Source organism: Sminthopsis crassicaudata, chromosome 5, assembly GCF_048593235.1.
Source record: "Sminthopsis crassicaudata isolate SCR6 chromosome 5, ASM4859323v1, whole genome shotgun sequence".
NCBI classification, from domain to species: Eukaryota; Metazoa; Chordata; class Mammalia; order Dasyuromorphia; family Dasyuridae; genus Sminthopsis; species Sminthopsis crassicaudata.
Window position 1 is genome coordinate 187,798,732 of NC_133621.1, and position 285,650 is coordinate 188,084,381.

General features: G+C 40.3%; 13 protein-coding genes and 2 non-coding genes across 27 annotated transcripts; 10 read left to right on the forward strand and 5 right to left on the reverse strand.

The window, feature by feature from the left end:
- Positions 1-388: 388 nt before the first annotated feature.
- USP5 (ubiquitin specific peptidase 5) lies at positions 389-15,387 on the forward strand. 2 transcript variants are annotated; one of them, XM_074269055.1, is made up of 20 exons: positions 389-599; positions 4,218-4,343; positions 4,677-4,743; positions 4,968-5,098; positions 5,249-5,394; positions 5,668-5,852; positions 6,449-6,543; positions 7,039-7,232; positions 8,043-8,114; positions 8,711-8,798; positions 8,923-9,048; positions 9,454-9,607; positions 9,929-10,103; positions 10,638-10,726; positions 12,020-12,211; positions 12,767-12,910; positions 13,001-13,146; positions 13,350-13,503; positions 13,836-13,920; positions 14,483-15,387. In XM_074269055.1, exons 1-20 carry the CDS (start codon positions 489-491, stop codon positions 14,574-14,576), a joined length of 2,574 nt encoding a protein of 857 aa, XP_074125156.1. In that variant the 5' UTR covers positions 389-488; the 3' UTR covers positions 14,577-15,387. The 2 variants fall into 2 exon arrangements, with proteins under 2 accessions (XP_074125156.1, XP_074125157.1); XM_074269056.1 differs by having other exon boundaries at positions 391-599; positions 12,020-12,142.
- A 382-nt stretch (positions 15,388-15,769) lies between these two features.
- Positions 15,770-19,329, forward strand: TPI1 (triosephosphate isomerase 1). Of its 2 annotated transcripts, XM_074269078.1 has the most exons (8): positions 15,770-16,017; positions 16,408-16,542; positions 17,553-17,676; positions 17,779-17,863; positions 17,960-18,092; positions 18,388-18,473; positions 18,795-18,882; positions 18,972-19,329. In XM_074269078.1, exons 1-8 carry the CDS (start codon positions 15,990-15,992, stop codon positions 19,088-19,090), a joined length of 798 nt encoding a protein of 265 aa, XP_074125179.1. In that variant the 5' UTR covers positions 15,770-15,989; the 3' UTR covers positions 19,091-19,329. The 2 variants fall into 2 exon arrangements, with proteins under 2 accessions (XP_074125179.1, XP_074125180.1); XM_074269079.1 differs by lacking the exon at positions 16,408-16,542.
- Positions 18,662-21,886, reverse strand: SPSB2 (splA/ryanodine receptor domain and SOCS box containing 2). The gene is made up of 3 exons (XM_074269080.1): positions 21,705-21,886; positions 20,576-21,333; positions 18,662-19,926 (listed from the first exon to the last, which is right to left on the reverse strand). The coding sequence occupies exons 2-3, from the start codon at positions 21,243-21,245 to the stop codon at positions 19,799-19,801; spliced, it is 798 nt and encodes a 265-aa protein (XP_074125181.1). The 5' UTR covers positions 21,246-21,333; positions 21,705-21,886; the 3' UTR covers positions 18,662-19,798.
- A 495-nt stretch (positions 21,887-22,381) lies between these two features.
- On the forward strand, positions 22,382-87,535 carry LRRC23 (leucine rich repeat containing 23). Of its 5 annotated transcripts, none has more exons than XM_074269073.1 (8): positions 22,382-22,756; positions 79,462-79,625; positions 79,738-79,847; positions 81,754-82,007; positions 82,366-82,496; positions 83,161-83,297; positions 85,350-85,620; positions 87,085-87,535. In XM_074269073.1, the coding sequence occupies exons 2-8, from the start codon at positions 79,509-79,511 to the stop codon at positions 87,106-87,108; spliced, it is 1,044 nt and encodes a 347-aa protein (XP_074125174.1). In that variant the 5' UTR covers positions 22,382-22,756; positions 79,462-79,508; the 3' UTR covers positions 87,109-87,535. The 5 variants fall into 5 exon arrangements, with proteins under 5 accessions (XP_074125174.1, XP_074125173.1, XP_074125175.1 ...); XM_074269072.1 differs by lacking the exon at positions 22,382-22,756 and adding an exon at positions 78,583-78,716; XM_074269070.1 differs by lacking the exon at positions 22,382-22,756 and adding an exon at positions 78,837-78,985.
- A 281-nt stretch (positions 87,536-87,816) lies between these two features.
- On the forward strand, positions 87,817-98,181 carry ENO2 (enolase 2). 2 transcript variants are annotated; one of them, XM_074269087.1, is made up of 12 exons: positions 87,817-87,990; positions 89,543-89,642; positions 90,013-90,108; positions 90,319-90,377; positions 90,703-90,772; positions 93,249-93,382; positions 93,597-93,819; positions 94,566-94,763; positions 95,765-95,966; positions 96,226-96,334; positions 96,725-96,783; positions 97,212-98,181. In XM_074269087.1, exons 2-12 carry the CDS (start codon positions 89,558-89,560, stop codon positions 97,279-97,281), a joined length of 1,305 nt encoding a protein of 434 aa, XP_074125188.1. In that variant the 5' UTR covers positions 87,817-87,990; positions 89,543-89,557; the 3' UTR covers positions 97,282-98,181. The 2 variants fall into 2 exon arrangements, with proteins under 2 accessions (XP_074125188.1, XP_074125187.1); XM_074269086.1 differs by having other exon boundaries at positions 87,818-87,990; positions 89,540-89,642.
- Positions 98,182-102,206: 4,025 nt separating this feature from the next.
- ATN1 (atrophin 1) lies at positions 102,207-114,995 on the forward strand. Of its 3 annotated transcripts, none has more exons than XM_074269082.1 (11): positions 102,208-102,366; positions 105,651-105,729; positions 106,601-106,812; positions 106,958-107,095; positions 107,247-107,360; positions 108,692-110,700; positions 110,839-111,061; positions 111,703-112,399; positions 113,482-113,625; positions 113,794-113,974; positions 114,442-114,995. In XM_074269082.1, exons 3-11 carry the CDS (start codon positions 106,786-106,788, stop codon positions 114,473-114,475), a joined length of 3,567 nt encoding a protein of 1,188 aa, XP_074125183.1. In that variant the 5' UTR covers positions 102,208-102,366; positions 105,651-105,729; positions 106,601-106,785; the 3' UTR covers positions 114,476-114,995. The 3 variants fall into 3 exon arrangements, with proteins under 3 accessions (XP_074125182.1, XP_074125183.1, XP_074125184.1); XM_074269083.1 differs by having other exon boundaries at positions 105,651-105,704; XM_074269081.1 differs by lacking the exon at positions 105,651-105,729 and having other exon boundaries at positions 102,207-102,366.
- An 846-nt stretch (positions 114,996-115,841) lies between these two features.
- Positions 115,842-118,142, forward strand: C5H12orf57 (chromosome 5 C12orf57 homolog). The gene is made up of 3 exons (XM_074269088.1): positions 115,842-116,272; positions 116,617-116,793; positions 117,884-118,142. Exons 1-3 carry the CDS (start codon positions 116,221-116,223, stop codon positions 118,033-118,035), a joined length of 381 nt encoding a protein of 126 aa, XP_074125189.1. The 5' UTR covers positions 115,842-116,220; the 3' UTR covers positions 118,036-118,142.
- Positions 115,893-115,954, forward strand: LOC141545247 (U7 small nuclear RNA). The gene has a single exon (XR_012482933.1). It is a non-coding gene; the product is annotated as a U7 small nuclear RNA (small nuclear RNA).
- Positions 118,143-119,107: 965 nt separating the features above from the next.
- Positions 119,108-140,399, forward strand: PTPN6 (protein tyrosine phosphatase non-receptor type 6). 2 transcript variants are annotated; one of them, XM_074269084.1, is made up of 16 exons: positions 119,108-119,285; positions 122,645-122,767; positions 122,994-123,188; positions 126,050-126,239; positions 126,562-126,678; positions 126,813-126,926; positions 130,586-130,682; positions 130,956-131,035; positions 131,388-131,537; positions 133,101-133,232; positions 133,402-133,556; positions 138,292-138,359; positions 138,603-138,754; positions 138,863-138,951; positions 139,815-139,947; positions 140,145-140,399. In XM_074269084.1, the coding sequence occupies exons 1-15, from the start codon at positions 119,272-119,274 to the stop codon at positions 139,927-139,929; spliced, it is 1,791 nt and encodes a 596-aa protein (XP_074125185.1). In that variant the 5' UTR covers positions 119,108-119,271; the 3' UTR covers positions 139,930-139,947; positions 140,145-140,399. The 2 variants fall into 2 exon arrangements, with proteins under 2 accessions (XP_074125185.1, XP_074125186.1); XM_074269085.1 differs by lacking the exon at positions 119,108-119,285 and adding an exon at positions 122,349-122,499.
- Positions 140,400-151,429: 11,030 nt separating this feature from the next.
- Positions 151,430-156,692, reverse strand: PHB2 (prohibitin 2). The gene is made up of 9 exons (XM_074269096.1): positions 156,224-156,692; positions 155,920-156,004; positions 155,529-155,608; positions 153,561-153,745; positions 153,132-153,261; positions 152,931-153,034; positions 152,425-152,502; positions 152,251-152,334; positions 151,430-151,768 (listed from the first exon to the last, which is right to left on the reverse strand). Exons 1-8 carry the CDS (start codon positions 156,348-156,350, stop codon positions 152,254-152,256), a joined length of 870 nt encoding a protein of 289 aa, XP_074125197.1. The 5' UTR covers positions 156,351-156,692; the 3' UTR covers positions 151,430-151,768; positions 152,251-152,253.
- LOC141545264 (small nucleolar RNA U89) lies at positions 152,586-152,875 on the reverse strand. Its single transcript, XR_012482948.1, has one exon. It is a non-coding gene; the product is annotated as a small nucleolar RNA U89 (small nucleolar RNA).
- Positions 156,693-156,743: 51 nt separating the features above from the next.
- Positions 156,744-161,408, forward strand: EMG1 (EMG1 N1-specific pseudouridine methyltransferase). The gene is made up of 6 exons (XM_074269097.1): positions 156,744-156,972; positions 159,892-159,993; positions 160,091-160,232; positions 160,612-160,670; positions 160,765-160,914; positions 161,128-161,408. Exons 1-6 carry the CDS (start codon positions 156,805-156,807, stop codon positions 161,239-161,241), a joined length of 735 nt encoding a protein of 244 aa, XP_074125198.1. The 5' UTR covers positions 156,744-156,804; the 3' UTR covers positions 161,242-161,408.
- A 90-nt stretch (positions 161,409-161,498) lies between these two features.
- LPCAT3 (lysophosphatidylcholine acyltransferase 3) lies at positions 161,499-190,170 on the reverse strand. The gene is made up of 13 exons (XM_074269093.1): positions 189,771-190,170; positions 167,325-167,432; positions 165,792-165,898; positions 165,282-165,375; positions 165,046-165,083; positions 164,446-164,624; positions 163,866-163,974; positions 163,221-163,307; positions 162,959-163,125; positions 162,453-162,600; positions 162,212-162,370; positions 161,973-162,101; positions 161,499-161,879 (listed from the first exon to the last, which is right to left on the reverse strand). The coding sequence occupies exons 1-12, from the start codon at positions 189,922-189,924 to the stop codon at positions 161,985-161,987; spliced, it is 1,467 nt and encodes a 488-aa protein (XP_074125194.1). The 5' UTR covers positions 189,925-190,170; the 3' UTR covers positions 161,499-161,879; positions 161,973-161,984.
- A 13,083-nt stretch (positions 190,171-203,253) lies between these two features.
- On the forward strand, positions 203,254-218,578 carry C1S (complement C1s). Of its 2 annotated transcripts, none has more exons than XM_074269098.1 (12): positions 203,254-203,533; positions 204,447-204,574; positions 206,503-206,707; positions 207,418-207,595; positions 208,266-208,391; positions 208,926-209,125; positions 210,366-210,519; positions 211,487-211,602; positions 212,063-212,141; positions 212,588-212,716; positions 215,287-215,361; positions 217,341-218,578. In XM_074269098.1, exons 2-12 carry the CDS (start codon positions 204,534-204,536, stop codon positions 218,138-218,140), a joined length of 2,103 nt encoding a protein of 700 aa, XP_074125199.1. In that variant the 5' UTR covers positions 203,254-203,533; positions 204,447-204,533; the 3' UTR covers positions 218,141-218,578. The 2 variants fall into 2 exon arrangements, with proteins under 2 accessions (XP_074125199.1, XP_074125200.1); XM_074269099.1 differs by having other exon boundaries at positions 203,256-203,533; positions 204,450-204,574.
- Positions 218,579-257,591: 39,013 nt separating this feature from the next.
- C1R (complement C1r) lies at positions 257,592-270,792 on the reverse strand. Of its 2 annotated transcripts, none has more exons than XM_074269090.1 (11): positions 270,670-270,792; positions 269,797-270,025; positions 267,706-267,898; positions 266,859-267,011; positions 266,547-266,743; positions 266,137-266,284; positions 265,869-265,990; positions 262,256-262,334; positions 261,239-261,379; positions 259,157-259,228; positions 257,592-258,878 (listed from the first exon to the last, which is right to left on the reverse strand). In XM_074269090.1, coding segments are annotated over exons 1-11 (2,106 nt in total). In that variant the 5' UTR covers positions 270,672-270,792; the 3' UTR covers positions 257,592-258,108. The 2 variants fall into 2 exon arrangements, with proteins under 2 accessions (XP_074125191.1, XP_074125190.1); XM_074269089.1 differs by having other exon boundaries at positions 257,708-258,878; positions 261,224-261,379.
- Between the last annotated feature and the right edge of the window lie 14,858 nt (positions 270,793-285,650).

Sequence of the window (285,650 nt, forward strand, 5' to 3'; positions counted from 1 at the left end):
ATGCCTTCACGCTAAGGTTTCTTCCTCCTTAGAAATAGCTTTTCAAAAGCCATAAAAGCCACTATGTCAGTCCTCACATTTTTTCGATTAGACCATTCCCAATAAACGTTTCACGGGATGATTAGTTAAAACACTTGTCAATTACTTGAAAGGTAGGTTTGGATTGGTCAGCTGAAGGCGCGTGAGGGCGCGACAAAGGTGGCACAGTCAGGAGAGCAAAAAACTTCGCTACCGGCCTCGCAATCCTATAAGCGTTCTTTCTCTGGGGGCTTAGGATTGGCTGATTCAGCTGTCAATTGCTTTAGGAACGCTTTTTATTGGCTTCCATAGAAAGTAGGGGAGAGCAATTTTACCTAACCGCCAGGCGCGCGCGTCTCCTTTTAGTACGCGTGCGCTCAGAGTGCTTTACGGATTGGTTGAGGGAGTAGGGGCGAGGAACCGTGGGAGTCGCGGGAGCCGTTCTGTGTGGAAGCGCTGCTGCCGGTGTCATGGCGGAATTGAGTGAGGAGGCGCTGCTATCTGTATTACCGACTATCCGGGTTCCCAAGGCCGGAGATCGGGTTCACAAAGACGAATGCGCCTTCTCTTTCGACACGCCGGTAAGCCCACTCCCCATGCCTGCGGCGAGCATCGCCCTGGTCATTCTGCCGGGGCCTGCACGACCGGGCTTTCGCAAGGCATTATGGGATTTGTAGTCCTCCGCGCCCTCCTCCGCCGTTAACACGCACGAGCATAGGGACTATAGGCGACTACCACACCCAAGGGCACCTTACCCAGCCCTTTTTTCCCCCTTGTCCTGTGGAGCACTCTGGGGGTTGTAGTCGCCCATGCCTTTCTCTATCATTCGAAGCCTCAGGTGCACCCTAGTCAGAGAACTACATCTTCCGAGCGGTCCTGGCGGCCGGCTGGAGAGTTCTTGCTGGCCGCGTGGGGCCCATTGGGAGTGGTAGTCTAATAGGAGCTATGCTTTTTTCTCCCGTCTCTCCCTTCCCCCCTCTCCCCACACCCACCCAGACTATTATGGGGAGGTCGTTCCAACAATGCATTGTGCCTCCTCCAGGTGCTGGTCACTTTAAGGTCCGTGATGAGTAGGGCTGAATAGAAACCTGCCACCTCGTGGGGAGGGGTTGGGATTGGATCATGAAATGCAAATAGAACTTCCACTGTCTAGTGACAAAAAAGTCATCTTTCCTCTTATTCCTTCCTCCGTCCTTTACCCCCCGCTGACCTGTGGATCTATTAAAGCTCTCTTAGAAAGAACAGAGTAAGGTGAGGAAAGATGGCTCTTGTTTTGGAGAAATGCAAGGCAATCTTACTCTTCTCCTGTCCTGACTTAGACACTTAACAGAGCCCACACCCACACGCCATCGGAATCATCCTGTGCCTCTTTTCCCTGCTCTATTTCCCTCCCGAGCAAAGACGTGTGCTGTGCGCTGGCAGGCCGATGGTCCAAGCCCACTATGAGAGGGCAATAAACCGGATGGGATCCTCCCTTTGCCTGTAGGTGATGGGCCTTGCCTTGGGAGAGTTCAGCCAGATTGGCTCATGCAGGAGACTGACAAGTCAGGATGGAACTGCATCATCATTGATGAGGACAGCTGTTCTGGAGCTTTTATTCTGTGCCTCGGTGCAGTTATCTGTTGTGATTTTGTGGCTAGGAGATTTTGGAAGTATTGTTCCCCTGAAGCTTTAGTAGTCTTTAGTAGCTGAGGAAAAAGGATTCCTCAGCATGGGGCTTTAGAGACTCTCTTTGCTTTATGAAAGCCAAGACTTGTATTTCTGGGGCAGAAATTGAATAATGCCTTGCTTAGTGCTTACCAAGTATATTTGTTAACTCGCTTCCTCTTTAAATTGTGGGGTGTGTTTATCTTTTTACAAGTTGTAACTAGAAGGTAAACTCATCAAGTCCAGGACTGGTTTTGTTTTGTCCTTGTATCCCCAGCTCCTAGCATAGGTAACTTCTTGCATATTACACTGTTAATTGTTAATTACATTGTTAATTACAACAAAATATTGTTGTCTTGGATTAAGCTCATGGATTGGGTGAAGGGCCCACTAGCAAAGACTTTCAGCATTTGAAAGGGGGTATTACATTTTCCTTTTATGTTCTAATTGACTTCTATCCATTTCTGTACTTGATGGCTTAACCATCCAAGAAGCACTTTGCCTTTTGACAGCTTTTAAGGAACTAGTAGCTCTAGGTAAGGGAGCTAATAAAGCTTTCTTCTCTGAACAAATGTAGCCTACTTGACTGGCTACTGTGGCTATGTTTGGTTGTCCCCATTTGGGGTGGGGCTGGAGTTGTCTGTCAAAAAGGTTTAGGTGGGTTTCTCCCATGAGAAAGGATGAACATTGTAAACTCCCCAGTGTAGGGATGGCTCAGATCTCTGTGATGACCTAGGATTTTCCCTGGTGTTGTAGTCTTTGTAATGTGAGTATTTTTAGAAGTTCTTATTCTCGGAAGGTAACACTTGTTGCTACAAGGTGTAACTATACTTTGTTATCAAGGCCAATCTCCTCTTGCATTTTCTCCATCATAATCTCAAGGGAAATCTATTTTTCTTTCTTAGGTGTGAACAGATTGAACTGGAGACTTGTCTTTTCCCAGTATTTTTCTCTAGTGGATGCATTGAAGGCTTTTCACTAAGGATAATTTTGGAAATGGATGTAATTTCTATGGGTAGGAGGCACCCATATTTTGATGAGGCTTGGGAAGGGAGGATGATTTTGCCATAGGATTGCTTAAACTTCAGATTTTGAACATCTGGGACTTCCTCCTAATGCTTTGTAAAGTCAAAATTCATCATTTCCATTATACTGTGATAGAGTTGGTCATCTTCCCCAGAAGTATGAACAGCAACTTACCTCCAAAGAACTGGTTCCCTAATCTACCCTGCCTCTCTTACTATCCATACCTGGAGAAACCTTTTAGGTGAATGTCAAGATTAAGTCTAAAAGTAGGGAGAAGGCTCTAGAGCTTCTAGAGCTTCCAAGACTGGAAGCTTTGAAAATGGAATGGACAGTCATAACTAAGAATATGTCACAAGTTGTTTTGTTTTTTTTTTCTCAGAGAGTATTGATGTTGAAAATTTTTAAATAGGCTCTATTCTTGCTTATGATCATATCATAAAATGCAAATTTCACTTTGTTTCATTTTAACATTCCTGCTTCTGACTTCAATACTAATAAACAAGTTTTGTTCATTATGTTTCCCTTGGGGGTGGCTTTAGTCCTTGTTCTGGAATGTAGCTCCTCAGATATCTTTACAATGTCTTTGCATTTCAAAAGCAAAATAATATTTTATGGCTTTCATGCTCATGAGGCTACATGTGGAATTCTCCATTTGCATTGTAACATTGGTATTCTGAGTATTTCTGACTAATCATTCATCTCTAGTTTGAATTTGTGGTAACTTTTGCGTTAGACCCCTTAGAATCATAATGTGAACTACTTTTCCTGCACAAACTTTGAAATTTATCACTTTAGCTATATATGCAAATGTGGATCCGCAGAGATATATTGTGTATAACTTTGGTGTTTTTGTTTTAAATGATAAATAAGAATAGAATGGTTCTGTATCATCTATATTTTTATAACCAGGCAAGTAGGAGAAACCTTTATAGCTGCCTTTTTTTTTTTTCTTAAATGTAGAACACAATGTTAGCATTATTTAAAAAAAAAAACAAAAAACAAAATTTACTAATCACTTTTCCCTGGAAGCAATATTTTGATCCATATTGATTCTTATTCTTCTAAATATATTTGCATTGTGTATGTGTGTGTATATGTATTCAAAAGTATTTTTGTTTCTATATTTACTTTTTATAATCTATTTAGGTATTTTTTGATGCTTCCTTCTTTTCTTTAAAAATTACTGTTTTATCAATCAATAGTGTAATGTTAAAATACATTGTATTGTTTTTGAGGTCAAAGAAGGTATAAAACATTCAGAGATTAATGCTGAACAACAATAGGTGGTTTGTTTTTTTTTTTTCTTTTATTATAAGTACTAATCTTTATAGGTTTATTTAACCGAACCATTATGGATGCTTTGGGTTACTATTTAAAAACTAATCCCCCTCATGTCTGTCTAACATAGATCTAAAAGTAACATGGTTCAAGTTAAATAATGTTAAAATCTGAATGTGGATCCCATCTCTTGGGTGAACCTGTCTAGCCAGCTTTCACTACCTCTTTTCTTATCTTCCATCTCTCAGGAGTCCGAGGGTGGTCTGTATATTTGCATGAATACCTTTTTGGGCTTTGGCAAGCAGTACGTTGAGAAGCATTACTGCAGGACTGGCCAGCGGGTCTATCTTCACCTCCAGAGGACTCGGCGTCCAGTAAGTGGGATGGGAATGAGCTGGGTAGCTGGGAGCATTTTTAGTTTGGGCACATTCCAAATAGAAATTGGGGAACTTGGAATTAGCATTTTGCATTGCTTTCAATGGTCTGTTATCATTGTATTTTCTGTTAGCCTTATTCTATTTCTTAGGGTTGTTTGTTTGTTTGTTTGTTTGTTTTTTAATCCATTTTTTCATTCACTATGTTTTCCTCTGTAAAATCCCATTGTTTTTTCCCATTTCAGTTGGGTTCTTTCCTCAGAATTTCTCCAACACACTATATTTATTCCTGTGACCCTGACACTGACTCTATCTTCCCTGGCTCATTTGTAGAAAGAAGATGATGCCACTTCAGGGACAGGAGATCCCCCCAGAAAGAAGCCAACGCGCCTGGCTATTGGTGAGTACTCTGCACAACATTGTTTCCTTGCTCTTTTTCCTCGTGTAATGTATTTCTTCTCATTGCCATAAGGAGCGACCAAGGAAGGCCCTGATTTGAGGTCTCCTCAATTTTGGAGGAGATGAAAACCCAGAAGGTAGAAGGGCCAGGAATCCAGGTACCTCTGGATCACCAGACCTCCGGGCTGTTGTCCTATTTGCCCTTTCCTCCCCTTTTTCTGTCAGGTGTGGAAGGCGGATTTGATCTCACAGAAAAGTTTGAATATGATGAGGATGTGAAGATTGTCATTTTACCAGACTACCTGGAGATTGCCCGAGATGGACTGGGAGGACTGCCTGAGATGGCCAGAGACCGGGTATGGACATTCCTCCCCACCTTGGCACCAGAGAGCCTAAGGTTGGGTGGAGAAGGAGGAGCTGGGGAAGGCTGATGGAGCAGCAAAGGTAGAGCAGTGTCTTGAACGAGTTCTGCCTCTGATGTCAGTGCCTTCTGTCTCCTCTCTCAGATCACCAGTGCAGTGGAGGCCCTGTTGTCAGCAGACTCTGCCTCACGGAAACAGGAGGTACAGGCTTGGGACGGGGAGGTGCGGCAAGTCTCTAAGCACGCCTTCAATCTCAAGCAGCTGGAGAATCCTGCCCGAATCCCTCCCTGGTGAGACTTAGCCTTGTGCTTCTACAGACAGCATAACTAGTGTCTCAGTGGGGAAACACAGGACACTCACCTTGGTTTGGAACTGTTAGAAAGAATTAGGGGAGAAGGATCAGTTTGGGTAAAGAGGAGAGATCTGCCTAATTCCCTTGTCCTCACTGTATGAACACACATTTGGCAACAGAGGCATTATGTTGGTGGTGGGAAGATCTGGGCTAACAGCCCTATTATGGTTTCAAAGGGAAGGCTTAGCTTTTTCCCTGTTCTATTTGGCAGTGGCTGGAAATGTTCCAAATGTGATATGCGGGAAAACTTGTGGCTCAACATGACGGATGGTTCCATACTCTGCGGTCGTCGATACTTTGACGGCAGTGGGGGCAATAACCATGCGGTAGAACATTACAAAGAAACTGGGTACCCGTTGGCAGTGAAGCTTGGCACTATCACACCTGATGGTGCAGGTATAGTCCCTCTGCCTTCCTTTCATGTACGTCTTCAATTGCCTTTAACGATAATGGAGCTTTTGGTGTAGTGACTCATTTATTCCTTCAGGAATTGGCATCTGGGACTCAGGTGGTCCTCATTTTTGGATACTGGCTATCCTTTAGAACACTTCCCTGGAACACTTTCTTTCCTGATCTCTTCCTTCTAGCTTCCCTGGATTTTTTTCCAAGACCCAGCTAAAATCCTGGCTTCTACAAGAAGCCTTTCCCAATCCCTCTTAATGATAAAGCCTCCTCTTTTGAGATTATTTCCAAGTGATATGCATGTCTTTTATTTATACATAGTTGTTTGCATATTGTGTTTCCTGTCAGGTTGTGAACTTCTTAGAGGCAAAAACCATTTTTGTCTTTCTTCTAACCCAAGCTCTTAGTACGGTGTGTGTGTCACATAAAAAACATATAATAAGTGTTTGTGTAGTTTATTCAGCTTCTTGGAGGGTGACTGGAATAAGTTTTGTGATTCCATCCCATTAGGACTTCCTCTTTGGTATTACAGGGACTGGGATCAAACTTAATCTCCCCATAAGTAACAATATTCTTTCTTCTGTGCCTAGATGTTTACTCATATGATGAAGATGATATGGTTCTGGATCCCAATCTAGCAGAACACCTATCCCATTTTGGCATTGACATGCTGAAGATGCAGAAGGTGAGCAAGCTCTTTCCCACAACTTATTTCTTTCACATCTCTCCCCCCTCCCCTACCAATTCTCTCAAGAGTTTGCAGCCAAGGGAAAGCCTGAAAATCACTCCCAGGGCAACCTTGGACTTGAGTGGCCTCAAGTATCAGATCTTTGACTGTCATTGAAGGAGAATGCTTTGAGTACAACTATCTCCACTAGTTGGGCAGGGCTTGTGATTTTCCAATAAGAATTTTTGTTTAAGATCAGGACTTAGTTTTTCATTCCTTGATTTACACAGAGGCTAATTGACTGTCATGGATTTCTGTACCATGTAAAGAGTTGTATGAGGTGAATTATCTCTTAAGATTCTGTGATTTAATAAGGATTTGTGTGCTCATGCTACATGTATAGCACTATTTGTTTATGTGTGTATATGTACTATAGTTGGCACAAAGAAGTAGATCATACAATTAAGTTAAATCTGAGAAGGTCCCAAACCTGACTTGCCATTCCCACCCCAGACAGACAAAACAATGACAGAGCTGGAGATAGATATGAACCAGCGGATTGGTGAATGGGAGTTGATCCAGGAGTCCAGCGTGCAGCTCAAGCCCCTCTATGGCCCCAGTTACACAGGCATCCGAAACTTAGGCAATAGCTGTTACCTCAACTCGGTGGTTCAAGTGCTCTTCAGCATCCCTGACTTCCAGAGGAAGTGAGTGGTTCCCTCCCCAACTTTATTTGGCCTTTTTTACTTAAGGGCTCTGGATTTTTAGTATCTCTCATCTTCTACTTCATAGCTTACTTGATTCTCTTTTTCCTCAGATTATTCTCAGCCTCCTCCCCCCACCCCCTTTTGCATTATATCCAAATTTCAGAATAGTTCCTCAGAAGTTTACTGTGACTGCAGGCTCTGGACTGCAGGGATAAAATTGAATAAAATGAGTAATAGCCCCCAAGTCCATATGATCCATATTCCTCTCTTTAGCTTTTGTGCTTACTCAAGTCCCATATATCTTATTTTCCCTATGTAGGATTTAGTATTAAATTGGATTATCTGACAAATAGCACCATGAGGCTGGCAAAGGGTGAGAGGGTTGGGTTGCTATAAGATGAAATGTTAAGACAAAATCCTTGACCTTGAATTTACAGTCAAATTTGGAAGAGAGGACACACAAGAAAAACAGGAAAGCATTTATAATGCAGCATACCAACAGATACAGATTAATATGGTATAAATTATATATATATATAGATTCCCAATCCCAAACCTGCTTTTTTCCCCTTTTCTTTCAAAAGGGGTGCCAGAGAGGCACCTTGTACTGAGGGGCTAGGAAGATCCATTCTATTTTGCTTAAGTAGTTTTTTTGGGCTCCAAGGTCCATTGTCATTTGGGGTAGAGTTCTTTCTGAATCTCTCTTCCTTTGGACACCTCTCATAGTTTTCTCTAGCTCTCTGGTAACCAGTAACCTTCCCTTTAGTCTGTTCTGGACTGGAGATTTGTAAGCATTCTCTTGGTCCCTAGGTATGTGGACAAGTTGGAGAAGATCTTCCAGAATGCACCATCTGACCCCACCCAGGACTTCAGCACCCAGGTGTATGTGACTGAGCCCTGGGGTGGCGGGATGGAAGGAACCTGGGTTTTGATTTTTGCCATGGCTAAATGACTCAGTGGATTGTTGGGGCCAGGGAATGTGGAGGAAGGTTGCCATTGTCTGTTTGCCTCTTGGAGGTATCCTGAGTTGAGAGAAGTCTTGCTGAGACAATATAGTAGGATGCTAAGAAGAATGATAGTTTGAATGTACTTATAATTTAATAGTTATTAAAACACTTTCCTTACAACATTCCAGCAAATTAGGTAGGGCAGATATTATTATGCCCATTTTACAACTTTGGGAGGATGAGTGGCTTGCCCCTCGGTACAGCCACTGAAGAGTGAAGCAGGAGCTCGTGCTGGTGTCTTCTGGCTCTTAGGTCCTGTGTTTTTTTCTTCATACCATCCTGTCTCTAGGAATGTTTTCAGGTGCCCACGGGAGAGGAAAAAGAGAAGGGTGGGGTTAGAGAGAGGTTGTGTGTGTATGTATTTTGTGTGGAGGACATACTGCGAATGCCAGGAACTTGCATATATAGTATTAGTCCCTAGGCTTGAGATTTAGGTGGGGGTTTGTGCTGACTTTTGAACATTTATCTTAGAGCCAAGTTGGGCCATGGCCTTCTCTCAGGAGAGTACTCCAAGCCTGCACCAGAATCTGGAGATGGGGAACAGGTGTCAGAGCAAAAGGTGAGTTCTGTTCTCTTCCTTGGTTGGTCTGTTTCTAGAATTAAGAGAGAGTCTATAGGAAATTCTTGGCTTGGATGGTAGAAAGCTTTGGGCACCTGCTGAATTCCTTCTCTGCTCCCTCTAGGGAATTCAGGACGGCATTGCCCCTCGAATGTTCAAGTCTCTCATTGGCAAAGGTCACCCAGAGTTCTCCACCAACCGGCAGCAGGATGCCCAGGAGTTCTTCCTTCATTTCATAAATATGGTTGAGGTAAAAGGGGAGAAAAGAGGAAAATTAGCAGAGGGTGGGCAAGACAACCCTTCTCCAGGACTGGCTTACTCTTTTTTTTTTATTTTATTTCTTCCTCTTGTCAGTCATTCTAATCCCCTTAACTTGGCAGTACTCCATGAGTCCAGAGCACCCAAAGAATAGTGAAGGGAATACATGGTCAGGGACCTGACTGCCTAATTGGACCAAAAAAAAAAAAAAAAAAAAAAAAAAAGAAGAAGATGCCTCTCAGTATTTGGGGGGGAGGGGGTTACGAGGAAAGACTCCCACTTCACCCTTGTGTCACTGAAGGCCTTGGTGGGCTTCCCTTTCCTCTCTAGGCCCTCATTCCCTATCTTGGATCCCTCAATCCTTCTTCCTCCTCCCTGCCTTCCCATTTCCCTTCAGAGGAATTGCCGAAGCTCAGAAAACCCAAATGAAGTATTCCGATTCCTGGTAGAAGAGAAGATCAAGTGCCTGGCCACAGAGAAGGTCAAGTACACCCAGCGAGTGGACTATATCATGCAGCTGCCTGTACCCATGGATGCAGCCCTTAACAAAGGTTGGGGTTGACAGTAACATTACCAATGAAATAGATCCACTGGGAGACTTGAGCTCTCCATGGTCCTGGGGAGAGAGGAGGAGGCTGAGTAGCGATAGTCCCCTGCTTTGGGGCCCCTGAGGGGGACAGGTGGTCATCTAAGGGTGGAGTCACTTAAGACCTACTAGAAGGCAGGATGAATTAAAGTTCTCTCCATTTTTTCTTCCTGTTCGGTCATAAAGCTTTATTTGTTGCCAGAGTGTTTATACCAGGTGGTTGGACAGGCCAGGGGAGTGACGTAGAAATGAGCTGACCAAAACAATTCTGACTTTGTGCCCCTAGAGGAGCTTTTGGAGTATGAAGAGAAAAAACGCCAAGCAGAAGAGGAGAAGCAGCCTCTGCCAGAGCTGGTTCGGGCCCAGGTGCCTTTTAGTTCCTGCCTGGAGGCCTTTGGGGTCCCAGAGCAAGTAGATGACTTCTGGAGCACAGCTCTCCAAGCTAAATCTGTGGCTGTCAAGTGAGTTCCATTTGCATTGGGCCTATGGATAGAGTGCTTAGAGCCATGCTTCAGGGGCACCCATCCCTCATGACTGTCATTTCAGTTGAGAATCACTTGGGATTGGCAGTTTCTTCTTAAACTCCACGTTTAATTGCCTGCACACAAACATGCACACCAAGGCAGCTTTTCTCCGCTTTTTCTGTACTGCCTTGTCCAAGAAACAATTCAGGGATAAAGTTCTCCTGGTTCTTAGCAAGTTACTTTTAGCTCAGCCATGTGGATGAACACGGTTTGGGGTTTGTGAAAGGAAGTGGGCTGCTGTAAGCCAGTAGGAATTTCAGAGTGCTGTTGCTGCTGCTTATTTGTACTCATTGCCCATGGCACCAGCGTGGCTCTGCTTTAGGATGTTGCTGCTCTCTTGAGGGAGGGCATTGTGTAAGGCAGTAGCCCTCTTCCCCAAGAAGAGTTGAGCTTCAGAGAAGGGGTGTCCCCAAAATAGAAAAGAATAGGCAACCTGAGATTCCTCATGTACAAGGCCTTTCTCTTCCTCAGGACAACACGATTTGCCTCGTTCCCTGACTACCTGGTCATCCAGATCAAGAAGTTTACCTTTGGCTTGGACTGGGTGCCCAAAAAGTTAGGTATGCGGCCTTGTTCAACCTAGCCAGTAAATTACTTGGTTTTGCTTAGCTCTGTGACCTTTTGTGAGGAAAGGCCTCAGTTGGTAGCAGGTGGGGCATCATTGGAAAGTGATAGCAATATTTATTTTTTTTTTTTAAAGAATATCAATAAGGAATTTTTAAAATGCAGATAGAACAACTAGAAATAATTTTTTAAAAACTACTAAATATGGAGTCTAGGGTGATAGGATGGTGAGAGTTAAGAGAAAATGATAGTATAATTCAATTTTAAAGTTGAAAAAGCCCTTAAAGATAAAGAATGTGTCCAGAGGAAAGCTACCAGAATCAAGGAGAGAGCCAGAATGAGGGGATAAAAGAAATAGGTAGCTGTTTTAGGGCATAAAAAATATGGGAGAGGAGCTAAGGAACACACTGTAGGAACATAGATTTAGGACTGGAAGGGACATTAAGAGGTCATCAAATCCAACTCCCGTCATTTTACAGATGAGGAAACTTGATCAGAGATAGAAAGGGGCTTGCTCAAGGTCACAAATAGTAAGTAGCATAATTGAGATTTGAATCCAGATTTTCTGACACCAAATAATGCTACACCCTGATGCTTCTTGTAATACTTCCAAAAAAAAAAAAAAAAAAATCTTGTGAAAAGTCAGCTGGGCTTAGGAAAGGCTCAGAGTTTCCTTATGGACAAAGCGGAGGGAGGGTTCAGTTACCACACTCTGTAAGGAATACCAAAACCTAGTTATTGCTATGGTAAAGCAGCGTGCTGTCGTGTTTTATAAGGAATGGCTGAATATTAAGTGTTAAATATTAAAAGTCTTGTCATATAGGAAGAGAATTAAATGCATCTGTGTAGCTCCAGAAGGCTGATCCAGCATTATGATCAGTAGGTAGAAGTTATAGGGAAGCAGGTAAGGAAAGATTTCCCAGCAGAGGTAAATAACTGAAGTTAGGCACACTCCTTTTTCTCTGCAAGTGTTTGGGCGTTGTAGGAAGGTTTAACCAGATAACTGGGGGGATATGCTTAAACTTATATAATTCTAGTTCAGATCTTTCCTTTTGCAGATAATTTTTCTCCCAGTGTCAGTCCCCTTTAGTTGCAAAAGAACCAGGGGGCGAACACAGGATTCTTGACTCCAGGGCTTTTTCCCCCACTGTGCTCTGGTTTGCTTTGAAAGTTAGTCCTTGTCTCTTAAGTAGTTTTAGTATTTGGGTAAACACTTGAGTTCTCCAGAGCACTTGTTAAGGCTGAACTGATGGGAATATGAAAGTCATCCCCTCTCTTCATGGTTACAGATGTATCCATTGAGATGCCCGAGGAGCTGGATATCTCACAGCTTCGGGGGTTAGGGCTGCAGCCTGGAGAGGAGGAGCTACCTGACATTGCTCCACCCCTGGTCACCCCAGATGAACCCAAAGGTAGCCTTGGTTTCTATGGAAACGAAGATGAAGACTCCTTCTGCTCCCCTCACTTCTCCTCTCCGACATGTTAGTGATTCTTCTTCCTGCCTGTCTGCCTTTACCTTGCTGATATGTGTGGGGAAGTGGGGCTATACCTTGCCCCCTCCCCCTGGTCCTTTTTTCCTCTCTGCACTTTGCCTGTCGGTCCTCCCTTTTGCATTCCTTCTTCCCCACATGTTAGAGAACCCTTTCCCTAGGTTCTTACTGGGGAGATGGAGATAGATTTTCCATTCATACCCTTCATATGATTGGAAGTCTGTCTTATTAGTTGTGCGTACCTGGTGCCTTGGAAGAAAGTAGGAGGGAAATAGACATGGTCCAGACATGGAAATCTCCTGCATGGTTGGGCACCCAAGGCCTGAAAGTGGGGGGGTGGGAGTCACTAATTGTTGTTCCTTTTGGGTATACTCAACCCACAGTATATTTGTGAGGTTTTTCAGATTTAGGGGTAGGGTATGAGAAGGGAAGATAAAAGAAGGTGGGGTTGGGACAGGGAAGATGAGATAAGCTCGTGGGAGGTTGGTGGGCAGGCACTATTCAGGGAGCTAGATGATACCTTGTTCTATCTCCTACTCTCCACAGCACCCATGTTGGATGAATCTGTCATCATTCAGCTGGTAGAGATGGGTTTCCCCATGGATGCTTGCCGCAAAGCTGTCTACTACACTGGCAACAGTGGGGCTGAAGCTGCTATGAACTGGGTCATGTCTCATATGGATGATCCAGGTATGAAGGAGAGTGTAAAAGGTTAGGGATTGAGGGACAGGGATTCTTGACTCATTCCATACTTCAACACTACATCCTGTACCCCCGCAGATTTTGCAAACCCACTTGTCCTGCCTGGCTCCAGTGGTCCTGGTTCTACCAGCACAGTGGCTGACCCCCCCTCAGAAGATTGTGTGGCTACTATTGTCTCCATGGGCTTCTCCAGGGACCAGGCCATGAAAGCACTGCGGGCTACGGTATATATAGAAGAGTTTGATAATTGTGGGAGGTAGAGTAGAGAAGGGAGAATGTGGGAAGAGTAGATGTGCCATGGATGATGTGAAAGCTGTTTATACCAAGAGAATTCTTAGAGCTTTCTCTGTTTTTTTCAATATTCTTATCTAAGTTATAATCCTTGTTATGTAATTTTGGAAAAAAACTTACCTTTCCTCTCTCCCAGAACAACAATCTTGAACGGGCTGTAGACTGGATTTTTAGCCACATTGATGACCTGGATGCAGAGGCCGCTATGGACATTTCAGAGGGGCGCTCAGCTGCAGATTCCATCTCTGAGTCTGTGCCTGTGGGACCTAAAGTCCGAGATGGTCCTGGAAGTGAGTATCTGAGCAGAGAGGAGGCTTGTGTGGCTTGTCTAAGTTTGGCCTCTAGTGCCTCTAAGGTAGACCTTACCACTAAGAACCTCTACCTTTTGTTGGAGTTAAAAGTTCCTTCTGAAGTTAAACCTGCCTTTAAGATTGGGAATTGATAGGTTGGAAGTTAATCTAATCTTACATCTTTCATGTAGTCTGTGACATACTTTTCTGTAAATTATGTCTTGATTTGGGGTCACGGGAAATAGAACATTTGTCTGTAAAGAGGCATCTTGGGGAGAATGTCTCTGAAATTCCTCCCTTCTGATTCTTTTCTATTATTTCTCCTTCCTTAGAGTATCAGCTCTTTGCCTTCATCAGTCACATGGGCACTTCTACCATGTGTGGTCACTATGTCTGCCATATCAAGAAGGAGGGCAGGTGAGATGCTATTTGGGGATCAGGGAAGGGGGAGTTTGATAAAAGGTTAGAAGGAGATCATCTTCTATTTGGATGGAAGGAGGGAAAATTGATAAAGTGCGCTAGGTTTGAAAGAAAAGAGCATCAATGAAACATTTAAAAAGGCAGGGCACTTTTGTTACTATTACATTAAATGTGAATAAATACATGATTTCACATCTAATCCTCTTCTTTGAACAGAAATGTTCATTGTTGGTGGTATTAATGGATCATAATAAAGGGAGGGAATGTTAGGAAGGAGAAAGAAATAATGTGTGTAACATTATCAGAAAATCTTAGAAAAATCATTTGTGTAGAAGAGCCAAGCTTTATATATGAAACAGGAGTGCTTTGTGATGATGTCTGTAGACCCTGGCTGTGGAGCCTCAGAAAATTGGGGCTTAGGCTTATGAGAAAGTCAGACCTAGCTGTATCAGTTATCTTAAGTTCATCTCTACTAGTGATTTCTCTGGCATGGCTCAGACATGGAATTGATGCCCATTAGCACTGCAATGCACCCATCTTATCTTCCTTCCTTCCCCAGGTGGGTTATCTACAATGATCAGAAAGTATGTGCCTCAGAGAAGCCACCCAAGGACCTGGGCTATATTTACTTCTACCAGAGAATGGCCAGCTAAGAGCCTGTCTTCTGCCTCACCTCTTACTGAAAATGGGCCAGGCAGCAGTGGCACCACAGACCAACTGGCATGAGGAGGGGCTGAACAGAGAAGGAATCCTGATTCTCCTCCTCGATCCCCTTCTCTTCCTATCCCTTAGAGCACGCTGGAGGCCTTGAGGGACTGACTGAGTTAAGGGGAAAGCTGGAATGCAGGGGCCACCCCCCACAGACTTAGGCGGGGACAGGGGAGGGGAGGAATGGACCTTCTATCTATAATGAAATCTTTTCAATTCTCCAATTTCCCTTCCCTCTTCCACATCCTTTACTATTCTGCTTTTGATTCTCAGTGTAACCTTGCTCAGGCCCTTCAAGGAAGAGAGAAAATATGAGAAAGACAGATAGTAAGTGTGTGTGTGTGTGTGTGTGTGTGTGTGTGTGTGTGTGTGTGTGTGTGTGACACAGAATGAGAGAGTGTATGTATGTGTGTGTGTGTGAGAGAGACAGAATGAGTGTATGTATGTGTGTGAGACAGAATGAGAGTGTGTGTGTGTGTGTGTGTGTGTGTGTGTGTGTGTGTGTGTGTGTGTGTGTGTGGCTTTGTGCATCTCAGTTTGGAGATGGGCAGTTCTTTCTCTTTTTCCACTCCATTCTCCCCTTCCCCCCATTTCCATGTATTCCATCTTTGTTTTCCTTCCCTCTTGGGTAGGATAAGGAAAGGTGGGAGAATATTGGGGAATTTTCCCCATCCCTATGCTACCAGTCTTTCCACATACCCCTCTCCTCTAGAAAATGCCAAAACACCAGATGTGAATAAAAGTCTAATGGGTGAATTGTGGTGATCTCAATTTGGGAGCTGCCTTCTTGCCATCCTCTCTCTAGAAATGAGAGACAGTCTTAGGAAATGTCCACCCCTTACCGTCCATGTCATGCTGGCTTCGGTCATCCAAATTTGGCTAGTGGGCTTTTGTGTGAAAGTTCCCAACCTCCATTATAATCCCTTCATGTCATTGTATCGGAGAGTGAAAAATTACCATCAGGGTGAGCCTATGGGACCAGTGAGAGAAGTGGGGACTGAAGAGGCCAAAGCTACATTGACTGAACTGCTGAGCCTGACCCACCTATTGCTAGGCACTAAGTTGAGGTCTAGCAGCAGCCTTCCCTCAAGGCCTTTGTTGCATGGCACCCTTTATATGGTGTGGTGTAGTGAGGGCAGAGCTGAGATTGACCATGTACCAGCTGGAGGAAGGAGCTATGGCAGACCTCTGGGCCTTTAGGCCTCAGGAACTGACCAAGAAGGATTTGACACTTTAGCCACCAAGTCATCCTGACCCCTTGAGAATATATCATCCAGTTCCTACCAACAAGGGGGTGGGGGAATCTCTTATCTCAAGGGAGTTATCAGCTAAGGAGAAAATGTAATTTATTTGCCAAGATGCAGATAGAATGGAATGTGACAGTAGGTAAGTCTTAATTTCTCTGGCCTTCAGTTTACTCTTCTGTAAAATGGGGTTGGGCTACGCAAGTTCCAAAAATCCCCTTCCATTTTTTTACCGAAACTATAATGGGGGTTAAGACGGAGCACAGATATTGAGTAAATTTTGGTTGGAAAAACACGAGGTGGCCTTTCGGAGGAGCTAGGCTAAGGCGGGGCCCCGAGGGTATCTAGAACGCCGCCCTCAATGGGGTGGCCGACGGGGCGGGGCGAGGCGGGGGCGGAGCGCCGGGGCGGCCCGTAGAACTCGGCAAGGGGCGGGGCGCGTGGTGGGGCGGAGCTTCTCGCCGGCCTACATAAGCGGCTCCGGGTTGGGTCTGTGGTTGTGCTCTACTGCTGACCTTCAATCTCCTTCGAGTCGCTGCCCATTGCCGACAAAGCATGTCGTCGCGGAAGTTCTTCGTTGGGGGCAATTGGAAGATGAATGGAGACAAGAAGTCTCTAGGGGAGCTCATCACTTCGCTCAACGGGGCCAAGGTGCCCCCCAACACCGGTGAGCGCGGGGGCGCGGGTCCGTGGATCTGCGGGGCTCGTGCATTCCTCCCCACGCCCCCTTCGATCCTTTCCCTGGCTAGGGAGCGGGATGAGGCGGGCCGCGCGGAGCCCCCGGGGACATTCTCATTCATCGCCGGGAGGGTAAAAGGACTCTACCAATGTTGACTGGGGACTTAAGAGAGCCTCTGGTGGGGGCGGGGAAGGGAGGCGGGTCTCCACTCTCCTCAGGGTGGCTGCTAGAGAATGACTTCGCGAAATGGGGCCCGAGGAGCTTCGCTCCCCCCTCCCGGGTGCGCTGTGCGGGGCTGCACGTAGCCGCGGGTGCGGTCTGGCCGGGCACGTGGCCGGCGCCTGTTCCGGAGCCCGGAGGCGGCTGGAGCTGCTCGGATGCAGCTAGTGCCCCTTGCCAACCCGGGCTAAAGGGCAACCCTGGAGCAGGCTAGGGCTCTTTCAGGCCACAAGTGGGGGGAAGCCATCGTCTCCCTCTTTCCTACATATCCTATTCTCCCTCCCCCACCCCCGATCCCAGATAAGGTCTTGAGTGACCAGATCTCTGCAAGAACAGGTTTCAGCAGCCCCTTGCCTAGTATCTGCCCCTCGAAGCCCCCTCCCCCCATTTCCCCTTGGAATGCCCATATGTGGATTCGGATAGGAGGAACTATTTTGGGAAAAGGGCTGGGTTGCCTCTCCGGGAATGCCGAGAACCCGCTCCGAGAATAGCCTTGGGGGTAACCAGAGCTACACCTGCTTAAAGAGCAGGAGGGGGCAGGGCTGATGAAGAGGTTAATCCCAAGAACTTTAATGGGGAACCCGAGCGAACTTTAGAGGCATCCTGCAAGGAGGATTTGCACATGAGATAGCCTCCCTCTTCTGCCAAAAAGGAAGGCCATGCCCTTTCATTTGGTTCAAGTAGGAAAGAAGTTTTCAAGAGAGGGGCTGAGTGGAGCTTTCCTATGGGGTTTGGTGTTTGAGACAGGACTTCATTGGCCTGTACTCTTTCCTCTCCAGAAGTAGTATGTGCGCCCCCTTCCATCTACCTTGACTTTGTTCGTCAGAAATTGGATCAAAAAATCTGTGTGGCTGCTCAGAACTGCTACAAAGTGCCCAAGGGTGCATTTACTGGGGAGATCAGGTGAGATACAGACTGGTCCAGGCTGAATCATCCTGGATGGTGGGGATGGTGAAGGAGGCTGATTGAGATCTCTCCGAATTGAATTGGAGCTTTTTTTCTCAGCCCCGCCATGATTAAGGATTGTGGGGCCACTTGGGTGATCCTGGGACACTCGGAAAGGAGACATGTCTTTGGGGAGTCAGATGAGGTGAGTAGTAGGGGGGGGAGATGGCTACACAAGGGTAAGCCTTGGGAGTGGGAGTGGGAGGATGAGTGTCTCTTAACATGCCAATTATCCCTGCAGCTCATTGGGCAGAAGGTAGCCCATGCTCTGGCAGAAGGCCTGGGAGTGATTGCTTGTATTGGGGAGAAACTGGATGAGAGGGAAGCTGGAATCACCGAGAAGGTTGTTTTTGACCAAACCAAGGCCATTGCAGGTAATTACCGGTTTAAACATGAAGAACCCTTCTAAGGATACTGAGACCCTGAAGAGAGTGGCAGGAAGGCGGCCATGCTGATGCTCTCCCCAGGCATCCACTGAGCCCAGGAAAGAGAATAGGATTGGTTAACTGGCCAATCCCACTTTTCTCTGCCCAATAGTGTAGCAAGCACTATTTGCTCTCTTGTGCCATCTTCTGGCCTTAAAAGCAAAAGGCTGGGGTTAGAGCAAACTGGGAGTTAGTAAGATTTTAACTGCAAGTCCATGAGTTGAGATTTCCTCTGCCCCCACAGATAACGTGAAGGACTGGTCCAAAGTCGTCCTAGCCTACGAGCCCGTCTGGGCTATCGGTACTGGCAAGACAGCTACGCCCCAGCAGGTAATAAGACTCTCAGAAATGACTCCAGCTCAAACAGGAAACATTGGTGTACTACTGCCCTCTTGAATCATAGAGCTTCAGAGAGCAGTCTAGTCCAACCTCATAGGAACAAAAAAAATGGACATCCAGAGGGTGGTGGTCAATCTCAGGTCACACAGTGCCAAAACTGGTATTAAAATCCAGATCAATGACCTTTCATTACACCTTTATTTACCCCTGCAAGATTTCTTTGAAATTGCAATAATCATCCCTTCCCATTTTGCCCTTAAGAGTTCTAGGAAGGGGAGATTTGAAAGCTGTCTGGGTATCTTTTTATTCTAGGCCCAAGAGGTACATGAGAAACTTCGGTCTTGGCTTAAGACCCATGTCTCAGAACCTGTATCACAAGCAATCAGGATCATTTATGGAGGTCAGTAAATGTGATTCTTGGTGTGGAGAGAGCGGATGGAAGCAGAGACTCTCCAACCCTTTGACAAATCTTTTCTCACTTGTTCCCAGGCTCTGTGACTGGAGCCAACTGTAAGGAACTGGCCGGCCAGGCTGATGTGGATGGCTTTCTGGTGGGTGGAGCTTCTCTTAAACCTGAATTTCTGGACATCATCCAAGCCAAAAAATGAGACCTTCACGTGGCCCGCCGACTCCCCTCCAGCTTGGGCTGGGTGTAGGCTATACAAGTCCGGTTTACCCCCTCCCCCTTCCATGTGGTTGTGATTTTGATTCCCCACCCCCCATGGTCTACTTTAACCTATACCACCTTCCACCTTGTAGATGCCCTGTGTGTACCAGTTCTCAGCTCCCTAGCTCTTCCTCCAGTGGACCAGGCCTTTCTCCATTAACTGTAAATTTGAAGGAAGCACATGATGTTTATGGTTTCTTATTGGTTGGATTGAAAATGGAAAGGGTGTGACTTGGTATTCTGTCCCTGTAAGGGGTGGATGGCTGACAACTGCCTTCTTGCTTCTACTTCCTGTTTCTCAGTTTCTAGCAAGAATCTTAACTTTCCAGTCAGTACGAGTTAGGGGAGGACTTAGGAGTGGGAGACAGGTGATGGGATGACAAGAATGAATGAATGCCAGTCTTGTGCTAATTAGTCTTACTCTGAGCAGGCCCCAAAGATGGAGGAACAAAGTATTCTCTTTGCTGATCAGGCACTCCCCATTTGGAAATCTGCAGTCCCAATTAGAAACTATGACAAAACTGCCCAATTAGAAACTATGACAAAACTGTAACAATACTCTTATTATCATTTAAGAAAAACAGGCCCTAGGCAAAGCTTTGGCTGAGGCTCTGGGCCCCTGGTATAGGCAAGTCTGTAGTAGGTGGAGTCACTGGTAGAGCAGGTACCGTTTCATGGCAGAGGGCAAAGGTAGGGCAGAAACCTCATCCAGCCGGGCTTCCCCCAAAATGTCTCGAACACACAGACGGCTCAGGTGAAGAAGGGAATGAGGTTCCGCTGCAGGGAGAGAAGGAAAAAATGATTACTTGAGGGGTGACCAACGAGAGGTCACTTTGGGCCTTTCTGTCTGTTCCCTTTGCCCAGCCTTGTTTTAAGTGATCCAACTTTAGGGTTGGAGGCCGATGTGTTGGGTATATGCTAGAGAGGATTTCCAGAGCCTACAAATCATACAGGTCTGGAGAGAGTAGGGCAGAACTGTTGATGAGAGTTGCTAGACCACTGCAACTAACGGTCACTACTGCTTTTCTTCAAAAAAGAGGAAATGGGATTCTTATTACCCAAAATGTCTCTGCCCTCCCTCCCAAGCTAGAGCTCTGTTGGGAGGGTTGATTAGTACTATCTTTGACTATCCCATCAGACCAAATTTCTTCTCCCAGGTCCCAAACCTTTTATTTTTTTTTTCTGGGGCTTACATGTTATGACCAGTGAAAGGCCCATCAGTATTTGTATTATTCCCCCTCCATTCCCTCCCTCCAGTGATTCCCATGAACTCTTAGTTTTTAGTCTACCCCTGTTGACAGACACGCCCCCCCCCAAAAAAACAAATGAGAGTTTAAGTTCTCTAGTTTGTCCTCAGCCTCCGAGATTACTCCATCTAACATGGAAATGCAAACCACCCCCACAAATCCAGCACCCAGAACCTCACCTCTCCTCTCCCCCAGGTAGCGGATTCGGACCTGGCACTGCCCCCACACAGCACTGACAGCGGGGTAGAGGGTCCTTCCTTTAAGGCCTCGGAAGGCAGGCCCCAAGTAGGTACTTCCAATGGCATAACCCAGAGTTCCTTCCTCCATATCCAAAACCACTAGCAGTCTCTCGGGCACCTCCGGACGTTGGTCCCCAAGCCCTGTGGGGTATCTAGGAGCACCAGTTCCCTTGCTTTGGTGGTACAACCTCCCCCGCCCGATGTCCCAGCCCCACGACTCCCCATTGCTGCCCAGCAAAGCCGAGTAACAGTCCGCTTGCAGTGGGGCTAGGGCCGTGGCCACGCCCACCACGGCATGGGTGCCCCTCTGCTCCCGCGGCCAGCCGATCTCCCAGGCATGCAGGCCCCTGGAGTAGCCCCTCTTGCCCCGGGCTCCATCGGTACTCTGAGCCACGGGCCTTCGCTCAAAGCTCAGCCCTTCTTCCTTGACCTCAATGTTCTCGGAGCAGTCCTTGGGGTTCCAGCCATGAAGCTGCTGTACACTCAGGTCTACTGGGGGTGCTGACAGCAGTTCCTCCAGCCCCTCCGGGAAAGACAACTCCTGGTACGAGGGGGTTGGGGACGGGGTGCTGCTGGTCCCACTGTCCCCTGCCAGGGCAGTCTGGCCCATGGGAGGGGGGCCTTGGAGAACCCCCAAATGCAGGTCTGGAGAGGAAAGGGGTTTTCCACCACTGCTGTTAGTGAAGGAGGCACTTCACCTGGGAAGAGAAGAATGGTGGGAGACAGACGGGGAGAAACCGGGGCCCGAGTAACTCCTCGGCCATCCTGCCCGGAGCTTCTCCAGCACGTTTTCTCAGCTGCTCGCCGGAGGACTCCTCCTCACTGCCATCCTACCCTTCCCAGGCCTCCCGCCCGTCCTTCGGCTCCTTTTCCCTATTTCCTCCTCTGGGACCTCAGCTCGCCTCTCCTTCCTTCACCCCTCCTCCCGGCGAAGGGGGATCCCAAAGTGACTCAATCTCGGTCCCCACCCCGAAGCCGCCTCTGAATGCAGCTTCCCCGCGCTGGAAAGAACACTTAGTTCGAAAGTTCCAAGAAGTGAGTTCGAATTCCCGTCTCTGCTGATTGTTACCTGTAACTTTGGGGTCAATCACTCCCCTCGGGCCTCAGTTTCCTCATCTGTAACGCGAGAGATCTCAGCTAGATAATCTCTAAGCTCCAGTCCGTTTCCAAAGCCTAACATTCCACAGTTCCTTCCCGACAAGTCCGATCCCCGACAGCCTCAGTTCCCTCAGCTTCCGCCTCCTACGCCGCACCCCGCCTCTCCCCCTTGGGTCTCCGCCCTGCTCCCCCTGACTCCGCCCCAGGCCGCGGGCTGGAGCGTGAAAGCCGAGGTTGCCGGTGGGGGACGAGGGCGCGCGCGTTACTCCGGGAACTAAAGTTTCCCGAGATCAGGCTTAAGAGGGGAGCGCGGGTCCGAGCAGAGCGAAGACTCGAACTCGGATGCTGGGGCGCGCAAGTCGGCCACTTTCTCTGGCGCCGCCCTCTCGGGGTCTCCGGACTGGGAGGGCGCTTTCTGAGGGCCATCGCCGCTTTAGGAAAGGAGAGCGGGCAGGCTATGTGGGTGCTGACCCAGGAGAAGCCGGAATGGGGCCCCCTATCTGGCCTCGGCTTCTGCAAGGGCCTCTCCCGGGCCTAAGTCGGGCTTGCAGCCCCGTGCTCGGGAACGAAAGTCCACGTTTAGCTAAAAGGGACCTTTAACCTCTGAGCTCGCGGAGAACGAGACGTCTGGACGTCCCTGCGAGGTGTGCGCGCGCACCCACCTCAGCCCCTTTCCTGGGGCTCGGTCCGCCCGCCGCGTCACCGCAGATGGGCGGGGAGCGGGAGCTGCAGAGCTCGCCGCGTGCCCCGCCTGGGCCGGGGAATGGTAACGAGAGGCGGGCGGGGCGCGCCTCGGCACCCTCTGGTGGCCGCCGTGCCGTGCTACATAGTCCAGCGCTGCTGCACCCCGCAAAACCGAGCCCTTGCCGGATCGCCCCGCCGGTGGGGAGGGAAATGGAGGCAGAGGCGGAGGGGAGGCTTCTCTCATCGTCCCTCGGAAGGTTCCCAGCCCTCTAGAGCAAGAGAGCAGTAAGAACAAGCTAGAATCTGCCACCTAGAACTGGCGACTTCAGAGGCCATCCAGTAAGTCAGAAAACGGGCATTTATTAAGTGCTTGCTATGGGCACTTGCCCAAGTGCTGGTGAAACTACGGCAAAGCAAAACAAACGTGGCCCAGTCTATCAGAGACACAACATGGAAACAACTATATACAAACAGATACTTAAATGGGGTGGTCTCGGAGCAGGGAGAACTGGAAAAGGCCTCTTGCAGAAAAAGCCGGGAGGGAGAGTACTGAGGCTTGGGGATAACCAGAGGAAAGGCAGTGGGCTGATGGAGTGTCCTGTGCCAGGAACGACTGCAAGGAGGCAGGCTCACCCGAATGCATAGAAGACTGGAAAGGGAGAAAGTTAGGAAGGGCTGTAAAGGCCAAGCAGGACTACCTATCTTCTATGGAGTTTGTGGAAGACCCAGCAAAAAGCTAGTGCAACGTTTAACCTATATTGGATTACTCATCTAGGGGAGGGGGGAAGGAAAAAAAAATTGGAACACAAGGTTTTGCAAGGGTTGATGTTGAAAACGTATCTTTGCATGTATTTTGAAAAATAAACTATTATTAAAGAAAGCATGAAATACTGAGGCCTTGTTCTGGGTAATAGTGTCAGGGGAGAGAAGGGAGCATATACAGAAATGTGACAGAGAGAAGAGACAGGGGCAGCTAGGGGGCGCAGTGGATGGAGCACCAGCCCTGAAGTCAGGAGGACCCTAGTGCAAATCTGGTCTCAGACACTTAACACTTCCTAGCTGTGTGACCCTGGGCCAGTCACTTAACCCCAGCCTCAGGGGAAAAAGAGACAGACCTTGACAAAAACTGGCTTTCAGAGAATGAGTGTGAGTGAAAAATAATGTGGGTTAAGTAAGTGATCCCTCTGCTCCTTTTTACAAGATGAAAAGACAGAAGTATAGGAGGCTATGTGACATATCCCAAGTCTCACTGGGACTATCAAGCTGATTTTGAACCCAGGTCATCTTATTCCAGGGATTTCCAGGTGTTAGAGTAGGTAAGAGCGACAAGCCTGAAAAAGCAGGAAGACTGCTGATCCTGGGCAAGTCACTGAAATGTTTGCCCAAGTTTTTTTCATCTATCAAGTGAACTGAAGAAGAAAATGGTAAATCACTCTTAATATCTTTGCCAAGAAAACCCCAAATGGAGTCGGACATGATTGAACAACAACAATATTACAGAGCTAGGACCTCCTACTTTACCCCCTCCAGTTAATAATTTTTAAAATAACACTTATATAGTACTTGTGTGCTGGGCATTTTGCCAAGCACTTTACAATTATCTCATTTGAACCTTCATAAAAACGCTGGGAGGTAGGTGTTGTTATATCCCTATTTTACAGATGAGAAAAATTGAGGCAAATCAAGATTTAAGTGATTTGCCCAGGATTACACAGCTAGCAAGCTACTGAGACCAGATAGGAATTCAGATTTACCTGACTTCCAGGCCTATCACTATCCCCTGCACCACCTTTGATACCCTGTTGCTATACAGAATTAGGTAATCTTGAATGACTCACTGGGTCTCAGTTTCATCATCTATAAAAGAAGGAAATTAGACTATGTGAAAATCTTTAAGGGCTTTTATAGTTGTAATAACAATGGTGTGGGCTGGGCATACACTTGATAAATGTTCCCATAAGAAGAGTTAACCTATGCCAGGCTCATTTCCTAGCTTTGTACAAAGTCCAGAAAAGCAGGTTGCCATTTTATTATTAATTAATTCATTAGACAACAAGGCACTGTATTATATAATTTGGCCACCAGACACTCTTAAGTCATCTGCCAAGTGGTTTTGTGAGAATTTCTCTGGCCCATGCCAGGGAATTCTAGAGAGCTGTGGGTCTCCTTATTGGCCTGAGGCAACTTACCTAAAACTTAATAAACCTCTTCCCCTCCCAGTGCCACAAACTTGCAGCACTCATTCCTCAGAAGAGTCAAAATGTAGCCCATGGGAAAAAGAAATTAATATTGCTCAGACATGAGAATTATAGAAATCTTTGTGTTTTGAAGTCCCATGCTTGCCAAAAACTTAAATTCCCTCCCCCCCCCCCCACTTGCTATGCTCATTCCTCAGTAGAATCAAAATTTAGCCTGTGGAAAAAGAAATTGACATTGCTCTGAAATAAGAATTATAGAAATCTTTATGTGTTTTGAACAACCCATAGTATATTTAAGAAACTTCTTGTTTATGACTGATCCACTTAATGTATAGACATGTTTGATTAACTTTTTAAATGGCTACAGGATTTGTCAAAACACTCTTAAGGTATACTCTTTTTTTTTTTTTTTTTTTTCCTGAGGCAAATGGGATTAAATGACTTACCCAGGGTCATATAGCCAGGAAATGTTAAGTATGAGATTAGATTTGAGCTCAGGTCAGGACTGGCACTCTATCCACTAGGCCATCTAGCTGACTCTTGTATACTATCCTTTTAAAGCCCTTTTCCCATGGAACAGATTAGTGATGAAAAGGGCAGAAAAAGAATTTCTGTTGATAACTGACAAACAACATTGCTACAGTCATACATTAATATTTTGACACATAAAAGAAGTATGAAAAAAATTCTTTAAAAATAAAAATTGTTGGGGGCAGCTAGGTGATGCAGCAGATAGAACCTCAGTCCTGAAGTCAGGAGGATCTGAGTTCAAATTCAGACACTTAACACTACCTGGCTATGTGACCCCGGGCAAGTCACTTAACTCCAATTGTCTCAGAAATAAATTAAAAATGAATGAATAAATAAATATAAATAAAAAATAAAAATTATTGACATTTATATAAAGAAACAATTTTGACATAGTAACTGAGAAGGTTGGGATATAAACATAGACTCAGATCCCCTTTAAGAACAACAAAGAATAATGCTTTGCTTGTCTAAGAATAATGATGGTATAGAGCAGTGGTCCTCAAACTTTTTAAATAGGGGTCAACCCGTTCACTGTCCCTCAGACTATTGGAGGGCCGGACTATAGTAAAAACAAAACTTCACACTATGTCTCCTCCCCTCAGCCCATTTGCCATAACCCGGCGGGCCTCATAAACGTCCTCAGCAGCAGCATCTGGCCTGAGGGCCGTAGTTTGAGAGCCCTTGCTATAAAGAGATAGAGAAAGAGCTTTTATTTATTGAAGAGTTGAAAAATATAAAAAATACAGTTTCAAGGATACCAAAGAATTAGAGGACTGTGTGGGAAACCTAGAGCTACAGAGCATTATGGTTATATTTGCATATGATTGTTTTATGATTTAAAATTAAGAGTAAAATTTTAAGTGAGAAGTGATATATTGTAAAACATTCCCCCCCCCCTCCTGTCCCTAATCAATTGGTAAGGGCATTTGGGAAAACTGAAGTTGTTAGGACATATCTAAGCCCCTAAAGTAGAGGAACTGATTATAAGAGAGAAAGAGGAAGGAGAGAGAAGGGAAGAGGCTGAAGATAATGAGGGGAAGGTCAGTTAAAATTGCACCGTTTCCAGGGAGTTAGCTGATGGTCTTCTGTTAAGTGTTTCCTGATTGGTGGGAAATACAGTTGGTTTCATAGCATTAGTCAAGCATTTTAGCATCACCTTGAGTTGGAGAGGTGGAGCATCCTCCTAAGCATCTGCTGCTCTTTGTTGTCCCTTCTGGCTTAAAAAGAAAAAGCAAAGGGTTTTTAGGACTGTTTTGTTCTCCTGAGCTTTATTGCTGGGAGCTTCACACTGTTAGATAGCATCTAGGTGAATGAATATATATCAGCTCTGCTATTATGGTCTGTATAACCCAAAGATAGGTAGGTAGACTGAGGAGTTTTACTTAAAGAAAATTGCCAGTCATATTGTGATGATACTTTCTAAATGTCCTTTTTAAGGGGGATATTAAATTCAAAGAATTGTTACAAAGAATATCTTTTTTCTTTTTTCTTTTTTTTTTTTTTTTTGCTGAGGCAATTGGGGTTAAGTGACTTGCCCAAGATCACATAGCCAGGAAGTGTTAATCTGAGGTCACATTTGAACTCAGGTCCTCCTGACTTCAGGACTGGTGCTCTACTGCACCACCTAGCTGCCCTGAGACCTTATTTCTTAGCTATATAGAGAACTGAATCAAATTTATAAAAATAAAAGTCATTTTCCAACTGATAAATGGTCAAAAGATATGAACAGTTTTCAGATGAAGAAATCGAAGCTATCTATAGTTACATAACAATGTTCTAACTCACTATTGATTAGAGAAATGCAAATTAAAACAACTCTCAGGTACCATTTCACACCTATAAGATTGACTGATATAAAAAAAAGGAAAATAATAAATGTCTGAGGGGATGTGGAAAAGTTGGGACACTAGTTCATTATTGGTGGAGTTGTTGAAGTAGTTCAAAAATTCTGGAGAGCAATTTAGAATTATGCCCAAAGGGCAGTCAAACTACATGTCTTTTTATCCAGCAATGTTACTATTAGGTGTATCCCAAAGAGATCCAAAAACAAGAAAGGGACCTATTTGTACAAAAATATTTATAGCAGCTCTTTTTGTTATGTCAAAAAATTAGAAATTAAGGGGATAACCATTAATTGGGGAATGGCTGAACAAGTTGTGGTATATGATTGTAATGGATTATTATTGTGCTATAAAAAAGTAGGATGCTTTCATAAAAACCTGGAAATCTGATGCAAAGTGAAATGAGTGGAACCAGGAGCACATCGTACAGAGCAATAGCAACATTGCATGATGATCAAGTATGAATGACTTAGCTATTTGGCAATACAGTGATCCAAGTCAATTCAAAGGACTTATAATGAAAAATTACATCCATCTCCAGAGAAAGAACTGATGAAGTCTGAAAGCAGATCAAAGCATACTATTTTTTATTTTCCTATATGGAAAATAGAAACTACAATAGCACCTATATCATTCGGTTGTTGTGAACCAACTGAGATAATATAACAAATTACTGTGCAAACCTTAAAGCAGATAAAGCATGTAGAAGATTATCAGCTAAAGGATGAAAACTTAAGTGATAAATCTATTGAAGGCATTTTAAATTTTATTTATTTAGTATTTTTCTCCAGTTACATTCAAAACAAAAATTTTATTTTACATTTATTTTTAAATTTTTTGAGTCCTAAATTCCTTTCCCTTATTCAACCCACAATTAAGATCCCTTATCCCCATGCACAATTAAGAAACCATTATTGAAGGCATTTTTCAAAATGCTATTGAAAACGTAGGAAAGCTTGACATGTTAAACTAGTGTGAAAAGGAAAAATAAAAGATATTTTTCCCATAAATTACCCGAGAATGTACTGTAGACCATTCTAAAATTACTGGTAGGACAGGAGTTACAGAAAGTGATTAGAATTTAACATAAAACATTACATAGAAAGAGAAAGCATTTAAATATATATTAAACATATATGTTTATATATATGTTAATTGATCAGATAAAATATGTTAATTGATCATAGAATATTTAGAGAAAATTATTGAAATTAAATGAAAGGAAAAAGCTATTGAAACAAGAAATAGCTACAAATGTTAATAGGCTTTTCCACCCTATAAAACATAACATCACAGAAGAACCATAAAACTGAAGTTAGGATTTTTATCTGGGAAGGAACCATGACCCTTTGAGAAGGAAACATGGAATATTTGGGTTATGTATGGAATGAGACAGATGTTTTTAAAAATGACTAATATGGAAATTTGTTTGGCTTGACTATGCTTATTACAAAGGGTTGATTTTTTTTTATTGTTTTTCTTTCTCAATGGGTAGTGAGTGAAGATGAAAAGAAAACAAATGCTTGTTAATTTTTTTTTTAATAAAAATTAATTTCAACAATTAAAAAACCAAAATAATTAAAACATTGTAACAGTGAAGAAAATACTTGAAATAGAGAAAAGAAGAGACTAGTAGAAAGTTTGAAAGGCCCCAGACACCTCACAGTTGTTATACTGACTAATATGACAGTAAAAAAAAATGAAAAGTGTTGTTGGGAAAATTGGAACACTAATGCATTGTTGGTGGAGTAGATGTAGAGAAGAAGCCTTATTTGTTCATTCAGTGACTCACTCATGGATCTGATGAGGGACCATACTATATGGGGAGGAGCCTTTTCATTTGTTGTTCTCTATTCTTGGTGAAAGTTGGAAAATTCAAAGTTCAGGACAGTGAACCACAGTTTTATATCTTGAGTTTTATATCCAGCACAACTTAAGTCTTGAGGAATAAGGAGTGATCTTTGAGACTCTAAGAGCCCAGTAGAAAGATTCTCCTGGCACTGTATCTAAAATTGAATTTGATGGTACCAGTGAATGTTTTATAAGCAGTATTTTAAGCTATGAACCCATTATCACTTCTTGCCCTCAGAGACCAAGATAGGGTAGAGCAGATTTTGCCCTATAGTTGTTAAAAAATAAAAAAATTAAATAAATAAAATATTTATTCTTATGATATTTTTGAAGTAAATATGTTTTTCCAAAAACTAATTGATGTTAAGTGGTTAAACAGAATTGTGGTATTAGCCATAGGCCATTAATAATAGAAAAACACAGTTTGTGGGGCTTTAAGGTAGCAATAATATTAGAAATGAGACAACCCAACATTCTCAAACTCTAAGGGATAGATAAAACAGATCTGGCCCTGAGAAAGTACCAAGGCATGTATATTAAATCTGAAAAAGCTAATATTAGTGGATTAGAACAAGTATTGCAGGATATATTTACAAGCCTTGAAGAGATATTTAATTGAACTTGGTCATAAGAAAGAAATATCAAATTTTGATGATTTATTGGAAAGAATTCCTTAATTTTAATTTGCTGAAAACGCAACAAATACAGGTTTCACTATGTTAATCCCTGTGTAGGTGATAGGAATCAAGAAAGAGGGCAGTTCTGGGGCAGCTAGGTGGCATAATGGATGAAGCACTAGCCAGCCCTGAAATCTGGAAGATCTGAGTTCAGATGTGATCCCAGATACTTAACTCTTCCTAGCTGTGTGACTCTGGGCAATTACTTAACCCCAATTGCCTGGGGCGGGGGAAGAGAGCAGTTCAGATTAAGGAGATCTTTTGAAAAGAAATATATGAAAGCTCTGTTCATAGACAGAGCATGTCACCAGATTATTATAGTTATTGAAACCAAGAACAAGATAACAGAGATCCAAATTTATTAATAGAAAAATCACTGGTAAGGAATGATGGAATAAGAAATTTATTTTTTGTTTTAACTGTGGCTTGACTAGACATGAAAGTCATGTACATAATAACAAAAGAAAGGCAATTTTAGTATATAAGATGTTGAATTCTAAAAAAGTCCATTTTTAAAAACGGACCTATGAAAACAGTAAAAAATTTCTTCATCCTGAAGGCATATATTCTCCCAGCTGTATGAGAGATTCAAGTAGCCTTAATGTAGTTGATATAGGAACACCATTGATATAGGAACACCATTACTAAGATATCATCAGAAAAAATGAATCACTGTTTGTCACAATTGTGGATTATCTGTTTATATGTGCATGTAACACACACTGAAAAGGAAAATTGTCTTTTGATCGGAAAGAAGCTGCTGCCCATGTAAGTAGGGTTGCAAATTAAGAGACTGCATGAGGCCTTAGTTGGTTTCCTAGGAGTTAAACAAAAATCACAAAGCTTTGCAAAAGCCTTTGTTCATGGAGTGTAGGAGAAATTTAGGAATCAATTGGAATAATCTCAACAGTGAGAAGAACAAATAGAAAATTGTGGGCAGGAAAAAAATATAACCAGGTATCCAAGAAATATTTTAGAAGAAGCTGTTACATTGCTGCAGAAATCAAAGGCTATTGAAAATCAATGAGACCTAAGAAAAAATATAGCTGTGGGGAAAAAAAAAATGCTTTTAGAACTACAGAAGACTCCAATTCATTTGTGATTTAATTGCATGTTGGTACCCACCAAAGGATTATTTAATTCTACAACATGTATCTCAAAGAAGAATGAAAATACTGAAGAAAACTATAGAGGATTGAACCCCAAAGTAATCTAATATTACCCAGATATAAAAATCATAGGGAAAACAGAGAATTAACAATAGAGGACTATAACAAGAAGTCTAAATTATCTGGGATCTTAGCTTAGAGTTATCATTACATGATATTGATAATAAAATGTAAAAATCTGTTGTTTATTTTTCTTTCTTGAAGAAGACTATTTAGAAACTAAGGTAAAGATTATAAAACATTAAACTAGTTGTTAGGCTTACACATATGATGCACCAAGGAAAACCTGGAGAAATAATTTTACTCATAATGCTAAGCATAATTCTATAATGGTATATATGTGATACATATTTGTATAAAATCATGCCAGATGGGTTTTATTGAATGATAAAATGTTATTATTGCTACACTTGCATAGAAATAATTTTACATTTGTTTGTGTTTTTGCTGATATAATTATGTATATATGATGATGATCATAAATAGAAATACTTTCACTTATATGAGGTTTCCCTAAAGTCTGAGTGCAGCTTTAAACTATTAAAGTTAAAACTGCACTCAGACTTTTAAGAGACACTATATATTGATTGTCTAGAATGAGAAATTTTTATTTTGAGTTGAAGGACCATCAAGTATGGTAGTGATGTAAAATATCTGACTTTTTTTTGGTAGTTAGCTAATGTTGCACATCCTACCTATCTTGAAATTTTAATTTGCAGAGGACTAAATTTTCACAGCAGAAGAGTCTTTGTGGGAGCTTGTATAAAGTATGCATTCCCTTTAAGACTTTTTTTGCACTTTAGTGATAGAGCAGAAAAAAACCCTATATTTTGTCAATATTTCCTTATCAACTGTTAAATCATGTAACATTGACATTGTTACAAACATTTCAGTATATAAAAGAAATAGGAAAATAACTTTTGTTTTAATAAAAATTGCTAATATGTGTATGAATAAACATTGCTTTAAAATGCTTTTAGATAATTTGGGGTAGAAAATGAAATTCCAGTAGAAGCATAAAAAACTCAAATCCTCTTGTGAACAATGTAGAATAATGTCTCGCTTGTTTGGGAATAATTTGATGTTATACAGAGACAGTATTTATTGAAAAGTGAGGATATACAAGTGTAAAGGAACACATCACAGTTTCAAGTATACCAAAGTGTTGGTGGACTGTATAAAGGAGTTACAATGGAACATTTGTCATAAGGCAAATTTGGAGAATTGCCTTTCTTTTTTAAAGTGAAAGGTGATTTACTGAGAATCAGGAGATTCTCATTTAAGCCACTGAAGATAATAGGAATCTGAGGGAAGAACTTAACCTAGGAATCTGGGAAGAATTGATGACTGGGTGGGAGGATGGACACTGAAAAGCAGCTCTATTGGAATTGCAACAGTTAAAAGGAGTCAGGTGACAGACCCACTTAATAGTGGTTACTGATGGATGGGAGAGACAATTGATTTTATTGGCCAAGAGCTTCAGTGGTATGTGTTGCCCAGCTTCAGCATCACCTAAACTGCTCTCTGCTGCTCCATCTGGCTTAAGAAGAGAAAGCAGAGAGGGCTTTGCAACAATTTTGTTCTCCCAGCTGAATGAGAGAGTTCAGGTAGCCTTGATGTACTTATTATGAAACTTATTGTTATTATGAAACTGATGACTTTGTTCCTACTCTCATGTAGCTCAGGATTGCTACTAAAACTCCCCTTCCTTCACTTTCTATCACTAGAAAAGAAGTATCTTTCATCCTACCCTCAGACCTGATACTGTTTTGATTCAGGTAACTCTAATCTTGGGTAACTCTAATCTTTTTCCTTTAGCCTTACTTACCCTGAGTAACCTGCATAAAGGTTGCTAAAGAACTTCAGTAGATACTGAATCACAAAAGCCCATAATAACTCTTCCTTTCATTGCCTGCTGCTTGTGACCTTTGTATGATGCAATTGGGGCAGGGGTTTTAAGGGGATGCTTTAGACTTGTGTGGGCTCCTATTGCTCTGGTGCCGAATTTCCCTGTACAGTTTTACTAGCATTCCCATAGGCTGGCTATCAGTTGTTTTGTTGTTGTTGTTGTTTGTTTTATTTTTAAACTCCATTTTTTCAGGAGCTACACCTAATCATTTGGTGTCTTTGCTAGGTAATCAATGTCACTTTTTGGTGTCAGGCTCTGTGACCCCCCCCCCCTTCATTCCCAGAACACCTTTTCATACTGACAACCATATTTGCTCAAGCACTTCATGGCTCTCCTGACATCCTAATCAGATTTCATCTTTTTTTTTTGGCAAAGCAATTTTTTTTTGCCCAAAGTCACACTGCTAGGAAGTGTTAAGTGTCTGAGACTGCATTTGGATTCAGGTCCTCCTAACTCCAGGGCCAGTGCTCTTAATCCACTGTACCATCTAGCTGCCCCAAATCAATTGTTGATCGGTTCCTACTTCTATAATTGTATGGTGGGGGAAGACCCATAGCTAAAATCTGAAGCCCTTTTAGTGGGGTTTCACGCAAAAGTTGAAATTTAATTGTCCCTTTCTTGGTGGTAAAGATCACCATCTCTTCCTTTTGGGAAGAAAATATCTTTCTCCCAGGAGTAGCAATGAGATTCCTAGAACCTTTATTTATTTGTTTGTTTTATTAGGAGAGGAAATTCCCAAGTGTCTTCGCCACTAACTCTTATTTTCTTATCAGGTGGCTCTGATCTTGGCAAGATGAGGTAGAACTGAAACCTCTAAAATGGAATCTGGTTAGGGACTGTAAGGTAAAAGTTTCTAGCTGGGGCTATCATTCCCCACTTCTATGAAAGAGGAGATTCCTTCATTTGGAAGGCCACCAACTCTATTTAATTGTCCCTCCTCTCCTATTAGCTAGTCCAAAAATCTAAGATCTCTTTCTTTAGTTTTTGAGTGAGCTGAGCTCCATCACTTCCAATTGTATTATGTTGTCAGTTCACCTTCTGAAGGATGATCAGCAACAGCTAGGGAATGCTGCGTTGCTTTCTTCAGAGTAGCACCTACAGAATGGGTCCCATTGAGAAAATTCCCTATACATACATATACATATATATATAAAACTGAAGGGCTTTTGCTAAGAGGTTCCGACAGATGATATCTAGCCATCTAGTCATTGTACCTTCCATATTTGTGGTGCCCTTCCCTCAACCCAACCATCATGTAAATAGACCTAAATAATGACCACACCAAATACTAGGATAGGCCTAATAGCAATATGGTCTTATTTCATTTTTATTTTTTAGTAGATTTTTTATTTTTAATGTACATTATTTTATGAATCATGTTGGGAGCGAAAAATCAAATGTTGTTATTATTTCACATTCAATTTTCAGATGAAATGAAACAGTTGTAAGACAGTAAGGTTTATTTAGCCTTGATGTAGCAAGGGTATACAACAAGGATACAGTGGCATTTAGTTTCTATAGGTTCTGTCCTCCTCATCGCCAAATAAAAAAGTGTTTGTTCAGCAGGACAAGGCATAGTAACTTGGGTAGTATTCAAATATCCATCAAGTTGGAGGGACGCTAACTTCATGTAAATGAGATTTTTTTTTTTTTTAATGCTCTTATGCTGATGATTCACAAATCTACTTTTGCAGCCCTAACCTCTGCTGACTTCCATTTCTCACATCTTAAAATGACTATTGGGCACCTCTAATTGGATACCTCACAGATATCTTAAATGCAACACATTCAAAATTAAATTCATTATCTTTCTTCTCAAACCTTGCCCTCTTCTTAACTTCCCTGTTAACCTGTTAGTATACACTAACCTCTCAATCTCCATCTAGGTGTCATCCTAGACTCCTCATCTTTCTCACAAGAATCTGTAGCCAATATCTGTCAATTTAACTTTATAACATCTCTCATGTATGCTCTCTTCTAAACCTTGTTAGCCAGAAGTAGGAGTTCCTGGCTTCTTCTGAACCAATAATTGGCATTTCTAACTCTCCTCTCATTTCTGTTGTTTTATTCTCCTTTACATAGAGGAAAATACTAAATCCTTGTCTGGAAGAGAGCAGGGAAGGTTTGGATTTCCATAAAAAGGTGAGAGACATATGACCTGCTCTAGTGCAACTGAGATAGGAGGGGAGGAAGAGAAGATACTGATTCCATTTGAAAGTCCCCAATACAGTGAAAGCAAATTGAAATCATACCTCTAGATAAGAGCAAGTTACCATAAGCGGATTGAATAATATAGCCCTTAAGAAGGGGTCTAGCCAAAGTATTTGGTGCAAAGCAACCACAGTTGCCTTCAATTAGCCAAAGAATACTCTAGATAGGAAGCCACAGGGCAATCAAGCACCTTCTAGACATAAGAAATTGGAATACGACTGAAGTGTTCTAATCATGAGGACCCATGATAGTTCAGTACCTGAGGAGCTCTATGATCAAAGGTGAGGACAGGAGGCAGTAAAGGTCCACCCTAGAGTGCATCAGTCAGGCCTTAGGGTCTCTGAAGTTTATAACAGACTGAAATGCGTTTCCCCTGATTGCCTTGAAGAGCTGAGCACTCTGGACCCAGAAGATAGTGGTGAGCCTGGGATCTGTCAGCTATTTGAATATTAAAAACACCAGCAGAAGGGATAGGCACCAACAGGACCCTAAACTGTATAAATCAGCACTGAACAAGGACTCACCATCCTATTCAAGTGTGCAAGATTAGTCACAGCCTGATTCTGGCATGAAATCCTAATTCAGGAAGTAAAGTTGGAAATAAGAGTAAACAGAAGAATTAACTAAAAACAAAGAAATATTAAGGGACATGTAGATACAAGGCTAAAGAAATAGAATAACTCCACAGTGACTATAAGCAGAGCCTCAAGGCTCTTATAATTTAGCCACAGAGTTCTATTAGAATTTTATAAAGAAAGGAAATATTTTAAAAAGAATATTGTAAATTAAATTAAAACCCTAGAAGAAATAATTAGAATAAACAGTGTTGTTATTACTATGCAAGTAATAAATTCCTGAACATTGGTATGTTCAAACAGAAATCAAGGACTCTCTATGACAAGAAATACAAGTACAGAATGAAAAGACTGAAAAAAAAATAGGAAGAAAATATAAGATAGCTATTTAAAAAAAAACCAAACAAAATGATCTAGACATTAACCTAAATTTGATTAAATCTTGACCCTGGGTCAAAGAGAGAGAATCTAAGACTCATTGAACTACTAGAAAAACATGACAAGAAATTGTCATATTTCAAGAAATCATAAATCAAAAACTACCTATATAAAAATAGAAAGGATCCATTTGTTACCTTCTAAAATTCTTTATTAAATTTATTATGATAGTCAAAATCCAGAACTTTGAAATTAAGGGAAAAAAATATTGTGAACAGTCAGGAAGCATTCAGGTACCCCCCAAAAAAATTAATTAAAAAAAGATTTCAAGTACCAAACTCAGGATCATGTAAGATTTAGTAGCTATCATTATAAAGATTGGAGAGCATAAAATGTGAAATTCTAAAAAGACAAAACAGAAAGGCTTACAACAAAGAATAATTTACCAGACAAAACTGAAAAAATCCTAAGAATAAAATGGATCTTTAATGAAAGATTTGCAAGCATTTTTAAATAAAAGACTAAAGCTGATTAAAATCTGTGAAATGCAAATACAGATTATTTTTGTTTCAACACATTATGTAAACCCTCAAAGTATTTCCAGTCAAATCTTCCACAAAGCACCATGCTCCCAGAACAGTTGAATTGCATAAATTCCATTAGTTTTGTGATGGAGTCATCTGCATCTAGAGTGAGGACTATGAGGACTGAATGTGGATCACAATATAATATATTCACCTTTTTTGTTTGCTTGTTTATATTTTTCTTTTTCATTTTTTCCCTTTTTCATCTAATTCTTTTTTTTATTAATTTTATAATTATAACTTTTGACAGTACATATGCATGAGTAATTTTTTTTTTTTATAACATTATCCCTTGTATTCATTTTTCCAAATTTTCCCCTCCCTCCCTCTACTCCCTTCCCTAGATGACAGGCAATCCCATACATATTAAATGTGTTACAGTATAACCTATTCATCTAATTATTCTTGTGGCCCATGCTAAATATAGAAACATGTTTGGAAGCATTGTACATGTTTAACTTATATTGGATACTTGCTGTTTAGGGAAGGAAGGAAGGGGAGAAAAATTAGGAACATGAGGTTTTGCAAGGGAGAATGTTGAAAACTATCTTTGCATGTATTTTGGAAAATAAAAAATTATCATTAAAAAATAATAATAAAATGTGCATAAAGGTGTAACACAATATGGAGCATGATCAGATTTGCCTTTTCTGGTGGATTGTGTAGAGCATCCACATATGATCTCTCCGTTTTCCATTCAGTTCGGGGAACTTTAGGGAGCCTATTTTTAACTATGCACAGAGATTTTCAACTGTGAGATGAAGTGACAGCTGAGCTGAAATTCTGTAGAGATTAAAAAAAAAACAACAAAAAAAAAACCGGGGCCACATGCCCCTCGGTCTTTTTTCTTTCTTTCTGAATTTGAAGGGTGGGGTTTTCTCTACTGCATCTGAGATTCAATTCCAGAAGGATAATCTCCTTATCTCACCTTATCTATTCAGCCCTATGCATCTCTGTTTCTTCTTTTTTGCTATTAGGTGAATTAATATTCTAAGATGGAAATGTTAGTAAATGTCTTTGCTAAAAATCAACTAAATCTACTGTCTGATTATTAAAGGGAAGCATATGTGTCGATTCAGGAAATAATAGTAGGAGGAGAAACTACCTCCAAAGTTATTCCTGAGGTGGTCAGTTGCTTTCTGAAGAATCTAAACTCGGTTTCTATTGGGCCTATATCCCAAAGAGATCATAAAGGAGGGAAAGAGACCCACATGTGCAAAAATGTTTGTGGCAGCCCTTTTGGTAGTGATCAGAAACTGGAAAGTGAATGGATGCCCATCAGATGGGGAATGGCTGAATAAGTTATGGTATATGAATGCTATGGAATAATATTGTTCTGTAAGAAGCAATCAGGAAGATGATTCTAGAGAGGCCTGGAGAGACTTATAGGAACTGATGCTGAATGAAATGAGCAGAACCAGGAGATCTTTGTACAGGGCAACAATAAGGTTATACAATGATCAATTCTGATGAACGTAGCTTTTTTCAACAATGAGATGATTGATGCCAGCTCCAATGATCTTATGACAAAAAGAGCCATCTGCACCCAGAGAGGGGACTATGGCAACTGAGCGTGGATCATAACTTAGCATTCTCACTCTCTTTGTTGTTGTTTGCTTGCATTTTGTTTTCTTATTCATTTTCTTTTCTTTTTGATCTGATTTTTTCTTTTGCAACAAGAGAATTGTATAAATGTTTTCACATACTGGATTTACCACATATTTTAACATGTATAACAACAAAAAAAAAGAATCCAAACTGGAAGTAGGAATTAGCATTGAGAGTGGGGTGAAATAATCCAGAAGGGATTTTACAATTTAAAAGTTATTCTGCTTTAAATTGTAGTAGCTTTCCTTTTTAAAAATTTTATTTTATTTTTAAAGACTTCGGGGCTAGAGACATAGACAGTTGATAGAACATTGGCTCTGGAGTCAGGAGTTCAAATCCAACCTCAGACACTTCCTGAGTATGCCTTGCCAAAAAAAAGGGAGTGGGGAGGATAGGTATACACTTTTATAAATGCAATTTTAATGTATCAATTGCTTAATCCAGTTTTGTTTTTTTTTTCCTGAGGCTGGGTTAAGTGACTTGCCCAGGGTCACACAGCTAGGAAGTGTTATGTGTCTGAGACCAGATTTGAACTCGGGTCCTCCTGAATTCAGGGCTGGTGCTCTATCCACTGCGCCCCCTAGCTGCCCCTAATCCAATTTTTAAAAATCTGAGTTTTGTTGCCACTTAATGTTTTCATGAACATAATTTTCTAATTGTGTATATTGTTCTTTTGGCTTTACTTTCTTACCTTAAATCATTTTATATAGCCTTCCTCATTATCTTTTCAGTAATCTCTATTTTTTTAAAGCACAATTTTGTTACTTCATCAGTGTAGACAATGCAAAGCAGCAATTATAATAGTCTTAGTTCAGCCTATATGGGATGAGATGCTAAGTGACTCATCCATGTTCCAAGGATGTTTCAGAGGCAGGACTGGAATCTGGGTCTTTCTCTAAGACCATTCCTTTTCCGTCTATACTACATTGTTTTTTGTCATTCTGTATAGTATAGTCATTTCTTCCCTAAACTTATAATTTCATTGGTACAGAGGACTCCCAGTGAGAACAATCCAATCACTAATGAAGATTGGCAATTATTCTATAACTTTAGAGTCTCAGACCTAGAGAATTACCTGAAGTTTAATTACTTGACAAGGTCACACAGCCAGGATAGGTCAGAGGCAAGACTTGAATCTAGAAGGTCCTGCTTCTGAGACTGGTTCTCTATTCACTGTATCAAGTACAGAGATATTCTGTTGCATTCCTATAAGCCAATTTGTTTAGTCATTCATCCATTCTTGTGCACACTTACCCTTTGCTATTACAAAGCTTGCTGGTTGAATTTGGGAGTTGTGGATTTAATTTACACCATGCAGTTAGGATGCATTAACTATGACTGAGTGAAAACTGGGAGCCTGCCCCAAGAGGATAAACATAATGTCAGGTATGCTGTGTTGATGACCAGGATAATTGGAGCCAAAGTCTATGTTCTTTCTGAAAAACCTTGTGGAAGGGAACTAAGATAGTTATGACAGTATCTACCTATTTGATGGGGAAAGCCACAAACAGAATATAAGAGAGTGGATTCAAATGCAAACAGAAACCCTTGCTTCCCTTGCCCCCATCATCCTTCAGGTGCATGATTCCCAGATCATCTATGAGGATGAAATGCTGTTGACTTACAAACTGTTGACCTTTAAAGGACTTTTAGTTTTGTTTTGCAAGATTAGATGCTCATCTGAGTTTTCAGGGAGAGGAGTTTTAATACAAAAGAATTGTTCTTTCCCACATGCAGTGAAAGTGTCATTTGTCAAATGCACACAAAATGTCTTCATAGCCAAACCACTTGACTCCCTTAGAGTTCCATGCTGGAAGTTCCCAATTGCTATATGTTATTTCTCCATTTCCCTCCTCTCTCCCCCTCCCAAATATCCATCTTTAGTCTTTTCTCTGATTGATGATTGTCATGAATCCTATTAGACAATAATTTCACATTTTATCCAACAGTTATTCCTACTTACATAGTATAGAGCAGAACACTTGGGGCTTATTTTTGTTGACTTGAAGTTGCTCAGCAGTATGTTATAAAAGGTTTCATAAGATTCTGCTATTTCTTGCACATCTTTAACCTATATTGGATTACTTACTGTCTAGAGGGGGGAAGGGGAAGGGAGGGAGAAAAATTTTAAACACAAGGGTTTGCAAGGGTAAATGTCGAAAACTATCTATGCATGTATTTTTTTTTTAATTTAAGCTTTTTATTTTCAAAAACATATGGACAGATAATTTTTCAACAGTGATCCTTGCATAGCCTTGTGTTTCAAATTTTACCCTTCTTCCCCCTGCCCCCTCTCTTAAATGGCAAGCAATCCAATATATGTTATACATTACATGTATTTTAAAAAATTAAAAGCTATTATTTTTAAAAGATTCTATTATTTATTAAAGATCTATATTTTTCACAACTTTTTTAAGATCAGTATTTTTTTTTTACAACATTCTTTCTACATGGTACATTTTAGTTAGTTTGTAAGACAGCAACACCTCTTTCCTCCCTCCCCCCTTTAAAAAAACCATCAAGGTAGGAAACATCCTCTAAAGAATAGGAAATGTATCTTAAACCTTTATCTGCTTTTCCAGTATAGGCAACTATCAGATGTGATTACAAAATGACAACTTCATGAATCCATTTTGCTTGCAATATGTTTGATTTAAATGTCTTACCTTTGAAAAAAAAAACAAAACTAAAAATACTGTTGAATGTAAAATCTTTTTGAGGGGAAAAAATGCTATAATAGCTAGAGTCAATAAAAGATAGACCCACTGTACCAATTCTCAAAATGAATACACTGTTTTTAGACCTAAAACAAGTAGCAGTGATCACCAAAGAAGGAAGAAAAATATACCCACAGGTCTTAATGTCTTCTTGCTTTGGCAATCTGTTTATTCCCTTTTCAGGAATGTGTTGTTATTCTAAGTATTCAAAATTACATAAATTAGTGGAAGTAAAGATATTTACAAAAAAATATAAGCTTAAAAAGTCAAATACAAAAAAAAAAAAGTGAACTGCTAGGGTATTTTCTTATAAATCTTTCCTTGTCAATAGATCATTGACTTATAAAGTATGAATAATTTTGTAAATTCTAAATTCTATATAATTTTCTAAAATGTTTGAACTTATTCATAGCTGCAATAGCAGTGAATTAAGTATACCTCTTTTCTCCTTTCTTTGCAAACATTAAATTTTTCCATCTTTCCAGTCTGCTTCCTGTGAGATGATAACTCAGAGTTATAATATATATTTCTTATAAAATATTTATCTTGTGAAGAGGATGAAGACAATTTTTTTGGAGACATTCTACATTTTATATTGAATGAAATAAATGAAGTAGGACTATTTTTTCAGAAGTGAAGAGAGACAGTATGCTATAATAGGGTTTGACATGACTCTGGGTGTAATTATTCTCATAGCTAAAATACTGTAAATAATTATGTAGGCTTTAGTTTTATTGATTTCATTGTCAATCCATTTCCTTAATTCCAGGATATTAAGGGATTTAACACATAGAGAGATGTAACTATGGTAACTACCCACAGGTAGACAGGATTATTCCTTGAGAGAGGAATGACAAAGCCCTGTATCTGTAAAGACATATGACTAGCAGAAGCACTTTTGAGAGAGGTGGAAAAGAGATATAGGGTAGGAGAAAAGAGAGGGTAAGGACTTTGAATGGCAAATAGGACACTGCCAGTGCAGTAAATATATAGGGAGGTGCTGGTATCCCAACCAATCCTTTGAATTTCACTGTGTGCACCCAGGATCCTGCTAGGAACAGATTTCATGGGTTTGAGTAATTCTTCTGATGAATTTAACTGAGATTTCATCTCTCTTCAGATTGCTGATGCTTAAACTAACCTTAATGATTGAATGTAGAGGGGAGATAAGATTCCTGAGATTGTTGTTATCCTCATCTCAAAGAGACTACTCTCTCCTCTTGCCACCCAGGAACTAAGGAAAATGGCTTTTATCATAAACCCTCAAACTAAAAACATCTGATATATGATAGAATTCCAAGCTCCACACCCCAGCCTTGAAGAGAGGAAGTGACAGCCAGCCATAGATGTCCTCCTCCCCATAAAAATTAAACTCCAATTTCCCTGAAATGTAGAGTGGGGGATTTCCAATCTTTATGTAAATTTCTGTTACATGGAGATCACTAGTTTTCTATTACAAAGGTTATACTACTATTGGGAAGTGAGGTTTCTTCATGTTATTTTATTAACAGATAGGAGTTACAAGCTTAGTTCATTAAGAACAACATTGAAATTTTATTAAATAGTGAGGAAATATAAATACATATCCTTTGATTATCCTGGAGTTCTGGATGATGATTAAACATGGGAATGATCCAGTAACAAGACTGAAGGATGACCTATGAGTACCTTGACTGACCCAGACACTTTAAACTTTGTTGTATCTGCATCTCTTAACCCCTTGGTATTATCCTGGATTCTCTGCTCCTTTACTCTACTCTGGTGAAGAGGTGACCTTTCTTTTCACCTAGGCCCAGACATCTCCTTGAAACCTTAATCTCATCACTTTGTCTTCTGCAGAATGCCTCCATATCATTTCTATCTTTCTAATCTTCATTCTATTTCAATATTCACTTATTCCTCCTCCCACAAAAAAACAAAACAAACAAACAAAAAAACCCTACTCATTTTCTCCACCCATAAAAAAATTCCTATCTAGCCTACTATCCCCTTGAGCTATAGTATTATATCTCTCCTCCCTTTCAAACCAAATTCCTAGAAAAAGCTGATTAAATTCACTTAGTTCACGTTCTCTTCCTTCATTTATTTCTCAATCTTTTGCATTTTGTCTTCTGACTTCAACATTCACCTGAAACAACTTTCTCTAAAGTTACCATTGATCTCTCTTTTTTTAATTAAAATTTTTCCATTAAAAATATTTTTTTCTCTTCCTCCTACCCTTCCCATTAAGGGGTGGGGGTGAAGGTGGGGGAAGGGAACAATGTACTTGTAATAAATATGCATAGTCAAGCAAAACAAATTCTTACTTTATGTCCAAATAATTGTGACTCAACCTGTATCCTGGGTTCATCCCCTTTCTCTCAGGAGGTATATAGCATACATTGCTTCATCATGAATCCTCTGGAATTATGGTTGGACAATGCATTGATCATAGTGCTTTTCAAAGTTGTTTGTCTCTTCAATTTTGAATTGTGTGATTTTTTTTCTCCTTTTTCTATTTACTCTGAATTAATTCATACAGATTTTCCCAGCATTCTCCAAACCAATGATCCCTTAATTGCCAAATTAGATGGACTTTTCTCAATAATCATGCTTCTCGATTTCCTTTCAACTTTTGATTCTGTTGACCACCTTCCTAGAAATGCTTTATTCTCAGCTCTTTATGTTACCTGTCAGTCATGCCTCTCCTTCCTTTTTGATTTCTCCTTTCTAGTCCTTTTTGTTGGTTCATCAGCCATCTTGTACCTCCTGACTGGGAGTGTACTCTAAGGTTACTTCTCTCTGTATGCTCAGTTGGTGATTCTATAAACCCCAAGGGGTTTAGTTACCCTTTCCATACAGATGACTTCCAAATATACATGAATATTCATCCCTATTTTTCTCCTGAGCTCCAATCAAACTGCCTGTCAAAAACATCAAACTATATTCCCATAAGCACCTCAAACTCATCATGTCCAAAACATACCTCATCATCTTTCTCCCCAAACCTACCCCTTTCTGTCAAGGGTATCACTGTTGTTCTCCTTACTCATGTTTGAAACTTTGGTGTTCTCCTTGGATACCTTCCCAACCCGCCAACCTCATTTTCTATCATTCCACATATCCAAGCAGTTGCCAAATCTTTGTTTCTACATCCAATATCATTCACATCTGCCCATATTTCTCCACTCACAAGACTACTGACTTAAATTAACATTCTTATCTCTCCCAGGAATTATGGTAATAACTTCCTCTCCGTAATCCCTGCCTCCAACATCTCCAGTCTCCAGTTCATTCTTCACACTGCTATTGACGTGATTTTCCCAAAACATTGATCTGACCATGTCATTCTCTAATTTAACAGGTCCCAATTTTTTCTCTATTTAGCTTCTAGAATCAAATATAAATGATACTACCTATCAAAGTAATTTACAATCTGGCCACAATATAATTTTCTAACCTCATTTTATATAACTTCCCTTCTAGCACTTTTTAGTTACTTATTTTTCCTCAAATGTGAAATTCTTGTCTCCCTGATTTTGTTTTGGCAGTTTTTCTTCATACCTGGGATGCCCTCTCCCTTCACGGTCACCTTTTAAAATTCCTTCTTTCCTTCAAAGCTCAACTTAAACGCCACCTTTTATGTTGTCCATTCTAGTCCCCCAATTCTAGTGTCTTAATGTTATGCTACAGTTCTCTTTTAATGTCCTGATCTAGTTTCCCTAATTGTCCTATTCAGTTAGATTATAACCATTCCCTCTTAAAGTTAGGATAAAGATCTTATATCTTAGACCTTAGACTACACTTATTCTCTCTATGTTTGATGGGATAAAGGTCTTTATCCATTTTGACATCATTAGAATATCAGGAGCCTCTCTAGTACCTCCCTCCATTAGGTCATCCCCATCCAGGTACCTCTCCCATTATGCCATTGTTCTTGTTATCTTATAAAAGAATCCTGTATCTGATATTCATGGCTGGATTCTTTGAGAAGATATTCTAGGTCACCCTTGGGATCAACCATGGATCCATTTGGTCCCAGTAAATCTCTCCATTAAGTAAATTCTGTATTGAATACTCTAATCTCTTATTCAGTTTCTTCTGCATTACATTCTCCCCTAAAAGTATGTTGTATTTATTTTGTATGTATTTTGTTAGACATTCTCTAATTGATTACCAGTTTTTGTGATTATAAAAAATACTTTTATAAATATTTTTGTATACATGGTACCATTTTTATTTTTTAGCATTGATTTCATGGCAGTATATGTCTTCAATGTAATCTCTGCATCAAGAGAATAGACATATTTTCTTTTTAAAAATTATTTCATTATTTCCCAAATTATGTAAGAAGAAAACAATTTAACAATTACTTTTTTAAAAAAAATTTGAATTCCAAATTCTCTCCTTTCTTCCTATCCTTCCTTAAGAAGGTAAGCAATTTCATGTCTATTATACATGTGAAGTCATGCAAGACATATTTCCATATTAGTCATGTTTCAAAATAAAACACAAAAAAACCCAAAAAATAGTAAAAAAAAAAAAAAAAAAAGTTTCAATTTGCATTCAAAATTCACCAGTTGTTTATCCTTCATTGCTGTTACTGTGTACAGCGTTCTGGTTCTACTCACTTCACTTTACAACAGTTCATATTCATCTTCTCAGATGTTTTTTCTGAAACCATTCTGCTCATCATTTCTTATAGCAAAATGGTATCCCATGGCACTCATACACTGAAATTTCTTCAGTCATTTGCCAATTGACAGACATCCTTTCTATATCCAATTCTTTGCCATAATTCATACAAAAAAAGCTGTTAAACAATTATTTTTGTACAAATAGGTCTCTTTGCATACTCCAAACTCATGGTAAATGGCAAATTCCACTAGGAAATTTGCCCTTTCTATCATTAATTATTAAAACTCCTTTCTCTGCTCTCCCAATTCTATCTCATATTTGCCATTCGTGGTGTTTATTATGTTCCATTATTTTGTCTGTAACCTATTTTCTTCAATAAATCTACTTTTTGCCAAAGGAAAAAAAAAAATTAGGTCCCTTTCCCTTTTCTTTGATCTCTTTGAGGTACAGACCTTGCAGTAGTTTTTACCAGGTTAAAGATCATGTACAATTTTATACCCCTTTGTGTATAGTTCTATATTGTTCTCCAGAATGGATAAACTAGTTAACAACTCTACCAACAATGTATTATTTTCCTACATCCTTGACAAAATTCTCATTTTCCTTTTCTGTCATATTAGCCAACCTGACAGGAGTGAGGTAGTAACTCAGAGTTATCAATTTGCATTTCTTTAATCAGCATTTAAAGCATTTTTTTCATGTGACTGATAGTTTTAATTTCTTTTTCTGAAAATTGCCTGTTCATATCCTTTGATCATTTAACAACTAGGGAAATGACTCTTACTTTTAAATTTAACTCAGTTCCCTAGTTCCCTATATATTTAAGAAATGAAACATTTATCAGAGAAACTTTTAAAATTCCCAGTTTTCTGTTTACCTTTTAATTTTGGCTGCTTTAGGTTGTGTGTGTGTGTGTGTGTGTGTGTGTGTGTGTGTGTGTGTGTATGTGTGTGCGTGCGCACGCGGATGCAAAAGCATCTTAATTTTTGGTACTCAACATTATCTACTTTATTTCTTGTAATACTTTCTGTTTCTTGTTTGATCATAAACTCAGATCTGACAGGTAATCTCCTTGCTAGTATTTTATTTAAAATTTTTGCATCGGTATTCATTAGGGAAATTGGCTTATAGTTTTCTTTCTCTCTTTTGCTCTCCCTGGTTTAGATATCAAAACCATATTGGCTAATAATGAATTCTGCTTTATACTTTTATTTTAACATTCTGTGTGTCTCTATTTTCATTGTGTTTCCAGTAAACAACATGTTGGATTCTGGTTTCTAAATCATTCTTTATGGATAAGTTCATCACATTGATATTCATACTTAAGACAACTGAATTTTCATCCATTCTCCTTTTTTCTCCTGTTTATCATTCTCCTGAAGTAAATTTTGCTTCTGGTCACTGCCTTCCTTATTTTATCTGCCCTCTCTTTTGTCACTCTCCCTTGTTTCTCTTATCCCCTTGTCTTCCTAATTCATTATTGGATAAGAAATTTCTAATACTGATTTAGTGTGTGTATGTATGTGTGTGTGTGTGTGTGTATAGACATACATACATATATATATATATATATATATATATATATATATATATATATATATATATATATATATATATATATATATATATACACATATGTATATATTTATATACTTTCCCAGTTTGAATCAATTTAAATGTGAGGTTCAAACATTACCCACCTGACTCCCCAACATTTTCCCTCTGCTCTAAAAGCTTTTCCTTGCAAACCTCTTTTATGTGAGATAATTTTCTTCATTCTTTCTTTTTCTTCCTCCTTTTCCCAGAGAATCCCTCTTGCCTATCTAATTTTTTATATTCTCTCAATATAATTAACTAACTTTTATACCTTCTTTCTATATAGAATCCTTTATCTTAATAATAATCAAGTTTTTAGAAGATATTGTATTATCTTCCCATACAGAAAGATAAACAGTTTAATGAGTCCCTCATGATTTCTCTTTCATGCTTACCTTTCTTCTATTTGAAAATCAAATTTTCTATTCAGCTCTGGTCTTTTCATCAGGAATGCTTGAAAGATTTCCATTTCATTAACTATCCATTTTTCCTTTAAAAGGATTATGCTTAGTTTTCCTTGGTAAATTATTCTTGGTTGTAATCCCAGTTCTTTTGCCTTCCAGAATATCATATTCTAAATCTTCTGTTCCTTTAATATGATAACTGCTAAATTGAGTGTGATCCTGATTATGACTTCATGGTATTTGAATGGTTTTTTTATGACTAGACTTTTTCTCTTTGACATGGGAACTCTGGAATTTGAATATAATACTGGGAGTTTTCATTTTGGAATGTCAGGTAATGATTTGCGGATCCTTTCTATTTTGTCCTTTGGTTTGAGGATATTGGGGCAATTTTCCTTCTTTACACCCTGAAATGTTATATCTAAGCTCTTTTTTTGGATCATAGCTTTCTGGTAATGAAATAATTTTCAAATTATCTCTCCTCAATTTTCCAGGTCAATTGTTTTCCAATAGAATATTTCTCATTTCTTTTTTTTTTTTTTTCATTCTTTTGACTTTATCTTACTGTTTCTTAAGTATTTCATAAAGTCATTAACTTATACTTGACCAATTCTAATTTTTAAGGAATTATTTTATTCAATGACTTTTTGTACTCTTTTTCCATTTGGCCAATTCTGTTTTAAAAGGTGTTACTTTCTTCAGAATTATTTGTGCCTCTTTCCCCAAGCTGTTAATTGCCTTTTTATAGTTTTTTTCCTTTGCTTTCATTTCTTCACCTAATTTTTTCTCTACAACCCATTAAATTTTGGGAAAAAAATTTTAAGCTCTTTTAGAATTCTTGTTGAATTTGTGTCAAATTTACATTTTTCTTTGTGGTTCTGCTTATAGATGTTTTGACTTTATTGTCGTCTTCTAAATTTGTGTCATGATTTTACCTGTCATCATAATAGTTTTTTTTATGTTTAAGAATTGTCATATTGCTTCTCAGGGTTCCTGATCCCTTGAGACTGGAAGTAATATTATTTCACCTTTTTTTTTTTTTTTTTTTTTTTTTGAGGCTGGGGTTAAGTGACTTGCCCAGGGTCACACAGCTAGGAAGTGTTAAGTGTCTGAGACCAGATTTGAACTGGGGTCCTCCTGAATTCAGGGCTGGTGCTCTATCCACTGCGCCACCTAACTGCCCTTTGGGATATAATCCCAGTAGAAACATTGCTGGGTCAAAGGATATGCACAGTTTGATAACTTTTTGAGCATAGTTCCAAACTGCTCTCCAGAATGCTTGGATCTGTTCACAGTTCCACCAACAATGTTATCATTGTACCAGTTTTCCCACATCCCCTCCAACATTTGTCATTATCATTTCCTATCATCTTAGTCAATCTGACAGGTATGTAGTGGTATCTCAGAGTTGTCTTAATTTGCATTTCTCTGATCAATAGTGATTTGGAGCACTTTTTCATGTGGCTACAAATAGTTTCAATTTCTTCATCTGAAAATTGTCTGTTCATATCCTTTGAGCATTTATCAATTGGAGAATTGCTTGAACTATTATAAATTTGAGTCAATTCTCTATATTTTTTTGGAAATGAGGCCTTTATCAGATCCTTTGGATGTAAAAATGTTTTCCCAGTTTATTGCTTCCTAATTTTGTCTGCATTAGTTTTGTTTGTACAAAACCTTTTTAACATAATATGATCAAAATTATCTATTTTGTCATCAGTAATGATCTCTAGTTCTTCTTTGGTCACAAATCCCTTTCTCCTCCACAGATCTGAGAGATAAACTATCCTGTGTGCTTCGAATTTGTTTATAATCTCATTCTTTATTTCTAGATCATGAACCCATTTCTACACTTTATCTTGGTATATGGTGTTAGGCGTAGGTCTATGCCTATTTTCTGCCATACTAGTTTCCAATTTTCCCAGCAGTTTTTGTCAAATAGTGATTTCTTATCCCAAAAGCTAGGTTTGTCAAATACTAGATTGTTATAGTTGTTGACTATTTTGTTTTATGATCCTAACCTATTCCACTTCCTATTCTTAGCCAGTATCAAATGGTTTTGATGTCTGCTGCTTTATTATATTAGTTTTAGATCTGGTACAGCTAGGCTATCTTCATTTGATTTTCTCGTCACTAATTCCTTTGAAATTCTTGACCTTTCGTTCTTCCAGATGAATTTTGTTATTTTTTCTAGGTCAGTAAAATAATTTCTTAGGAGTTTGATTGGTATAGCACTAAATAAATAGATTATTTAGGGAGTATTGTTATCTTTATTTTATTCACTTGACTTATCCATGAACACTTGATGTTTTTCCAATTGCTTAGATATGACTTTATTTGTGTGGAAAGTGTTTTGTAGTTTTGCTCATAAAGTTCCTGACTTTCCCTTGGCAAATAAATTCCCAAATATTTTATACTATCAACAGTTATTTTAAATGGAATTTCTCTTTGTATCTCTTGCTGTTGGATTTTGTTAGTGATGAATAAAAGAATTCTGATGATTTATGTGGATTTATTTTGTATCCTGCAACTTTGCTAAAGTTGTGAATTATTTCTAATAGCTTTTTAGTTGATTCTCTGGGGTTCTCTAAATATACTATCATATCATTTGCAAAGAATGATAATTTGGTTTCCTCATTACCTATTCTTAATTCCTAAACAAAATATTTGATCTTCAATATCAAGACTTAAGAGAAATTTAAAAGGGGACAAGAAAACATAAGGGGTTCAATAGAACTGAACTGTTTACATCCCTACATGGGGGATAAGGTAAATTTGTGGAATGGCATCAAAAAAATAATTAAGGATGACAAATAGGAGTACACTGGATAGAAAAGGAAGGAAGAAGTCAAAGGGGGCAAATAATTTCACATGAAGTACAAAAAGACCTATTATAATGAAAGGAAAAATGAGAAGGTGGGTGATGTAACTTTGCTTGAACCTTACTCTCATTAGTATTGGCTCAAAGAGGGAATGATATGTATAAGTAGTTGAAGGGTTTGAAAGAGGAAAAGAGATAAAAGGAGAGAAACTGACAAAAGGGCAGATCAGAAGAAGCAAAATACTGCCAATGAGGGAAAGTTTATTTTTTCTTTGTTTTTTTATTTTTTGCTGAGGCAGTTGGGGTTAAGTGACTTGCCCAGGGTCACACAGCTTTGAAGTCTTAAGTGTCTGAGGTCAGATTTGAACTCAGGTCCTCCTGACTTCAAGGCTGATGCTCTATCCACTGTGCCACCTAGCCACCCTGATGAGGGAAAGTTTAAAAGGAGAGAAGACAAACAAGGAAAACTAGGATGGAGGGAAATGCACAGTTAACAATCATAATTGTGAATGTGAATGGGATGAACTCTCCCATAAAATGGAAGAAGTTAGCCAAGTGGATCAAAAGCCAGAATCCTATAATATGTTGTTTACAAGAAACATACTTGAAGTAAAGAAACATGCAGAATAAAGGTAAAAGGCTGAAGGAGAATCTATTATGCAAAAATAGACCTAATTATGAGTTAAAGAAGGAAACCATATCTTGCTCAAAAGTACCATAGAGTCAAAGGTACCATAATATCAATACTAACCATGTATACACAAGTGTTATAGCATCCACTTACTTAAAGGAGAAGTTAAGTGAGCTATAGGTTCATAGTCAAACAAAAGATATAGAGCATTATGAAGTGTAAAATAGATCATTTTGAATACATTAAATTAAAACTCTTTTATACAAATAAAACCAAATGCAGCCAAGATTAGAAGAAAAGCAGAAATCTGGGAAATGGTCTTTACAAATATATAGAGAACTGATTTAAATTTATAAGAATAAAAACCATTCCCCAATTGATAAATGATCAAAGGATATGAATAGGCAATTTTCAGATGAAAAAATCAAAACTATAAGCATAAGAAGAGGTACTCTAATTCACTTTTGATTAGAGAAATGCAAATTTAAACATCTCTGGGGTACTCCCTTACTCTTATTAGATTGGCTAACTATGAGAAAAAAAGAAAAATGATAAATGTTGGAGAAGATGTGGGAAAACTGGAACTATGGAATGCATGGAAAAATGCACTATTGGTAGAATTGTGAATGGATCCAAACATTCTGGAGAGTCATTTAGAATTATGCACAAAGGGCATCCAAACAAAGGACATACCCTTTGAACCAGCAATACCACTACTAGAGCTATATCCCAAAGATATAAGAAAAAAGGGAAAAGGATCTACATGTACAAAAATATTTATAGCATCCCTTTTTGTCATACAAAAATATTTATAGCAGCCCTTTTTGTTGTGGCAAAAATTGAAAATTGAAGGAATACCCATCAATAGTGGAATAGCTGAACAAGCTTTGGTTTATGAATATAAGGGAATACAATATGCAACAAAAAATGGTGAGGCAGATTTCATAAAGAACTAGAAAAACTTTTATGAAGTGTTGTAAAATGAAACAGGAAAACATTGTACAGTATCAACACCACCATGTGATGATCAAGTATAAATGACATTTCTCAGCAACACAACGATTTAAGACAAGTACAAAGAAAAATGCTATCCCCAACCTTATAAAGAACTGATGGACTATGAATGCAGATCAAAGTATTATTTTTCACTTACTTTATTCTTGTTCACAATTTTTTTTCCTCTTTTGATTTGTTATTTCTTTCACAACTGTGACTAACTTGGACATGATAGCACACATATATAACCTATGTCAAACTGCCCATCATTTTAGGAAGAGGGGAGGGTGAGGAAGGGGAAAAAAATCTGGAAATCAAATTCTTGTAAAATGAATGCTAAAAATTTTCTTGATGTGTATATGGGGAAAAAAACTATTAAAAGTTTAAAAAAATGAATGGGGAGGTAGTTTCTCATATCTGTGCTTTGGGGTTAAGTTTAATCATGATAATTTCATAGCATTTTATTTTGATTCTTCTGTTATATTCTTTTCATTTATATTGTTATTGTCTATACTTTTTTTTGGTTTTTACTCCACTTTGCATCAGTTAATTTTTGTATGCCTCTCTATATTTATTGTATCTGGCAGTGTGTGGTAAATATTAAACAACTGGCTCTCTAGAGAAAAATGTATGTTTGACACACTTTTAAGTTAGATCTATATTATGAACATTTTTTTTTTTTTTCATCACGGGTACATACTAGTGAGTTTGGTAGTGGGCCTTTCTTGCATGATCTGACAAGCTGGTGAGATTTCAGCCGTCTCCCACCTGCAGCTACTTCCTTACAAATGCAGACTGGTATTGTTATTTGTCTTATTCTGTTTCCCCTTTGTATAAACAAACACCAAAAACTGGAGGCTGTGAAGTCTTTCTTTGTTATGATGAAGATGGCAGTAGAAAGGTTTGAGGGAGAGAGTGTTCCTTTTGCTTTTAGACAGAGAAACATTGCCTCTGCCGAGGGACTAGATGGAGAAGGGGGAAGGAGTTAGTCTTGAATCCTCAGCAGGAGAGAGATAGAGTACTAACCTAAGACATCATTCTCCAAGCTAATTAGAGAATCCACCAAGGCAAACTAGAACTCAGGTAAAAGAAACCTCCCTGGGGTGAGAGCTGGGGATTTTGGTATTGAAATTTTTGAAGATGAGGACTGCTTTCATCATTGCAGAGTTGTAGGGCTTTCTGCTTCTATATTAATTAGCAGCATTCAGGTGGTATTATTAGGAGGTGACAGGGAAGAGGTAAAACTGCAAAAGAGGCTCACATCTAGGGGAGGGGATGGGGGAAAGAGGGGAAAATTTGGAACACAAGGTTTTTGCAAGTGTCAATGTTAAAAAATTTATCTATGCATATATTTTGAAAATAAAAAGCTTTTTAAAAATTTTTAAATTTTTTTTTAAATTTTATAATTATAAATTTTTTGACAGTATATATGCATAAGTAATTTTTTTTATAACATTATCCCTTGTATTCATTTTTCCAAATTTTCCCCTCCCTCCCTCAACTCCCTCCCCTAGATGACAGGCAATCCCATACATTTTACATGTGTTACAGTATAACCTAGATATAATATATGTGTGTAAATCCAATTTTCTTGTTGCACATTAAGTATTAGATTCCGAGGGTATAAGTAACCTGGGTAGATAGACAGTAGTGCTAACAATTTACATTCACTTCCCAGTGTTCCTTCACTCGGTGTAGTTGTTTCTGTCCATCAGTGATCAACTGGAAGTGAGTTGGATCTTCTCTATATTGAAGATTTCCACTTCCATCAGAATACATCCTCATACAGTATTGTTGTTGAAGTGTATAGTGATCTTCTGGTTCTGTTCATTTCACTCAGCATCAGTTGATTTAAGTCTCTCCAGGCCTCTCTGTATTCCTCCTGCTGGTCATTTCTTACAGAGCAATAATATTCCATAACCTTCATATACCATAATTTACTCAACCATTCTCCAATTGATGGACATCCATTCATTTTCTAGTTTCTAGCCACTACAAAAAGAGCTGCCACAAACATTTTGGCACATACAGGTCCCTTTCCCTTCTTTAGTATTTCCTTGTCTTTCTTTCTTTTTAAATTTAACTTCAATTAAACTTTTCTCAATTACATATAAACAAAACATTTTAACATTTGTTGCATTTCTCTGATCAGTAGTGATTTGGAACACTTTCATATGAGTAGAATAAAAAGCTTTAATGAAATAAAGAGGCTCAGTACCTTTTTGCTCCTCACAGGGTGAAAGATCTCATATTCTCCCCACCCTTTTGGGACCCCCAGGGAAGGGGAGATACTGGTTGGGTGCACACTAAGGCAACACTGGATGGTTGGTGGTATAGAATGATTCCCAGTATCCATATTGGCACCAGGGCAGGCTACATGCAAGAGGGTAATGATTTCTTACTACCTCATTACAAATGACCTTGATCCATCATGTGAATCCCTCTCTGTGCAGGAAGTATCAATGAGTGTGTTGTGAGCCTCTTGTTCTTTGTGCTGCTGGTTGACTCATGCATCATTTTATACCTAATGAGCTAAAAAGATTTGGTCTTATTCAGCACATGGGCCATTTTGCTAAGACCCAACAGTTAACTTTTCCAAAGTGTGGGAGATGATATGTAGGAGATCTGTTCTTGTTTTCCTGTTGTTCCTTTACTCCTTCGTAACAGCTTTACATTAAAAAAATTTTTTTGTTGCTTTCTTTCTGTTTGTTTTCCTTCTCTTTAGTGCTGCCTATGCCTGGTTCTTTGAATTCAAGAGTTTAGTTTTGTCCAGTAACCAACCTAAAGCCATTTAAGTATAGAAGGTTCCCTAGACTTTGTCACAGAGAGGTGAGGTCAGATAGGACCACTGTCTGCCATTTGGCTAAGCTTGTTTTTCCTTAAAAGATATTGCAATTCTTGTATAACTAGGTTTACACATATTGGATTTAACATATATTTTAACATGTATAACATATATTGGATTGCCTGCCATCTAGGGGAGTGGGTGGGGGAAAGGAGAGGAAAATCTGAAACACAAGGCACGGGTCAATGTTGAAAAATTATCTGGGTATATGTTTTGGAAATAAAAAGTTTTAAAATAAAAAAAATTAAAAAAAAAAAAGATAATGCAATTCTACTCATTGATTCAGGGAACAAAGACTCAGATTGATAACTTAAGTTCAGAAAAAAAAAAAATAACCCAGTGTGTAAGAAGTCAGAAAGCTCTCTCATCAAGGAAATTGCAGACAAAATGCTTGCCAAAGTCAATAGTATTTCCTTATTGAATATTTCTTTTTCTTACATAGCTAATTAAACCTTTTATTTACTATTAGTTGGTATATGAACATTTCATTTCATTCTAATCTTGACCCTGAACCAGTTTAAATTAAGCCTGGTCTACCCCATACTTACTACTTTCTGGCAGACCCATGTCCTCCTCATTCCCTCTGCCCAAGTTATGTTTATGTTCAATGCCTTTGTTCCTGCCTTCATTTCCCTCTCCTTTTCTTCTCTGCTTATTCATTCTTTAAGCTCATATTAGCAATTCTGCTTTCTCCACAAAGTATTCCCTGAGACTCTACAACTGTATGACCGTTGGTAAACCCTTTCCCTTTGTTAGAGGCTATCTATGTGGTTTAGGTGAAAGAGCACTCAATTTGGAGAGGATCTGGATTCCGATCCTATCTTTGCTACTAACTATCTGTGTGGACTTGAAAGTTGTTTAACTTCTCTGGGCCTCAGTTTCCCCAAATGTAAAATAAGGAGGTAAGAGAAAGTTTCTTGGCTCCTTTCCAGCTCTAAAATAACACTATGACTGGATACTTTTTAAGGGATATTCCATGTCTTTAATTCTGAATCTATGGCTTGAAATTGAAGGATATGAAGTTAGATAAGAGGTGGAATTATCTTTGATTCTATGGAAATGAAGCCTTACTTGGAAGATGTAAGGCTACAAGGGGGATGCCCTCATTGCCACTGAATCTCTCCAGACCAAGATAGAATGAAAAACCCAAGATCATTGATGATCAAAAGAAGTTTTGGTTGCTACAAAATTCAAGGTAAATTATAAGGCACAGACTCAGAAAGTACTTTCATCACCCATTTTCCAAAACCATCTCCACACCTATTTCCCAGAGAGTTTTAGTTTATGGATTTCTCCTGCTTCATGACAGCATGATGTCAAGCTGGCATCTGTAGCAAAAGGCCTATTTTAGAAAGCAATTTGGAATTTTACAAATAAAGTCCATGCTCTTTGACCCAGAGATTCCACTATACTAGGCAATATAACCCAAGGAAGCCATTGATAAGAAGAAAGCTTTCATACACACCAAAATAATTATACTAGCACTTTTTTTAAATATAATAACAAAGAACTGGAGGAGGAGCCAAGATGGCAAAGTAGAAGGAAGAAGAGAAGGGAGAGCCAAGCTCTCCCCCATACCTCCTCCACAAAGATCTAGAAAATGCATCAGATTGAGTGCTGACTAAGAAATCCAACCAAAAGTTACAATGACTCAATTTTTTCCAACCCAGGTCAAAATAGGTATAGACAGAGAGTTCTGTGAACACTAGGAATGAGAACTAGCTAGGAATGCATATGGAATATTTTAGTAATGTTGCATCTTATGCAGGATGCAGGAACAGGAGCCAACTGGCAGCTCCGTTGGTCACTCTCCAGCTCTGGAGTACAAATAAAGGGTGAACTGAGGAGGGTATCTTACTCCAGAGTGAGAGGCAGTCAAGGGCCCTAGGCTGAGGCACTAAGTAAATAAGTAGTTCTGACCCTAACTGCAAAATGACCCAGGTCTAGGTCCAGCTTCCAAATGAATCCAGAGAAGCCTGAAAAAATTTCCATGAACTGATGCTCATGAAGTAAGCAGAGTCAATAAAACAACATTATATATTTAATTATGATTATAATTTAAATGGAAAGAATGATCACCACAAAATAGTCAAAACTGAATGCTGCAATGACTAGGCTAGATAATTTAAAAAGATTATTCCATGTATTTAATCCTGACTATGAATTGAAGCTGAAGGATTTGAGATTAGATAAAATGAGAAATTATCTTTGATTCTGTAGAAATGAAGTATTACCTAGGTCCTTTCTAGCTCTAAAATAACTATGACTAAATATTTTTTAAGGGATATTCAAATCTGGCCTTAGATACTTAATAGCTATTTTTTCCAACTCAGGTCAAAATAGGTAGACAGAAGTCAGTGAACAATGGGAAAGGAAAGCTGGCTAGGAATATACATGGGCAAGTCATTTAATTCTGCCTCCATAAGTAAAGAAACATACAAATACATACATAAATAAAAGACTACAAAGACTAGACATGGCCCCAAAGAAGAGATATAAGAATGTATCCCTTACTCCATTTCTTTGCAGAGGTAGGGGATCCATCAGTGTGTGATTAGTTTTATATGATTTTTTTTCTTTCTTCTTAAGAAATTAGTATTTGTTTTACGGAATGATTTTCTGGGAGGAGAAAGGGAGAAGGATTGCTGGGGGAAATTTTGGCAATATAAAGACAAAAGATATTAATAAAAATATTTTTTAAAAAATATATTACGTACACAGAAAGAGAAACTGGATGTATTGAAAGTTGCTGAGCCTTATGCAGACTTTTGAAAGATGAAGTTCCCAAAACCCCTGCCTTTCACTGGGATTCCAAGGGACAGAGAAGGGTGGAGTGCATTCTAGGCATGGAGGATGACTTGGGAAATTAGAGAAACATGAAGTGAGATGTTGGGTTTAAGAGCCAGTTGGCCATTTAGCTTGGCTAAAGTGCATGAAGGGAAGTAATTTGGGGAAAAAAAAATTTGGAAAAAAAAACAAACAAACTGAAGAGAGACTTGTGGTTAAAATGCTGACTGAAGAGGAGATTAGTTATTCCCTCATAGTATAATAAATATCTGATATCAGATAGAACAACAATTTTTAAAAAGGAAGGGCGGGAAAGAAAGTGCAGAAAGACTGACTGCATTTGGTGGAAGCTGATAGAGGTGCAAGGTTACACCTGGTTATGAGATTTGAAGCTGTGGACTCTCTGAGAGGGGAGTTGTCCTAGTAAACTGACCTGTGAGTCTTAGGAGAGGGACCAGGCCAAAAATACCAGTTTGAGCTCCAGCCAACTGTGTTGTGATCTTATTCTCCAGATGAAATTAGATAACATATGAATCTAGTCCATTCAGGTGATCCTTTGGTTTGATCTTAGCCTCCTCCTTTATTACAATCTCCTTCTCTTTTTTAAAATCAAAAACACCTTAGAATTTCTAAGTAGCCTTCCCTGATATTAGGGATAAGAGGATTTTTTTTTTTTTTTTAAAGATAAGTTCTCTTCTGAAGAAGATGAGATGGTTGTAATAATACTGGAAAAAAAGGAAGAAGGCATAGAATTTGAGAGTTGGAGGAGACTACTAGTATACCTCATTTTTCCTTCAATTTTGTGGTAACTATTCTTTTCCATGGCAGTAACTCAGCAATTATATCTACCAGTTCTTTTAGGATAAAAGACATAGTTCAGTTGAGCCAGGTGACTTGAATTTATCAGGGGCATGTAGGTTCTCTCTTATTAACTTCTTGTTTATCTAGGGCATCAACTCTCTATCAATCTTGTTTGTATTCAACTCCTATTATGTTTCTTGTTTTATCAAGGACAAGTAGTCCTTAGTAGGCTAAGTAAGCACACACACACAAAATTGGTTAAACGAGCTGAAACCCAATATATGTGTTCCCTCGTTGAATTCAAGTCACAAAAATTTTGATGAATTACATGCCAAATTGATAGGAGACTTTTATAGAATATGACTGCTTTTGAAATATCATGAGAGAATAGATCGTCAAAGAGATGAACAGTTTTGAAAAAAATGTAAAATAGGTTTTAAACATAATTTCAGAGGCAACTAGGAGGTGAAGTGGATACTGAAGCAGCTCTGAAGTCAGGAAGACCTGAGTTCAAATCTGGTCTCAAACACTTAACACTTCCCAGCTATGTGACCCTAGGCAAGTCACTTAACTCCAATTGCCTTAGCAAATAAATAATTATTATCATTTCACTGTTTAATTACTTCAACATATTAATGGTAAAATCAGAAAGGGGCATATGATATAACATAGTGAAAGCACTAAAACTCCTTTAAGATTTTTCTTCTAAACCATTCAGGCCCCAAGTAATTGATAAATCCTAGTATTCATTTAATTGCTATGGTTGAATTTGAGTGTTAATAACATATTTGATATATTTTTTATTACAATATCCAAAAAACTGTGTATACAAGATACCTTCTATCTCAGGAATGTACCATCTCAAGACTGTATATTTAAATTATAAAGAAAAAGATATATTTTCTTCATAAACATTCTGTATATCTATTAGTACAAATCATGTCATCTGAAGAATTTTTCTTGTAAAGCAAAATATATGTATGTGTACATATGTATGTAAATATAACATACATCTACATACACACAAACATATACAGTATTAGTAGCTCTTCTTCTCCAAAAGATCATTTTTTGTGAAAAATGACAAGTATCATAATTAGATTGAGTATATGTCCAATGGAGGCTATGTGAGGATAAGTCTGAGCCCTAGCCATTTTTGATGACATATGTATTCTGGTTGGTGTAGAGCATGTACCCTGACTACTTTTGATAAAGGACATTTGTGACCTGAGACTCCTGATTCATTCTTCATGGCCTGTGGCAGTGGTGAATGAAAAGGAATATTGGCCAACTCAGTCAAATTTAAGAGGACTGAATTCATTCTTATTCTCTCTCTCCTCATCCCACAGTAATTCCTGAAATTTTCCTTCAAATTTCCCTTGAGGTCTATTCACCCATGGAAACAGAGGATGTATTTGTCTCTGAGCCTGGATATCAAAGCTGCCTCTTCAATCAATGAATTAAACATTTGCTTATGTTCCAGGCAATGTGCAAGTCGATACAATTACAAAATCAATGAATGAAACAATTCCTATTTGTCAAGAGCCTACATTTTCACAGAGTAGACAAGTACCGATATATGGGCTGGTATCTGTATAAATTATTCAGAATAACTAGAAGAAGCAAATAAATCATTCTTGCATTTCTTTCTCCAAGCACAAGGGACTGAACAACCATTCTGAGACTGATGGTACTAATTTTTTGGGTGTGAGAGGTTGGTAGTTCCTGAGATCATATACTATTTATACATCAGGAAATAATCCCCACATCAGTCTCCAGGAAGGTAGGACACATGAAAGGATTAACAAGGTCCAAGTCCGAACAGAGTTTACCATAGAAGATGTGGAACTTGAGTGAATTTCTATGACAGCAGAGATGCAAGTGAAATATCTATTCAATCTACTCACACTTTAAATAATAACCTGCTGAAAGTGTATATTAGGAACAATGAGAGGGAATATATAAAATTTAAAAGTTTTTGCAAGATAAAACTAATGCAGCAAATATTAGAAGGAAAAGTTAACTGGGAAAAAATAATCTTGGCAGTAGGTTTCTCTGATAAGACTCTTGCATCCAAGGTATATAAAGTATTCCAAAAGCCTTAGTATAGTTTTAAATTTTAACAACTTCAAAAGTATAAAGTTTCATGTTTATAAAAAGCATCATATCAATGTTTATTTAAATTTCTTTTGTACTTGATTTGTTTTGAGAAATTAAAAAATTTTATTATAGCTTTTTATTTTCAAGATATATGCATGGGTAATTTTTCAGCATTGACAGATGCAAAATCTTTTGTTCCAATTTTTCCCCTCCTTCCCCCCACCCCCTCCCCCAGATGGCAGATAGACTAATACATGTCAAATATGTTAAAGTATAAGTTAAATATAACATATGTATGCCTATCCATACAGTTATTTTGCTGCACAAGAAGACTCAAACTTTGAAATAGTGTATAATTAGTCTGTGAGGGAAATAAAAAATGCAGGCAGACAAAAATAGAGGGAATAGAAATGCTATGTAGTAGTTCATACTCATTTCCCAGAGTTCTTTCGCTGGGTATAGCTGGTTCTATTCATTATTGAACAAATGGAACTGATTTTGTTCATCTCATTGTTGAAGAGAGCCATGTCCATCAGAATTGATATAATTGTTGGAGTATAGAATGATCTCCTGGTCCTGCTCATTTCACTCAGCATCAGTTCATGTAAGTCTCTCCAGGCCTTTCTGAAATCACCCTGCTGGTCATTTCTTACAGAACAATAATATTCCATAATATCCATATACCACAATTTATTCAGCCATTCTCCAATTGATGGGCATCCACTCAGTTTCCAGTTTCTGGCCACTACAAAGAGGGCTGCCACAAACATTCTTACACATACGGGTCCCTTTCCCTTCTTTAAGATCTCTTTGGGATATAAGCCCAGTAGTAGCACTGCTGGATCAAAGGGTATGCACAGTTTGATAACTTTTTGAGCCTAGTTCCAAATTGCTTTTCAGAATGGCTGAATGTATTCACAATTCCACCAACAATGTATCAGTATCCCAGTTTTCCCTCATCCCCTCCAACATTCTGCATTATCTTTCCCTGTCATTCCAGCCAATCTGACAAGTGTGTAGTGGTATTGTTTTGGGAATTTTGAAGAATACATTTTTAACCTTAATTTTAACAAAGCAGGACATTGTCACCAGACATTGCATGTGTTAATAGTTTCTCCATGGTACTTTCTTAAACTAGTGAATTTGTAAAGGAGGATCTCTTGCTTGGCCACCTTGATTCCCCAATATATCTTCATTAGACATTTTCTTTTAGATTCATATCAAAATTGTCATATATGCATCAAAATTTTGTTCTTTGATGACCTTAAGTCTAGGATTATAAACAGTCCTTTTAGCTATTTATCAAAAGCTGAGGAAAAATTTTTACAAGGTTCAAAAATTAACTAGAATGATGATAGCACAAAATGGTGATTATGTTAAAATTTTTAAAAAGAATCAATGTTTTCAAATTTTAAATAACCTTTCAATTTTTTTTTTTCATAAGATTGTAGTACTTATACTTCTAATATTATTAAAACTTAAAATAGAATAAAAACTTCTGGAGCATCCTGTATAAGAAAAGGCTTCAGATTTATAAGAATAATAACCATTCCCCATTAAATAACTGGTCAAAGGATGAGAACAGGCATTTTCAAAGGAAGAATTCAAAGGGATCAACAGCCATATGAAACAACACTCCAAATCAACATTATAAATTAAAACAACTCTGAGATTCCGCCTCATCCTTAAAAGATTGGTGAAAATGGCAAAAAGATAATTGTCAGAGGGAAGAAACACACAGTAATGAATTTTTGGTGGAGCTTTGAACAATTCTAGTCTTATAAATACCCTTTTCCCTTAATCCCCATTTTCTATTTTCTCTTGATGTATTGTCTTCCATCATTTAAATGTAAGCTACTTGGAAGCAGCTACATGGCGCAGTGTATAGAGCACTAGCCCTGAAGTCAGGAGGACCAGAGTTCAAATATGACCTCAGACACTTACCACTTCCTAGCTGTGTGACCCTGGGCAAGTCATTTAACCCCAATTACCTCATCAAATAAATAAAATTAGATAAATGTAAACTACTTGAGCATAGGGAGTGTCTTGCTTGCTGTATTTGTATACCTAAGCATTCAGCCCAATATTAAACACATAGAAAATATTTAATAAATGCTTTTTCTCTGTCTCTCCATCTATTCTTATATCATCCATCAATTCCTCTCTCTTACCATTTATCTATCTAATCATAGCACTGTGAGAAATAATTCATTTGGATCCCTACTCTATTCTAGATAGTATTAATCAATTTGATAGCATCATATCAAAGTTCTGTATATAAGGCCCAGAGCTGTGAGCTGCATATTCTAAGTTCACTTGCTTAATTAGAAGAAGTTAACTAAAGGCCTTACACCCTTGTTTTGCTTTGTCATGGTGACCAAGTCCTACATGGCAAAGGTGACAACTACATGGAAAGTCCCCCAAAATATTTTTATACCTCTAGACCAATCGCTTGTCTCTAATGAGGCCACTGACTGTCTTATGACCTCTTAGGCCACTGCTTATGATAGCTTATATCATTTCTTCTTACCAGGCCTAAGGCCTGTCCATCTTGTGTGGAAATATTTCTCACTTCACTCAATTTGTGACGCTGCTGACATATATTCTGTATTTGGTATAGCTGTTCTTGAATGACTGGACATGTAACTTGATAAAAATAGGGCTCTAAGAAAAAGTATCTCAGATCATGAGAAAGCTCCGAGATCCATCTCCTTAGAGGGAACCCTGGATCCTTTAATAAAGTGCTATTGGCTCAGAGCTCTGTTTCAGTTTTGATTTTTTTTTAATGAGGTAACATAATTTTAATCCCCACAGCACAGTCTTATTTGACTCTGACTATGGTTCTTTGGCACTTTTTAAAATTCAATTTTATTTTCAGTTCTAAAACCTCTCCCCTCCATTTCCTACTTTCACACATTGAGAAAGCAAAACAAAACCCATTACAAGCATAGTCATGCAAAACAAATTTCTTCATTAGTTATATTCTGAAAGGAAAAAAAAAAAAAAGAAAAAGAAAAAATATATACTTCATTTGGAAGCTTGAACTGCCTTAAAAACAGCTGACCTTTCTGCTTCTCACCTCTGTCAACTTCTGACCCATTTCTCAGATCTCTTGCTGGCCGCTTTGGTGGGACCCCTTCCCCTGCTACTCCCAACATCTTTTGACCAATATTGTCTCAGGCTTTCCTGTAGAGGCCTCTGGGGCCTCTTTCTTTTGCATTTTTTTCTGAAATTCTTTCCAGCTATTCATTGATATTTATGTGGATGAGCTGAATTTCTCAAAACAAAACAAAACAAAAAAAAACCCTTTCATGTAGCCCCATTAGCCAGAAGTTCATGGGTAACCTTAAAAAAAAAAAAAAAAAAAGTTTTCTTATGGGAGTCTGAAAAGCAGAGCAAATGTTTTTCTGAGATCATTGGTCTGAACTTTGATCAATATCATCTCAGGTAACTCCACTATTTTGGATTATATAAATTTAGGAAAGACCTTAAGGATATTTCTTTAAAAAGACTTCTCATTATTGTACGCAGAGTGGATTTCTGAATAAACTAATTCAGAGGGATTTGAATAAATTTGACCATATGGAATCCTATTTAATGGTTTTTTCCCCCATTTTTTTTTTTTTTTCTCTTTCTTTTGAGCCTATCTGGTCATTGAGGTTATGGAACGTAATCTGCAGATGGACTCTTCCCTGAGTAGGGAGGAAATCAATCTCTGGGGATTCCACACTCTCCATTTTATTGGGCAAACATGCCTGAGATTAACCTTTGAAATATTTGTAGCTTCATCAACTAGATTGGAGATAAACTGACTAGCCCAAAGTGATCCTCAGTCCAGGAGTGTGTTGGTAAATGTTTAACAACTAGTTCTCTGGAAAAATGTGGGTCCAAAGCACTTTTTAAGTTTGATCTACAGAATTGCATTTTCTCTATCTTTTTTCCTTAAGTCCCTAAAATCAAGATAGTTAATAAAATGAATCTGCCCAATTCTAAGGAGTAAATGCTCCCACTAAAAATGCAGCTATTGGCCCTGCTCTCAAACTGGATCATATTTATAGACTGAGATACAAGAACCCTGTTCCCTCTCTACCCATTGTTTCTAACCAGTATAGATCCCAGTGAGAGTCATAATCTAACAGAAAAAGTCTCCCATATTTTCTGCAATATGTTCTATCATGAAATTCATCTTCCAATTCCTCTCCCTTTGGCTTAGCCTCTGCAAAGACCTGCAGAATGAAATCTTTAGGATTTAACAGGTGTGAGTAACAATGCCTCAGGATAATGTCTGTATGTCAACTCTTCAGTTCACTTTGAAATAATGATCACTCTTCTCAAATTCTGACCTACAATTCTTCACTATATAGTACTTGGGGATGATTCCCTTAATTGAGACACCTGGTATCAATTGACTCACCCCTTTCCAGAATAGGAAAAATCATCCTTACGGGTATTTTATTTTTCTACCTATAGACTAGGTGCTCTTTGCACTCTTACAATGGGCAAAGACATTAAAACATTGTTTTAACATGTAATTGGAGAAAAAAAATGAAAAATGCTAATCACATCCAGAGAAGAACTATGGAGTCTGAATGCAAATCAAAGAATACTATTTTAATTTTTTTGGTTTTTTTTCTTTCTTGTGGTTTTTCCTTTTTGTTCAGAGTCTTCTTTCACATCATTAATGTAGAAATATGTTTAACATGATTGTACATGTATGATCTTTATCACATTGCATGCTACCTTGTGGAGGAGGGGAGGGAAATGGGGAGAGAAAAATTTGGAGTTCAAAATCTTACAAAGATGAAGACTGAAAATTATCTTTGCATATAATTGGAAATAAAGTAAAATACTATTAAGAGAAAAAAAAAGATGAGCAAAGACACAGAAAAGGGAAGAAAATTCAGCAGGATTTTGAGGAGGATAATATTGGCTTGTTGGCTATATATCCTTAGAATGAAGTTGGTATCCTATATAGGATAAAAGAAGGGACATGACAGAAGCAAATTTGCATTTAAAAAAAAATACTGCCATTGACACTTGGGAGGTGATACATAAGAACTGTGCTTTTTTCAACAACTGTTCTTTTCCTCTTCAGCAAGCCTAAAATGCTTCAGTTTCTGTCTTTAGGAAGTTGATTCTTAGAAACTCTGACGTTCCTTTTTGCCTTTTGACTGATGTATAAAGAATCTACACTATAGAATCCCTTTGAGACAATCTTGCCCTTGAAATAGATGCAGTCTCCCAACTATCCACTTATCTAATAAAGCCTTTTCAGCAATCTGACTGGCTAACCAGAGGGGCCTTTTCCTCCACAATCAACATAAGCTCAAAGCAAAGACATTTAATGAAATGGAAAAGTTTTTTTTTTTTTTTTTAGTTTAGGGTTTTGTTTTTTTTTTTAAGTAGCAATGAAATATAAACCAGGGTCTCAAAAAGAAATCAACCACAAATGAATGGGGAAAGTACTTAACAGAGTGCAAAAATGGAGAAATACATATACCTTTTAAGGTCTGGATTTTTAGGGAAGGGCAGATAGAGGACTAATCGTGTGTCTGATGGTTTGGGACAATGAAAGGGTCAATGACATACCTGAGCTCCTCCCATTGACTTTGGTCTCACAGACTCTGGACTCTATTTTTCTGAAGATTGCCAAACAATGCTTAGCCATTGTGTAAACTGACCCCAGTCTTGGACTCAGTTGAAATTCTGCTTTATCCTTTAACCAGCCCTGTTAGAGAAAATTGGTACCCTTAAACCAGGATGAACAGAAACCTCTTCTGTTTTACTTTCTCAGAAAGAATACTTTGAAGTTTCTCATCAGCAGAGCAGGAAATTCTCAGTCTCAAGAATTCTATCTTTGAAAGAACAATGAAGATGATGAAATACCATTGTGCAGTAACAAGTGATAAAGTGGATGGTTTCAGAAAGACTTGGGAAGATTTGCATGAACTGATGCGAAGTGAGGCAAGCAGAACCAGAACAACATATTCAATAACAGCAATTTCATTAAAATAACTCTGATCTACAAAATGACCCATTATAATTCCAAAAAAATTCATGATGAAAAATGCTATCTACCTCTTGATAGAGAATGATGAACTTAGAGTGCAGAGTGAAGCATATTTTCCCCCTCATTTTTGTTTTTTCTTTCAGAATATATCTAATGCTAAAAATTTTTTTCACATGACAATATTTGTAATGAATTTTGTATTTCTTACTTTCACAATGGGGGAAGTAGGAGATGGGGGAGGAGAAAAATTCTGGGACTGAAAATAATATAAAACTGAATTAAAAAAAATAAAGAATAGGATCATTCCAGAAACTAATGTTTTTAGGTTTAATCTTTTCCTTTGACTAATTTTCCTGATATTGGATTTGATCTCTTCATTCAAAAACCTCAAGATAATACTGTCCAATAAACTTTCCAAAATTTTATCTCAGTAGAGTAGATTATGAAATAGATTATGATTATTTGACTAATAACAATCTAGGGTTTGAGGTTTTTCTGTTTTTAAATCTCTAGGTCTCGTAAATGAGTGGAAAAAGGTATAGAGGCAATGTAAATTTAGAAAGCTAAATTATTGTTTCTATTATCTTCCCAGTCACATTTCCCTCCTTTTTATTATGCAAGTAGGTTGCTCAAAGTCTGAAAGGGGCACATCCTAGCATCTATTTATTGGCTCCTTAAATTCTCCAAAGAAGATAACTCTTAAGATAAGTCTAAAAGGGGCAAACTCTAAAACAAAAAGAAGCACTTCTATATTTTGATATATAGGGACCTTCCTTTGCCTTACTGACCTCTTTAAGGTTTATGCCTAGTAATATAATATGAATTCAAAGGATATGGACAGTTTAATCATTTTCTGGCATTATTCCTTTTTTTTTTTTTCCCCTAGAGTAGTTCATCCAAATCATCACTCTGACCTGAAACCACCTGAGTGGTTTTTTGTAAGCGACAGCTTCGTGCTCTGCAAAGGAAGTCTGAATCCAATTGTGCAAAACTTGAGTGGAGAAGGATTTTCCTGAGATGATTGGAGGACTGCAAATAGTCCTGAGATGGGTGAACCTTTGAATGTGACCTATAACCCTCAAAGTCACATTTATATACAGAGCTGACCCCCAAGAAGTCCTTTGATTCCCAACACTTGCAACCCTTGAGACTGACCATGGAAAGTTTACTTCTCTAAGTAAAATATGAGATCACTCTCTCCCTCTCTAAACTAGAGAGCTCTCAGTAAGAACTGTTATCTTCCTCTAAACTTGGAAACTCCTTTAATTCTTATGTATTCTTTTATCTATGCTAATCTGAATAATTTACTCAATTTCTGTTTAATGATTACTTTGATAAAGATGTTTGCTAGCTATTCTAGATGGTCTTTTGTTTAAGATTTGTTAGAAGGGAACTAAACAGATGCTTATTAGTTAAATATTACTTCTGCCTTAAAAGTGATAGAGAAAAATAGTGTTGACTGTCAGTTTCATGAAGTAAGGTTCCCCTAAATTTTTTTTTTTTTTTTTGCTATGGTGGATTGGAATCTTGGTCTCCCTTGGAAAGAATAAGTTATAGAGAATTGAGTAAATTGTATAAAATTATATTGGAAAGAAGACCAGGTCTCAGATAAGCCAATGCTATCCTCAAGTCAAACCATTTCTGTTTAGACAGCTACCAAATGTAATATACCTTAGCTATCAATAACACATTAGTGAATTTATCTTCCCAAAGCCTCTCCATGTTTGACTGTCTTCATCTTTTATCATTTATCAGATATATCCTACACCTTGAAAACATTTAAATTTATATCTTTCTTATTATTAGCTAAATGGAACATTTTCCATGTGAGTATGTTTTTTGGGGGGAGGGGAGTGGCAAAGCCATTGGAATTAAGCAACTTGCCCAGGATCACACATCTAATAAATATTTTTTGTTTTTTTAAATAACGTAAAGACATGTACCCAAGATGAGGTTAGAGATTTAGTCCTAGGGGTTCTTATCTCAAAGAAGAGGATCACACCTTCACCCTCCCCCCTCCAGAGTGACTGGGCAGCTGTCATAGTGGATAGAGTACTGGTCCCCGAGTCAGGAATAGTTGAATTTAAACTCTCTCAGATACTTATTAGTTAAGTAATACTGGGCAACCATCTACTTCAGGTTATTTATTTATAAAATGGGGATAATAACCTCTGTCTTAATTTTCTCATCTGTAAAATGGTAATGATTATATAGTAACACTTTCTAGGATTGTTGGGAGCAAAAAATGAGATATTTGTTAAGTACTTTGTAAACGTTAAAAGTGATATATAAATATTAGCTACTACTCTCAAACACAAAGTTTAAAAAAACTTATATTTAAGAGTCTCCCAAAAAAAGTATTAAATATACAAGATAGATTGGATATAAGATAGTTTTTTTCCCTCTGTCACAAAAAAGTCTCAAGCACAAAAAACTTATAAATGCACATTGACAATCAGATAAAAAAATTAAACTAATCCATCACTCCTTTTTTCAAAAAGTCATTTTACTTTATTTTTTTTTTTTGTAAGGGTGCATTTGTTTTCTTGTTTAAAAAAAAAAAAAAGCAACAACAACTTATAAGTATAGTAAAGCAAAACAAACTCCTACATTGTCCACATCCTCAAAACATATACCTTATCCTGCATTTTCAGTCTATTACCTTTATGGCAAGATGTAGGTAGCATCTTTCACCTTTGGTCTTCTGAAATTATGGTTGGTCATCAACATTCTAAAGACTTTCAAAGTTGTTTTTTGTTATAATGGTTATAAATTGTTCCCCTTTGCTTCATCTCCTAAAGATCTTTCCTCAATCCTTTGCAACAGTCTGTTTCTTATGGCATAGTAATATTCTTTTATATCCATATACTATAATTTGCTTAATTTTTCTTCAATTTGTAGGCATTTCTAGTTTCTAATATTTCACTACTACAAATAAGAGTGGCTATAAATATTATATATATATATGTATGAAAATGTATATACATTCATATATATATATGTATGTAGATATAGATAGATAGATAGATCCTTTTCCTCTTTTTTTTTTTTTTTTTTTTTGATCTCTTTGTGTTATAGGCCTAGAAGTAATATTGCTGGATTAGTTTAATGATTTTTCCCCCCCTAAATTGTCCTCCATCATTCTTGATAATTCTACAAGGCGATTGATATTTAAACTGTGAGATGGTTAAATAGCTATTTCATTATAGAATAGAAATTTCAGCTCTTTGACCTGCAAAGTCTTTGAAACTCACCCAAGGTCCTTATCTTCTGACCAGCCCAGCTCTGGCCAGAATCTCCTTAATCCTTTTGTAACCTTAGGGGACTCAGTGAAGGCTGGAGCTCTTATCTCCCATTCCATCCCTCAAGCAGAGCAGATCATTCTTTTTCACCAATACAGATTCCCAAACCAACTGGCAGTGGGTCAGGTGTTACACTTTCATGATATCCTATTTGCCTGGAGGTAGAAATCATTTTCCCTTATTAGAAATTGGTGTGGGAAATCACTTCCCATGGAGGAAATAGAACATGGCCCCAAGGCTACCAAGTTCTTGAATTCACAAGGAAAGCATCGAGATTAGAACCATCAGTCTCAGGATAACGGATCAGTCACTTCTGGTCAGGAAAATGTAAAGCATGTATTTTTTATTTGCATTTGTTCTTCTTTTATTTATTCTGCAGGTACTTAAACACCTGCTGTCTTCTTGGTTGAAAAGTATGTTCAAGATAATAAATGTTTCATTCTTTGTGGTTGTAATTCCAGGGCCTAGGACAGTGTCTGTCATATAAAGCTTACTATGTACCAGGCTCTGTGTGAAAGGGTGGCAATATAAAGCAAGAAAAAAACATTCTTTCACTCAAGGAGTTTGCATTCTAATAGAGAGACTACAGGCAAACAACTCACATAGGTGCCTATATAGTTATGTCTATACCTATGTACTCACTCAGATTCCAAAAGTGAGCTTTTTAAAGTTCCCTATATCCTATTCATTAACTCTAATGGCTCCTTATTATCTCCAGGATCAAAAAGAAAATCCTCTGCATGGCTTTCAAAGCCATTTATAACTTGTCCCCTTCTGTAATGTTCTATTAAAAAAATGATATATAAACTTATTTTAGAAAGGCCTGGGAAGATTTACTCAAACTGATGCTGAGAGAAGCAAGCAGAAACAGGGATACATCGTATACAGGAACAGCAAGAGTGTGCCGATCAATTATGAAAGCCTCAGTAGTTCAATGATCCAAAGTAATCCCAATAGACTTTGGACAAAAAATTCCATCTAAATCCAGAAAAAGAACTAAGAAGCCTAAATGTAAATCAACACATGCTCAATTCATTTCCTTTTTCTGTTGTTGTTGTTGTTTTTTTAATCCCTCCCTTGGTTTTTCCCTTTTGCTCTGATTTTTCTCTCCCAAAATGATTTATAAAGCAATGTGTGTTAAAAATAAATTTTTTAAATTAAAAAAAAAACAACAACTCAGAAATTGCTTTCTAGCATTAAGGGGAATCAGCAAGGTTTCTAGCAAAAAGCTAGATTTTAGCTGAGCTATCAAGAAGTCAAGAGGGGGAAGATAAGAAGGGAGAGCATTCCAAGAATGGAGAACTGCCAGTGAAAAAGGAGAGTGAGGTGGAAAGTCTTTGTGCCAAGAACAGCAGGGAACCAGTATCACTACATCTCAAAGTATATGAAAGGGAGTAAAATATAAGAAGACACACACATACACACTGTAATATTTATATATATATTATACATCATATATGATACATCATTGTATCATATAGATTTTATATATATCATATACATATAGAATATATATCTAATATATATTTTATATATAATATAATAATTATATATTATGTACATATATAAAATAAAATATATACATCTGTAATATTGATTTTATATATAATATAATAATTATATATCATACATATATAAAATAAATTATATACAATATAGAATATATATATCACATACATCTATAGATTATAAATATATAAAATATGGATTATCTATATCATATACATATAATATAGATTAGATATATATCATATATATAACACAAATTTTATATATACACAAAAATATATGATATAGATTTTCTACATATTATATACATATATAATAGAGATTTCATATATATAATATATAATAAATAACGTATTTGTGTATATGTTTATGTGCATCTATCTATATAGATACACATATGGGCAAAAATGGGCCTGTCTCCTGAACCTGCTGCTTCTTATTGATTAGGAACAGAATAGTGAGGCCCAATGCCACTTAGCACTTAAAAGTGGGGAACTGTTACTCTTGCCCAAATAGGAGCAGATGTGGGGTACAGCCTGTGGTATCATTCCTGGAAGTATTACATACATTGGTAGAACTAAAACATGTTGGGCAGCTAGGTCATGCAATAGATAAGAGTACCAGCCTTGAAGTCAGGAGGACCTGAGTTCAAATCTGAGCTCAGACATTTAACACTTCCTAGCTGTGTGAACCTGGGCAAGTCACTTAACCCCAATTGCCTCCACAAAAAAAAAAAAAGAAAGAAAACATATTAATTCCACTGAGTCTGCTACTCATACCTCAGGGTCGCCATATGTTATAACTATCATGCTCTAGTTATGGATCTCTTCAGGGATGGTTCGGTGTATGTTAATAGTCCGGAGATGGTCAGGCTGCTCTGGTGACTGAGACTTAATAAAGGAATAAGACGAGACAGTCTGTTTATCAGTTACCAAAATGAGGTTTGTTGATCAGTTGTGCCTAAGTCTTCGTGATCCCCTTTGAGGTTTTCTTGGCAAAGTTACCAGAATGTTTTGCCATTTCCTTTTCTAGCTCATTTTACAGAAGAGGAAATTGAGGCAGACAGATTTAAGTGGCTTGCATAGGGTCACCCAGCCAGTAAGTGTCTAAAGCCAGATTTGAACTTATGAAGATGAGTCTTCTTGATTCCAAGTCCAGTGCTCTATGTACTTCACCAGAGATAGGATGGTAAGCACAAGGGAAAGATATTATTCATTTAGTTATTTGGGTTTTTTATATGTTGATTATCTTATTTTTTTCTTTTTTTAAATTAAAGCTTTTAATTTTCAAAACATATGCATGGATAATTATGTGACATTAACCCTGTGTTCCAATTTTACCCCACCACCCCTAGATGGCAAGTAATCCAATATATGTTAAACATGGTAGAAATGTGTTAAATCCCATATATGTATATATATTTATATAATTAGAAAGATATTATTCATAAAGAATTCAAGTAAACACACTTATTCTGTGCTGCTGTTGCTCTGATCCTTATATCCTGGCTATTTTTAATTTCAGAAGACTAGGAAACAACATCAATTGCCTTAGTGTCTCCAGTCAATTAAATCTCAAGAACATTTCAATAGGTATAAGGAAAGACTAACTCAGGATCTTAGAATATAGCTTTTAGCCCAACATAGTTGTAGATTTCTTGATTCAGAACAAAGCTTATACTTACCTGAGTAGATTGTTTCAAAGATATTATCTTGATGAAAATTATTTCTTTCAAGGAAACTGTACACTGAGAAATACTTTTCCTACAATACCTTAACAATTCTAAAAACTCTCTGGTTCCTGGTTGGTATGGCTGCACTTATCATGGAAAATGGTTCATCACCATTATTTATGAACAAAATATTGTTCATATTCATATTTTTCCATACATGGAAATATATGTGGCATCTATATTTTACATACAATTAGGATAGCACTTTCCTTTGATCACTTTAAGATCTTATATTTCTTATGGTACTTGCTACATTTTACAGGATAATAGGATCAAGAATTTAGAGCCAAAAAAGGTCTTGAATCTAACTTTTTCATTTTACAAACTGAGGTACAAATAGGGTAAGTGTCTTGCCTGTGGTCACATACTAAATCTCAGAAATAGAAGAGATATTTCTGCCTAAAAATCCAATGCACTACACCCAATGAAAACCCCCAGGGTAATAGGTTTTTGGAACCAAAGAGCAGAAGATTTTAGGTGACACCATTTATAATCTGGTACCTTGAGTGCAAATTTACAGTCTGATATGATACTCCATTGTATAGCTCCAAATTCTGCTATTTCCTTAATAGCTATATGCTCTCTGGGGAAAGAAGTTAGAGTCTCCAAGGATCATAAAGATATTGGCTTCTACCACCAGTTATCCAAGTCAAGGAGAACTGATCCAATGCAGCAAAATGTTATATCCACCATGTCTTTCCTGGCACATGGAGTCCCATTACTCCATTAAAACTTTAAAGTTACAAACAATCTATTAACTGTTAAGTACAACGACCTTTTCTCAGTCTTCATTTTTCTTGACTTCTTTGTAGCATTTGATATTAATACAGCACTAGACACTGTATCATTTACCAACAAGCTACCTTCTTCTAGGTAATATCCCTTTTCTGGTGTCTATCTGTGTCTGTCTGTCTGTGTCTATATATATCTAAACCACTGTATCTTGGTTCTCTTCTTACCTGTCTGACCACTCCTCTGTCTTTTTTATTGATTATCTTTCATGTCCTTACCATTATTATTTCATATTATTTCACATTATTTGTGTTTGAATTTCAGGGACCTGAATTTTCTTTTTTTCCACTTTAAGTGGTCTCTTTAGTTCTCAGGAATTCAATTATCATCTCTATGAAGACTACTCTCAATTCTTTTTATCCAGTCTTAAATTTCAGTCTCACATCTCCAGTTGCCTATTAGACATCTTGAACTGGTTGTTCCATAAGTATCTTAAATTTAATGTGTCTAAAATTGAACTTATTATCTTTTCCCTAAGATTATTCTGAAAACCAGATTAGATAAAAAGGAAATCAGTGATTTAATTAGATAATAAGAAATATTAGTACAAAAACCAAATTATTAAAAAAACAGAAGAAAAAACTCACTTGGAAAACTCATAAAAGAGAGACAATTAAAGAATCATTGAACTCCCTCAAAATCATGGTAAATTTTTTTAAATGGATATTGGGTTTCAAGAAATCATAAATGGAAACTTCCCAGATCCATGAGAACAACATGAAGATAACAACAAGAATCTAGAAATCACCTCCTGAAAAAAATTCTAGAAGAAAGTCATAAGGAAATATATAGCTCCTTCTAAAGCATTTCAAATGCCAAGAAATCATAGTCAAGAACCTAGTAGCATCTACTATATATGAAAGAAATCTTGTAATACAATTTCCCCAAAGGCAAAAAGAACAGACATAACCAAGGATAATACATCCCGCTAAGCTAAATAAGTAAAGCAAATTCAGGCTAAGCTAAAGAAAGTTTAGAGAAACTTAGGGGAAGTATAATACCAGAAAAGAAATAATTACAAGAAAAACAAACTTTCTGATGGTTAAGGCCAGAGCAAAAGATGGAGATGGGGGAAGAAAAGAACTGGAATTAAAAGGGGTTCCTTAAATTGCTTCTTAGATTTTTGGGGGGTGGCTGAACAAATTATAGTATATTAAGGTAATCAAATAGTATCACACCAAAAGAAATTATGAAAGAGAAGATTCTAGAAAATCCTACATAATATGAACAGATGCATAGCAAATTGAGAACAATTTATACAATAGCAGCATTGTAAAGAAAAACAGGTTTGTAATATTTAAGAATTTGTTTCAATGGAATGACCAGCCTTGTATGCAGAAGACTTATGATGAAGCATTTTATCCAGCTCTTGACTAGGAGATAATGGGCACAAGGTGCAGAAAGAGACTTACATTTATAATAACAATAGTTAACATTTATATAGGACTTTAAAGTTTGCAAAATACTCCATATTATTATTTCTTTAGATCCTCACAATAATCCTTGGAGATAGATGCCATTGCTATTTTCATTTTACAGTTGAAAAAAGTGATAAAAACAGAAATGAAGTGACTTGCCTAGGATCATACTCCAAGTCCAGTATTTTTATCTACAATTCTACCTTTGCTATTGTTCAGTTATTTCAGTTTTATCTGACTCTTCATGACCCCATTTGGGGTTTTCTTGGCGGAGATACTGGAATGGCTTGCCATTTCCTGCTCCAGCTCATTTTACAAGTGAGGAAAGTGAGACAGTGACTTGTTCAGGGTCACAAAACTAGTATCTAAGGCAGTTTTTGAAATTAGATCCTCCTGACTTCTAATACTCAATCCATTGTGCCACCTAGCTGGCTGCACTATTATGCTATCCAGCTACTTCATTTTTGGACATGGCCAATGTATGGACTTATTTTGCTTGACTATATTTATCAGTTATGGTTTTTTTTTTCTTCATTTGTTTTTAATGGGGCTGGGGGATGTCGAGTGGGAAAAATAGTTAGCAATGATGATGCCAAAAAAGCAGGGCCATTGAAATACTTTTCTAAAATGCACAATGAGAAGTTCATAAGGAAGCTCAGATAAGCAGAACAGTTTTAAAAGTAACATTGATTTCATAGACTTTTAAAAAGCAAGAAATGAAATTGAGAATTAAGTTTTCATAGAGAAGCCTTTTTTTGGGTTCTGTTGTATGAGATATAATATACCATTGTATTATGTATTATGAAGCTGTAAATATGTCTAACCATTGGGACAAGTAAACAGAAATTATGCTAAGAAAATGACTAAAAATGTTCCTATCCTATTACTTAGATATACCTTGCTCTGTGTAGATCCCTTGCTGTTAATGACAAAAAGAGAGATCCTATAAGTACCAAAATATTCATAGCAATGTCTTTGTAGAACAACTGGAAACAAAGCAAAGGCCCATTGATTGGGCCTAGTACATGAATGTACTAGGCTATAAAAAATAATATGCATATAGGAAAATATGCAGATATGTAAACTCATGCAAAGTGGATGAATCAGGAAAACTATCCACCATTTTTGCAACATTGTCAATGGAATGAACAAGAGAAACTGAATATTAATAAATTATAATAACCAAATTTGGCCCAAAGAAAAACTAAAGAGACTTACACTTCCCTTCTTTCTTTGTGGGGGGGAGGGACTAGATATGTGGTTGATTATTGGCTAGCTTTGTTGAGCTGTTTTTTTTTTTTCCTCTTTTTTGAAAGAGATGACTTCAATGAAAAAAATGCTCCCAATCATGATTGATTAGAGAAATGCAAATTAAGACAAGTCTGAGGTACCAGCACATACCTCTTAGATTGGCTAAGATGACAGAAAAAGATAATGATAAAATATTATTGGAGAGGATGTGAGAAAACTGAGATGCTAATACATTGTTGGTGGAATTGTGAACTTATCTAATCATTCTGGAGAGCAATTTGGAACTTTGCCCCAAAGGCTATTAAACTGTAAATATCCAGCAGTGTCTTTACTGGGTCCATATCTCAAAGAGATCATAAAGGAGGGAAAAAGATCCACATGTGCAAAAATGTTTATAGCAGCCCTTTTTGTAGTGGCAAGGAAATGGAAACTGAGTGGATATCCATCAGTTGGGGAATGGCTGAATAAGGTATGGTATTTGAATGTAATAGAATATTATTGTTCTATAAGAAACGATTAGCAGGATGATTTCAGAAAGGCCTGGAGAGACTTATATGAACTGATGCTAAATGAAGTGAATAGAACCAAGAGAACATTGTACACAATAAGAAGAAGATTATGTGATGATCAGTTGTGCTTTTCAACAATGAGGTGATTCAGACAATTCTAATAGACTTACTCTGGAGAGAGCCATGTGCACCCAAAAAGAGGACTATGGGGATTAAATGTAGATCACAATATAGTATCTTCACTATTTTTGTTGTTATTGTTTGCTTGGTTTTTTTTTTTCTTTATTATTTTTTCCCTTTTGATCTGATTTGATGTGCAGCACGATAAATATGGAAATATGTTTAGAATTGCACATGTTTAACCTATATTAGATTACTTGCTGTCTAGGGGAGGGGGGGGAGAAGGAAAAGGGAAAAAATTGGAACACAATGTTTTGCAAGGGTGAATATTGAAAACTATTTTTACATGTATTTTGAAAATAAAAAGCTATTATCAAAATAAAAAAAAGAGATGACTCTTGGAGAGACATATTAGGAAATACAGAGGATGTAAAAACAAAAGTTATCAATAAAACTTTTTTAAAAGAAAAAAATTAAATAAAAAAGGATAGGGAAACAACAATTCATTTGAAAAAAGGTTTAAGGATGTTGTTAGTGGTCCTCCAAGCTCACTAATAATGTGTCACAGTAATTTAAAAAAAATGCTATCTTAAGTTACATTAATAAAAATCATTGTGTCATAAACAAGGAACATGATAGTCTTGCTGTCCTGTACCTGGCCAGATCATATGTTATGATTTCATTTTATTGTATTCAATTCTACAGATCAGAACAGAACCAGAAAAGGGCAATGAGGATGGTGATAGCTTGGAGACCTTACCATATTAGAATTAGTTGAAGGAAATGAAGTTGCTTTAACTTTGAAAAATACACATTTGAGAGAGAAATAGGAGAGAATTACATTTATCTTATTTGATTTGAGAGGGCAGACTTAGAGATTGTGGGCTATATTTAAGGGAGCACTTTGTAACAATTAGAACTATTCCAAAGCACAATGGGCTTTCCCAATGATCTCTTCACTACCGGAGGCATCCAAGCAGAAGCTAAATGACCACCACCTGACTGGAATGGTGTAGAGAAGGTACTGTTCTTCAGGTCAGGCCCTTTCCAACGGTGAGATGTTGTAATTCAGTGGTACTATGGTTAGAAGAATAACATGAGAAATAGGTTGCCTCTTAGCATCTTCCCTTTATCCTTCATACTCTCAAAGATTCGAAGCTGATATTGGGACATTGGGTAGTGGGTTCCTTCAAATGATCCCAGGCCCAATTTTGTTAGTTAAGAATGAGACTTATATGCAGGATGTTGACTCTTGGAGGTGGGGGGAGCTGGGCTCCTTAGAATCTAATCATGAGTTCATAGATTGTAACAGCTGGAAGAAGCCTATAAGATCATTTAGTCCAGCCTTCTTTTAGGTGAAGAAGCTGAGGTCGTGAGAGGGTTATGAACTGTCCAGAATCCCACAATGACAAAACTGGTAATCTCAGTGTTCTATTCACTAAAGCAAATATCTTTCACTAGTCAGCCATCAGACCCAACCTTATTTGGAAATTGACAGATGATCGATTGATTGATAAAAGGAAACCTATTATAGGGGTCAGTCTTAAAAATCCCCTTACCTTGAGATCCATTTCACCACTCCCTCCCTCCCGGTTAGTACCTAAATTGATTTCGTACTCTTTATTTTGAAAGCTTACTTCTTTAAGGGACTAGGGTGACGTAATGGCTAGTCTCGAAGCTCCTCCCTCTACCTCTGCATCCTATGGGAATCTTCTGAAGCCTTTCCCCTCGGCCAATCAAAGTCATCATTTACCTCCCGCCCTCTTCTCGTATCCTCGGGATTGGGGCGGCAAATAATCAATAACCAAGGTAACCAAAAATCCATCTGCTCTGGGCTGTGGTGCAATTCTCCCTGGATGTTGCCCATCGTTTTTTTTTTTTGCCTGTTACCACCAGCAACAGTCTCAGCAACGGTCCGTCCCCGTTGCTATAGTAACAATACACAAATCCTCACCACTTTCGCAACAACCTGACCCTTCGCAACAACCTGAACCTCCCCCAACTGCTCTTTCCTTTCTTTGCTTCAGATCCTTACTTCCAAGTCTGAAGTTCTTCCTTTTTGGGGGGGTGGAAGAGGGGTATTTAAGGGATCTGGGGGGTCAGATCTGGTGTGTTTGTGTGTGTGTGTTTCCTGGGGAACAGGGAGAAAAGGGTGGAAGGGGAAAGGGAGATAGGGGAGTTGAGGGTAGCTACAGGGAGGAAATGATGAAAAGAAAAGGTCTTTGGAGTGAAGTACTTAAGGAGTTTCAGAAAATTCACCAACAGAGAAAAAAGGGATTGAGGGGGAGTTCTCATAGGGAAATGTGTAGGAATAAAGCAAAGAGTTGGGGTCTAGCATGCTTTCTCCACTTCAGGCACTGGTTATTGCCCTCCACCTCTCTTTAAACTGAAGGAGAGATGGAAAGCCTCGTGAATAGCAAAATGGGTCTCATCTCACTTAAACATAGACCATTCTTCCTGAACTGGAGATTCTTCTGGGACTGAGGCTAGATGGGATGAAAGTTTGGAAGGAATGAGGAGGTGCAGGAATCACAGGATCGGGGTTCCTTTCCAGGATTTGACCAACCTTTGCCTTAAAGAGTCTCGGCCCCAGGAAGGAAGATGTCTGATGATGAGGACATGGAAGAATATGACCCAGAGGAGGAGGAACCAGAGGAAGAAAAAGATGAAAAAGAAACAGATGAAGAAGAGAAAGAGGAAGGGGAAGAAGCTGAAGAGGTAAAGGCATAAGCAGGGAGAGACCCTAAAGAGAAGTAATAGGAGGGTGATGATCAGGACTTCCTAGAGAGTGGAAAAAAAAAGGTACACTTGACCCTATGTCCTCTTTCAGTTCATCCCCAACCCCATTACAGAGGACATAATGAAGGAAGGTCTCTCTTTGCTCTGCAAGACAGGCAATGGACTCTCTCATGCTTATGTGAAGCTGGAGGCCAAGGATAAGTGAGTGTGTATGTGTTGAAGGGGAAGGGGGAGCAGAAGTGCATTGTAGAAGTGGCAATTAATACAGAAATCTTCACTCTTACCCTCCTGCCCCAGGTTTCTCTGACTTTGGGTTATACTCTTCTTGTTCTAGTCCTGTGGGAAGGGAATAGTGGAGCTGGTCACTAAGAGCTTTTCCTAAGCAAGGAAGGAAGAGTTTTGTGCTGATTTCCTAGCCATCCTTCATACTGGCTCTTAATTGCCTGCATCTCCCCTTCTCTCACTTGACTAACTTTGCCTATGATGCAGCCCTTATCCCCAACCTCATTTTTTATTATAACTTCTTTTTGACAGTACATATGCGTGGGTAATTTTTTATGACATTTTTATCCCTTGCACACACTTCTGTTCCGATTTTCCCCTCCTTCCCTCCACCCCCTCCCCTAGATGGCAAGCAGTCCCATACATGTTAAATGTGTTATAGTATATCCTTGATACAATATATATGTGCAGAACCGAATTTCTTATTGCACAGGGAGAATTGGATTCCCCAACCTCATTTCACCTGTTATCTCTTTACATATTGTTTTCCATCATTTATCCACGCTGCACTCTACTGCATTCCAAACTCCTTCTCACTGATGATGAGGACTTGGAAATGTGTTGCAATAAACCAAAGGGTTGGGGTCTACCATGTTTTCTCCATCTCAGGCATTGATTACTGCCATCCACCTCTCTTTAAACTGGAGAGGAGATGGGAAACCCAGCAAACGGCAAGATGGGATTCACCTCACTTAAATATAGACCATTCTCCCTGAGCTAGAGATTCTCCTGGGACTGAGGCTAGATGAGATGGAGCTTTGGATGGAACGAGGAGGTGGGAGAGACACAGGATTGGGATTTCTCCCTCCCTAACACATTCTACTCTCTTTTGAGCTTTCCCTTACCTCTTATTGAATCTATTTTATCTTTCAGCTCAGTCATCTTTATGATAAAATATGGACTTCACAAACCTATCTTTCTAACCTCCACTTCAGGCATGCTGTGCCCCCTGAAACTAGACAACTAGTCTCTATATAGTCAACTATAATATTATATCACAAGCTTCTTTATCCTGGAATAAACTCCTTCACCCTGACTCAGAAAGTATCTCCTTTCAAGACTCAGATTAGATAGCACCTCTTAGGGAAGCCTTCTCTGATTGCTTTCAGTTGAAAATGCTTGCTTTCTCCTCAAAATACCTTGAATTGACTTTTTTAGGAGTTCTATCATTCCAGTAGAATGTCAGTTACTTGGGGGAAGGGATTATTTCTTTGTCTTTGTTTTATTGGATTTAGCATTGTGCCTCATATAGAGTCATAGGGATGTGAACTGGATTTAAAATTTCATTGATGGAGGGAGCTCCTCCAATACACTTTTTCATTTTCTCAGCCTAGACCATTGAGAGATTAAGGGGGGGCGGGGGCAGCTAGGTGGTGCAGTGGATAGAGCACCAGCCTTGAATTCAGGAGGACCTTAGTTCAAATGTGGTCTCAGACACTTAACACTTCCTAGCTGTGTGACCCTGGGCAAGTCACTTAACCCCAGCCTCCAAAAAAAAAAAAAAAAGAGAGAGAGAGATTAAGTGACTTGCTTTGGGTCACACAGTATATATCAGAAGCAGAACTTGAATCCAGGTCTTTCTAGTATCAAGCTTACACTTTATCCACTAGGCTAGATTGCCTTTTGCCTTGCATTTGATAGTATATGTTGTTTTTTAAAATTCTTTTACATGGAATTGAATTGTTCTCCCCAACTTACTCCCTCTGGCTTTTTTTTTTCCCATTGCAAACCAGTTCCCTGGTCATCCACCTACTCTTTTGCCCACTCATGCCTTGTCCCTAATTCTAACAGAAGCCCTGGCCTCCCTCCTTTCACCACTGTCCAGGGAACTGACTGACATTTCTCTACTGTCCTCCTATATTCACCTGCGTTATGTGGATCTGTCTGAGAACCGGCTGACAGAGCTGTCACCGCTCAACAACCTGACTCACCTCCTCTGGCTCAAGCTTGACTACAACCGGCTACAGAGTGCCCGGATGGTAGAGCTGCCCTACTTGCAGATCGCCAGTTTTGCCTACAACCAAATTGTTGACACCGAAGGCATCACCCATCCCAAATTGAACAGCCTGGATCTCAAAGGTGTTCTCTGGGTGGAGAAGTATAATATTGTTAAATCACAGCACTAAAAAGATTACTTGAGTCCAGTCCCTTTATTTAACAGACTGAGGTCCAAGATCATAGCATCATCGCTTTAGATCTGAAAGCAACCTTAGGGGTCATCTTAGACTAGCTCCCTGCTTTTACATATAGAACTGAGACTTAGAGAGGTAATGGAAATTTCAGAGTCTTCTGACTTAAAATCCAAGACTCTTTCCATGCACCACATTGTGTTGTATGATTGTCTAGACTTCTTCCTTTGCTGTGATTCTGAGATGGAGGGTGTATGTCACAGGACCATTTCAAGTGCCCCTTGACATTTGATCTTTGCCTTCCTCAGGGAACAACATCAAGAAGATAACAGGCTTAGACCCCCAAAAGCTCACGAACCTGCACACATTAGAGCTTCGAGGGAACCAATTGGAGAGTACACTGGGACTTGAACTCCCTAAGCTGAAGAGTCTGTACTTGGTAACCTTCATGGGTTGGGTAGAAAGCATACTGAAAGCACCAAGACTGTTCTCATCAACTGTGTTGAACAACTTTTTGTGTTCCTTTGGAGAAATCACAGAATCTTACTATATGACTTACATTATTGTTAAGCGTTAGTGCAGGGCCACCTGAGCCTCTGTTAGGACTATTCTGTGTGCACTTCATCCTTAACATGGCACTACATAGATCCTGAGAGGGTTTGGAAGACATATTTCCAGGGCATTAATGATCCTGATCCTTCAGGGCAGCAACCCATGGTTACAGAGTTGGAAAGGGAACCCAGGTATCCAGATTTCAGTTTTCTATGCCTATAATGTGTGCATGGTTCACAGAAAGGATATTCTGGTAGTTCTTCCTCAGGCACCGATGCAGGAGTATTGGGCAGAGGGCTCTCTAAGAGAATTTGGAGGAGGACAGTAGAAAGAAAAATTAGAATTTCTTAGTGACCCAGCTCTAGAGGATACTGGCTTTCTCTAGGGAGAAGTATTTATCTTTGCTTTGTCTCCTTTGCCCATCTTTTCCTCTCTTTACTCCTTTTTCTCTTTATCTCTGTCTTTCTGTGTGGTTTCTCTTCTTTCTTTGCATGTTTCTGTCCGCAAATTCCGTTCAGTTTGTCTCTCTTTAACCAGCCTATTCTGTGTAGGCTCAGAACCAGCTGAAGAAAATAGAAGGGATTGGAATGCTACAACAACTTAGTACTTTGCATCTTCGGGACAACAAAATCAGTGACCTGGATGGCTTCTCTTCTAATATGAAGTTGCTGCAGTACCTTAATCTTCGGTAAGTTTGCCTCCCTCCCACCTCTGACTTCTGCTCTCAGGATCTGGCCCAGATTTGGATTGTTCACTTTGATTCTTATTTAGACTCTCACTTTCATCCAAATTGATGATTCTTTTGTGTACCTCCCCTTCTCAATCCTAACCTTTTGGAGCTTCACTGTTTCCTTTCTCCAAATGTAATCTTATTGCTAAAAACCTCCCTGGTTTGGGATTTTTAAAATCCTTCTCCAACTCTTAATTCCCATCCTCCAAACCTTCAACTTCCCCAGAGATAATCCTTTCTATGAGCTGCTAAGTGGCCCTTTGGATAAAGCCAGGAAGAACTTAGTTTAAATCTGGTGTCAGACACATATGTGTGACTGGGCAAATCACTTAACCTTTGCCTCAGTTTCCCTAATTTCAAAGTAGTGTTGTGGTAAGGATCAAATGAGTTAATATGTATAAAACACTGTCTAGTATCTAGCCTAGTACACATTTCATAAATCCTTCCTCCTTCCCTCTCTCCTGTCCTTCTTTCCTCCCTTCTTTTCTCTTCCTATCTTTTTTCCTTCTTTCCTTCCTTTCTCCCTCTTCTTTTCCTATTTTGGTACAGTGGTCACACCCTCATAAACTAGAAAATAGATGGAACTAGTTGAAGGTAACCAATAGAACTCAAAATCCATTGGTGTGTTAGAGAGATGTCTAGGTGAAGACCTCCCCCTACCCCAGTAGAACGGGCAGATGAGAATAATTTGTTCCAATGAGGGGCAGCTAAGTGGTGCAGTGGATAGAGCACCAGCCTTGAATTCAGGAGGACCCGAGCTCAAATCTGGTCTCAGACACTTAACACTTCCTAGCTGTGCAAGTCACTTAACCCCACCCTCCAAAAAAAAAAAAAAATTTTTTTTTTTTGTTCCAATGACCATGAAGGCTGCTGAAGCATAATTTTTGTCCTCCATGGACTAAGAGAGAATGAGATGGGTAATTTCACTCAACCCTGCCTCACTTAAATCCAATTCATGAGTAAGTCAAGACATCATCCCATGATGTCATTGGTCCTCTTTGAAAATGAAGGACAAACAATGATATTGGTTTTATCCACCCTGCTGCCTTGTCTTCAGTGTCCCAGATTTTTGGGTCATCTCCTGCCTCTTTCCTTGTTGATTTTCTTCTCTGCTTCCTTCAGATCTTACCTCTCTAGCCCTTTAACTTTCAAGGGGGTAATGCTAGTTGGGCTAAAAGAAACGAGATATCGTGTCCTAAAGAAGTGGGAATCAGTGTAGGCGAGTCAGACTGCATCTGTGCAGCAGGTTCAGCAAATCTTCAGGATGTCCAGCCACTGATCTGTCTTTGGAGGAACCACTGTTCAGTATCTGGAGAAGTACAGCTTCTCCCACTCACCACTTTTCCTTCTGGCCAGCCCACAAATGGCTTTTTACTCTCTCCCACAATTAACCAACAAGCCTTTATTAAATGCCTATTCCCAGTCAGGCATTGTGCTCTATACTGATGATACAAAGACAAAAATAAAAGAGTCCATCCTGCCCTTAAGGAGTTTACATTCTATCTGGAGAGACAACATGTGTGTATAAAAATATATCCAAAAAACCCCCAATAAAGTTAATTTTTAGAGAAAAGCATTAGCTGGAGAGGTGGGGGTAGGGATTAAGGGAAGTTTCATGTGGCATATGGCATTTGAGCTGAACTATGACTTCTGTGAAATACAGGAGGAAGTACATTCCAGGTCTCTACAAAGGAACTGAGACTATAGCTGATAGAATTGAGAGACAAGTTGAACAACAGACCAGTTTGGCTGAAGTAGTAGTGTTTGTTCATGAATGAAAAGGTTAGAAGGGTAAATTGGAATTGGGTGGAAAGGACTTTAAATATAAAAGCAAAAATAAAAATAGATAAAGAAAAGAAAATATATAAAAGAAAAATACATTTTTTATTTGATTCCAAAAGAAGCTTGTTATTGGAGTTTCTCAAGGAGGGGAATAACTTGATAGGAAAGTTACTCTCTGCAGAAGTAATATGACTGAAGACAAGGCATTTCTTTTAAACTCTTCCATAGAGGGAACTTAGTGGCAAATATGTCAGAGTTGATTAAACTGAAAGAGTTGCCTCAACTCCGGGCGCTGATCCTGTTGGAGAATCCATGCACAGATGAAACCGACTACAGACAAGAAGCCCTGATACATTTACCCCAGCTGGAACGGCTGGACAAGGAATTCTTTGAGGAGGAGGAAAGGGCAGAGGCTGATGAAATTAGACACAGGTTAAAGGAAGAGCAAGAACAGGAACTGGATCAAGATCTGGATGCCTACGCAGATAAGGAGGCAGATGTAAGGACAAGGCTGGGGCAAGAGTGGCTGGGAGCGTAGTAGAAGTAACTAAGAACTCTAGGGGAAGTGGCTCTTCAAAGAAGGGAGAGGAATAAAGTAAATGGGGCTGAAGAGGGTGGGTCCTTGGGAAGAATGGGGGAGGGGGGAGGAAGAGGAGAGGGTTTCAGGCAAAGAAACCCTTACAGGACTTGACTGGGGTCTCAGAATGGGGGAATGAAGGTGGGGGAGGGCAGGAAACCCCAGTGGTTATATGAGGGACAAGTAAGAGCCTGGAGGGAGAGGGAGGTGGGAAGATTTCTGGGAAGCTTGTTTGAGGATGATGCCAAAAGAAAAGTAGAAAGCTGTGTGGTATTGGAACAAAGTGAGGGTGAGTTCTAGGAAGGGACTAAGCATTTATGTAGCATGAACCAGGCACTATAATTGTAAAGGTGAGTGGTTTACAAATACCGTCTCACCTGATCCTCTCTCTTTTTTTTTTTTTTTTTTTTTTTTTCCCCCCTGAGGCTGGGGTTAAGTGACTTGCCCAGGGTCACACAGCTAGGAAGTGTTAAGTGTCTGAGACCAGATTTGAACTCGGGTCCTCCTGACTTTAGGGCTGGTGCTCTATCCTAGTACTTAGGATACCTAGCTGCCTCTGTACCACCTAGCTGCCTCTCACCTGATTCTCTTAACAACCCTGCCAGGTAGATGCTAGTGTTATCCCCAATTTACATTTGGGGAAACTGAGGCAAACAGATGTACAATGACTTGCTCAAGGGTCACACAGGAAGTGATTGAGGTCACATTTGAACTCAGATCTTCTTGACTCCAGGCCCAGCTTTCTGTGCCCTGGCTCACCTCTCTTCAACCTCCACCTGCCCCTACATAAACATGGCATTTGCCATCTGAGCTTCTTGGCTCTGTTACTTGTGACTTTGGGCATGTTCCTTAACCTTTGTGTAGATCTGTTAATTGATTTATAAAATGAAAAGAGTTGGACTAGATAATCTCTAATTCTATGATTTTGTTCTGATTCTTTGGGAGGTGGGAATGAAGAGCCAAGTGAATTTTGGGTGATTCTTACATGAATGTAGATTAACAGGCACTGAGTAAGTAAAAAAGAGAAGATGAGAGAAAGGATGTGAGATGGTGGGGAATAGAAAGGAACGCAGCTGGGCCTAGTGAAGAAGGCAGGCAGGAGAAGGAAAAAAAATAAGACTAACAATCTGAAACTAAAAATAACCATGAGAGAAGAGAGAGGGAGAAAGACATGGAAGGAAGGGGGAGGAGAGAAGAAAGAATAAGAGAAGAGGGATCAGTAGTAGAGGTTAGAGAAGAGAATGATAAATGAGAGGTGGAAAATATCTGAAGACACAGGAAGACAGAGGAAAGGCTGCAGATAGGGATGAGAAGCAGGAAGAAGGGAAACAGGGACATAGCTGGGCCTACGAAGGAAAATCTTAACCTCTGTCCTCTTCCCCACAGGACATCGATGACAGTGTCTTCTGAGGTGCTGGGGCGACACTGGTCCCCCCCATCACTTTTTTCTTTCTCTTGGAAAGCCCATGTCCTTAGTCCATCCTTGGAGGAAAAGGAGCCATTCATTCCTCCTCCCCTGGATCCCGGGAGTTGGAAGCACCTCCAGCTCAGCATTTGTGAAAGGAGTGACAAGGAAAGCAGAAAAAGGAAGGCAGGCAGACCTAAAGGGAATTCCTTTAAAATTATTTTTATTTTTATTTTTCTCAGCAAAAGTGGTGGGGATATGGAGGGATAAAACAGTCAGTATTTTAACAGGATCCAGACAAACCTGAAGGGGGAAGGGACAGACCCAGGGGGCTTAAAACACTGAACCTTGCTAAGGTGATAGGAATGGGGGGGGAGGGCTTGGTGCACGGGGGCCGAATCGCTTCTTTTTCCAATAAAGAAATTCTTGCGGCTGGTGTCTCTGTGACTTTTGTACGTCGTTGTCAGCTTGTAACCCCGAGTTTCTGGGGGCGTGGGTCAGTGTCTGCCTGGATGTCATCGTTCTACCTCCGAATCAGCCAGCCTCTTAGCCAGGTGTCAGCACCGCTTAAAATCTAGGTCCTCTGTGTGGGGCAGGTCGGGACAGATGGACCACCCTGTCTGAGTCCCGTATTTACGGAGTGCGCGCGCGCGCCTCGGCAGCATCCCGGTCCTGCCTCCGACTCCCGACTCCCCCACCTGAGCCCGCTCCTACGTGCGGCTCAGCGGGCGCCTTCTGACTCATCGGGGCTCCGGGTCACATGCATCTTGCAGGCCCTATCGGGTCCGCTCTCTGCCGGCTGCCCGCCCGCCCGGGATCTGCAGCGGCCCACGCCCCGCTCCTGGCCACCGTTCCCTCCGCGCTGCCGCCCGCTCTGCCGCAGGAAGGTGAGACCCCGGCCCCCCTTGCGCCATCCCTCCTCGCCCCTTCATCCCGTCTGTCATCCATCCCCCCATCCTCTTCCCAGGTTGGCTCCGCGCACCTGCTCCATCATCATCCTCGCAAAGCCCAGCCCTTCCCCACCCACCCACCCAATATAGTCTCTCTGACCCCATGGAAATGTCTGCCTATTTCCTATCTGCTTGCTTGCTTCATCTGGGTTTCTATTGCTGTCTCTGAATGAAAATCTCTATACTTGTTTCATAACCTATGTCACAAATCTCTTACGTTTCTGCCTCTTTTTAACAACTCTAATTTTTATTGATGTTACTATTTTTTTTTCTTTCCATCTTGACACAACCTCTTGGTTCTGCAGAGATGCCCCTTTCCAGCCTGTCACACTCCCTGATTCAACTTTCCTTTCCCCACTCCCCTCCCCAATTTTTCCCTTTTTTTGACTGCAGGGAATGTAATAGGTGGGGGTCCTATGAGCATTTTGGGGATGCCCCCTTCTAATCTGTCACACTCTCTAATTCAACTGCCCTCTCCCCATCTTCCCCCCTTTATTTAACTCTGCAGGTAATGTAATAAATGGTGTCCCATGAGCTTTTGGGGGATACCCCTTTCCAGTCAATCACGTTCCCTGATTTTCAACTTCCCTCTCCCCACTTCCCTCTTCCCATTTTTTTTTTTTTTTTTGACTGCAGGAAATGTAATAGGTGGGGATTCTATGATCACAGTCAGCTTCTAGGGATGTGCAGCAGAGTACTGTCTTCTCTAACCTTGGCACTCTGCTCGCTTTTCAACTAGAGTACAGCCCCCACTAATTTAGAATCTGATTTCCCAGATCTCCCATGTCCCTCCTGCCCCTCTCCCCTCATGCTCTGCTTTGAGGAGTAGGAGAAATTTGCTCCTGGGAAAAAGGGTGGGGGAACTTAAAATCTTAGTATATGAGTCACAGATGTTCAAACCAGGGGCTTTTAGCATCTTCTGGGGGAAATCATTTTTCTTAGCACACAGAGGAGATGCTGGCTTGGTGGCCACTCCCAATCTAGGTATACCTTAGAGAAATCCCAGCTGGCTGGTAAGTGTGCCATTGACAGGGAGAGAGGTCCACATTTCCCAGGGAATGCTTTTTCACCAAGCCTCTCTTCCTCCTAGGTGCAGGGTCTCAACTGCCAAAGGCTGGGCCCTTTTTTCTTTAAGTAATGACCTTCTTCTCTTCCACCTTTTCCAAGAGGCTATTTCTTCCTTTCCCCTCTCCTCACTGCAGCCAGATCTTTCCCCTCACTGCAGATCCCTTTCCCCTATAGTCATGTTCTCCCCACCATCACCACCTTTGTGTGTGTGTGTGTGTGTGTGTGTGTGTGATGCAGGACCTTCCTTCCTCCCCACTCCCCAGGTTAGGGGTATTTCCATTTCTTCCCTCTGCTCACTGCAGCCAGCTTTTTCCTCCCTTACTGCAGTGACCTCCTCCCAGTCTCTCCCTTTCCCTGCCCCTCCCACACTAGCCCCACCCCTTCAGCATCTAACTCCTCTCCTCCTCTTTTTCTCCAGTAGTACATCCAAGCCATCATGTCAATTGAGCGCATCCACGCCCGGGAGATCCTGGATTCCCGTGGTAACCCTACAGTGGAGGTAGATGTCCACATAGCCAAAGGTAATGAATAAGAATTGAATCACCTATCAAAGCTGTTTCCCAAGCTAATCCTGAAAATCTCCAATTTAAGGACAGCTTTTGGATTAACTGACTATTGGGGTAAATTGAATGGTCTGCTCTGGTCCTGGGATGTCTCCATGCATGGATAATATTTTACTGGTTATTTGGGGATGATATGAGTTTTATTCCTGGTCATCCATGTCAGGAGCTGTTTCCAGCTTGTATATATGTGTTTCCCTATGTTTTTCTGTTTTGTACAGTAGGGATTCTAGGCTGGTTGGAGAAATGCTAGTGGGTGTTGAGATTCTGAAAAAAGGAAGCGATTCCTTTCCCATTTTTATGCTGTCACTCCCTTTCTTCCTGCTTTCAGGTCTTTTCCGGGCAGCAGTGCCCAGTGGGGCATCCACTGGCATTCATGAGGCACTGGAGCTGAGGGATGGGGACAAACATCGTTACTTGGGCAAAGGTGAGGCTCTGTTACCTATTTCTTCCTTTATATTGATTAATTCCTTCATTCCAGGTTTTCTCCTTTTAGCATCTTTTCTTCACCCCATTATTATCTCAGGGAATCCCATATTCTTGTATTATCTGTCTCAACATACCTAGCTTTCCTTTGTCTGGAATTCCCTTTCTTCCTCCTGACTCTTCTAATCCTGGCTTCCTTCCCTCTTCTCAGGTGTACAGAAAGCTGTGGATCACATCAATAATACCATTGCTCCTGCATTGATCAGTTCTGTGAGGCTTTTTCCTTTCTTGGGGGATGGGGAGGGAGGAGAGGGATGTACCAAAGGCTTTCATTTGATTCAGAGGAAAGGGACCATACTGTCTCCTGAACACTCTGGAGATGAGACCTGGGGAAGGATCTGCTAAAATGTGTTTGGGGCACACTAATCCCACCAGAGGATGCCCAGATTGTCCCCCAGTAGTGTCTATGACAAATTGTTACCAAATGAAGTGGGATAATCAGGGTGTGATGAACCCAAATTTGGTCCTTGGAAGAAAGCCTGTTTTTCCCCTCCCTGTCTCAGCTCCAGGGATGATAATGACTGTCTTTCCATAGGGCATTTCTGTGGTGGAGCAGGAGAAGCTGGACAACCTGATGTTAGAGCTAGATGGGACTGAGAATAAATGTAAGTTGGGGTCCTGGACAAGGGAAGTAGAAGGTACAAAAAGTAGCAGAGTTGGAGTAGAAGTGAAAGCTTCATTCCAGGGAGGTAGAAGATAGGTAAAAGTCCTTTCCTTTCCCATTGACCCTATCCCAGCAGCATTCCTTCCTTTTCATCTCTTTTGTGTTAGCTTCATAATCCTAGTGACCTTTCAATGTGATGATCCATCAGATCTACTAGTTATAAGGGATCCACTGTGATCAGTTACATGGATGAGGTAGACAAAATGAAGACTTTTCCAGTGGTCCAAGAAGAAAGGGATAAAGTATGGAAAGACTGGACATAGTACCAAAGGACCTGCACTGTACTAGAAAGAAATAGTGGTTTTAGAGTTAGAAAAGTCTTCAATCTTAACACTGAACTGGGTAACCTTGAAAAAGTTATCATCTGGTCACCATATTGTCACAGAATCATAACTTTGGAGCTGAAAGGAACCTTAGAAGTCATCAAGTTGAATCTACTTCATTTGCAGATGGCAAAACTGAAGTAGAAGTGCAGTAGAAGAGAGAAGTTATTTATCAGGGGTCACCCAACTAATACCTGACATGCAGATCTCTTCCCAACCAGCCCAGCACTTTATCCATTGTGCCCCCTGCTTGCCTCTTAGTTTCCTTGTCTGTAAAATGGGGATAGAAATAGGGACTGAACCAGTGACTTTAAGGACTTCCCTCTGAAGAATTGCTAATGCAATTCCGTACCCTTTTTGAAATTTTTAGTCTTAGAGAGTTTCCTAGAACATTAGCAACTAAGTGGCTTGGCTAAGTCACACAAGTCAATATGTGTCCAAGGAAAGACCTCAACCCAAGGCCGTTCTGGCTCCAAGGTCATTTCTGTGTTTGCTACATAATTCTGGCATAGGACTTCAAATTTATAGCTATATTAAAATTAAGTAATACACAAGGCTTAAACAGAAATTAAGGAGACCTCTCAATTTTCCATGAGAATTTTTATGAGCATTTAAAAGTCAAACTTCTTATGTCAAGGTGGGACATTTATTGATAGAGAAGCGTTGGGCAATAGCTGTTTGAATATTTTTTGTAATTTTATTTTTTTCTCATAAAAGTGTTTCTCATGTATCTAACCATTAAACATAGCACAAACTAACTTGATTTACCTATTTCAATATTACTCATAATATAGGATTGTTGTGAGGATCAAGTTAAGGAATGCTTATAAAATGCTTTGTAAGCTGTCAGGTATATAAAAAGTCAATAATAATAGGAAATAATACTTTCTTTCATTTAGTGTCCTAAATGCCTAAAAATGGAGTCAATCTTTACTTTTTAAATTATTTTACATTTTATTTTTTGCTAAGGCACTTGAGGTTAAGTGACTTGCCAAGAAGTGATAAGTGTCTGAGGCCAGATTTGAACTCATTTCCTCCCAACTTCAGGGCTAGTGTTCTACCCACTGAGCCACTTAGCTGCCTCTACTTATTTAATTATAAACATATCTATTCTAATCCTTCTTTCACTTTCCTTCTGCAGTAGATTGAGACTTTTTTTCATCTCTTCCTCTCCTTGTTTGAAAAACAAAAAAATTTGTTTAAAAAAACAAAAAAAACAAATATGCATTGTCAAGCAAAACAAATTCTCAAATTGGCCATGTCCAAAAATATAGTCTCATTCTGCATTTCTCTGGGTCAAGTAATTTGCCTCCTCATTGGTCCCTTAGGATTATAGTTGGTCATTGCATCGATAAGTTTTTCAGTTTTTCAAGGTTATTTGTCATTACAATGCTGCTGTTATAAATTTTCTCCTGGTTCTGTTCACTTCACTCTGCATTAGTTCATACAAATCTTCTAATGGTTCTTTCAAAACATCCCTTTTGTATTTATTATGGCATAATAGTATTCTGTTACATTTGCACAGATTGAGGTTCTTTCAATCAGAAGTGGACTGATTTCTGCTTGAGGACCTGGGATATTAATTTTTATATAAGGAAAAGTAATCAAGAATGAATGAAGTTTCCTGAAAGGGTCTTGGAGGGGCTAGGGAGGAAAATATTATAATTTCTTTCTTTAAAATGCTTAATTTAAATAAAGTTACTAAGAAGCATCTAGGTGGTGCAATGGAGTACCAGAACTGGAATTTGGAAGATTTAGCTTTCCGAGTTCAAATGTGACTTTAGACTTTACTGTATGACCCTAAGCAAGTCACTAAACTTTGTTTGCCACAGTTTGCCACAGTAAAAAATGAGCTGGAGAAAGAAATGGCAAGCCATTCCAGTATCTCTGCCAAGAAAACCACAAATAGGATCATGAAGAGTTGGACAAGGTTGAAAAACAACCCAGCAACAATAGTTACTAAACAAGTTTGCCTTGATTTTTAATGTTTTTCTCATAAAACATTTCATATTTTTTAAAAGAGGAAGCAAGAAAAGAGAAGGGTATATACTTCTGTGCCTTTATCCTGAACTCCCTGTCTCCTAAATCTTGCAGCCAAATTTGGGGCCAATGCCATTTTGGGTGTGTCTTTGGCCATATGCAAAGCTGGGGCAGCCGAACGAGAATTGCCTCTCTATCGCCACATTGCCCAGCTGGCTGGGAACTCGGATCTCATCCTACCTGTACCTGTAAGTTGTACCCTCCAGAACTGGAGGTGGGAGATAAAGAAGGGCAGTAAGAATAGCTTCCTTTGGGGAGGGGAACCATGAAAAAGATGTACTTCATGGAATGACTGAGGTAGACAGATGAGTGCTGAGGAGGGCTGCTCAAGCAGAGGGATGTATGGATTGAAGAATATAGGATAGGGTCTTTTGACACCCTTTTCTTCCCTTTACTTCCCAGGCTTTCAATGTGATCAATGGTGGCTCCCATGCAGGAAATAAGCTAGCCATGCAGGAGTTTATGATCCTTCCTGTGGGGGCTGAGAGCTTCCGGGATGCCATGAGGCTTGGGGCTGAGGTTTACCATACACTCAAGGGTGTCATCAAGGACAAGTATGGCAAGGACGCTACCAACGTGGGGGATGAAGGTGGCTTTGCTCCCAATATCCTGGAGAACAGTGAGGGTGAGATTGGTAGAGGTGGAGAGCCATTCTCATGATCCTGTAAGATCTTCCACCCATGAAGATTGGAGATCACCTATATCATCCCCATCAAGGAGACCCATTCACACTATTTCCCAAATTATACCTAAGGGAAGCGCGCACTGAGCACACACAGGCACACACACACACACACACACACACACACACACACACACACACACAGTGATAACCTTTTAATTTCATGAAATTCATTGCCTCCATTCTCCTGAAAAAATCCTGAATTTTTATCTGATTTTTGGAAGTTCTCTAAATGCATATCCAGCTAAAGGAGAACTTGTTTTTATTTACCCAGATTACTCAGTATCTGTAAGATTCCTAGATCCTACATGAATGGTTCATGGCTCATGAGACACATTAATTTGATAAAACTAGCCAAATTTTAATGACTTAGATTTATAAAATCTACACACAAGAATCTGATGTCTTCAGGCCCAGAAGCACCATCTTTTCCCCCAATTCCATGTCTCTATAATCCCACCATCCCATCTCCAGAAAATTGCCACCAGAATTGCTGTTCTCTAGATTTTTCCTTTTCAAATAATCAAAATTCCCAACCTATGTCTCCATCAGAGACATTAGGAAATCCCATCCAAAGCTTTAGGGGTGAGAATGTTATTTTATACATTTCTTTTCCTCTATCCCTCCTTTGACAACTTCCTTCCCACCTGGTATCTTCTATTTCTAATTCTGTTTTTCTCTCCCCTCAGCCCTGGAGTTGGTGAAGGAAGCCATCGACAAAGCCGGCTACACAGAAAAAATCGTCATTGGCATGGATGTGGCTGCCTCTGAATTTTACCGTGATGGCAAATATGACCTAGACTTCAAGTCCCCTCCTGACCCTTCCCGATACATCTCTGGGGACCAGCTGGGTGCCCTCTACCGGGGCTTCGTCAGAGACTACCCAGGTGCTTACTCAGGGAAGAAGATGGGCCCTAAAGCCCACGCCAGCATAGCTGTAGTTAATGTTTTAAAAGCTTTTCTTATACAGACATAACAGTGATATATAGAAACAGCATAAATCTGGAAGCCAGTGGAGAGAGAAAAATAATGCATAGAGCATAGGCCTGATCATGTAGTACACGTGAATGTGAGGGGGCCCATGGACATTGTGAGGAAACGGTACAGAGTTTGTAGAAGCAATGTGTAGACTACTATAATATTAGACTAATCATTTAAATAGAATTCCACAATTTACAAAGCACTCTCATCACAACTCTGCCAGGTAGCCTAGAAAGAAAGTGCAAATATTAAATGCACTGAGGCTCGGGAGGTTAAGTGATTTTTGCCCACTTCACAAAACCAGTAAATGATAGACCAGGTATTTGAATTCAAGTGTTTTGACTCCTGAGTCCATTGATATTTTTTCTACTGTGCTGCACCTACCTATAGGTAGCTATATGTATTGTAAAGATATTGTATGTGGGTCTTCATAAGAAAATGAATGCAATATGTAGAAACGATGTTGTACTCGTAGATACTAAACATATTTTAGTAAAATTCTTGAATCAAATCATGGGGCCCATTTTGGGCTCCATAATTATAGAAGAACATAATGTTAGAAATGATGAAACAGAGACCCAGAGTTTTTATTCCAGGAATAGGGGGAGTTCCCTAAGAACAAAGCAGGAGAAATTAGATTGAAATAGAAATAAGGAGAGGTAATTTGGGTTAGATACAAAGGCAGCCTAAAAGACAAGAGCATGAGATGCTAGAATGGTTAAAGGAAGCTTCCTTGGAATTAGGAAAGAATGAAAGAAAGGTAGATTTGCCTCATGATGAGAATGATAAGATGCCTTCTGGGCATTTTTTCCAATTCAGGAGTTTGTGACTTGTTGGGAAAGTTGGGAGTGAAGATCTTGGCTGGGCCTAATGGCTAATGAGAGTCATTGTTCTCTTTAACTCTTAGTTGTCTCCATTGAGGATCCATTTGATCAGGATGACTGGGCTGCTTGGTCCAAGTTTACAGCTAACATGGGCATCCAGATTGTGGGTGATGATCTGACTGTGACAAACCCAAAGCTAATTGAACGAGCAGTGGAAGAGAAAGCCTGCAACTGCCTGTTGCTCAAGGTCAATCAGATCGGCTCTGTCACAGAGGCTATCCAAGCGTGAGTGAGCCCCCTGGCCTTTCCCAGACCATGACCTTCACGACCCTGTGCTTCATGTCCCCTCTTCTGTCATGAAGAGGGAGGGGAGAGAAACTCTTCCTTTTACCTCTCAGTTCCTCACAGGCTCTGGACCTCCTAAATCAACTGTCTTCAGGAGAGGCCTGTTGTGAGGCGAGGGGAATCACTAGTACCCACCGAGGGTTGAGGGGAAGGGGTACTGATCCTAGAGGTTGGTGATAGATCTCTGTGTGTGTGGCAGGTGTAAGCTGGCCCAGGAGAATGGCTGGGGTGTCATGGTGAGCCATCGCTCTGGAGAGACAGAAGACACCTTCATTGCTGATCTGGTAGTGGGGCTATGCACAGGCCAGGTGTGTACCTTTAACCTTAAGTGCCTGTTGGGGTAATGAGAATACTATGGAGGAGACAGAATAAAAAAAATTTTTTTTGACTGGGGGTAGAGTTCTGGGAAGACTTCATGGATGAAATGGTCCTTGAGCTGGGCCTTAAATGATACAAAGGGAGCTATTTGGGAAGTTTGGGAAGGAAAATGACAGCTTGGGTGAGCATGAGACTGACCTAGAAGTGCCACATTGAATGAGAATTGGTATGAAGGACAGGGAAGTTTGCTGAAAGATCCGGAGCAAGGTATTTTTTCTCTAGGAATATAAAGACATTAGGGAAATTTAAGGGGATGGATCATATAGTGAGGGCCTCTGAAGATAGTGATAGAATCTTTCCCTGGGATGGGTTCTTTTCAGATTAAGACAGGCGCCCCATGTCGTTCTGAGCGTCTGGCCAAGTACAACCAACTCATGAGGTGAGGAAAAATTAAGGTTGTTGCTCTGGGCCCTTGGAATGGAGGAATTTTGGGATAGGGAGGGTTATGGCCATCCCAGGAACCATGAGGACAAGTTGGTGGTGGAGATAGTAATGGTGGTGGGGACGGTGTTGACAAAAGCTTGCTACAAATTAAGTGGTTTCTAAGTGTTCTTTTAATTTCTGGATTTTCCATTCAAAATGCAACTATAAATGTATTTTGCTGTAAAATTCATTTGAAAAGACAGATGCTTTTTAAATTTTTACAAAGAAAATAGCAAGTAAACCATGCTCATGAAAAGATTTTATAAAAATGAGAAAGTGGGAATATAAAAAGGAGTTTTTCTTTTTGAGTCTTGATATCTTCTATGATATCAAAATCTTGATTTTTTGATGAATAGGAATCCTTCTTTGCCCTCTCTCTTACAGGATCGAGGAAGAACTGGGAGATGAAGCTCGATTTGCTGGGCACAATTTCCGTAACCCCAGCGTGCTGTGACCACTCTTCTCCTGTGCCTCCCTCCTCCTCCAACTCTGTGAACTGTGACCTCCCACTTCCCCAAGCTGTGCCCCGGACCCCCAAGCCCCTTGGAATGTGTCCTGATTCTCCCTGTCTTCCTGCCCTCCTTCTCCAGTCCCTTTCCCCTTCGCTTGGCCTTCTCTTTCAACTCCCTGAATAGACTTTTTCCTGGGGTCATACTGCTCTTAGCCCCCCCTGCCCCTTTCTCTTCTTACTTGCTCTCCTTTCTCAGAGTTGGAGGGGGGGGAATATAAATTGCAGAAGAGGGTCAGCCTCTGTCGGGCTCCGAGATGGGATCAGGGACATTATGTGAGATGCTTGCAGAGGGGCTGGGTAGCAATTACACATGCTCTCTGCTTGTGTGGGTATGTTTTGGTTCTATGTGCTAGCCATTTTGCGTATGTTCCATGAACTGAAGCGTTATGTGTGCATTCTATGTGTTGTGATTGCTGGATGTGTGTCGTGGGTGTCTGGCATGTTACTCATGTTGGCGTATGGGGCAGGACCTAATTTGAAATTATTTATGTAATATTTATTTTATTTACATATTATTTCCTTGGGATCTGGGGACTGAGCATGTCTTTTTTGTCCATGTTTCATTCAGCTTTGTGCCATAGTGATCATGGGTAAGGAGGTATGGCAGGAATGGGAAGGGTAAAAGGAAATATCCTCTGCTTTACCTCCTTGTGTGGGGACCCCTCCCCCAGCTGAAGCTCCCTCCCTAGCCCTCAATCCTCAGCTTCTTCCCTAGACACCCCCATCTTTTCCCCAGCTTTAGCCGAGCCTTGCCTCTCCTTCCCCCCATTGCCACCACCTACCCAAGTCAGCACCATCTCCATGCTCCCCACAATTACCACTGTCATTAAAGTCTGAATCACAGCCCTGTGTGTCTGAGAAGTCTGTACCCCACTATCACACATGAAGGGAGTGGGCTGAGGATTGGGAAACTGAGACGAGATGAGAATCCCTGATTACAGTGGGGGGGAGACAAGTATGTGTGCCGGTGTGAATGCGTGTGAGGGGGGAAGGATGATCAGGATGGTCCAGAGGAGGTGGCAGAGCTGCACCTGAACCGCTTCTTCCTTCTCAATCATAACACCTACTTCAGAGACCCTGGCGGGCACTGCCCCCTCGCTGGGCTCCCATCCAAGTAAGACTACAGCTGGCCCGGGGAAAGTGTGGAGGACAGCGCGGGTCCCAGGGCCAGCTGGAGAACCCTGAGGGAGGGGAGTGGGGGTCTGTGTGAAAATCAGAATGTGGGGGAGGTGGGCCCAAGTCTGGGTCCCTTCACAGACCAGAGAGATGGATTCCCGAGGACGATGGGAACATGTCCCTCGACCACTTCCAATTTTCCTTCCTGGATTCCTTGGGAATGCCCCGGACAAGGGGTCCCGGACTGAGAAACCTTTTAGATCGAGGGCCCGGTTTAAGAGGGCGCCTCCCAAGCCACGGCTGGTCAGGTGACCACTAGAGGGAGACAGGCTTCACGAAACACCCGCTCTGGGGACCAAGGCCTGGAGGGCTCCAGGGAATTCTGAGCTATTGTATGGGCTACACTGGTCTCTCCCTTTCATCTCTGCTCTTCCTGCCCAAGATCGCCCCTTCCCTCACCTTCCTCTCAGCCTGCCGCAAAAAGAGGGGCTCTAGCTCCTGGTGGGCAGGCTCGGTTTTCCCTTCTTGGGTGCTCCCCCATGCTCGGACCGGGCTCACACCCACCCACGGCCCCTACGTGGGGGACTTCGCCCATTTTATCTTGTGCGTTTCTTAGTTTTCTGTCTCTTTGCTTCACATGCTTCTCCCGGCCCTGGTCTTAAGCGGCTGCCCCTTCCTGTGACTCATTCGCTCCTCCACATTTTATTTCTCTCTGTCCTGCCTGTCCCCCAGCCATTTCTTGGTTCTCCCCGTTTGCTCCTCCAGGACCGTCCCTCCAGAAGCTATCCCTTTTCCACAAGCCTTTCTGTTCCCTCTCCCTCCCAGGTATAAGGGAGGATTGGGTTACTAACTGCTCTGCCTGGGCCTCCCAGGCCCCTCTCTCAACTTTCCCTTTGTGTGGTTGCCTGGTGACCACTGGCTGCGGGTGGGGGTGGAGAAAAATGGTGTGAAGGATTGGGATGGGGGGCTTGTACAGCTAGTTACCACGTTTCTCTTCAAGCTCTAGGATCTTAGGTGGGTTTCTATCGTACCCCATCCCCGCCCAACACACCCACCCCCCAAAATGCCTTAGTTTCCCACCCTTATCCTGGAAATAGCCATCATCCTATCCTCCCCCTGCACCCTTCTGTGGTCAGTAGAGCAAACAGACTGCGGAGAGGGTTTGAAGCTGAGACTGGAAGTGGGATAGGAAAGACCCAGCCCAGTTTAGGCAGAAAAATGCATAATATGGTAGAGATGGGAGAAGTTGGGTATATGTAATGGGAGGAGCCCTTCAATATGTAAGCTCTGTCCAAGGGCATAGGACTGAAGGGGAATAGGGGAGAGGAAATATGATCATATCCCAAAGGAGAGGAAGAAGAAAGAGGAAGAGGAAGATTTGAGAGAGAAAATGTGTGGGGGTGAGAGTATACAACTGACTTACTAGATTTTGGACCATTTCCTCAGCTGTATGTGCATCCCAGCCGTTTGGAATGCTGCCTGGCATTTTTCGTCCCACTAGCACCATCATTCTTGCCCCCTAGACAAGCCAAGGGAAAGTGGAGAGAAGAGCCTGGGACAGGGGTCCGAGGGGGCATCCTCCTCACCCTAGCAGGGAGAGTTGATGGTCAGGAATTGACTTTTGGCCTCTGCCCGGGCCGGGTCCCACGGATTTTTCTCTGCCTTCCCATGCCTAATCCAAGGAGGAGGAGTGAACTCCAAATCCAGAAACTCCAGGTCCAGCTCTTCTTACTTCCCAGCTACCTCCTCCACCTCCTCCTCCTTCCCTCCACTTCCCTCTGGCCTTCTCAGTCTCTGCAGCCAAAAAATCACCCAGTGTTTCTAGGTCCTTTGTACTGGGAGATGGGACAGCTGGGTGTGGGATGGAGGAAAGAATCTGGAGGAGATGGTTGGGAGGGACTGATGGGGTGCTATAGGAGAGCCGGTCATGATGGGGACAGATCCGTTGGCCGGGTTGGGGGGAGGGGGACTGGGGCAAATAGACTGGCAGCAGGAGAAGGGAGACCAGAAAGGTTGGGTTTTGGAAGGGTTGAGTGTTGGAGGAATGAAAAGATACTATTTCTAGGACTAGTAAAAAGGAGGGGTGGTGGTGTGAGGGGCAGAACAGTGACTGGAGATTGCTAGAGTCATTTCTGGGACGTGAAAGGTTTGAGAGTTTGGTTCAAAGTGATGTTTTATCAACTCCACTTTTCTTCCCCACCCCCACCCAGCTTCTGTCCTTTCTCTTGGCCTGAATGACCTTTGCTATGGACAGGGTAAGGCAGGCCAGAGAAAAGGGAGAGGATAAAAGAGGGCAGTCATAGCTCAGGGGAGATCCATTTAGTGGCCCAGCCTCCCCTAAAATTTCTACCTTTTCCCCATCTACCTTACCTTTCCATTGAGTTTCACCATCTCCCTCCCCCAAACCTCACATTTTGCTTTTTTCTTGGCCTATTTTCCTGTTTCCTCCAACTCCTTATTCTCATTTTCTTGCCTCTATTTTCCATCAATATTTTCCTATCATTTTTATACTTCCATCTTTACCTAGTGTCCTGTCTCCCCTAATAGACCCTCTAGCTCCCCACCATATTTCTATTATTCTTCCCTTCTCCATTTCCCCTAACATCTCCCTAGGATTGCCATCGGGCCCTATCTTTTCTTCATTTCCTTTCTGATCCCTTCATTCTTCCCATGCTACTCTATTTCTCCCAAACATTTTCCTGATACTCCCCAAAAGTATCCCATCCCTCTCCCACGTAGCTGTATCACCCTAAACTTCTCCATCTCCTCACCGTTCAAACTCAGTCTCTCATCTCTTCCTCACATATCCCCATCACCCCCAAACTCCTCCCACCCCCCAATTTCGCCCCCACCCATCTCCAAACTCCTCCCACACTCCCCCATCTCACTCTTACACACCTCATCACCCACCGAACTCCTCTTATACTCTGTTCTCCCCCAACAAACCTCACCCCAAATTTCTCCTACAATCCCCCACTTCTCCCACATCTACTCCATCTCTGCCCTCCAAACTCCTCCCATGTCTCCCCTCCACTCCCACTTCTCCCTCACATTCCATCACCCCTAAACTCCTTCCAGCTCCCCCCTGCCCGCCCCCTTTTCCTTTCTCTCCCCATCTCTCTCCTAGCCCACTGCCCTGCACCCCGCTTCTCGCTCTCGTCTCCCCCGCTCCCCCTTTCCCTGCCCCCTCTCTCCCTCCTCCTTGCCCCCTCTCTCTCCCTCTCTCTCCTCCTTCCCTCCTCTCTCCCTCCTTCTCCTTCTCTTCCTCCCTTCTCCCATCCCCCTCTCTCTTGCTCCCTCCCTTCCCCTCCTCGTCCCTTCGCCTCCCGCTTTCCTGTGCGAGTCTCCGGACGCGCGGCGGAGCCCGCCCGCAGCCCGCGCCGGCCCGGGGGCCTCTCTCCGGGACACATTTCAGGGGGGGTTGGGGAGCAAGATCGGATCCGAGAGAGGGCTCGGGAGGGGGGCAGCGATCGGCCCAGAAGAGGGGCGGTAGAGCGGAGGGCGGAGAGGAGGAGAAGGAAGAGGAGGAGAAGGAGAAGGAGAAGGAGGAGGAGAAGGGCTCGGGCTCGGGCTCGGAGGGGGCCGGGACCCCGGGCCCGGGAAGGCAGCGGTGTCAGCGGCGGAGGGCCCCGGGAGGGGCAGGCTGGGGCCAGCGGGGGCCGGGGCCGGGAGGAGATAGCCGCGGGGCGGGGGGAGCGAAGCAAAGTGGGGAGTCAAGGGCGGGGGGCTTCTGAGGGCTGTCGATCGGCCAGGGGGGATGGGGGCCGCCCCCGCGGGGGCCCGGAGCCGCCGCCGCCGCCGCGGCGACTGAATCCGGGGCGGGGAAAGAGGGGGCCGGGGGAGCCGCCGCCGCCGCCCCCCGGAGCCTTGAGTGCCACCCCAGAGGAGCCTGCCGTCCGGAGCCAGGACCCGGTAAGAGCTGCTGTAGCCCGGATCCCTAGATCCCCGGTCCCGGGCCTGCTGCACCCCTCCCCCGCCACCCCACCCCTGGTTCCCCGCACACCCCACCCCCAGTCGCTTCTGCCGGCGTCTCCGTTTGTTATTTTCTCCGATTAAGGTTTTCCAACCCCCCCTCTCCACCTTCAACCCCCCTCCCCTCCTCCCAATGCAGGCACTGCCTGTCCCGAGCGGAGGGGGGGAAGGGGGGAAGGGAGGGAGGGAGAAAGAGGGGAGGAGGGGAGCACAGGTTGCGGGGAGGGGAGAGATTGTGGGGTCCCCGAGAACGCGGGGGTGGGGCAACACAGGATGAGGGGGAGAATAGAGATGAAAGTGAAAAAGAGCTTGGAAATGTCGGGGCTCCGGAAAGGATATTAGAATCTTGGGGGAGGGGGAAGACGAGATCCAGAAGGGGGGTGGGGTGCAAGGGAGAACAGGGAATGTAAAGAGGGAGAATAGAGGGAAGATGAGGGGGGAGGAGTCTGTAGGGTGCAGGGGTGAAGGCAGAGGGGGTTGGGGAGAAGGTGGGGTAGCAGGGGTGTATGGGGAGGCTCACAAGGGAGGACCCCGGAAAGGTTTTTCAGAGCAGGTAAATGTAGGTGGGAAATGAGGAGGGGGTGTGGTGGGTGGGAAGATGAGAGATTAAAGATAGACTAAAATTGAGGATCGAATAAAAAAAAGGAGTTGGAAGCCTTTTATAAGCTAGAGAAAATCAGAGATTGGAAAGAAAACTGGATGATCCCTTTCTGAGGTCAGGTGTTTTTTGGGGGGCCCTGCTTGGCTCTGATGCTGTCTTTTTTCAATTTGAGAGTGATCTGTACCCCTAGCTATTCCTATTCCAAATATCTACTAAGTAGAGGGGCACCAGGATGTGGGGACAGGGTCTCCCCAAAACTCAATAGTAAAGTCAGGAGCAAAGAGGGAAAGGGGTATGGAGAAAGGGAAGCAGGCAGGTAGTGGAAGAACTCATTCGCTTGGTAGTATCTGGTAGTCTCGGAGTCTTCAGATACTCAACCTGATCTTCCCAGCCCCCACTTCCTCAAGGTGCCGTTCTGTACTCAACAGCCATAGCACAGAGCTTCTTCTCTACCACAGCTTGGTCTCTAAAGACCCATGAGGGGCTCCTTCCTAATAAGGCCAGACACCTTATAAACCCTTTTTCCCTGGAAGGCAGGAGTTGGGGGTGGGCCCAGCGACTTCTTGTTTATGACAACTCTGGAGTATTGGCAGCCAGGCTCCTAGATGAACCCCTGGGGCCTGCTCTCTGTGGGACTGCACTATTGAGTTTCCATGGCAGTGACACCTCTAGCTGAGTTTCTCATTTGGTCCTACGGGGTGGTCATGTCTGTGGGAGACTTAAATTAGCCAACAATTGGTGGCTTTATTCTTTAGGGTTTTAAAATCCCACAAACCTGGCCCAATTTTGTTCCAGCCATTGGGTTGGCCCTTTTCATCCTGGACAAGGACTCCACAGAAAGGATCACTCCCTTTGAATCAGTTTTCTCCAGCCTTCTGGTGGTCCCTGATTGCAGTAAAAGTGGAAAATATACATGGGCATTCATTATATTTCTCTAAGTGGGTTGTGAAAGCAGATGAGCTTTTGCCAAAATCGCTTCTACCCTTTTTTCTATGGCTTCAGGGACTTCAACTAGTTCCACACTGCTCTCTTAGTCCCTCTCTTAGTTTAGAGATCTTTTTCTTTCCAGGCCAACTCCACAATTTTCTCCCATAGTAGAATCTCTATCTCATTGACTCCACCTCACTTTTCCCACCTTTGTCAGGTGAGAGCTTCCCTGGGGAGAGCAACAGGAAGTGAGTTGCTAGGGTTATTTGTAGGTCAGAAAGCCCTGGCCAATGTTTGGTCTTTACATAGAGGTCACTTTGTCATTGGAGGGTTGCTCCCAGGGTTGGTTTAAGTTATCATTCCAGTACTGGCTGGTTGAGCAATGGATTTTAGGCCGGGATCAAGTCTTCCCACCGGGCTCTCCTAGCTTGATCCTCTATCCTTGATCTCCTTTCGGGTTTTCCTGTTCTTTCAATTTCTTTGCCTTTGCTCATTTCTCTGTGCTGCCCCATATTTGCCCTCTGAATGTCTCTTTCATTTCTCTGCCCAGATGATTAGGGTTAGGGAAAAGGTGGTTTGATTTGGTGCTCAAAAAAGAGGTTCATATATTGAACACCCTCTACTGCTTATCCAACAAAGAACCTTTTGGATGCCTCAGTCTTCAAAGCTGCTCTTGGTGTTTACTCCAATTTGATTTTATTTGTATAAACAAGAGGAATGAGAACACACATTGATGCTACCTCTGCCTAATTTGAGGAGTCAAGGAATAAAGTTCTGATAGTCAAGAACCAAAAATACCAACAGAAATAGGACCATTTAGAGTGGAGCTGACATTTGGCAAAAGGATTCATCTTTGTATTTTGGGTTTGAAATTTTATTAGTCCCTTCTAGTATCTATTTTCTAGGTTGATAATCTAGTATTTTGAAAACCAAATTAAAAAACCCTTAAACATTAATTGGCAGATCGAAGGTGAGAAGGATATAATCCAGCTGCTAAACATCGGGCAAGTCTTGGTATTCTTTTCTAGGCCCATTTTCCCCATCTATAAAATGAGATGAATCCTATCCATTGCCTCCTGGTTTGAGATGGGTAGAGTGAAGCTGAAACACATCTGATAATAGGTGCTCTTGTCCTTTGGCCTAAAATGCTATGGGATTTAAAAGATATTGTTGCCTGAGGGGGGTGGGTAACTTCACTTTGTCTTTCATAGAGACCAGCAAAGATGGAAAGGAAAATAATTAGATTCTGAAGAGCTTCCTTATTTCCTTCAGGCAATGGGCCTGAAGGTCAATTGCCTAGATTGAGCATCCACTCTAAAATCCCATATTTGAGTGGCAGGTCGATAACTTACTTTTATATATCTTAAGCTTTCAAAGCACATTCTTATAAGCTTTAGAGGCAGATACAAGTGTGATGCCCATTTTACAGATGAAAATGAAACTGGGAGATTCACATAGCTAGTAATTGATGGCACTGGAATGCTAGGAAAGATGCTATGATCTCATAAGACAAGGCTAATGGAGGAAATAAGTTACATTTAGGGGAGGATATAAATCTAAAAATAGTTAAGTGAAAAAATATTTAATTTTAAAATATGAAATTATATTTGATTATTAGAAGTCTTTATTACTGGTTATGAGGTTTAAAACGGAAGAGATCATAGGGTCCATTGAGATCAACTTCCTCTTTTTACAGATAAGGAAAATGAGGCAGGCAGAGGTTAAGTGACTTGCCATGGTCACACAGCTAGTAAGTGTCTGAAGCAGGTGGAAAGGTATGATCTACAATTTTTATGGTTATGCAGACAGTCTAAATGCTTACTATTGGCCAATGCTATGAGGGGAACTCATTGTGGAATAGGTTCATTTCAGCTCAAATAGCCATATTTGACTAAATGTTGGGGTTGGTAAAATTTGATAAAAGGTCTGAGAGCTGTGATCAGGGTCTGGGCCTACAAATATATGTTCACCAAAGGTGCATCCATTTCTCCTTCCCCTCCCCCTAATATAGCAGTTCATTCTGTTTACTTCCTCTATGGCTTTGGGAACAGAGTTGAAATGTTTCTAGAAACTTTTTCAGATCCCATCAAGTTCTGTTTCCTACCCCCCCCCTCCCCTGCCAGAATCATCCCCTCAGGTCTCATTTACTACAGGTTCCTTCACTCTCCTTTAGGGAGAGTGAAGAGTGAGCCAGGCTAGTCTTATGGACTAGAGTTTCCTGCTTCAAAGTAGCTTCCTTGGTGATGGGAAGATTACTATTAGTATATCTTCCTCACATATAGGTATGGCCCTTTTATCTCATAGCAGATAAGAGTGGTTTCCATCATGTCCATCCATCAGGGTCTCTATGGAATGGCACCGGGCACCTGCTATCTTGTAAATACCAACTGTTTGTTGCTTAGCACCTCAGCAAAAGGCATTTCAAGAGGTTCCCAGTAACTTTAGGAAGTGCAAGGATACGCATAGCACCGTGCATATTTGTTCCAGGTCATCCTTTACCCTAAAAGTTACCATTAGGATGAAGCCCAAGCAGTCTCTTTTTTCAGACCAATAAAATTTTGTCACGGTTAGGCCAGCTGGGTTCCCTTTTAGGATCCAGGTCTCATTTTTGTGGTTTTGATTTTTTTTTTTTTCCCCCCCTGACAGGCTTTGTTGGAAGAGATTCTAGGAGTATTTTCATTCTGAGGCTTCAGCCTTAGGTGTCTACACTTGAACCCTGGGAGGGCCTGCTTCCTGCTCAGGCCTAAACTGTGGGGAAGTTGGGGGTAAAACAGCCATTTATGTATTCAGCCGCCCAGGCAGAGGAGAATGGGGTCTCCACAGCCTGAAGAATGAAGACTCGACAGAACAAAGATTCAGTGAGTGACAGCTGAACTGGGGGTGTGGAAGTAAAAGAACTAGGGAGGCAAGAGAGTTTAGGGGTCAGGGAGGCAGGTTTGGGACTATGGGAATAAAGTGAGGGGGAGAGGCAAGGAATTTAACCTGGTCCCTTCTCTCCCTAAGATGTCAATGAGGAGTGGACGGAAGAAAGAGGCCCCTGGGCCAAGGGAAGAGCTGAGATTGAGAGGCCGGGCCTCCCCTGGTGGGGTCAGTACCTCCAGCAGTGATGGCAAAGCTGAGAAATCTAGGCAGACTGCCAAGGTATTCTGTCCCTGGGGCCCTCTGGTTGGGGGGGTGGGGAGGGTAGGAGGGAGGTGGTGTTCTTGCAAAGAGGAGGAGTCAGAGCCTGGGACTTGTAAGGTATAATACAAAAAGGGAATTATGGGATCTGAGAAGTGGCTCTCTTCAACAGAAGGCCCGAGCAGAGGAGTGCTCCACCCCAAAGACCAGCAAGCAGGGTCGTAATGAGGAGATCTCAGAGAGTGAAGGCGAGGAGACCAGTGCACCCAAGAAGACCAAAACCGAGGTAGGAATCTACTTGCCATCATCTGACCCTCACTAGCTAGGTTACTCTCCTAGGTCCTCTTTGGTTCTCCTAAGGAACAGTCAACAAAATTTAATCCAACAAATATTTATTAAATCCTTCTAAATTCCAGGCTTCGAGATACAAAGGCAAAAACAAAAGTCCCTGCCCTTTTGGCTGCATGGGGAAAGGAACACACACACAAAAACTTGTATGATGAAGATTGAGAGGGATAAAGTACAAACTGGTGGTGTGAGGAAGGAGGTAGCACCAGACTTGAGTCTCTGGGTAGATAAATGCTCCTCCTCAGAGGAAGAAATGATCAGATATATTCCAGGAATACTGAGGTGGAAGACAGGGAACAAAGGAGAACCCAGATAGCAACCTTACCCAACAGAGCCTGGCTTATTTTTCAGGTTCTCATTCTTTCCTTGGATGTGTGTATAAGTTTTTAAATTGAGAAGCTTTCCTATGAGAAATAAGAGAATATTTAAAAGGTTCCTTTCACATTTAGGTTGTTAGGATAACAAATTGAAGTGATCATAAATTAAGTACCTACTATGTGTCAGATCTTGTTAGGGGTATTTCCAATTAGGAATACAACCAAACAATTCTTATTCTCAAGGGGTTTATGTCAAGTCTAAATTACATAAAAATGGAGTCATTAATAAAAGCTAATTTTGAAGGGTGGGCCCAGAGTTGGGAAAAGTTTCATATAAGTCAGTTGATTCTATGAGGAAAAGGAGCAAGAGAAAGGGGATCAGGGAAGAGGATAAGCATTTATATAGTCTATGTGCCAGGTAAAAGATCTTTTACAACTATCTCATTTGATTTAAAAAAAATAACTTTTACCCTTGAGGCAGACATGACTTGCCCAGAATCGAACAACAAGTATCTGAGGCCAGATTTAAATTCAAGTTGATTCCAGGCCCAGTACTCTCTTGTTAAGACAACAGAGACAGGAAGTGAAGTGACAAAGGAGGAAGAAAGGCCACCTCGCTTATTAGATCTAAGACTGCAGGAGCAAGAGTGATGGACAAAGAGGTAGAAAAGAGAAGCCAGGGTCAGGTAATGAAGAGCTTTAAAAACTAAACATGTTTAATCCTAGAGGAAATTGGAAGATACTGAAATGTATTGAGTAGGGCAGTGACGTGAATGGATCAGAGATGAAGAAAAACTACTTCAGGGACCTGGAATATACTGAATTGAGAAAGATTGAAGTGCATAAAGACATAAAAGAGAATGGCTATGATTTAACAAAGACAAGGAGCAGCTTGGGGAATAGGCAACCGAAGGACAGTTGATGGAGGGTAACCACTTCCTTTCCCTCCCAGCCGGAGCTGCCAAGGCCACAGTCGCCCTCTGATCTAGACAGCCTGGATGGTAGAAGTTTGAATGATGATGCCAGCAGTGACCCAAGGGACATTGACCAGGACAACCGAAGCACATCCCCTAGCATCTACAGCCCTGGAAGTGTGGAGAATGATTCTGACTCATCTTCTGGTTTATCCCAGGGTCCTGCCCACCCTTATCATCCACCCCCACTCTTTCCACCCTCTCCTCTACCCCCAGATAGCAACCCCCGTCCTCCAGAGCCTGGCTTTGAACCTCATTCCTCAGTGCCGGCCACTGACTACCACTCTACCATGGAGTCCCCAGGTCCTCGGATGTTCCAGGCCCCACCTGGACCCCCACCTCATGCACAGCTCTATTCTGGGGGATCTGGAGGGGGCATCTTGTCTGGGCCCCCATTAGGTCCCAAGGGAGGAGGGGCTGCCCCTCCTGTGGGGCCTTCTAGTGGAGCTAAGCAACACCCTCCACCTACTACTCCCATTTCCCTATCAGGCCCTGGATCAGGTGGACCACCTCCTAAACCACCTCCCACCCCTGGAGGGGTGGGTAATCCACCTCCAGCTCCCCCAGCCCCATTTCCCCATGTGGCCCCCAACCTTCCCCCTCCCCCTGCCCTTAGGCCCCTCAATAATGCCCCTGCCTCATCTCCTGGCCTTGGGGTCCAGCCACTGCCTGGGCACCTCCCTTCCCCCCATGCTATGGGGCAAGGCATGGGCGGACTGCCCCCTGGCCCTGACAAAGGCTCCAGCTTGGCTCCCTCCCCTCACCCCATCCCTCCCGTGTCTTCCTCTGCCCCAGCGCCCCCCCTGAGGTATCCTTACGGCTCCTCCTGCAATTCCGCTGCCTCTTCCAGTTCTTCCTCTTCCTCCTCGGGGCCCCCATACCCTGCCTCCCAGGCATTGCCCAGTTACCCGCACTCCTTCCCACCGCCTACCAGCATGTCCGTCTCCAGCCAGCCCCCCAAATATACCCAGCCATCGCTGCCCTCACAGGCCGTGTGGAGCCAGGGCCCCCCTCCGCCCCCTTACGGCCGACTCCTGCCCAACAACGGCAACGCCCACCCGGCCTCCTTCCCCGGGCCCAGCTCCGGCCAGGGGGGCGGCCACCCCCCGGGACCCCCGGCACACCACCACCACCAGCAGCAGCAGCAGGGCCCGCCGCCTCCCCAGCAGCAACAGGCCGCACCACAGCAACAGCATCCCCCTCCGGGGGGTACCGCGACCCCGGCCGCCCCCGGGCCCTACCCGCACGGCCTTGAAGGCGGCTCCCATCACAGCCATCCTTATTCGCTGTCCCCGTCCCTGGGACCCCTGAGGCCATTCGCGCCCGGGCCGGCGCACCTACCCCCACCCCATGGCCAGGGCCCTGGCCCGGGCCCCTACGGTAGCCAGGCGGGCCCGGGCGGCGCCGCCGTGACGGCCGCCCCGTCCTCGTCTTCCTCTTCGTCCTCATCCTCATCCCAGGGGCCCTACCCTTGCTCGCACGCGTCGCCCTCCCAGGGCCCTGCCGGGACCGCCCCGTACGCCTTCCCGCCTGTCACCTCGGCCTCGGCCACGCTCTCCACGGTCATCGCCACCGTGGCCTCCTCCCCGGCCGGCTACAAGACGGCCTCTCCTCCCGGCCCTCCAAGCTACGCGAAGCGGGCCCCATCCCCGGGGTCTTACAAGACTTCCACGCCGCCCGGCTACAAGCCAGGCTCTCCCCCGGCTTTCCGTACGGGGACCCCGCCAGGCTACCGCGGGGCCTCGCCTCCCGCCGGTCCTGGGGCTTTCAAGCCGGGTTCCCCAGCCGTCGGGCCCCCCGGACTGCCCGCGCTACCCCCGGGCCCGGGCGCCGCCACAGTCGCCGCACCCCCGCTCAGCGCGGCCCAGATCAAGCAGGAGCCGGCCGAGGAGTACGAGGCCCCCGAGAGTCCCACGCCCCCAGCCCGAAGCCCCTCGCCCGCACCCAAGGTGGTGGACGTGCCCAGCCACGCCAGCCAGTCGGCCCGGTGAGCGGCGGGGCCGGGGCCGCGGTCAGCCCGAGAAAGAAGAAGGGGGGGAGGGGATGTCTGATGTGGGGAAAGAATGCCTTGTGCAGTGCTTGGGGGCTGAGCCGCGCGCGTGCGCGCCTCCCCACCGCCCCACAGGTTCAACAAACACCTGGACCGCGGCTTCAACTCGTGCGCGCGCAGCGACTTGTACTTCGTGCCGCTCGAGGGTTCCAAGCTCGCCAAGAAGCGCGCGGACCTGGTGGAGAAGGTGCGGCGCGAGGCGGAGCAACGGGCGCGCGAGGAGAAGGAGCGCGAGCGGGAGCGGGAGCGCGAGAAAGAGCGCGAACGCGAGAAGGAGCGCGAGCTCGAACGCAGCGTGGTCAGTGGCTGACGCCCGCCAGGGGCTCCCTCTTTCCCTCCCTTCCTTGCGCGGGCTGGGAAGGGGTGGGGGTGGTTGGGAGGAGGGCGCCGGGGTCACACCGCCACCTGCAGGTGAGGAGGAACCACTGCAGCTCAGGAGATGGGATCTTTACACTCCCTAGACGAGGAGGAGCTCTTCTGCCTAGAGGTTGGGTCGGATCTGACCATCTGTGCTAGGTAGCGGGACGTTCTGGAGATAAGAGCGACTACGGGAGCTAGTGTTTATGGAGCTTTATAGGTTCCGACTCATTTGGTCTTCCAGGACCTCGGGAGGTGGATGTTGTTATCCCCATTTTACCGAGGAGCAGACTGAGGCCCCGGGTTAACTGCTTTGTGCAGGCCCCGCCCAGCTGTCCCCAGAGCCCCTTTCCTGGCGCTGTCCTTGAAGCAGCCCCACCGCGATCACTGCCAGCTCCGCCTTGGAGACGGTAGCAGTGATCGCCCGTTCGGTCCTGCTGGTGGTCAGTGTGGGGCCGGACCGACGGTGTATCCTTCCGGGGACTGGGAGTCCCAGGCACGTGAAACGGGGGTTTGGGAAGTCAGGCTCCCCGCCCGAAAGCGCCCCTCTCCTCCCTCACCGCTTTATCGTCTCCCCCGCAGAAGCTGGTTCAAGAGGGCCGAGCCCCAGTGGAGTGCCCGTCCCTGGGCCCCGTGCCGCACCGGCCTCCCTTCGAGCCCGGCAGTGCAGTGGCCACAGTGCCCCCTTACCTGGGGCCTGACACGCCCGCCCTGCGCACGCTCAGCGAGTATGCTCGGCCCCACGTCATGTCTCCCGGTAACCGGAACCACCCCTTCTATGTGCCCCTGGGTGCGGTGGACCCGGGGCTCCTGGGCTATAACGTCCCAGCCCTCTATAGCAGTGACCCGGCTGCTCGGGAACGGGAGCGTGAAGCCCGGGAGCGTGACCTTCGAGACCGCCTCAAGCCCGGCTTTGAGGTGAAGCCTGGAGAGTTGGAGCCTCTGCATGGGGTCCCTGGGCCGGGCTTGGATCCCTTTCCTCGGCATGGGGGTCTGGCCTTGCAACCCGCCCCACCTGGCCTGCACCCCTTCCCGTTCCACCCAGGCCTAGGGCCCCTAGAGCGGGAGCGGCTGGCTCTGGCAGCGGGGCCAGCCCTGCGGCCAGACATGTCCTATGCAGAGCGGCTAGCAGCTGAGAGGCAGCATGCAGAGAGGGTGGCGGCCCTGGGCAATGACCCCCTGGCCCGGCTGCAGATGCTCAATGTGACTCCCCATCACCACCAGCACTCCCACATCCACTCCCACTTGCATCTGCACCAGCAGGATGCCATCCATGCAGGTGAGCACGGTGCTCCGGACCTCTGGTCTCCTCCTCCCCTCTCCCGCTTCCTGCCCAGGGAGTGACCATCTCTCTACAGCCACACAACTCCCTCTCATGCTTTCTCCCGCCCTGGCACCTGCCGGGTTTAGTTCCCAGCCTTCGGCTCCATCCTTGTTCCCCACCCCCCATCCTCCCTGCACCCCGAAGGGCACTTCTATAAGAGTTTCTCTTAGCCGCTTTTATAAACCCATCCTCACTGGCTGATGAGAACCCAACTTTTCTTAATTTCCACTTTTTAAACATAACTTTTATGGATATTCTTTTGATTTCGTAGCCTTCCCTAAAAGCTATTCTGCCCTTCCCAACTGAACCCTTATAACAAATAATTTCCATAAGCAAAATAATGCAATACATTGGCCATGACTGAAAGCATATAAGTTATATGCTTTATTCAAACTTGGAGTCCACAGGGCTCTCTTCTGAGAGTCTGGAGACATCTCTTCCTGACTATCAATCTCCACTTTCTTTTCTCTTTCCTATCAATTTCAACAAGTTTGGTCAAGTTCTCAATGTGAACTATACTGGGAATATACCAGAAGATATGGATTCTCTTCCACTCCCTTAACCAAGATTATCAGTGATTGGGGATGGGGTGGGGAACTTTTGTGCTTAAGGGGCTAATATTACAGAGAAGAGTGAGGTTTTCGAGTTTCCCTTCTCTTGCTTCCAGCTGTCTCATCTTAAATCCCTGGTTGCAGCCTTTGTCCCTGCCCAGCTTGCCACTCCCTCCAGCCTGCCCATTAGCTTTGTCCCCTGTTCTGGCACGGTGGCCTTCCTAAGTCCCTTTTCTAAGCCCCCCTCCCCTTCCTATTTCACCCTATTTCCATCTCTCTCTGGGTCTGTTTCTCTCTCCTTTTCCCCTTCCTGGCAGTTTTGCTTTCCAGGCCTCTTTTTTCACATGTCTCCTCTTCTAGTTAATCACTTTTCTTTCTCCGAGCCTGGCCTCTCCCTTTCTAGCTTTACCCCGACTCTTCTGGCACCTGGTGACTTCCTCTGGCTCAGTCTGATTGTGTGCCCCTCCTCTCTCCCTGTGTCTCCAGCCTCTGCCTCCGTGCATCCTCTTATCGACCCTCTGGCCTCAGGGTCCCATCTTACCCGGATCCCCTACCCGGCTGGGACCCTCCCGAACCCCCTCCTGCCTCACCCCCTGCATGAGAATGAGGTTCTCCGTCACCAGCTCTTCGGTAAGGAAGCTCGGCATGGGGAGAGGAAGAGGGACCGAGAGAAGGAATGGGGAAAGCTAAAGCTGACAAGAAGAGCAGAAGAAATACTTGGAGGCGATGGGGGCAGTATGGGGACAAGCCAGCTGACGGCTATTTCCCCTCTTCTCCTTCCCACTTTCTTCTGTCTAGCCACCCCCTATCGGGACCTGCCAGCCTCACTCTCAGCCCCCATGTCGGCGGCCCACCAGCTGCAGGCCATGCATGCGCAGTCTGCCGAGTTGCAGCGCCTGGCTCTGGAGCAGCAGCAGTGGCTACATGCGCACCACCCCCTGCACAGCGTGCCGCTGCCTGCCCAGGAGGACTATTACAGGTACACAGTGCGGGCGGGGCCTTGGGGCTGGTGGGGACTGGGGCTCCCGACCCTGGAGAGCAGCGGGGTGCTCCAGTCAGCACCATTTGTAAACACTCACTGACTTCCGGAACCTGCCAAGCCCCGGGCCACCAGGAGAGGCAAAAGCAGCCCTTCACCTCCAGGGAGGTCACAGTCAGATACCTTTCAAACTAGTCTGATTTATCCCCTCTGTCCCAGCAAAGATTCTTATGTGAGTGAACCCCCAGAAATTAGTCGTGCTCACAAGAGCTGCCAGTCTGGATCCCTGCTGCCCATCTATCAGGAGAAAGGGGGCCACCATCTCCCCCTCCTTTCAGCTAAGCATCTGAACCTCCAGATCCCCCCATACTTCTCCACACATGTCCCTCCCTACCTGAGGGTAACTCATTGTTTTCTCTGTTTCCCATTCCTTGCCTCTCCTGTTCCTTTCCTTACCCCATTTTCAGTCATCTGAAGAAGGAAAACGACAAGCCTCTGTAGAGCACCAGCTGTATACCCTTGTGATGGGACCAGCAGGAGGGGAGGAGAGCCTTCTCTGGCAGAGCCAGGCAGTGCCAGAGGCGCCCCCCCCCCGAAAATGAAGAAGCCCAGCCAAGAGAGAAGACAGAAGTTGGAGGGGGTGGCCCTGGCTGAGGCAGGGGTAGCTGGGGGGAGAGGTGTGGTGAGAGGCAAACGCGCACAGTAGAACGGGCCAGGATTCCCCTTCCTTGTTTCTCCTGCCCCTCCCAGCTTTCTGGGGGGGAGCAGTTGCCCCCTCCTCTCCTCCTCCCCTTCTTTGGTGTGATTATTTCATCTGTTAGACGTGGCTGTTTTGCGTAGCATCGTGTGCTGCCCCGCCCCTTCCCCAACCTGTGTGCAGCGCGCCTCCCCTATTGTATACCCCCCACAATTCCTCCCCCACATTAATAATTTATATATATATAAATATCTATATGCCACTCTTTAAAAAAAAAAAAGGCCCCAACCAAAACCAAACAACAAAAAAATCCTCACAACCCCCTAGGATGCCTAAGGCTGATTATTTGAGGGCCTGGGGGTGGGGTGATGGGCTGTCACGTGGGAGCGGACTGGACGTCGGACGATGCCGGAGGTGGGGACGGGCTAGCGCTGTTGTTACAGGGTTCTTTTCTTCACTACAAAAAAAAGTCACTTTGAGAGGGCTTTCAGAAGGACGTTTAGGTCAGCAGAGGCCCGGGGCGGGAGGTCTATCGGATGACCACCAGTTTTCCCTTTTGCTTTTCTCAAAAAAAAAAAAAAAAAAAAAGAGAATCTAGATCAGGAAACGGGCCCTGAGAAGGTCAGCGGCAATGCCTGCAATTGCACGCCCCCAGCTTGGGGGGGAAGGCTGTGGCTCCCGCCCCACTGAAGGCTGGCGGGTGGAATGGGGTGGGGGAAGGGCCCCGACGCGCCAGGGTCCACGGCGAAGACTCTCCTGGCGCCGGAGTAAAAAGGGTTGGGAAGCGCTGTTGGAAGAACGATGTCCACACAAATATCGATTAGTTTTCCTGAAGCCGGCCACGCAGCACCCCGAGTTCGGGGTCAGAAAGCAACGAGCCCAAAGCAAAAGTTTGGCGAGCTTGCCAGCCTCCCCAGGATTACTAAGGCTGCTTTTCTCCCAGCCTTTCCGTGACGCGTTTGCCTTCTGACTCGAGGGGGTGTGCCTGGACTCTTTATCCAATCAACACCAAGAGTATTTGCATAGAATTTAATCAAAACTTTAATGACTTTGGAAAGCTAACGTAGGTGTATTACCTTAATTCAAGGTCCTAGTAGGCAGAGCTACATTATTCCTACATAATTTAGGGAAGGAGAAGATTTGAATAACGGCTCCCTCTCCTCACCCTCATCGAAAGTGGAGTCCCTTAATACCCTCAACTCACTGCCGACCTTAGTCCGGCAGTGTTACAGCTCTTTTAGAATTTGTCTAGTAGGTTTTCCGGTATTTGCCGGAAAGCCCTTGATTTACGTTTACGGAAAGAGTCTCCATTTGCAAGGATTCAGAGCTACTTGATGGCTTGTTGCTAGGTAGCCGGGCTCGTGGGTAGAAGCTGCACTTATTTCTGCTTCCGCCCTGCAAGCCCGGTAGCTGGTAACAAATTCGCTGCGTGTAGGCCTTGGATGCTGATGCGTAGCTTCCGGGACCGGAAGGCACTTTCCTCTGTCGGAGCGTCGCGACCGCGGCTCTTGGAAGCCAGTGTCTAGCGTGCAACCCTTGTTCGTGGCCCATGGCGTCGGGTCCCGCGCAACCCGCGGCCTTGAGCGCCGAGCAGGCTAAGGGTGAGCGCGATTCTCCATTGGCCCGTAGTGGCTAAAGAGGAGCGGGGAAAGGGAAGGAAAATCTATGGAATTTATCCAAGTGGAGGCCCTGCCGGATAGGGGGAGTGGGGTGAGGGGTGGTATAGTAGGGACTCACTCAGTCTCTGAGTTTTTCGAAGCTCTTTGCATTTGCCCTCGGCTGTGGAAGGGGAGTGGTTGTGGGGGGTAACCCTTGCTGGGGGGAGTAGTTGGGTTTGCCTCCTGCCTCCTTCTTACCGTCCTTGCTGCTCTCTGCCCTTCTCTCCCTGCGCATCCTTCCTCCCCCTCCGCGCCCCTCCACCCTTTATGCACCTGGGTCGGGGCAGTGGTCCTGGCTGAGGTCATCCAGGCGTTCGCAGCCCCGGAAAACGCCGTACGTATGGAAGAGGCTCGGGACAATGCTTGCAATGACATGGGCAAGATGCTGCAGTTCGTGCTTCCCGTGGCTACGCAGATCCAGCAGGAGGTCCTCAAAGCCTACGGCTTCAGCTGCGATGGGGAAGGTGGGGCTGCCTAGGCCTGGCCTGTCCGCATCGGGGTGGGAATGGAGTGCGGTGCTGGGGCGCGCGGAGGTGGGGGGGTGCTCCGAAAATTGAATTAGTTATTCTAGGCCGGTGATTTTATTTGTTCGGGGCGCTCCACCAGTGCCGAGTCGTCCCTCCCTAGCTACTCCATCTTCGATGCCTGAGGGCAGTAAACTCCGGGAAAAAACCTACGCTGGGGTCGCCCGACAGGTCTGCAACGTTCCTGAAGCAGAATACGAACCCCAGGTCTTTCAGATTTTCGGGCCTGTCTCTTTCCACGATTGGCTTTCGTTTACTTAATTATTTATTTTTTTTGAAAATACTTCTAAACGAAAATTATTTTAAGAACAATAAGTATACTTTAATTAGATTACAGCTTTTTAAAAGAAGGCGCAAAATGCGTTCTCCATATGATAGCACACCCAAGTTAATGGTGGAATGGGGGTAGAGAGGAGGGGCGTGGGAGCTGATCTGCTTGAAAATGTTGTCCCCTCTTCGGACACGCGGGGGCAGCCAGGATTGGAGCTCAAATTTTCCTTTCCCCTTCACCTCGGTTTGGTTTCTAGATTCTAGATTCGGCAGCCAGGTTCAGCCAACCTAGACCTTGGCCCTAAAAGATTGGGAGGTGAGATGTGCAAAATGAGAGATAATTCCCTGATCGATACACAGGTGGAATAGAGGTTTGTGTGTGTGTTCGAATCCATTCCTACTTCCCTGCACCAGGATGCTCCATTCAGTTGTTAATTTTTCCCTTTAAGGGAAAATTAGTCACTTCCCACAAGAGTTTAGGAATCTCTTCACTTCTGGGCTACGTAGGATATGGAACAGGAAGTGACTTGGTCTAATCTCCACCCCTTTGGAGGTGGAGAAGGGATGATGAAAGCTTGTAATGCATTGTGGGGTGTGACCCTGCCAGCTACTACTCTGTCTGTCAGGGCTCTGCAGACATTTAAGTGACTGGGGAAAAGCCAGAGGAGATGGTTTACTATTTCACATAGCTGCCTCCAATCTATAAGAGAAGCCAGTGTGTGGACAGGAATTATGAGCTTGACTTCTCTCTTATTTTTAGGTGTCCTGAAGTTTGCCAGACTGGTGAAGTCCTATGAAGCTCAAGATCCTGAGATTGCCAGCTTATCTGGGAAGTTGAAGGCCCTGTTTCTGCCCCCTATGACTCTGCCCCCCCATGGGCCTGGATTAGGGGGCAGTGTGGCAGCCTCCTGAGGGAATACCCGCCCCAACATAACTTGTTTGGAGGGGAGGCACGCCAGTCATCCCGAACTGCTGATGTCCCCTGGAGGATAATAAATATTGCTAATTCTTGGTCTCACTGTCTGGCCAGTTGTTACTGTACAATTTCTTAGGCTTGCTCACTTGAGTGACTTCTACATTCAAACAAAAAAACTTGCTGAGTCTTTCCTGCTCACCCCCAACTCCCTGATACATATATTCGATTCAATTCAGTAAACATTTATTAAGCACTTGCCCAGTGCCAGGCACTGTGCTAAATAAGCACTGGGAATTTAAAAAAAGGGGAGGGGGGGAAGTCCCTGCCTTCAAGGAGTTTATAATCTAATGGTGGAGATAAATGCAAACCAATATCAACAAAGTCCAGGGTCAATAGGAAGTAATTAAAATGACCACTTAGGAACACATTAATGAATCACAGTACAGAGAAAAGCAGAGTTCTCCTAGGAAAAGAAGCAGGACCTTATTCCCATCCGATCGATTTATTATTCCCCTAGGTATGCGTTGATTAAACCCTGTTCTGGAAAAATAGATTGAAATCTTTGTGGAAAAAAGCATCAGGCTGAGGTAGATTACAGGTAGAGTGGAGAATGAAGTAGATGTAGAATTGCAGAACCTATGTTTGGACTCTAACTGCTATTTAACTGCAAATTTAAGCCATCTTCTCAAATCTGGGCCTCAGTGTTTCCATCTGCACTATAAGAAAATTGGGTTAGAAGATTTCTGAAGTTCAATTCCAGCTCTAAATCTTAAAATGGACCCTTAGTTTTTGTTTTTTGAACATGCTTCCCCTCTCTCCTACCTTAGTTCCTTCAGGTAGGGATGAAAATTCAAGGTGACTTCCTTGTATTACCTTGGCTTTCCCCCAAGTCCTTTCTCAATCCCCAGTGGATCTGTCCTACAGGAGGAAGGAAAAAGCGGAAGGAGTCAAGCCAGGATTTGTAGGTGATTCAGAGAAAACCTGCCCAGGTAGGGCGGTCCCTGCACCTGCTCCGCCCCCGGACACGGGTCCCCTCTCGGAATCATTAACTTAGTGGGCTGTCTTTGTGCTGCCACTGCCCCCACCTGGGATGGATTAGGAAATCTCCAGTTTTCCGGATTAACTCTTTTACCTGGACTAGCAGGCCTGTGTGGGCTGTACTAGTCACTGAGCTCAGTGACCTCACCTGGCCCCGGCTCTGGCTGCCCACTCAGACCCAGCTTTTGGGGGAGATGCTGTCCGCGGGGTAAGTCCCCCTGTCCCTGGCCCCCTCCAGCTTCTACCATTTGGGCTTGAGTACTGTTAGAATCGATGAAGCAAGGGAGGAAAGGTATTGTCACCCAGAGGAAGAGGAATTCAAGAGGTGGGGGAATAGAGAGGGAGCAGGTCTTAATTTTCTAGGTGGTGGTGGTCAGCACAGACTGGTCATTAAGTAGCTGATATGCTTTGTACTGGGATACTTTATTTGAGAAAAAAGAAAGGGGAAGTTGGATTTTTGCTTTTTAGAGATTTGTATTCACATATCCCCTCTGGCTTTGCCTCAATATACCTCAGTTTCCTCCCCCCAACTCCTGTCCTCCATACAAAACAATGGTTACTAAACTTTAATGTAAGCTAGGAGAAAAGAGGAAGGGGAAATACATAGTTTAACTTTGATAACTTTTATGACATCTTTTTTGCCAGTCTAACTTCCTATTTCTTTCCCCAAATATGAGTGTTTCTCAGGACTCAAGCATTCAGATTCCTGGTTTTATTTTTCTAGTTCCATCCACCCATTCATTCATCTTACCTGTGTAGCTTTTGTCTCTTTTTTTCTAGGGGAGGGGGGGCACTCCTCAAATCTATGATCTCCTGATGTCTCTAAAGCTTCCTGAGCATCTCCACCAGAAACTGTCCCCCAAATTAAACTTCTTTCTATCATTCTTCCAGGCACTTAAGCTCAAAATCTCAGAATCATCTTTTGATTCCTCCTCCCCTGGGCTTTGAATAGTAACAATCTCCTTTCGGTGTTTTTTTGTTTTTGTTTTTGTTTTTGTTTTTGTTTTTGTTTTTATTTCAACACACATTTATTAAACATCTATTGAACATATAGCACTGTTATAAGTGCTGGAAGAATCTATAAAAATAAGATTTTTCAAGAAGGATTTGGCCTAAAAGGACTGCCACTAAGTCTATAAATTCTTCACACTGTCTCTCACTACTACAATTCTTGTTCTCCCCTGCTTGTATTGAAACAATTCCTCTGCTTTCAATCTTTTTTTCTCTTTTTAGAGTCAGTTAGGCGGCATGGGAGAGTTTTAGGACTAGAGACAGGAAAGACATCTTAGGCAATTACTGGCAACGAGATCCTGGATAGATCACTTACCCCTGTCTTAATTTCACCATCTGTAACAGGGGAATAATAACAGCATCTTCCTCCTAGTGCTGTTTGAGGGTCAAATGAGATAATACTTGTAAAGTGCCAGTATATTATAGGTACTAGATAAACTCTTATCCCTTTCCTTTTAAGCTTCCTACATATACAGTGTTACTTTGTCAGCCATTGCCCCCCTCAAAAATCTGTTACCACAATAATTTGCTACTTTTTTACTCAATTAGCATTTATTTAACTCCCAGTACTAAAGATTTTAATCTAAGATCCTTGAACTTAAAAAAATATATATTTTTGATAACTATTTCCTTTGTAATTTTCTATCTTTAAAAACCTTATTTTAAGGAAGTATCCAGAAGTTTCCCCATTACATTATTATAACAATAAAAAATATTAGAAATAAAAAACCTAATTTGAATTTGTAGTTCCTCAGAAAGGATCCAGGTACTCCCAGTGATTCTCTGGACCACAATTTGAGAACCACTGGTCTAGAATATGAGCTCCATGAGCAGACAGTCCCTTTTACCCCTCTTTAATTTATTATATTATTTATTTATTTATTTTCCTGAGGCTGGGGTTAAGTGACTTGCCCAGGGTCACACAGATAGGAAGATTTGAACTCTGGTCCTCCTGAACTCAAGGCTGGTGCTCTATCCACTGCATCACCTAGCTGCCTTCTTTCACCCCTCTTTATATAGCCAGCTCTTTGTTGCCCCATAATAAGCACTTAATATGCGCTTATTAACTAATTGAGAAGTAATTAGCACCAGGGCCTAGTTCAAGTATATATACATTAGTTATTGCTCAACAAATATTTGGTAACGGAGATAGCAATATTAGTGTATATTCTGGGCATCTGTGTAATAGATTTTGAATATGATCTTGTATGAGAATTTCTCAGACTCTTTTCACTGGGGTGGATCTCCTTCAAAGTCAACACGCCTCAGAGGCAGCTAGGTGGCGCAGTGGATAGAGACCAGCCTTGAATGCAGGAGGATCAGAGTTCAAATCTGCTCTCTGACACTTAACACTGCCTAGCTGTGTGACCTTGGGCAAGCCACTTAACCCCAGCCACAGGGGTGGGAAAAAAAAAAAGTCAACACTCCTCTTCCCTTTCCTTCCATTTCTTTCCTTAGGCAATAGAGAATATAGCCTTTGGTGTCCTATCCCATTGTCCTCATCCTTCCAGGATGCTCTGGTCAATTCCTCTCCCAGAGTACCTGGCTCCTTGTTCTGGATGCTCTGGGTCAATTTCTTTCCCAGAATGCAGTCCCTTCTTGGTGGTGTCAATTTCTCTCCCAGAGTACCTGGCTCCTTGTTCTGGATGCTCTGGGTCAATTTCTTTCCCAGAATGCAGTCCCTTCTTGGTGGTAGGAATTATGTTTTCCTAACCATTTGGTGATTGGTCATATCCTTCCCATAGTCTTAAGAGTTGACTTAGGGATCAGGGAAGGCAGGGTTCTGGGTTTTGCTGCTTACTGGACTCTACGTCCCTCCCTTCTGGTGGAGCTGTCTAGTCTGGCCCATAAGTAGGGAACACAACCAAGCTCTGCCCTGAAGCCTGCCTAGAGATCATCAATCAAGTTGGAGGAGGGATTTGGGGGAGGAAAGAGAAGTGAGACGCCATCAGTTCCTCTGTCAGATGCACTTGTCTCCCATGCACATGAGCACGCTCTTCCGTGTGCAATCACGTGTGGGATCTTTGCAGACAGGTGTGTGCACGAGCCTGCGTTTTTGTGCTCATATTGTCATCACACTCATGTGTATGTGTGACAAGTTGCGTGTGTGTTAAGAAATCACACGCTTGTATGAGATGGGCTCCAGCACGATCACCACTGCCAAGCTCTGCTTTCTCAGCTCGTCCACAAAAGGAGAAGTAGAAGTGAGTTCCTTCTGGGGGTCTGGCCTCGCCCCTTCCTGTCCCCGCCTCCCCCCCCAGCTGCCCTGTACTAGTGGTGTCTCAGGGAGCTGGGGGCCAGTGCAAGGAGGGGCTGGGAGCTGTGGTACCGGGGAGAGCTGGACCCCCCATTTCTTCTGTCCTCTTTCCTCACTCATCTTTCACTGCGGGAAATCTGCCCAGGATGGTGCGGTAAGGACCCAGGGACAGAATGCTGGGGATGGCCCAGGGGAGCAGGTGCTCCGTACCCAGAAAAGGGAGGCTCAGTTCTGGGCTCTGGACAGCCTGTCCAGGCCTCTTGTGGCCCCCCTCCCCAGCTGTGGGTTCCCTTCCACAGGTGGTTTCACCGAGACCTCAGTGGGCTGGATGCTGAAACTCTGCTGAAGGGCCGCGGGGTCCATGGGAGTTTCTTGGCCCGGCCCAGCCGAAAGAACCAGGGAGACTTTTCCCTCTCAGTCAGGTTGGTGCCCTGTTCCTTTTTCCCTTGCGTCTCTGCTCCTGCCCTTCATCCCTTGCTCCCCCCTCCAAGTCACCTCCCCACTCCTGTGTGATGTTCCTTAAGGCTCCCTTGGGCCTTGGGCTTCCAAGCTGCTCCCTGCCTGATCCTCGGTTTTCTTCTATCCCTTTGCTTTCTTTCCCTTTCCATTTCTGCTCCCATTTCACTGATTCTGGTTGGTGTCCCACAGGGTAGGAGATCAAGTAACCCACATCCGCATCCAGAATTCAGGGGATTTCTATGATCTCTATGGAGGAGAGAAGTTTGCTACATTAACAGAGCTGGTGGAATATTACACTCAACAGCAGGGTGTCCTGCAGGACCGTGATGGCACCATTATCCACCTCAAGTACCCCCTCAACTGCTCTGACCCAACCAGTGAGAGGTGAGGCATCCTTAGCCCTAACTTCTTTTTATTTTTTTCCTCATTTTAAAAATTAATTTTATAATTATAACTCTTTTTTTTGACAGTACATATCTGTCAATAATTTTTTATAACATTATCCCTTGCACTCACTTCTGTTCTGAATTTTCCCCTCCTTCCCTCCACCCCCTCCCCTAGATGGCAAGCAGTCCCATACATGTTAAATGTGTTATAGTATATCCTAGATACAATATACGTGTGCAGAACCGAATTTCTTGTTGCACAGGAAGAATTGGATTCAGAAGGTAAAAATAACTTGGGAAGAAAAACAAAAAAGCAAACAGTTTACACTCATTTCCCAGTGTTCCTTCTCTGGGTGTAGCTGATTCTGTCCATCATTGATCAATTACCCCTAACTTCTGAATCCCCCTGAAAGGTGAGGTTAGCCTTGACCCTAGGCAAATCTTGGTGAAGAGAGGCAAATCTAATGTAAAAACAGCAAAACTGTCCTGTCCTACCCCTCCACCAGAGAAACCATCTGTCCAATCTCCCACCCAATTCCCACCAGAGAATTCCTTGTCTGTCAGATGGCTATCTGCTTTCCAATTGGACACTTAATTACCTCCAAATGTTAGCATTCCATTGATTGGCTGCTCTAGTTTTTTCTAAAAAGTTCATTTTCTTTTGGCTAAAGTCCACCTTATAATTTCTATCGATTACTGCTCATTCTTTGATCTGAGACTACACGAAATATATTTCTTTCTTTTTCCAAGTGATAATATATTCTCCTTCAATCTTCTCTGTCCTAGATATCCCCAGTTATGTTAATCTTTCCTCATCCGACATGATTTGTAGACCAATATAGCATAAATATTTTACCTTGTAAAATGTAGTACCTAAAATTCAGTGCCATATACCAGATTTGGCCTGATCAGAGTTCCAGGGAACCATTTCCTGTCTTAGTCTGGACACAACTTTTATAATTTTGCATTAGATTTTTAAAAACAGCTATATTACAGTGTTCTTGGTCCATGGAAGTCTTTGAGGAAAGCCAGATGACCACTTGTTGGTTATGTTGCAGAAATCATTTGTATTTAGGTTTTTGTTGGACTAGAAAACCTCTTGTGTCTTTCCAAATCTAAGATTTCATGATTTTGAAACTAAACTAGGAATCAACTGAAATATCCTAGTCTTTCACATTAGCTTCTGCCAAGTCATGTTGGCTTGTCCTTTGCTTGTGCAACCAGTTGGTGAGCACATATTGAATCCTGTTTCTGTTATCATGTATATTAACTCTTCTTGTCATGTATACATTATGTGTCAAGTAGTTAAGTAGGTTTTCTATAGTCACTGATTTAAAATATTGACTAGGATAGGGCTAAGAATAGAGTCCTGGAGAATGGGTATGGCTATTATTCACTACTTTTTAGGGAGTTTCAGACTTGGTTCCCAACCTCAATGTTTCCCTCCTTCCTTATTAATTCCACAGTGCTCCCTCTGCGTGGCTTTTTGTTTTTTTACACACCCACCATCTTCTTTTAGTCCTTCTTCTCATCCCAACCTAGAACGGGAATATGGAACACAGGGATCAAGGGCCAGGGTCTTGAAGGCCAGGAGCAGTGGGTGCTATGGAGGGACTCAACAGGGAAGAGTTTGAATCAACCATAGGAATAACAATGGCAGATGCATTGAGGTCAAGGCGTGCCAGAAAAGGAGTTAAAAGAAGCTGGGGCAGAACCAAGGATCGGATGTGAAGAAAGATCGGACAAAGGGAGAGCTTCAAAGAGATGACCAATGGTTGGTCACCTCTCTCCCCAACCAGGATGTCTAAGTTGTCCCAAGAAATACTCTGGATAAAAAAGGGATCACTCCAACGACCTTCCCTATCATCCTTTTTTTCCTTTCCCTTTCCTTTCTCTTCTAAGTGGTTTCTCTTGGGAATTTGCATCTGTTCCTTCCGTACTTGATTACCAGCCTGTGGGCTAGTCACTATTTGCATGGACACTTCCTCATCCTGTTTTGAAGGTTGGGGACCAGACTTTAGAGCCTCTTGCTCTTCAATCTTGGGGGGGGTAGATCTATTTCTGGAGCAGAATCCTCTTGGCTTAGTCGTGGGGTTGGGGGGTGAGGACTGGAGAGAAAATCTTTGGGTCCTTAGGTCAGTGGTCATTGTAGCTCTGGCCTCTTCTAGACAAGCATTGAAAAAAAAATTAACTTCTTTTTCTGTCTATCTTACCCTCCCCCTCCTCCCCCATCATCCCTGCGGTTGGAAAATCTCTACCCCCCCCTATCCCCCTAGGCTGAGGAAACCTCACTTCTCACTCTCTCCCCAGAGGGAGCTTTTTGCTTTTTCCATCACGTGTTTTCCTGTGGGGCTGGGCAGCCCTGGGGTTAACTATTTCCTTTAGGAAACAGGTTTGGGGGGTGGGGGGAAGGTTCCAGTTCTGCTTTCTGCCCTGACCTCTCCACCCCATAGCCCCCAACCTGTCCCTCTCTCCGTTGAGATGGGATCTTGGGGTCTTCCTTGGCATCTCCTCCGAGCCTGGCACCGGATGCTCTTCCAGGACTTTCTTCCTCATGTGACTTCCTGTCTTTCCTAATCTCTGTTTATTTGACAGAGATTACTCTGAGTTGGCACATAGAAGTATTAAATGGTCACTTGTTGAATCTATTTCTATCTCCACCTTTCTCCATCTTGTCAGCCTGCCTCCCATCACCTCTCAGGATGAATGTCCTCATTTCTGTTGCCTAATCTGAGCTTCTCTTGGACTTTCCCAGCTTCCGTCTTCTCCCCTCTTTCCCTCTCTCTGAGTCCCAGTGTCTCCCTTTGTCTGATCCCATTTCTCCCCCCAACTCTCTTCTCCCTTGTCCTGTCCCTTCAGGTGGTACCATGGCCACATGTCTGGGGCCCAGGCCGAGACGCTGCTTCAGGCCAAGGGCGAGCCCTGGACCTTTCTGGTTCGTGAGAGCCTGAGCCAGCCCGGTGATTTTGTGCTGTCCATACTCAATGACCAGCCCAAGGCCGGGCCCGGCTCCCCGCTCAGGGTCACTCATGTCAAAGTGATGTGTGAGGTGAGACGAACGCCGTGGCAGGGGCAAACGTTGTGCAGACAGAGGATGGCTGGGGACAGCTGGGGGTGCCGGGGGTCAGAGGGCTCCAGCCTCTCATCTGGAAAGACTATGAATGGGGATATTTTCTCAAAAAACCTGTGAGAAAAGCCTGCATAATTTCCAGGGCACTGCCTCCTGGTTAAAGGGAAATGCGGCTAGGAGGGGTCAGAGTTCCCGGGTTAGCTCTAAGGGTCAGGGAGACGAGGAGAAGGACATGAAGGAGGTTTGTACAAGTTTGGAGGGGGTTTCTCTTCTGCTTTCACACCTCTGGTTTTGGTGGCAGGCTGGCCGTTACACAGTGGGTGGCTCTGAGACCTTTGACAGCCTCACAGACCTGGTGGAACATTTCAAGAAGGCAGGAATTGAGGAGGCTTCAGGTACCTTTGTCTATCTGCGCCAGGTGAGCAGAGAGCTGTCCCCTGGGTCTGCTCCTCCCCCGGATTCCTGCCTCCCTGGCTGTGCCCCAGACCCCCGAGCCCCCCGACTCACATTCACTCTCCTTTTCCAATGCCCACTTCTCTCCTGACTCCCCAGCCCTATTACGCCACACGTGTGAACGCCGCCGACATAGAGAACCGGGTCTTGGAGTTGAATAAGAAACTGCAGGCAGAGGAAACATCCAAGGCTGGATTCTGGGAGGAGTTTGAGGTGAGTGTGCAAGAAAGGGCTGGTGCACAGGTTTGTGCCCTTGAGCAGAACTTCTTAAACTATTTCCGTTTGCAACCCCTTTTCACCCCAGAAATTTTTACATGATCCTTGCTAAAAAGGTATGCAAAATAGGCATACAAATTAAACATTTCTTGATAATAAATCATAATTTTTCAACTACCACGTTTGTTTATGCAGTCCCATATGGGGCGAAGACCCACAGTTTAAGAAGCTTTGCCCCGGACAAGGCTGTGAGTGGCTTAGTCCTTGGAGTCTTGGTTGTCAAATTTGACAAAATTTATCATCTATTATTTATTAAGTGTATTAATGAATCTAAGTATCTATTAAGCCTTTTGTTTGCAAGGCACATCATGCTCTTTAACAAGGGATGTTCCCCAAAACTCTCCCTGGAGCCATCTTCTTTTCTTTCTCTGTACTTTCCCTTGGTGACCTCACCAGCTCACATGAGTTTAATGATTATTTCTGCTCTGATGACTTAGATCTATATAACTAGCCACAGATTTTTGCCTTAGTTCCAGGCATATATTACCAATTGCCTATATAGATTCTTCAAAATATATGCCATGCCAGCACTTGAAACGTACATGTCCCAAATGGAACTTACTCTCTTTTCCCCCAAACCTTCCTCTCTTCCAAAATTTTCTATTACTGCTGGGAGCACCTTCATGGTTCTCGTCACCCAGGTTTGTAATGGCAGTGTCATCAATGGACAATAGTCAGTACACATTTATCAAGCATCTCTTTTGTGTTAGCCACTCTGCTGAGCATTGAACATACAAATAAAGAGAAAAAGCCAGTTTCTACCCCCAAAAAGTTCACAATCTAATAGGGGAGGCAGATAGGTACAGACAAGCTACAGACTTAGGATAAATCGAAAATACAACAGGGGAAAGGTCCTAGAATTATAGAAGATGACATGGTCACTGGGAAGGAAGCTAGGAAAGTCAGGAAGTAGATACCTGGGGAAGGGAGATGGTACGTAAAATGTAAGAACATTGGAAAGATGAGAAAAGAGGATTTGCCCTCTTTGCTCCACATATGCAATCAATTGCTTCTACCTCCACATTTCTTGCATCTATTTCTTCTGTCTACTCATATATCTCCCATCCTATTTTATAACAGTAGCTACTGTTTACAAAACACTTTAAGGTTTGCAAAGTGCTTTATATATATTAACTCATTTGATCCTTAAAAACAACCCTGTGAGAGATGTACAGTTAGGATCCCCTTTAAGTAAATAGATGGACAGATGAGGAAACTGAGGCTGACCTTTGTCAGGAGTCATAAGGCTAGTGGCTTAGGTCTCTGTGATTCCAAATCTGGTTCTCTAGGTCCTGGTACAGGTCTTAATTACTCCTCACCTAGACTATTTCAGCAGTCTTCAATTGGCTTTCCTGCTTCAATCCATCCTCTACACTACTGTCAAAGTGGGGCCCCATCATATCACTCCATAAATTCTACTACCTGTGGGATCAAAATTAACTCCTCAATTTGACATTTGAAGCTCTGCAGGCTGATCTTTTTTTATTTTATAATTATAACTTTTTTTTTTGACAGTACATATGCATGGGTAATTTTTTACAACATTATCCCTTGCACTCCCTTCTGTTCTGAATTTTCCCTTCTTCCCTCCATCCCCTCCCCTAGATGGCAGGTAGTCTCATACACGACAAATATGTTATAGTATATCCTAGATACAATAATATGTGTGCAGAATCAAATTTCTTGTTGCCCAGGAAGAATTGGATTCAGAAGGTAAAAATAACCTGGGAAGAAAAACAAAAATTCGCTGGCTGATCTTAACCTACCTTTCTATCTTTCATAGAAGTATCCTGGAGCCAGCTCCTATCACTGGTTCTGTTAAATTTTCAGCACAAGCATTGCTATAAATCAAGACTTGCTATATTGCTTTGTCAATTGTTGTCTTTAAAAAAAAAAAAAAAAAAAAAAAAAAAAAGCAATGAAAAAAAAAAGTATGTAATGTGTCCAAATTGGTGTTCTTTTTTTTTTTTTTTTTTTCCCCAGAGAGCCAGTTGTTAAACTTTGCCAGAATACCCCTCTGCTCCCTTTCATTCACATTGTGGTCTAGCCACACTGGCCTTGTTGGTGACTCATGCACACACCTTACTCTATCACCTGCCTGCATCCCTTTATTTTGGCTCCTCTACCTGGGATGCTCTTCCTCTTCACCCTCACATCTTAAAATCTCCAGTTTCTTTCAAGGCTTAGATCTAGCATCACAACACTACACATGTAATGCAGCATCGAGGAAGGCACCTCCAACACAGCTAGTTCAGCCTCTCATAAATGAAGCCCTTCCTGGTTCCTTTCTCCTGCCTTAGGCTACTGGTATTTTCCTCCCCAAATGATCCTGTGTCTGTTTTTGTATCTATCTATAGAGTTATGTGTTTTCTTCTCCAGCTCCATGGTAAGCTCCTCTGGGGCAGGGATTGATTCATCCCTAGCCTGGCACATGTATCGGTCACTTGGTCCTCAGTCCTTTTTAGAGACAAAATGAAACAAAATACCCAAATGCCTCAAACATCCCCTGAAGGAGCTTATTCCACTAAAGGATAATTGAAATGGGAGAAAACATTAAAATCGGAGGGATTCGATAGGGTCAAAGGAAAATAGCCTAAGAGGCAGAGAGGAGGTGTTTGGGGAATGGCAGTTAGCTTGGAACTTAGATCTCATATAGGGAGGTAATATGAAATAAGATAGGGAAGGTAACAGGCAGATTAGGAAAGAGCTCAACTACCTAGAGGCAATGGGGAGTCATTGAGAGTTTCTGAGCAGGAGAGTTGATAGTTAGATCTGTGCCTTAGGAAGATTCTTTTGACAGGTGTGTAGATTGAAAACCACCCTCCCTTATTTCCCACCTTACCCCTGTCCCCCCACATGCTTTTTGACCTTTCCTGTTATTTTACAATGGAACCATCTTCCAGTGAGGAATTTTTTCAACTTATATTGATCAAGAGTATCTAGATAGTGCAGTGGACAGAGTGCCAGGCCTGGAGTTCAAATTTGGCCTCAGTTACTTACTATCTATGTGATCCTGGGCAAATCACTATTTACCTCAGTTTCCTCATCTGTAAAATGAATTAGAGAAGGAAATGGCAAACTACTCTAGTATTTTCACCAAGAAAACTCCAAACAAGGTCATGAAAAGTTGGACATGACTGAAAAATGACTGAACAACAACAAAAAATATTGATCAGCTAGTTCTCATATTTAGTCTTTAGTCTGAGCACTGAGTGTTGTTGATTTCTCAGGAACCCCTGCTGACCCGTATCTGAGGTAAGACCTGAATCAAGGACTGACTCAAAGATTAGATCTCTGTCACTACGTCACAGTGCCAATTTTCTGGCTTATAGTAGGAATTTAAAAAAATACTTACTCTTCCATTTATCCATTCATTCACACCATGTCCCAAGCAGCTAGTCCATCAAATTTAGTATCTCATTCAGGCTCTTGACTCGGATCCCCAGTCTAGGGTTGTTTATTTTCTTTTCCTTTTCCTCATTTTCTTTCTCTCTTTATTTCTTTACAATTTGGGTTTTCTCGGTGCAGCCCTGTTTCCTTGTCCCATCCTCCCTTCTACCCCACTGGTTAAAGCCCTTTTTTTCTCCCTTTCCCAGAGTCTTCAGAAGCAGGAGGTGAAGAACTTGTATGATCGGCATGAGGGACAGCGACCTGAGAATAAGAGCAAGAACCGCTACAAGAACATCCTCCCTTGTGAGAGCCCACCTCCCCAGGGAACCTTTAATGCCCTCTTCACCCACCATTCATCCCTACAGTTCTCCTCCCATTGGTCTCAAACCCCCTCTCTTAGGTTTCCAAGTCCCCTCTGTGAAGCCCCTTTTCTTCTAGATAAAATCTGAGTGGGGAAGATAGAGAGGAGGAACTTAGGGCAACCCTATATTTCTAGCTCAATTCCTATAATCCTGTGACGATGGGGCTCAACTCCTCTTGTCATCTCACTTCCTCACAGTAAGTCTTTTTCTATAGTTGATTACACCAGGGTGATCCTGCAAGGTCGAGACAGCAATATCCCAGGGTCTGATTACATCAACGCTAATTATGTCAAGGTTAGTGGTCCAGATGATGTCTGGGAATATAGAGAGGGGGAGGAAGAGAGATGCGTCTTTATTCTCAAGGACTGATGGGAGGAGACAGCCTATATAAACATTACACAGATTTGAGCCCGGGACAAACAAAAATGATGAAGATGGGGCTATAGTAAAGTTAATGTGTTAGGGGATGGGGGGAGTGAGGTTAGAATGATGGGATTCTGTCTCTGGAGATACATCAGTGCATAAGCTTTTATAAATGACCTACTAGGTGCAGGGCCCTGGGGAGACAGAGAGGCAAAAGACAATCCCTACTCTGGTTGAGCTCACAATCTAATGGAGGAATTGGTTTGTCTCCCCCTGACCTCAGAACCAGCTGGTGAGTGCCGACGAGAATGCCAAAGTATACATCGCCAGCCAAGGCTGTTTGGATGCCACCGTTAATGACTTTTGGCAGATGGTGTGGCAGGAGAACTCCCAAGTTATTGTCATGACTACCCGAGAGGTGGAGAAGGGTCGGGTAAGACATGTTCCCCACTGTTAGTGCTAGTTAGTTAGTTAGTTAGTGGTGCATTTCTCCTCTTCTCCTTCCTTCTCTTCCCTCCCTCTCAGCTCTCTTCCCTTACTTACTGACCTTTTCTCTCTTCTCCATCTCACTTAGTCTGCTTATTTCCCAACTGGAATCTAAAACGAGGGACCTCAGACCTACTAGGCATCCTAGGAACTTCCTAAACCAGACGGTGGCAATAGCTGAAATTAGGCAGCAACCCTCAAATTAAAATTTTATGGGTCTGTAAAACTTTTTACTACCCCAATCCTGATTTCATAAAACCTATTGACTTTAAAAAATGGATCTTCTCATTTTTCTTTTTTTTCCCTCCTTGCTTCTCATTGCATCCTCCTTTATCATGCTTGTCTGCAAGTCCACCCTGTTGCTTCCCATGTTTAATGTCCAAACTCCTAAGAAATGCAGCATTATGGAAGACATTGATCTAACTTATAGAATCTATTCATTCATTTTTTTTAGAAATAAGATCTTTTTGCATTTTTATTACCCTTTATTAACAAAATATAACTATGTAACTGGTTCTTAGAAGGCATACAATGTAGAAATGCCATTTGGAGTAAGAGTTAAAGTAAACATAAGACTTAGGAGTCATTTTGCTAACTAAATGCTTTAACCTGAATCCATTCCTTCATACTGACTTTTATATTGTAATAGAACTTTTGGTCAGTGGCATTTCCAGGATATCTCCTCTGCCTGGTATTTCTTTTCCTCTTTCATCAATTTGAAGAATTTGAGAAGCAGATCCCAAATGTAATTTGATTCAGTCTGGTTTAGGAAACACCGATTTAGTCCAACTCTCCCATTTTACAGATATATATACACTGAGGCTTATTGATGCCCAAATAAATGAGTAAAAGCCAAGATAATGTGTGAATCTTATGTATAAAATGGTAATAATTTATGCCAGCCCAGTACAGACAACAAGGAGTTTAGGAAGATCCAATATCTCTAGCCTAATTCCTTTAATCCAGTTAAAGTCAGGACTTAATTCCTCTTCAGTCCTCCTTATATAATATGTCTTCCCCTATAGTTGATCCCCATATAGTTGATCAAGGGTGAGACGGCAGCATCCCAGGTTGAGAACAAGGGCTGTTCCATTTTTGTATTTCCCACAGCTCCTAGAATCATAAAATATTTAGATCTGTTTTTTTTTTTAATTTAATTTAATTTATTGATTTAGGCAACTGGAGTTAAGTGACTTGCCCAGGGTCACATAGCTAGGAAGTGTTAAGTGTCTGAGGCTGAATTTGAATTCAGGTCCTCCTGACATCAGGGCTGGTGCTCTATCCATTGCACCACCCAGCTGCCCCCAAATATTTAGATCTGAAAGAGACTTTGAAAATAGTCTTAGTTTCAACTTTCATCTGAATTTCTGACTTCAGGACCAGGTTGCTCCATAGCCTTTCATGTAGTAATAGTGGCTACTTGATAAAAGTTTAGTTAATTCTATTGCGTCCTCCTCCCCCATCTCCTTTCCCTTCTCTTACTTCCTCTTTATCTTATTTCATTTCCCAGAACAAATGTGTCCCTTACTGGCCTGAAGTGGGGACCCAACGGTCTTATGGTCTCTACTCCGTTGTCAATTGCAAAGAGCACGATACCCCTGAGTATAAGATCCGGAACCTGCAGGTCTCCCCCCTAGACAATGTAAGTTCCCCTCGGATGGAGTCTCCAGGAGGGGAGGAGGACTTTGGTACCTGCCCAACCTCCCCGGGTTCTCCCCAAGAGGGAGAGAGGAGGGAAAAGATCACGGTGTCCTTGCGGACGGTGAGTGCAAGTGGGGGGGGGGTGCTAATGCTCCTAATGCCTTGCCAGGGGGGACTTGGTGAGGAAGATCTGGCACTACCAGTACCTCAGCTGGCCTGACCACGGAGTGCCAAGTGAACCTGGAGGTGTCCTCAGCTTCCTGGACCAGATCAACCAGAAGCAGGAGAGCCTGCCCCATGCAGGACCCATCATAGTGCACTGCAGGTGAGACGCGATGGTGCCATCCTTTGTTCCCACCCACCTCCATGCCTAGAAGTGCAGAGAAAAGAATACAGGACTAGTGGGGTGGGGGGGGAGACAGGAAGCAGAAGCAAAGAAATTTGAGGGGTAAGGAAAGGAGATCAGGAGCTCTAGCTGGTCTGTGAGGGAAACTGGGATTCTCCAAGGCAGAGGGTTAGAGAGAGTGTGTTCCAGCCTTGGGGGACTGCCATTGTGAAGGCACGGTGTTGGAAAATGGAGGAACAGCAAGAAAACCAGTTTTTCTGGAGTGGTGGAATTAGGAAGAAGGGTTCTATTTAGTAAAGTAGCAAAGGGAGTTTGGAGCCCATTGTAAAGGGGCAGTGTCAAACAGAGGACTTTGTATTCACACCCAGAGCAAAGGTTCTTCCCCTTTCCTGTGTCATGGATCCCTTGGACTGTCTGCTGGATTCTTTCCCAGCATAAAATTTGGAGGGAGAGAAAATCATAAGCAAAAGAAATTCTGAGGGACAGCTAGATGGCACAGTGGAGAGAGCACCAGCCCTGAAGTCAGGAGGACCTGAGTTCAAATATGATCTCAGACACTAAACACTTCCTAGCTGTGTGACCCTGGGCAAGTCACTTAACCCCAATTGCCTCAGCAAAAAAAAAAAGAAAGAAAGAAAGAAAGAAAGAAAAGAAATACTGAGCTCCAGTTAGACATTAAGAAAAACAAAGACAGAATTTTTTCTCATCCAAGTCCACAGACCCCCTAAAACTAACCCACAGAGCCCTTAGGAGTCTATAGACCACAGATTCAGAGCTCCAGTGCTGTTTTTTGGGGGGAGTGGAGATGGAGTGGAGGTGGATTGGCTTTTATCTATATATAGGAAGCTCATGAGGAAACTCCTTTTACCTGTTCAGGCCAGCAGCTGCCTTGCGGCTCTTAGTCTTAAAGAGCCACCCAGAATAAGAGATTTTAATTGTTAATTAAAAAAAATTTTCATTGTGAACTTAAGGATCATCAATAAATACAACAATTTCCATATACAGATGAGAACCAAAACCAGATTCTTTATAAAGCTAGGGGACTTCAGTGACTAGCCCAGAGTCTCACAATTTACATTATTCAGGGTCAGAACTCAGATCCAGGGTCATAGGCCAGCTTTCGGACCACAATCCTTGGTTGGCTCTTGATTTTAGAGGTAATAGATAATAGAGGTAAAGTGATGAGGTCATGCTGGCTGGTGTCTAGGAGTCATTCTAGTGCTAAATCTTATCACCCCAGGCTTGGGTACCCACTTAATTAAACATCCCCTCCAAGAGGAACCTTCCCTTTTCTCTGAAAAATGTTCTTTGAAGGGCTCCTGTCTGATCCCAGCCCTTTTCCTCTGAATCTTCAAGGACTTTAGGTTCACATCACTGCCTTTTTGGAATTTCTGTTAATGCTTTGTCTGCTTACCCATAGAAACCCTACATCTTCCCAATTTGGAGGATGCAGGGAGAAGGAGAAGTGTTTCCCACAAGAGTCAAATTGTCACTGATCCTAGTTACTGACTGTGGGGAATGTAAGACTGAAGGCTGAAAGGGACTGTTGCCCAGTGGGAGAAATGGGTCGACTGATTTCCCTAGGAGCCCTCCTGGTTACTGTTTTTATCTTATGAAATGCCATTCTGGATTGAACTGGACAACACTGGGGTCCTCCAGCCATGTACTCTATCCCTGGGAGTAGGGCTTGAAAGAGAGACACGAGTTGGGGAAGGGGTGGGATCAGCCTTGGTTGGTCTGAGAGTCAGGAATACCTCATTCTTAGTCCCAGCCTGGCCACTTTTTAACTGTGCCATCTTAATTAAATCACAATACATCTCTGCCAGGAGAATATAAACTCCTTGGGGGGAGGAATTATTATTTTTTTGTTTCTATTTTTGTTTTTGCGTCCCCTGTACCTTGCACTTAGAAGGCATTTAATAATTGTTTGTGGGATTCATTTGAGTTGAATTGGGCTCCAGCATTCTCCATTTATAAAATGAGAGATTTGGATCTCTAAGATGGTTCTAAGAAATCAGCTTGAGATCTAACTTAGATGGGGAAGAACCGGACCGTATTTTGTCAGGGCTGACCCCCACATCATGTCCCGGATTACATGATTTCTCTGTTTTCACTTCCTATGAGAAGTGGGGGTGGGAATGAAAAGATGCTGGTCATAAGAAGAAAGGGGGAAGGAAACAGCAGAACTGGTCTCATCAGGACTGAGATTGACACTCGAGCTCCAGGTCCCACCCCTCATCATCTTGCGGCATCTTGGGCAGGGAGAGAAGCAGCCTACCCGGAAGCACCATTCCCCGCCAGCTCCCTGGACCAAACTTCTCAAAATCCCCATGGCCTTTATTTAGACGTTACAGGAAGGAAGTGGGTGAATCTATTTTTAACAAGCTGGGTTTGAAATTAGTGTGACTCAGGCCACCAGCCTGACAGACCTACTATGATGGGGGCAGGGACTAAACACCTGAGTTCTAACATTCCTGGGGAGGGAGAGCTCCCCGGAGTTAGACTGGAGGCCCTACTCCAGTGTCCCATGTCCCACACCTCCTGCAGAGAGCAGCCTTCTCATGAGAGTTTGGGGGTAAAAGGGAAAATGAGATTTTCTTTTATTTTTCTTTATTGTGAAAATGAGATTTTCAAAGGAGGAATTCCCAAAGGCCGAACAGAAAGACAGAAAGACACTCTAGAGAGGGAAGGGCCACGGAACCTTGGGGTGAAACAAGGCAGGGTGGAAGGTTGGTGAGGAGACCTTGGGAGCTGAAGGGGTAGGGCTGGAGGAACTGGGAGAGAGCAGGGTATGGATTCTGTTTCTTTATCTGTTAACAGCAGTGATTTCATCTTTAAATTAAAGAGAGTTGGTGGATGTTAAGTGGATAGACTGTTGGACTGGAGTCAGGAAGAACTATGTAGCTCGAATTTCAGTTTCTCCATAATTAAAATGAGTATCTATCTATCCATCTATCTGTCCATCCATCCATCCATCTATATATCTATGTCTGTGTGTACATAAATATATTTATGTACATAGATAGCCATCTATCAATTTTTAAAAGTGATTCTTTAGGTTATTGTTGTTATTCATAAAACAATGCGTTGACCACACACAGTGCCAGGTAGTAAAGGAAATACAAAGTTGAGATAAATTTATGAGTGGGGGCAGCTAGATGCAAAGTGGGCAGAGTGCTGGGTCTGGAATTAGAAGAAACTGAGTTCAAATTCAGTCTTGGACACTTGCTCGCTGTGTAGCTCTGGGGAAGTGACGTAACCTTTCTTGCCTCAGTTTCCCCATCTGCAAAATGAGCTGGAAGAAGAAATGGAAACCAGTTCAGTATCTTTGCCAGGAAAACCCCAAATGGGGTCATGAAGACTCAGACACGATTGAAAAACATTAGCAGAAGACAGAGGCACAGATAGAGCAGCATCCAGAGTAAAAGACACATATTGTAAAACAAAATGTTGAGTTATGAAATCCATGAAGTCTTGAGTTTAGTGAAAACTTCGTGGAGGGAGTCACATGTGAATTAGGCTCCAGAGGATTGACAGTGGCCGTTCCATGAACATGGCTGTTCCCCTGAACGTGACACTCCAAGCCTTGGCTGAGGCATTTTCTCTGACTGTCCCCCCTGCCTGGAACACGATCCCTCCCCTGCTCTGACTATTGATCTTCCTGGCTTCTTTTAAGTCCCAATTAAAAGCCCACCTGCTACAGGAAGTCTTCCCCCTTCCCTCTTAATCCCAGCGATTTTCTTCTGTTAATTATTTCCTATTGTCCTGGAATAGCTTGTCTGTCCTCTCTGTAAGCTTCCTAAGGGCAGGGACTGTCTGTTGCCACTTCTTGCATCTCTAGCACAGTGCCTGGCCGGTGACAGGTATAATTGGCACTTAATGTTTACTGATTGATTGAGATTTCACCAGGAGGAGGGAGGACTTTTCAGGCCCAGGGAAGGGTGGTGGGGACATGGCATTGGGTACTGGCGCAGTCAGGATCCATGTCTATCCTTCCCTTGCCCCATATCAAGGAGCAAACTCTTCACCAACTGCTCCCGGGGAGCTTTTTAGGACTTTAGGCGGTACAGCGGATGGAGCGCCAGCACTGAAGTCAGGAGGATGAGTTCAAAGGTGACATGGCAAGTCACTCATAACCCCCGCCCCCCAAAAAGTAGGATTTTAAGATATAGTTCACCTGAATTAGTAGAGGGAGTTTCCATAGTAAAAAGTCCTTCCTACCAATGAGATGAAATCACAAATCTGGTACCAAAAAAAATTAAAATAAAGGACTTGGTAACCTCTAAAGTCTCTTCAAATCCCCATATCTTTTTTTTTTTTTTTTAAATGAAATCAGACTGCAGGTCTCACTAAAATCAATTAAAGGAAATTAGGAAGAAACAAGAAGAGTGAAATGTAAAAATTATACCATTAACCTTTCCACGTTCTTCCCTCTGAATCTCTGACTTAGATTGTCTTTAGAAAGAGCAAAATGATCGTAAAGAGACTGGGGAGCTGAGACTAAATGAGAACAGGGTAAAAGGCCTGGGGAAGGGCGAAGGGGCTATTGGGGGGAGTCCCTACCTTTGCATCTCTTAACAGTGGCTGCCGTCTCTCTGCCCCTAGAACTCATTTCTTTTCCTAATCAGCACCAGTGGGCAGCAGGGAGCCCGTGGCCGTACCCCCAAGTCAGCTGGCCCCATCACTGATTCCCCCCTTTTCCCCTTCTCCCCAGCGCTGGCATTGGACGGACTGGGACCATCATTGTCATCGACATGATCATGGAGGCCATTTCCACAAAAGGTGAGGGTTGGGAGGCGGGAGGGACCGCTTTCCCCAGTACCTTGGGACTGGGGGGAGAAGAGAGGGTACCATTCTTCTCTCTCGCTGGCTGGCTTTCCCTTTCCCCTCCCCTCTTCAGCCTGGTTGAATCTGATAGTAGCTCCAGTCTGTGATGAGAATGCCAGATCCTGTCCGGTTTATGCTGACAGGCAGGGAGGATGTCTGGGGCCCTGGTCAGCGATCACTTACCCTTCCCCCTCCCAGGTCTGGACTGCGACATTGATATCCAGAAAACCATCCAGATGGTTCGGGCCCAGCGTTCAGGGATGGTGCAGACGGAGGCCCAGTACAAGTTCATCTACATGGCTATCGCGCAGTTCATTGAGACCACCAAGAAGAAACTAGATGTCATGCAGGTAAGAACCGGGCGGCAGGACACTGGCCCGAGCAGGAGCGGGCCGGTCTGGGGAGGAAGAAAAGGGCGGGAATTGGCCCGGCCATGACACTCATTCTCCCCTTCCCAGAAAGGCCAGGGGGAGTCAGAGTATGGGAACCTCGGGTACCCTCCGGCCATGAAGAACGCCCACGCTAAGGCCACCCGGACCTCCTCCAAGTGAGTGACTCCCCTGCCTCTGTTCACCAACTCAGCTTCCTTTTTCTCCAAAGACTAAAGTTAAATATTGTCTAAGGGAAGATGTCATAGGTCATATAGTTTTTAAAAAATCTTATTGATATATTTATTTCTAAATGTTGTCCTTCCCCTTTCCTATACAAAAAAAAAAAAAATCATCCCTTATTAAAAAAAATTAAAAGATTAAAAAAGAAAGGGGAGGAGGGAGAAGCGACCGATATATCAGTCACGTCTGACAACAGATATACTTCCCATACCCACAGCCCCTCACCTCCTTTGCAAAGAAGGGAGGCAAGTACATTTTTTCAACTTCTGTCCGGACCAAACTTGGCCACTATTAATTTCCCCCACCCCACCACTTTATTTTTATTTATTTATTTTTTTTACTCCACTACTTTAAAAAAATTTTTTCCCACTTACATTATTGCAGTCACTTAGTCATGTAATTTTTTTTTTAACTGGAAAGGGGCCCTAGAGATCACTTAGACCAATCCCTTCCCTTTTACAGAATACGAAACTCCAGTCGTATTTTGTGAGGAAGTGTCAGAGCTGGGACCAAGGGTTTTCTGGGTCATAGCTTGTCCGGTCCCTGCCCTGGTTAAGTTAGGGGGCTAGAAAGATCTCTCCCTTCCTGGTCCTCACTCCTCCCCTTTCCCGAATGGAAGATTAGACTCAGAAAATGAGGGGGCTAATGTGCACATCGGTTCCCAGGCTTTTCTGGGGGCAGACAGTGCGCCAGCCCTAGGAGAAGCAGCAGCTCCACCGCCCCCGCCTCCATCCCACCCTCCTTCCCCCTTTCCTCTCCCTGCCTTCCCCCCCTGACTGCCCACCCCCTGCCTCTGCAGACACCGGGAGGATGTGTATGAGAACCTGCAGAGCAAAAGTAAGAAGGAAGAAAAGATGAAGAAACAGCGGTCAGCTGAAAAGGAGAAGACTAAAGGCTCCTTGAAGAAGAAGTGACTGCTTGGGGATTCCAGGGTAACTTCCCACAGTCCCCTCCATTCTCTGGAACTTCTGCTCCCGCCCTCTCCTCTTGTCCCCGTTTTCCCAAATGGATCCCCCAGTCTCACGACTTCCTCTACCCCCACCCAGACCTTTCCCTGCCCAGCAACTTCCCCCCTTTGCTGGCCCCTGACCACGTCCCCCTCACTCCCACCTTCCTTCTTTCTCTGCAGGCTGGCCCCAAACAGCAGGATGTCCACTTCCAGTGACTTACTTAGGACCAGCCTCTTCTCCCCGCCTTCCATTGGGGTATCTGTCCCTTGGCCTCCCCCTCCCTCCCTTTCAGTCACCCCTTTTCTAATTTAATAGCTTTACCTCCACCCCTCCTCCTACTCCCCTTGCCTACGCTGGCCACTGTACATAGCCCATGGAAGCCAAGGGGGCCCCAACTGTCCCCATCCTTGTAAATAAAGCCCCGTTCTTCAGTCTCTGTGTCCCTGGGAGGTGTGTGTGGAAGGGATGTGGCGGAAAGGGAGTGGGGACGTGGGGGCTCAGGGGCCCCTGGCCCAGCAAAGGAGACGTCCTTGTAATTCGACATCCGGAAAGGGTGACAGGCAGAACCAACCAAGATCAGAAATGAAAAGGAAGTCTCATTAGAGACTGGGACTGCCGGACCCCAACAGTGGACTTTAATCCCCGAGGTCCGCACTGCACTTACTGCTTAATGTTTTATCAATAAATAACTTGTGAGAAAATATAGGTATCTACCTACTTTGCAAACGACAAAAGTCAGGGAAGGTTCGTTAACACGCTTCTGAGGGGCTGGAGCACTGGGCTATTTATTTATTTTTTTTTTGAAGAGACAATCAGAGTTAAGGGACTTGGCCAGATTCATACAAGTAGTAAGTATCTGAGGTTGGATTAGAACTCAGGTCCTCTTACTCCAAAGCTGTTCTTTTATCCACTGTGCCACCTCGCTGCTCCCAGATGCAGCTAATAAGGATGACATTTTTTTTCTTTCTTTTTTTTTAAAGTTGATAAGTCAACAAGCATTTATTGGGCGTCTACTCTATGCCCAGTGCTATTCTAACATATACAAAGGCACAAGAAAGTCCTTGTTCTCCGGGAGCTCACCATAAGATGACATTCAATAAAGATAACTATAAAGGCTTCATCAATGAAAATTAAGTGCCTTTAAGATCTGGGATACGGGGGCAGCTAGGTGGCGCAGTGGGCAGAGCACCAGCCTGAAGTCAGGAGGACCTGAATTCAAATTCAGCCTCAGACACTTAACACTTCCTAGCTGTGTGACCCTGGGCAAGTCACTTAACCCCAGCCTCAGGGGAAAAAAAGATCTGGGATATAAGGAGAAAAAAAAGCATCCCTAAATCATAAACCGGAAACAATTCTTGCCTTCAGGGAATTTATTTAGTTTAAAGGAGAAACCAATGATCCCATCAAATACTAGATGCCATTGAGAGGAAGACATTGGGGATGAGGGCAGGAGGGCAGAAAAGGGCTCAGGCAGAAGGGGGCACTTCCCCAGGCGTACAGGACATTAGGGGACCGAGAAGATCCTGGGATGATATGTGACTTCTCCTCAAATATTTGAAGAGGGATAGAAAGCAGTCAATCAATCAACAAGCATTTATTAAGTTCCTACTATATACCAGGCATTACATTGGGCATTGGAGATAGAAATACAAAAGTGAGATGGTGTCTGACCATAAAGACCTTTTAATCTCCTAAGGGAATAAAAATATGCACTGATAAGTAAATATAGAAGGGGGGGGGGTGTGTGTGAACATACACACATATGTAGCAAATCCAGAAATGACTAGGGAATCCAGAAGTCCTCTTGGAGGACGCGTCACTTGGGCCAAGCTCTGGACTCGCGGGGTCTCCAAGAGACGGAGGTAAGGAGGGCTGCGAGTTTAGCCGGCCGCTGCGGGTGGTTAGGGATATTAGGTTAAGGGGAGGATGGATTGGAAAGGGTGAGGCTGATGCAGGGAGGCCGGAGCTAAACCACAATGGTTGTAGTTGGAAACTGGTTACGTGGAGAGTGCAAGTGAGAGTCAAGAGTCCAGACTGGCTCCCAGGCGGTGAATTTGGATGACTGGAACAATGGTGATACCCTGAACAGAAATAGGGAAGTTAGGGGGAGGATCTGATTTAAATGTATTGAGTTAAAAATGCGTGCGGCACATACACAAGTGGAAATGTCAAGCAGTCGGTTGCAGATATGAAACAAGCTCAGGGAGAAATGAGGAGATCTGCGTTTGGGGATCCCTTGCATAGATGCATTCTTTCTTTTGGCCTTGGAGGGAAGAACCAGAACTAGAAGCAAGGCAGAGACGTGATGTCAGGACAAACTTTCTCGCAATTAGGGGCCATCCGAGCAGTGGCATGGGCTGTGTTGGGAGATGGGCAGCTCCCCCTTGCTCCACGCAGAAGGTGGAGGTGAGGGAACCGTGTGGGACGATGGTCTTGGGATCCCTTCCAGCTCTCCCCGAATGCCCTCTCCCTTTTGGGCTTAGCGATGAGATTGAGATAGAGATACTCTATGTCCTGGGGGGCCCGAAGCGAACACAGTACTCCAGATATGTTCCACTTGATAAGTCTAAATTCATTTGTTCTAGATGCCATCCTTTTACTAATACAGCCCCAGGTCACTCAGCTTTGATCTTTGCTTGAGAGGGACAGTGTGGGGTGGGGAAGAGAGCATTACCCTGGGATCAGGCATGTGGATCCCTCCATTAACTTGTGTCATCTTGGAAGGAAGAAATGAAGGAGGGAAGGAAACAAATATTTAAGAAATTTTCTTTTTTAAAGAATGAGTGTTTGTGGATAGTTTCTGTTTCTTACATCACCACAGTATTCTATATATCCCTTCCTTTCCCCCTCCCAATCATCTCATATGACTCATAGTGTTTTTCCAGAGAGGAAAACAAAGTCAGCACAACTAATGGGTACATTGACAAAGTACAAAAACATGTAACATCTGGGACCTCCCACATCCCTGAGGGGGAAAGTTGGGGATGTCTTTATTTCTCTTCATTTGAATCTTGTGTAATCTTTATAATTTTGGTTTTTTGTGTGCTGTTCTTTCCATTTACATTGTTGTAGTTAATACTTATGTTGTAAAATTATATTAAGCACCTACTATGGAAATGTAGTACTTTACAGTACTTAGTAACCAAGAGCTGTGTAAAGTATTTTACAAATATCAGCTCATTTAATCCTCACAACAGCCCAGGGAAATAGTTGCTGTTATTATCATCATTTTACAGTTTAGGAAACTGAGGCAAACAGAGTTTAAATATCTTGGCCAGGATGTCATAACTAGTAATTGCCTGAGCTGAGATTTGAACTTGATTCTCTGCCCGGCACGAAATCCATGTCACTGCCTAAGTGCCTCTGAAAAAGCCACATTGTGTCCCCTGGGCCTCAGTTTCCCCATTTGTCACAGAATAACAACACTAGGACTTCATGTTTCCCAAAGTTGTGAAGAGCAAACGAAATGGTCATGAATTTGTGCTGACTTTAAAATGAAATAGAAATATGAAGCATTTGTGTTATATACCCAACCACAGTACCTAGTCCTAGTTTGTGACTGGTTTTTCCTTTATTTATTTGTGAAACAAGAACATGGTTGTCCAGTCAAGTCTGGCTCTTCCTGAGCCTATTTGGGCAAAGATAATGGGGTGGCTTTCCATTTCCTTCTCCAGCTCATTTTACAGATGAGGCAACTGAGGCAAACAGGATCACACAGATTGTAAGTGTCTGAGGCTGGATCCAAACTCAGAGCTCTGTCCACTCTAGCTTCCCTGAAATAAGGGCAGGTCTATATAACAGTTTATATTATGATTTCAAGGGACCAGAAATCATAGAAATATCTTTCACTGATGTAGCACTAAAGTTTGCAAAGTAGCTTCCATGGATCTCATTTATTTTTTCACAACAATCCTTTGGGATCTCCTCTGTTAATTCAGGATCACTCTCCACATCCCCAGATTTAAATACAATATACTACTATAAAAATTAATAGCCAGTAATTAGTTTATTGTATATGGTGTAACCCAGTTCTACGTTTTGCCCACAGAAGTTTAACCATAAAGCAGTGGGAAGATAAAGACTTGATACACTACATAGGTTGGTCTTATCCACTGTCCTAAGTTCTGTGGTCAGCCTGTGACCCTAAGCTTGAGATCTAGGACTTTGATTGGACTAAGAAAGAGAAGCTAATGTAAGTGGGGGAAGCAAGACACCATCACAAGCAAGCAGATATGAGAGAAAGTCATGGAAACACAGTAGAAGTTGGGTCAGTACAATTACCATTCCTTATCTGGGACAGAGAAAACTAAATGTGAACTCCATCCAAAGTAAAATCTACATTGTTGATGGAATGTGGCTAAAGAGAGATTATGGGACACTTCCCTCCCTTCACTCTCACTCCCAACATCTTTTTCCTTTCCCTAAGGAGAGAGCTAAATGTATTTTGGGTTAACCACTCACTTTAGATTTCTTGCTTCTCTTTGGGATATGGACATGTTAACCTTTGATCCAATGTTAATCAATATAAACCCAAACTACTGTATTATTTAAGGTTCATACATATAGATGAAGAAAAGAGAATCTCATCTTTTATTTTAAAGACAAAATTTTGCTTCAGATATAATGAAATTGACCTTGGAGGTTCAAGGCTATATATTCAACAAAGACAAGTATATTAGATGATTTTAATGAATGCCATAAAAGAAAGAAAAGTACCCTTGCTCCTATTCCTAGGAAAATAGTTCTGGTAAATAGAAGCCTTATAGATCCAGGAGCAAGTGAATTAATTTGGTAGACTTCTTTTTTTTCCCTTTCATTGGAAGAAAAAGTAGAGTTTGAAAGGAAAAAAAAAAACACACCCTAGGGAGAAGTGCAAGGAAGTCCCAACTATCCTGGATAGTAGAAAATGACATCAATTGATAGTTTTCCTGGTTCAAGGCTCACTTGGTTATAGTAGTATAATGTAAAAGAAAATCCAAGAAAATCTGAAACACAAGTCTATGCAAGGGTCAATGTTGTCAAATTACCCGTGCATATGTTTTGAAAATAAAAATTAAAAAAAAGAAAAAAAAGAAAATCCATCAAGAACTCTTCTATGGACATATCTCCCTATAGCCATCTTCTAAACTTGCTTCAGCATGACCTCCTAGATCTGTGAATATGTCTGGGAGGGGTTCCCAATCAGTTCATGGATATACCTACTGCTCATGGAAAGGAGTAAGGGAAGAGAGATCTCAAGATCTGAGATAAATAAAAAACAAATTAGTTTCTCCTCTTTTCTTTCCAATAGGATTCATAATATCTGTTAAGTCTTAGCAATTTATGATTGTGTTTTTTCCTCATGGCTCCTTTCTCTATCCCTGCTCCAGGATCAGAATCTCATCCACAGCTAAGTATGGTGGTGATGAGGTCCTGGATAGCTACTAGGGCATTAACCTGACAGCCTGATCACCCCAGTCTTCAGTGGACCTTTTGTTTTTAAGTAAGTCTTTTGTTCCAGTGGACTCTGGATTATAGTCTCATACCTGGTGGAGATCTCTAGATACCTTTACTGTATCCAATCAGAAAGCCAAATTATGATGTCAAATCCCTGAAGTTATATTTCCTTTATAAAAAACTGCTCATACAGCTAACTTCTCTTGAAATTTACACACATTTAGCAGCATAATAAAATCTTTGCCCCTTGATTTAGAGGATGTCTAAGTCTACAAATTCTTTCCAATTTCTTTGCAACACCGGTGCATAGCCCCAGTATGCTTTTGGGGTATTACCTTATACCTCATCATTTGGTGGCTACACCCCATAATTTTGGTGACCTGGTATGAGAACAGTCTGACTGCACCCTATTACCTCAATAATGGCACATGCCTATTCTTTTTTTTTTTCCAGTTTAATATGCTTCTTTAAGAAATTATTTTAGTTTATTTTTAATACATATCATTTTATGAATTATGTTGAGAGAGAAAAATCAGAGCAAATGGGAAAAACCATGGGAGAGATAAAAAAACAAAACAAAACAAAAAAGAGGTGAACATAGCATGTTTTAATTTACATTCAATCTTCTTAGTTCTTTCTCTGGTTGAAGATGCATGTCCATAATCCTAATGGGTAGGTCTCTGAGGCTGGTGGATTGTTTGGGCTTGATTTTACTTGAAGTTCTGAGTTGGGTAAGGCTAAAAGTTAAGAGAGTGTTGTCACTAAATCTGGTAAAAATATAACGAGTTCCCAGGGGGAGGGGACCATGAAAATTACTTAATGAGGGACAAAACTTTCCAGGTCAGAATTGGACAGTATCAAAGCAGCTGTGTAATGTGCTTAGGTTTAGGAATGGCTATACTTTCAGCCCAAGTGAGAACTTGGGAGAGCTCATTTCAAAAAAAAAAAAATAAATAATAATAATAATAATAAATTCTCATCCATAATGCTGGTCTTACTAACTAATATTCTGACCATCGCCATCCTCTTCCTTATGAAAGCTTGGGAGTCCAAAACCAACTTTCTTCAATTAAAGAAAGAATAGAAGTCATCTCTATTGTCAGTGTGTAGTTCTTGTCCCTCTTCATTTATCATATTGCTTCGGGTCCCTTTGGCACTTGCAGGAGGACAGTATCTGCTGTCCTTTCTCTGAGGGAGAGAGTATCAGGCAGGCTTGGGGAAGGGTAGCTCATAAATTATTCTGTTCTGTCTAACATCAAAAAAACTTCCAGGGCCTCAGGATCCCCACAGAGAAGAAAAGACCATGTTGAAGAAGTTATGTTTGTAAAGGGACTTCCTCATAGTCAAAAATGCAATAACTAAATACTTTGCCTACTAGCCTCCTTTAAGATTCAACTAAAATCCCTTATTTTCACTTTTTCCCCAACCCCTCAAAATTCTAATGCCTTCTCTTGATTAATACTTCCTATTGATCCAGTAAACAGCTCACTTTGCATACATTTATAAGTTTCTCGATTAGATTGTAAGCTCCTTAAAGGCAGGAGGGACTTTTTTTGGTCTCTTTTTGTATCCCCCAGTAGTTAGCTTGGCTAGGTAGTTATGAACTAGTTAATACTAGTAGTTAGTAGTTAGTAGACATACTTAAATGTTTACTGATTGAATGGCACCTCTCTCTGGCCCCCCAATTTGCCTTTTTTCCCCTTTTCTCCCCCAAAAGACAAAAGCAAGAGGGGAGCAGCTAGGCTTTTGTTTTTAGCTCAGAACTGGGGCTGAAACTGAGTGTGTATTTGGGGGATGTGAGGAAGGACTTTGGGTATGGATGTTTCAGACCGACTGAGGGAAAACCAGGAGAAACACACATCTGTATGCTTCCATGGGCACATGGAGCCTCTGGGCAGTGCAGAGAATGCTATTTCTGCATCCCACGCAGCCAGCCCCGTGCTGACCATCCGCAAAGTGTTAAACCAACAGTATGGCCCTGATGCTTGCCAGCAGCCCTGACCTGACCTCTTCCAGTTCTCTTAGTCATTCAACAACCTTGGAATGAATAAGATGGATAATATAGTCGGTCAGCAAACATACTAAGCTCTATGTGCCAGGGACACAAAGGGGTTTATATTCCAATAAGGAAAACTATCTACCAACACTTACCTGCTTATCGAATCTATACAAGGAAAGTTAGAGGGAAGCCTAGCAGCAGTGGAGGGGTTGGGCAGAGGAAGACTGGAAGAGACTTCTTGTAGAAGGAGGGATTGGAGCTGAATGAGGAATTCAGGAGGAGAGACAGAGGGAGCTGTCCACCCACCCGTGGGGATTGCCACTGAAAATCAGAGTCCTGTGTGAAGAAGAGTAAGTCCGTTTTCTAATACAAAGATTAAGAAAACAGGAAGGTCGGGAGGAGACGGGACTTGTGAATTTGTGGAAAGACTTGAAATTTTATTTTTTATATCTGATTTTATATTTGTCTCGAGGTAATAGGCAACCATTGGAATTTGATGATGTGGTGGATGGCACGGGTTGACATGAGCAGTGTTTTAGGAACATCACTTGGTGGGCGATGAATGTAGAGACTCATAGTCAGGCTCACCCACCAGAGGGCTATGGTGATAATGCAGGGATGGGAGGATGAGGGCCTGTGAAAGGGTGGCAGGTGAGTAGAGAGGAGCCATAAAAGAGAGGTTTTTGTTTTAAAATAATAACAGCTTTTATTTTTCCCAATACATGCAAAGATAGTTTTCAACATTCACCCTTGCAAAACTTTGTGTTCCGAATTTTTCTCCCTCCCTCCCCTTCTCCCCCAGACAGCATGTAATCCAACCCAGGTTAACATGTGCCATTCTTCTGACCACTTTTATCACACTGCATAAGAAAAATCAGATCAAAAGAGGGAAAAAGTAAGAAAAAGTGAGAAAACAATCCCCGGCAGAAAAGGTGAGAACACTGCGTTGTGCTCCTCATTCGGCCCCTGGATGCAGACGGCCCTCTCCATCACCAGTCTATTGGAGCTGGTCTGAATTGTTGCAAAGAGCAATCAGAGCTGGTCACCACACAACCTTGTTGCTGCGGACAATGTTCCCTCGGTTCTGCTCGCCTCACTCAGCATCGGCCATTGGAGAAGTTTTGAGGGAACAGAAATACAGACTCAGCTCTTCCGTCGCTCCCACGGGAGCAGATCTACCTGCTTAGTCCTGGTCCTCCGGGGGAAGCGCAGGGAATGAAGGAAAACCAGACTTTTGTCTTTTTAAAGTCTTAGGAAAGTGAGCTGTGGCAGGGAGGGAGGTAGGAGGTGAGGAGGAGGATGAAAGGGGAAGGAGAGAAGGAACCTGGGAAGGGAAAGGGTTAAGGGAGTGGAGTGGGGGTGGGGAGAGCCAGCCTATGGCAGGAGGACACACCTGTGTGGCGGCCCTTTGCAGGCGTGGCCCAGGTGAGCTAGGCAGCCAGAGGGAGGCGGCTAGGCAGAGGCCCTGATGCTAGGCCCATGGACACAGGACTGCCGGTTCTCCGTCGTCCCCTCCTGAACCCGGAAGTGAGGGCACTGCGGGGTCCAGAGGCAGGTAGGTGAGGAGGGCAAGGCAAGCAGGGCGGGCAGGTCCGACCGGCCGGAGAGAGAGGGCAGGCTGGTGGGGCTCAGAAGTGGCGGGCGAGGAGAGTGGGGAACAGGCCTCAGGCCTCGGGAAGGAGACAAGGCCTGGGGTTTCTGGACGGCGGGCTCTGCGTTTCAGTCTTTTCCGATGTCTTGGAGGGCGCTGGGTGGGCTTGGGGGAGGGGGAGCCTTGGAGAAAGCCCCCCACCGGGCGTGCTGATGGTGAGGGCCGGCCTCGCTCAGGCTCTCCGGGCCCAGCCTCGGGCAGGTGGGACGGGTGCCCCATCTTACCCAGCAGTGTTTGGGTGCTGCTTGGACGTCTCTAATACTGCCGGGTAACGATGGAGCTCCTTTCCTCGTGACGCCTCCCAATGCCCACTGGCACCTGGGAATAGGATGCCAACATCCTCTTTCCCTGCCTCGCCGGGGTCCAGGCCTTTCCTCTTGGTGGCTTCCCCCCTTCCAGAGGGGCCCTGAGACTTCCACCCTCTTGCTGCCCTCCTGGGATTGGCCAGGGCCCCCTCCAAGGCCTGTGGTTGGTGGAGCCGTGGATCTACAAACCGCTACTGACCAGGAACTCTCCAGGCCCGGTGTGTGGGCATTGCTTTAGTTCTTCCTGGAGAGCCCAACGAGCAAAGAGACTGGAGATGCTTACTGTGATTAGCCAGCTCTGGCCCTGACTGCCCAGCTGGCCAGCTCTGGGGCCATCTTCCAGTGCAGTGTTGGATCGTGTAATTGTGAAGCTTCTAACACTGTCTGGTAAAGATGCCCCCCGGGTTGGTTCTCCCTTCGGTGACTTTTGACCCTGGCGATCTCCAGGGATCCACTGAAAGATCCCTGTTCATCTTCTCTGACCTTCATCTTTTAGTGTTGGGAGATAGGGATTGGGGGTGTGCTCAAGATCTCAGCTGTGGGGCTGTTGGAACCATCCTTGGAAAGACAAGATGGCCACCCTGAGGGTGGGGCAGGACTTTGCCTCCATCTTCAGTTGGAATCCTCCCCTGTATTTACCTCCTCTTTCAAAGGATCCCCTCAACTCTTTGTTGTGGTAAAGGAACTTCTTAAAAAGAACCTTAGTGGGGTTGGGGCAGCAATTTTCTAAGGCTGCGGTCCTCTATAGAGTGCTAATCCTAGTTTCTCTAAGGGTATCTAACTTTATTTTTGCAAGTATTTTCTCTCAAGAAATACAGGTACGTCCTTGGAGTGGAAACTCAGATGTGATGAATATCAACATTCCAGTTGTAGGGGAGAACATTCCCACCAATTCAAAATCTTCAATTGGCAGGGATGAGATCAGCTTAGGTAGATGAATGCAAACTGATAGTTAAATGTCCTAAGGCTGTTGCCAAGATGAGTTGTTACATTTCCTGGAAGCTTGGACTGGGTACTGGACCAGGCCAATGAACAGCAATACTAAAATAATTGAGGACAGACCTGTGTTTGAATGACACTTGAAGAGGGATAGAGCAATGCATCCCTTCTGAATAAGAAGTCTCGTTTTCCTGGGGAAGGAACTCCAAACTGTAACCAAGCAAAGTCATTCTCTCAAACAAAGCAAAACACTCCAAAGAGAACATGGACAAACAAATCGTTGGCCTTCAAGGTTCCTTCACTCACTTCTAAGGAGAGGAAGCACATTGACCACAAGGTGTGCTAGAACCTCAGGCTCAGGCAGGTGACCTGGTCTTTGATATTGATGCCCTACTTTAATTTTATTATGTGCAACTTTACCCATTTCAAAAAAGCAAGCCTGCATTGAGCTTTTGCACTGTTGCTAGGCATTGAGCCCATTTTTTTAGCCACAAAATGAAAATACTTCTATGCATTCTGTGGGCCTGTGTTGAAAATATTTGCTAATTTTTCTTTGCCAAGGAGGTTGGAGACTATATTGTACCTTAGGTGGGCTGTGCAGAGACTTGTAATAATTCTAATGAAGCCAACAAATTTTATTTCCAGATTTCAGATTTGGAAGTGGGCTCAGAAAAAATTTACAATTTGTGACCAGAATCCCCTTTTTTCCTTTCCAACAATCCAGTCTGATAATTAGGGTGCCAGGCATTCTCCCCAGTGTTTGGTACGGGTTTTAGTAAGATGTGTCCGACTTCCTTATCCTAATACTATCTGGCCAATGACTTGGGGCAGCTCGCCATTGTTGGCCACACTGCTGCTATTCATGCACAAGAAAGACATCGAGCAGCTGAGGGTGGTTCCAGCTTCAAAACCAGGTTCTGGATTAAGGAGCATCCGGGCCCAGGCCTCCCCTTACTGGCTGGCTCTTTTAGGCCTGGGCTGACTTGTGCCGCTCTTACAGAGATCCCTACCTCGGTCCCCAGCCCAGGCCAGACTCTGCACCCCCTGCTGGTGAAGCGAAGCAGCGCATCTGGTCAGCCCCACCCCCCAGTCCTCCTGGGGGAGGAAACCAAGAAGATCCCAAGCTGCCGAGGGTTCCACTTAAGTAATAAAAATTTATTGAGAATTCCTGGGATAGCTGCTATCTCCTCCCGGCCTTGGAGGGAAACCAGCGAGAGAGGAAATCACTGAGAAATCACACAGTCCTTATACCCCAGGCCCCCAGCAAAATATGGGGAGGGGGATTAGGGAAAGGAACATCTGTCAGTCTTCATTTATCCAACGAGTGGGGGGGGGCAGTGGAGGAAAGTCACATGATGGTGGGTGAGGGAGGTGGACCCGTCTGCCAGCTCCCAAGACTAACTCAGGGAGGAAGAGATCAGCTTGCTCTGGAGATCAGGAAGTCTCTACTTCTTGCCTTTGATGAGGCTGTCACTGTGGAGAAGACAGTGTGGTTGGTCTAGTGGGAGGGGGCTTGGCCTCAGGAGCTGTTCCCAAGCCAGGATCTTAAGTCTTAGCCCCCAGCCCCCCATCACCCACAACACCCATTCCCAGCCACAACTTACCTTCCTCTGTAGGAAGTGTGGAGGGAGGCGGCAGACATAGAGAGAAAGACATGATTTAAGGTCCTTTGGGTTCACACAACACTTCTCTTCCACCCCACACCCAGCAGCTCCCCCCCTGACAAAACTAAGGACAGCTGATGAATGATGACACTAGGGCTTGGCCCTGAAACTAAAACTCCTCAACCTGTTACCTCTCTTGCCCCTGCCTTCCTGAGTCAGTGATCCATCCAAATCTTCACTGGGGTAAAGAAGAATTAATACCCTAGGGAAGGTCCCACCCCTACAGCCCAAGGCTGCCAGCAGTTCCCCACTAAGTGAGCGGCCAGGGTGCTTGTGCCTGAGTGAGCCCACTTCTCACCGGGTGAAGCTTTCATCCTGCAAGTTCAGCACGAGGTTGTCAGCAGTGAGATAGATTCGGTTCTGAGATGTGGCGATCTGGGGCCAAGGGAAAGCCATGAGTCACTGGCCCTGAGCTCAGCCCGGTGCCTGGTCTCCCCTCGGGGCCTCCCGGCTCTCCCCACTCACCGTCTTGGAGATGTTCTGGGCAGCTCGGATTTTACGTAGTTTTATATAGCCAGGGTTCTTGCTCAGAGCTTCCCCAAGGTAAGCAGGTGGTTAAGGAGACACAGAAACAGCCAGGCCTAACCTCACCGCCCTTATCCTGCCTCTCCTTCCTCCTCTGGGGCTGTCAGATCTAGGGGTTTGCGCTCAAACGCAGCCAGTGCCTCTGCTTTGGCCCTGACCCCACCTGTGGGCCCCTGCTTAATATAGCTGCCAGGGGCTGAAGGCAGCCACTAGGAACCAAGGGGCCCGAGCATGCTGTTGATCTGCCTTTACAGCAGGGGTCCAGGTCTCTGGCACCCCTACCAAGATTTCAGACCCCCATTATCATAATTCCTCTAGCCTCCCCCCTCCCCCCTGGGAGTCAGGAGTCAGATGGCACGGAGGTCGCATTCGCCTTGGAGTCATCACCCAGCCAGCCAGGGAGGAGTCTTAACTGTCAGGGACCGACTTCTAACACATGGGGATATCATCTTGGCAGCCTCAGCTTCACCCTCGGCTTGTACGATCTTTTGCCGCTGCTCTTGCTTTGCTTTTTCTACCAGAAACTGAGCCCGCTGGGCCTCTTGCTGGGCTGTGGTGGAGGGACACAAACAAGAGGCATCAAGGGCCGGCCTTCCCCCACCCTGGGCGCCCCTCCCCCATGGCCGACTTTTCCCCGCGGGACTCACCCACTTGCTTGGCCTCCACTGCAGCCGTGTACTCTCTGCTGAAGCTCAGCTCTGTGATGGCAACATCATCCAGAATGAGGCTGAAGTCCTTGGCCCGCTCAGTCAGCTCCCGCCGGATCAACAAGGACACCTGGGGGTGGGAAGGCAGGGGATGCTGAAGGAGAGATGCTGAGGAAAGGCTACCGCCTCACAAGCCACACCAGAGAGGGATTGAGAACCCCCTGACCCAAATCTGGCTCCTGGGTGTCCTGTCATCCAGGGGCTAAGCTTACATGAGAAGCCTCCAGTTCGGGGCGGCCTAAGCTTTTTTGGGGCTCATGCTGTCTCTGAAATATGGCTGCCCCCAGCCCTGGCTCTTCCTTCCCACTTGCTCAAAGGGTTCACCAGTTTCCAAGCTGCCTCTGTTTACAAGTGGAGGGGAGGTCAGACCTGGGCCCGCTGGGTGATGAGCTGGGAGGCGTTGAACTTGGCCACCACGCTCTTGAGCACCTCATTCACGATAGAGGGCAGCACCCGCTCCTCGTAGTCCAAGCCCAGGCGCTGGTACATGCTGGGCAGCTCCAAGGCATTGGGTCGGGACAGCACTCGGAGGGAAATGTTCACCATCTGAAGGTCTTGGCAGGAACAAGAAAAACCATCACCCAGGGCCGGCTCAGACCCGGCCGCAGGAGCCACCTTCTGCTCCCTGCCTAATGTGCTGGGGATGCAAGGCAGGCAATCCCTCAGCTCCCAGCTCCGCACTCCACAACCACCTGCTGGACCAGACTATCCCTGGTCGAGAGGACACAGACTCCCTCCTTCCTTCCCCAGATGAGGTCCGTGAGGATGAGCTCAGCTCTGTGGCCAGGGAGCGCACCTTTAGTGCGATGAACTCTGAGCCCAGTTTGGAAGGAAGGCAAGGGAGAAGGCACAAGTGTATTCGCTCTAAGATATTAGCTTAGCACCTGATGCCAGGTCTTTAACATACTCTCAAGACTGGGGCAGGAAGTAAGATGTATACACAGATGCAAGTCGTGCTCAACGTGTTCTGTTGCTGTGTGCACTGTGGAGGATCCCAGCAGACTCTGGGGAGGACCTTCCAAGCCTCAGACTGTACGGCTGACACTGGCTGGATTAAGCTAAGTCACTGGAGGCAGTGGTGTAAGCAGCGAGCCCTACTCTGCACAGAAAGCTGGTGGAGTTTCAGTGGAGAACACAGGAGGAAAGAGAGAACGGCCCCATGGAAGAGCAGTCAGATTGAGCCTCAAGCTTCACTGTAAGAACTTAGCCCCTGTACTGACTCTATTTCCTTGGGCAGGGAAGTGCTGTGCAGACCTTAAAGTACCGTACAGTGTGAGATGAAAAACTTCAATGGAAAAGAGAGAGGAGGAATCGCTGCTGATACAGAGGTAGAGACAGGAGAGAAATGCTAGGGTGTGCTGAAAAAGGGGCGGGCAGATTCAAAGGGGCCAGCCTGGTTTTAAATGGAATTCGTCATTATTTAGTGATAAAAGCTCACATTTATATTATGCTTTAAGATTTGAAAAACACTTTCAATGTTTTATCCTCAAAACAACCTTGTGAAGGAAGGGTTTTGAGGTGCCATCCCCTCCTCACCCCCTCAGGGTTCAGTGATTTCATGGTGCCTCGGTACTTTCTCAGGAGGCATTTGAAGTCTTTGAGAAAGGAATGATCTGTATCAGTGGAAGGGACTCTAGAAGAAGCCCAGAGTTTCTCTCTGAGAAGAAATGCGAAGGCAGGAAGGCTTGTTTGAAGGCCATCAGTCCAGGGAAGCCTAGTCTAGAAGCCCTCTAACTGCTATGGAATAAGAACAGAAGAGAAGCAAGAGATCTGGAATTGAGTCTGATAATTACTTTGATTTGAAGAGGAATCCCCCAGTCCCTTTGCACTTTGTCTACAGCTCAGAGACAGGCAGGAAGGGGAGCAGCATGTGGCAGACCTGGCCTGGGGTGGGAAGCCCTCCGGCCTCTCTGCAGCGAAGGCTTGCACTAGGTAAGTCTCTGGGGTCCCCGACAACCTCACTGGTCCGGGGCTCACAGGAGCCAGCACCGGTTACACCCTCACCCACCTCAGGCCTGGGAGAAGACAGGCTATTCCGTGGACAACTAGGAGTCAGTGAGTTTCTGAAAAGATAGCTGACACGATCAGTGCCTTCTAAAGGAGGAGAGGCTTTCAGGAGCAGAGAAGGCTAGTCAGTCTACCTCCAAAGTAACAGTCCAGGGGAGAGGTATAGACAGAAAGACCTCGAGGTTAGTGATTGGCAACAGGTGTGGGCGGAGCAGGGGGTCAGAGGTGACAGCCGGGAGGAGGTGCTACATTGCTTACTCTGCCGCCAGCCTCTCCCACCTGTGGGGTCCCACCTCCTTCCCCTCCCTGCCTCCGGGTGCTGAGACCCACCTTTGGAGCCTGTGGGAGAAGAGATCTTGCGGGGCCGGGCACGAATGTCATAGATGATGGGGTACTGGAACCAGGGGATCCTGGGGGTGAGGAGGGACGGGAAGAAGCTCGGTCACGGGGCGCTCGCAGAGGGCCTGTCATCCCGCCCCATCCTGGACACCTGCACCCCGGTGATCTCCCCTCCAGCTCCGGAGAAGGCACAGGAGACCCTCCAAGCAGGCCCGAGGCCCGGCCGCCGCCGCGCGGGCCCCCTCAGCGATCCCTTCGGCACCTGGCGCCTCCGCGCGCCTTTCTGGGGGCGGGGCAGTGGAAGGCGGAGCGCAGGCGGCTTTGCCCCGGGATAAGCACAGGTTCCAGAGCCCTACATTTGCACAGCCGCCCCACGACTTACCTGAAGTGCAGTCCTTCCGCGAGGATAGTGTCCTGCTGCACACCCCCAATTCGGTTAAAGAAAATGGCTCTTTGCCCACCTTCCACTACAAGGGGAAGGAGAAGGTTGAACGGTATCAACAAAGAAAAGCCTAGGCTGGCCGGTCCCGGGGGGAACGGAGGGAGAGGGGGAGGGCGTGGCGCTGGGCGGCGGCAGATACACCGCGAGGAGAGGGGCGTGTGGGGGGCGCTCAAGGACAGGTCAAAGTTTTCGGGCGCGAGGGGGCGGGGCACGCTCCACGTGGGGGCCTTCTCGCCTTTCTCACCAGTAAACACGGACTCTCGGACTCCGTAGGCCACGGCCCCGGCCCCGAGAAGCAGCTTCAGCGCGGTGCCCATGCCTCGGGGCCCGGCGGGCAGCCGTCCCGCGAAGTCCTTCAGGTTCTGGGCCATGTCTGCCTCCTGGCGCCGCGGCGGGGAAGCAGGCCGGCGATGCCAACCGGTTCTCCCCTGCCCTTCCGCAGTCCCCGGCCCTGGCCCTGGCCGGCGCTACTTCTATCGGGATCCGCACCTCTCACACGAGGCTCCGCTACCTGCTTGCTCCTCCCAGGAGAAAGGGCACCGGAAGAGCGCTCTCCCCTAAATCGTCCCCCTATTTCCGGAGAGGACACGAACTTGGGTACCGCCTTCGCGTGATCGGAAGTTGCCCCACCTCCTTCGCGTGGCCCAGTCTTCCGGGGAGCGAACCTCGGCTAAGACATCGTTCTCTCGGTTCGAGTGCCCTCTTCAAAGATGGTAACAGGAAGTCACGGAGTCCGGGCGGAAGTTGTCACGTCCCCGCGCCCGGTTCTGGAGAGGTATCCTGGGTAAAGTTTGCGTCATTTCCTATTCTGTGCCCGGTTGCAAGATGGCGGCGCCCAGTGATGGTTTCCAGGCACGTGAACGGCGCATTCGGGAGACTGAGCGAGACTGGGAGGCGGCAGAACCCAAACGGCCCCGTCTCGGAGTGGGGAGCAAAAGCGGAGGCCGGCGGCTCGTAGTGGTGCTGGAAGGGGCCAGCCTGGAGACCGTCAAGGTATTGTCTAAGAGTGGAAAGAAGGGGAGCTGTGGAGTAGGACTGTTTTCTGTAGCTGGAGATCTTCCAATGGAGAAGCTCGTGTGGCTCTTTATCCTCTTTCCCTGGGAGCTTTCCCCTCGAGGTGGGGAGGGGTGGGGTCGTAGAGGCTCATTGTCATGGAAAAAAAGCGGGACTTTCACTGGGATGTAAGCCATTAGGACGGTTTCTGCCTCTCCCTCTTCTCTCCCCTTAAAGTTTTTAGTCCTGCCCCGAAAACAGCCTTTGTGACCATGGAAAATGTCGCTGGAACTTTCACTGCCACGGGCATTGAAAGGTGACTGAGGGGCCCAGATTTCTAAGCGCCCTGGGAATTTCTTTAGACCATGAAGCTCCGCCCCAAAAGTCAGTGGCGTAGAGAAATGAAAACCTTCCCCCGATTTATATTCCTAAAACTGGGAATCTGCCCAACCGTCTTTTCTCCTCATACGTCTGTGTTGGTGGAGATGACCGGTGAAGAGGGCCCCGAGTCCTTTTCACATCTGTAAATCAGGCATATTTCCCCCATAGATTGCTAACCTCTTGCTGCCTTTTCATTGTAAACACTTGGTAGTCCCCTTTAATTAGAAAGTTAATTTGGATTCCTTGTGCATCACCTTCCAACTAACTACTACTTTGGTTTCAGTGAAAAAAACTTGGGCCAGGTAATTGGTTTTGGAGGAACTGGGCTAGATTTCTGGCTCCATTGGGCAAGTCATTTCTTTTTTTCGGGGGGGGGGGGTCTCATCCAGTTTTTTCCATTACTACAGAGTTCCTTTTATAGATTCAAGTTTATGATCTTGGGCAAAGATTAAATGAGATGATGCAAGTCTTGACCACTGCAAACAATATATAAATAAAAAGACTAATCAAGTGTCATTTATAATCCCCTTAGTTATCCAACATTTTTCCACTTTTCAACCACTTTTCTAAGACTCAAGCTCTCTGCCCCATTCTCTCCCTAAATCACAAGATCTGGTGTATTTTCTCAATTTTCATCCTTCTTGATCTATCTGCTTCTGCTTCATTCAATACTATTGAGCACTGCTCTTCGGGTAAGTTCTGAGTTCCCTTTTCTTGTCAACCTCTCATAAATTTATTTGTATAACTGGTCACAACTATAGGCTTCAGACTTTAGAAGGGAAAATGACTATGTAGTAGGATTTTTCTGCTTGCAGATCTGATTAGGATATTGCTGCTGAAGTATTTTTTTGTTTGGGACTTGGCAATTGAGGTTGCTTGCCTGGGGTCCCAAAGTGTAGGTGTCTGACCCTAATTTGAACTCAGTCTGAAGGACTCCAAGTGACAGTTCTCTGCAATATCTAGTGCCTAGCACCCAAGTCTTGCTTCCATTTGAATTGTCTTATGAAGATCACCTGGCAGAACAAGATACCAGGTTCTGAGGTCCTTTTGCAAACTAAATTGCTCAGCATTCCAACTCTTACTGCATAAGTCACACATGGCAAATGCTCACAAGGTGGCCAGAAAAAGCAATACAAGGTCTCTTTTAAGAACTTTAGAATTGATTGTATGACATGGAAGGCAGTGGCATAGGAGTGCCCAGTGTGGTTTGTCCCCATCAGAGAAGATGATGTACAAAGCAGAATTGAATTAGCTGAGAAGGAACATGAGATGCACAAAGTTAGAGAATCCACCTCAAATGTTCTTAGGGATAATGTGTCCTATTTATAGCAGTGCCTGGTGTGATTGGGTCTCACCAGCCAGTTGGGCACATTGCAACTCAGTGTTGTCATTTTGGTGGTCTTTACAGGGTTTGAATGGGTTTTCTGTGTCAGATTTAACCACGAATATTTTGTTCTAACATAGCATGGAAAGGACAGTGGGCTTTCTGTGATCTATTTTAGCAAATTCTAAGTTATGTTAGGAAAGAACCTCTCAGTATGTCCAGGCAATCAGCTCCATATTGATGCAAAGACATTTTTCTTTTTTGTTGGTACCTTTAATTTCTAAAACTTTCAGTGACTTTTTTTTTTTTAATATAGCTTTCATTATTCTGGACACTCGACAGTCCTACATTATATTAGTTTGTGTGGCAATAGGAGAAAAAAGCTATCGACCATTATAAATCACCTAAAAAACAATCAGCTCTCCTTCAGTGAAGGAGACAAATCTGACAATCAAGTGTGACTTGACTTGGGTTCCTCTCCATTTTCTGACGAGCTGTGCTACTAAATGGATCCTTTTTTTCCCCCCCCCTCTTGTGGTTTCATCCAACAGATACTTCCCTTATATGAAGGGAATATATCCAAAACTATTTGTTATAGGTGTTTTAATACTTAACAATTTAGAGAGAGTGCCTAGATTGTGTCCTCATTTTGTAGATGAGGAACTTTGGGAACTCTTCCTTTTTAGTTTCCCAACCACCTCTATCATATATATCATAGGTGACCTCTATCATAGGCTAATCTCCCTCATAGGTTTCTCCCTCGTTTACATGAGAAAATTGAAGCCTAGGATAACAAGCCCAAGGTCAAGTTGTTGAGTGGTAGAGCTGGGATTTTCCATTCTAGATTACAGACTTGCATCTGCCAAATTTAGCAGGTCCCTCTCCTAGCTATTTTATGGCCAGGGGCTTTCACTCCCCTTATTATCTACTCAGTAGATTTAAAACATTCATCTTCACTCCTCAAAGCCACATCATCATACTGAAAACAGCAATTGCGTTGTACTTTGTGGGCTTTTGCTTTTGTTGTCTCAGATGACACTTGACAGGTGCAGTTAAGAGTTTTAGCCATAGTGAGTTTTTTGAATGTAGGTGTTTGAAATGCATTAACTTAATTATTAAATGCACATGGGGCTGAATTTAAACATTTTAAAAGATAAGTTATCTTTGCTTCATCCTTTTTGCAAAATTAAATGCAGACTTCTTTGCCTTCCCAGGTAGGAAAAACTTATGAGCTGCTCAACTGTGACAAACACAAATCTATACTCTTGAAAAATGGACGGGACCCTGGAGAAGTGAGACCTGACATAGCTCACCAGGTAACTTCAGGGACAGGCTATATTATGTATAGAACACTCAAAACTTTACATGTTAAGTACTACTACTGTCTATGCTTCTGATTCCTATTTCTCCCAGAGTTTGTTGATGCTGATGGACAGTCCCCTGAACCGTGCTGGTTTGCTTCAGGTTTATATCCATACTCAAAAAAATGTTCTGATTGAAGTGAACCCCCAGACTCGTATTCCTCGGACCTTTGACCGCTTCTGTGGCCTCATGGGTGAGTCAGGTTGATTTTCTCTTTGACACAATTCAAGAGGAACTTAGAGGTAAGAGAAGAGATGGAGTGGAACCTAGCAGGATGGCTAATAATTGGAAACTCACATGGAGTTTCCATGTGAGTTTCCAAAGTGGTTTCCCCTTCTAGCCTCTTGTTTATTCAGATTTGATCAAATGATAGATGGGGAGCAGAACCTTTCAGAATCTGACTAGGACTGCAGGAAGGTGTAGCATGCTTTCTTATTAAGAAGTACAAAAGGCAGGAAGGGGAGGGGGTGGAGGGACATGTCTGCTTTCCTATAAACTGCCATCCTTGCTTGGGGATGCAATTGGAACTATGAGGATGAGGGATGGATTTGAACTCTCCTGTTTTCTAATAGTTCAGCTCCTGCACAAACTCAGTGTTCGAGCAGCTGATGGCCCCCAGAAACTGTTGAAGGTAAGGACTTGATGATCATTAGTGGTATATAGAGAGAAGAGAATATCTGGATCATCAGTGATCTTGTTTTCTTAGACTTAACTCTTCTCCTTAGGTGATCAAGAATCCAGTGTCAGACCATTTTCCTGCAGGATGTATGAAGATTGGCACTTCCTTTTCTGTCCCTGTTGTCAGTGACATTAAAGAGTTGGCTGCTGGTGGTGACCCTATTGTCTTTGTTGTTGGGGCCTTTGCTCATGGATCGGTAAGAGATGCTTCTCTGATTGGCATAAAATGGCAGTATCTGCTGCTTCTTGGGAGTATCGTAGTTGATTTAAAAAGGATTGCTTTTGGCAGCAATGTTAGAATTGTTTAGGGAAGTCAGTAACAGAAACTGACTCCAGTTACTCCCTTTCTGGTAGACTTTTTTTTGTATAGCAACATTGTTCTTCATGGTTCTTTTTTCCCCTCTCCCTAGGTCAATGTGGACTACACAGAAAAGATGGTATCCATCAGCAACTATCCTCTTTCTGCTGCTCTTACCTGTGCCAAGCTTACCACAGCCTTTGAGGAAGCATGGGGTATCATTTAATAGCAGATGGCCTTTATGTAAGGCCTTATCAACTTATCAGGACTTTTATCAACTTGAAAGCCATGGAACTGACTGCTGGACAGTCCTGCTTACAGGATGCTATTGTGCTGAGGAATTAGACTGTTCTTTTCATATACACTTCATAAAAATTTTTTTTTTTTTTACAAGATTTGGAATTCCCAATTTTTTGAATGAATCTGTGGGAAAGGACTGAGCAGAAAGCTCAGGAGGGAAAAAAGGCACCCAGGGGCACTAGATGAAAAACTGAACAAACAGAAGTGGTTTTATCTGGTACAATTCCAAGGTAGAAAAATGAAGCAGGTAGAACCTGTGTCCCTTCCCTTCCACCAGGAAGTGGCTGTGGTATCCGCACGTGTAGAATCATAGTAAATCAGCAAAAAAGAGAACATAGCTGGAAGGGGAGAGATAAGGCAATGTGCATGGGGGAGCCCAAAAGTGAGATGGGTCCCTCCACACTCCCCTAAGGTTTCTTTCCCCTTAGCTGGCAGAAGAGACTTGCTGGCAGCTGCCATGCCTTCCTTCCCAGTCCCTGGTTTTGTCTTCTGCATGTTCTCAGGGCAAAGGAGTCCTATGAAAAGGGAGGCAGTAGTTCCTGTACCAGTCCCATTTTAGGCCACCTGCAAGAGAAAAGAAGGCTGATTAGAACAATCCTATCACCAAAGTTCTCATTTAGTAATCTCTGCTGAATGTGTAGTCTCAGGCTCACTTACCAGGGAGGCAGATTACTCTGCTTTCTTTAATTTTTCTTTTCTTGGCACCATTATTTTGTGAACATAAGGCAATATGAATAGGAGGCTCAGGAAGAAAACATGGCCAAGAAAGTAGACAGACTTGTACACCTGTGGAGAGATGTAGATCACTGAGACTGAGGGTATGATATAACCTTTGACATTTTTCAAGTCCTGGTTTTTACTTCTTCCTCCTGACAGGCAGTCCCCCCTCAACTTACTCTGAACCATTTGTCCCAGGTAAAAAGGCAAAAGGCAGTCATAGAATAACCCATGAAAAGCCAGTGAATGGTCTGCTGCACTAGGTAGAAGATGGGCTTCAGGGCAGTGATAGATGCCAGCTTGTTCAAGACTGGGCTCTCTGTAATTAAGGTGGCAACCTGGAAGAGACAGACAGGAATGCAAAGTCAACACCTGGCCCTCATTGCCACCTATTTTTCCAGTCTAGTGTATGTGTCCCACCTGTCTCTCCACAATAACGATGAGGAACTCCATCTGGAAGCAGATCAAGTAGCCGGAATGCAGCCCATGCCACAGGGCTAAGAAAAGCAGGGACAGGCCCTGAGATACCACTTTGTTCCCAAGGAACTTGAGCCTCTTAAAAAAGTAGCTGGAAACAAAAAGGAAAACATGAGTTCCAGGCAAACCAGGACTTTCTGCAACCTCTGCTCCCTCTCATTTCCAAGAATTGGGCTGGTTGCTAGCTCTTTCTTTTGTACTCCCCAAGGAACAGCAGTGGGGATAAGATGGTAAAATGATTTTCCAGGGTCACATTGTTACCCTGTGCCAGAGCAGAGGACGAAGCCAGCTCTGATCCCTAGATTGGTGCCCACTCTAGGAAGTCGTGCTGACTCTTGATTTCACCCTCCAGAGGCACACAAATGTATTCCATTTGTAGCTCAGTTTTCAGGCAAGAAAGATAAAGGATGAAGTAATGACACCCCTGTGGTGCATGTGTGGTTGCTTACCGAGCCACCCAGGCATTGGTGTTGATATTGAAGGAGGCGATGGTGCCAGTGAATCGCGGTGTGGTCTCAAACAGCCACACTTTCATGTTGGCACAAGCATCCCATAGGGGGTTTCCTTTCTCATCCCAGCCGTTGAAGCCCAGCCCAGTCAGAATGCATACACCTTCCTGAAGGAAGAATTGCGTCACAGGTAAAAAAATAAGACATATGTCTTCTAGTCCCTTCCAGCTCGGGTTTCCTTCCCTAACCCTCTCCCACTCACCGTAACCAACCAACAGGTGACATACTTGTAGAGCACAAACTTGCCCCAAACTAGCATGTAGAGGCATCGGAACCAAAAGGGGCTGTTCTTTGGGAGAGAGGGAAAACACAAGTTAAAGACAGCCACTCAACAAAACCCCTAGTGCTTGTCTTCTGGACTGACCTGCCCCATTTGGTGATTTTTTGGTTTGTTTTTGCTAGTCTCTAATGGTTCAATATAGTTTTATTTCCTCATTAACAGGAAGGTGGTCCACAACTCTTCCCCTTCTTCCACTGTTTCCCTGTGTGCCTCTGAGTATGGGTCAGGTTTTCTGTTGCTTAGATGGAGGGCACAAATTGGGACTTGTCTTTTCCTGTGCCCTTGGACCTCCACAGAAGCCTAGCATTAAACACCATCAAGACACAGAAAGGGTGCCAGGAGGACTTCCCTGGAGGGGAACAGCTGAGCTTTGAACCATGAACTAGAAGTGGACAAAGTTCTAAGCCCAGCTTGCCCTGGATACTGAGGTGAGGGGCACCAAAGCAATGGCAGAGTTATCCCTGAAAGTATGATGCACCCATTTGAGAAAATGAGGTCTGGCTAGCCAGTCACAGCAATGAAAAACCCCATGTTGAGAGAACAGGTGGTCTTCTTCAGGGTACTCACTTTATACTCCTGAGTGAGCAGATAGTCTTCTGTGATATAGGGACTGAGCAGTGTGTAGCCAACCAGGTAGAAGAGGCCCAAACTCAGACGCTTGAGAGCAGGTAAAATACTGCAGGAGAGAGAAATGAAGTCACATGTAGCTTCAGTCTTGCAATTTAGTTAACCATAGCATTCCCCACTTAAGTGTAAAGCTGCAAATGTTGGCTTAGTTATCCAAGCTGTCAGCAAATGGATAGTTCTACTTAAACTCTGCTAGTTCAAGGAATGCTTGTTTAAAGAAAAACTTGGGGGGGTAGGGGGAAGCATGATGAAGTATGGATTTCTGTGAGGACAATAGTTTGTATAAAATGTGTGAAAAAGCATTTGCATTTGATTCACTGGACCTATATAAACCAAGTGGAACATCCTGGCACATCTTTACTAATAGCCAATTTTAACAGTCTATGGGTTGGGTGATAAAGGCCCATGTTTTCCAGCACTTGTTAGTCTTATCATTAGGAAAATCCCTGTATCAGAAGGGACTGCAATCTTAGATGGGTAGGATACACTTGTTAGCCAAGATCTCTGGGGATAAGATTACCTGTTGGGTTTCTTCCCTGGTACATTAGTCATCTGTCCTTGCACCAGCTTCATGTAATTGTTCATGGAGAACTGGGGTCCCACCAAAAAGCCCCCATAAAAGTAGGAGAATCCAGCAATTTCCAGCAGGGAAGGGACTTTCAAAATGGCATATTTTTGCTGCTCAACAGACAACGAATTCTGTGCCAAAGGAAAGAGAATGAGTGTTTCAGGAATAGCCTTGTGAGACTCCCCACAACATAGCTTGATCTCCATTCTGAGCCCCATTTCTCTAAGATTCCAAAGCATTCACTTCAGCAGGGAGATATCACTTTGTATGTGTGTAACCATGTTTGGGGGAGCTTAGCAATAGCCAGTTCTTTTTTTCTTTTCCTCCCAGTTGCCCTGTTGTCAGTAACCTCTGGACTTTTGTCAAAAGCTCCAACCTTGGCAAATAAGATCTGCTGATCCTTTCTCAGGTGCTATCTGGATCAGAGTGATAACCCTGGCTGTGGAGGATTTCCTGCTCCTGGGATTTGGGGTACAAGTCTTGGTAATATTAGCCTTTTCCCCTCCCACTGGTTGTTTCCTCAGTCTCCCTATGGAATGTGTATTTACTTACCCAATCTCTCCCTCCATCATAGTAGTCAACAGCCAGACCTGGGCGGAGAGAGAAGGTGGGGTAAAGCGGAGGGGGAGGGGGAAGCACTGAATGTGTAGCTCAAGGACTGAATGTGGGTGGGAAGTGCACAATCCTAAGAAGGTAGGGGAGAAAACAGTCTCTTGTGGGTTGACAGGGGAGGAGCCTAATATAGGTATAGGAAATGGACAAAAAGAATTAAAGCCATTATCACTTACCGATCAATTTCAAGGTCAAGACGCAGTGTGGCATTGTCCACTTGATGTCATAATTGTCTGTGGCTGTGTAATAATAACCAGCAAGAAGGTAGGCCTGCCAGAGGGAACAATAATTCATTTAACTATCATCTTGGATTTACCTATTCTTTTTCTGTTCCTTTCTGGAGAAAGAAAGAAATTTGCTCTAGGTCACCCATATGTTTGTGACTAGATTTTAGCTTCTGCTTTTCATTTTCCCCTACTCTCAGAACAAGAGCAAAAATGTGTTTCTTTCCTAGGGCTTATCTAGTTACAGAATTCTAGAATGTGCAGTTTCAAGGGGACTCCAGGTCTAGCTCCCTACCTTCAGGAAAGGGCAATGATTATTGCCCTTTACATCTGAGTACCACACAGCTAGTGTAAACAGAAAAAGAAACCCAGGTCTCCTTCTCAGTGCAATGTATCAGCACAACATTCTTCCCATGAGAACATTAAGTGAGAACTGTGGAATGAAAAGAAAAAATTACTTACCATCTGGAAGATGAAGGTGGTCAAGACAGCAGTTATAGTGCGGCCCATCAGCCGAAGAATGAGGAACTGTAGCACCACACATGTCAGAGAGTGGTAGAGCTGGTTTCCTAAATGGAGGTGAGAGAATAGGAATCCTAGAATGTATCTGCAGGGTTCACATCCATCCTGAAAATCTGAATCTGAGAAGCTATTGGGTACAACATCATTCTGATACTGGATTGTTGTAGAATGCTATTTTTGATTTTTCATTGGCCATGAGGAATTTAGGCTGGATAAATGTTATTCAAAGACTGATAGCTCATTGAAGTATAAAAATGTAGCACAGTTGAGAATCTATCCTGTCCAGCAGGGCCTATTAAATGGTTTCTACTTTTTAGTCTGAAAAACTTTTACATGACTGCAGAGATATGGGTGTATAAAATAGGTATACAAGCATATATAAGCATTTGTTGATAATAAATCATGATTTCACAATCCCCACACTCAGTTATGAGACCCTTTATGGGGTTGGGGAACCACAATTTAAGATGCTGGGCAAACAGATCAACCAACTGAGGCACAGTGGGAAGTAACTTGCTAAACTTGGATTGTTGTTTTCAGATGGTTAGTTGTGCCACTAAATGGTTTGGGATCAGAGGATCCTGTTTAAATCCCTCCTCTTACAGATGGAATGATCTTTGGCTTCAGTTTTGAGGGAAAAACTGAAAGTTGGCTGTATTAAGCTAAGGGAGTAGACCTCTCTGAGTGCCATCTATTCACATTCAAGATTTCTTTAGGGCCAAAGGAAGAATCTAACTTCTGTTTCTGTTGATGAGGTAAAGCTGAAGGAAATATTCAGGTTTTTTTTTTTTTTTTTTTTTGGGCAAACAATAGAGGGGAAAAAATGGGATGATTAGCCATTTTGAAGCAAAAGGAGGAATCCATATTCTCTTCTACACAAACATTGGATTTGTCAAGATAATTATTGTTTTGCATGACTTCACATGTGCCTTCTCAATGGGGGTAGATGGGGGAAGAGAGAAAAGGAGAGAATCGGGAACGAACTTTTAAAATCAAATGTTTAAAAAAAATTTGTTTTACATGTAACTGGGAAAAATAAAATAAAATATTGAATAAATGTTTTGGTTTGTTTTTGTTTTTATTAAAGCTTTTTCTTTTGGGCTTTTTCTTTTTGAAAAGAAAAATAAATTTATTATTATGTTATGGAAATCTGCTTAAGCTGGTGACAGCTTCTTGTCTTTTTCTTCTATTTAGCTACTCTTTTCTATATGTACTATTTTGTTTGGCGATCTTATCAGCTCCCCCCCTGAATTCAATTATAATCTTTATTCAGGTGATCATCAAAGCTATTTATCCAGCCCCAACCACCAGTCAATCTCACAACTGCTTATTGAAATCTTGAACCAAATGTCTTTATCCACTAAAGCCTCCTTAAAGTGCTTTGTTTATATTCCTCTTTCATTTCCCAAATTCTTTTTATAAGGTAATATTTTACAAATGAGGATACTATCTTAGTTCTCTCAGAACACTTACCAAAGTTAAAATAGGCAATTGAGAGGCCTGTAACAATATGGAAGAGATGGATGAGGTAGCTATCCTTGTAGAAAAGGAACTGTCGATAAAACAAGGCAAAGGGGTATCCTGGAGAGAAAAAGAGATGAAAAGATTACTACCACAACAATCCAGGAACCATTCCAAGGTTTTGCTAGATAAATTTCTCTGGCATGATACTTCTAGCATAAAAAACTTTGATAATACATATACAAGTATTGATGCTAAGGATAGAAACAAGATGCCAGAAAATAAATTTTAATATAAAACGTTTTAGCAGAGAATTAATTTCAGAGTGTTATCAACTTGGACCTTGAGAAAAGTTTCATGCAGACCCACTTGAGTATCTTAAGGCTTTTTAAAATTTTTTTTTCTAAATGGTATAATTCCCAAATATGTACCATATGTAAGCACCATGCTTCAGTCAGTGTTTCATGTATCATGGTAGTACGAGTCACATTAGTTATATGTGTGAGGGAAAAAAAAAAAAAAAAAAAAAAAGCCCTATCTTGGCACAAACGATTTTATACACATATACAAAATAGAAGCAAAACATTTTTCCTCTCCTGAGGCAATTTGCCCAGGGTCACATAGGTAGGAAGTGTTAAGTATTTGAAGTCACATTTGAATTGTGGTCCTCCTGACTTTAGAGCTGGTATTCTATCCACTATACCAACTAGCTGCCCATTATTGTTATTTTAAAGACAAACTATTTCCTACCCAGCTGCATTACTGAACTTCATCATGGTCTCTAGAAGCTTATAATCCTACAAGACTGCATCAACCCTGAAAGTCAAATTTATTAATACTGTGCCCCCGAGATCACGGAGAGAGTGGACATGGATTTTGCTCCTCCCAAATTCTTCATTTAAGGAGGGATCCCAGAGCATTCATCTAACCATTTCCCATCCAACTTCATTATGCACCTCCCCTCCTCCTCTTTACTTTCCAGTTTTTTATATGTAGTCTCCAATATATTGTGAGCACCTTGGATCAGGTAATATCTTTTGTCTTTCTTCACATTCCCAGCATGTGTGTAGAATATAGTCATTGCTTACTGTTTACTAATCAGATGAGTAACATGGAGAGAAGTCATCTACAGGTATATTAAAATGTAAAAGTCAAGGCATATGGAGCCAATAGCAACTCAGTTGTAACGCCATGGTATATCGGTCCTCTGGAGATAGCAGGTAAAAATCTAGTTTGTTTTAGGAGAGAGCATTTAAGGAATTATCAAAGATCCTGATCCGAAGTTCTAGAAATACTTGGATATCCATTGAAGTTATCAGTGACCTCATCCAAAACCTGGGCAGCCTTGTAATTTGCATCTATGGCAAATGAGAAGTGATTAGAAAAATGTAGGGGTAGTAAAGAGAAAGCAGGATAAATGACCACCAATTCTTTAATATAGACACCATCAGAGCACCCCTGCCAAGCAAAGCCTAAGGTTGTTTTGGTGAATAAAAAGAGTAGGCAAACTTGGATAAATCCAGGAAAGTAACAGTAGTGCAGACCAGTTTAGGCACATCGATTGGGAATGATATACAGCATAGGGTGTAATAATGTAAGAGAATGTAAATTTTATGTAATGTAAATTATAGATGTAAATATATATATATGTGTATACATAAGTAAAATTATAAAGAATATAATTTGTGGTACATCTTTGGCAGTTCTGACTCATTTTACCATTTGGGAGAAAAACTTAGTAAAGATGAAACCTCAATACCCAAGTGGGATATACATGAAGTTAGATTTATCTGGGTCAAATCACAGGCATACTCAATAGGGTAAGCAAAGGTAAGATTATAGGAACTTTCAGCAGCTATTTCTTAGGCTCCTTAAGGACTTCTAGCTTTATACAAAGTCCTACTTATTGACACATTGTGGCATAAGAGTGCCCTAGCTTCTCAAAGGTTACACTGGTAAAGTTGGTAAAAGGCTGGAAAGGTTTCAAATATGGTCACAGCAATAGACTGTGTCAGTTTTCTAATAGCTGGCTTGGGTGGGTGTGGAACAGCTTATTATTATTAGGTTAATATCTCAGTAGATGATGAATTCTTTTGAGCATAACAACTCATGAAATAAAAATAAGAGGTAGCTGTAGTCCTGGGCAGTCTCTTTGCAGAAAAGGGTTTCAGATTGCTGAGAACTGCCTACCTACAAATATTAACTTAGATGTTTTAAGAGTGAAATTCTACTTCTAAATTGATTCATGTCAATATTGACACTCACTACAAAAGCAACCAGAAGGATGTTGCAGCTAAATGGAATGATAGCTCACTGTTCTTCCCCAGCCTTTGTACACTTATTATGTGTACAAAAGCAACAAGACACACCATTTCATTTGATATGGGTCATTGCAGTTATTCATGAGAAACATTTGTAAAGAAACCAAAGGGGGTAAAAAAAAAATAAAGCTTATAAATGATGAAAAAATGAAGCTTATGTATAGTTGTTCAGAATGAGGAGGTAGAAAAATTCTATGAAGAACTAAGATCTTCCAACACTTATCCATTTGTTTGGTTGATTTTTCCTTATTTATAGCCCAGTCACTTCCCCATATATAATAAGCCATCCTTCAAACAATGAATCCTCTTGTTACAAAAAGTAACAGTTAAGCAAAACCACTCAGCAAAGCAACTGTATCAGACAATGTAGACAATATTACACACTCCTAATGCTTCACTTCCCTATTTAAATGGCAATTAATATACTTTAAATGCAAAATGACTTAAATGACTTAAATGCAAATATGGGCATGTGGGTGAGGTTTAGAGATAAGACAGGACATACTTAGATAACAAATACTTTTTGTTCAGTAGAGTGGGAAGGTGGCTCAGCACAGAATCACAATGAATATTGAGTAATTATCTCCTCTCTTTCTCAGTCTCCCAGACTGTCGGTCTCCTCTCCAAAAGAAAAAAAAATCTGATTTTATCTTGAAAGGACAGTAAACAATGGCTTCACTGATAAGGGAGTAAAGAAAAAGTTGACAAATTCAGACATCAAGACACTAATTGTAGGTGACTATAAAGTCCTCTGTCAACTTGACAAATTCAACCATCCCTTAAAATCCTTATGGGTAAGTGTATCATAGGCCAGTGTATCTAGCTGGCCCTAGCCATGCTGCATTTTCTGCTCTGGTTATTTTCTTGTTATCTGCCTTGCCTGCTGCTGTACTCTTTGGACCGTGTCATCTTCCCTGCCTGCTGTATTCTTGCCTTCATCTGACTTTCCAGCTCTGGATTGTAATACAGTTAACACTATCATCTTTACTAAAATGGCAATCAGCTCTCACATAGATTGACTCATCATTGTTTTTAACTTCCCAAACCAAAACATCCCTCCCTGGCAACCACAGTCCTATGTATATTGTCTACTTTATTAGAATGCAGGACTTTTTTGTCTTTGTGATGTGGGTTAAGATTCCTTTCTAATTCCCAGCTCCCATGAATTTCAATGGGAGATATGGGGATTCTCCAAGCCCCCATGGGATCTGAGCAAACTTGGGCTGTTCCAGCCCCCAATCTAATGATTTCCTCAGGTTTCCCCAATCCCCACCCCCAGCACAAACAGCTCCTTATCTAAAAACCCATGGAATTCTATTCAAATTCTAACCCTGGCTGAAACCTAGCCAGGAGCCAACCTGGGACTCCACCCATGGGCCCTTTCAAGATTACCAAAAGCCCCCCACTATAAAAAGGGGAACCCTGGAGTCCACTCTTTGAAGGAATCCCAAACATGGCTTCCTTACTCCGGCTATGTCAAGGGTTCCTGCCTGCCTGATGCCAGCGCTGGCCCTGGCATCTTTCTATTTTTAACCTTACTTCCAAACCCCCAAATAAACCTCTTTTATCAATCTAGGCTTTCGGGTCTGTAAATTCCTTTACAGAGAACTCTTGCACGGCTACTAGACCTCATTTAACTCTGTATCCTTGCGCTGAATCCAAAGGGGTTGCAAGGGAGCTCTATTTGACTCCTTGTACCCTGAACCTGCCACTAGACCTCAGTTAACCCTAATTTCATTTAGGTATCCCTTACCTAATTCTCATCATTACTACAGTGCGCTTGGGACTCACAGCCAGATTTCTTTAGCGCCAAAGGGGGAATCTAACTTCTATTTCTATAACCTCCAACTTCTATTTACTTACTATACTGTACTAAATACTACAATGCACTTGGGACATAGGTGATTAATAATACTCATTCATTCATTAACTATTTGAAAGATAAACACCAGGGTGAACACATAATTAGAAAAATGGATTTGATGAGAATCTTAAAATTCCTTTGCAGGCTTCCACCAGACAAAAGAATCACAGACCACAAAACATTAAAAATTGCAAACATTAGAGGAAATATGAACAAAAAATGAAGATCTAAAACACCCTAAATAAAGATTAAGTCAAAGGCTGAACCAAAAAAATAAAATTTTTTAAAAATGGAAAATAAATTGCTAATTCCCAAACAAGTTTAATTGAAGAGATTTGGTGTGAACAACTGATGGGCACAGCCAAATGAAGCTCTTAATTGCCAAGCTCAAGAGATTTGTGAACCTTAGTCTCTTACTTTAAAAATTAGGAACTTTTCATTGTTCATGAAAGGGCCACACTTATAATGACAAAATTTATCTGGAGGCAAAAAGTGAAGAATCTTAAGGGAAAAAGAAAAATGTAACAATGAAAACTATGTAGTATTAACCTGATCTCAAGTTATGCTACAATAAGGCAGCAAACAAAACTATTTGGTGTTGGTTAAAAAACATGAAAGCTGCTAATTAGGAGAAACTAGGTTAGTCACACAGTAGTCTAGTGTTTCATAAGCCTAAAGATACCAACTTCTGGACTAGGGATTTTCTAATGACAAAAATTTACCAGAACAAGAAAGCAGTTGGACAGTAATTAGATTTAGTCCAACATTTTATACTATATACCAACAACAGTAGATAATACATGGCCTAAATATGAAAGCTCATGTGAAAAAATTTTTTAAAATTATAGCTCCAATCTTTTTCCTGATATTTCATTTTATTTTTTGCCTCAACATTCACTAGTGATTTGGATTTATAGTAGGCTTTTCCCAATTTATCTTTTCCTAATTTGGAAATTAGAGCAATTGTTTCACAGACTTGTTTTCTTTCTCTACTTCTGGAAAATTTTGTAGCACAGGGATTCTTTTGTTAAATGTGTTACAGAATTTTTTTCATTAATATGCTCAAAAGCATACATTCTTTTTAATGGAGAAACAGGAAGTTTAGACACTTAAAAATGGAAACTTAAAAGGCCACGAAACAAGGTTATTAATGCCAACTATTGCAATACAGAAAAAGAAGTTAAGGAAATATACATTGGATCACAGCATCATAATTCTAGAGCTGGAAGAGACTTGAGAAATATTTCTGGTTCAATTCTTTCACTTTACAGTTAAGAAAACTGAAACTAGCACATAGGAAAGACTTTAAAAAGTAATGCAGACAGAACTAAACAGAACACACATACATCCCCAAACTATAAAAAAGACAATTTTATTTTTTTAGTTTTATAATGTTTTACTCATTAAATATCAAATATTCTCAATTAAAATCCTCTTCAGATGCCTTAAAATGACGTTGAAGTTTCCAAATTTATAAACATGTTTATATATAGACACATTGCTTTTTGAATTATTATATGAATGCTTGTAGAGCAGAAATCTCACCAGATTCTATGAAGCTGGCAATTTTTTTTTCTTCAGTGGTATCTTATTTTTCCAAATTTTTAACATTTCAACATTTATTAGAACTGTGTGTTCTATTTTCTTCTCTTCTCTCCCTTACCTTCCCCCTTCCCAAGGCAGCAAACAATCTAATATAGGTTAAATGTATGCAATGGCAGCAACTTTATTTATGTACTTATTTTTTGCTGAGGCAATTGAGGTTAAGTGATTTGCTTAGGGTCGAACAGATAGAAGTGTTAAGTTTTTGAGGCCAAATTTGAACTCAGATCCTCCTGACTTCAGGGCTGGTATGGCAGCAACTTTAAATGACTACAAAATTCAGTTTTCACTGTCTAGTTTTTCTTCTAACTTATAAAGTGTGTACATTTAAAAAAAAAATTTAAACAAATGAAAAACTGTTAAGGCCTAAGATTCCATATACTATATAAATACCTACAATCATTCTAATGTTGTTTATGTAACTATTTTGGAGAATTTTTTAATATGGGGTTTCAATTGGGAGTATGCTGGGGAGTTTTATGAGTAATCTAAACAAAATTTGTCATTAATTTAAAAAAACCCAAAACAACAAAATTATCATAATCTCTGGTTGAACAGCCAGTATAGTGTATAATTTAAGCTCTATTATTCCTCACCATTTCTGAATGTTTTTTTTCCTCCCAAATTGATATTGTTGACAGTCTTAACACCAAATTTCTCTATAAAGTACAATGCCTAAGAACCAGTAAAACCACCTAACAGCAGAATTATCACTGAAACATCACCCTTTCATTTTTGTAGGTTCATGTTATTAGTGGAAAAGGATATGTGCTCTGACTGTGACAGTCTCCTTTTCACATTGCCTGCTGTATTGGGCCTGTGTTTGTTGCCTCTTAACAATGTCTGGACTTAAACTGCTATAGTAATTATGTTTATTGTTCTTTTGGCTCAGTTTTCTGCATTCTGTTATCACTTCAAATAAGCCCTCTCATTTTTCTTAGATAGGAATTCTTATCTGTCATTCCTTTTGGAGCACTTCTATCTCACTGTTTATAACAAACAAGCATAAAACTATGTAGATAACAGCAATAGAAGACTTCCCTAGAGATGGACACAAGAGGTTTGTCCAACTTAGCCTATCAACAGCCCACTCAAAAATAGCAACAAAAAAACCAAAATGTAAAAAACATAACAAAAAAGCCCAGAAATTTAAAACTAAAGAAAACTATTTTTAGAAAAAGCAACCCAAAATGAGTAGAGTTGAAACATCATCATTAAAAAAAGGCTTAAAAAAAAGGGCAGAAATATTATGAGGAACCCCACACCCTCAACATAAACAGAAACGAAATCTGAATTGGTTCCTCAAAAGAACTGCAACCTATTAACACTATACAAAAGACTGAATTTAAAAAATTATTTGGAGCAATTCCTTTTCTCATTCATTTTCATACCCTTATAAGGACTTGTATCCCCCTTTTAGAACCTTGCACATAGGCTCAATTCAACAAATTTTGTTGACCACCTAGCCAGTCCTTTCTAATAAGATTCTATCCAACACTATTAGGAATACTAACACCTTTAGCATTTTTTAATAATTTAAGTAGGTAAGAACTCTGCCATGGTTTCCCCCTCCTCCCAATGAGATTAACAAAAAAGAAAGAAGCAAAGAAAGAATTCTAACTGGAAATTGAATGGATGCCCATCAATTGGAGAATGGCTGAGTAAATTGTGGCATATGAATGTTATGGAACATTATTGTTCTGTAAAAAATGACCAGCAGGATGAAGACTTGGAGAGACGTAACATGAACTGATGCTAAGTGAAATAAGCAGAACCAGGAGATCATTATACACATCAACAACAATACTATATGAGGATCAATTCTGATGGCAATGGCTATCTTCAACAATGAGAAGATCCAAATTAGTTCCATTTGATTAGTAATGAATAGAACCCGCTACACCCAGCGAAAGAACACTGGGAAATGAGTGTGGACCACAACATAGCATTTACACTCTGTTATTGTTTGCTTGCATTTTTGTTTCTCTTCCCAGGTTATTTTTACCTTCTTTCTAAATCTGATTTTTCTTCTGCAGCAAAATAACTGTATAAATATGTATACATATATTGTATTTAACATATACTTTTAACATATTTAACATGCATGGGACTACCTGCCATCTAGGGGAGGGGGGAAGAGGAGGAAGAAAAGTTGGAACAAGTTTTTTTGCAAGGGTCAATGTTGAAAAATTACCCATGCATATATCTTGTAAATAAAAAGCTATAATTTAAAAATAAATAAATAAATAAAAATTAAAGGGAAAAAAAAAAAAAGAATTCTACACATTTTTTGTCTTCAAAGGCATTTCAGTTTTTTATTAATTTTATAATTATAATTTTTTTGACGGTACATATGCATGGGTAATTTTTTTTAACAACATTATCCCTTCTATTCATTTTTCCAAGTTTTCCCCTCCCTCCCCTAGATGACAGGCAATCCCATACATATTAAATGTGTTACAGTATAACCTAGATACAATATATGTGTGTAAAACCAAATTTCTTATTGCACGGTAAGAATTGGATTCCAAAGGTGTAAGTAACTTGGGTAATTCTACACATTCTTAAGGACACAACCATCTATATAATTATTTGAAAGAAAAATAAATGGAAAAGCTACACACAGAAAAAAGATATAGGTGGGAAACTTACAAGCCATCTATGAAGGCTTATGGAAATTATTTTCACTATATGTTTTTCATGAATTGAAACTTATTTACTTCGCTTTCAAAATCACTTGAGTGCTACTACAAAGCTATTTTAATAGTGCAACTTCTGCAGAACATGCCTCACTTATTCCTACATTACTTAAGCTGGCAGTAACATAAACAAAGGGAAGACAAAGCCTGTAAATTTAAGTTAATGAGGGGGCAGCCCGGTGGTGCAGTGGATAGAGCACCAGCCTTGAATTCAGGAGGACCCGAGTTCAAATTTGGTCTCAGACACTTAACACTTCCTAGCTGTGTGACCCTGGGCAAGTCACTTAACCCCAGCCTCAGGAAAAAAAAACAAAGAAAAAAAAAACTTAAGTTAATGAGTGTGATGACTTTAATTCCTGAAAAAATTCTAGGACATTTATGCTTGCCCTGAATTTTAGCTATATATTTGATATAAAGTCTCTTTGTGGAAAAAGCAAGAGAGATATGGATTAGATGACAGTACAAGATTTAGAGCTGGGTGAATGGCTGGACCAAAAGAGTCTGGTCCTTAATATTAATCTGAAAGGAGTTCTTTTGTGGAGTGCCATAGGGATCTGTTCTTAGCATTGACCTGTTCAACAGTTTTATAAATGATCTGAATAAAGAGCATATTTACCTTATTTCGGCATGACACAGAATTGGAAAGGACAAACTTAGGCCATTCTCCTTTTCCTTAACCCATCTCTTCCTCTAGCTTCCATACCCAGTCTTTACCCCAATGGTTTGCTACTTAAATATTTCCCATTAATCTCACAAAGTTGGTAGGAACTTAAGAAACCATCTAGTTCAAACCAGACTCATATAACTCCATCTACATCATACTTGATAAATGGTCATTCTTTTCTCCACTAGGACAAGTTTTATCATGTTAGAAAGGCTTCTAAGTATGACCCTACTAACTGCTTTCCAACAACCAGTTTAATTTAGTATTGAGAGGCTCAACATTAGTAAGCTCGTCACTAAGCAATGAATTTTTGGCCACTGTATCTCACGAAACAACAACAAAAAAATACAACATAGCCTCAGTTTTATGCAATGATGCCCTTCCTTTTTTCTACTGATAGGAACAGAGTGAAAGGAAAGAGGCAAAGGCTACTAGACTCACAGTGACTGAGCTTCTAAACTTTTTTTATCTTTCCCAGTGCTGACCTATCATAGTGTTCTGAAATATACACCGTAGGTATATACTATTTGTTAAATGAGTGAACCTTGGTTTATGCCAAACTGTTCTATATACTTTCCCTAAAATATGTTCTCAGTTAAACTATGAAATCTACCTCAAGCTTCTATGGCTACTCATGTCAACATCTGAGTGAAAGGAAAGAAGCCGCCAAGTGAGAGGCTTGGAATAGATAATATTTGAGAAAGGCAGCATGGCATAGGAGAGAATTAGATTTGGAGACCCAAAATCTTGAAGTCCAACCCTGCTACACTATTACAGTATGATCTTAAGCAAGTCACTTAATCTCTAAGAACATCAATTTTCTTATCTGTAATAGGATAATAATATCCATCTCAATATTACTGTAAGGCTAAAATGAGATATGGAACACATTACATCCTCAAAAAGGATATGAATGTTATGCTGGCCATATCATTCCAGGTTATTTATTTTATTCTCTTCTCCTTTGGACTCAATTTTTGACTAACAATAATACTAGAGCCTCCCTCTTTACAATCAGCTTCATCCATCTGCGCAGAGGTGTACTTCTACCAAGCTCAGGGACTTCCCCCCCCCCCATCCCTAACAATTGAAAGTATATAAAAATCATTCCTCAAAATCTGTTACAGCACAATACCTAAACTTCTCTGCCCTCACCACATCTTATCTCCTATTATCCTTAAAGACATACATATCTTATCATAGTCACTAGAATGGTAAGCTCCCAGAGAGTAAGGATAGTGTTCATTTTATTACATTCATGGTCTGTCACAATGCCTTAAAATTAGTGAGCAAGCATTCTCTATTTGATAAACGTTCAAAGAATATGAACACAGAAATTAAAGCCATTTAGAATCATATGAAAAAATGCTCTAAATCACTACTGCTGAAAGAAATGCAAAATTGAGATTTGCATTGATTAAGATGACAGGAAAAGACAATGATAAATGTTGGAGGAAATGTGGGAAAACGGGGATACTAATACATTGTTGGTAGAGTTGTGAAATCATACATTCCTTTTGAAGAACAATTTGGAACTATGCCCAAAAGATGTGCATACTTTTTTGTGCATACTGTGCATACCTTTTGATCCAGCAGTGTCTTACTGGGTCTGTACTGCAAAGAGATTATAAAAAAGGGAGAAGAACCCACAAATGCAAAAAAAAAAAAAAAAAAAAAATTGTAGCAGTCCTTGTAGTGGCAAGGAACTGTTACGGAATAGCTGAATGATTATAGTATATTAAGATAATGGAACATTAATGTTTTATTAAAAATAATCATGCTGATTTCAGAAAAAACTGAAAAGACTTACACGAACTGATGCTAAGTGAAGTGAGCAGAACCAAGAGAACATTGTATATAGCAACAAGATTATGTGATGATCAACTGTGATGAATTTGACTCTTTTGAACAATGAGATGATTCAAGGTAATTCCAATGAACTTGTGATGGAAACAGCCATCTACATCCAGATAGAGAACTGTGAAGATCAAATGTGGATCAAAGCATATTAATTATACCTTTTTTGGTCGTAGTGTTTACTTGTTTGTTTTTTTTTTTTTTAATTTCTTGTCAATTTTTTCCTCCTTTGGATTTTTCATGCACAGTATGATGAATATGGAAGTTTATATAAGAATTGCACATGTTTAACCTATTGCTTTCTGTCTGGAGAGTGCAGAGGGAGAGACAGGAAGATTTGGAATATAAGATTTTGCAAAAGTGAATGTTGAAAATTATTTTTATGCATTTAAAATTTTTTTAAAAATACTATTAACTAAAAAAAATTAGTAGGCAAATCAATTCAACAAACATTTAATCAAACGAATATGTACAAAACACAGTTAGGAGCTGCAAATCTCATCATTAAATGATCCTATCCTTAAAAAGCTTACATTCTAATTTGTAACCAAATAAATACTTGGTAATTTCAGGAAAGAAAGAACACTAATCACTGGGAGTTAGTTCCTATCCTAGGGGGTGGTACTTAAAAGGAAGCAGGACGTTTGAAAAAGGTGAACAGGTGAACAGGAAGGGCATCTTTATACCAGGAACAGGATCAAAGATAAAAAGGCATGAAGATAAGATATGGATTAATGAGTCTAGGAGATAGGAAATTTAATGGCCAGGTGGATCAGGACCAACCTCAAGGGGAGAAATGGGAAATAAATTTGAAAACATAGGCAGAAGCCAAATTTTGGAGGATTTAAAATGCCAGAGTGCTTTCTTCCAGAAGCACACTTAATAAAACTAGAATGTAAAAAAAAGGTGAACAAAGCCGTTGTGTAAAGACATGTAATTTGGTAAAATGTTTCATTATTAAAGAAAATTTTTGGATTACATATAAATTTAAAACTTTGCATAAACAAAATGAATGTAAATATCCTTAAATAGATTAGAGGATATGAAGTTTTCTAAAGAATATCAAACGATCAACAACTATAAGAAAATATATGCCAAACTACTAAAAGAGAAAGGCATATGAAAACAAACTGAGGTTTTATTTCCTGCCTAAGAAATTTGGCAGAGAAAAAAAAAAAAATGCAGAAATTCAATGTTGGAACGGCCATGCTATAGGAAAGCAGGAATACTAATACATTGTCTTAGCTATGAGCTGGTCTGACCCATTCTAGAGTCCAATCTAGAAGTCAGTGATTTGTAATATCTAATTTGGAATAGGATTACAAAAGAAGCAAATTATACTGAAATAAAGAGGTAACTTATTCCCATCCTTATTCATAAATTTGCCTGATATCCATGGATTCCAGGTTAAACACCCCCACTGTGGAGTCAGATCTATTTGTTAGGAATACTAATTTGGCTGTTGTGTAGAAAATGGATTCAAAAAGATAGACTGGAAGCAGAAAAGCAGGTCACTGAAAAAACTCTTTCAACAGTCCAACTTAGATATGGGTGGTACCCTATGAGTGGAAAAAAAAAGGGAACAGATAAAGATATTGGGGAGGTAGAATTGTTAAGATTTAGCAACTGACTGGATACTAGTGTATGGGGGAATAAGGAAGAGGGAATCATTAAGAACTCAAAGTGTGAACCTAAAGTGTGACTGAAAAAAAATAGTGGTATTCTCCACAGAAACAGAGAATGTTTGAAAGGGCAGAAGATGAATTTAGGGGAGAAGAAAACAAGTTCTATTTTGGATATGTTGAGTTGCAGATATCAATTCAACATCTGAATGGATGTCAATCAGGCACCTAAGAGTTTGTTGAATTGATTTCTTTCCTTGCATTGTTTTGCCTTCACATATATCCTTGATTTGTTCAAATGTTATCTCCAATTCTTCTAGGAAGCCTTTAAAGGTCATAGCATCTGAAACTTCGTATGTCATTTATGTCTTTATATTACACTAAATAAATGCTTTGTGTATCTTAGCTCCTAAAGTAGATTGAAAGCTTTTTAGTATCCTGAAAGATCAAAGCTTGAGTTCAACAGCTAGTTATTGATTGATTGATATAATTGCAGATTGTGGAAAATGAAATGGAAAATATCTTTAAAAAAAAAAAAAAAGAAATAAACCCCAAACTTCCACCCAAGTCAAAAAGTTTACTTTGTGCTTGTCCGTTTCCTATACTAAATGTACAGACACAGACACCCATACATACCCACACACACCCACAGAAAGAGAGCTGGCTAAGTGAGATGCTGTAAACCTGAAAGCACCAGATAAAATGTTAGCTCTGAATATTTTTATCTCCAGAGGCCCAATGGTCTAAACTAAATTAAAAAAAAAAAAAAAAAAAACAAACAAACAAACAAACAAACAAAAAAAAACAAAACTCAATTCCTTTTCCTTTCATTTCAGAAACCAGAAGTAATTGGTGCATGGCTCATCAAAATGGTGATATATTGGTTAGTTTTGCTGAATTGCTTCCCTCCAATCCACTTTTAGAAAAATTTTTTATTAATAGAATTTTTTTTGCATTTTCTAAATTTCCTCCAGTATTTCTTCCTTAGAGAACCATCTTAAGAGATTTTTTTGTTTTAAAAGAGCAAAGAAAAGGAGAGAAAAAACTGATCAATACTCCTCCTCTCTTAAAAAAATATATTATGAGACCACTAGATGGATGGAGATTCAGAAATGAATGACAGAAATACAATAGCATTGCTAAAAATAAAGATTCTAAAATTCTTTTGTCAAGAGCCCTTAGAATGTCTGAAACACTGCTGCAGATTTTTCTGCACCTTGTGCCACAGTATGCTTCCAGCTATGCCTTCCATTTGCAGGATGAGAACAGAACAGTGTTATGCCCAAGACATGAGAGCATAGATTTAGCGTTGGAAAGAATGATTGAAACCATCTAGTTCCCAACTTTCATTTTGCATATAAAGACCAGATTAGTTGGATGATGTGACTCATCCAGGTAACTGGCAGAGGTGGGATTCGAACCTGGGCCCTCTTAGCCCAACTCTATTCAGATTCTGCCTCTCAGGTTTCTGAGTTTACCATTGCTGAAATCTGAAACCAAAAAAGGCCATAAAGCATTGTATCAGTTCCCAACATACAGTATGTATGAAAAACAGAACTTTAACCATAAGGATGTTGATACCTCCACCTTCCATAAACCTAGAAGTGACCAGGTTATGAAGAAATATAAATGCCAAACAGGAGTTTGGGGGCGGGGGGGGGGGGGGGGGGGGAAGGAGATCAATTTTGCAATTTAGCAAAATGATATGACCCAGTTGTTCCAGGTGAACCACTTGTTCACTGCTCAAGGATCTAGGGGATTAACAGCTTGTCTCTTGGTATACTCTGATCCCCTTTCTTCTGTTCTGCCAGAATCACTCCAAAACCAAAGAGAAGCATAGGATCATGGGCAATTTTGTATTTAATTTGTTTCAAGATGGTCAAAGGACTCTATCAAGAGGTCAGCCTACTGATAATTATCTCTGTACTTGGCCATTCTGGCCTCACAAAGCAGTCAGTCTGGTGCCAGAATTGCAATTTTTCCAGTAAGATCTGCTAGAACTCATACCATGTTGACATAAGCCTTTGGGAAATTAGATTTCCCTCCATGCCATGAGGAAGCATTAGAAGACTTTGTATCAATCAAGTAGATGTCCACTTTTCCCCCAACCCATTTTCTGATTTATTTTGAAGGGACTTTTTAGTATAAAGCTGTTTAATGAAATGACTTTCAGATTTTTAAAGTCCTATTGCCAAAGATTTTATAACATTGGGTACAGAGGAAAATAAGTGCCTGGAAAAACAATGCTTAAACAGGAAGCTTTAGAAACTGATGAAACTTGTGGCTGTGAATGTACAGGAAAGATAAAAAAAATGTAGAAGTTACCACCCAGCAGCAGAACCTGTTCAGACACTTGCTATATAACAATCCAGAAATCCCATTTATCAACTTCTTGTTTAACTACTGTCAGGTGAACCTAGCCATTTTAAAAAATTGCTCTAAAAATCTTTTGAGTATCATATAACAATCCCCTCATTTATAAAGCACCCACCATGCATGAGATATTTTAGATTCAAAGATAAAATAAAGTTATAGTCTCTTTCTTCATGGAACATTCAAGAACATAAAGATAGGGGTGATCGTGAAGAAGTTGGGGACAGGATAAGTAACACTTTTATGCACCAAGAACTGCTAAATATTAGGAATAAAATGATAAAATTAAAACAGACCTAGCCCTCAAGGAACTTACAATCTGTTTGGGAGAAACACGCAATGCAGATATAAATATACACAAAATAGACACCAGATGATTTTTTTTTTTTTTTTAGGAGGAGGGCTCACAGGGCAGAGCTAGGGAAGGAAGGGAAAGGAGAAAGGAGGGAAAGGCTAGGAGAAAATGGGAAGCCATAGCTACTAAGTGCATTCTTACTCATGTTCTTTCCATTCTACCATGCTGGCTTTCCATGTGACATTTCCTTGGATCTTCTAAGTCTGGTGTGACAGGAAGGCAGCTGGTTAGAGATTTGAGGTCACTGACCAACCCTACGAATACAGTAAATACCGAGTGGATAATGGAGCAGAAAGTGGGGCAGCCAGTGTTCCTGGTGGTTCCAAGGGAAAATGAGGTTGAGGAGCAGGAGCCATGTGCAAACTTGGCAACAAGGGCAACTGATGAGAAAGCTTTTAGAGGTAAGGAGGCAGAAAGAAAAAAACAACAACAGAAAAGGAACCTGGAGACATGTAGCCCAGAGGCGACCTTGGGTCAAGGTCAGGATCTTTGGTGTTTCGTGGCATTGGGCCAGAAGGTAAAAGCCAGTGAGTCTTGATACTAGAGTATAATGGGGACAGTCCAGAGATCCAGTGGTTGAGGGCTGAGGAGTACAAAAACCTTCCAGTGAAGGACACAGCCCTGGCAATGCCAACAGGGCAGCAGAAACCAAAAGAGTTGGTGCAAAAGCAGCTGAAATGACTTCTGGGAGGTGGGAATTGTGTACATGAGATCCTGGTGGCAGATTAAATATAATAAAACAGATTAATGTGAAATAGTAAAAGAAAGCTAGAAAAAATATGCTAAATAATATATAAGGGAGAGAACTCTTTCAGCTGGGACATGTGGTAGGAAATCAGGAAAGGCCGGCATGTGAGCTGAGCCTATAAAGGGAAGGACTTTTGAAAGTTAGAAAGAGGTGTACATTCAAGCTATGGGGGAAGGGCTGCAGGAAGGCCAAGGCACTTTCTAAGTTTGGGTTTGCAAGAAATCTGTCCAATTTGTCAGACACACAGGATGTATAAAAGGAATAATGAAAAATGAAACTGTGATGTTAAACTAGAGGTAGACTGCTGTGGGCCTTTTATAGCAAATTTTAAGGAGCTGGTGTTTTATCTAGGAGAAGCAAGGTGATGTGGTCATAGCTAAATTTTAGGAAGATTACTTGGTTAGCTGTGTAAAGGAAGACACTGGAAGAATGTCTCAACAGATCGTGCTGTATTAGCGTGATTAATTACTGTTCCATATAAGAAATGATGAATATGAAGACTATAACTGATGAGGAACTAAAAAAGCAGAACCCCAAACCTAAGATACAGGATAATTACAATAACGTAAGTGAAGGTAGCAGTAAAAAACCCCTCTCCAAACCGAATTCAAGTCAAATACAATGATGACTGTTGGTTGATCAGATGACTGATGTTGGAACATCCACCTTTCAGAAGATAGGTGAAAGAACATTAAAGTAGAACATCAGAGAAAGGACCATAGTAGTGGTAGTTTTTGCTTAACTGTAGTTTTTGTTATGGTGGGAATAATTACTGGAAAACTAACTATATAAACATTCTTAAAAATTAATAATTAAAAAAAAGATTTACAAAGAGGAGAGACTAACATCTGGCAGCTATAGAAGTATAGACTAATGATAACCTGAAACAGGGTGGAGAAAGCAGATATTAGAAACATTTATTTGTACTGGATTCAGTCATCAAGAGTTAATTACTTCTAGTAGCATTCAGTTCAGAGAAGGCAGGGTGGATAGGGTGGCAATTTAGGATGATTAGCAGAGTTTGAATAGCAGAAAGACAGGCGGGAGCAAGGGTGTAGGTTAATATTGTATTAAACTGATCAGCTCTATGGTCCAGATTTTTAAGAAAAAAAAGAATGGGAAATTAAATTAGGCTAGGAAAATAGTGAAAAAGTCAGGGTGAAGACTAAGAGGTTTAGGAAAGGATTACAAACAGGAGGCATGGGAAACTGGGAATTTGAAATTTTTGTAGAAAAATGTAAGAAGTTAAGAATTTGAAAATATATTCCTTTTGTTTTTGGTTGAAGTAGGGAGACAGAGATCATGTGCTATAGAAGTTGAGGAAATGGAAGGATTTTTGAGGGCTCATCAACTCTACTATCAAGGACACTAAGATCGAGTGTCAGTGGTTGGGATGTAGAGTGAGCCAAGTACAGCATGGATTTGTTTCCTACGGAGTCTAACATGATTGTAGTCCAAAGAAAACTGCAAGTTGTAGCTGGGCACAAGAGGATTTCCTTTAAAGGTCATTAATTTGTGTGATGTGAATTCAGTAAGCTCTAATTGCAATTTCAGATGCTATCTACTAAATCACAGCTCCAGGCCAAGAAGAGTACTAGAGGAAAGCTAAAGTGTTAAACTAGGTGACATTCTGGCCAGAGCTCGGAATAGAAACTGGGAGGTCTCCACAGGTTAGTTCCATAATAACATTTGAAAGAGGTAAAGGGGGATATTCTAGAAAGCATTTATTTTTAGATACCCCCCAACTAAGAGTCCATACCAAAAATCTAGTCTGGATGAATTAATTTTAATCTTTTTTTGGAGCACTGGCCCTACTTCCAAAGTGTTTTTTATAAAAAGAATGTCTATGTGACTGTGTATATAAAAATTTGAACTTGGATTCAAGACATGTTAGCATAAATCTGACTGCCTTAGATATTTATTAGTTATGTAATCATAGGAAAGTAAATCACTCAGATGCTTAAATTTTCTTATTTGTAAAATGGCTATAAAAATAGTTGTACTATATACCTCATTGGGGGTATAGGAGGGAAAGTGCTCTGCAAACTTTATTACCTTACTTATAAATTCTAGAAATGAGAATTGTTTTTATTTCTACTGTACAGATGCATCAAATACAATAAGAAGAGAACTGGCCTCAGAGTCCAGAGGACCTTTGTTCAAGTCCAGCTTCTGCTATGAAATGACGGGAATTAACTCTCCATGCTTACTCCAACCTTACTTTCTGCACTAGGAGAAGGATATTCCTTAATGGGAGCTCCCTACTAAAATGAAACCACAGGTCTTAATCCTGCCTTACCCTTTTTTCGACCTCTCCAGAAAAGGCATTTTGAAGGTCTGTATAAGTTTTATTAGGACATATTACATAGATAAGGAAATGGAGGTTCAAAGACTTTAAAGGACAGTAAGTTGAACAGCTCAAAGATCAGACTCCAAGTCCCAAGTTCATTCCCCCACCCCACTGCATCTTACCACTCATGATAAATTAATTCCTGGAGAACTGTGAATCCTGAGATAAATAGGGTCATTCTATACCAATGGTTCTCAAACTTTTTGGTTTCAGGACTCCTTTACATTCTCAGAAATGATTGAGGGCACATATACAACAAAGCTTTTGTTTTTGTGGTTATATGTATTGATACTTGCTGTAGAAATGAAGACATCTTAGTATTATGAAAAGTTCTGAGCTCACAGATTCCCTGAAAAGTTTTCAGGGATTTCTAGGGGATTCTGGACAACAAATAAATACTTCAAGGACTGCTGCTTTTCAAAATCAAATTTGGAATTCTGGTCTATACCAGGAAGGCACTAAGTAACAGGATACACAGGTTCTTTTCCCTCCTTTCCTACTACCAACTATTATACTTACTACTAATATTCTTCACCCTCAAGGATATCCAAGTCTCTTAGAACTGTACAAATATACAAAAATACAAGGGCTGCCACATCAACACCCTCCCCCCAGGATTGCCCACCACTAGACTTCCCATTGGACCATTTGTTTGGAATTAGTCTATATTGTCTTCTTGTACCTCTTGAAGTAGCTCTCCCTGCCTTCACAGAAGTATCAGTTAACTGTTAGGAAAGTCAAAATAATTCTAAAATAGTCTATACAGTAAAATATGACTAACTGGTAGGCCTAAGAGGTACTCTGGATTTAAATTAATCTCTACATGGTAGGTGGCATCAGTCTCCCTTTCTGACTGGAGGTGGTGGAAAAGGATACAAAAAGCTATACATGGATTTTACATGTATATGTAAAATGGATTTCCATTTTTTTCCTTTGATATATATGAAATAAAGCAAAAAAATTTAGCACCATACTTCCAACTTAACAGTTTACTAATTGCTAATCTACACAATGGAATCAAATAAACAGTACTTCCTAATGCCTAGGAGAAAGGAAGGGCATCATCACTTGGATCTGTGACCTTTCTCATGTGCATAGTATCTGTCTTTATATGCTTTTTTCCCCACAAGGAGCTATGTTTCTGCACTATAATTTTAATTGTATTACAAAATGGCTACTTGTTTATACAAAACAGTTTTATGTGGTATGAGTCTAAAGTATTACCTTACCTGGGCCTAAAACTTGGAACACTGTTGTGTAAACCATGCTGAATAATACTTCCATGATAACTGAGAATGAAAGGACAGGAAAAAAGTGATATAACTGCAAAGATAAGAACTGGCCCACCAGAATTACTGGTGATGACTTGAAACAGAGTTCAAAGTGACAGGAAAAAATCCATAGGGAAAACTGGATGTCATACTAAAGGATGATACTAATTTTTAATCAAGGTCACTTGAAAATGAATTTATTCAAGATCTCTACTTTAGATTTTGAAAATTTTGCTTTGCTGCTATTATTCATCAGTAATATACTATTTCTTATTAGATCAGGTCCAAACTCCTCAAGCTGGCATTAAAAGCCTTCTACCATCTGGCTGTACCTTATCAAGCCTTCTTTCCAATGAAACTCTTTACACCCACTCACCAACCCAACCCAAGACTTCATTCATTCAGTAGTGAGCCCTCTCCCTATTCTTCTCAACCAAATAAAACCTTACCTATTCTTCAAGCCCAGTTTAAGTTCTACCTTTTAAAGTAGTTAATCCAATCCTTACCTCTCCCCTCTGAATTTCTCTAGCAGATACACTATACAATTTAGCATTTAATTACATATTGCTTTATTTTTCTCTAGTTTCATGCACATAAACCTTCTCCCACTAAATAGATTCTAAGCTTGTCAGTACAGAAACAATTTCATTTTGTGCTCTTCTCAGCCTCTAGTATAGTCTTCCACCAAAAGTGCTACTCTGACAACTCTCTGGTTGGGGCATGTCAGTTCTTCAAAAAAGATGTCAGCAAAGACCAAGCTGTGACTGTTTCTTACAAGCTAGAAAGGCTACTGATCTAGCAACTGAGGCCCAGCCCTAGCCAAGTTGTATTTCCAAAGGACTGACCACTGGCTAAGGCAATTCAACGGCTACCTACTATCTGCTTCTAAGAGCATCTACATAGTTTAAAGAGCACAGATCTTTTAAAAGTGTGTACTGAGAGGCAGCTAGATGGCAGAGTGGATTGGGCCCAAAGTCAGGAAGCCTGTGTTCAAATCCAGCCTCAGACACTTACTTCCTGAATGGCCAAAAGGCAAGTCACTTTTTCCCTCTCTGGCCACTGGATCAGAAACCAGCAAACTACTCTCATAACTCTGCCAAGAAGCCCCACGGACAGTATTGTGAATTATGGTGCACAGAATTACGAAGAGATGACACTGATCACATCTGGCATATAGGAGGGCATTCTCCATGCTGCTTAGAGTCAAGAATGCTCACAAATAGCATAGTACAATAAATAGTGCTGGCCCTGGTCAAAGGACCTGAGTTTGAATTAATCAAGCAAATCATTAACCAGCCACTCTGGGTCTCATTTTTATCCTGATTTTATATGAAGGACTTAGATTAGACGACCTTTAAGGTTTGGTTTCACCTTTCTACCCTACACTAATATAGAATGTAAAAATGTTCTTTAGCAAACAGTCTCAACTACTCCAACAAAATGCTTAAGGATCTGAGACAAGCATGAAGAATGTTCTGTATACTGTAGAAGGAGCTGATGTTCTTGGTAAAAGAAGGCAATTATAACAGATTGTGAGTGCATGAATACACCATGTGGACAACCAGCATAACTATCCACATCTTTAAAGGGAACATCAGTTCATTCCCCTCAAAACCAGCAGCAAGTTCTATGCTGTGAGGTGGAAGGGATATGTAAAATTAGACACAGTATAAAAATAACGGACACTCTGCCAGGCTTATTTCATGTGACACTTGCATGTACTCCACACACAAGTCTAACTGGTCTGACACTAGCTGTTCCGAGATGCTATCTTCTGTCCCCAGGCTTCCTCTGGCGGGGCACCCTTTGCTTATGAGCAATGAGAATCCTGGATTCCTTCAAGGTCCAAGTCCCGCTTGATGCCCCGGATGTTTTGACTACTTCAGTAGTCGGGGCTCTCCAGTCACAGAGAGTTTACTTATCGCATTACATATTGCATTCCTCCGGCTGCAGGGGGCAAGGGCTTGTACCTTTCCAGATCCTGCAGCTAGCAATTCAACAGACAGTCTAAAGCTTCTCCTAAGTGCCAATAGGTGGGGACACAAAGAGGGTAAAGACTAATCCCTGCCCTCAAGGAGCTTACAGTCTGGAGATCACATGCAAACATCCATCACAAAGCAGGCCAGGAGGGAGAGCACTGAAGAGATCTAGAAGGCTTCCTGGAAGAGGTGGGATTTCAGTTGGGACGTAAGCCAGGGAGGCCGTGCCTTGCAGACTGAGGAGCCCCCATCGGCTGAATGGGGTTCAACAGGGAGATGACCTGAGAGGCCGGAGAGACATCAGGGGACATTGCACCCAAACCAGTGGCAAGGATGGGGCAGCGCGTAGGGTCTGCACAGGCTCGTAGAGAGGCACTGCCCCGGACAGGGTTAAGGCGAGGGGTTGAGGTTCAGCCTCTGCAAGGACCGTGTGAGTGAGGATGGGGCACGGAGGCAGGGGTGGGAGAGGGCAGAAGGAGCGCACCCGGAGGAAGGGAAGGAGAAGGGAGAGTGCAAAGGTCAAGGGGCACCGGTTCTCAGCCAATCTATTAGAGTGGGGGGGCATTTGAGGGGTGGGGGAAGATTCGTGTCCCGGAAATGGCTGGTGTGACTTTGGGGGAGGGAGGGGAGGGCAGGGGTGGGAGTGGGGAGTAGGGAGGATGCCCCGGAGGAAGGACAGAGAGGGCGAGGGCGGGGGAAGGTGTGTCCCCCTACATCGGGGCACCTCAGCCGGAGGAGGGAGAGACCCCTTACCTAAGAAGATGGAGATGATGAGCCGCAACGCCTGCTCTGAGGCACCAAGGTACGCCGACAACTTCCCAAGCCACTGTGCCTCGACCCCGGCACGCAGGACCCCGACCACTAGCTGGGCTGTCGTCTCTACGTCCTGATCAGCTGCCGTCGCCATCTTAACTCCGGGCGCCCCCGTGGGACGCCCCCCACCCCACTTCGCGCGCCACGCTTGTGGGCAAAGCGCAACAGCTTCACCTCAACTCCAGCCTGAAGCCCGCCCACGGCGTGGACATTGGTTGTCAGCCCGCCCAGTCGGAAGACGTGCGGATTCTTATTGGGTTGTGAGACGGTGGGGGCGGGGCTTGATGAAGCTCGGAGGGAAAAAGGCGGCGTTTGGCGTTTGTAAGGCAAAGGTGACTCCAACCAGACTGTCTACGCGGTAGGCTAGAGGGGTGGGGGTGGGGCTTAGAAGGGGGAACTAGAATTTCCATTGGAGGATTCCCAAACCGGCTGAGAAATGATTTTACGATTCTGTTCTAACTGGTTCGAGGAGGAGTCTTAAGGAAAGGGCGGGACAGGCCGGCCCGTTCTCTGTTCTCCAATTGGCTGAGATCCGAGCAGGCGAGAGTCGGGAAGGGAGGGGTCACTGATTCTTGAGAAAGAAGGTTACTCTGGGTCGCTTGAGTGAGGGGGTTACTGGGGCACATGGACGGAGAGGCTTGTGGCTGTGTCGCGTGCGCCGCCTAATGGGCATCTCGTGCGTCACTCTCCTTTGGAACGTCCCCCCAGAAAAAAGAGCGCCCCCCGAAATGATCTTGTATTTGGAAATGCCCACCCCCACCCCCCAGCCTCGTGGCTGGCCTCCAAAGCTGCAGAGAGCCGGCGGGGCGCAGGCTCGGGGCTCGGGTCAGTAACACTTGTCTCCAGGCTTGCCGCGCGGGGGACCCTGTGCCGGGGCTGCGGGCGCCGACACAGACACGCCGGCTCCTCTGCACTAACTACCGGCTGACAGGAGCAGCGAGGCAGCCGCGGGGAGCGTCTCCGCGACTGCTGCCTTTCATTACGGAAGAGCCCCGAGTCCTGGGGGGATTTTAAGTGGGGGAGGGCCGTACAAAGCCACCAGCATCACTCCCCTCCCCGGAAACCGTCGGGGTTCTTGGGCCATCTGTAGAGATGGCCCTCTCTTTGGGGGTCTTAATCTCTGCGATTATGCTGGAGATGGATTTGTAGGAAACCAGGAAAGCTGGGGGGTGCAGATGACGATGGAGAGTTACATGTCTGGGGGGTACAGCAAAAATGCCAGGAAGGTGGGAGATTGAGGGTCCTATTCAAGCAACAACCAGGAGTTCGGTGTTACTGAATTAAAGAATATATTTTTTATATTGAGGGGGAGGGAATGTTAGAAACAGGCAAATCAATCAGTCCCTGGGCCTCAGCTCATTTGTAAAAGGGACCTGTAATTCTTGCCGCCCCCCTGCCCCTTCTGATACTTGGGAAACCCTAAGGCAGTGGTCCTCAAACTTTTAAATAGGGGCCAGTTCTCTGTCCCTCAGACTGGGGAGGGCCGCACTGGAGTAAAAACAAAACGTCACACTCGGTCTCCGCCCCTCAGCCCATTTGCCGTAGCCTGGCGGGTGCAGTTTAAGAACCCCTGCTCTAGGCCAGGAACCATTCCTAAATTATATTGGAAGGTTTTCCGTAGTATTCCACTACAGAGCAAGAGAGAACAAAACCGATTTTCCTCCTTGAAATTAAGCAGCCCCAGAGCTTTGCATTGACCAATAGATAATACCCCATACCAAGATAAAGTCGAAATGGGCTCATGATTTAGACATAAACGGTGATACTTTAAACAAATTAGAACAAGGGATAGTCTACCTCAGATCTGTAGAAAAGAGGAATTTGTGGCCAAAGAAGAACTGGAGAACGTTATAAAATGCAAAATGGATCATTTTGATTACATTAAATTAAAAAGGTTTTATAAAAACAAAACTAGTGCATCCAAGATTGGAAGGAAAGCAAAAAGCTGGGAAACAATTTTTACATTCTTTTTGATAAAGGCCTCGTTTCTAAAATATAGAACTGACTCAAATTTGTAAGAACACAAGCCATTCCCCAGTTGATAAATGGTCAAAGGATATGAACAGACAATTCTCAGATGATGAAATTAAAGCCATCTATAATCATGAAAAAATGCTCTAAAATCATTATTGATTAGAGAAATGCAAAAAACTCTGACATACCACTTCACATCTCAGATTGTCTTAAGATGACAAGAAAATATAATGATAAATGTTTAAAGGAATGTGGGAAAAACAGGACAGTAATTTTTTGTTGGTAGTTTTGAACTGATACTATTTGAAACTGTGCTCAAAGGGCTTATAAAACTGCATACCCTTTGATCCTGCAGTTTCTCAATTGGGCTTGTATCCCAAAGAGATCTTAAAAGAGGGAAGGAGACTCACATGTGCAAAAATGTGGCAGCCCTCTGTAGTGGCAAGAAACTGGAAGTTGAATGGATACCGTCAATTGGAGAATGGTTGGGTAAATTATGGTATATGAATGTTATGGAATGTTATTGTTCCGTAACAAACAACAAGCAAGCTTATTTAAGAAAAGCTGGAAAGACACTTGCATGATGCTAGGTGAAGTGAGTAGAACCAAGAGAATATTGTACTTAGCCACAAGATTATGTGATGATTAATTGTGTTGGACTCTTCAACAATGAGGTGTTTCAAAGCAATTCCAATAGATTTGTGATCAAAAGAGGCATCCTCATTCAAAGAACAATAGAGCCTGAATATGGATGAAAGCATAGTATTTTCATTTTTTTTTTTTGTTGTTTGGTTGGGGTTTTTTTCTTTCTCATGTTTTCTTTTTTCCTTTTTAAGCTGATTTTTCTTGAGCCGCATGACAAATATGGAAATATGTTTAGAAGAATTGCACATGTTTTAACATATAGGATTCCTTGCTTTTTAGAGAAGAAGGAAAAGAGGAAGAAAAATTTGGAACACAAAGTTTTGCAAAGGTGAATGTTGAAAACTATCTTTGCATGTATTTGGAAAAATAAAAGGCTATTATAGAAAATAAACCAAAAAAAAAAAAAAGAAAGAAAGTAGGCTAACCTTAGAATGAATCTCAACTCTTTATGATTTCAGAGGAGGAGGAGTGACTTATCTGGGATCCAAGCTCCCTGGGCCTTGTGGGATGTTATGTATTGGTGTAATTCAGTGCAACCAGGGTTCATTGTGTTCATTATGATTTATATAAGTGCTTATGGTATATATTTTTTCTTTTGACAGTTTTAATGAGAATTATCTGTAGAATCACCTCAACTCTTTATTTTGCTTTACTTACATAATAAGAAAAATCTATATTTTACCCTAGTTCACCTAAAATGAGATTTTCAAACTTTCAAGTAGAAATGTGAGCTATTTTTTGTCCAATAAATTTTAGAATTTTTAAAAAATTTTTTGAATTATCTTTATCTACTGTTCCCCTATCTGGGCCCACTGAGAAGCAAGAAAGACAAAACACATAAATATGCGGAATCATGAAAAACAAATTTCTGCATCCACAGTGTCAAAAAAGAAAGAAAGAAAATATTCTTTAGTTTGTCAGCTCTATATCTGGAGGTGGATAACCATTCATGATGAGTTCTTTGGAATTGTAGTTGGTTGATATTGATCAGAACATTTTCAAAGCCCATATTCTTTATAATATTATTGTTATAATAAAAATTGTTCTCCTGGTTCAGCACACTCCATTTTGCTTCAGTTCATATAAGTCTTCCCAGGTTCCTTTGAAACTGTCCCCCTGCACATTTATTTATTATGGCATAAATATTATAAACTTCAATTTGTTTAGTCATTCTCCAATTAATAGGCATCCCTTCAGTATCCAATTCTTTGCTACTACAAAAAAGATGTAAATATTTTTGTACATAAAGGTTTTCTTTTTCTCTCTTTGATGTTTCCAGGGTTTAGACCTAGCAATGATATTGCTGAGTCACAGGCTATGTAAAGTTTTAAAGCTCTTAGGCATAGCTCCAAATTGCTTTCCAGAATGGTTGAACCAACAGTGACTTGTGTACAGTGTACCTATTTTTCCACAGCTCCTCCAGCATTTTACAATGTATTAATGACACCATTTCAAGTCACATAAAGCTTTCATGCTAGGAGTTTTTGACCCAAGTTCTTGCCAAAGCTAATAGTTATCATCACAGCTTGTAGGGCAGGAGAAACAGTCTGTTCTCAGTCTGAGGGTAAGAATGAGGACAGATGAGGCTGAAAGGAAAAAGTGCCTATTTTTTTTTTGATATGGGTAGACAACTCTAAAGAGGGATGGGAAAATATAGCCATAATTTCCCTTTTCCTCCCTCTTTACTGAAATTTATTCTGCATGATCTGAAGTCTGTGCTCTCCTTATCACTTGCACCAGAATATACCCACTGGATTATTTGTAAATATTCTTTCCCTTGGTATATAACTGAATTAGACCATAGAAAGGAAAATTTATGGATTAGAATTGACTTATTCTTTTCCTTTTCCCATAAACTATCTGATCTTCCCCCAGATACATATAAGTATGTAACTAATGGACTAGTTTATAAGACCCCAGTCCTTAGAGCATTCCTACTGTGCTGTGCTTGCTGCCAACTCAATTGGCATTTAGTGAGCTTTCTTCTGGAAATGTTAATGGAAGCCTCTGACTGCCCATAATTAAATATGCAGTTATTATATAACTATTTTCTGTGGATTTAAGGTGTTTGGATGAAAAGTATTTTAATTGGCTTCTAAGTTGGAATTGAGTGTGCATTCTAAAGACAAAAACAGATTAAGACCCCTTTTTATGTCAGTTTTTGAGTAAGGAGGTAGAAGAATTACTCTGGGTTCCTGGATGGGCCAAGCTTCTTTAACCCATTCTTTCTCTCAGTTTTCATATAGCTGTAAATACATGGAGCTGCTGTTTTTCCCTTCTCTAATTCACGTCTTTCTTTTTCCCCTGATCTTAAGTAAATGATTATCTAGAGAAAGAATAGACCAAATTATGCTATTATGGGCCTCAATATGTTGGATGTACTATTGCAGGTCCAGCAATAATAGGAATTGCAGAGATTGTCATAGGTGCACTAACCAAGTCTGGTGAATCAGCACCATCCTGAGGATCATCTGTTTGATTCAGCAAAGATTTATGGAGGAAATAGATTGTGAGTTTGGGTTAAACATCTTCTTTCCAGAAAAAATTGTAAATGTTAAAGGTACCGAGCTACTGGGAAATGTAAACAGAAATAGATCTTCAGGCAAAGAAACACTTTCCGATTTCTATCTTGGAGATTTCCATTGTCTTAGAAATTTCCTAGCTGGGTGTCTCATAAGATTAACTACAGAGAAAAGTTCCAACTGGAACAAACCTGATTTTTGGTAACTCCTAAAATCCAAGGTTAACACAATCTTCCCCCAAATCACTTGCCATCTCATCCCTATTTCTCAACTTTCCACATTTGGAAAGTGGTTGAGTAGCCTCATCTGATCGATTGTCGACCCTAAAACTACATAAGTATGTTGTATATGCTTCTAAAACATCATATATTTTGAGTGTATATATATGTGTATGTATATGTATTTATCAGTATATCTCTTGCCTCAGGTAAATATTGACACTGTTGACACCCTAGTCACTTAAGGACATAAAAAGGTCTGCTCTATTGTAATGCTGGAGAAACTGAGCAAGGTAGAGATTAGAGAACAATTTAATAATTTATTTAAAAGGGAGAGATATACTAGGACCAAATGGATCCATGGTTTGGTCCCAGACTATCCTCTCCAAGAATCCAGCAGTGAATGTCCCATAACAAGATTCTTTTATAGGGTTGCAGGAATAATGACATAATGGGGAAGGTACCTGAATGGGAATGGCCTAATGGTGGGAGGAACCTAGGATGAGAATGACATAATAGAGGCAGGCACCTAGGATGACATAATGGAGGGAGGTACTGGAGAGGCTCCTGATATTCTAATGATGTCTAAAATGGATAAAGACCTTTATCCCTTCAAACATTAAGAGGGAATGACTATAGATAAAAGATCTTTATCCTAACATTTAGAGGGAATAGTTATAACCTGAGGCAGAGTGACTAGGACAATTAGGAAAACTAGGTCAGGACATTAAAAGGGAACTGTGGTACACTATTTAGTACCAAATTTTGAACTGTATTAAAACCAATAAGCATCTAAACAATAGAATGATGAATCATTGGAATAGATTAGGTACATATTATACAAAAGTAAATAATCTTAGTAATGTAGTATTTGATAAATCCCAAGATCCAAGATTTGGGGGTAAGAACTCATCATCTAACAAAAATTGCTGGTAAAACTGGAAAGCAGTTTGGAAGAAATGAAGCATACATGAGTATATCAAGATATGATCAAAATAGATAAATGATTTACACATAAAGGATAATATTAAAAATAAAATAGGAAAGCAGGGAAAAATATACCTATCAAATTTATGGAAAATGGAACCAAAAAGGAGATAGAGAGGATCAAGGGAAATAAAATTGGTTATTTTGGTTATATGAAATTTAAACAGTTTTGTACAGACAAAACTAATGGAGCCAAAAGTAGAAAGAAATAAAGAAATGGGAAATTTTTTTACAGCAATTTTCTCTGATAAATGGTTCATTTCTCAAATATGTAGGGAACTGAGCCAGACTGATAAAAAATAAGAATAATTCCCTAATAGATAAATGGTCAAAGGAAATGAACAGTTTTTAGAAGAAATGAAACTGATAAAAGCCACATAAAAATTATCTACAATTCTGATGGACGTGCTCTCTTCAACATTGAGGTGATTCAGAGCAGTTCCAAGGACCTTGTGATGAAGAAAGCCATCTGCACCCAGAGAGAGGACTGTGGGAACTGAGTATGGTTCACAACATAGCATTTTCGCTCTTTTTGTTGTTTGCTTGCATTTTGTTTTCTTTTTTTTTTTTTCCGGTTTGATTTGATTTTTCTTGTGCAGCAAGATAATTGTATAAATATGTATGCATATATTGGATTATTTGACATTGAGGAGGGGGTAGGGGAAGAGGGTAAAATTGGAACACAAGGTTTTGCTAGGATTAATGTTGAAAAATTATCCAGGCATATGTTTTGAAAAATAAAAAGCTTTAAAAAAATCATCTAAATTATTACTGATTACAGAAATGCCAATTAAAAAAACTCTGATACATCTCATACTTACCACTTTGCTCTACAAAACAGAAAAGGAAAATGATAAATGCTGAAGGGAATATGGAAAAATGGGACACTAATGCACTGTTAGTGGAGTTGTGAACTAGCTCAACCTTTCTGCAGAACATTTTGGAACTGTGACCAAGGGGCTATAAAACTGTGCATACCCTTTGATCCAGCAATAATGATACTAGGTCTATATTCCAAAAAGATCAAAGGAAAAAGAAAAACGTACTTATTTGTACAAAAACCCTTATGATAGTTCTGTTTGTGATAGCAAAGAATTAGAAATCAAGGGAATGCTTATAAATTGAGGAATAAACAATTTGTAGCATGTGATTGTGGTAGAATAGTGTGCTCTATGAAATGACAAGCAAATTTATTTCAGAAAAACCTGAGAAAGGGGCAGCTAGATATTGCAGTGGATAGAACATTGGCCCTGGAGTCAGGTGAATATAAGTTCAGATCTGAGCTCAGGCACTCAACACTTCTAGCTTTGTGACTCTGGGCAAGTCACTTAAATCCAATTGCCTTGCAAAAAACAAAAAACAAACAAACAAAAAAGAAAAACCTGAGAAGACTTATATGAACTGATGCAAAGTACAGTGAACAGAACAAGGAGAACAATATATACATCAAAAGCAATGTTGTAAGGATGATCACCTGTGAAAGAGTTAGTTACTCTGATCAAGATAATGATCCAAGATAATTCCAAAGGATGTATGGTGAACATGGGGCATATCAAGTCAGAGATAAATAGTGCTTTTGGAGAGGATGGACACTGACAAGATAACTGACTTGACTTTTTATTAGCAGGTTTATAATGGACAGTGTTTGGACAGTGGAAAACTAAGGTGAAAGGAAGAGACCTAATAAGCAGTCTTATAAACTGTTCTCTATTTCCATGATGTATATGAACCTCAAATGTGCTTGCAGTATTTATAAGTTATTGAATTTGATTGTAAATCATTCTGTTAATGAGAACTGTCTTTTATATGTAGGACTGTCTTAAGGTTTCTCAGGCATACAACAATGAGGTCTGCACACCTTACCTTTGGTAAGCAGCCTGCTCTTCTCTTCCACACTTTTCTTTGGGGCCTTCCAAAAGCTGAGCTAATTCTGGCAGTGTATGCACCAGCCTCACCATCTATGTGGACATCTCTGGAAAACATACTGCCAAAGGAGTGAACTTATCCATAGCATTCAATATTTCTTCATTTGCTATAACCTAGGGCTCCGCATACAGATAGTATGGTGCTGGCTGGTGGAAAGCATGTATTTTCTTAGTATTAATTATTAGCTCATAATTAGCACAAGCAGCAGAGAATCAATACATACTGCATTAAGTACAAAATCATGTGAGAACAAGAAATCATGCACCAGCTCTCCCTCCACTTTAGTCCTGGCTACATTGTAGCCTTTTCAAGTTGAATAATTTACCATCAGTGTGACCCATCAGCTGACCTTGATGCTGTTTTCCTCCTTATTGCAGGAATCTGACAACACTGCTGAAAACATGCTAAAAAGCATGGCAGCAAGCACACAGCCTTGCTTTAGTCCATTGGTGCCCGGGAAAGCACAAAAGCATCACCCATTCCATGGCAAGCATGCCATCATGAAATTGACATGCAATACTGACATTTTAACATAATTTTCCACAAGCCCTCACAAGTGATAGTATCAGAGACCTTGGTCAGATCGATGAATGCTGAGTACAGACCTATGTTCTTTCTGCTCCTGGCCTTTCTCTTGCAGTGGTTGGGCAGCAAACACTGTATTGATTGTTCCTTGGCCCTTTTTGAAGCCATATTGTCTTTCAGATAGATGACAGTTTTCCAGGGGAAGGACCAGCCTATAATGAGGATTCAGATAAGAATCTTGCCAGCAGTAACCAAGAGAGCCCCTGTGATTGTCATAGGACAATTTCTGTTAGCTTTTTTATGAGCAGTAGACCTCCTGTCTTGTAAATCTCAGCTGGAATAGAATCAGCATCAGGTGTTTTGCCACACAAGAGGAACCTAATAGCATTCAAAACCCCTTCTTCAGTTGGAAATTTAGGTAGAGAGGGATTGACTTCAACCTGAGGCATACAGTCTATCTTCATCATTGATTGGTAATATCTGTTGAGAACACTGGAAGTTTTTAGCTCATATCTCCAGGATCATGTCCTTAGCACTAATCAGTATGACTCTGAGCTGTTCAGCACTGAGTAGTTCAGATACATGATAGGTCTTTGGCTCATAAGTAGCCTTCAGGGCAGCATAAAAGTGCTTTGTGTTGTTGCAATCAGTATAAAAATGAATTTTAATCTATCTTCCAGCTGAACCAAGAATCTTGCTTCTCTAAGTTTTGCCTGTACTTTGGATGTACTGCGTTCTTAGAAAGGGATGAACTATCCTGCTGGTAAACCCAGTGGAGTTCTTGTTTTTCATTTAACACCTTCTGAATTTTCCTATCATTTTCATCAACCCCGTTTTGATATTTGCAACTGTTTTGGCCCAGAAAAGAAACTAGTGCTGTATACCAGATATTTGAAAAACGTCCTCTCCTTTTTTACTTCACTATTACCAACAATATGCTGGCTCAGCTTCTCCTCCAAGTGAGTAACAAGCTCTTCTCACTCCAAAAAAACTTTCTGATCTGTTGGTAGTCATCTTGCTTGGAGTTTCTGCTCTGGTTGAATGTGAATATTTAGTTTGGAGAGGATAAGTCTATTATCAGTCCAGCACTCTGCACCACATATTGCCTTCATCACTCTTGCATCCTAACTGTTTCTTCTCCTTACACTGACATAGTCTACTAAATGCTAATGTTTGCATTTTGGTAAAAGAAGAAAATTAGTAATAAAAAGGTCATGAGATGTAGTAGGAGTGAGTGACCATTACTGTTGTAGTTTCCAACTCCATTCCTCTCAAGGATTCCATGCCATCTATTCTTACTCTTGCATGAAAGTCATCCATAATTATAAATGTATCCTTTTTCAGCATATTGATGAGGGTCTCCAGGTATTCATAAAAATTTTCCTTTACCTCATCAAGGGTCGCCTTGGTAGGAGCATAAGCACTGATGATGGTGATGCTTTCCTGAAAGTGGTAATCATATTTTCATGAATCTGTCTTTCGCTCCTTTTGGGAGGCATACAAACTTGTTGATTAGATTAGCTTGGATTGTAAAATTGATGCCAGATTTACAGTGCTCCCCTTCACTGCAGCTACTCTAGAAAATTGTATCCGGATCTGACTCTGACAAGGAGCCTTCACTTGCCAGTCTTGTTTCACTCAGAATTGCTATTTGGATAAAATATCTGCTGAGTTATCTCATAACAAGAGTTCTTTGCCTGACAGATTTCCTGGATTTTATGTTGTACTTAAATGTGCACAGATTCCATACCTGTAATGATAGGATTTTGAGATAAATTAAAAAATGGTAAAATGGCATGGATGATGTCTTTAGATTTGTGCATAAATTAGATTTAAGTGAAGCAGAGTTGTGTGAAGTGATTGACCTCATTCTTTCTTCCAGAGTCATCAAAATACATTGACAACAGAAAGTTAAGATTATTGGTGATGATTTAGTCTGCAGTGGGTGATCTTGGTGTTTTTGATGTCTAACCAAGATCTTAGCATTCCAGCTTCATGGCAGTTTGGAAGGAATTGTTCTCATTCACCTATTCCACCAAGGGATGTCTTCATATCTTGGATACCCCCTGACTCATTGAAGGGTTTGAGACAACTCAGTTACCCTCAATCTGGTTTAGCCTGTGTGCTGAAACATTTACCAGGGTATGGCCACTGTGCTAGAGCTTCTTGGAGCCACAGGGATAGCTGTGTGAACCAGGTGGATACTAATGGTGGAAAGCAGCCCTGAAAAGGGCTCAGTAATCCTCACATCTATGGTACTAGTCTTCTCTAAGCACACTGTACAACCCAAATGGAATACAGTAGGGGCTATATAAATGCTAGCTATCATTATCATCAGATGGTTCTGCACCAGGCTTTCTGATTAAAACCTTTTCCTCAGTGCCTACAGTCCCTGGCTTTCTTCCTATGCCATCTTAGGCTTTAAAAAATGGTCCACTGTAATTCCTTCTTGGATTTCTTCAACACCACCTAGTATGATGCTTTGCTTTGGTTTTGTTGGGAGAGAATTAGACTGTACTATTTCCTCCCACTCTGCTGTCTTTGTCAGAATTTGCCTTTATCTTTTGATGGAAATTATAATGATGATGATGGATTATCTTTTTTATGATTTCAGGATCTGTTAGTGTATGTTTAGTAGGTTTTTGTGTTTTGGGCATTCTCTTGTAGTAGAAGTAACTCTCCTACTCCTGATAGCTATTTTGTACATTGATTATCTTTTCCTGAGAATAGAAACTATTGATACCTTTTGGGGATACCTTAGATATGTTCCATTTTTATTTTGTTTTCAGAGATTTTTCTCCCATTATAGAGTTCTGGAGTAAGGAATAATGATCCAGAGAGTTTGGGAAAAGCTTAGCTCTCACTGTAGAATCAGATTGCCCCAGGAATGAATCTCAGATCTACATAAATCCAGATTAGAGATGATGACATTTCCCATTGATGTAACTAACGGCAGCCAGGGTCAATTGTGATCATTGTAGTTTAGTTCTTTAATAGTTTTTTTTTTTTTCTAGAAGACCTTTATTTCAGGAGGCAATTTTTTGGTAGAGCAATTTCTCAACACAATTTCTTTAATTACAATGTTATATCAACTGCTGGAACCAATGAATTGAGAAAGAAGCATCTTTTGAAAGAAGGTCCATAATTCAAATAGTTGTAACTTAAAAGCAATAGAGAAAATTAGGATCCCCCAACTTATTTAATGACATATGTTCCATATGTAAATCATTATAATTTATATAAGTGTTTACAGTGGAATTAATTCTCATGAAGCAAGTGCTGACTCAGTAGAAAGATGCAGGACTTGGAGTCTGAAAGACCTGAGTTAAAATCCAACTGTATACAGGTACTGATGATGTGACCTTGAAAAAGTCAATTAACCTTTTGCCTCAGCTTCTTCAACTCTGGATGGAATTGGATAATAGCAGCACCTATCTTTTGGTTTTGTTATGAGGATCAAATGAGATATTTATAAAATGCTTAGCACAGTGTCTGGCAAATAATGAGTGATATGTAATAACTTGTTCCTTTCCCTTCTATCTTGTTCTTTTATGCTAGAAGAAGTCTTGGCCCAGGTTCCTGCTGAAATGTGGCAAGTACATAGGTACCATTCAAACCTGGAGGTAAAGAAAAAAACAGTATATTTTCATTCTGCTGAAAAGAATGAGTACAACAGCAACAAGAAGATTAGACGATGGTCAGTTCTGATGATGTGACTCTTTTCAACAATGAGATGATTCAGGCTAATTCCAATGTCTCATGGTGGAGAGAGCCAGCTGCACCCAGGGACTATAGTGTTGGTGGGGAGGGACTGAGTGTGGTCACAACACAGTTTTTTCACTCTTTTTTGTTGTTTCCTTGCATTTTGTTTTCTTTCTCATTTTTTTCTTTTTTGATATGATTTTTCTTGTACAGCATGGTAAATTATGGAAATTGTGCAGAAAAATCTCTCATTTAACCTATACTGAATTACTTGCCATCTAGGAGAGGGGTCGGGGGAAGGAAGGGGGAAAAATTTGGAACACAAGGGTTTTGCAAGGGTAGATGTTGAAAACTATCTATGCCCATATTTTGAAAAAAAAAAAAAATAAGTACAGGTGAAAGGGGGAAAGGCTCTAACTTTTCTGACATATCTAGACATTCCTTCTGATAGGGGAGGAAGAGCTCTGGAAAATATAGTTATAGGTTCTCTTTTTTCTTTCTCTTGACTGGAATGTTTTCTGCATGACTCAAAGCTTCTAATCAATCACAAGCATCTGAATGAGGCCTGTGTTCACCTGGCAACCCATCTTGCTTTAAATAAAGTAAAAAGTAAAGTGCTAAAGTGAAAGTAAAAAGAAATTCTGAGCTAGGGTTTTGGTAAATATCCTTTCTTTTAGTATCTAACTGAATTGAACCATGGGAAAGAAAACTATTTATTATGGGCTGGGCTTGATTCTTATTCCCCTCCTTTTCCTACAAACCACCTGATTTCCTCAAAACCACATGCAGATGCATTTTGCTACACCCACTTTGGCTAGGAAGAGAGGATTGCACAACAATAAAATTTCCCCTTAAAAAAAAAATTTATCCTGCATGCAGACCTCAATAGGGGAACTGGGGCCAAAGATAAAGTGGGCAGTGCCTATTCCAAAAGCAGAGGGAGCTCTAAGATCAAGACTGAATCCTCTTCTTCCTGTTTTATGGTCTTCCAGCCCCTCCTTATGTAGTTAAGGGAATTTGAGAAATAGACACATAGAGGGGGAATGGTAGAGACAAGACACAGAAGGGCAGAGAGGCTGGCTGAGAGGCAAGGGGAGTGCTAAATTCCCTGATAGCCCTCTGTACTTGTCTGTACGTACCTCCCAGGATGCCTACTTGCAGAAATAAGGGAAATTGATCCACTCTTCCCCATCAGCTCCAGAAGGTAAAAACCTTAAAAGCAAGTGGTATGAACTCTAATATGGAGAATACCTTCAATATGATGGTTTTGGTCTTTAGGCAAAGAAGAGAGAAAGGAGTTTCATCTCCTTTCTTAACCTGGGGCCATTTTTCTTGGGCCAACTTCACCCTCATTCCATCCTCCAGCAACCCTTGCTAAAAAGCTAATATGTACTTTAAACAAACTATGGGAAGATTATTACTTTAAGATAGAAGGAAACTATTAAAGAAATGAGAGAGAACCTGCTCTCAATCCTTTTCCTCCAGTTTCTTTTGATTAATTTGCCATTTTTCTTCCCCTATCTACCTTTCCAGCTCTGTTTCCATCTGAGATATAGGGAACAAGATTTTTTGGTTTTGTTTGTTTTATATTATTTGGAGTAAATCTTAAGGTGTATTTTATTTTGGTCCTGAAGGAATCAACCTTTCTTCTCTACCATTAGAATTCAATAATCAAATATAGTGAAGAGAAATGTAAGAAAGTGAATCAAAGATTCAAAAGCCCAGGGAGAATGTATTCCTGATGCTTTGTGATAAAGGGACTTGTGTGTGTGTGTGTGTGTGTGTGTGTGTGTGTGTGTGTGGCTTGGATAGAGAGATATTGGGTGCTGTGAGGGCATAAAGAAAGAGGAATGTCATAAAATTTAAGTCAAAGTAACAGAAAAGCTGAATAATGAGAAAAGCCAAATTGATTAACATGTTGCTTAGGAGAGAGCAATCTTAATCTTAGTATTCAATGTGTGAGACAAGAGAAACAAAAGGCAATGGAAGGACAAAGTCTAGAAACTTAAAGGCTGGAAAAATGTGAAAGATGGGTAAAGTTGGATGGTACTGCTTGGTAGAACCTGAGTGTTGGTATGAAAGTGTCATTGAACTCCAGGTGACTCTCACTCCCAAAGCAGGTTTGCTCAGACAAATCCGGTGAAACCTCTCCCTTCTCTGAACTCCAAAGTCCAGAGGTAGAGAAGAGAGAGCCAGAGGTAAAGATGTCCAGCTTCTCAGGATCTATCAAATCCACAAGCATATGGTGAGTGGTCAAGAAACCTGAGGGATATTTTTCCCTCTATTTGTGTTCTTTCTATCTCCTCTGGGAATTTGTCCCACTGATCATTTTCTCTCACATTCTGCCTTTCTCCCTTCTTTTCTTCTCATTCTTTCCTCTTCCCCTTTCTTTTCTTCTCTCTCCCTCTCTTCATTTCCCCACATCTCTTTAGTTTTTCTATATTTTCTTCTTCCCAGGGGCCTATGAAAATTCCCAAGATTCCTCTAACAGTTCAGTTCAATAAGCATGTATTACAAACACTATATGCTAGCATTATTCCCTACATTCAAGGAGTTTGTTTTTTACAGATTTTTTTTTTTTTAACTGTAGTAAAAAAAAAAAATCCTGGATTTGGAGTAAAAATACAGGTTTAAATTCCTGGCCTATGGTGACTACTTATATGACTTTGGTCAAGTTAATTAACTTCTCTGGGCCTCAGTTTCCTCATCTATAAAATATGAAGAGCCAGTTCTCAATCCATGATCCTATGATCTGAAAAGGCAGTGTCAGTAGCTAGCCCTAGTCCTATTGTAGATAGTTGCCCATTCACCATCCTCTGCTTCCCAGAATGTAGCTTCCTTCTCTGTCCACACTACTATATAAGTGCTGTTTTCCCAATCAGAGGTAAGCTCCTTTAAGGTGGGAACTTCTGTATTTGCATCCCTGGCATTTGCCATGGGGCAGCTAGGTAGTACAATGGATAGAGGGCTAGACCTGGAATCAGGAAAGTTCCTCTTTGTGGATTTAAATCCAGCCTCAGACACTTATTAACTGTGTGATCCTGAGCAAGCAGGGTTAAATACCCTGTCTCAATTCCTCATCTATAAAATGAGTAGAGAAGGAAATGGCAAACCATTCCATTATCTCTGTTAAGAAAACCCCAAATAGTGTCACAAAGCATCAGACATAACTGAAAATAACTGAACAACAAATACTACAATGCAATGCTTAATAGATACATTTCATTTGTTGTGTAAGAAGAATTATCTTTGTGACTTTTTTTTTTTTTTTGAAGAGTGACTTAATTGATCTAAGGGATTCCTGGTAAGAAAACTCTACTGATGCTGAATGGTGTCTGTTGAAATTTATAATTTTAAAGGAGTAGCTAGGTGGTGCAGTAGATAGGGCTCATCCCTAGAGTCACAAGGACCTGAGTTACCCACCGTGCCCCAAAAGAAAAGGAAATTTATAATCTTAGAGAGTTTCCTGGGGACACTGAGTGGTTCAGTAACTTATTCAGGGTCATATAGTCTGTATATATCAGAAACAGGATTGACCTGATTTCATGGCAACTCCTAGGTTGTCCCTCTATTCAGTATGCCACATTAATTTCAGGTAACCTTATCTTTCAAAAATATGTCATGTACCTTGATGGTTGTATATGCCTTCTCATCACCACAGCCTTCCTTCTCTCAAATAATCATATATCTTACTTGGGTTTCGATCTAGGATCATAGGATCACCATATTATAAATATATAGCTGTAAGACACTGCAGTGGCCATTTAGTTCATCCCTCTCATCTTATGTTATGTGGGTCCATGTTATACTTTTCCAATAGAGTGTAAGGTCTTGGAGGGCAAAGACTGTTATTTTTTTTACTTACATTTTCATTTCCTTCCTAATAATGATCACTTAAATGTTTGTTGAATTAAATATAAGGTCTGAATTTTACTTTTTTTCATCCGCTTGAGAGAGCCTGATCTTGCCATAAGTCAATAGAAATGCTTAGAGATTTGACATCTAAGGAGTCTTGAGTGTTAACTATTTTTTCTGACCTTTTCTTCTTTCTATCATGATGCTAGCTATCCTTATCTTTTTCCTATTCTCTGTGATATCACTTGCTTCCTAGTTATTCTCAAGATAAAATTCACCCCATGGCACATAGGTCATCTCTCTGTGTCTTTTTTCTAGGTGTATTGTCTTGTTTGCAGTCCTGGCATGGGCGGAGGAGACCTCCATGTATGGGGAAATTTTGTCCCCTAACTATCCCCAGGCATACCCCAACAATGCACATAAAACCTGGAAGATCACAGTTCCTGATGGGTATGGCATCCGTCTCTATTTCACTCATCTGGACATGGAGTTATCAGCCAACTGCGAGTATGATTTTGTGAAGGTATTGTATAAGTACAGATGGACCTGAGACTAAGGGCTTGGAGCAGGGAAGTAGAGGGAGAGATTGGAAAATATAGGAACAATGTGGGGAAGGAAATCTGGTTCTTCTTCCTTCTCTGTCAAGGTCCAGCCTAGCTCCTCTGAAGAATTCAGAATAAGTCCTTGCCCCACGTTGGGCGCCAAAATGTAATGTCCTGTCGCCTCTCAATTGTAATCCTTCTTTGGGAGGAGGTTTCTTTTCTGTATAATCTTTTTCTCTGTGAGCAGGTTTCTTGGGAGGCTTCTGGAGCCTTTCCCTCCAAAAGTGTGGGATGGCTGGACTTGCGAATCCACGGGACGTCTTCTCTTTGACTCAATCCAGAATGCCGTCCAAACTCAATGTCCCAGTCTAGACTGCTCTTCAGACTCAATGTTGCCTTCTTTTATCCTCAAAGAGAATGGGCTTGTTAAGAACTCCTACAGCCAAAGAACTTAGTCCTTTTAAAGGTGTAAACTCCTTTAAATATGTAAACTCCTTTTCAGAAGTCTAAGGTGTAAACTCCTTTTAAAGGTTTGAACTAAAGGTGTGAATTCTGAGCTAGAGAATTGTTTAGACAACCTGAGTTATCACCTTGTAATCCTAACACTTCTCCTTATTCCAAGGCCTTATATCAGAATATTTCCTAGTCTTTGATTCCCTACTTCTGTATCTGTTTCAAATCCTCTTCATAGATCATGTCCGGAGACCATGTGGAAGGAGTACTGTGTGGGCAGAAGAGTAGTAAGAACCCCAGTTCTCCAATAGTGAAGGAGTACTATGTACCATATAGGAGTCTGGACGTGATCTTTGAATCAGACTTCTCGAATGAAGAGCGCTTCACAGGATTTGCTGCTTATTATGTTGCCATAGGTATGGCCAAATATCTTCCCATTAATGTCTTTTTGGAATGTTCCAACTTTAATGTCTGAATTAGGAAGGAATTAATAACAAGTTTATGAATTAGGATTCTATTCCTAATTTTTATGAAAGAAAATCGTTAGTGCCATTTCCATTACTCCCATTGGTATGTGAAAGTTTTGACTTAGTTTGAGTTTCTGCTGTGAGACACAAGTTTGACATGTACTTGGAAAATTCTAATATGTTTTCATATAAGGTACTTGCCATTGAGACATTTAAAATTTTTGTTAAAAAATAAGTTATTATTTTATCATACCAATAAATTTGCTACACATGCTTTTCTACTACAGACTTTAACAGGGTATCTGATTTTTAGGATATCATTTTTAGTGTTAGATGTTTCTTTCTGAAAGATATTTTGAAATCTAAAGGTCCCAGACATTGTAAACTTATTCATCCTGTGCTGTATAAGTTCTTATCCCTGAAAAACTTAGTAATATGAATTAAGACAGTAATAGTATGCAGAGTGTGGAGCCCATGATATCAAAGAGCATGCAGAGTAGTTTTACTAAAGCTCAAAAGCAATATCCCTTCCTGCTCTGCAGGGTCTAATTTTAGTTAAACTTTATTCTCTTATATACATCTCCATTTCCAACTTAACATCCTCTCTTCCTATTTTCAGATATAAATGAGTGCACAGACTTTAACGATATCCCTTGTAGCCATTTCTGCAACAACTTCATTGGTGGTTACTTTTGCTCCTGCCCTCCGGAGTACTTCCTCCATGATGACATGAAAAATTGTGGAGGTGAGCCATTCATCCATCTATCCATTCATTCGACAATGGTAATCACCTGAGGTGCAGGAAGCATGAGTGGGGAAATTTGTTTATACCACCAGTTTAACCCTTATAGTTATCCTTGATTTTTATGAATACATATTCTATTTTCTAGGAATATATATCCTAGAAAGTGTGTTAGAATATAGATATTTTAATTTCTCCGCCCCTATAGGGAAGAAATGCCCCAGAGTAAACAAGGTCAAGGGAGAAAGTTAAACTATTAACTAAGGGAAAACATTCAAACATGGGGTGGTTCAAGTTCTAGAAAGAGTCTACTTTTATCATAGGCAGATTATAGGGACCTCATTATGGTTTGGCATCTTTAATGAGAATTGTGACTCTGATGATGTACCATCAGGAAATTAATGGATATAGATCCTAATTAAGGTCATGGATTTGTTTTGAATGAAAGATGATTAACTTATAAGAGTAAGATGAATAGCTGACAAGATTTTTTTTCATTCTGCTGATTTTCTCTTTTCTTCCTGTTTTCTTTTGAAGTGAATTGCAGTGGGAATATGTTTACTGATCTAACTGGGGAGATTACCAGTCCTAACTATCCCAGTTTATATCCTGAGAACTCTCGCTGTGACTACAGGGTCTTTTTGGAGAAAGGCTTTCAAGTGGTGGTGACTATTAAGAGAGAAGATTTTGATGTAGAAGCAGGTGATTCAGAAGGAGATTGTCCGGACAGCCTGCTTGTGCGTGGTGGATAGTTACCTTTGTTTCCCTTTCATGCATGTTTTTCCCTCAAAAAGAGATCTTTCCCTCCTTTAGTTCCTTTTCTTGCATTTTTTTTTCCTTTCATTTTCCTCTTGTCCATTGTAGCAAATATATTTCCCACTTGAAAAACATTCAGGTCAATTATATGTTCTCCTCAGGACTTTGGAGAGTATCCTGAAGGGATGTGGGTAATCACTTCTCTACTGTCATTGCCTCAATCTCTCACCAGTTATGCCCTTCCCCAATTCTTAAGTGTCCATCAGTATAACCCTAGTTCCTCTTATCTACTTAATATCAATCAACTTTTGAAAGGAACATTCATTTAAAAGACAAAAGTAAAAATAAGCATATTGCCTTAATACAGCAAGAGCATATTCTCTTCCATACTACCTTGATCTCTAGCGAGAGTGGATTCACATAGCATATTTCTCATCAAATTTCCACCCAGAGGAGGCACTGCTGCTGGATTAGTCTTTATCTTAGCGATGGCTAAGTTAGGTCTTAAAGGTCACTCTTGAAGGTCACATTTTGCTCCATGGAGCGTTGATACAAGATTTACTATAAAATCAGAATGCCAGAATGCTCAGGTGCTCCCTTTGATGACCTTATAGAGTGGAGTTTTCCATTTCCTCATCTAAAACAGAAAAGCACAAATGTTAAAGCAAAAGATTAAGGCCCATGATATGGAACCATATCTAAGCCTGGTTTTGGAGGGAGGTCCAAAGCCTCACTCCTCACAGCAATTTCTCTCACTGGACAGTCAGCAAAGGAGTCAAAGCAATGAAAACAGGTAATACAAAGTAATTCAAGAAAAAAAGAAAAATCTCTGTTTTTTAAGACTTTTTGGAGAATCTCCAAAATTCTAGCTTTCTAATTGAAAAACCAAGCAGATATTTATTAGGTGCTATTTTGTGCCAGGCACTGTGCTAAGCCCTAAGTCTACAAAAATAGACAAAAGACAATCAAAAAGTCTTCTCCTAACCATGTGTTAGCAGAAATTAGTTATAGAAAGTTTACACATGTGAAAGTGTTTACAAGAGACTTCCATTAAAAGTCACCATAAGTCTCCAGGAGCAGTCTCCCTAGCCTTTTCTGCCTGGGGAATCGCATAGACTTTGTTATACTATGTTTAATCTTTTTGTGCCTTATTCTTTGCCACTTTCCATTCTTTCCTTTCTGTCTCTTTCCTGACTTATTCTCACTTTTTTTTTCTCCTAGTTCACTGCAGGAGGCCAGCAGTTTGGGCCTTACTGTGGTAATGGATTCCCTGGGCAGCAAATAATTGAAACCAAGGACAATGTTCTTGATGTCATCTTCCAAACTGATGAAACAGGGCAAAAAAAGGGCTGGAAACTTCGTTACTATGGAGATCGTAAGTAGCCGTGCAAGCTATAGATGTTTGCATCCAGGTAACATTTCTATGCCAGATATCTGAAGAAATAGATATGTAGATATATAAATTTACATTTTCAGAGAGAAATGTATAGACACATTATTACACTGGATGCTAAAAGGACGGGTTGAGGAATGACTTTCCAAAAAATACAGTATTTCTTTTATTGATTCAAAAATTGTTTAATTCCCATGAGACTTCTAAACTCCTAAAGTGATTCTGTAAATGCCTCAGCTTCCAGGAGTTCTCCTACTCAGCTAACCCAACCTGTAAGCTCAGACCTTTTGTTTGTATTTTGGATGAGTGATCTTGGGAAACTAAATCAAGATGTTTAGATGGAGAATAATGCTAGATTCTATTACATATCAGTGATCAGAAAAAGAGAACGGTGAGTACATGAGACAAAATGGATGATGAAAGAATATAATAGTAAAATTATATAGAAAAACATAAAAACTGGAAATATGTTTAATAGTTGAATAAATTAAAGCAGGAAGTCAGGCACATAATATTTATGAAATAGAATTGAACTGTGGAATTTGATTTTCTTATTAGCTAAGATGGTAGAAAGATGGATTGCATGGATTGGATTCACAAAATTATGTTTGGCTGTTAGATAGATGATAAGGTCATACTGAGAAGTCATATAGAGGCAAAAGACTAGGTCCCTGTCCTACCCTGTGTGTAATCACTTAACCTCTATGGCCCTTTGTGTCATCATCTGTAACACAGGAAATATAATAAGACACCACCCTTGGAGATAATAAATTGTGAAAAAACTCATAGTTTTTGGACTATGTTGTGGATTCCCTTTAATTGCTATAGAAGTATGTTTTTATTAATCAAGTTAAGAGACTAGAGAAATATGTCATTTTAAAGACAGGTGATTGTCAGACTTTTTGTTCATTGATGTTTTCTTTCTGTTGCTGCCATTTTCTTTCTAAAGCAATGCCATGTCCTAAAGAATTTACAGCCAACTCTATTCAGGATCCCGTAAAGGCCAAATATGTGTATCAGGATACTGTGAAGATAACTTGTCTGGAAGGGTTTGAAGTAGTGGAGGTAAGTTACTATCAGGGGACTGTTTTTTGTCCCCCTCCCTCCATTCAAGGTAATCACTAAGTTTCTAAGTGTTTAGCCTACATGGATATTTCTAAAGAAGGCATGGTTTTTACAAGGACAGCCCAAGCATGCTTTCTCTGAGTATTTAATCCCCTCCTGGGAGAGATTGAGTCATGTTACTCTCCCCATCCCAACTTCTGCTGCTTCTTTTTTGGTCATCCTGATTCCAGGGCTAGTATTTTATCCACTGTACCGTCTAACTTCCCCTGCTTCTTTTTTGGCATCCAGTTCAGTGACTTTGAGTGGAAATCAATTGTGAAGCTACAGATCTGTGCTGCTTTGGGTCTCTCCTTGTTAAAATTGGTGAGGAGTCCTCATTAAACACTAGGATAGGACTCCCTCTTGTACTCTGACTTCCCCACATCCTTCCTAGTTAATGATAATTCTTGTTTTTCTTTAGGGAAGAGTCAGCGCAACATCCTTCTATTCAACTTGTCAAAGTAATGGGCAGTGGAGTAATTCCAACCTAAAATGCAAACGTAGGTAATGGAGCGGAATATTCTCCAAAATGTGTTTGAGGTATATATTGAGGATATTCAGAAAATAAAAGGAGATGGATTGGGTCTTAGGTTTCTAAACACAGAGATTTTATTGAGCCCTAGGCCAGGTGAAACACAGAAGGACAATGGGATTGTAATGTGTATCTTTTTTAGCATCTCAGAATATCACCAGTGAGAGAGAGAAAAATAGACGTCCAATGGGATAATGGCGGTTTGTGCTGCAAGGTTTTACTCTTCATTGAGGTTAGCATAAAGAAAACCAGGTAGGGATAACCACAAGGAGAATAGAAAAGGCTCATCTCAGAGATATCTGAAAACCTCAGAGGCAGTGGAATCAATGGGATAAAAGGTTAGAGTTGATGTCATAATTATTGCCGGGTAAGAGTGGCTGCCTTGATGACCCCTGTCCTGATTTTCCCTTGTAGCGGTGGACTGTGGCATCCCAGAATCCATTAAAAATGGGAAAACAGACAATACAGAAAATACCTTGTTTGGAGCTGTGACTCAGTATACCTGCAATGAGCCATATTATTACATGAAGACTGAAGGGACTGGTATGTTTTTTCTTTGGGGGAGAGATAATGAAAATGAAGACATTAAAAGGTAGTTTTTTCCCTTGTAATTGAAAGGGCAAAGGGAACATACAGGGGTATAGTAGGTGTGAGGTATTAGTCCGTATTCCAGAAGACGTGGATTCAAACCAAACCTTAGACCAGGGGAGAGGAACCTTTTTTTCTGCCAAGGGTCATTTGAATATTTATAACATCATTTGCAGGCCATACATATTACCAACTGAAAGAACTCAAGCAGTGGAAGATTGTTGTCATCTTGGCAGGGCCAGACCAAATGATTTCATGGTCCAGGCCAGATGTTCCTCACCCCTGCCTTAGATATTAGCTCTATGACACAGGAGAAGCTCCTTAATTTATCTCTGCCTCAGTTTTTTTATCTGTAAAATGAGGGGGTTGGACTTGATAAACTCAGCAGTTTCTTCCAGCTACAAATCTATGATCTTCCAATCTTATGATTTCTTGACTATGTTGCTTTTATCTTCATTGAATTAATATACAATTCTCATATAGGAACAATCAGGTGGTAAAGTCAAAATAGATATTTATTAAGTAACTACTATATGCCAGGCTCTTTGCTAAGCACTGGGGGTATAAAAAGAAACAAAAATGAATTATACATATTTAACCTCTGACTACTTGCTGTCTAGGGGAGGGGAGACAAAGGGAGGGAGAAAAATTTGAAACACAAAGTATTACAAAAATGAATGTTGAAAACTATCTTTACATGTATTTGGAAAAATAAAATACTATTGAGTTTTTTTTTAAAAAGAGGCCAAGATGTTGCCTTCCCTCAGGGAGTTTATATAGTAGTCTCATAAGGGAAACAACATGTAAATAACTTTGTACAAACATAGAAATTGGAGGTGATCAACGGAGGAGAGGCATTATTAGCATTAAGGGAGATCAGGAAATGGTTCACCTAGAAGATGAGATCTCAGTTAGGTCTTGAAAGAAATCAGGGAAGCCTTTTTAAAGAGTTTAGATGGGATACTTAGGTGGCACAGTGGATAGAGTCAGGAGGACTTGATTTCCAATCCAGACTCAGACACTTACTGGCTATGTGATCCTGGATAAGTAACAACTCAATCAAAAACAAACAAATAAATAAATAAACAAACAAACAAACAAACAAACAAACAAACAAACAAACAAATAAATAAATAAATAAGGTTAGGTACAAAAGGCCAATGGAGTCCTTTAGATCAATTTAGAGACTTATAAAAGTATAGAATCTTAGAATTCTAAGGGATCTTAAAGTTTTCTAGTCCAGCTTCCTACTTGGAATAGGAATTTGTTTTTATAATAGCCTGATAATATTTATTCATACTCTGAATGAGTCATTTGATCTGAAACTCAGGAATTTATAGACAAATACTCACAACTATAAACTGCCTTTACTCTGACTGAAGAGTCCTTTTTACAAGGACAGTCTGGTTAACAGAGAGTGTAAGGTAACTCAAGATATAGAAATCCTCTGACTAGCTTTTCCTTCTCACATCGAGTATGTTCACAGATGCCATTATAACACAAGTACCTCCCCTTCTTCTTTCCCTTCCTTATGATCCCCACCATGCTGTAGAATACTGACTGGTATATCAGGGAAAAATCTCTGACCACTTTTCTGTCCTAAACCCAGAATCTGTAGAAGATTGAATGTCTAGATCCTTCCCTTGTGAGTCCAGGTGCTAACAGTCTGGTCCTTGTCTTTATAATGGTTGCCCTCAGGAGTCTGGAGCTTCAGTGAGGAGATTCAGTGCTGAAGGGCTCTGCCTTCCTTATTTTGTTTTTGTTTTTGTTTTTTCCTAGTAAATTTATTTATTTTTAATACGTATTGTTTTATGAATCATGTTGGGAGAGAAAACTCAGAGCAATAGGGAAAAACCATGGAAGAGATTAAAAAAAAAGAAGAAGAAACAAAAAAGAAGTGGACATAATATGTGTTGATTTATATTTAGTCTCCTTAGATCTTTTTCTGGACGCAGATGGCATTTTATGTCCAAAGTCTATTGGGATTGTCTTGGATCACTGAACCACTGAGAAGAACCAAGTCTTTAATGATTGATCATCTCACATTCTTTCTGTTACTGTGCACAATGTATTCCTGGTTCTGCTTGTTTCCTTCAGCATCAGTCTGTGTAAATCTTTCTAGACCTTTCTAAAATCAGCTTGTTCACCATTTTTTATAGAACAATAATATTCTATTACCTTCATATCCTACAACTTATTCAGTCATTCCTCAATTGATGGGCATCTATTCATTTTCCAATCCTTTGCTACCACAAAGAGGGCTGCCACAACATTTTTGCACATGTGGGTCCCTTTATCTTTTTTAAGATCTCTTTGGGATATAAGCCCAGTGGAAACATTGCAGGATCAAAGGGTATGCCCAGTTTGATAACTTTTTGGGCATAATTCCAGATTGCTCTCCAGAATGGTTGGATCATTTCACAACTCCACCAACAATGTATCAGTGTCCCAGTTTTCCCACAGCCCTTCCAACATTCATCATTATCTTTTCCTGGCATCTTATCTGCCATCCTTGTTGATTTTAGGGGAATATGGTTGTGCCGCCAATGGGACCTGGATGAACAAGGTGTTAGGCACGGAGCTGCCTCAGTGTGTGCCAGGTAACAGAGGCTGGGTCTGGGGAATAACTGCAGTAAAAGTAAGATGGTGGGTAGAGAGACATTGGAAGGATTGAGCCCTAGTACAGCTACTTGAAGAAGCAATGACTTCTAGAGTCTTTGGAAAAATGAGCCTGTTGAAGCGACAGTCAATTACCTCCTGGGGGGTAAAGCCTAGAAACTTTGGACCACCAAAGTCTGACCCAGTGACAGGTGGCTTCTGGGAACCAGATCAGAATAAATGGGCCTCTGGGAGTTACAGTGGTGCAATGCTATAGAAAGTGTGTTGGATTTGAAATTAGAGAATGGAAGGAAAGATGAGAGAATTAGCATTTATAAAGTACCTACCATAGACCAGGTATTGTACTGAGAGCTTTTAACAAATATCATCTAATCTGATACTCATAAGAATCCTTTAAGGCAGGTGCTGCTATGGTCTCCATTTTACAGTTGACGAATCTGAAGTAAATAGAGGTTAAATGGACTTGGATTCAAATTCTACCCTTGATGTTTAATTACACTCTCTTGAGTGACATTGAACAAGTTCAACTCACTTTTCTGGTCTCAGTTTTCTCACCTGCACAAAGAATGGGTTGGACTACATAGCCTCCATGGTTCTTCTCAGGTCTAAATCTAAGATGTCACCTATTTAAGGTGAGTGTTAGAATCAAAATGAAGATTAGAGTTGGCATAAGTTTGGTAAGACTGTCCACTTTTTTTTGTTATGGACCCCTTTGGCAGTTTGGGAAAACCAAAATTTGTATTTTATTATAAAGTCAAATGGGAAAGCATTTTTAAATGCACAAAATAAAATACCTAGAATTACAAAGGAAATTATTTTATAATACAGTTCTTTTAGAATAGATGTATAATTTTTGTTCCATCCAAGTTTACAGATGGCAAACTAAGGACCTCTGGGTAAAGACAATTTAAATGTAAATTCATAATTACATAATCATATCCTAGATCAAGTGGATAGATTATTTTCCCACAGAAAATCTAGGTACAAACACATATTTTGAGAAGGATGGAGCTGGGCCATAAGTCTTGCTGATGCCTCTTAGATCTTAGCATTACATTTGAGACCTGCTATACTGCCTCCTTATCATAGAAACCTTCTCATAACAAAAAAACTACACAGTTAAGTACAATAAGACAAATTATCCACAATGAATAATGTGTCCTCATTCCACACTTAGAGTCTACTATCCATCTGCCAAGACAAGAAAGACAATATTTCACCATTGCTTAATTCTTCCAATCAGGAAGCATTTTAATTATTGATTAGTGGAGTTATTAATGTTATTATCTGTTAGATGTTACTTGGCTAGTTTACTGCATTTTTTCATGATTCAGAATGAAGGAGAGGCTTGAAATAGCCATCAGAAAATTGTTTCTTATCAGAATAATTCACCCTGACAGTCAAGCTATCTATCCCCAAATTCCAGAACAAATACCCCCTTTCTTTACAATATACTAAATTGCTTTTTTATACAGAAGGAAGGGGGGGGGGGAGTAAAAGACAATGAATCCAACTAGGCTAGGCAGGGAAGAGCTTATAGATGTAAGTCATCAGCTGAAATCAAATGGGGCTCCTGATATAATGAGTAAAAAGTAAAGTCACTATATTTCCAAGCAATCAATAGGAAATGGAGCAACAAGTAGATCTGGTCAGGGAAGAGATAAATCATTTCCTCTCTCTTCATCACATCCCCTAGACTGAGGCATAGTTTTGGAAGAGGAACCAAGCTATAGTCCAGACTAATCAGGAGCTAGCTCCTTCCTCTTTACCCATTGTTAGTGGTGGTAATTCATAGGGTGTCAGTTTATGTGAAATCCAGTCTACTTGAAGAAATGGATAAAATGTAAGTTTTGAAGAGACTTCAGTATAGGCTGGTAATAATATGAGAATGATTGGGCATCAATTTGAGGCCAAATTGTTTTAATAGTCCTCTGCTAACTTATCTTTCTTTGTTCCCTAGTCTGTGGAGTTCCCAGTCATCTCTTTTCAGAAACCCAGAGGATTTTTGGGGGCAACAGAGCAAATATTAGCAGTTTCCCCTGGCAAGTATTCTTTCAGTATCCAAGAGCTGGTGGAGCCCTCATCGACGAACACTGGGTGTTAACTGCTGCCCATGTATTAGAAGGGAACTCCAACCCTATTATGTACATGGGAACCACCAAGGTTGATCGTTCGTCTCTAGAGGAGGCCCAATTGCTCGTTGCTGATGGTGTCTTTATTCATCCCAACTGGAGTCCTGTTGCTAACCTAGAGGCAAGGAAGAATTTTGACAATGACATTGCACTCGTGCGCCTAAAAGACCCAGTAAAGATGGGACCTAATGTTTCTCCCATATGCTTGCCAGACAGTTCACCAGAGTATGACCTCAACTATAGGACCCTGGGAATGATCTCAGGCTGGGGCCAAGCAAACAGACGCTTAAATGTTGTTGAATTGAGATGGGCACGATTACCTGTGGTTCCACTAGGAAAGTGTCAGTCAGTAAAGAGTGACGACGCCACAGTAGATATTAGCACCTATAGTTTTACCAGCAACATGATTTGTGCTGGAGGAGAGAAGGGGAGTGATAGTTGTAAAGGAGACAGTGGTGGGGCCTTTGCTGTACAGGTCCCTAATCAGAAGAACACTAAATTCTATGTGGCTGGCCTGGTGTCCTGGGGACCTAAATGTGGTACTTATGGGATCTACACTAAAGTAAAAAATTATATTTCCTGGATTGAGAAGACTATGCAGGAAAATAGGATCTCTGATCAGGATTAATCTATTCTTATATCACCCAGCTCTCTGGATTGCCATCCTTCCCCTGTGTTTCATTGTGACTGTGGGGAGTAAGAATGAAAGAGACAGAAGTGTTTGTGATGAGATGGAGCATATTGTTGGATCTGAAATGTCCAACTAAATGTATTCCTCTGTTGTAATGGCACCTGGTTAGATCACTCTTATCTTTGGAGACCTCTTTCTATTGGTTCATGTCATTCTTTTGACTGCTGTCTAATCCTATCACAATAAGCAACAAACTTGAAAGAACTCTCTTGCCCCTAGTCCTGAATTTTGCCAGTCATTACAGCTCTGATAGTAAATGACTGATGGAGACACTATTCACCTCCCTTGCCCGCCTACTCCTCTATTCACAACTATAGTTAACGAATCATTCTTAAAATCCAGTAATTAGCCACAATAAAGTGTGATTCCGCTCCATTGCAGGTGTCCCTCATTCTTTCACAAGGACTCAGAATCAGGGTCATAGAACCACAGTGGATGTGAAGGAGAGGGGAATGATTGACCAAAAGTCAGGCAGGATCTTGTTTATTCTGACAGGAAATTAATCAGTAATTCAATATTATTTCTTGAGATCACTCTTTATAGAGCATTGTACTATGTGGTATGGTAGAGAGGGAGGGAGGTAAAAGAATATTCCAATATCTCCCTTTCCAAAATTTGATTGAGAAATTAAAGAGTGATTCCAAATCAGAGTTCAGAGTTTCTGTGTTAAAATGTGAATCTGGGCTTTAGAAAATATTTTGAATGTTTCATTGGAAATCCCTGGGAACATAACATTCATTAACAACGGGTTGAATATTTAACATGCATTTGACTATCTGCCATCTAGGGGAGGGTATGGGAGCAAGGAGGGAGAAATTTGGAACACAAGGTTTTGCAAGTGTCAATGTTGAAAAATTACCCATGAATCATATATTTTGTAAATAAAAAGCCTTAATAAAACAAAAAAAGAAAGAAAGAAAGAAAAAAAACAAATGGGTTGAGATGGTGATGACCTTTAAGTGGCATTATGTATATGATGAATGCTGGGAGTGATGTAGAAAAAAAGAGAATGGATTCACATTGCATGGTGTGTACCTATGGAGCTAAGAGTACAGTTGGTTTGATGATGCCATGATGGAGCTATAAAGAAGTGAAAGGGATTTTTTTTCTTTTAAAAAAATTTATTTCAGGAAGAAAAAAAAGTATCTGGAATAAATAATCTGCATTTTCTGATTGAAAATAAGGGAGCTGTGGGATGTCTTTTTTTCCTGATTATTTTTATTATGAAATTGAATAGCTTTACTTTTTTGAACAGTTCTCTCCTTTTTTTTTTTGTTTGTTTGCATTTAATGTTTAAATGCATCTGTAATTTCAATAATGTGGATCCTCTCTCTAGTGATATAGATGGCAACCCATCCTTGCTTGCTCTTCCTTTGTGACTTTTATCCTTCTTCCCCCATAAATCCTCAAGAGGGGATCCATCAGTGAGGTGGGAAACACCCTACTTCTGTGGACATTGCTTGCAGTTTATGAGCTTGTTCCCTCCCTTTGATTGCATCACTTGCCACTTTTCTTACATTCTTTTTGATTGGTAATTATTGCTACCTATCAATGCTTGTAATACACCCCCTGTATTGCATTTTGAGTAATCTCTACATTAATTCTTCAGATACTGGGCATTCTGTGACTTTTAGCCATTAAGCAATGCTTAACATTGATATTAATCATTAAAATGTTAATAAACAAAATTATCTTTATTGTTATTATCTTTCAAGAAATCTTTTATGTAGGCATAGGACACCTATTGGAGGAAAGGCTTTAAGATGGCATTTTGCTCCACCAAATCAAGTACCTTTTTATGATCAACATTCCCTCCACTTTTTGGTCAACTGTGTGATTATAAATATATATATTCTCCTATAGAAGAACCCTTTTTTGAAAAGACATCATATTTCCATCTCATAACCTTGATCAAACATATCCTTGATGTGTGTTTAGATTATTCTCATATGATATTTTCAGAAATGAGAAGGTAAGCATATGGCAGTAGTTGTGAGTTTTCTTTTGGTTAATTTTGGGGGGTAATTATAAAGCCCAAGCTTTTCTTTTAAAAAAACCTTTTTTTTTTTTTTTAACAATTCCTTTTCTTATATATACTTAAGACATTTCCCAATATTTTTTACCCCTTATCTCTTGTTCTTTGTCACAAAGTTAAGCAAAACCAACTGGTATAAAAACCATATCTAACAGTATATGTCGCATCAGGTACTTAAGATTCCCCATCACTTTTTAATGATAATAACTAAAATTTATGTAAGTTTTAGTACTTGCTCCTTATAACAATGCTGTGAGATAAGTACTCATTTGCAGATAAGGAAATTCAGGTTGACAGGGTTGACTTAACTTATCTGGAGTCACACAGTAAGTGTCAAAGCTGGATTTAAACTCAGGTTTTACTGATTCTGGTACTGATTACTACTGATACTGATTATCATGTCACTAGCTGAGACTTTATCAAGAGAACTATCAAGAGAAGGAAAGTATTTTTTATTATTTATCCTCAGAAGCAATATTGGTCATGGCCTTTGCAAGGCAAGGCAAGGAGTAATTTTTTAAAATTTATTTTTTATTGCAGTTTTTTATTTTCAAAACATATGCAAGGATAATTTTTTCAACATTGATTCTTGAAAATCTTTGTGTTCCAATTTTATCCCTTTTTCCCATTCCCTCTCTCAAATAGCATGTAAATATGGTAAAAATATATGTTAAATCCAATATAGGCATGCATATTTATACAATTATCTTGCTGCACAGGAAAAATCAGATCAAAAAGTAAAAAAAAGATAAAATAAAATTCAAGCAAATTATAACAAAAAGAGTGAAAATGCTATGTTATAATCTACCCTCAGTTCCCACTGTCCTCTCTCATCATCACAAGATCATTGCAACAGGCCTAAATCATCTCATCTCAGTGTTTTGTTTTATTTTGCTTTTAATTAAAACTTATTTTTCAAAACATATGCATGGATAATTTTGTGACATTAACCCTTGCAAAACTTTATATTCCAATTCCACCACCCCGCTTTGCCCACCCCCTCCCCGATTTGGCAAGTAGTCCAATATATGTTAAATATGGTAGAAATATAAATTAAATCCAATATATGCATACACATTTATACAATTATTTTGCTGCACAAGAATAATCAAATCAGACTGGAAAAAAATGAGAAAGAAAATAAAATGCAAGCAAACAAAAAGAATGAGAATGTTATGTTGTGAACCACACTCAGTTCCCACAGCCCTCTCTTTGGGTGTAGATGGTTCTCATCATCACATTGCAACAGGCCTGAATCATTTCATTGTTGAGAAGAGTCACGTCCATCGGAATTGATCATAATATAATCTTGTTGCCGGGTACTACTTGTTGCTGGTTCTACTCATTTCACTCAGCATCCATTCATGTGAATCTCTCCAGGCCTCTCTGAAATCATCCTTCTGGTCGTTTCTTACACTATAATATTCTATAACATTCATAGAACATAACTTATTCAGCCATTCTCTAACTGATAAGCATCTACTCAGTTTCCTGTTTCAAGAAATAATTATTAAGCACTTAATATTGGCTATGAATTGTACTAAGCACCAGCAATAAAAATATAATAAAGTTTGGTGGGCATCTATCAATCAGTCTATCAAAAAACACTTATAAATGTTTACTGTGTACCAGCCACCAGTGTCAAGCATTGGAGATATAAAAAGAGGCAAAAACCAATCCCTACCCTTAAGGAACTTACAATCTACTAGGAGAGACAATATGTAAACAAATATGCACAAAGCAAGGTATAGACAGGATAAATAGAAAATAAATTTACTGGAATTAAAAGGGTTGGAGAATGCTTCCTTCCTGAGGTGAAATTTTAATTGAGACTTAAAAGAAGATAGAGAAGTCACTCAGAGTACAGGGTGACAGCCAGAAAAAAGGCCAAGAGCTGAGAATATAGAGTGTCTTTTTCATGAAATAGCAAGGAGACCAGTGTCAATAGACTGAAGAGTAGCAGTTGGGTAGTAAGGTGTAAAAAGACTGGAAAGGTAGCCCTGGAAAAGGGCTAGGTTATGAAGGCCTTTGAATCAGAACAGAGCATTTTGTATTTGCTCCTAGAAGCCATAGGGAACCACTAGAGCTTTTTGAATAGGGGTGGGGAGTGAGATGATCAGATCTGTATTTTAGGAAAATCATGTTAGTGGTTGAATGGAGAATGGATTAGAGTAGGGAAGAGACTTGAGAGAAGAGTATGCATCCATGGGCTACAGTAATCCAGATGTGAGGTGATGCGGGTCTGCCTCAGATGATGTTGGAACAGGGAAGGGTCATATTTGAGAGAGATTCAGTTGAGAGTTGATGAGCCTTTGCCAATAGCTTGGAGAGGGGTATATGTGAGAGACAGTGAAGAATCCAGGATGACTCCTAGGTTTAGAATCTGAGGGCCTGAGAAGAGAATGTTGTTCTCAATATTAATAGAGCAGGCAGGAGTGGAACAGGGCTTAAGGGGAAAGCAGTAATTTCTAACATAGAGATATGTTAGAAATTCTGATTCTTCTACCATATGGATCAGTATTACAGACCAGAACTCTGAACTTGAAACAAAGGATTCTTATAAAGTGCTAAGTCAGGGGAATTGATAGAGACAATGGCTGTTTAGCATGGTGCTTAACAGTTCTCTAGTTCATTACATGTATTTAGTACTTAATATAGTTCCACAAGATTCACATCTATGATGAGAGAGCATATAAGCTCAGATAAACTCAGCCAGGCCAGCCACCAGGAAGATCGAAGATCAAGTTGAATTTCTCCCGTTGGTTCTGAGAGCTTAAGCTCCTGCTGCTGCCAGTCCTTTGTCTTCTCTGCCTCTGAGGGCTTTCTGAGTCTCAGTTGACCCACAGTGTGAGTGCTAATAAGAAGGAAAGGAATTCCTTCTTCTGTTCTCCCACTTACCCCTTGACTCCAGTGTCTCTTGGCTTGGCCCTTCTTATTTGTTCTTAGTTTCAGGCGCTAGCAGTGATCCCCTACTACAAACAGGAGCTTGAACCATGAGACCTTGGAGCCAGAATTCCAGGTAGGATGTTTAGTCAGCTAGCTTGGTGGGGAAACCTTGAGAAACCAGGGTGCCCTAGGCTGGAACTTGAAACTTATCCCTTTCCTCTCCTCAGAGATGGGGGTGGTGCAAGGGAGGAGAAAGATTAAATCTCTCACATTGGGAGTAAGTTTGTATATTTATGATTAAAGCTTTGAAATAAATATTACCTTGTAAAGTCTAATTCAATGATTAGTGGTTAAATTAATTGAATTGGGGTGTAGGAGACCCACCCTTATGCTTGGGGAGGAACTCCAGCAATGGGGGCCAGAAATGTAGTGTGACATTTTCAAAGATTCAAGAGACATACTTTCTGAGTCATCTTATTAAAAAGGGCTGCACATTAATATTGTTAATAAAAAGAGGGTCATTTGATTATCTATCTCTTTCCCTCTCCCATATCTATCTATCTATCTATCTATCTATCTATCTATCTATCTATCTATCTATCTATCTATCTACTTCAAAAAACTAGGTGCAACCAAATCTAATGGGTTAATTGATTGTAGATGGCTTATATTAAAATAAAGGGCTTGAGAATCTTGTACATAGGAAAAGTATCTCTATACCAGACACTTAGCTTTAGGCTATCAATTCAAAGAATGTATACTCCACCCAAACCTGAACCTTTATAGCTTCCCCAGCCTAGATTAAATTCCTTGCTAGGTTGGGTGGAGTTTAATCCAATTCCAGAGAGTCACTGTAATCTCTTTATAAGTAATGTCCTTCAGACAGAACTTCCCCAGCCCCCAGGCAATTGGGGTTAAGTGACTTGCCCAGGGTCACACAGCTAGGAAGTGTTAAGTGTCTGAGGCTGGATTTGAACTCAGGTCCTCCTGAGTTCAGGGCTGCCCCCAGAACTTTTTTTTTAATTGAAGCTTTTTATTTTCAAAACATGTAAGAAAGGTCAATGCTGAAAAAATTACCCATGCATATGTCTTGTAAATAAAAAATATAATAATTTAAAAAAAACATATGAAAGGATAATTTTTCAACATTGATTCTTGCAAAATCTTGTGTTCTAATTTCTCTCCTCTTCCCCATTCCCTCCCCTAGATGCAAGTAATCCGGTATTTGTTAAACAGAGTAAAAAAAAAATACATGTAAATCCACATTTATACAATTATCTTGCTGCACAAGAAAAATCAGATCAAAAAGGAAAAAAATGAGAGAAAATAAAATGCAATCAAACAACAACAAAAGAAGTGAAAACAGTATGTTGTGATCCATGCTCAGCTCCCACAGTCACAGTGTGATAACTCTTTAATTGTAGTTCCAGAATGGTTGGATCAGTTCACAACTCCACCAACAATGTATTAATAGTGTCCCAGTTTTCCCACATCCCCTCCAACATCCATCCGACAGAGCTTTTAAAAGAACTTCAGAAGAATGGGAGAGCTCTGAATCTTCCCAAGATTTTGATTATTTCTCACACTAGATATACATGCATGTTCTTTGACTCAGTAATATCACTATGAGGTCTGTATCCCAAATAGATAAAAGAAAAAGAACCTATAGGCATAAAAAATATTCATAGCAGCTCATTAAGTGATGGCAAAAAGTTGAAAATCGAGGTGTCTCATCAAGTGGGAATTGGCTAAATAAGTTGTGGTATATGATTGTGATGGAATACTACTATGTTATAAGAAATGAGGAGCAGAATGGTTTCAGAAAAACCTGTGAACTGTAAAAATAAAGTGAGCAGAACCAGGAGAACAATTTGAACAATAATAAGGATGCTATAAAGATAATCAACTGTGAATGACTTAGCTATTCTGATCAGTGCAATGATCCAAGATAATCCTGAAGCACTTATGATGAAAAATGCTATCCACCTTCAGAGGAAGAACTAATGGTGTCTGAATGAAGTTCAAACATAGCTTTTTCACCTTCTTTAAATTTCTTTTTTTGCAATATAACTTCTATAGAAATGTGTTTTGCATGATTTCACATGTATAATTGAAATCACATTTCTTGTCTTCACAATGAGGGGTACGAGGGAAGGAAAGAATTCAAACCTTAAAAAGAATTTTTTTTTTTTTAATGTATGTTAAACTTTTCCAGTCATTATGAAGAGCAATTTGGAACTGTGCCCCAAGGGCTATAAAATTGTTCACACCTTTTGATCCAGAGTGTCTTTACTGGGTCTATATCTTAAAGAGATCATAAAAGAGGGGAAAAGGGCCCACATGTGCAAAAAATGTTCCCAGCAGCCCTTTTGTGGATTTTATCTGTTGGGGAATGGCTGAATAAGTTATGGCATATGAATGCAATGGCATACTATTGTTCTAGAAGATGTGACAGACAGACTGATCTCAGAAGCTTGAAAAGCTTACATGAACTGTTGCTAAATGAAACAAGCAGAACTTGGAAAACACTGTACGTGGTAATAGCAAGATTGTGTAATGATCAACTATGCTAGACTGTTTTTTTCAGCAAATTCAGTGATCCAAGGCAATTCCAAACACTTGGTGGCAGTTTCTTCTCTCTCTTTCAGGAAAATGGCATGTACATCCAGAGAAAGAACTATGAGACTGAATTTAGATAGAAGAATACTATTTTTACCTTATTTTCCTTTTTTTAAAAAAGAAATTTCTCATGGTTTTTCCTTTTTGTTTTGATTTTTCTTTCCCAACATGATTCTTATGGAAATGTTTCTTTTCTGTCAAAATTTTTTTTCACTCCAAGGATGTACTCAAGTACCACTTTTTGTTTAGTTTTCTATTTATTTTTAATACATATTGCTTTATGAATCATTTGGGGGGAGTAAAATCAGAGCAAAAGGGGAAAACCATGGGAGAGATTAAAAAACAACAACAATAACAGAAAAAACAAGTGAACATAATGTGTGTTGATATACATTCAATCTGCTTAGTTCTTTTTCTGGATTCAAATGGCATTTTCTGTCCAAAGTCTATTGGGATTCTTTTGGATCACTGAACCATTGAGAAGAACCAAGTCTTTCATAGTTGATCATTGCACATTCTTGCTGTTATTGTGTATAACGTATTCCTGGTTCTGCTAATTTCACTCAGCATCAGTACATATAAATCTTTCCAGGCCTTTCTAAAATCAGCTTGTTCATCATTTTTTATAGAACATAATATTCCATTGTCTTCATATACCATAATTGGTTTTGCCATCCTCCCAATTGATGGACATCTCATTTTTTATGGAAAATGTTAAAAATTAATGTACATGTATAATATATCAGATTGCTTGCTAACATGGGGAAGGAGGTAAGAGAGGAAGAAAAAAATTTGGAACTCAAAATCTTACAAAAATGAAAGAAATTATCTTTATATACAATATACTATTAAAATTTCAAAAAATAAATAACAAAAATTTAAAAAAACACAAAAAAATTAATATTCTTTCCACTTACTGGTTCTCAGTTCAAAATGCCCATGATTCTCTCACTTCTATGGTTCATGGTACTATGAATTCCTCATGTTTGTTATTTCTATGGAGCAACAGAAAAGAAGTATGAGATAGTGAATAGAGTGTTATCTTTGGAGTGGAAGGATCCTTTAAGTCTTCCCTCTGACATCTGTGTGATCCTGGACAAACCATTTCACTTATCAGTGTCCCAAAGCAACTAAGAATAAATTATAGAGGAGATGCTAATGTGCATTGTTAGAGGCTTCCTTACAATAGGGCAACTGCAAATCTGGGGGGGGGGAAGTGGAGCAATAATTATATAGTTTCCCACTTTATTTCTCTTCACTGTATTTCTAGATTTATCTTGTCTGAGACTACAATTGCTACTCCTCTTTTGGATTCAGCTGAAACATAATAACCTCATACTACTATAACCTCTGCTTGGATCTTGATATTTTAAGTGTTCCTAGTAAAAAACACCAAAACACCAAATTGTTGAGTTTTGCTTTCTCAAGCATTTTGTTATCCCCTCTATATTATAAGCAAATATATCCCATTCAATTTCATAGTAATGATTTTTTTCCCCCTTGAGATCCTGATATGATATTTCTTCTCTTTTTCTCCAATTTCTTCAAAAGAAAAAAAGAAAGAAAAAAAATGAAATAAGTAGCAGGTATCAGAAGTTTCTCCAACGGAGTTGGGATATTCCCTTCTCTCTTGCTACACCCAAATCTTTTGAGTCTTACCAGTTCTTTCCTAATCACCCTTAAGCAACTGTGGTTTGTTTTATTTAAGATGATCTCTTTATAACTTTTTCACAGTGTCTTAGCTTGCCTCTGCTAAGTCTAACCTACTCTCTTGCTAACTTTATTATATTTCTTCCAACATAATTTTATTCTATTTTGTAAATAGTATTTTATTTTTTCAATTACATATAAAGATAATTTTCAACAATAATTTTTTATAAGATTTAGGGTTCTTTTTTTTCCTTTTCTTCTCTTCCCCTCTTCAAGTCAGCAAGCAATCTAATATAGGCAATACTGTGTAGCATAATTTTAAAAAAATCTTGCCTTGCCTTGACAGATAAGAGTGAGTTTTACATTTCTCTTACCATCCAAATACCTTCACATCTAAATACTTTTCTCCTTTAGGGATCCAATTATTATAATAATAAGTCCCTCCCTATCCTGTCTCCCTTCATCATATTTTTCTTTTTTCCCTCTCTGGTTTTTGAAATATCCATGCATTAAGTTCTATCATTGATGTTTATAGATAGTAGGACCTTGAAGGGGAGGGAGGGTAGTCCTTTCTCCCTTGTTCAAATTGTAATTACTTGATAAGGTATTTATACTTTTTTTTAAAAGATGGAAAGATGAGGACTGATTGATAATACAATTAAATTAGTAACTTTTTAAATTTCCAGGGTCAAAGATAATCATTAATGATTATTGTTCAATGTCAACTTGGAAGGTAAATCTCCAGTGGAAAGATCCAGACATCTATGCTTAGTCCTATGCTATTTTTTAAATCTACAAATTCTGTAAAACACACTGGCAACACTCCCTAGTATACCCTGCATCAGAATAAAAAGTAATTGAGAAACATTTAATAAAATAAATAAAAATACAATAAAACATAAATATTACATTTAAAAACTAAGTTAATAAGCTGTCACAGGGATACTTATGTTTAGATTAGTGACTATTGTTTCTTTTTTTTTAAATTCATTTTTTTTAATATTTTATTTTTAATTTATGGCATAAAATAAGCATTTCCACAATGTAATACAATACAAAGATGATTTCCAATGAAACTGCAAATCTACTATGCATAATTTACTATTCCTTTCAAATATACAATAAAATTATCATGTCTATTTCTTTCTTTTCTTTTTTTTCTTCTTTTCCTGCTCCCCTACTTAGCTACCATTAGACACAAATAGGGTTATATGTGTCTGTGTCTGTATACACACACACACACACACATACACATATGTAAATTATTATATATTGTTCTATTTATCAGTTCACTGTCTGGATGAAGATAGTGTCTTTCTTCACATGTCCTCCATAGTTAGAGTATTTATAATAGTCGGAATAAGTTATTTCTACAAAGTCATCCTTAAAACAAGATTGAATAGAACCAAGAGAACTTTGTATACAGTGGCTTCTTTTTCTATTTGAGTTTGATACCACTGGTGTAAAGGAATATGTGGCTTGGTACTTTAAATTTATGACACAGAGCTTAGAAGAGGAGCTAACATAGTGTATGACAAAGTCCAAAAAGGTCTAGAAAGACTGAAATATTGTGCTAAATCTAATAATATGAAATAAAATTAGCTTATTATAAATGCTGAAAAGTTGGGTCTCCACAGTGTTGCAAGCTTGAAGGTAGAGTGGCTTAATGGTTCTTCTCAATGGTTCAGTGATCCAAAAGAATCCCAATAGAGGTTAAGGAAGGTTAAAATTCCACAGAACAATTAAGTGATCAATAGAAATCTTGAGCAAACAAGGAATTAGGGAGTAAGAAGGCACAAGTGGATTAATCCAGTCAAAGAATTTTGTGGTTTTGAGAAAAGCACAAATTTAAGATAATAACCCCAAAGTAGTTGGAGTTAATGACAAGACTTGACCAAATCACTATGCCTGCTTAATAAGCTGATTGAATATTAAACAATACACCCTGTAAGAGTTTTAAGCCATTTTTCAACATGGGATGTAGGATGAGGGAGGAGGAATATGTTCATACATATTTAGGGGGAAACATGTAGTGAATGTATGAGAAAGATTGTAACCCAGAGGTAGAAACATTAAGATGATTCCTTAAGATTCTTCTTTAATAAATTTTTCTCAATATCTGATTTTTAGTGTCAAGACTGTTTCTAACAAGATTGAGTATAAATTCTAACTTGAAATTGAAATCACCTTCATAAGTACAAGATGGTTGCATAAAGACATAGATTGCAATTTGAAAAAGATCTCTGCAAACGCAGTATGTCATTTTTGTGATGAGAAAACCATCAAATCTAACATGACTTTGGGGGCAGCTAGGTGGTGCAGTGGATAGAGCACCAGCCTTGAACTCAGGAGGACAGGAGTTCAAATCTGCTCTCAGACACTTAATACTTCCTAGCTTTGTGACCCTGGGCAAGTCAGTTAACCCCAGCCTCAGGGAAAAAAAAAAAAAAAAAAAAAAAGTAACATGTCTTTAAGCTGCAAAAAGAGTCAAAACTTCTTCCAGGAATAAGACTTTTTATACTTGATCTGGTCACATCACACCTGGAATATTATGTTCATTTCAAGGATGTTGACAAGCTTTCAGAATAGGGCATATGAATTAGGGAAGGGTCTTAAATTCATTTCATGGGGATTAGTTGAAAGAACTGGGGATACATTTTAGTTTAGAGAAGAAAAGTTTGGATGATTAAAGGATCATAGGTAATAACTGAAGGCCTGTCAAGAGGTAGAGGGTTATGACTTGGTCTGAATGGAGTACCTAACAATAGTGGGAAGAGTAAGCTTCATAGACATAGGGACCCACATGGAGGAATTTGTGTGGAAATGTCTCCTGACATTTCAATACCATCAATGACTTCTATCAATTACATGTCAATAAACTTCCCTCAGCGGGCAGTCTCCCAAACTGATGCTTTCCTGGAATCTATTGGCCTTGTGATGATGAATAAGTGATCTTCACTGTGCTAGGAGTGAGTGTCGTTCTGGTTGCATAATATATACTAGCTTCTAGGGTTATCTTTCCAGGACCACCATAGCAAACTTAACTTTTATGTGCTAGAATAAAATAATTCTGGACCTCTCCCAGTTCAAGGCAGCATTACAGTATTTCTTTAAAAAAAAAATAATAATAATCATTTCATGCAGCTAAGGAGATCAATGTAAAATTCCTCCAAGCTAAAAGTATTAAAGCTTTTCTTTTCAATCCCATCTGGGTGGGGATTAAAGTCTTCTGCCCAGATAACTGTCTAATTTAGGGTTAGATAATATAAATAGTCTCAAGAACTTTTAAGGTTTAGTGATGTATCTGATCTAGAATAAAAAGTAAGCTAAAAAGGCTAAATCAATGTTATTGAACCACCCAGTCTGCCTTCTAGTCTTAATTATGATTATCAGCTGCAAAACAGTGAGGTTGGTGCTAAATTCTAAGCCCTGGAAAGCTTTTTAATCTTCCCACATTAAGTTTGATATTGATTGCAATTTTGCTTTGTGTACAATTGATTTGGACATGACTCCTACATCAGTGACCAGATATTTTCTTTCTGTTAAATTAATTTCATTTTAAAACTAACATTGATGTTCATCTACCATATATAGAAACCTAATTTTTCTTGAAGAAAGTATTTATGATCTACAAATCTAAGGCCCCTGTATAGTCTAGAATCCCTTGCCTTTTTACTTTGAATCATGTTTCAAATCTGTTTTTCACCATCTTCCCCAAATGCCTACCTTTCTACTGAAGTCACTATGTATTAAAGTGTATGTTTTTTTCTTTTTTTTTCCCCCTGAGGCTGGGGTTAAGTGCCTAGCCCAGGGTCACACAGCTAGGAAGTGTTAAATGTCTGAGACCACATTTGAACTTGGGTCCTCCTGAATTCAGGGCTGGTGCTCTATCCACTGCACCACCTAGCTGCCCCCCCCTTTTTTTTTAATTCAATTTTGCTTCATTTTAAATTCTCTCTCCTCTCTTTTCTCCCGCCTTATTAGCAAAATATTACAAAATGTATAGTAAAGCAAAGCAAGTTTCCACATTAGAAGAAGATGAAGACAAAGAAAAAGAAGAAGAGGAGAAGAGGAGGAAAAGAAGGAAGGAAGGAAGGAAGGAAGGAAGGAAGGAAGGAAGGAAGGAAGGAAGGAAGGAAGGAAGGAAGGAAGGAAGGAAGGAAGGAAGGAAGGAAGGAAGGAAGGAAGGAAGTGATGAAGAGTAAATGATGAGTAGTAAATTGTGGTCTAAACAAAGATGGGTCAGTTCCTTTCTCTCTCTCCTTCCTTCCCCAAGTAACCAATGGCGAGTTCGGCAGCAAAGGAATTTGCTACTTAATGCTGTATGGAAACATAGTCTTTATTGATTAGAATGGAAACACCGGAGAGCTGGTGGGCAAAATGGCTGCATAGTACAAGGCCCTTTTGCAAAGAGAAGATTTTTTGAGTTCCCTCTTTTATGCAGTGATGTAAGGAGGTTCCTGAGAGTGATGTAAATAAGATAAGGATTCTCTTGTTATCTTTTGGGGACAGACAGAAGTCTCTTCCCAAAAGGAATTTCCTGATGCCATTTGGTCTATCTGAGCAGATTAGAATGGGGGCTGTAAAACTCTAAGCTCAGATAGCCCAAACTAGTTTGACCACATCAAAGTCCAAGTCCCAAATGCAATTGGAGATCAAAGAATACCAAGGGGCTACCGCCCTCAACAGAAGGAAGGAAGGAAGGAAGGAAGGAAGGAAGGAAGGAAGGAAGGAAGGAAGGAAGGAAGGAAGGAAGGAAGGAAGGAAGGAAGGAAGGAAGGAAGGAAGGAAGGAAATATGGAAAGACTCCTTTGGAATTCTGGTTGGTTGCATTGTGTTGATCAAAGTTACTAAGTCAAAAGTTGATTGTTGAATATTTTTAAATGGAACTGATGGAATGAAGTATTTTTCAGTATTGAAACAGTCACATGATCCCTATATCCAGAGTGGGAAGATGAGAACTTGGACCAAGGTTTCAGGAAGTCACATGATCCCTATTCCCAGCCTCGAACCCTAGGATGTGGGAAGTTAGGGAAGTTGCAGGAAGTGACATGACCCCCAGGAACCAGACAACATTGGTGACCATTGTTCAAGGATGGTTAGTTATGTCCTATCCAGTGAGAAGGCTCGGGTCTTTTCCTATATGATGGCTGTTCTCCTTTCGGCTGGCCAGATTTCAGGGGCACATGGGCGGAGCTGGGATTCCTCCTGAGTGTGCTGGGTCTCTCCCTGCAGGGACTAAATAAATGCTTTCTCTTTGTACCTGAAGATGTCTCTGATTAGTTAATTTGGGAAGGTGGTCTTGGACCCATCCCACACATTTTTCTTTCTATATGAATTTTTCCCCTGGTTCTGCTCACTTCACTTTGGATTAGTTCATCATTTCTTACATACAATAGTATTTCATCATACTTATATACCATAATTTTTCATCCTTTCTGCAATTTTTGGCCACTATCCCCTTGCCTCCACTTTCCAATTCTTTGCCACCATGAAAATAGCTGCTATAAATTTTTTTTTTCTCCTTCTTTGATCTGTTTGAGTGTAGACATCAGTTAGGTGGTACAGGGTAAAGGACTTGGAGTCAGGAAGACCAAAGTTCAAATCTAGTCTTAAATGCATAATTAGTTATTTCATCTTTGGCAAGTCACTTAACTCATATTTATCTCAGTTTCCTCAGTTATAAAATGAGTATAATAGTAACAACTACCTTAAAGGATCGTTGTGTGGAACAAAAGAGATAACATTTGTAAAGTACTTAGCAGAGTGTCTGGAATGTTATAATGCTAGCTATTATTATTGATGTGAACTCTAAATGAGCCTACCCGGTTCCTATTGTTAACTTTATCCCACACCTTTGTGATCCCACAATCTTCCAAATCAATAAGGACTCTACAGATAAGGGACCTTTCCTTCCCCTTAGCAGATGCACTAGATTATATTACTGCCTGACAAATAAACTTTATGATGAAAGCAACATCATTATCTTGTATTAGCATAACCCTTTTTCTGTATTCCCATCATACATTTGCAGATGTAGATCTAATACACATGTGAAATCATTCCCACTTGAAATCATCCTAACTCCTTAATTTTCTAGACTCTGCCCTTATTTCTCCTCTTCCTCTTTCCCTCTGACTTTTAAGTGATGTCTCTATACTCACTGCCCAGCTAGATCCTTCTGATCTCCTTGTGTGTCCACAAAATTAAGAATTACTTGTGGCAGAAATTCTGAGGAGGGGAAAGGGACCTGTGTGTGCCAAAATGTTTGTGGCAGCTCTTTTCGTAGTGGCTAGAAACTGGAAAATGAACGGATGTCCATCAATTGGAGAATGGTTAGGTAAATTATGGTATATGAATGTTATGGAATAGTATTGCTCTGTAAGAAATGACCAGCAGGAGGAATACAGAGAGGCTTGGAGAGATTTACATCAACTGATGCTGAGTGAAATGAGCAGAACTAGGAGATCGCTGTACACTTCAATGTTGTATGAAGAGGTATTCTGATGGAAGTGGAAATCTTCAACATAAAGAAGATCCAACTCACTTCCAGTTGATCAATGATGGACAGAAACAACTATACCCAGAGAAGGAACACTGGGAAGTGAATGTAAATTGTTAGCACTACTGTCTATGTACCCAGGTTACTTATACCTTCGGAATCTAATACTTAATGTGCAACAAGAAAATGGTATTTACACACATATATTATATCTAGATTATACTGTAACACATGTAAAATGTATGGGATTGCCTGTCATCAAGGGGAGGGAGTAGAGGGAGGGAGGGGATAATTTGGAAAAATGAATACAAGGGATAATGTTATAAAAAATTACTCATGCATATATAATGTCAAAAAAATTTATAATTATTAAAAGAAAAAAAATTACTTGGGGCTATGAGGATACCTCTATGAGTTCTGAACCACTCTCAGAACTTCATCATTATTACTACTCTCAGAGGTATCACTAGGTCACAGTGTTGGTACAGTTTACTAGCCTTGGGGCATAATTTCAAATTACATTAGACATGCATGTTGATAACACTTTAATTTGGAGGATCTACTTGAATTCTTCATAGCATTTCTCTATTTCTATCTCCTCCAACAGATAATGGTACAGAAAGTGTCATTATATTCATGGTGATCTTGCAAATGTTTATAATGATGGCCAAATGTCTCTTGGACCAATTTCATCAAAAGTTCTATTTTACCTTATAAGTAGAATCTATTAACCATCCTTCCATTTAGCTGCAAGCTCCTTTTGTTTTATAATTCCATTTACAGCAAGAATGCCAAGATCATATGCTTTAATTCCTTCAGCAGTATGTCCACCTAGCTACTAGATAAGGATCTGAAATGTAAGTTCCTTTTTTAATTAAAAAAAATTATTTAAAACAATAAGAAAAAAACAAAATGGAAAAAGAAAGACAGAAAAAGGAAAAATTAAAAAAAAAAAACCCAACATTGTCAGATGTCCAGCAGAATATCAGAGAGGATTTAGTATATGCAACAATAAATTTTTATTTCAAGAGAGCATATATAATAAAAGAAGATTGTAGAAAGATGAATTTCTGAAATCAGACAGCAGAGCACCTAAGGCTAATTACCTATTTGATGTGAGATAATGGTTCTATTTACATATATTTAGATGAGATGGTGATGAGATGGCTCTCCTCACCATTGATGCTCCATGAATGTGTGATGGTGAGGTAATCGTTTGGCAAGGATTATAGGGATGAGGGAGAGAGTCAGAGTCGCTCTGCTGAAGGATGAGGAAGAGAGAGACTTCAGGCTCTGGACTCCAGAGTCCAGGATTCATCTTTGGCAAGCCACATGGCAGCTTGCCTGCCTCCTTTACTTCTTCCCCTAAAGACTAAGGACTTTGATTGATCCTGACTCTGACTGATCCTGAGGCCCTTCAGAGAGCTAGCCTGGACACTATAGAAGACATATTTATGATTGTCTGATGTTATTCCTAGTCAGGGAACCAAACGATGAGGTGAAAGAATTTATGAAGCCGAAAAGTTAGACTGGCAAAAAGAAGTTTATTGGCCCTAAGAAATCATCTTTTGCTAGGAGGCTAACTTTTTCAAAGGCAAGGTCCTGACAGAAAAGTAAAGGTCTAGCAGAGAAATCCTGGCAGAGAGAGATAAAGAAGGGTTAACTGTGATAAGAGAATGTTTTCTCAGCAGGCAGGGGGTCCTTCCAGGCAGCTATGCCAAGGAGAGATCCCTTGGCCTGGCATGGTCCTGCTTTGGGGCCTCTGCAAAGAATAAGCCCCCAAATTGCCCTTTAAATAAAAATCTGAGGCTGAAGTTTCGATTGAAGGAGATTACTTCAATGTTGTCATTGCCCCCTGGCCTAGATTTCTGGTTGAATGAGATCACTTACTAGGAGTGGTCCTGAGCCAATTTTCAGCTCAGTAGGTGTCCATAGAAATATCAGGTCTAGATCTCCAGCTAAAGGAGACCACTTAAGTTTGAGCTAATCCTGGGCCAATATTAATGAAACCACTTAACACCCTGAAGGGTGGGTCCCTGCCAGGAGAATTTCAGGTCTCATCCCAAAGGTCAAGAAGGAAAGTTTGAAGGAAGAAAGTTTCAGGGTTCCTTCATCATGTGTATCTTTACTACCTTGTGGGTTATTCTTTTGTTCTGTGCTATGCATTTTTTACTTTATTTTTTTTCCTCTTTCATCCCTGCCAACCTTCTCCAAGCAAGCTACAGTTAAACATGATTATGTGTGTATATATATAATTTTTTCACACCAGCTCACACATATCGATATACAATCAAACATATGCCCATATGCATACATATATAGATAGATAGATAGATAGATAGATAATGCCTCTAAAACAATATTAATATAACTGACATGATATCAGTTTCTCTCTTTAAGTGACTTTGTCTGAGACTAATGATTACTAGCCCTACTTTTATTTTTCTAATTCTTCTCTTGATCCTTGTTATTGAGTTGTGTATATCTCTAATTTCCTATCTCTGCGAACTCTTCTACTTTAGTTATACTCCTTAACTTGCTTTGCTACTTTGCCTTGCTATTACTTAGCCTCCCTCTGTCCATGCATCCCTCCCTTATCTTCTTCCCCCACTATTTCCCTCCCTCCTTATCCCTTTCTGATTAATCTATACATCTAGTTCCACTATCATAAATCTACACATCTTTTTATTCCCTTCCTTAACTTATTCCCTCCCCCCTTATTTCATTATAGATTTTGGAGGGTGTTTATACATATATGTATAAACATAGCACATGCGCACGCACACACACACACACACACACACACACACACACACACACACACTGTTCCTTATTTAACTCATTACAAATGTGAAAAAGTTTTCAGAACTATCAGACCTCTTCCCTATCTAATGCTTCTATGTGTTTTTTCTCTGCACCTCATTCATATAGCATAATTAGTTTTTATTTTTTCTAGATGATTTTACTTCTTACAGTCATATCATACTAATCTCTGCTTCAATCTTTTTTTTTTTTTTTTAAACTACCCAGTTACCAATGTCAATCTTAGCTGTATGGTTTAGATTTTATAGTTTATATAAGTCCATTTTCCATTTGATGTTGGCTCTTATATGTTAAATTTTTTATTGAGTTCAAATTTGGTTGAGACAAAATCTTGAAAATCTAATTCATTAAATGTTCATAACATCCCCATTCAATATTATGCTTCATTTTGCTGGTTATGATTTTTTTGGCTGCAGACCTAATTCTTTTGATTATTAATATAGATCTGCAGTCTTTTATTTTAGCTGCCAATAAAACCTGTAGAATTCTGATTGTAGCTACAGCCTATTTAAATTGGTTGGGTTTTTGTTGTTATTATTTGTTTGTTATACAATTTTCTCTTTGCTGTGTGAGTTTCAAGATTTAGCAATAATGTTCCTATGTGTTTTCCTTGTAGAATCTCTTTAAGATGGTGATTGGTGGATTTTTTTTTTTCCTATTTCTACTTTTCCCTTATCTTCTATCATTTCAGGACAATTTTCTTTGATTATTTCTTTTTTCTTTTTTCCTTTTTTTTTTTTTTTTTTGTTGCTGAGGCAATTAGGGTTAAGTGACTTGCCCAGGGTCACACATCTAGGAAGTGTTAAATGTCTGAGGCTAAATTTGAACTCAGGTCCTCCTGACTTCAGGGCTGGTGCTCTATCCATTGCACCTCCAAGCTGTCCCTTTCTTTGATTATTTCTTGTAGTATTGGGTCAAAGTTCTTTTCTTGGTCACAGTTTTCAGGTAGCCCAATTATTTTGTTTTCTCTTCCTGATTTGTTCTCCAGACCTATTGTTTTTCTTATAAGATGTTTCACATTCTCTTCTACTTTATCATTATTTTTGTTTTGTTTTATTTCTTGGTCTCATAGCTTCACTGGCTTCCCTTTGCCAATTCTAATTTTCAAAGAATTATTTTCTTCTTTAAGACTCTGGATCTACATTTTCAGTCATTTGGATTTCTTTTCATAATCTTTTTTTCTCTTGGATGGTTCTTATTTTTCTTGTTAGTTTTCCCTCAATCTCTCTCACTTGATTTTTGAAGTCTCTTTTGAGTTCTATAAATTCTCTTTGGGTAGGGAGACATTTAACATTACTCTTTGGGATAAAAGAGCTTTTTTTTTTTTTACTTTAAAGTCTTCCTTTGAAGATGAATTCTGGTCTTCCCTATTTCCACAGTAAGTTAGTATGTTTGGGTTCCATCTCCTTTGCCTGCCTTTTTAATAAAAAAATATTATTGTAACCACTTCTAATTCTGGGGTGAGGAGATGGTGCCTGTGGCTTCACTTCAGCTTTCCCTTTTGACCTGGAATCTCAAACCAAGAGCTCCACCCACATGCAAGTGCCTACAGCTAGCAATGTCCCTGGCCCACTGCCTCTGCACTCACCTAGTGTTCTGGTTGCTTTTCACCAGGGCATGTCTCTGTAGCACAGTTAGGACTGGCTTCCTTTTCAGCCAAAGTTCCCTCAGTCTTCTGGGTCTCAGACCCCCTCTTCCCCAACCTTTCCTCCGGGAAGTGAAAGTTCCTCCAAACCCAGCCAGCCCCAGAACTCCCTGCTTGCTAAGTTTCTGAGGAGCTGGCCTAGAGGTATTTACACTTCACACTGGTTAAAGAGCAGTCCTGGGGTCTTTTCTTATGATATTCTTGGGTTGTCCTAGAAGGGCCCCTTTCTACCCCAAGTCTTATTTATTTTTCTTTTTTTTTGAGGCTGGGTTAAGTGACTTGCCCAGGGTCACACAGCTAGGAAGTATCAAGTGTCTGAGACCAGATTTGAACTCAGGTCCTCCTGAATTCAAGACTGGTGCTCTATCCACTGTGCCACCTAGCCGCCCCTTAATATTGTTGTTTAAACAATATTCTCTTGGGTTCTGCTCACTTCTAACCCATTAAGACAATGAAACATCAAAAAAAGAAAAATCCAAACAATGAATCAGAGACTTTTACTATCCATCCAATGAAAGCCAGAGTGATTTGGGTTTTAGGTAGCTCCATTTAAAACACAATGGGCTTTTAAAAGCCTGTCTTTTTAGAATTATATTTCAAGAAATCAAAAATGAAAACCACTCAGGACAGAAAGTAAATTGTCTCAACATTTGGGAAAAAAAAAAGAAAAGAAAAGTGATAATAAAAAAATGAAGAAGAAATAGCAGCAGTTCTCAACTTCTGCTTAAATTGGCAGGTGGGGTCCCCAGAGGAAAGATAACATGATGAACACAGTTAATAAAAATATTTTCCCAAGAACCTAGCTAACTCTTTCCCACAAATACAACTTCTATGGAAGGAGTAATAAGCTTAAAGTTATACTAGTATAATTGTAGAGAGGCACAAGTTTAAGTAATATGTGTGACAGAGTTTAACTTACAGTACCTGCTTGGGAAATTCTCTCTGTGTAGAGATGTCATGCAAAATCCTCCTTTGCTCTTTAGGGCTACTGATTTCACCAGTGTGATGACTTGAAAATGAACTGGATCTGAGTGGGACAGAGCTGTGCAAAGTTATTAGCCTCAGAGCTCTCCTCCAGAATCCCCTGTGAAGAAAGGGATACTTGGAACATTTTGTCCAGATCCCAGTCAGACTGTATGAATTAAGGAAGTTATGAAAAAGTTTTCATCATGATTTAGCTATTCTCAGCAAGAGAATGATCAAAGACAATAAAAAATGCTATCCACCTCCAAAGAAAGAACTTCTGGAGTCTAAATGCAGATCAAAGCATACTTTTTTCTTTTAGCTTTCTTTTCTTTCTTTTTTGTGTTTTCTTTCACAACATGACTAATATAGAAATATATTTTGCATGATTGTACATGTACAACATATCAAGTTGCTCATTGTCTCAATGAGGAGAGAAGGAAAGAATTTGAAACTTAAAAAATTTTTTAAATGAATGTCAAAAAATGGTTTTTATATGTAATTTGAAAAAATGAATTTTTTAAAAGAGTTTTTAACCTAGGATAGTTTCCTCATTTGTGAGTGAAAACTCAGTTAAGCCTAAATTCTAAATCTCCATGGAGAGAACGCCACTTGGTCTAGAAAGCTTTGTACAAACCAGGTTTTCATCTGAAGCAAGAGTCTGACTTAATTTAGCTTTTTTTTCCTTTTCTTTGTGTTTGTGACCTAAGGAAGGCCCTCTGAACACCAAGTAGGCTTTGAGTAAGTAAGCAGTAATCTTTGGAAAATATTGTGAAATGGTTGTTGCTTGTTGAATCTCCAAAAATTTTGCACTGGGGGGATAATTATGATTTTTATTTATATGTGTGAGATCACGACATATTAATGGTTTTGAGACTCTTTCCTATATGGCATTGATCATTAGCAATCCTGAAGGATTGTTTTAGATTGGGGATTTATAGAACATGCTTAAAATGCCTCTCGGCCTATTTGCTAGGATTGGAAAAATTCTCAGTGAATGGGAATTTTTTTTTACATGCCTAGATCACTAAGATGGGCATCACACATGGAAATTGCTGGGGAACTACTTCTAAGAGACTGGAAAACTGGCTCATTCATGGACATTTTCTGTTGACTCATTACTTTGATAGAAGAATCCTTTTTCTGTTGGTTCCAAACCAGAACTTTCTGTATTTTAAAACTTCATGAAAACATCATAGGGACTTTTCCTGCATTTATATGTGAAGATATCCTTCACTTATGGCCAGCTATACCATACAATACCATGTAATAAGCAAGGAGGGCCTGAGGACCTCCCCTTCTCCCCATTCCCATTAGGCCAAGCGATTCCCAAAATGAATTTTTGTTGAGAAATGAGGTCTCTAGGTCGGTGTCTTAGGTATGGTAAAAGAATTTGTAGACCCAGTCTCCAAGTTAAATGGGCTTATACTGACAATAGCAAGCTGGATTCCCTAAAGGATTTAGCAAGGAATTGAGGGAAAGGAGATAGATTTATACAAAGTTGGATCAGAGCTTCATGTTTCTTATTTGCTAATTTTATGGCTTATAAGTAGGTTTGAGGGGTGGTCTGTTCACTATTGTCTCAGGAACCTGGTCATTACTGACCAACAGATGAAATTTGACAATCAGTAATGTTTGTAGGACTTTTCTAAGGCCAGAAGACTTACAATCATTGACAGATTGTTAGTACAAGAGTACTCTCAGATCTGGGGGCTTCAGGATTATTAATATATCTAAGGGAAGAAATATTTTATTCCTAAGCCAGAGGACTTTTATAATCATTGACAGACAAGAATACTTCTTAGGTCAAAAGACTTCAGGATTATCTAAGGGAAGAAATATTATTACATTCCTAGGCCAGAGGACTTTTACAGTCATTGACAGACAAGAGCACTCTTAGGTCAAAAGAGCTTCAGAATCACTGCTGTCTCTCCTATATTACTTTGCTTTTTCATGTATACTTTTTCATTAAATGTAGGGGGTGAGCAATAGAATCGGCATATTTAAAAATCCAGGCTGATTGTTGCCCTTAGACCAGCAGCAACATCTTAACGAGCATCAATCTGGACCATGAGCTGGAAACCCATACTGCCAGTTTGGACATCAATTTCAAGAGACTAATGTGTCTGGACCTGCTCACTAGAGGATTTCAGTATCAGCCTGAATCCTGATCATGGATGAGGAGTGAAGGGGTAGAACTCTCGAAGATGGCCAAACAGGAGTCTGTTTATTCAAAATTTCCTCAGCCTTGTATACCCTAATACATATATATAACTATAGCACATTATGCATGCACTAATTGTATACTGCTCATGTGGGACCACATAAACAACTTGCTATTGTGTGCAGATATCTCCTTGCCACTTTAGTGTAACTGTGCTTTAATTACAACACTTGTGTCATGCCCCTCAACTTCTCAGGAAGTCTGGGATGCTCCACCAGACAAAGGGATACCTCTCTCAGAGTTCCCCACTATCTAAGACCCTCTACACTGAGAGCCTATTGTCTTCATAGAGACCAAGGGAAGATTATAAGGGGAGATTATGTCCCTGAAGCTGTTGAGAGGAAATGTTTGTACATTTATTTTTATTATATCTTTGAAGTAAATATTTCTTCAAGATAAAAGTTAATCTGGTGTTAAATGAAAATAAAAATTTTCAATTATCAAGAATTTAATTTTTTTTTCTCTTTTCCATCTTTCCTTCACATTTACCCCTCAGGTAAAAAAAAAAATACACAAGCAAAATGAAACAAGAGTGATAGGTTCTGAGCCACTAAAATGGGAAAATACAATTGATATGAATTTGAACCAAAGCCAGAAAAGAGAGAATTTCCAATCCCTTCAGGGTATTGAAGAACTCTATAGGTGTAAAACATAGTATGCTTGACCCTAGTTAGTGTGGCCATGTTACACTTTGACCAAAGTTCTGGGGTTCTTGAATGCTGTTTCCCTTCATGTTATTTTTGTCTTTGGTCTAGTTTTGTTCATTGTACTCTACATCAATTTACATAATGTTTTCCTATGTTTATTTCATTACATTCATATACCAAAATTTATTCAGCTATTTTCTAATTGCTGGGGAAATATTTTCTACTTTAAAAATTAAAATTTTCAGTTCTCAAGCATTGATTTTTTTTCTCCTTCCCATCTTTCCTCTACCCCCATCCCTCAGGTAAAAAACAAACAAATAATATCACCATAATGAATAAGCATGGGAAACAAATTTCCATATTGGCCATGCCCCAAATGTATGTCACATTTTGCATATTAGTTCATAATTTCCTAGGAGGGGAACAGCATTTTTCCTTTTCAGTACTTTGGAATTTAATAATCATTGTAATTGCATCTTAAGTCTTTCACTATTATTAGCTTCATAATGTTAATGTTATAGTATTTGTTTGCCTGATTCTGCTCATTGCATTTTGTTTCAGTTCATTTATGTCATTACAATTTTTTTTGAATTTTTCTCTTTTTAAATTTCTTACAGCACATAATGATTCCTTCAAATGTATACACCATATTTGTTCTGCCATTTCTCAAATAGTGGGCACTCTCCTGAATTTCCAATTCTTATGCTACCACTAAAAAGACTGCTCCCTCTTTCTTGGATCTCTTTGGGGTCCAAAGTATAAAATAGCATAATTATATATATACATGCATATATACATATATATAGTATATTTATAATAAATATATATAATATAGTATATAGTATAATATAAAATAGTATAAAAGTATAAAATACCAAGTAGTAAGTAGTATTTTATACACATTTTAGTAACTTTGTGAATATAATTCCAAATTGCTTTCCAAAATGGCTGTACCATCGGTTCACAGCTCTGTCAACAATACATCAGTGTATCTGTTTCTCCATAGTCCCTCCAACATTTGTTATTGTCCTCTTTTATCAACTTTGCTAAATCTGATTAGTATGAGATAGAACTTCAGAGCTGCTTTAATGTTGCATTTTTCTAATTACTAATTTGGATCATTTTTTCAAATGGTTATAGCTAGCTTAAATTTCTTCCCTTGAGAATTGCCTATTTATAGCCTTTTAACTTATCAATTAGATAATGACTCTTATTCTTTTACAGTTATCTTTTCCACAGCAAGGCAAAATGGGTGTGATACATCTCTTTTCTTCCAATCTGGAAAACCCAACTAAATTTTTTTTGCCCTTCTTTCTTACCAGAGAAGAAATCTGAATTATTAAGGTATTAAAAGATAAAATATAAATAAAATATAAATATATTTTATGCATTTCTGAGTTTTTAAACTTCTCCTGTGTCATCTGCTGGCCTTTGTCATTTGTGTCTTCTGCAATACTCTCCCCAAATTCCCATTTAATTTTTATACTGACCTGCAATATGTCAAAATTTCAATGGGGAAAATTGTGATGTGGAAAAGATAATTGTAGATTTGAATTAATTTCTTTATATGCCTTAGAAATAAGACCTGTCAAAGTATTAGGAGACACCCTGTTTTCCAGAACTAGGAGCCAGCAACCAAACCATGCCCTGGTTGGCATAACAATAATCCTTTGTACTCATCCCTGGGATGATCTTGTTGAGGTTCAAAGGAGACCCCAAAAAGGTTGGGGTCCAAACCATTGTCATGAGGTGTCTCAAAAGAATTTGCAGTCTCAGACCCATGTCCAAGTCAAGAGGCAATGTTTATTATAATTGTGATGCCAGTTGAAGCGGGCTAAGTTCCAAAAGGAATCCAGGAGTAAGAAGATAAATGTATAGGAGAAAGTTAAATAGAGCAGGTTCTTCAGGTGTTACTGATTTGCTAATTTTATGACTCACAAGTAGGTTTGAGAAGTGGTCTGATCATTATTGTCTCTGGAGCTTTGTTAGATCAATAGATTGTTTATCAGACTGTCAGCTATGTTTGTAGAAGTGTAGCATTCCTAAAGCCAGAAGACCTCAGGGTTATTGCCACATTTCCCCTAGAAGCTGTGCCCAATCAATCTCAGCCACAGCAAAATTTCAGAATTGTTTAAGCCCTGTTTGAATCAAACTTGTCTCATTTTTGTTACCCTTCATTCTCAGGCCTGCAGATCACTGTGTAGCCTTGGGTATAAATACTGAGGTCTGCCTATGTCACTCTCCACTCGCCCACTAGGGCCAAGTCCTTTGCCCATGTGTTGCTGCTTGCAAAATTTCCCTCATTTTGAACTTAAAATTCTGTTTGATTCCTGACTCTCTTGTCTCTAGACTGCTCTGTTCAGTTCTGGTTATCTACAGGTTAGAGGTTGGTTTCATCTGGTTGGCAGACCTTTATCAGAACAACCTGCTGCAAAGGTTTTTCCTTTTCCCCCAAATTAACTATTTCCCTTCTAATCTTATTGTATGATCCCTTTTACATTTCAAAATTTTCTTTTATTCTCTTCTTTTTGTTCCCGGCTCCCTCTTCACAAAGAGGAGCTGCAAAGAAAGGGAGCAGGATCACTGCTTTATGCTTGATTTAAATAACTTCTACTTCCCCATCCTTTTTCTCTTCCCTCACCCGGATCCAATCATAAGTTCTTAGCTTTTCTTTCTTTCCCTCTTCAATTTCTCTGTTGAGTTTAGGGTTTGTTTTGCTTATAATTAATCCCTTCCTAGATCTGCTTTCCCTCCTATTTCTCCTTTTCCTTTCTCCCATTTTCCTCCATATAAAATGTGTTTTTCTCTCCTTTGATCAGTTCAGATTAACAGTGAGATTCAAGTAGCACCTGACCTGTCCACCCTTTCCTTGTACCTTTTACTAGATTATGTGACATAAGCTCTGCCATTTTTCTCTTTTCTTTACTTATGTTCTTCCTTTTCTTCTTTTAAAACCAATAATAAAAATACAACAAAAATCACTCCCAGGCCCTCCACTTTATTTGTTTCCTTTCTGGATCTCTGCTCTCCACTTTTTTTTTTTTTTTTTTTTCCTGAGGCAATTGGAGTTAAGTTACTTGCCCAGAACAGCTGGAAGTGTTAAGTGTTAAGTGTCTGACTTCAGGGCTGATACTCTATCTACTACACCAACTAGCTGCCACTTTATAGTGAGAGAAATAGATATCATACAGTTGTGTTAATAATTAATTATTAATTTGTGATCTGCCCTTTTTGTTTTGTTTTTGTGAAGGTCCAATTCCTGAAAAGGTTAGTTAGCCTGTGAAGGTCATAGCTAAGTGATGGGATAGCTCTTATCTCCCAAGACACAAGTTCTGTTAACTAAGTGGGAACTCACTGGACTGGGAAAACTAATTTCTGCTTAGAGTATAAAAAGAATCCAGTCTAGGCCCGCCTTTGCTTAGGGGAAGAACCCTTTGTCCTTAATCCCTTTGTTAGAGTTTAGGGCAATCTAGTTTATGAAGGAGAAAACAAGCAGGAGAGACCCAGATGGAAATAGCTTTTCCTGTCCAGATGCCTTCAGACTGCTGAATCTTATGATCAACTGAGCCCTCAGCAAAAGGAACTGAACGTTTTTAGTTCATCTCCTCAGTAAATGCCCACTATTCTGAGTTGAGTTTCATTTGCCAAGGGAGTTCCCTTTCAAAAGGCATTTAAGATGATTCAGAGCCTCTCTTTCTATCTTTTGTTTACTTAGAGAAACCACTGGTTGTGAGTTTATTGATTGCCAGCTAATAGCCTAACTAATAAATGGATTATTAATTACCTAGAAATCTCTTGGGATTTTCTTTCAGCTGGCCAAATCTTATATGATCCTAACTGTGGTTCTCCAGTACTTAAACTTTTTCTATCTTGTCATTTACACAAATGTTATTTTTTGACCCCAAAGTGTTAGATTTTGGCTGTAATGTTATTGGGAGTTTCATTTTGTTGTATTGTTTAGTAGGCAACTGATGAATTCTTTCTACTATCACTTTACCTTTCTACTATTGCTTTACTAAAAAGAGCTATATAATTTTCTTTCATGATTTCTTGAAATATAATATCCAGTTGCTATTTTTGGTAATGATTTTTAGGTAGCTTAATAATTCTTGTCTCTTTGATGGTTTCCAAGTTAGTTTTTTTTTTTTTTTTATATGAGATTCTTTAAAACTCTCTTGTGTTAATCTTTTTGACTTCATTTTAGTATTTCCTTTTGTATCATGGAGTGATTAACTTCTATTTGGTCCATTCTATTTTTCAGTAATCATTTACTTGTTTAGGCTTTATCTTTTGGTTAAAGTGTTAATTCTCTTTCCAAATTTCTCTTCCATAATTCTTATTTCTTTTCTAATTCTTTTTTCTGTATAGAAAATTTTACTTATAACATAAATTTTAACTTAAAAAAATTATCATGCCATTTTTAATTGATCTGGGGAGTATAGGTATAATTTTCTTTTAAAGGCTTTGTTGTAGGCATTTTATAGTTATCTTCTGGGTTTGCCTTGGACATCCCTGACATTATAATAGTTTTGTATCTTTTTGTTTTTGTGCTTTGTTTATATCTAGTTATTTGTTCTAAGCATTTGATTTTGCTGCCCTAGCTGAGAATTCTGAGAACTAAGTATGTGATTCTGGCCCTTTAGGAGACCCTAATTTAGTGTTTTGCATGGGCATTCAGTCTATGATTTGTTCTGAATGACCTCATGTTCAATACTCTGGGTACTACTGGATTGGAAGATAGACTGGGTACTAGATCAGCTCTGGGCACTCTGTAAGGCTGGCTTAGCTCAGAACTCTAGGCACTGAGTCCCTGGGACTCAGGTTCCTCCGGGAATCCTTGTGCTGATAGTATGAACCCAGGACAGGGTCTGTGGTCAAGGCTATCATAGCATACAAAGCACTGGCTCTGGAGTCAGCAGGAACGGAGTTCAAATCCTGCCTCAGATACTTACTAGCTACATGACTCTGAGCAAATTGCTTAATCTTGCCTGTCTCACTTTCTTTACCTATAAAATGAGCTGGAAAAGGAAATGGCAAACTGCTCCAGTGTCTTTGCCAAGAAAAACCCCAAATGTTCTGCAACAACTGAATTACAATAACACAAAAGCTCTGGGTATCCCTATACTGCTGCCCTAACTCAGGGTCTAGGAACTAAGTCTATGGTTTGAATTTGTGGTCTTGGGTAAAATAAATGATCCATGATAGTTTCTCTTTTGGTTTCCCAATCGTTACTCAGTCTTGCATTCTTCTGGAGTAGATGTGAGGGTGGGGGTACACTGTATTGCTTCCTCCTACTCTGACTTTCTTGGCCTATTTGCTTTGTTTGATTTCTCAATCCCTGAAATAGATCCAGAGAAGTTTGACTTTGATGGTTCTCTGGTGCCTGAAGAATGGAAAGACGAGTTGAGGGAAAAAGTTGGTGTGAGATCCAAAAGTTTTCTTTCTTTCTTTTTTGTTCTTTTGGCAAGGTAATTGGTATTAAATAACTCACACAAGTCACATAGCTAAATAAGTGTTAAGTGTCAGAGACTGCATTTGAAATCAGTCAGTAGTATCCTGACTTCCAGGATAATGCTCTATACACTGTGCCATCTAGCTGCCACTCAAAAATGTTTTTTTATTGCAAGATTAGGACTTGAGGAGCAGCTCGTAACCTCATTAATTACTGATTTTTTTGAGTGCAGTCATGGAAGATTCCCCTATCTCTAATAGAAGATCTCAGAAATCATTGAAAGAACTGCAGGCTAATAGAATGATCAAAGAGTTCAGTTGTCAGTCCATGTGGACCTATAGTAGTCCTCACTTAAATCCAATTCAAGACATTACACTCATGATATTATTAGAACTCTTCAAGAATGAAGAACTACTATCACACATCACTAGCACCACCACCTATAGTAGTAGTAAGATAGAAGCCTACAAAGATCTGAATATACATAAATTAAATAAGGACTTTGAATAAGAGAATTAACATGAACTTGTACCCTATAACAAGAGTTCAATGCTTGCTAAGCATTCATTAGTTCTGAGTTTTGAATTTATGTCATGGATATGATCAGAATGCAGTGCTTTCCTTCAGTTAATTCCTATTTATCTTACATATAACTTGCTATGTATTTATTGGTTTGAGTGTTGTCTCCCCTATTAGATTGTAATCTTTTTAAGGGAATTATTTTTTTTTTTCCTATTTTGTATGTAGCTCTGTGCATTAATGCAGTGACTGGTACATAGCAGGTGCTTAATAAATTCTGATAAATTAAGATTCTGATGTCAGAAAAAGACAATGAAAAGAAAGCATCTGCCCAGCTTTCTTTTCTTTCTTTTTTTTTTTTTAAACAATTTGAGTTTATAGCTCAAGAATAATCTCAGACACATCCTACCACTTTCCTTTCCCTTAAAAAAAAAATAATGAATTTAAATACTGTTATCTGCTGCCCTTGTGATTTTCAGAATCCAGACACCAGTACCTAGAATTGTTATCTCTTCTTGGGAACGGATGATGATGATACAAGGAGACTGAGAGCCCTTTCACCCAAGCATGATCCTTAACAAAATACTAAAAAGGAAAAAAAGGATTTCCAAATACAGCAGCACACAAAAATTCTGTGAATCTCCATTTTATGCCATTTGCTTTTTTGTTTTTAAAGGATGTCATATATTCTATAGGTCACTTTCAAAAATGTTCTATTTGTCCATGTGTCCTTTTGAATTTCCTTATATCTTTTATACTGCACATTAAAAAATGTTCCCATGATCCTTTTTTTTTTTTTTGAGGCTCATCACTTTTGCTATCCAGACCCAAAATTCTCCTCTAATAAAAGCTGAAAAAAAAAAGAAAAAAGAATAGTGAGCAAATAGAAGATCTGTATGATAAAATAGAACTAGCATTGCTGTAGAGAAGAAGAAACTTAGTGTCTCCAAAACTTTATTGTCTTCAAAGAATATTGAAGCAGTTCATTAAGAAAAATAGAGATCCTCGGGGATAGTTGTCTTCTGAAGGTTTTCTAATAAACATAGTCAGCCAAAATAAATCTGGAGAGTGACCATGTCAAAAAATACATGTCTCTGTACCTTTGTCCATCACTTTTCTGTCAGGAGGTTAGTAAAATGCTTCTCTATAGATCCTGAGGGAGATATGATAGATCATTGCATTGATTAGAGATTTTAAATCAAAATTATTTTTCTTTACACTGTTTCTGCTCTTATGTAAATTGGCCTGATTCTACTCCTTTCATTCTTTATCATGTTAGACTATCCAGGATTTTCTGAAATCATCTTTTTCATCATTTCTTTTATTGTTTGTTTGTTTTGGAGGCAATTGGGGTTAAGAGACTTGCCCAGGGTCACGCAGGTAGTGTTAAGTGTCTGAGGTGGATCTGATCTCAGGTCCACTGTGCCATCTAGCTGCATCTTTTTCATCATTTCTTATGATACAGTAATATTTCATTTCATTTCTTCATGGACTACAATTAGTTCATTCCTCAACTCTCATCTATGGCACCCATTCAGATTCTTTCTCTCTTTCTCTCTTCATCTCTCCCCCTGCCCCAATTTATTGCCCTCTTCAAGATCAAGATTTTTTGCTTGGAACTATTCCTGATATTATTCTTCCTCTTGCCTACTCCTTCATATTCACTGCTTATTTCCATGTTGAATTTGATATATTTTTAATACAAAATTATGTGTGTTTAAGTTTCTTTGTCCATTTGAAATAGGTTTATCTGATGCTCACTTCCATCCCATCCCCTCCATGTTTGTTTACTCTTTTCATATACTCCTTAATAAAGAGAAGTTGTAAGTCTCTCTTTCTCCTTCCTACTCTAGCATACTTGTACTTTCCCACTCTTTTCTTTTTTCCCTTTTTCAACCTTCAGAAATCAATTAACCCCCAGGATCTCATTTTTCTTAATGAACTCCTTCAATATCCTTAGAATACAATAAAGTTTTGGAGATACTAGTTTCTACTTCCCCACAACAATGCTAGTTTTATTTTATCATACAGATATTTCTATTTATTCATACAATCTATCTTTCTAGTTTTCTCTTGTGTTTGCATTTCAGAGTTGTTTCTCAACTTTGGTCTTTTTTATTAGAAATGCTTGAAAATTCTCTATTCCATTAAAAGATCATTTACCGTCTTTGTTCTAGCTTTTCATTGAAGTTTTTTTGGTTGTAAATCAGTTGTTGTTCCTTCTTTGTTTCAAAGAGGACCAATGACATCATAGGGTGATGCCTTGACTTGTTCATAAATTGGGTTGAAGTGAGGCAGAGTTTTGCAAAAAAAAAATCAGCTTCACTTTCTCTTTCAGAGTCATTAAATTCAGTGCCAGAACAAAAATCAAGATGACTAGTCATGGCTTGGGATGCAGTAAATGACCTTGTCATCTTTGATCTGTAAATATGAGTATCAAACACAAAGAGCTCACTCATATTGACTTAGAAAACCACAAGCATTATCCATAACTACCATATCCACAACCACCATAGCATTATCCATGTTACGTTGTATTTTTATTGATTCTGTCTGATTATGGCCCCACTTGGGAGTTTTTCTGCCAGCCAGCTTGTGAGACTATTTCTTATGCCTTGTAAAATAGTTCATCATGAGATCTTACCTTGTTTGAGAAAATTCTTGTTACCAAAGTCCTTGGCAATGTCAAATAGTTGCATCAGCAACCAATATAATTTCATTAGTGGCAATGACATTTAAAAAGTTGCATAAACATATGCTTTGCCATACCCTAACGACCAGGAGTCTCTTCCATGTAATTTGTAGTTGAAGCCTTCTGTAAGTGTTTTCTATTGCATTACATTGTGAACTCCTTGAAATCAAGGACTGTCTCACTTTTTTCTTTGCATTTATTTTTCAGTCATTTCAATGGGATATTTTTGGCAAAGATACTGGAGTGGTTAGATGACTTATGGAGGCTCACCTATTTCATAAGTGTCTAAAGCCAGATTTGAACTCAGGAAGTTGGGTCTTCTTCACTTCAAGCTCTATCCACTTCAATATCTAGCTGCCTCTTCTTTTTTTATACCTAGCACTTAGTACAGTGCTTTGTATGTAGTAAAGGCTCAATAAATGGCTTATTCATTCATTCATTTATAATAGATGCTGATTATAGTTCCTTGAGACTTGAACTATTTTTTTTTGAATGCTTTCACATTTTGGCTTTCATATTCCTCAGACTTTTCACCCTTTTAGCATGATTTTCAGGGAGTCCAGCGATTTTAAAATTATTTCTCTTTGAACTCTTTTCTAGATTAGTTGTTTTAGGTCAAGAATTTCAATGGAATTAATGGAAAAAAAAATGCTAGTGAAGATGGCCTAGCTGTGCCAGACCTAAAACTATTTTATAAAGCAGCAGTCATCAAAACTATTTGGTACTAACTAAGAAATAGAGTAGTTGATCTGTGGAAGAAGTTAGGTTTACAGGACAAAATAGTCAATAATTATAGCAATCTAGTGTTTCACAAATCCAAAGACTACAACTTTTGGGATAAGAACTCACTATTTGACAAAAACTGCTGGGAAAATTGGAAACTAATATGGCAGAAACTAGGAATTGACACCATATACCAAGATAAGGTCAAAATGGGTCCATGATTTAGACATAAGGACTGATATTATAAGCAAATTAGAAAAAATATAGGATATTTTACCCCTCAGATCTGTGAAGAAGGAAGGAATTTGTGACCAGATTAGTTGTTTTTTGTTTTGTTTTGTTTTGAGGCTGGGGTTAAGTGACTTGCCCAGGGTCACACAGCTAGGAAGTGTTAAGTGTCTGAGACCAGATTTGAACTTGGGTCCTCCTGAGTTCAGGGCTGGAGCTCTTTCCACTTCGCCACCTAGGTGCTCCAAAATTAGTTATTTTAACATCATATTTGATATTTAAATTTTTTTTCTCAATATTTCTTGATATTTCATGGAGTTACTTACTTCCATTTTGTGCATTCTAATTTTTCTAGGAGTCCATTTATGAGTAAAGCTTACCACATTTGGTTCTAAGATATTTATACTTTTTCAGTTTTGTCTTTCAGAATTTTTGTTTCCTTTTTTCTCTTGCTTCATTTCTTTTTTTTTTGCTTCATTTCTTTAGGCATTTATGTAGTCCTTGTGAAAAGTCCATTTCTCCCCTTTAAGTGTGTGCTTATAGTTGCTACAGAATTACTAACTCCTTCTTTTTGGAGATCTCCCTGCAATGGAGTTTGGGCAATGAGCCCAGCTCTTATAGGAGGGTACAGAATGTTCAGCCAATACAATCCCCAAATGGATTTTAGAGCATGTGTGAACAATTTAACTTTCATTAGCTAATCATGAGATAAAGTGGAAGTATTCTGACTAGCTGTGTAGCCAGAAATTAGGTGCATTCAAAAGGCCCTGGTTATCTTAACTGGACTCTGCTTAAAGAGTGTGGCCACCAGCAAAATTTCAGAGTTTTTCTTCTGTTAATTTTCCTCACTGAATTATCTTAAAATTTTTAAAAAAATAACTCAATACAATTGCCTTCTTTTTATTTTATTTTATGAATTTAAAAGACACCTAAGAAGGGGTCCATTGGCTTCTGCCAACTACCAAAGGGTCTGTTCTTCTTCCTTTTTTTAATTAAAGCTTTTCACTTACAAAAGATATGCATGGGTTATTTTTCTTTCTTTCTTTCTTTCTTTCTTTCTTTCTTTCTTTCTTTCTTTCTTTCTTTCTTTCTTTCTTTCTTTCTTTCTTTCTTTCTTTCTTTCTTTCTTTCTTTCTTTTTTTTAAAGCTTTTTATTTTCAAAACATATGCACAGATAATTTGACAACATTGACCTTTGCATAGCCTTGTGTGTCAGATTTTCTCCTCTTGCCACCACCCCCTCCCCTAGATGGCAAGTAATCCAATATATGTTAAACATGTTAAAATATATGTTAAATCCAATATGTATAAATATACTTATACAATTAATTCTCTTGCTGCACAAGATTAAAAAAAAAAAAAAGAAAGTAAATGAGTAAGAAAACAAAATGCAAGTGAACAACAACAATGTTATGTTATGATTCATATTCAGTTCTCACAGTCCTCTCTCTGAGTGTAGATGTCTCTTTTCATCACAAGATCTTTAGAACTGGTATCAGTCACCTCATTGTTGCAAAGAGTCACGTTCATCAGAATTGATTGTCATATAATATTGTTGCCATGTATAATGATCTCCTGGTTCTGCGCATTTCACTCAGCACCAGTTCATGGAAGTCTCTCCAGGCCTTTCTGAAATCATCCTGCTGATCATTTCTTATAAAACAATAATCTTCCATAGCATTCATAGACCGGGACTTATTCAGCCATTCTACAACTGATGGGCATCCACTTAGTTTCCAGTTTCTGGCCACTACAAAGTGGGCTGCCACAAACATTTTTGCACATGTGGATCCCCTTCCTTCCTTTAAGATCTCTTTGGGATGTAAGCCCAGTAGTAACACTGCTGGATCAAAGGGTATGCACAGTTTGATTACTTTTTAAGCATACTTCCAAATTGCTCTCCAGAATGGCTGGATCCATTCACAATTCCACTGATTTTCTTATGTAAGGCTCAGAAAAAGGGAAGAAAATTCTGAGGTTTGCATAGATGAATTTATGATTTAATTATTTAAAACAGCAAATATACTCTGGATCTACCTACAATTAATCTAGTTAGAGAAATCTAAATTAGGCACTATATCTGGAATCAAGAAGATCTGAGTTCAAATGAGGCCTCTGATAATACCAAACTGAAGTTCTACCGAATCATTGTTTTGACTTTATTGTTGTATGCCTGTGAAACCTAGACAGTCTACCAGCACCATACCAGGAAACTGAATTGCTTCCATTTGAATTGTCTTAGAAAGATTCTGAGATCACCTGGTAGGATAAGATACCAGACACTGAGGTCCTTTCTTGAACTAAATGTCAAGTGTTTCTAGTTCTACTTTAGAGAGCACAACTCGTTTGGGGTGGCCACATTGTTTGAATACCAAATGTACTTGCCAAAGAAATTATTTTATAGAGAAATCACACAGGGCAAGTGCTCACAAGGTGATCAGAAAAAGTGATGCAAGGATACCTTCAAGGACTCTCTTAAGAATTTTAGAATTGATTGTATAGCATGGGAAACACTGACACAGGACCACCCAGCATGGTGTGTCCTCAACAGAAAAGGTGCAAAGCAAAAATGAATTAGCTTAGAAAAAATGTAAGATGGGCAAAGTTAGAGAGGCCATCTCAAATGTTCATAGGGACTATTTGTGTCTGACCTGTGGCAGAGATTGATCTGATCAATCACAGTCAGACACACTGTAACTCAACTCTAACATAATGATATCATTTTGGTCCTCTTTGAGAACCAAGTACAATAATCAACCAATTGATTTCTATCTGCTTTAGTTTTTTAATCTGTAAAATAGGGATAATAATATCATCTACCTCCCTAGCTTGTTTTAAGAATAAAATGAGATAATATTTGTAAAATGCTTTGTGAAACATTATATAAAGACTAATTATTATTTATGTGAGGAAAACTTGCAAGTTTGGATATAGTAAAAAGAAACCATTGCTCAATTACTAGCTTTAATATTGAAACTTCAGTAAGCATGTACAAAGAATATACTTCCATTTCTAGGATGGAGTATTACCATGTCTGGCAGGGTATTTGGTCCCTTCTGTTTCCTTTCCTATCTCCTATTTCATCTCATAACCTCTGAGAGGCAATAAGAAGGAACTAGTAAGATTGTTAAGTTGGGAATACATGATTCCCAGTGACAAAGCTTTAGTTAAGGAAAAGCAGCCAAAAAGAAGGTTTTCACAACCTAGGTATCTCATGATCATGGACCAACAGTTTGGTAATCTCTGACCAAGATGCAGTCCACTCATGAATTTTTGTACAGACTTAATTCCTTTACCCATGACTGCCCAATATCCTTTGCCTATGACTGCTGGGAGAGTCATAGAAAACTGTCTTTCCTCTCTTTTGATTTAGCCACAAAAATGGATTCTGTACCTGTGTGGCAACACAGACTGGATCCTTTTTTAAAGTCTGTCAATTTTGAAGTATTACCTAGAACTTAAAAAAAAAAAATCTAGCTTGGGAATGCCCATGTACTCTGTTTTTTGATTCAGTCCCTGGAAGGAGATTTTATTAGAAACATATCTCATTTTGGTGAGATTTGTGTACTCTAATTTTAGGAGTGTGAACCCACTTGAAACTAGAACCCAGATGCAACTTGAACCCATTCAAGAGCAACTGGACTTGAGAGTGTGAATTAAGAAGTAGCCCAAAAGATGTATGGCACTATGGGACTGTAGTATTTCATTATATTCATAGATTGGGCTTGTTAATTATCCAATTATTTGGTTTTTACTTTATTTATAATTTTTTCACTATTATATATAGTTCTGCTAGGATTTGTTTTTCATACAGACTTTTTTTTTTCTTTTTTTTTTTTTTTTTCTGTCAATAACCACTTCGATTCTGGGAATGCTGATCAAAGGATAATCATATTTGGGTGAGAAGGTAGGGAGACAGCAATTCCCTTTAGTCTAGAGCTGTGATTTCATTAATGATGGCAACTCCTAAAGAGGAAACTCTCTATTTTTGCAGAATTGAAAGAGTCCTACAATTAGAAAGTAGCCTGGAGGACTGAGAACTGAAGTGATTCTCTCAGGATCAATATGTATTGATTCCAGTCAACATATATCAGTGGCAGACCTTGAACCTGTTATGCAACAGTGGCTCTTTATTTCATTAATGTATCACTATTTGCTTACCAGTTCTTCTATTGCTGGATATTTAGGTTGTTTTCAGTTTGGAAACAATTACAAATAATGCTACTATGTTCATACACATGGAAAACAGGCAGAGCCCAGAGTTGAAAAAGGAGAATGGGTTAAATTGTCTTTGGGAAATTGGAGAAGGAAAAAGAATAAACATTTATGTAGCATCTTCTGTATGCCAGACACTGTGTTGAGCACTTTTTAACTCATTTGATTTTCATAATCCTGCGAGTTAGGTGCTATCATCTTTATTTTACAGTTGAGGAAACTGAGACAGAGTTCAAGCAACTTGTCCAGAGTCACGAAACTAATGACGAGTCTCAGATTGATTTAATTGAGGGCTTCCTGGCTCCAGGCTCAGCACTCTATCCACTATTCCATCAGCTATCTTTGCAGCAAAAAATACAAAGCATTTTTATTGATTCCAAGCTTCCCATAGTAAGAAAGGTCCATCTTTTTAACACAGATATTGTACAAGTATTGCGGTATATCAGTGAGACTTGGAACACCACTGACTCTGAAGAACTAAAGAGGAGGATAGATAGAGGAATGGTGGGAGTGACCAGGCTACAATATATAACTAAGAAGGAACTCTGAGGAACCATATGCTATGTTACTTCTCTCTGGGATTACCTCTAACATTTCTTCTAGGTTTAATTTATGAACCTTTGACACTATATTTTATGTCAACCTACTGTTTATCATCATATTTGACTTATGCATATTGTTAATAGTTTGTAAGTTTGGTTAGGTCAATAGAATATAGCTGTTCTCATAGAAGAAACAGGTGTCAATACAAGAAACCAATGTTAATCAAAGATCAAGAGCTCAAATCATGGTATCTTATAAAAAAAATTTGGTTAATGCATTCAAATTGACTCTGTTTTATCTTCTTGGCAAACATCTCTTGAAGAAGACCCTAGAATGGTCTACATTTTACAGAAAAGGGACAAAAGTGAAATGTAATTGTAATAGTTGGATGGCTATAGGAATGAGGTGGGAGAAGAGTTGTGAGTTATATAAAGGTTGTGAATATTTGGAAGGACTGTGTCATGATGTGAAAGACTGGAAGATTAGAAAAGATCTGGCTAAACTTCTGTTCAGGGAACTGGGTTGAGTAGTATCATGAAACTTGTTTCCCTCAACTTTGCTAAATGGAGGTAAGCAGTAAGACTAACTGAAATGCACAATTAATAATCTCAGTTCCTTTGTCAATCTGTAATTCCAACTCTTTATGGGACATGATGGACTGAGGGCTGGAATATGGGACTGAGGGGTAACAGGTCATAATACCCAAATATCTTATATGCTACAGGAAAAGAAATGGACATCATTTTCCCAAGAGGCAATGATTATCACACTACATGCCCAAGACCATTTATCTCTTGTCACAACTTTTCCTGGGGTCAGTCCTAAATCAACGCTTTCTGCTCTTATCTAACTTCAGTTGTAGAACAGAAGGGATGGGAAGGAAAAAGCCATCTGCATCCTTGCCATTGTGGCTCAGAGCATAAGATTTTCATCTTTTTGTTGTTGTTTGCCTTTTCTTTCTCATGGTTTTTCCCCTTTTGGTCTGATTTTTCTTGCACAACATGACAAAGATATATAACATATTTAAAAGGATTGCACATGTTTAATCTGTATCAGATTGCTTGCTGTCTTGGGGTGAGAGGAGGTTAAGAGAGAAAGGGAGAAATATTTGGAACACAAAATCTTACAAAAATGAATGTTGAAAACTACCCTTATATGTATTTGGAAAAAAATACTATTAGAATGGAAAAAACAAACAAACAGAAGTCTTTATCACTATTTTCATTTCTATATCTTTGTCAAACTGATTATTCAGTGTTTCAACTCAAGGAATGAAGATTTGACTATGGAATGAGGAAAGATGAAACAGAGAAGAGATAAAAAAAAAAGCTTGGTCTAGGACACTGATCTTCTCATCTGTCTGAGATGATTGAGAAATGGAGAAAAGAACTAATTTCACAACCTGAATTTCTGCATCAGTAACTTTTAATGTGGATGCAACTGCCTAAGTAACAATAGCCTGTTAGAATGACGTGCTCTCTTTTTTTGCTTGGGACTTGGATATTCCTGAAATATTTTAGCTCTTAGTTTTTCCTTCTTTTAATTCTCTTTTTCTATTATTCCCTTAATCCAATCCACATACTGGAGGACTTTGGTATAAAAACCATATCCTCTGCCACACCCAATACCCCAGGACACAATGCCTGTGGCTACCCAACGATCTCTAGTTTCATCTTTCACTGCAAAGACTCCTCCACTGTCTCCTTGACAAGCATCTTTCTTTGTAGTCTTGTCACCAGCACAAAACATGTTGTTGGAAAACACCTGGCTGCTCATTTTTGAATTGAGCCAATTCTGACAGTTCTCTCTTGAGACCATGGGCAAACTCACAAACTTCAGGTCATCATATATTTTTTGGTCTTCTATTCCAAAGCCACTGACATAGCCCATGAATCCCTTTTCATATAAGGTTTCATTATCTGGCAGACAGATGGGAAGGAGGTAGGGACCTAAGGGGATACTGTTCTCCAGCTCTAGAAGAGCAATGTCATTGTCAAAGTTGTTCACATCACTTTGATCATAGCCTGGGTGGATGAAGACATTGCGGATGGGGTGGGCCCCCATTTTCATGATCTCATCCAAATTTGTATGACCCAAGAATACATGGATAGATGAATTCTGGATTGAAGGATTGTCCTTAGGGTAGATGGTATGGGCAGCTGTAAGGATCCATCTGTCACCTAGTAGTGCCCCACCTCCACGTCCATAAATGTTGGTGAAAACTTGCCAAGGGAAGTTGCCCAATCGAGCTTTTTTCCCTGCAATGATCCGCTGATTTTCAAATACAGGAATAACTGGCTTCCCACACACTGGAAAGAGAGGAAGAAGAAAGAAGGCCAAATCATCTTATGTTCATCAAACCCATTCTTCCTTATTTCAACCTACCTTCATCCAATCACTGTTAAGATCTTGACCCTTTACTTGTTTTCTCTTCTGACTCCTTTCTCCCCCCGCTAGAATGTCTTCTTTTCTTAATATCTCAGTTCCTCTCTGCCCTTTTTTCTCTCATGTCAGGGCTTTATGGGAAGGGGTGGGCTAGGTCTCTTTATGAATTGCTCATACTAAATCCCAATGGGTCTTTGCTCACCAGGTAAACACTGAGGAATTTTGTTTCCATATTTGTCTTTCCAGATGCCTTGGGCTGTGCAGGTATAAGTCACTAAAGAGAAAGAAAAGAAAGTATGATTACGCATATAGGGAAGAGGCTGAAAAATTAATTTGCTGAATGAACTTCAAGATAAAATAAGAGATTAAGAATTGAAGTGAAAGAGTTTATAAAGACAATAGTAGGAATTATCACAGCTTTCAGAACCAAGGAGTAATTGTTGTTTGGTCATTTCAGTTGTGTCCCACCATTTGTGACCCCATTTGGGGTTTTCTTGGCAAACATACTGGAGTTATTTGCCATTTCCTTCTCAAACTCATTTTACATATGAGAAAATAGGGAAACAGGGCTAAGTAAGTATTTGAAGTATTTGAAGATGGATTTGAACTCATAAACATGAGTCCTCCTTATTCTAAGCCCAGTGCTCTATCTATTCTGCTGCCGTTAAGGAGTAAAATCAAATACACTTTATCAACTCAATAAATGCAATTTATATATTTACAGTTCTCTAGGACAGAAGCCATTAGATAAACTAACCAATAATTAATTTATGAAAAGAAATGTGTTATAGACACTATTTTGCTTTTTTTTTGATTGTCGGAGGATGGCTCAATCCTAGATTTCAGAAATCTATCTATCCATCTTTATCTATACATCATATATGAAAGCATATATGCATATACACACATATGTGAATGTGACTGGTAATTTGTACTTATTAGTAATTTCTTTGTAATTGTTATTTCTTTACTTGTGTCTCTGTCTTCCATTTTCCATATTAAAATGTTAGCTACTCTTTTCCTTCTCATATCTCTTTCTGGAGAGGCAGCATAGGGGAGTGAATAGAGCAGCGGACTTTGAGTCTGAAGATAAGATTTTGAGTTCCAGTACTTAAAAGTTGTATACTGATAAATTGTTTCACTTCTTTTGGTTTCAGATTCCCCATCTTAAAATGGAATGATTCTCTGCATGAACTACCTCATAGTAGTGAGGAAAGCCATTCGCAAAATGTTAGGTACTATATGAATGCAAAAAGTATTCCCTTGGACAGAGCTTTGTATAGTACACAATGGTTGGCTGTTAGGGATTAAATATGTGAAAGCTGCAACAAGAGCAAATGGATTGAATAGTTTTCATTTGTTTAAAATTCAACATTTATATTTATATGCTTTGCTAGCTGTACAGAAGTAAGTAAAAAACCTAGTCTGACTTAAGAATTAACTTCCTGATTGCGAAGTGCAGCATTTAAATACTTGAACAAGCAAAAGAGAAAGGCTGGGGTATGGAGTATCTTCCTCAGAGATCCTTCATCGTTTAATAGGAGACCATTTATTGTGAAAGTCTTACTTTCTGTCAGATAAAGGGCTAGGCCCACATAGATGACCATTAATCATGACCATGGCCATCTTTGAAAGAAGGGTATGAGTTACCAAGGGTAAATCGTATTGTGAACCATACACAGAATTTGTATAAATATACATGTGAAACTGGTGAAAATAATGAATGAGAACAACTCAAGGACAAACCAAATGGTGTCTGTGGAAGGGAGAAGGGCTAATATATTTCCATCTTGGTAGTTGTGGATGGGATGGTGTTTCTTTAGCATCAGCCAAAAGAACCATCTCTTTCTTCTGTCCAGCAAGTTCTGAGTTAGTGTCCAGTAGTCAGGAATGAGACTCCCAAAATCCAAAAGTCCAGATATTACCTCTAGTTCATCAAAATTTAGGAATGTTTTTGAGTATGATATTATTTTTTTCCTGGCTTATTATGGGAGAAGATTTGCTTTTTTTTTTTTTAATTAATTAATTAATTAATTTTTTTATTTGAGGCAATCAGGGTTAAGTGATTTGCTCAGACATAGCCAGTGAGTGTTAAATGTCTGAGTTTAGATTTCAAGTCAGATCCTCCTGACTCCAGGGCTGGTCCTCTAAGATTCACCTTTGTTGAAAAGAAAGACCCAAATAACAAAGTGAAGAGATACTTTTTGTTCTGGATGGTAGAAAAGACAAGGGACAATCTACCTTATCCCAAATTTCTACTAGTGCTTACCTGATGAACACTTACCACTTTCCTCTTTATTTGCCATCTGATAATATGGCTCCTGGCAAGTGTAAAGGATCTCAGATTGGTAGGTATTTTCCCCTTTTTTAGTAATGTAGCTGAAGTTCCCATTAGGTAGATCTTGGGGAACTCCACAGTTCACAACTGTAGGAAACAACAGAGTTGTAGTTCGGTATTTATATAGAGTTTTGCAATCTGATTCCAAACTTCCTTAACAAACATACATTCCCTTTCATGCACTCTTTAGTTCATCCAAACTGCCTTGCTTGTTCCTCATGATTAATATTTTAACTCTATACCTTAGTCCAGGCTGTTCCCAATGCTCAGAATTCCTTCCTTCCTCATTTCTACCTTTTTAGCATCAAACATTTTCTATATAAAAGAAAGCTCTTTTCCTGATATTCCCTGGCTGTCAGTTACCACTCCTTTTTTTTTTAATTTGCTTTGTTAATATTTTTATTTTTATATACCATATGTGTATACTTATACATGAATATACAGATATACAATATAATACATGCATATAAGTACACTGATTTCTTTAAATGTAAGTTTCTTGAAAGCAGATACTATTTCAATTTTTCTTGTATCCTTATTACCAGTATAGTGGTACTAGCACCATTTAAGCCCCAAATAAAGAATTGATTGAACAGAGTCTCATTAAGAAAGGAAAGAGCTTTTTGCTCAAAGAATAGATTGTTGAATGAAGGTTTTTGGGAAAAAAAGGCTTTTCCTATAAGCAGGTCACTTTTGTGGCGAGAAAAATGAAAGAAACTTCCTGGAGGAGCCAACCAAACTTTTCACTATTGGTGAGCAATGATTTGAAATTATATAGGCTTCTTCTCCAATTTAGACTATAACTCTTGAGGAATTAAGCTGGGGGAGGGGCAACAAGGAAAGATGTCATGGTAAGGGGCTTAGCCTGACACCCTTCTATCTTCACCTTTTGAGTTGTATTTCCCCTCTCTGTGAAGAGAGCAAGTCTCACTGGGGATGATATCCCTGCCAGCGGTTACTTACTCTTGCAGTGGGGCATAGCTCGGTGCCATGTGCCATCATCCTGGCAGAAAGAAGTGAAGGAGTTCAGTTTCTGGTTCCTCTGGTTTTTGGAGGAAAGAGAAGAGCATTTTTTTTAATGGTAATAAAAGTGGCTGTTGGGAGAAATTAGTGATGTGATTACATTTCCTGTTACTGTTTCTGCTGCTTCCTATCCTAATGTTCTTGGGCCTTCTCAAATCTAGTAACTTACTGCTCCTTCTGTCTTACCTTGGAGATATTTTTGACCCTTTTTACAGAGACACAAAATGAGAAAGTTTTGCCCCTGGTTATAAAGCAACCTGGTTCCGACTGATCTTTCTAACCTTACCTGAAATTCTTCCTCTTCCTGGCACAACTCCCCATTTTTGTCCTTCATACCTGGAATAGTTCTCAAAGTAAATCCTGGGAGTCTCTGGAACCCTCTTAGAGGGTCTACAAATTTAAGATTAGTTTTTATTTCAATATGATAAATATCCATAAATATAACCCATATAAACAAAAACTCTTTGGATAGATCCTCAATAATTTGTAATAGTATAAAAATACTAATAACAAAAGTTTGAGAACCACTGGAATAGACAACCTCTCCCAACTCCTGTTAAAATTTATCTTTTTTTTTCTTTCTTCTTTAATGCCCAATTAAGGCACCATCTTCTCCTTAAAGACTTACTAACCATCTTTTTCTAAATTTCTCATAAATAACTACTTATGTGAGGCTACAGCGAAGGAAGAAAGAGATATTAGAGGTAGATGGAAGTCACTTAATATAACTTGTGTTAAGAAAACTTTGCCTGATTCTCCTTTGCCCATATCACATTCCCCCCTTTTATAACACTTATTGGTGTATCTGTCAAAACACTAATTATTATATTAGAAAGTATTTGACGCTCCAGCCCCTATCAAACACACATCAAGTATTTAATAGATATTTGTTGAATTGAATTGAAAACCCATGAGTCCAGTCCCACTAGTACCCTTCTTGGCTCATCAAAGGTTAACAAAGGACAGATGATGATGTGGTACTGGAACACAGAAAGCAGCCTAGAACTGTGTACATAGATTTGGGAACCATTTGCATAGAAATGATCATTTGAACTCATAAGAACTGATGAGAAAAGCAATTGAATATGGGCACTGGGCTATACCAAAAATGATTGAGCATGTCATAGATGAAGATCTAGCAAAGCAAAGAATGAGAAATTTCGATTTGGGAGGTAGGAGGAGATTGAGGAGATTGGTGTCATGAAATACCAGAGGAGAATGAGTGTCTGGGAGGAGGTGATCAATAGTATTAAATCTTTCAGAGAAGATGAGAATTTAGAAAAAATCTTTAGATTTAGGCATTAGGTTTAGCTTAAGGAGAATAACTGCTTTTCTAAGTTTGGAGCTAAGGAAGATATAAATAGTAGGAGAAGTCTGAAGAGAATAATTAGTGCATATAAGAACCTTTGGGGGGAGTACAAAAGACATTTTTTGGGTAAAAATCAAGGGAGGGGAAAAAAGAGGATATTATTATTGGAATATTATGAAGATCAACTGAACTAGAAGAAATAAATGAAGAATTTGGGAAATATGTCTCAAGACTAAAATTGAAATGTAATATCAGATGCAGATGCATTAATGAGGATTCCCTTCTCTGCAGACAATTTTCACAGGTGTAAATCATTTACCTTCCTCACTGAAATCTCTAGTGTGGTCTAGAGAAAATGATGTTCTTTTAGAAAACTCATTCAGATCAATTTAGACAAAAATTTCCTTATAAGGAAGAAGAGCAACTTATCTGGCTTCTTTTATTCTAATCATATACTCAATAATAAATAAAATTCATACAGGATTCCCAGAAATCTTAGTACAATTTAAAGCTATTAAAACTATTTAAGCCATTAAATTGTAAACATTAAATTAAATTTATTTAAGTTATTGAAGCTTAAAATTGCTTTCATAGCTTAAAATTGCACTAAAACTCTGAGACATCTTATGTATTGCTTTAAGTTTTCCAAGCACTTTCCTCACAATCATGTGAAGTGGTTAATATAAGTACATGTAATATTATTCCAATTTTATAGCTAAGAAAACTTAGGTTAAGAGTTGAGTGCCTTGCCCAGGGTTGTATAGTCAGTAATTTTTTCTTCATTTGTTTCAGTAACCCTATTTGTAGTTTTCTTGGTAAAGATACTTGAATGGTTTGCCATTTTCTTTTCCAGCTCATTTTACAGATAAGGAAACTAAGGCAAACTGGATTAAGTGAATTGGCCAGAGTCAAATAGCTAGTAAATATCTGAGATTAGACTTGAACTTGGGTCTTCCTGGCTGCCCTCAGTATGTGCTATAACAAGGGAAATAGAATCATGACTCTAATAATAATGATAATGATGACAATAATAACAGTTAATATTTATATAGCATTTATTATGTGCCAAGCACTGTGCTAAATGCTTTACTTTTATAATCTCATTTGATCCTCACAACCATCCTGAGAGGTAGGTATTATAAAATCTTCATTTTACAAACAAAGAAACTGAGGCAGAGAAAAGGACCTTGACTGACTTCTACTCAATCTTACCATACATCTTGATTCCTGTCCACAACAACCTCCCATAGTAATCACTGGTGAATGCTAAGATGCCAATTCTACAGAGAATTTCAAGAGCCCCTATGGGAGGGTTCTAATTGTTAGTCAGTTTCTTCTTAACCAAGTCCAAATCTGGATCCCTTTAGCTTCCACCCTCTAATCCTAGTTTTGCCTTCTGGACTCAAGCAGAACAAATTTACTTCTATGTAACAGCCCTTCAAAAATTTAAAAACAAATGACTCCTTAAATCACACATCAGTTAGGTAGTGAAGTGGTTAGAGTACCAAGCTTGGAGATAGGAAATTGTGAGTTCAAACCAGCTTCAGACACTTAGTATTTTTGTGATTTTGCCTCAGTTTCCTCAACTATAAAACAAAATAAATGATACCTATCTTTGCAGAGCTATTGTGAAGACCAAGTGAGATAATAATAGTAAAACATTTAATTGAGTGAGTGCTATATATTAAATGTTCATATTCTTTCCTCCATAAGTCTTTTCCAGGCTAAATATCTTAAGTTCCATGAACTGACATTTATTAGACATAGTATCTAGTACTCATGCCATCCTGGTTGTTTACCTCACTTTCATCCTTGTTTTTTTTTCAAGATATGGGGCCCTGAATTGGTCTGACTAGGGAAGAATGGAGTGGGACTATCAACTTTCTTCTTCTGGACACTAATTCTATTAATCTGCTATTTTTCTGTCTATTTTCTAAAAAAACTAATTTGCTATTAATACACTAGGCATCTATTAATACCCTTTCCTGCAAATAGCAAATTAGCATTCTGATTTGTTAATAGCTCCCTTGTGAAATTGGTTAGTATGAATGAGACCCCCAAAGCCTTGGTTTTCCCTGAATTAGGTGACCAAATCATGCTCATTTTCCAGAGAAGCAGACCTGGAGTTGAGGTGACCCTTTCCTATTGACCTCCCCTTGAAGTGAAGACTTGCCTGACATGGATTTTATCTTGATTAAGTAATTCTGTTGAGATCAGGCTTTCTCTCCTACCCTGAATTCTCACCTCTGTGAGCTGGTAGCCAGTTTTGCAGGTCACAATGAGGTAATCACGGAATTGGTATTGTTGTTGGGGGTTACTGATAATGGTGAACTCATCAAGGGTCTTTGGCTGTGGACACTTGATAACTGTTGAGGAACAATGGAGATGAGTGTGAATTTCAGGACCATCAACTTTTCACTTTTTGTCTTTTCCCTTCCAGGTTTTGTCTTTGCAAATGGGAATGCTAAATTGTGATTGGGTGGTGGGGTAGACTGGGTGGGGTGCTCTTTACTTTCAGTGGCATAGTGGATCTTCCAGCCACGGCTGTCTCCTGACTCATCTGTGAAGAATAGTACATCCACAGCATTGCTGCTGGTGTTGATGATCCCAGGACTCCTAATTCCACAGTACTCTCCAAGGGGCTTCCCACTGGCATAGACCTGGTGGTATGTAAGAGGGAAGAAAAAGAGAAGTCAGTGTTCTGACTTATTATCAAGGATATGCATGCACTTGCAATGTTGAGCTACCTGAAATGGAATATTTCTGACTGGTGTACAGGTAGGGCCACTTATACTTTGGAGTTGGTATGATCTGACATTCTGAGGTTTTGACTGCAGGAAGTTGTCTTGTTCTGTGCCCACCATGCTCTAGACAGAGAAATAGCAGAGAAGAAATATAGCAATAAGGGAAAAGATGATGTACCTGGAGCTGGTCATAGGGGCAGTGAACTTGCTGATGGTCATCAATTTCAAAAGGCTCTAAAAACTCGAGATTGATAGTTAGGCCCCGATCCGCACGGATGCTATAGTTGCAGCGCATGTCAGGGGGATAAGCTTTGGGGTACTCAAGGCTGGCGATGTACCCCGATTCTTCTGTGAATAGCTCACTACTGCACTCTGCTGCAATTATAAGGCCAGATGGAGGTCACAAAAAGACTCTTTGCCTGCTTTGTCTTTTAGTCACCCTTCCTTCCATAACTTAGAAGTTCCCTGCTTCCCATCACCTGGTTCTTACCACGGCAAGAGTGTCCATCATCTTGGAGCTCATAACCGGGGCGGCAGGAGCAGAAGTAACTGCCGATTGAGTTGTGGCACAAATGTTCACACCGAAGCCCTGACTTAGCGCTCTCCTCGTTGTCATTGTCCTGGACAGTGCATTCATCCATATCTGGAAGATTATCAGCAAAGAAAGGTTTGAATGCTTTTTTGTTGTGGGACTGGAGGAGGAATCTTTCTTTCTTTTTTTATTGAAGCTTTTTATTCTCAAAACATATGCAAGGATAAATTTTCACCATTGACCCTTATAAAATCTTATGTTCCAATTTCTCCCCCTTTCCCCTATCCCCTCTCCTAGATAGCAAGTAATCCAATATAAGTTAAATATGATTAAAAAAAACTATGTAAATCCAATATAGGCATACATATTTACAAAATTATCTTGATGTACAAGAAGAATCAGATCAAAAAGGGAAAAAAATGAAAAAGAAAATAAAATTCAAGCATACAACAACAAAAGAAGGAGGAATTGTTGTGAAGGAGGAATCTTTCTAAAGGAGTTTTTCATGGAAAACCCTAAGAACAGAATCTTGGTTCTTGCTCTTGGTAATGGAGCTTTTTAATAGTAGGCTAGACCCCATGGGCAATGCCTACTGATGACACGTCAGAATTTTCTGTTACTCTCTAGAGGCTATTTTTACAGGTGTATGGGGGAAAGAACCAAGATCCTGCTTCAGTATTCTATAGTTTATGACAGATTCCTGAACCCCTTTTTCAATTTGTTACCATGGATATCCTTTAGTCCAGGAAAATTGACTCCCTAATGTCATGGCTGGTATTAAAATCCAATAGTGGTACATACTCACCCACGGCTTGGAAGTAGGCCAGGAAACCTTTGTAGAAAATAGTGGTCCCATTCTCTTCATTGGAGAAGTCAGTATGAAATGTTAACCACATACGGTTTCCCTGGGACACAAACTCCTTCTGGGCAGGAGGATTGCCTGCTTTGGATCCCAGTTGCCCACAAAATCGACCCAAGTCTTTCTTATCAGCGGAGATCTAACATAAGAAAAATTAAGGAAAAGATTCCCAACCAAATGGCAAGTCAGTAAGGGTCCATTTGAAAAGATAATCATCACTGACACTCCAACCCCACCCACCCTTCCCACCATCATATTCTGGCTTCTGTGAATACATATTAAAAAGATCCCTTTTAGCTCTAAATTAAATGAACTTATGACTTCTAGGGATTGAAGATGATATTAAATTCATCCTTCAGTAGTTTCCTTTGACTTTTCTCTTTAAGATCAAGCAGCCATATGTCTTACTAACAGTCTTTATATAATACTAACCTATTTCAGGAGCCCTTGCTAAGAGCTTCTCCCAACCCTCATTATTCCCCCTCCTTCCCTTCTCCTCATATTAACGCTACCAACTCTTTCCCTTCCTTGGATTTTGTTTCCCCTCTATTTGGTCCCTTTATTTCTTACTTTTCTACCAGGCTTAATGTACTCTTGGCAATTTTCATCTTTTAATTTCTAGGACACTTTTGGACTTAAGGATCCCGAGGCTGCACAATGTACTTCACACAAATCTAAATTTTAAGGCTTCCACCTCTGGTACTTATCCTGGTTATGTAAAGTCAGCATAATGTTTCTTACATCTCCTACAGACTGACACAGGTATGTACAACAACCATCTGTCTCCTGTAGCCCACTTACCCAATTATCTCATTCATTTTTCTGAAGACCTCTCTAAAAATTTGGAAGGGGGAATTTTTAAAAACCCTTTTCCTTATATCCCAGATGTCCCTTAATATTACATTAAAAAAGATCAAGGAACAGAAAACAAGGAACCAAAATCAATATGTTTTATCTTTTATCTCCTAAAATGCAATCTCTTGGAATGTCACAGGCTCTATCTCATTTGAAAAACAGAAGGGAGAGGCACAAAGATGAGGGGATAATTTGCTAAAAGATCATCCACCTGTGGTCAGACATATTTACAGAATGAATCCTATAGATCTCTCTAGGTTCTGCTAGAGAGAGGGGGCTGGTGTGGTGATTAATTCAAGCTTAAGGTCCCTTTAGCTAGCTAGTAGAAAATATGGGATGACAATGCTAATTAAAACCACAGAGTAGAGATTTAGATCTAAAAATTACCTTGGGTCACTTATTTCAATTCTTTCATTTTATATATAAGGAAACTGAGCCCTGAAGAGATGAATTAAGATCATAGCTTTTATGTAACAGAATTAAGATTTGAACCAAATTTTGATTGCTAATCTGATATACTTTTCAGAAGTACCTTGGTTACCCTCTTCATTGGATGAGACTTCTATATATCTGATCCATAGCATCAAATAACTAATTGATTGACAGACTTTTTTGGGGAAGAATTAAGATATCAGATTAAGTGATCTGTCTGGGATCATACAGCTAGTGAGTGTCTGAGGTGGGATTTGAACTTGGGGTTTTCCTGACTCCAAGACCAATGCTGTAATCACTGTACCATCTAGCTGCCCCTAGACTTGCAATTAAAACTATATATATATAATTTGATGCCTTTGGTGATTTTATCATAGTCATTTATGAAGGAGAAAAAAAAGAGTCCCTTCCCTTTGGAAAACCTTATTTACCCTTTGGAAAAAATATTAGTGACTATTTCTGATAATAGTATTTTTTTTTGTCAGCAGCAACTTACCTTTACCTCTCTGTCTTGGATTTTATTTATTGGAAGGCAGAGACTGAAGGTTTATTCAATGACTAGTATTCCATGAGGATTCAGTAAATGTTAAATGAATATTAAGAAGACAGATATTTGTATGTAATTCCCACCCCCATCCCAATCAGAGAGTGGGGACTGAGGGAAGGATCTCAGTCCTTGAAGTCTACATGATTCTTTGAATTCTCTTCACCTTGACATCCCCTTCTCCATCCCCTTCCCCAATTGAATACCTTGACATAGTCATAGAAACAATTTTCAGATGGTTCCACATCAAACTGCCAGAAAACAAGTTTCACAGTGTAGCCCTTAGGGACCACGATCTCTCTGGTGTAATCGTAGTTGTTAGGGTATGACTTGGGATACATAGGGGATGTCACTTCTCCATAGAGCTCATGGATGTGAGGTTTGGAGCTTCCCATTTTACAGAGTAGGAGTAATCCCAAAAGGCACCAGAGTGACCTGTTAAATGAAATAAGAAAACACAGGGCTAGAGACAAGGGAATTAGGTAATGGTCTTCCCTATGGTGTCGAGTAGGGTGGAGAAGAAACATTATCATTTTGGTCAATGACACAGTCTATGGTACAATGGTCCTGAGGTCGTTGACCTCCTCTTTACTTTCTGATTTCCTCCCTTTCACTTTCCCCTCCTCCATCCAGGACAGAGATTTCGTTTTCCCAGAACAGGGATGAATCAGAAACAAAATAATATTAGTTTGGAGATGGAAGGAGGGAGCTGGGGTGGGCGAGGGAGGAGATGGGTGGGTCCAGATTTCTAAGCCAAATCCTTCAAATAATTGTTTCTGCTGGTTGTTGCAAAGGACTCTGGGAGAGAGGGTAAGTTCTGCATGGATGATGTCCACTTGGGAAAATTGGGTGCCCTGTCTTTCTACCATGTTACTTGCCCCCTCACTGTTGTCTGCCACCAAATGTGGGACAGAAAAGAAATGTGATCATTGGTCCTTGTAATCCTCAGGGACCACTGAGATCAGAAGTTGTTTCATCTTGGGGATGAGGGCAGGAAGAAAATGAGGGCAGCAGGAGAAAGTCTACCTCCTCTTTAGCAAGTGACTACCCCTTCCCTCTCCCCAGCCAGTTCCACTCACATTCTCTAAGCCTGCGAAGGGGTCCGTGATTCTCCCCACAGCTGCTTCATGCACTCTGGAATGAGAGAGATCGGGGCGGGGAGGGTGATGGGGGGAGACATGAAGGGGAGGGAAGGAGGAGGGCATATGTGGGGAGGAGGGAGAGAGCCATTTCAGGGAAATTTAAGGGGAATTGGCTATTTGCATAAACAAAAAGCGGAATTTTGATTTTTTTTTTGGTTTTGTTTTTAAAAATCCCTGCTTGTGGTGCCATCTGCTGTCGTGTACAGAGAAGGATTTCCCAGTGGACCCTTTCACAGAGTCACAGATTTAGATCTATAAGCAACCTTAGAGATCATCTCTCTCCATATTAAAGTTATTTTGACCAAACCAAGGTCACACAGTTAACAAATAGAATTTGAAACCACATCATCTGCTTCTTCTTGCATCTTCATAGTTGCAGGGATTGGAATATTGTTTGATTCCATGTTACTATCCACAAAATCTTGAAATTATTCAAGTCAGTTTCATGTTTTAAATTTTCACTTAAATGACATGATTATTTTTCAGTAGCTATGTATGGCAAGTTAGCTCTTCAGAAAGCCAAATAGATGGTTCTAATAAATCCAGATAATTACAAATGCATTCTCCATTGTTTCTGTTTGACAAAGATATAAGTTCATGTGTCAAATTATATTTTCTAGTAATTTATGCCTAGAAAGAACATTAAATTATCATTTTATTTAATAGAGTATCTTTAAAATTAATGGCTTTATCTTCAACTTGAGAGTCATGCTTTCTAGTGCCAATTTTAGAATTTTCCAAAGGTTGTAGCACACATTAAATTAATTTTTCTGCTTTTTGAACGTTAGTTGATCTTGATGGCTTAAACTTGAAGTTTTAAGTAATGAAAATTCTTCATGAATGTCAATGATTAAAGCAGACTTTATTAGGAAATTATTTTTAGTTAATCTCTTTACTAAACCAAAGAAGAGTGCACAAAGAAAAATGCACCTATAATAGAGGATGTGTGAACCATACAGCAAAAGCAGCTCATTAACTACATACCTTCCATTTCAGTCTCAGTAATCAACCTACTATAATCATTTCAATTTCAAGTTCTTTGATTTATTTTCTAGTTGGTTTGGTTTTTATTGAGTTGGTGATAAACGGGATAAATTTTATTTAGAAATATTTTAAAATGATTAACTCTCCTGTACTACTTAGCTGCCCCAGTAAATGATAATTTTAGAAAAATTTCTCACAATTCCATAATTACTTCAGACTTTCTTCTCATCATTGTATTAGCACCAATTGGAACAAAATGCAATTAAATTCACTTCAAATATTTATTATTAAGGCTAAGCTCACTTAAAGTAGATAATAATATATTGAAAATACACTCTGCTGCAATTGACACCAATTCTTTAAAATCAATAAATAATATTAGCTTTGAAGGAAATGATTAAACTGTGCAGTCGGCTCACAAAATTCCTGAAAATTTAATGACAGATGCAGCACTTACTCCAATACATGGGGTCAGTTGAGGTGTGCAGGAAAGACAAACTGTTGTAGGCTGAACTGGAACTGTAGATTTTCAAAAACTTAATTAAATATGTCAGATCTAGTATTATTGAATTTAGAATTGCCTTTAAAGTTGGTTTAAGGTTATTTTTCTGGATACATGCTAAGCCATTCGGGCCTCTGGAATAGTGATCTGAATTACTGGAAGAGAGGATACATGGGAAGGGAATAGAACCATTGTATTCTTCCTTGGGTCTTGCAATTCAGGATGACAATCAATTAATGATAAATATTTTATTTTATTTTTCAAAATATATGCAAAGATAGTTTTCAACATTCACCCTTGCAATATTTCATGTTTTTCTCCCTTCCTTCCCTCTCTCCCCTCACCTAGACAAGTAATCCAATACAGGTTAAACATGTGCAATTCTCTAAACATATTTCCACATTTATGATAGGCATTTTAAAACAGCTATTGTGTGATTTGTATTGGTCTGTGATATAGAGAAGAGCCCTTACCTTCTTCTTCTTCTTGTTAGTGTCTCCAGCATCCTAGAAATGTTATACTAGTTTTCTTGTACACTGAAATGGAGATGTCACCCTGGAAGTCAATTAATATTAATTTAGTTTTAACTCCTCACCCAGAGATATCATTAAATTGAAGGAAGATCACTAGCTAGAGTTTATGAAGGCAGGACCGGGAAGCCTTGGGTACCTGGAAAAAAAACTTGCTCACAGAAAACATGAGGATGAGAGACAGAGGAAGAGACAAGTACATTATTCCACAACCCTTTTTTTGACCAGGACCCCTCCCTTTCAGGAACACACAAACAGGGAGGCAGAATTAGTGACTGGCAGCAATTGGGGACCTGACAGTTCCTGACAGAGGACAGCAGAGATGAGATGAGCAGAGTCTCAGGTCAGAACATATGCAAATGAGTTGAAAGTAGATGGGACCAGCTACAGCAGTGGTGTCAAACAGAGCTTTGTCTGCATTATATAACCCTTTCTTTGTATTTTCAGCACTTAGCACAGTGCCTAGTACATAGTAGATGCTTAATAAATGCTTATTACTTGACTTAAATTTTATGTAAACTTCCAGTTGCTGAAATAGTAAATCTCCTCTCCTTTTGCTTTGAATATATATTGTATTTATTTATTTTTCCGTGTTGTACAATGTAAACAACTTGAATGCAGGGACTATCTCAGATTTGTCTTTTTGTCCCTATTATCTAATGTGTGCACAATGGGCACTTAATAAATGCTTATTGACTGAATTGTACCCTAATGCCTTGTAATCTTTCTGAATGATTTTCTTTTCAGCCAGTGATGTGTTGGATCCAGCACTTACCAGTTTTAGAAAGTCAACTCTTAAGTTTTCAGAGTGAGCATTTACAACTCATTTGACAAAAGCTGCAAACCATTCCTGGTTTATTGTTTTGTTGATTTTCTAGATTTAAGAAAGTCATGAAAATAAATGTAATGCAGATTAAATTTAAAAGTGTGTCGCACATATACCACTGCTAAACACAGCCATCCTCCTCGCTTTAGGAGTCTCCATCACATGAGACCACCACAGTCTTTTTTTTTTTTTTTTTTTTTTTTTTTGAGGCTGGGGTTAAGTGACTTGCCCAGGGTCACACAGCTAGGAAGTGTGAAGTGTTGTGTCTGAGATCAGATTTGAACTCGGGTCTTCCTGAATTCAGGGCTGGTGCTCTATCCACTGCGCCACCTAGCTGCCCCTGACCATCACCATCTTATAGAGAGTAGCTGTAAACAAATAATTCAAGCCTTATCTATCACCATTGCCTTGGGCCTATATTTCACCACCCTTCAAGTCATAGAATACTATGAAACAGTCTCTTGTGAGTCTCTTGTGAAATATTTCCCAGAACAATGTTGCTCTGGGTCCAAGATACCACCTACTCCACATCTGGAGATGAAAGATTCAGAAATTAGTCAGAAATAAGATCAAGAGATGCAATCAGTCTGTGCTTTCTATTTTCCTCTGATGTTCTTTGGAGTTCCAGAAGAGATGAAGGTTTTTATAGCTTAGATGACTAAGGACTCAAGAATAGTGGGGATGCTGCAGTCCAGTGACAAAGAGATGACTCAAGAATGGTAGTATAAATGCAATATACATTATAATTATTAAAATATTTTATATTATATTATACATTACTCATATCACATTATTATATTAGAAATATAACAACTAATATATATTAACATATTATATTGAAATAATATGATAATTAATATATAATATTGTAATCCTAGAGTAAAGATGGTGGCTGGGAGACAGAAGTAGAAATGGAGATCTGACATTGCTCCTTCTGTTATGAATCCTACTTAACTGAAGAGGTTAGGAAAAGCTTCCCCTCTTTCATGATCCTTAGGTGTGCAGAAAAATTGTTAAATTTCCCATTTTAGTGCCTTGTCTTAGCTGAGCAGGGCATATTCCTATCCATTTTTTCACAATCATAGATGTGTGCAGTCAGGATTACATCCTATTTATATCCAACAATCAGTGAGTAGAATAGGAAGAAGGCTAAGAGGCAGATGCTTCCATATAGGACTGTTTGGTCTAGTTTACTTTTCATTTTTTTTCTATGTATGATATAGATGACATTTCTCTCTCATATATGGGTACCCTAGATAGCTACAGATGCGAGGTTCTCTAAGGGTCCACAAACACTCAAAATGATAAATTACAAGGCTGGACTGATGAGGTCTAGAATTGGGGTACCTAAATGAAATTAGGTTTAATTGAGGTCTGCTGGCAGTTCAAGGTACAGGGAGTCAAATGAAGCTCCCCTGCAACCCCTTTGGATTCGGCGCAAGGATACTGAGTTAAATGAGGTCTAGTAGCAGCACAAGAGTCCTCTGTAAAGGAATTTACAGACCTGAAAACCTAGATTGATAAAAGAGGTTTATTGTGTGGTTTGGAAATAAGGTTAAAAGGTGTTAGGTAAAGAGAGGAGGGCACTGGGACTAAGGTTCCAGTAGGCAGAAATCCTTTGTTGTGGCAGGCCTCAGGCTGCCATGTTTGGGACCTCTGCAAGGAGAGGGCTCCAGTCTGGCTCTTTTATAATAGGGGGCTTTGGCTGCAAGCTGAAGGGGACTTGTAGGTGGAGTCCCAGGTGGGCTCTGGACTGGGTTTCAGCCAGGGTTAGAATTTGAATTGAATTCAATGGGTTTCAGGACTGAGCCAGATAACAAAGATGAAACTGTTTGTGCTTAGGGTCCCCTCCCTGAGGCAAAATCCAAGGAGGTTTTCTCCTTTAAGGATTTTTCAGAGTTTTGGGGTTTCCTTGTCAGGACCAATGTTAGTCAGGGTTAAAGACATTCAATGGAATAATGTACTAAGAAGATTTACAATAGAACATGTCACCTAAAACCTAAGGCATATTCTCTCACAATTATATAACCAGTCAGTAGAGTGATCATATGTAAGAATCATACATGAGATCCTCGTACCTCTTTTGCTACAGGACCCCTGATGTTTTCTGGTGATATCATTTTCTGGTCTCTCCGTGGCTGCTCCTTGCTGGGTGTAGCATTATTGCTAGATGTATTGATCCATTGGGTTCATGGATCTGCTCTTCACTGAGTTAGGTATCTCCTCATTGGATATGACATCTCTACTCTCCTTTGTTGGACTATGCTAATCTCACTACTTCCTCTTTACTCATATACTCTTTAGCTCCTTGCTATTAGCTTTCATTTTCATTTCTTTCTTTCTTTTTAAAAAAAGTTTAAATTATTTATTTATTATTAATTTTATAATTATAACATTTTTTTGACAGTACATATGCATGGGTAATTTTTTACAACATTATCTCTTGTACTCCCTTCTGTTCTGAATTTTTCCCCTCCTTCCCTCCACCCCCTCCCCTAGATGGCAGGCATTCCCATACATATTAAATATCTTATAGGATATCCTAGATATCCACAATATATATGTGCAGAACCGAATTTTGTTGTTGTTATTGCACAGGAAGAATTGGATTCAGAAGGTAAAAAAATAATCTGTGGAGAAAAACAAAAAATGCTCACACTTTACACTCATTTCCCAGTGTTCCTTTTCTGGATGTAGCTGATTCTGTCCATCATTGATCAATTGGAATTAGATTAGATCTTCTCTATGTTGAAGATAAACACTTCCTATCTTCAGCATAAAGAAGATCCAACTCACTTCCAGTTGATCAATGATGGACAGAAACAACTACACCCAGAGAAGGAACACTGGGAAGTGAATGTAAATTGTTAGCACTACTGTCTATCTACCCAGGTTACTTATACCTTCGGAATCTAATACTTAAAGTGCAACAAGAAAATTGGATTTACACACATATATTGTATCTAGGTTATACTGTAACACATGTAAAATGTATGGGATTACCTGTCATCTAGGGGAGGGAGTAGAAGGAGGGAGGGGAAAATTTGGAAAAATGAATACAAGGGGTAATCTTATAAAAAATTACTCATACATATATACTGTCAAAAATGTATAATTATAAAATTAATAAAAAATAATAAAAAAAGAAGATATCCACTTCCATCAGAATACATCCTCATACAGTATCATTGTTGAAGTGTATAATGATCTCCTAGTTCTGCTCATTTCATTCAGCATCAGTTGATGTAAGTCTCTCCAAGCCTCCTGCTGGTCATTTCTTACAGAACAATAATATTCCATAACATTCATATACCATAATTTACCCAACCATTCTCCAACTGATGGACATCCATTCATTTTCCAGCTTCTAGCCACTACAAAAAGAGCTGCCACAAACATTTTGGCACATGCAGGTCCCTTTCCCTTCTTTAGTATTTCCTTGTCTTTCTTTCTTTTTAAATTTAACTTCAATTAAACTTTTCTCAATTACATATAAACAAAACATTTTAACATTTGTTTTCTTTTTAAATTTGTTTCAAATTTTCTTCTTCCCTTCCCTCTCTTCTCAAGAAGCAATTTGATATGCATTATATATATGAAGTTATGCAAAAAACTTCCAAATTAGCAATATTGTAAAACAGAACATAGACCAAAACCCCTAAAATATAAAGAAAGTTTTAAAAAAGTATACTTTAATCTGCATTCAGCTTCCATCAGTTCTTTCTTTGGAGGTAAATAGTATTTTTCACTAGAAGTCATTTGGAATTGTTTTGGATCATTGTATTGCTGAAAATAGTGAAGTCCATTCACAATTGATCTTCACATGATTTTGCTGTGTACACTGTTCTACTGATTCTGTTCATTTCACTTTGCATCAATTCATATAAGTGTTCCTAGGTTTTTCTTATTTTTTACTTCCATTTCTTATTACCAGGTTCAGTTCCACAGGATTGGCTCAGTCATTCCAGTTTCATTCTGCTAGAGTATGGTAGTAGTAAGCTGTTGCTTAACAGCATTTATATAGTGTTTTAAGGTTTGCAAAGTGCTTTATAAATATTATATTATTTGATCCATAAACAACTCTGGATAATAATTATCTACATTTTATAGATGAGGAAACTGAGACAAAAAGACAAGGTCACAAAACCAGTGCCTGGGGGGGGATCCATTTCCGGTCTTCCTAACAAGAGATTCAGCATTCTACTCATTTCATACTACATGAATACTTCTAGTAGCTAGAACTTCTCTCTGATAAAGGAAGGCAAATAGTCATTTAGTTAGCAAAATCCAGGTGGAATGCCCCTAGATTAAAATTAAACCTTTGTGATCCTTCTGACTGAAACAGAGATCAAAGCTTTTATTACACATAACTTACAAGGTTCTGACAGTTAAAAAAAAAAAAAACATTTCTCAAATGATCTTTGTTTTCCCTACAAGTGAATTTGAGACAGAACAAAAAGTAGACTAAGGAAGCAATATCAGAGTCATAGGCATGCACAGAACTTTTTGTCAGTATGTGCACCCAGGGAATTTTATTTTATTTTTTAAATGCAAAAATTCATCGCATGGTTTATCATGAAGAAGATATTTTTATTCAATAATCAGATTAAAAATTAAAACAACTAAACTTAATGATTCTTAAATTAAGAACTAAACTTTACTTATATAGAATATCACTTTGGTCCCATTCTTAGGCTCAGGCAAGCTATATTTCTCTAGAGTGCCTTGAGAGATTTGTGGGCATCTATTTGGTCTTCTATTATCTGGAGCACTCACTGACTTGTTTTCCTCCTATTAGGGAAACTCCTATTATTAGTTCCCTGTTTCTGTTTAACCATTTAACCAGGATTGCTTTTACAAAGAGATTTTCACTAAATATATAGGGAACAAGAACAACATAAACAAACATTTTTCCTAATGCCACGAGGACATACATTCCCCAAGACCATATTGGTCTCTTAGGGAATAGGTTCAAAATTTATCTCAGTTGTTATATTGCATTGGTCCTACCAGATTAATCCTTCCATTGGGTTGCAGTCCCAAATATCATTTCTGAAAAATCCTTCATTGCATCAATAAACTGCAAAACCCAGCTTGGATTAAGACTCCTGCATTCATGAAGCTTATGGTCAGAACAGTTTAAGCTTATGCTTAAGAATAGAAAAGAGTGAAGGGAAAAATCTTATGGATCTAGGACAATTTTTCGGGATCATATGGCCTCAAAGGGAGAAGATCCCAAGACTTGCTCCCTTCCTAGATGATTTCTCACTGGATATAAGAAAACGAGTCATTGAGTTCCCTTAGCCACAAAAAGAGCAAAAAGAGAGATGTATGAGGCTGACTCAGGACTTTTTGAGGATGCCAACAGTTTTGGCTACATTCCCAATTAAAAAAGATTCCTATCAGTCATGTGATTGGCCAGCTAGAACCATTTATAGAATGCTCATGCATTTTTCATGGTCTCTGCAAGGCATTTCCCTGACATGTCATCTCCCAAAAGACATCTCCTTAGAATTCTGCATATGGAGAGACACCCTTTCAGCTAATTGATAGAGATCTGTGTATGTGTACCTAAAAAAATGAACAAAAAAAATTTAGTTACAGAAGATCAAAAAATTTTGCTTTTATGATAACCAGACATGTTTAAAGTTTCCATGATTTTAATCTTTAATCTGATAATGAGTTAACCCAAACTGACACAGAATACATTTTTTTTTCCTGTCCTAGAAAATGAGAAGTAGCTCATTAAGAATTTATGGACAAAAAGTTTTCCATTACACCATTTTATTTAACTCAAGAAACCCATTTTTGTTCAATGTACAAAATCATGAGGGAGTTGGGGTATTTTTGGGGTTCTACTTCTCATTTGTTTTTTATGGTGCTAGTTTAAAAAGACCATTTCATATTAATTGCTTATAATCAGGACTGAATAGATCCAACAAAGACTTGGAAGATGGAAAATCAATCCAATTTGTTTAGTCAAGCAGGTTTACTTTGAAAAAATTAGAGTGTTCAAAGCAGGCCCGAGTTGCCTGGATACCCCAGCTAGGAATAATGGAATAGGACCCCGCTTCTATTTTGTTGGTTTTCGGAACTGGGGCCATGATTAAGAGGGACGGCCGGGGGTTAAATTCTTGGACCGGCGTAAGATGGTTCAGATTTGCGACTACTCTCTTTAGTCTCTGGAGGTGTTCCTAGAATTACTTTTAGGAAAAGACTCCTCTTAATCCTAAAGTATTTTGATTTCATTTTTTATTCTGTCCAAGAACATTTTAAGTTTGTTGGCCATGTCTAAGCTCAGCAGTTTTCTAATTGCAGACTCAATTTCACAAGGCTTACATTCAAATTGTTGGTGAATGCTGTTAACCACTGAGTGCAGGAGTGGACAAAATGAAATTACTCTCTTTTGCTCCTTTTTTGTATCAAAGTCAGGCTGGAACTCAAACATTTCACCCAAATGAATAGATGTTTTTCCTTTTCTTTTTAGGCTGGAGGAACAGGCACATCATTTTCTACAAAAATGTTCACACTTTCATTGAATAATGAAGTTAAAATACAGTTATCTTTTCCACATAGTGACTTTATCCATCACAGTTTTGATCATTCATGGATTGACATAGAAAATTAATTGGGAATTTTTGGGGGAGTTTTGTGGAAATTGTAGATGACATGCAAAGGCCAGTCAATGACACAGAAAAAGTTTAGAAACTTAGAAATGCATAAAATATATGTATGGTGTTGTATAAAATCAACATATTTTATCTCTTAATATATAATTCAGATTTCTTCTCTGATATGAAGGTAGGGCCAAAAACTTTTATGCATATTTTTCAGAGTGCTGGGCATGGCACTGCTAGGCATGGCAATGTGGGAGGGATTACTGTATTAAAATATTCTTCTATGTTGATACACTCGAATCCCCATTACCTATGAGGCTAAGTCTGAAGTTTAGAGGATTTGAGCTGCAATAATTGAAGATTGAGTGCCCTCACATTAAGTTTGGCATCAGTATGGTGAATCCTCAGAGACAAGGGGGCAAAAACATTGCTGAATCAGGGAAGAACTGGCCCAGGTGAGAAATGGAAGAGGGTCAGAGCTGTTATCCCAATAAGCAGTAGAACAGAGCCAGTATATATTCCCTTTACTTTATAGAACCTGTTTTGTTTTTTAAATAAAGAAAAAGGAGACCTTCTGGACCACTTTTCATCACAGTCAAAGGATTTTGTAAGCTTTTCACCCCATTATTTAGTCAATTGAGATTAAACTCCAGCTTGACCAGCCTAACTCTTACCAACATTTGGAGGCTAGAAAGCATCATGAAAAGGGAGTTTAGCTTGAATGGATTTAGTTCATGAAGAAGACTTTTGTCTTTTATTCTGATTGTGGCAAGGTAAATTGCTTCAGTCACTTTTTGTAAAACTTTTAAAATGTTGAAGTAGGCTTATTTTACAGTTGTCCATTCCCTTCTTCTGTTTGGCAGTGATTTCAAGGTTTTCAACTGGCATCTTTCTTCCTTATTACTGCATATCAACCAAGACTCCCCTTCATGAAGACATAGAAAGTATGATTTTTTAAAAATTTTATTTAAAATTTTATTTTTTCTTTAATTACATGTAAAAACAATTTTTAACATTCATTTTTTAAAATTTGGGTTCCAAATTCTATCCCTTTCTTCTCATTCCCTTCATTAAGAAGGCAAGCAATTTGATATAGGTCATACATATATAATTATGGGAAGCATATTTCCAAAAGGATGAATTTTTTAAAAGATACATTTCCATATTTGTCATGTTGTGCAAGAAAAATTAAATCAAAAGGGGAAAAACATGAGAAAGAAAAAACAAATAAACAAAAAAGGTAAAAATACTATGCTTTGATTCACATTCGATTGTCATAGTTCTCTCTCTCTCCAGATGCAGATGGCATTTTTCCTCCCAAGTCTATTGGAATTGTCTTGAATCATCACATTACTAAGAACCAAGTAGCATGGATTTTTTTTGTTGCTGCCCTTTGTATGGATATTAAAAAAAAATATCAAAGACAGTTTTGTCTTCTTTACTTTGTATAGTATAATGTGTATATTTACTAGGATGGGGTTCAAACAGTATATATGTCAGAGTACTTGAATATTGTCCTTATTCTATACTTCATTTGAGCAGCATATACAGAAATACCATCAGAACTGATAGGTGTCATTGAGGATCAGTCTACCTTAAGAATATCATGGACATCATTAAATTGGTTGAAAAAGCATCAAGTGTTAAAAGTCACTACATGGAACATAACCAAACTTTTCACCTAGACAATGTTTCTCATTGTCAAAACATTGCACCTCAATGGTGCTGCTCATAATCTCCATAGTCAGAAATATCATCAGTGATTATTGAGACTATTTCCAGTGGGTGAAGACATGACAATTTGTTGTGCAATGTTGTGCAAAACAAAAACTATAGAAGTTTGCATATATGCAAAATATTGAAAAATTTGAAAAATTCTTTTACTTGCTTTGCCATTATCAAATTTTTTTTTCCTCCTATTTTGGGGGCATATGGCCAAATTTAGAAATAATCTGTGAGATTTTTCATTGTGAACTCCAAATGGTTTCCCACTTTTAGCAAACAAAGGTTAATATCAATCAATGCTCAATGTTATTCTAACTATGGTAACATTTCTTTCTTTCTTTCTTTCTTTCTTTCTTTCTTTCTTTCTTTCTTTCTTTCTTTCTTTCTTTCTTTCTTTCTTTCTTTCTTTCTTTCTTTCTTTCTTTCTTTCTTTCTTTCTTTCTTTCTTTCTTTTGCATAGATAACCCTATTTGTCCTCTTCTAATATGTCAATAAATCATTCATCATGAATAATCTTGAAAAATAGTTTATGATATTGTGATAGCTGGTGGTTATTAAAACATTCATAAGCCCCATGCCAATTTCTAAATACCTTAACAATGTGGGGATTAAAATTGTCTTACCTATAATAAATGAAACTGAGGCAGAGTTCTAAATCAATGGCACTTTATTAAAGGATCCATAGTCTCTTCTAAAGAAGTAAACCACAGATTTTCTTCACAATTTGAAGTGCCCTCTCCTTCCAAGGACCTAATTTTTGTAGGGCTAGATATTTAGACACTCAAGAACAATTATATTAAGTGCAGAATAATTCCATTGATTGACATAGGTCACATAAGCTAAAATAAGTAAAATGATACATCTGCAAGGTCATGAGTTGAGTAAACAAGGAATATCTCTACACAAGATGGACAGGCGTCCTTAGGTTAGACAGGAGGAGATGGTAGCAGCTATCACAGTCAATGACCTAAGTGGTCATAAGATGGTCACCTGCTAATGTTGGATTAAAGAGCATGATCTAGTGGTACAAAAATAAATCAGACTGAATAGCATTCTTCAAGAGATGATCAAGGAAAACTGTCCTGATATCCTAGAATCAGAGAGTGAAATAGTCATTGAAAGACTCTATCACCTCTGGAAAGAGATTGCACAAGGAAAATCCCAAGGAACATTGTTGTAAAACTCCAGAACTATAACTCAAAGAAAAAATGCTACAAGCTGCCAGACAAAAATAATTCAAATATCAAGAAACAACAGTTAGGATAACCCAGGATCTGGTAGCTTCTACAATAAAGGATCAAAGGTCCTGGAATACTATATTCTGGAAAGCAAAGAACCTGAGATTACAAACAAGAATGAACTATCCAAAAAGATTGAGCATAATCTTTCAGGGGATGAGATGGATCTATAATGAAATAAGAAGCTTTCAATCATTCCTATTAAAAAAAAAAAAGCCTAAACAAAAATTTTTACCTTCAAACACAGGACTCAAGAGAAGTATAGAAAGATAAATAGGGGGAAAATATATTATTTAAAAGTTAAACTGTTTATATCCGTAGATGGGAAAATAATATCTATAACTCTTGAGAACTGTATTTGTTATTGAGGTAGTTAGAAGAGGCATACATGAACAGAGGGTGTGGATATGAATGGACTCTGATGTAATGAAATCAAAGAAAAATACACTAAAGGGTGGAAGAAGGATTGTACTGGGAAAAGAGGAAAGGTAAAAAGGGACAAATTAGATCACATGAAGAGACAGAAAAGATCTATTAAAAGAGAGGGAAAGAAGAGAGGGAGGTAAGCATTGTCTGAAGCTTAATCTCATCAGTTTTGGCTCATAGAATAACATATTCACTCAGTTGGGTATAGAAATTTATCTTATAAGGAAATAGGAGGAGAAAGGGGAAAGAAAAGGAAGGGGCTAGATAGAAGGAAGGACAGAAACACTAGGGAAAGAGGTAAGAGAAAGAAAGAGGGATGATAGAAGGGAGGGCAGGTTGAGGATGGGATGGGTTAGAAACAAAACACTACTCAGGAGGGACAGGATATCAAGAACAAAAGTATAAATAGGAAAGAAAATAATATGGAGGGAAATACAGAGCTGATAATCATAATTATGAATGTGAATGGGATGAGCTCTCCCATAAAATGAAACCAGATAGCTAAGTGGATTAAAAAACAGATTCCTACAATATATTGTTTACAAGATACACATTTGAAACAGAAATATATACAGAGAAAGGGTAAAAGGCTGGAACAGAATTTATTATGATTCAGCCAAAGCAAAAAAAAAAAAAAAAAAAAAAAAAAGCAGGGGTAGCAATTCTGATCTCAGATAAAGCAAAAGTAAAAATAGCCTAATAAAAAGAGATAAGGAAGGAAACTTCATCTTGTTAAAGGAAACCATAGATGATGAAGTAGTATCAATGCTAAATATATATGCACTAAGTGGTAGAGCATCCAAATTCTTAGAGAAGTTAAGCTAGTTATGGGAAGAAATAGACAGCAAAACTGTATTAGTAGGATTCTTCAACCTTCTTTTCTCAGAATTAGATTCATCTAACTACAAAATAAACAAGAAAGAAACTAGAGAGGTTTATCCTAGAAAACTTGGATATTATAGACTTCTGGATAAAACTGAATAGGGACAAAAAGAAATATGCTTTTTTCTCAGTAGCACATACTGAGACACAAAAATTGATCATGTATTAGGGTATAAAAACCTCATACTCAAATATAGAAAGGCAGAAATAGTAAATGCTTCCTTTTTAAACCATGATACAATAAAAATTATATTCAGTAAAGGGCCAGGGAAAGATAAACTAAAAACAAATTGGAAATTAAATAATTAATTATAAAGAATGAGTGGGTCAAACAACAAATAATAGATGCAATCAATAATTTCATCCAATAATGAAACAACATAACAAAACCTATGGAATGCAGTCAAAGCAGTTCCTAGGGGAAATTTTATATGTCTAAATAGTTATATAAACAAAATAGAGTCATTTGGATTTAGGAAAGAGGTGAAATTAGGGGTGAAATGTTCTTGGAATAACACACCATAGACTGTGGACAGATGATCTTGAATGAAAGATTTAGGAATTTATATTTAATCCAAAAAGGAATAAGGAAGATTGTGTGTTCCAAAATAAATGATAATAACAATTAAAAAAAAAAAAAACAGTGATTGGAAGAAAAATACAAAAACAAAAATAAATCAAAGGATTTTCCAAGTAATTGAGTCACTTCCATCACACATGGTCACCATGATAATGTAAAACAGGGATGGAAGTCCTCTAGTTAACTTTCTACAATTAAGAAGAGAAATACAACTCATTGCTCTTGGGCTAATATACACTATATATACAGTATATCAAATATATGGAATCATATCAAACTGACTAGAATAAAGTAGGGTCCAAATGAATTATTTCTCACAACAATAAAATTTTTAGTAAACTTTTTTTTTCTGAATTATTAGAGGTGAAGAAATTATGATAAAAATAAGGTGTTGCATCTTTTGATGGACTATATGTTCTAATCATTTATATTTTATATATTAATTGGACTGGACACTTTTTTATTTAGTCCAATTTCACATTCAGATAATATTTCTCACCTAAGCTCTTATGGACCAGTAGATAATCAACACTAGCCTTTTAAACCTTTTTTTTTTTTTTTTTTGTATTCATAAACCAGGTCATAAGATAAAATGTTTGATAGTTTTG

Coding starts and splice junctions, on each gene's coding strand:
- SPSB2 (XM_074269080.1), bottom strand. CDS start 21,245: ATGGGCCAGACTGCCCTGGCAGGGGACAGTGGGACCAGCAGCACCCCG. Junction 19,927..20,575: donor CTACCTGGGGGAGAGGAGAG/GTGAGGTTCTGG, acceptor CTCTCCCTGCAG/CGGAACCTCATTCCCTTCTT.
- C1S (XM_074269098.1), top strand. CDS start 204,534: ATGTCCAGCTTCTCAGGATCTATCAAATCCACAAGCATATG. Junction 206,708..207,417: donor GCGAGTATGATTTTGTGAAG/GTATTGTATAAG, acceptor TCCTCTTCATAG/ATCATGTCCGGAGACCATGT. Junction 210,520..211,486: donor ACTTCGTTACTATGGAGATC/GTAAGTAGCCGT, acceptor TTCTTTCTAAAG/CAATGCCATGTCCTAAAGAA.
- C5H12orf57 (XM_074269088.1), top strand. CDS start 116,221: ATGGCGTCGGGTCCCGCGCAACCCGCGGCCTTGAGCGCCGAGCAGGCT. Junction 116,273..116,616: donor GAGCGCCGAGCAGGCTAAGG/GTGAGCGCGATT, acceptor GGGTCGGGGCAG/TGGTCCTGGCTGAGGTCATC. Junction 116,794..117,883: donor CTTCAGCTGCGATGGGGAAG/GTGGGGCTGCCT, acceptor TCTTATTTTTAG/GTGTCCTGAAGTTTGCCAGA.
- LRRC23 (XM_074269073.1), top strand. CDS start 79,509: ATGTCTGATGATGAGGACATGGAAGAATATGACCCAGAGGAGGAGGAA. Junction 82,497..83,160: donor AGCTGAAGAGTCTGTACTTG/GTAACCTTCATG, acceptor TATTCTGTGTAG/GCTCAGAACCAGCTGAAGAA. Junction 83,298..85,349: donor CTGCAGTACCTTAATCTTCG/GTAAGTTTGCCT, acceptor ACTCTTCCATAG/AGGGAACTTAGTGGCAAATA.
- PTPN6 (XM_074269084.1), top strand. Junction 122,768..122,993: donor GACTTTTCCCTCTCAGTCAG/GTTGGTGCCCTG, acceptor GGTGTCCCACAG/GGTAGGAGATCAAGTAACCC. Junction 138,952..139,814: donor GCCACCCGGACCTCCTCCAA/GTGAGTGACTCC, acceptor CTGCCTCTGCAG/ACACCGGGAGGATGTGTATG.
- TPI1 (XM_074269078.1), top strand. CDS start 15,990: ATGCAGATAGAATGGAATGTGACAGTAG. Junction 16,543..17,552: donor CAAGGTGCCCCCCAACACCG/GTGAGCGCGGGG, acceptor TTTCCTCTCCAG/AAGTAGTATGTGCGCCCCCT. Junction 18,474..18,794: donor AGACAGCTACGCCCCAGCAG/GTAATAAGACTC, acceptor TTTTTATTCTAG/GCCCAAGAGGTACATGAGAA.
- ATN1 (XM_074269081.1), top strand. CDS start 106,786: ATGAAGACTCGACAGAACAAAGATTCA. Junction 107,096..107,246: donor AATCTAGGCAGACTGCCAAG/GTATTCTGTCCC, acceptor TCTCTTCAACAG/AAGGCCCGAGCAGAGGAGTG. Junction 110,701..110,838: donor CACGCCAGCCAGTCGGCCCG/GTGAGCGGCGGG, acceptor ACCGCCCCACAG/GTTCAACAAACACCTGGACC.
- LPCAT3 (XM_074269093.1), bottom strand. CDS start 189,924: ATGGCGACGGCAGCTGATCAGGACGTAGAGACGACAGCCCAGCTAGTG. Junction 165,376..165,791: donor CCACCTTCATCTTCCAGATG/GTAAGTAATTTT, acceptor TCCCTCTGGCAG/GCCTACCTTCTTGCTGGTTA. Junction 162,601..162,958: donor ACCAATGCCTGGGTGGCTCG/GTAAGCAACCAC, acceptor TTTTGTTTCCAG/CTACTTTTTTAAGAGGCTCA.
- EMG1 (XM_074269097.1), top strand. CDS start 156,805: ATGGCGGCGCCCAGTGATGGTTTCCAGGCACGTGAACGGCGCATTCGG. Junction 160,233..160,611: donor CCGCTTCTGTGGCCTCATGG/GTGAGTCAGGTT, acceptor GTTTTCTAATAG/TTCAGCTCCTGCACAAACTC. Junction 160,671..160,764: donor GCCCCCAGAAACTGTTGAAG/GTAAGGACTTGA, acceptor TCTTCTCCTTAG/GTGATCAAGAATCCAGTGTC.
- ENO2 (XM_074269087.1), top strand. CDS start 89,558: ATGTCAATTGAGCGCATCCACGCCCGGGAGATCCTGGATTCCCGTGGT. Junction 89,643..90,012: donor AGATGTCCACATAGCCAAAG/GTAATGAATAAG, acceptor TCCTGCTTTCAG/GTCTTTTCCGGGCAGCAGTG. Junction 93,383..93,596: donor ATCTCATCCTACCTGTACCT/GTAAGTTGTACC, acceptor TTTACTTCCCAG/GCTTTCAATGTGATCAATGG.
- USP5 (XM_074269055.1), top strand. CDS start 489: ATGGCGGAATTGAGTGAGGAGGCGCTGCTATCTGTATTACCGACTATC. Junction 5,853..6,448: donor TATCACACCTGATGGTGCAG/GTATAGTCCCTC, acceptor TTCTGTGCCTAG/ATGTTTACTCATATGATGAA. Junction 12,911..13,000: donor GTCTCATATGGATGATCCAG/GTATGAAGGAGA, acceptor GTACCCCCGCAG/ATTTTGCAAACCCACTTGTC.
- C1R (XM_074269089.1), bottom strand. Junction 267,899..269,796: donor GTTTCTATGACTATGTCAAG/GTATTCAATTGG, acceptor TTCTTATGTTAG/ATCTCCGCTGATAAGAAAGA. Junction 265,991..266,136: donor GATCCACTATGCCACTGAAA/GTAAAGAGCACC, acceptor GTTCCTCAACAG/TTATCAAGTGTCCACAGCCA.
- PHB2 (XM_074269096.1), bottom strand. CDS start 156,350: ATGGCCCAGAACCTGAAGGACTTCGCGGGACGGCTGCCCGCCGGGCCC. Junction 156,005..156,223: donor CCGAGAGTCCGTGTTTACTG/GTGAGAAAGGCG, acceptor TTCCCCTTGTAG/TGGAAGGTGGGCAAAGAGCC. Junction 153,262..153,560: donor TCATCACCCAGCGGGCCCAG/GTCTGACCTCCC, acceptor TCCCACCCCCAG/GTGTCCTTGTTGATCCGGCG.